This window comes from Haemaphysalis longicornis, unplaced genomic scaffold (genome assembly GCF_048455015.1).
Source record: "Haemaphysalis longicornis isolate Haplotype H1 unplaced genomic scaffold, Haemaphysalis longicornis Haplotype H1 scaffold_6, whole genome shotgun sequence".
Lineage (NCBI taxonomy): Eukaryota > Metazoa > Arthropoda > Arachnida > Ixodida > Ixodidae > Haemaphysalis > Haemaphysalis longicornis.
The window spans coordinates 25129378-25417735 of record NW_027526407.1 but is presented as its reverse complement, the minus strand read 5'-3'; the positions used below and the strand labels follow the sequence as shown (position 1 = coordinate 25417735).

Below are 288358 nucleotides of genomic sequence, written 5' to 3'. Positions count from 1 at the left end.
GAAGATTATTACACATTCAAAAGCCAAAATAAAGAAAGCAGCAATGGAAACCCATCCACGATGTGCTAGGCTGTGAGAAGAAGTGTATCGAATGCGTGGGGTACTCCTGCTGACGCCTCGTGGCTCTCCCTAGAAAAAAATATTCGGGCAAGTAGCCTCTTCCCGTTCTTCCTACATCGGCAGAAAGAGGGGGACAGTGAAGATAAGTTCTACAATGAAAAAAAAAATTGACGAGGCTGAACAACGTCAAATGAAGTTTATGGGGTGATAGCTGAGGTTTTGCGCCGAGCGCATGCGTTGAGCCCGTATTGGAATGCAATACTGCTGCTTGGCGCAGTCAGCAGTCTAGATGCGAACGTGCGGTGGCCCTTGGATGCAGCCACCCTCCTTGTACCAGTTGACCAATGTCATGTCGGACAGGGCTCCCTACTGCTGTCTGCCTAGGCACTGCGCGCCAAACTTATTAGTGCCTTTACGTTTACGTGATCGCAGCTTCCATTGTTTTCCCCGCTATCGTTCTCGGTATAAAAACATTTTACAAAATTTATGTACACATAACTCTTTGTGTAAGGTTATAATCCCTGAATTATTTGCATAGAGTTTTGTCGTCCTCAGCGGACTGCAACGTACAGCCCATTATACGTTCACAAGTTCAGTGTGGAAAATTTGCTATTGGGTCACATAGCTACTGTATTCTTCATTCGCGAGTTCCATTCGTTGTATACCCGCTGCAGATCGCAACATTTGATAAGAACCAACAGGCTCGTTATTGAACGATCAGAACGATTGATCATTAAAGGGGTAACCATATGCAGCGACGGCGACAAGCGACCCGAAAAAACTTAACGTAATGGGTACAACAAACAGTATGGGCGCCAGCGACAAGCGAAAAAGATATTGCATTGCCACCAATGCACTGCGTTGTCGTCACTGCCGCTCGCTTGTGGGCTGCTTCTGGCGGGGAAAAAGCCCGCGACGGCGATGGCCCATCGCCGGCCGCAGTCACCGCCGCCGGCGGCACGCGTAAAGATTCTTCGCTTGTCTGTGTCGCCCACAATACCTGTTTGCTGCACCCTTTGAGTGGGGTTTGTCGCGTCGCTAATCGCCATAGACACATGGCGTTATCACTTAACAGTACGCCCCGAAAGGTCCTGTTTCCGTCCTTCGTTCTCTCAATCAAAACGCAAAAAAACTGCCTGGACAGCATTTTAAGTGCGAATGCACTTCTTACGCTACCCTGAGTCACGCTTCTGCCGCCGTCCGTTTTCAGCCGCAGGTGTTATCGCGCGCGCGCCTCCTCGCTTTTAGCAACGGCGCGGAGCGGAGGGGAGAGCGTGCGTAGCAACGGCGCTATGACGTAGTACGCCACGTGACGTCGCGCGCTCTCGCCTCCTCTCTCCTTCCGCTCGCCGTGACGTCACGCGCTCTCGCCTGCTCTCCCCTTCGCTCACCTGCCGTTTGCGCGCTCTCGCCTCCCTCTCCCCCTTCGCTCGCCTGCCGTTGCGCGTTCTCGCCTCCTCTCCCCTTTCACTCGCCTGCCATTGCGCGCTCTCGCCTTCTCTCCCGCTTCGTTCGCCTGCCGTCGCGCTGCGCGAGGGTTTAAAGGCGAGGCTGTCGCGGCCCGAACGTGATCACGCGGGGGTGTTAATGTAACTAACGGGCAAATCCCACCACATTTCAACAAACTCCCCCTCATAGCATCACCCGTGCATTCGCACTTCCTCATGCTCCCCTTCGGGGAAATGTGGGGGAATTTTTGATCTGCTGCTGTATGCGCGGCGGTAACTAAAAGAAAAGATATGCTGTCTTACGCGCAAGCTTTCAAACGCAATTGAAGAATTGGTTGCCTGCAAGACATTTATATGGGCGGTACTAGAATATGCAAATGTTGCATAATACCCAGAACGCAAACCATATTATGAACAGTTGGCGGAAACACTTACGTCACACACTGGCAACTTCAGCCTGCTTAAAAGTGACGTAAAGTTTTATAAAATCTTTCAAATGGCGGCTGCTGTCGCCATGGGACAGGGTAAGAAATTGAATCAACCTTCCACGCCATAAAATTCCTGTGAATTTGCAGCAGCCTCAGTTTGACCGGACGTGTGGTATAAAACTTTTTCATAGCGAAATAAATGATAGATTTTGGTGTTTCCAAGTAAGCGATAACGGCGCATAAAAATATCGTCCCGTATTTTTTTGTCGGGCAATAAAATTCAAATAATTGTATGGCGTAACAATAACTTAACGCAATATTGGGGCCCAGTTCTCGATTGCACAAAGTTCCAGGCAAATCGCCACGTTTTTTGCGTAAGCACAACGTAAGTAATCAGCGACGTAATGCACGTATAGCTCTGACGACATCCAGGATAATTTGACGCTTCACTCATTAAGATCACAAATAAGGTATCACATATTGCTTATAAAAGATATAAAAACCCCTGGCATGTATTTTAAAATTTTACACCGAAGCTGAGGTTGGAAAGGGAAACACGTTTCTGCAGGTAAAAATTGGCGTCAACACTACAAGGTGATTGAGTAACGTTGATGCAAAAGGTAGCGAAAGGCGGGTGTTGAGCTAAAGAACATCACAATCTTTTTTACCGTATCAGTTTGTTTCTTTCAATAGCTTTTGGTAACATAGTTGAGCTTTCTCCTTCAATGCGAACTTTTTTGCGTTATCACCTTCGCGGCCGGCACCGCCGCCGTGCTATCGTCTGCTGCTATGTTACAAGTCTATGGCGTGAACCCTTAAGCGGCCGCGACCATTGCTTGTGTGACACATAAGAGCAGCGTAGCGCTACCCCTGATAACCGTGGAGCGTACCGATGTCGCCGATTCACTCATTCGTCATGCTCAACTTCAAACAGCGCTGTAATGAACAAAAGAGTCACTTTCATTTGTTATTTTTCTCTTCAGTTCGATCATGTGCGCCAGCAGCTCACTAGGACGACTGTGAACAAATGCCATGCATTGGGTTGTCTTTATCATGGAAAGGCTTGTTCTGCCCTCTTATGTTGCGGTTACGCCAAACAAATAATTTTTAACAGAATTGCAAGTTGGGCGAGTTGGTGTTGATTCATCTTGAAAACAGGCGCAGAAAGACGTTGACTAAGAAGAGAAATACAGGAAGCGCGTCGTCCTGTGTATTTCTCTTCGTAGTCAACGTCATGCCGCGCCTGTTGTGAAAATAATTTTTATTTTATTGTCAAACATGAAACCAAAATGCTACACGTTAAAACTTACTTGTGTGTTTCATGATCGCTGACTTGGAAACCGTTGAAACGATTATTTCTTTAGGTAGAAAACATGTTTTAAACTGCCCATCATGCGAAACTGCGCCTGCTGCAAATTGACCTGCATTTCGCGGCGCCGATGGTCGGGGAAATGTTTTGCCCTATTTTCTACGTAATGTCACGTAACATTACGCTATTTTTTAAGCAGGAATAAGTTGCCAATGTGTGAAGTAATGGTTCCCTCCAACTGTTTAAATTTCGTAACGCCTCGTCAGCAAATCACAGAGAGGGCGTGTATTACACGCAGTATTGTTTTAAAACAGCAAAGACAGGCCTACGCTGTCATGTCCGATGCATTTAGTCTAGTTTTCCATTGCCGGCCAAAAATTATGCGCTTTCAGTAAAGAGAAAGAAGGTGAACTGAAGAACTGGTGCCTGTAAACGTCATAAAACGTCAAAACAACGAAAGCAAACGCAATCGCTTTTTCAACCGGAAGCACGCGACCAAAACTGAAAGCCAATCAGAAGAGACTTCCGGCAAATTCCCAGTTTCCCTGAGAATTTGTGCAGTCATGAATAGGGCCCTAGGCGTCTCTATTACGAAGAATCCAACGCATGGAATTTTCCCACACTCCTCTTAGTAAGCCAGTGGTTCACGCGATTGAATTCGAAAGAAAAATAACAAAGAAAACTGACTACGTTTACATTTACTTCGCTGGTTTAGTTCAAGCCTGAAGAAAGAGTGCATCGGCGACTTGCCTACGCTTCACCGGTATCAGGAGTAGCGTTTCAGGGGACCTAATGCATCATACAACCGATAGTCACGGCCGTCTTCTTCTGTGGTCACACAATAAACTAGTAACACAGCAGCAGACGATAGCCCGAAGGAAGTGACAGCTGGGGCGGTGGCAACACAAAACAGCTTGCTTTGAATAATACAGCTCGACTATGTTACTAGAACGATTAAAAGAAATAAATAGATACGACGAAAAAGCTTGTGTGATGACCACTAGCACAACACCCGTTTTTTTACTGGCTTTTGGATTAATGCTTTGGATTTGGATTAATTACAAAAATAAGTACTGCAGCTGAGGTTGGCCATATTAAACACATTTCTCCAGGTTAACATTGGTGTCAACACCCAAAGGCGATAAATTGTCGCCTTTTGGTGTTGACGCCAATTTTAACCTGGAGAAATGTGTTTAATATGGCCAACCTCAGGTGCAGTATTAATTTTTCTAATAAACGCACAGTGTTTTTATAACTTTCACTCGTAATATTTCTGTAGTTTGGTTGTGGTCTTTATAGGGTAAGCGTCAAATTACACTGCATGTCATTTTAGCTATTGGTGCATCGCCTAACTGAGTGCTTACGTTTTGCTTACGAGAAAAACAGGGCGAATTTACCGTGAATTTGAGCAGTCGAGAATATTGCCCTTAAAGAAAAAGCACGGCGCTAAACATATGTGGATGAGGAAGACTTGATATGACATAGACACATGCCAAGATAATTACAGATACAGGCGACAGATACAGGATATGACATGAGGTGACGGATATATCTGTCCATTTTGTCTGCTTCGTTAATATTTGTTAAGCTCCAAATATTTTTTTCTAAAATGTGGTGTCCGTAAACATCACAGTAGAGTAGTTCAACCTATTAGTTTGCGTTCTAGTTTATCGGTATTTCTTGTTTCTTCATGTTATCGAACCATAAAATAAACGGCCTATTGATGCTGTGGAGCGGTCGGAATGCAAAATTTTGAATTAGGTTTTGATATGTTTTTGCGAAATGGTGCGTGATTCCTAGTCTGTTTCATGACAATACTTTCATGTATTCGCCTGTACAATGAGCTCTAGTACTTTCGTCACGCTAATGTTCTTCACAAAAGGTAAAAAGGTCAACAGTACGCCGTATAAAAAATATAAAGACTGATATTATTGTAAATATTAAAATAATTACTCATTTAACAAAAAGAGTATATCGATAAATAAAAGAATAAACAAAAAACGGCTGCAGGGCGCCCTAGCCCTCATCAGTTTTTCTTCATCCAATAGATGAAAACGACGTTCTGCATCTAACACTGACGTTTAAAACGAATACATGTGCCATAATGTACACCTGCCACGGTAAAGGTAAGTTGACAACACGCTTTATATTTTTCCTTCCGTAACTATTCTCTGCCTATTTTTTCAGAGCAGTGGTTGTGCGGGCAATGTTGCACGCAGTTCTGTAATGCTACTTTCATTTCAATAAAATTTGAAAGCTACAGTTTATTGGTTGGCTGAAGTACCTTTGGCACCACAAATTCAATGTATATGATTTGCCTCATAAAATCACAATTGGAACACGCTAAAGTGTATAAAACACAACTTACTATTGTGACAAAATTATTATATCAAAATGAGGACGAGGCACTTATAAGGCCCGATATACGACCGGTGACCTAAGCTACTCCTTTATTGGGATAGAAAACCACCCCAGGACATACTGTCACGAAGGCAAAGACGACACAGTTGTCATCAAGAAAAAGAAGTTTATTGGAGCGGATTTGTGCCCCCCTAACAACTCAAAGAATACACAGGTGGCGAAGCAACAGTCAACAAAGTTACGTGCGTGGGCGAGTTTCGTCGAATCAAATGGCGCGGTGCCTGCTCTGCAGGCTTCTATCTTTCGGTGCGAGTGTTTCTCAAACCGTCAATTTACATCCCTACCATTTTATGTCAAAGAATATTATTCTAAGGTAGTGACGTCCGGGCGAAACGCTCTCCGTATTAGAATGATATAACCCGTGCGGCATAAAAATAAAGAATGGAACACGCGCTTCGCTTGGGACACAGATAACAGAGCCGGACGCGGCCAGGCAGTAAAAATAAAGCAAACAAACCCGATGCATGATTCGCGGCGTTACTCCCCCTCTAAGAATGCATCGACCCGATGCTAAAATAAAACGACTGTCTGTACAAACAAAACACAAAAAAGTCCATCATCTTGCCCAGTAAGGTTTGAGGCGAACCACGTGGACGACTTCGGGTCGCGTGCGTCTTCGTGATGTGCCGGGATCACCATCGGGGATCACTTCGTAGGTAAGTTGGCCAACACGTCGTAGAACCTGGTAGGGTGAGAAATGCCGTCGCATTAGCTTCTCACTGAGTCTGCGTCATCGGCTGGGAGTCCACACCCACACACGATCTCCTGGGCGATACTCGGCGTCTCCCCGTCGGAGGTTGTAGCGTCCCGCATCCACCTGCCGCTGGTCCGTTGTAGGAACTCGAGTGTGCTGGCGGGCCTACTCCGCACGCGGAAAGTATCCTTGGACGTTGACGTTGAGGTCGTCGTCGTCTACGTGCGGGAGCATGGCGTCAAGCATCGTAGTTGGCAGTCTACCGTAGACAAGGTCGAACGGTGTCATCAGCGTAGTTTCCAGGACAGCTGTGTTGTACGTAAACGAGGCATACGGAAGGACTTCGTCCCGTTAGTCCGCTCGTTTGCGGGCGGTACGCCGTCGTTTTTCGGTGATCTGTGATGCTGTAGCGACAGATTCCATCATAAGCTCTTCAGTAAAGGCCGTTCCGGGGTCTCTGATTACGACTTTAGGGGCGCCGTGTCGCGGCACAAGTTGGTTTATGAAGTACTTCGCGGCTTCTTGTGCAGTCCCCCTCCGAAGACCGGCCGTCTCTGCGTAGCGCGTCATGGAGTCTGTCGCTACGACAATTCACTTTTTCTCGGATAGTGACGACAGAAATTGCTCCAGCTGGTCCATTCCAATCTGCTGCAAGGGCCCAGATGGGACAGCAATCGGCTGCAGAAGTCCTGCTGGTCTCGTCGGCAGTGTTTTTCGCCGCTGGCAGTCACTGCAACTCCGGACATAGTGGGTGACGTCAATTTAAAGACGGGGCTGGTAGTACTACGCCTTGATTTTTCCAAATAAGCGAGCTGTGCCGCGATGTTTGGAAGATGGGTCATCGTGGCACGCTCCCAAAAGTTTGTCTCGAAGTTCTGCCGAGATGACAAGACAAGAATTTGTTCTCGTTCCGGGGCTGAAATTCTTCTTCACGAGGACGGAGTTTTTCAGGTTCAATACAGTTGACTTGTGTCCGATGGCCCTCGGCACGGCGACATTGCGCCCTTGGAGGTAGTAGATCGTGACGCGTAGGTCAGGGCCGGCACGCTGCTGGGCGGCTTGGTCGCTCTCAGTCACTACTCCGAAGAACACGCTGTCTTCATCGGAGTATTGTGGTGATGAGTCGATGGGGGCGCGGGACAGGCAGTAGTCATTGGAGTGTTTCCTGCCGCATTTATAGACGATTGTAACGTCGAACTCTTGCAGGCACAAGCTCCACCGCCCAAGACGGCCAGAGGGGACCTTCAAATCGGCGAGCCAACACAGCGCACGGTGGCCTGCGACAACCTTGAATGGTGTAACGTACACGTATGGGCAAAATATTGAGATTGCCCATATAATAGCCAGGCACACTTTCTCAGAGGCTGAGTAGTTTTCCTCGTTCTTCGACAGACCGTGGATGTCACAGGCGATTACTTTCACGCAACCGCTTTCCTTTTGGACCAGGACGGCACCCAAGCCTATATCACTGGGGTCCTTGTGAATTTCCGTTTCGGCGTTTCGTTGAAACGAGGGAGCGCGGGCGGTTTTGCAGGTGTTGTTTCAGCTCGAAGAATGCTTTTTGTCGGTCGATTTTCCATCTGAAAGGGGTGCTACCCTTCGTCAAGCGCGTGAGTGGCTCTGCAATAAATGCGACGTTTGCGACGAAGAGCCGGTAGTATGCGCACAGTTCGAGAAATCTAAGCACGCCGTTGTTGTCTTTGTGTCCTGGGAAGGTCGCTACGGCTGAAGTTTTTGCCGGGTCAGGCAGGACGCCTGCGGCGTTGACTACGTTGCCCGAAAACTTGAGTTCCTGGTGTCAGGCTTGAGCCTTAACACCCACGTACGAATAGTCTCGAGTACAGACTCCAACCTTGCAAGGTGTTAGTCGAAAGTCCGGGCGAATACCACAACGTCATCGAGGTATACAAGGCAGGTGTGCCACTTGAGGCCAGCTAGCACCGTGTTCATGACTCTTCGAAATGTTGCTGGCGCCGTGCAAAACATAAAAAGCATCACCTTGAGCTCGTATAAGCCGTCCGGTGTTATGAATGCAGTCTTCTCTCGGTCTGTCTCGTCCACTTCAATTTGCCAGTAGCCGGTCTTCAAATCCATCGATGATGAAGTACTTCGCGTGACAGAGGGGGTCGAGGGCGTCGTCGATTAGTGGCTGGCGGTACACGTCCTTTTTGGTGATTTTGTTCAGTCACCGGTATTCAATGCAGAACTTTAATGTGCCGGGTTTTTTTTCTTCATGAGTACGACCGGTGCAGCCTAGGGGCTTTTCAGTGGCTGTATAATGTCGTCGCTCAGCATGTCGTCGACTTGAGTCCGGATGACTTCCCGCTCGTGTGAAGAGACGCCGTACGGTAACGCTCGGATAGGTGGGACTCCATCTTCGCTTATTATTCTATGCTTCGCTCCAGGTGTCGGACGTAGTTTTGAGTTCGACGAAAAACACTCTCTGTAGCGGCGCAGCAAAATAATTTCTTCCGTTCTTCTTGCGGTAACGATCGATTGACGTCGAAGGGATTCGGAAGCTGAAGGTATATTTGGGTGCGCGTTCAATGTCGGCAACGGGGATTGCGTCACTGGCTCTTTGCGTTTCTTTGAGGAACGCGCCTCTGTTTAAAGGCTGGTATTCCACGCTGAAATTGGTGACTAAAACTTGGAATTTGCGTTGCTTAGACACGCAATGCCTCTTGCAACGGGGACACCACGTTGGAAGAGCAACCTTGGGTGACTCTTTACGATAGCTTCGACGTCAGGAAGAGTATCTTCACAGTAGACGGTGACCATCAAACTTGCCCCTGGTGGCAGGGTTAGATGATCATCGGCCATCCCTACAGCAGCACGGTGTTGGTGGTTTGGTTCAGGCATCATAAAGTGATCGGAGGGAAAAGGTATAGACTTGGTCCTTAGATCAATTATTGCACCGTTGTACACCAAAAAGTGCATTCCAACAATTACGTTGCGAAAGCAGTAAGGCAAAATAACGAACGCCGCTCGGTACGTGGTGCCGTCTATGCTGACGCGTGATATGCACGTCCACTTGGCGTCACGACGTGGCCTCCTGCTGTGCGTATGTGCGCATCGTCCCATGTTGTCATAAGTATCTTCAGTTTAGACGCAGATGATGCTCTCATGACTGAGTAGTCGGCTCCCGTGTCAATGAGGGCGACTACATCAAAGCCGTCGTTGGACAGATGGACGTAGGACGCCGCCTTCTTCGATTTTCTGGTGTGTCGTGGCGTCGTGTGTCAGTGGTGCGTGTTGACGATCGGGTACTGTGGGTCGTCGTCTTCGTCGTATTCGCATCGGCAGGTTCGGTCATGTCGGGTACGCTTCCCGCCACTCTGCGGTTATCGTGTTTTGGAGGCACCATATGGTTAGCTCGGGTCGTCGGTCTCGGAGCATGCCGTGAATCATGGTCTTCAGCGAGTCGCTCCGTAGTTGAAGGGTTTTTATTTTTCAGCCGTTGTGCACCTTTATCTCCCGAAGTTGCTGCTTTTAGTTTTCCCTGCGTGGGCTTGGGACCTCCCACTTGCGAAGTCAGCATTGCTACGGCGGTTCAAGGACTGGTATAGGTAGGGCAACGACGAACGGTTGAAACAGGCTGGTTTGAGATGGATAGTCGTCGATCTCACGAGGTCGTTGGTCAGGGAGCAGCCGAGGTGCGTCGACGAAGAAACCACGCAATCCGAGTCACTTGTATGGGCAGCGACGATAGATGTGGTCGGCCTCTCGACAGTGGTAGCACAGCGGGCGGTTATCGGGGGTTCACCATACGTCCGTCTTCCTCGTCGTCTTGTTTTCGGCTGCAGGGGGTCATGCGGGCGACAGTGGATGGCGGTACGGCGGGGCTTCTTGTCATCGGTTTGGAGCAGGGTGGGGTCGACGAACAGCCGCGGAGTAGGTTATAGCTTGTAGTTCGCGGGATGCTTCCAAAGGCGTAGAAGTCCCCAGTGCGTGTTGGCCTTCTCTTATCACGTCGGCCAGGGAGGTGACTTGGGGTTTCGACATGGTTGGGACACGTTTTCTGAGTTCTTCGCAAACGACCGCGCGAATTGTTTCTCTTAGGTTTTCTGTCACGAATCCAGGGGCGTCGTCGATGGGGTTCGCCAAGAACGCTTTGGGTGGTTGATCGTAGTGCCTCGAACGCAAGCCCAGTGTTTTATCTATAATCTAAACCTCGGTTCCGAACTGAGTGACGAATTTGGGGGGGGGGGGGTTGCGAATGAGTCCATCAACGGGCTGTTGTTTAAGTCCCCAGCCCAGAAAGCGCACGTTCTTCTCTTGGGCAATTTCGGGTCAGCTCGTCGCAATAGCATCTTCATCTTCTCAACGAACACTACAACACCTTCGTTGGGGTGTTCGATTCGCCTCTCCAACAACAGCTCAGCTCGATCTTTCTGCACGACAGTCGTAAACGTTTTCAAAATTTCTGTTTTGAACGCGCTCGATGATGTTAGCGAGATCTGGTGATTTTTAAACCAGGCTTGAGCCGAGTCTCCCAGGCAGAAAAACACTTGCCTCAGGGTTTCATAATCCCATCGGTTGAAACTTCGGACGCGCTGCAGCTTCTCCAGGACCCTCGGAATGACGGGGATTCCCGAGGTTGCTTCAGAGTGATAGTAGGATTGGCTTGGTTGACCATGGTGCTCGTCGCGACATCTTCCTTCTTCTCCTTCTCCGGCAACAGACCGAGCTCTCGTGGGAGGCCTTGCTGTCGGCGGCTGGTACGAGGGGGCTTGCTTGGCGACTTGCAGAGGGTTTTGTGTGCATGTACACTGCACATCACCAGATGTCATGAAGCCAAAGACGACGCAGTTGTCTTCAAGGAAAACAAGCTTATTGGAGTGAACTTGTGCTCCACTAACAACTCAAACAATACACAGGCGGCGAAGCAGCCGTCAGCGAAGTGACGTGCGCAAACGAGCGTCGGCGAGTCGAATACCCCGGCGTCGGCTCTGCAGGGCTTTTATCGTTCGGCGCGAGTGTTTGTCGAACCGTCGATTTACACCCAGAACATTGCAGTTCAAAGAAGATTATTCTGGGCTATACTCGGTTACAACTTAAGGACGGCTCCACCTCATATAGTATATCACTCCGCCAAAGCGCTGAACCCGTGACGTCAGTGCGCGCGCGTTTTGAAAGAGGATCGCGGTAAATGCGCGACATCATCTGCTTTTCTCACCGAGTTTGTTTGTCGTCACTGCAGTAATTTATAGGCAGAATAATTCCGAAAACACACGGAAACGACTCGAGCCCGGTGTGGTTATTGTGTGCGTGCGCTGGCGGTGATTGCTGTCGGTTTTTTATCTTGCCTCTATCATTTTAGAACTGATCGATTGTCCACACCTCGCCCCACTACTTCGTGGACGGCGCGAGATTTCGTAATTATGCCATACGAACGAACAAATAAGTTTTAATGTAGCGTGTAAAACAGCGAGTGCGTCGTTAATTTATATAAGACTCACCATGTTACAATGATCGATGCAGTTATACGTACGTGAAGTACTCGACGTGCTGAAGCCTTAATTTTGTGAGGTACGCAACATTATGCACGTTCGACGAGGACGCGGAGAACAATTTTAGATTTTTAGAATATTAGATTACGCTGATGGGTAATAACAATGGCATCGAACACTCTTGTGTTTAGTAATGTGTGCACAAAGGCCACGCCAATTGGAGGTGCACACAGGTAGCGCGCTACGTGCAAAAAAAAACAATAACAGATTGGTCCTTTCAGATCACGCGTGAAAAATAACTTCGTTCTGCTTCGTTATTACGAATGAGTTTATTACTTTCCATTGCTGGTTATTGCTCCATACATGTGCATTGCCTAAGCACTGCCGTCATTTCTACGATCGCGCTGTTAGGCGTTTTTTACGAAGTCTTGGGAAGCAAGCCTGCAGTTTACAGGAACCGACCATGAAGTGTCAGTGCGCAGAAAGCGTGCTTCACGGCGCTGCATATTTTTGGGAAAAAGCGCTTTTAAGCTTAGTTCTGCTCAACTCTCAACGCAATGCAATTCTGATAGAGTCTACGCACGCGTTTCCAAATGAATGGTAAGTTCTCCATTCCTGGAAAAGCGCCATTTCAGAGCTTCCATGGCAATTGCGATTTTGAGAACGCCAATACAGGTTATAACAGGCTATTTCACTTCTTTCACATTGTTATACGCCCTAACACATGGCGTTTGCAGTGTCATTTTACGATACTGGGGAAAATGCCGGTACAGAGAAAATTTTTTGGCGTCATAGTTACAGCTCACCTTTCTATGCCCAGTGCTTGAATTCACATCTGCTGTTGCAAGCTCAAAGAAATCGTAGTCCAAACAGCAAAAACGTTTGTTTGTCTCCTAATTCTATTTGCGAGTGAATTATTCACCCTTATAATTTGGATAGAGAACCTCCACTTATAAACAGCATTTGTTTTTATTCCCTTTTGCGCTGAAATGTTTATTCATAGAAAGTTGTAGTGTCTTCTTTGCAACTTCAAGTGCGAAAACAAGGGCATAATGCAGACAGTCTCACTGGCAGACATACTCATAGAAACGAGCTTGAGGTACCAATTTACAAATATGAAAAGGTCATTAAAACTAAGAACCATTAGCAGGCATCCCCACACCAACCAAAATAAATTGGGCTAAAACGTGTTGTGTGGTTTTGACATGCAGCTTCACTGAACACCAGAATGCAGAGTGTGACAGGTGATTCCCTTCAGGCCTTCCATCCGGATTTACCACTAGGGCACTACCACAGGTGTATGAAGACATTCACAGTGCCCGTTTTGTTCAATGTTTCTTCCACGTTACCACAATAACACACTGCTAAGAACCTCGATATCTCACATTTTTCTCTAAAGTATGGTTTACAGCCCAGATGTTAAAACAGCTGCTTACCCTTCTGTTCAGCTGCTAATTTATATACGTGAGGCCCTTTCGACAAACTTGAGACTCTGTATTCTTTATCACATCAAAACAAAGTTGCATGTAATGAAAAGAAAGTTGCATTCAATGACCTTTCCATACCTATTATATGACAGTCACATTTTATCGTGTCTTACAATAAGGTTGAGATTATTATACATGCATTCGTTATAAGCAGTGTACTCTACATGCACGCAACTTGCAATGGCTGCTTTTTATACCATTCAACACGACACCAAGCCAGTGATGTGTTGCAAAATTGCAACTGCACCGTAAATTGTAATTTTTGATTACATATTACATACATTGAAATACACTGCAAGCTTTGACTTGAAATCACATACAAGCATACCTGTAGTGAGAGAAAAATGCACACATCCTCAGTGAAAGAACAAAACATCCCATACGTGGCGCTGCCATGAGAAGTACATTCAAGCTTATAAGTAGCATATGATGCCACTCAGAACACTGGAGTGATTTCCCTTATACCTTATTTCCAAATGCTGCCGGTGCAAAGGGGCTTGGTGAGATGGTTATACAAGTCGTTTTTTGCCTTAGCACCTCGACAACTCTTCAATGCCAGCAGTTTCAAATGAATAAAATCATCAAACAACGAGAATTATGGTTGCAGGTCGCGTAATGCTGCAAGACAATTTCAAGCTTATGCGCAGAAGGTTCCTACTCATCAGGCACACCGCCACAAATCAGACGTAAAGCGAACAAAACGACATGAGCACATTTTGTACAGCAGCTAGTTATCGTAGCAGCCATTTAAAAAAAATTCTGTACTGCCGCGAGGCAGTCCCCTCCTTGAAGCTTGTGGCTGAAAGTTTCAGGCAGTTCGATAACTTAATCAGAGAGGCTTGCCCTGGTGGCAATCCGCGTATCTTGTGCATTGTTGCAACATGTTGGCATTCGTTCTAAGGGTGGAAGAGTCTATTGTGGAAAGGCAGGGCACACATGGTTAACGTCAAAAAATTTGTTGGTTGGACAGTAAGTCAGCCTGCTAAATGTAGTCGTCTGGGCAGAACAGCCATTCTTACTAGGAAAAGAGACTTCCTTAAAATTGTTGACTGCAAGCTTGGGCAGATGGTGGTTTCTCCCTGGTCGATGTAAAAATGATCGGGAAGTTTTTCTGTTTCCTTTGCGTACATTCCCCCGACAAGGCGCAAGCTTGTACTGTCCTGTTTGCTACCCCCTACCACGTAACAGTACCACGTAATGTACCGGGAAAAGTATTTCTTCTTTACGAGGAGATATTACCTGCGTAAAGTGTCAGTGACAAGGGAGAGCAGAGCCAGACGTTCTCAACTTGTACACTAATGTTTATTTTGTGGCACAGTGATAGAATCTATGTGAACCCGCCACGTGAGTTGGGTGCCACGCCGCAACACATGGTGGCATGGCACGTCTCAATCTCACCTGGAGCACTTCTGCGCTACCAGAGGTTTCTGGCAGTGGGTGGTTAGATACGTGTCGCACATTTTTTCTATCCTTGAACTAGTATCTTTGTCCATATTAATCAGCTTGGCTAGTGTGGAAAGAAAGACCAGCAATCATCGAATAACGAATTCTGGCACTGTTCACCAACCTCAACTCGTTGAAAAGGTAAACAAGACCATTGGAAACCTTGTAACCAGCACTGCTGACGTGGTCGCATGGAAATATTTAATGGCAATAATCGAGCGTGAAACTACACAGACAGGTCGGCGGGAGGAAGCCGAGCATAAAGTTACAGAGCGCCGCCTTAATAATACAAGACTGTCTTTTCAATAATGCAAGATTGTGTAACCATCCTCCCTACTTTTATGTTTCATGTTGCTCAGGCCTACAATGTTGACCAGCAATGTAAACAACCTTGGTATTGTTCCAGAAAAAAACTCCCACCTCCTCTCGCGGGAACCCCTGTGTATATGCGACGCATAGGCGGAGCGGTGAAGGGACCGCGTTTTATAGCGCGCAAAACGTTGAGGGGACTGCGTAAGCCGGTCCCAGTCGATGACGACGTTGGCGTACTTGTAAAGCGGCGTGGACTCTAGGTGTTTGAGCCAAGCGTGGATGTTGCTTCGCCGGAGAACGGCACACCGGTTATATGCACAGCGCGCCCGAAGGAGAGGAAACCGCGGAAGAGAGAGTACTGCACATGCGCCGGCCCCAGCGCGTCTGCCGCGGCTATGACGCAACGTGCCGCGGCTCTGACGCAACACAATCCAACACAATCCACTTTAATCCACTCCAAGCCCAGCCAAGCCAAGCCAATTCAAGCCAATCCAATCCAAGGCAATCCAATCGAGTCCAATCGAATGCCCCACGCAAGACAGTGTTCGCTATCGGAGAGGAGAGGGGGTGAGCGCCGGAGAGCGCAGCTGGCGCGGCGAGGAGAATGGGGGAGGGGTGGACAACGCCGCCGACGACGACGCCGGAGATTTTTGGGATCTAAAATAATATAGGTCACATCCTCATTAGGCACAAAACTTCTTGGCCAATCCCCCGCGTGGGTATGTGCCATGGTGGGAGGCAACCAACCAACCAACCAACCAACCAACCGACAAGGCGAGTGAATCAGATGCTCTGCATCTAAAAAAAGTTGAATCCTGCCTGCATAAAGCAAACATAGTGGGAGGATACACAGGTGGCAAGCTCGCTGTAGGGCAGACCACTATTCAACATTTGGTGGGCTCTTGAAAGAGCCATTTGGAGCTTTAGAGCTGAATACTGCAGCATGGTAAGCCTCCCTCCATTTTCTCGATGCCGGAGATGTCGTCATCTGCACTGCCAGAGCTGTCGTCGTCTACCTCCCCGAGGCTGTTGATGATTGGCTCCACATGGTCGCTGAAGCCATGCGCCTCCTTAATGCCAATGACGTGCTCAACAGCCTTGGCTGAGTTGTTTGGAGAAACATTCTCAGCTGCTGTAATGAGCAGCTTCCGCACACTGTCAATGTTGAAGTCAGTGTTCAGCCTAGCAACTTCACCTTTCACTTGCGCCCAGATCAGCTCGATGGGGTTAAACTCGCAGTGGTTTGGTGGCAACCTCAGACTGACGCACACAGCCTTTTCTGCCGCGACATCAACTCTGAACTTCACAAAGTGTTCTTTCACCGGCACCACTAGTTTATGAAGCTGCTTCATTGTCAACGTTTCATCACACGGAATACCTTTTGATGCCAGCCAGGCTAGTAAGAAAGGCTTGCGTGAGAACATGGTCGTGACAGTCTCCAGGCGCCGGGAGTTGTAGGACGTGTTGTCCATGACGACAAAACTACACTGGGGCAGCTTAGTGAGAACACAGTCAAACCAAGCCTCGAAATGCTCGTCGTCCATTTCCTCGTGATAGTCTCCAGACTTCGCTCCTTTGAAGACGGAAAAACAGCCGTCAACAACGCGGTACTCGATGCCGATGTGGGTGACTATCAGCCACACTCCTCTTACGGAGGGCTGTTCGAGCCCAGTTGTCAAACCATGCTGGAAAGCATCCTCAGGCGTTTTCACTGTCTCGTCCCTCAAAGCCTTCGTCACGGTGTGGCCAGTGTTTACCAAAGTTTCGTCTGTATAGAACACCTTGCGGTGCTGCTGCCTGTACTCAGCCATCTGACAAAGGCACCTATGCCGCAAAATCAGCACGTCCTGACGCTCGATCATCATCGAGTTTCGTTCGCGTTTCTCGAAGACGAAGCCGATGTCACTCAGGAGGCAGCGGATGGTCCATGTTCGAAAGTTGGGGAGATGCTCACTCCTCCAAAATTCTTGCGCAATCTTTTGTGCAGTATCAGGCTCGTTGCGCCGGAAGAGACCAGGCACAATGTTTCTCAGCGCGCACAAACTGAAGCCGTCATAGATCGCAGTGGGGCGTCTGCAGTTCTCGCTTCCGGGCCTTTTCGGCGAAGGTGTTGTTAGCTTCCCACCCGTCACCTTCGCTTTCGATTTGATGTCCAAAATCTTCCGGAAACTGACACCGGTGTACTCACTTTTCCCGCGGCAGGTTTCTTTCACGCCAACGTGCTGGTGCTCCTCTCGCAGCTTCATGTAGACGTTCAAAACTGTCTGCTGAAAGTGGCGACAAAGAGCAATGCCCCTGCAGTTCTTCCTGTACAGATGCTTCGGCGTCGATGGGCTTTTTGGAGGAGGTGAACTCGCCCCAGACCGCAAACGCGACGAAGAATCTGGAGTCGAAGAAACAGTAACAAATGCGGCTGCAGGTGGTACTGCGTAGTCATGCTCCGCCAAAAAATCGACTTCGTACGAGACGTCCATGTTGGAGAATGAGATGGTAGAAAATATGGGGACAAAAATACAATGCGCGAAAGCTAAGGCCACTATACGCTAATACTTCTGTGTGGGGCCCATTCTTCTGTGGGGCCCATGTGCAGTCGCGCGGCCTGTGTTCTGTCCATCCGCTGAATCTGGGTAGGTAGAGAGGGCCTGGACAGCAGCATCTCCCATTGCTCTTGTTGGGTAGTTGACGGAAAGAGAGGAGGATGCTCAGGGCTAAAGTCGCACACCCCGATTACGGGGTGGAGTGTTCCTACTTCTGAGCAAAATTTATATTCAGCGTCGTAGCGATTCGGATACATTAAATGAAGACGCGTAGTCTGTGAGAAAGAACCCGGATTGTATGAGCTGTAAGGTAGTTTGTTGTTCTCTGCAAAGGTCAGGGTAAGGCGAAGGTACGGTCTGTCTCGGAAGGCGATAATGCTGGATTATCTCCCTGAACGTGACAAGCAGGTGACTGTCCTGGTGCAGCTCCATAGCACTCCATAGCACGGGAGGTAAAAGCGCAGGCTTGTTGGATGGGCGTATTTGTTGCCCTCCATGGAAGCGTGAGGGGGTGTCCAGATGAGCTGCATGGAACCATTTGGGGAGTGGTTTATTAGCACGCACAGTGCAGGTCAGGACACCCAACCCCACTGGCAATTCCAGTACGCTTGCTGTGAATCGGTGACTACCCTCTGAACCCCTGGTTGAGCGAGAGCCAAGGTGATGGCTGCCTCTTCTGCTGCAGTCATTTCGTGGGTCCTAAGCGAGGTACACGCAAGGAGGTTGGTTCTGGAGGTAGCCACGATGATGGCGTATTGCTGCCCTCGATGTTTGGAGGCGTCGACATGGTAAAAAGCGCACTAAAACGAGGACACAAGAAAAAGGCGGTGACACGGGACGAGTCACCGCCCAAATTTCTGCCCTGAATAGTCTTCTTTCTAGTACAATGGGCCCTGTTCTTCCAAACTCTAGCGCTCGTCCCGTGTCACCGCCTTTTTCTTGTGTCCTCGTTTTAGTGCGCTTTTTACCATGTCGAGGTCCCATCACCAACTAGCCCAAATTTCTGCCCTGAATAGTCTTCTTTCTAGTACAATGGACCCTGTTCTTCCGAACTCTAGCGCTCGTCCCGTGTCACCGCCTTTTTCTTGTGTCCTCGTTTTAGTGCGCTTTTTACCATGTCGAGGTCCCATCACCAACTAGCCCAAATTTCTGCCCTGAATAGTCTTCTTTCTAGTACAATGGACCCTGTTGTTCCGAACTCTAGCGCTCGTCCCGTGTCACCGCCTTTTTCTTGTGTCCTCGTTTTAATGCGCTTTTTACCATGTCGAGGTCCCATCAGCAACATGTCCAAATTTCTGCCCTGAATAGTCTTCTTTCTAGTACAATGGGCCCTGTTCTTCCAAACTCTAGCGCTCGTCCCGTGTCACCGCCTTTTTCTTGTGTCCTCGTTTTAGTGCGCTTTTTACCATGTCGAGGTCCCATCACCAACTAGCCCACATTTCTGCCCTGAATAGTCTTCTTTCTAGTACAATGGACCCTGTTCTTCCGAACTCTAGCGCTCGTCCCGTGTCACCGCCTTTTTCTTGTGTCCTCGTTTTAATGCGCTTTTTACCATGTCGAGGTCCCATCAGCAACATGCCCAAATTTCTGCCCTGAATAGTCTTCTTTCTAGTACAATGGGCCCTGTTCTTCCAAACTCTAGCGCTCGTCCCGTGTCACCGCCTTTTTCTTGTGTCCTCGTTTTAGTGCGCTTTTTACCATGTCGAGGTCCCATCACCAACTACCCAAATTTCTGCCCTGAATAGTCTTCTTTCTAGTACAATGGGCCCTGTTCTTCCAAACTCTAGCGCTCGTCCCGTGTCACCGCCTTTTTCTTGTGTCCTCGTTTTAATGCGCTTTTTACCATGTCGAGGTCCCATCAGCAACATGCCCAAATTTCTGCCCTGAATAGTCTTCTTTCTAGTACAATGGGCCCTGTTCTTCCAAACTCTAGCGCTCGTCCCGTGTCACCGCCTTTTTCTTGTGTCCTCGTTTTAGTGCGCTTTTTACCATGTCGAGGTCCCATCACCAACTAGCCCAAATTTCTGCCCTGAATAGTCTTCTTTCTAGTACAATGGGCCCTGTTCTTCCGAACTCTAGCGCTCGTCCCGTGTCACCGCCTTTTTCTTGTGTCCTCGTTTTAATGCGCTTTTTACCATGTCGAGGTCCCATCACCAACTAGCCCAAATTTCTGCCCTGAATAGTCTTCTTTCTAGTACAATGGGCCCTGTTCTTCCAAACTCTAGCGCTCGTCCCGTGTCACCGCCTTTTTCTTGTGTCCTCGTTTTAGTGCGCTTTTTACCAAGTCGAGGTCCCATCACCAACTAGCCCAAATTTCTGCCCTGAATAGTCTTCTTTCTAGTACAATGGGCCCTGTTCTTCCAAACTCTAGCGCTCGTCCCGTGTCACCGCCTTTTTCTTGTGTCCTCGTTTTAGTGCGCTTTTTACCATGTCGAGGTCCCATCACCAACTAGCCCACATTTCTGCCCTGAATAGTCTTCTTTCTAGTACAATGGACCCTGTTCTTCCGAACTCTAGCGCTCGTCCCGTGTCACCGCCTTTTTCTTGTGTCCTCGTTTTAATGCGCTTTTTACCATGTCGAGGTCCCATCAGCAACATGCCCAAATTTCTGCCCTGAATAGTGTTCTTTCTAGTACAATGGGCCCTGTTCTTCCAAACTCTAGCGCTCGTCCCGTGTCACCGCCTTTTTCTTGTGTCCTCGTTTTAGTGCGCTTTTTACCATGTCGAGGTCCCATCACCAACTAGCCCAAATTTCTGCCCTGAATAGTCTTCTTTCTAGTACAATGGGCCCTGTTCTTCCAAACTCTAGCGCTCGTCCCGTGTCACCGCCTTTTTCTTGTGTCCTCGTTTTAATGCGCTTTTTACCATGTCGAGGTCCCATCAGCAACATGCCCAAATTTCTGCCCTGAATAGTCTTCTTTCTAGTACAATGGGCCCTGTTCTTCCAAACTCTAGCGCTCGTCCCGTGTCACCGCCTTTTTCTTGTGTCCTCGTTTTAGTGCGCTTTTTACCATGTCGAGGTCCCATCAGCAACATGCCCAAATTTCTGCCCTTAATAGTCTTCTTTCTAGTACAATGGGCCCTGTTCTTCCAAACTCTAGCGCTCGTCCCGTGTCACCGCCTTTTTCTTGTGTCCTCGTTTTAGTGCGCTTTTTACCATGTCGAGGTCCCATCACCACCTAGCCCAAATTTCTGCCCTGAATAGTCTTCTTTCTAGTACAATGGGCCCTGTTCTTCCAAACTCTAGCGCTCGTCCCGTGTCACCGCCTTTTTCTTGTGTCCTCGTTTTAATGCGCTTTTTACCATGTCGAGGTCCCATCAGCAACATGCCCAAATTTCTGCCCTGAATAGTCTTCTTTCTAGTACAATGGGCCCTGTTCTTCCAAACTCTAGCGCTCGTCCCGTGTCACCGCCTTTTTCTTGTGTCCTCGTTTTAGTGCGCTTTTTACCATGTCGAGGTCCCATCAGCAACATGCCCAAATTTCTGCCCTGAATAGTCTTCTTTCTAGTACAATGGGCCCTGTTCTTCCAAACTCTAGTGCTCGTCCCGTGTCACCGCCTTTTTCTTGTGTCCTCGTTTTAATGCGCTTTTTACCATGTCGAGGTCCCATCAGCAACATGCCCAAATTTCTGCCCTGAATAGTCTTCTTTCTAGTACAATGGGCCCTGTTCTTCCAAACTCTAGCGCTCGTCCCGTGTCACCGCCTTTTTCTTGTGTCCTCGTTTTAGTGCGCTTTTTACCATGTCGAGGTCCCATCAGCAACATGCCCAAATTTCTGCCCTGAATAGTCTTCTTTCTAGTACAATGGGCCCTGTTCTTCCAAACTCTAGCGCTCGTCCCGTGTCACCGCCTTTTTCTTGTGTCCTCGTTTTAGTGCGCTTTTTACCATGTCGAGGTCCCATCAGCAACATGCCCAAATTTCTGCCCTGAATAGTCTTCTTTCTAGTACAATGGGCCCTGTTCTTCCAAACTCTAGCGCTCGTCCCGTGTCACCGCCTTTTTCTTGTGTCCTCGTTTTAATGCGCTTTTTACCATGTCGAGGTCCCATCAGCAACATGCCCAAATTTCTGCCCTGAATAGTCTTCTTTCTAGTACAATGGGCCCTGTTCTTCCAAACTCTAGCGCTCGTCCCGTGTCACCGCCTTTTTCTTGTGTCCTCGTTTTAATGCGCTTTTTACCATGTCGAGGTCCCATCAGCAACATGCCCAAATTTCTGCCCTGAATAGTCTTCTTTCTAGTACAATGGGCCCTGTTCTTCCAAACTCTAGCGCTCGTCCCGTGTCACCGCCTTTTTCTTGTGTCCTCGTTTTAATGCGCTTTTTACCATGTCGAGGTCCCATCAGCAACATGCCCAAATTTCTGCCCTGAATAGTCTTCTTTCTAGTACAATGGGCCCTGTTCTTCCAAACTCTAGCGCTCGTCCCGTGTCACCGCCTTTTTCTTGTGTCCTCGTTTTAGTGCGCTTTTTACCATGTCGAGGTCCCATCACCAACTAGCCCAAATTTCTGCCCTGAATATTCTTCTTTCTAGTACAATGGACCCTGTTGTTCCGAACTCTAGCGCTCGTCCCGTGTCACCGCCTTTTTCTTGTGTCCTCGTTTTAATGCGCTTTTTACCATGTCGAGGTCCCATCAGCAACATGTCCAAATTTCTGCCCTGAATAGTCTTCTTTCTAGTACAATGGGCCCTGTTCTTCCAAACTCTAGCGCTCGTCCCGTGTCACCGCCTTTTTCTTGTGTCCTCGTTTTAGTGCGCTTTTTACCATGTCGAGGTCCCATCACCAACTAGCCCACATTTCTGCCCTGAATAGTCTTCTTTCTAGTACAATGGACCCTGTTCTTCCGAACTCTAGCGCTCGTCCCGTGTCACCGCCTTTTTCTTGTGTCCTCGTTTTAATGCGCTTTTACCATGTCGAGGTCCCATCAGCAACATGCCCAAATTTCTGCCCTGAATAGTCTTCTTTCTAGTACAATGGGCCCTGTTCTTCCAAACTCTAGCGCTCGTCCCGTGTCACCGCCTTTTTCTTGTGTCCTCGTTTTAGTGCGCTTTTTACCAAGTCGAGGTCCCATCACCAACTAGCCCAAATTTCTGCCCTGAATAGTCTTCTTTCTAGTACAATGGGCCCTGTTCTTCCAAACTCTAGCGCTCGTCCCGTGTCACCGCCTTTTTCTTGTGTCCTCGTTTTAGTGCGCTTTTTACCATGTCGAGGTCCCATCACCAACTAGCCCACATTTCTGCCCTGAATAGTCTTCTTTCTAGTACAATGGACCCTGTTCTTCCGAACTCTAGCGCTCGTCCCGTGTCACCGCCTTTTTCTTGTGTCCTCGTTTTAATGCGCTTTTTACCATGTCGAGGTCCCATCAGCAACATGCCCAAATTTCTGCCCTGAATAGTGTTCTTTCTAGTACAATGGGCCCTGTTCTTCCAAACTCTAGTGCTCGTCCCGTGTCACCGCCTTTTTCTTGTGTCCTCGTTTTAGTGCGCTTTTTACCATGTCGAGGTCCCATCACCAACTAGCCCACATTTCTGCCCTGAATAGTCTTCTTTCTAGTACAATGGACCCTGTTCTTCCGAACTCTAGCGCTCGTCCCGTGTCACCGCCTTTTTCTTGTGTCCTCGTTTTAATGCGCTTTTTACCATGTCGAGGTCCCATCAGCAACATGCCCAAATTTCTGCCCTGAATAGTGTTCTTTCTAGTACAATGGGCCCTGTTCTTCCAAACTCTAGCGCTCGTCCCGTGTCACCGCCTTTTTCTTGTGTCCTCGTTTTAGTGCGCTTTTTACCATGTCGAGGTCCCATCACCAACTAGCCCAAATTTCTGCCCTGAATAGTCTTCTTTCTAGTACAATGGGCCCTGTTCTTCCAAACTCTAGCGCTCGTCCCGTGTCACCGCCTTTTTCTTGTGTCCTCGTTTTAATGCGCTTTTTACCATGTCGAGGTCCCATCAGCAACATGCCCAAATTTCTGCCCTGAATAGTCTTCTTTCTAGTACAATGGGCCCTGTTCTTCCAAACTCTAGCGCTCGTCCCGTGTCACCGCCTTTTTCTTGTGTCCTCGTTTTAGTGCGCTTTTTACCATGTCGAGGTCCCATCAGCAACATGCCCAAATTTCTGCCCTGAATAGTCTTCTTTCTAGTACAATGGGCCCTGTTCTTCCAAACTCTAGCGCTCGTCCCGTGTCACCGCCTTTTTCTTGTGTCCTCGTTTTAGTGCGCTTTTTACCATGTCGAGGTCCCATCACCACCTAGCCCAAATTTCTGCCCTGAATAGTCTTCTTTCTAGTACAATGGGCCCTGTTCTTCCAAACTCTAGCGCTCGTCCCGTGTCACCGCCTTTTTCTTGTGTCCTCGTTTTAATGCGCTTTTTACCATGTCGAGGTCCCATCAGCAACATGCCCAAATTTCTGCCCTGAATAGTCTTCTTTCTAGTACAATGGGCCCTGTTCTTCCAAACTCTAGCGCTCGTCCCGTGTCACCGCCTTTTTCTTGTGTCCTCGTTTTAGTGCGCTTTTTACCATGTCGAGGTCCCATCAGCAACATGCCCAAATTTCTGCCCTGAATAGTCTTCTTTCTAGTACAATGGGCCCTGTTCTTCCAAACTCTAGTGCTCGTCCCGTGTCACCGCCTTTTTCTTGTGTCCTCGTTTTAATGCGCTTTTTACCATGTCGAGGTCCCATCAGCAACATGCCCAAATTTCTGCCCTGAATAGTCTTCTTTCTAGTACAATGGGCCCTGTTCTTCCAAACTCTAGCGCTCGTCCCGTGTCACCGCCTTTTTCTTGTGTCCTCGTTTTAGTGCGCTTTTTACCATGTCGAGGTCCCATCAGCAACATGCCCAAATTTCTGCCCTGAATAGTCTTCTTTCTAGTACAATGGGCCCTGTTCTTCCAAACTCTAGCGCTCGTCCCGTGTCACCGCCTTTTTCTTGTGTCCTCGTTTTAGTGCGCTTTTTACCATGTCGAGGTCCCATCAGCAACATGCCCAAATTTCTGCCCTGAATAGTCTTCTTTCTAGTACAATGGGCCCTGTTCTTCCAAACTCTAGCGCTCGTCCCGTGTCACCGCCTTTTTCTTGTGTCCTCGTTTTAATGCGCTTTTTACCATGTCGAGGTCCCATCAGCAACATGCCCAAATTTCTGCCCTGAATAGTCTTCTTTCTAGTACAATAGGCCCTGTTCTTCCAAACTCTAGCGCTCGTCCCGTGTCACCGCCTTTTTCTTGTGTCCTCGTTTTAATGCGCTTTTTACCATGTCGAGGTCCCATCAGCAACATGCCCAAATTTCTGCCCTGAATAGTCTTCTTTCTAGTACAATGGGCCCTGTTCTTCCAAACTCTAGCGCTCGTCCCATGTCACCGCCTTTTTCTTGTGTCCTCGTTTTAATGCGCTTTTTACCATGTCGAGGTCCCATCAGCAACATGCCCAAATTTCTGCCCTGAATAGTCTTCTTTCTAGTACAATGGGCCCTGTTCTTCCAAACTCTAGCGCTCGTCCCGTGTCACCGCCTTTTTCTTGTGTCCTCGTTTTAGTGCGCTTTTTACCATGTCGAGGTCCCATCAGCAACATGCCCAAATTTCTGCCCTGAATAGCCTTCTTTCTAGTACAATGGGCCCTGTTCTTCCAAACTCTAGCGCTCGTCCCGTGTCACCGCCTTTTTCTTGTGTCCTCGTTTTAGTGCGCTTTTTACCATGTCGAGGTCCCATCACCAACTAGCCCAAATTTCTGCCCTGAATAGTCTTCTTTCTAGTACAATGGGCCCTGTTCTTCCAAACTCTAGCGCTCGTCCCGTGTCACCGCCTTTTTCTTGTGTCCTCGTTTTAATGCGCTTTTTACCATGTCGAGGTCGCATCAGCAACATGCCCAAATTTCTGCCCTGAATAGTCTTCTTTCTAGTACAATGGGCCCTGTTCTTCCAAACTCTAGCGCTCGTCCCGTGTCACCGCCTTTTTCTTGTGTCCTCGTTTTAGTGCGCTTTTTACCATGTCGAGGTCCCATCAGCAACATGCCCAAATTTCTGCCCTGAATAGTCTTCTTTCTAGTACAATGGGCCCTGTTCTTCCAAACTCTAGTGCTCGTCCCGTGTCACCGCCTTTTTCTTGTGTCCTCGTTTTAATGCGCTTTTTACCATGTCGAGGTCCCATCAGCAACATGCCCAAATTTCTGCCCTGAATAGTCTTCTTTCTAGTACAATGGGCCCTGTTCTTCCAAACTCTAGCGCTCGTCCCGTGTCACCGCCTTTTTCTTGTGTCCTCGTTTTAATGCGCTTTTTACCATGTCGAGGTCCCATCAGCAACATGCCCAAATTTCTGCCCTGAATAGTCTTCTTTCTAGTACAATGGGCCCTGTTCTTCCAAACTCTAGTGCTCGTCCCGTGTCACCGCCTTTTTCTTGTGTCCTCGTTTTAGTGCGCTTTTTACCATGTCGAGGTCCCATCAGCAACATGCCCAAATTTCTGCCCTGAATAGTCTTCTTTCTAGTACAATGGGCCCTGTTCTTCCAAACTCTAGCGCTCGTCCCGTGTCACCGCCTTTTTCTTGTGTCCTCGTTTTAATGCGCTTTTTACCATGTCGAGGTCCCATCAGCAACATGCCCAAATTTCTGCCCTGAATAGTCTTCTTTCTAGTACAATGGGCCCTGTTCTTCCAAACTCTAGCGCTCGTCCCGTGTCACCGCCTTTTTCTTGTGTCCTCGTTTTAATGCGCTTTTTACCATGTCGAGGTCCCATCAGCAACATGCCCAAATTTCTGCCCTGAATAGTCTTCTTTCTAGTACAATGGGCCCTGTTCTTCCAAACTCTAGTGCTCGTCCCGTGTCACCGCCTTTTTCTTGTGTCCTCGTTTTAGTGCGCTTTTTACCAAGTCGAGGTCCCATCACCAACTAGCCCAAATTTCTGCCCTGAATAGTCTTCTTTCTAGTACAATGGGCCCTGTTCTTCCAAACTCTAGCGCTCGTCCCGTGTCACCGCCTTTTTCTTGTGTCCTCGTTTTAGTGCGCTTTTTACCATGTCGAGGTCCCATCACCAACTAGCCCAAATTTCTGCCCTGAATAGTCTTCTTTCTAGTACAATGGGCCCTGTTCTTCCAAACTCTAGCGCTCGTCCCGTGTCACCGCCTTTTTCTTGTGTCCTCGTTTTAGTGCGCTTTTTACCATGTCGAGGTCCCATCACCAACTAGCCCAAATTTCTGCCCTGAATAGTCTTCTTTCTAGTACAATGGGCCCTGTTCTTCCGAACTCTAGCGCTCGTCCCGTGTCACCGCCTTTTTCTTGTGTCCTCGTTTTAATGCGCTTTTTACCATGTCGAGGTCCCATCAGCAACATGCCCAAATTTCTGCCCTGAATAGTCTTCTTTCTAGTACAATGGGCCCTGTTCTTCCAAACTCTAGCGCTCGTCCCGTGTCACCGCCTTTTTCTTGTGTCCTCGTTTTAATGCGCTTTTTACCATGTCGAGGTCCCATCAGCAACATGCCCAAATTTCTGCCCTGAATAGTCTTCTTTCTAGTACAATGGGCCCTGTTCTTCCAAACTCTAGCGCTCGTCCCGTGTCACCGCCTTTTTCTTGTGTCCTCGTTTTAATGCGCTTTTTACCATGTCGAGGTCCCATCAGCAACATGCCCAAATTTCTGCCCTGAATAGTCTTCTTTCTAGTACAATGGGCCCTGTTCTTCCAAACTCTAGCGCTCGTCCCGTGTCACCGCCTTTTTCTTGTGTCCTCGTTTTAGTGCGCTTTTTACCATGTCGAGGTCCCATCAGCAACATGCCCAAATTTCTGCCCTGAATAGTCTTCTTTCTAGTACAATGGGCCCTGTTCTTCCAAACTCTAGCGCTCGTCCCGTGTCACCGCCTTTTTCTTGTGTCCTCGTTTTAGTGCGCTTTTTACCATGTCGAGGTCCCATCACCAACTAGCCCAAATTTCTGCCCTGAATAGTCTTCTTTCTAGTACAATGGGCCCTGTTCTTCCAAACTCTAGCGCTCGTCCCGTGTCACCGCCTTTTTCTTGTGTCCTCGTTTTAATGCGCTTTTTACCATGTCGAGGTCCCATCAGCAACATGCCCAAATTTCTGCCCTGAATAGTCTTCTTTCTAGTACAATGGGCCCTCTTCTTCCAAACTCTAGCGCTCGTCCCGTGTCACCGCCTTTCTCTTGTGTCCTCGTTTTAGTGCGCTTTTTACCATGTCGAGGTCCCATCAGCAACATGCCCAAATTTCTGCCCTGAATAGTCTTCTTTCTAGTACAATGGGCCCTGTTCTTCCAAACTCTAGTGCTCGTCCCGTGTCACCGCCTTTTTCTTGTGTCCTCGTTTTAATGCGCTTTTTACCATGTCGAGGTCCCATCAGCAACATGCCCAAATTTCTGCCCTGAATAGTCTTCTTTCTAGTACAATGGGCCCTGTTCTTCCAAACTCTAGCGCTCGTCCCGTGTCACCGCCTTTTTCTTGTGTCCTCGTTTTAGTGCGCTTTTTACCATGTCGAGGTCCCATCAGCAACATGCCCAAATTTCTGCCCTGAATAGTCTTCTTTCTAGTACAATGGGCCCTGTTCTTCCAAACTCTAGTGCTCGTCCCGTGTCACCGCCTTTTTCTTGTGTCCTCGTTTTAATGCGCTTTTTACCATGTCGAGGTCCCATCAGCAACATGCCCAAATTTCTGCCCTGAATAGTCTTCTTTCTAGTACAATGGGCCCTGTTCTTCCAAACTCTAGTGCTCGTCCCGTGTCACCGCCTTTTTCTTGTGTCCTCGTTTTAATGCGCTTTTTACCATGTCGAGGTCCCATCAGCAACATGCCCAAATTTCTGCCCTGAATAGTCTTCTTTCTAGTACAATGGGCCCTGTTCTTCCAAACTGTAGCGCTCGTCCCGTGTCACTGCCTTTTTCTTGTGTCCTCGTTTTAGTGCGCTTTTTACCATGTCGAGGTCCCATCAGCAACATGCCCAAATTTCTGCCCTGAATAGTCTTCTTTCTAGTACAATGGGCCCTGTTCTTCCAAACTCTAGCGCTCGTCCCGTGTCACCGCCTTTTTCTTGTGTCCTCGTTTTAGTGCGCTTTTTACCATGTCGAGGTCCCATCAGCAACATGCCCAAATTTCTGCCCTGAATAGTCTTCTTTCTAGTACAATGGGCCCTGTTCTTCCAAACTCTAGTGCTCGTCCCGTGTCACCGCCTTTTTCTTGTGTCCTCGTTTTAATGCGCTTTTTACCATGTCGAGGTCCCATCAGCAACATGCCCAAATTTCTGCCCTGAATAGTCTTCTTTCTAGTACAATGGGCCCTGTTCTTCCAAACTCTAGTGCTCGTCCCGTGTCACCGCCTTTTTCTTGTGTCCTCGTTTTAATGCGCTTTTTACCATGTCGAGGTCCCATCAGCAACATGCCCAAATTTCTGCCCTGAATAGTCTTCTTTCTAGTACAATGGGCCCTGTTCTTCCAAACTCTAGCGCTCGTCCCGTGTCACCGCCTTTTTCTTGTGTCCTCGTTTTAGTGCGCTTTTTACCATGTCGAGGTCCCATCAGCAACATGCCCAAATTTCTGCCCTGAATAGTCTTCTTTCTAGTACAATGGGCCCTGTTCTTCCAAACTCTAGCTCTCGTCCCGTGTCACCGCCTTTTTCTTGTGTCCTCGTTTTAATGCGCTTTTTACCATGTCGAGGTCCCATCAGCAACATGCCCAAATTTCTGCCCTGAATAGTCTTCTTTCTAGTACAATGGGCCCTGTTCTTCCAAACTCTAGCGCTCGTCCCGTGTCACCGCCTTTTTCTTGTGTCCTCGTTTTAGTGCGCTTTTTACCATGTCGAGGTCCCATCAGCAACATGCCCAAATTTCTGCCCTGAATAGTCTTCTTTCTAGTACAATGGGCCCTGTTCTTCCAAACTCTAGTGCTCGTCCCGTGTCACCGCCTTTTTCTTGTGTCCTCGTTTTAGTGCGCTTTTTACCATGTCGAGGTCCCATCAGCAACATGCCCAAATTTCTGCCCTGAATAGTCTTCTTTCTAGTACAATGGGCCCTGTTCTTCCAAACTCTAGCGCTCGTCCCGTGTCACCGCCTTTTTCTTGTGTCCTCGTTTTAATGCGCTTTTTACCATGTCGAGGTCCCATCAGCAACATGCCCAAATTTCTGCCCTGAATAGTCTTCTTTCTAGTACAATGGGCCCTGTTCTTCCAAACTCTAGCGCTCGTCCCGTGTCACCGCCTTTTTCTTGTGTCCTCGTTTTAGTGCGCTTTTTACCATGTCGAGGTCCCATCAGCAACATGCCCAAATTTCTGCCCTGAATAGTCTTCTTTCTAGTACAATGGGCCCTGTTCTTCCAAACTCTAGTGCTCGTCCCGTGTCACCGCCTTTTTCTTGTGTCCTCGTTTTAATGCGCTTTTTACCATGTCGAGGTCCCATCAGCAACATGCCCAAATTTCTGCCCTGAATAGTCTTCTTTCTAGTACAATGGGCCCTGTTCTTCCAAACTCTAGCGCTCGTCCCGTGTCACCGCCTTTTTCTTGTGTCCTCGTTTTAGTGCGCTTTTTACCATGTCGAGGTCCCATCAGCAACATGCCCAAATTTCTGCCCTGAATAGTCTTCTTTCTAGTACAATGGGCCCTGTTCTTCCAAACTCTAGTGCTCGTCCCGTGTCACCGCCTTTTTCTTGTGTCCTCGTTTTAATGCGCTTTTTACCATGTCGAGGTCCCATCAGCAACATGCCCAAATTTCTGCCCTGAATAGTCTTCTTTCTAGTACAATGGGCCCTGTTCTTCCAAACTCTAGTGCTCGTCCCGTGTCACCGCCTTTTTCTTGTGTCCTCGTTTTAATGCGCTTTTTACCATGTCGAGGTCCCATCAGCAACATGCCCAAATTTCTGCCCTGAATAGTCTTCTTTCTAGTACAATGGGCCCTGTTCTTCCAAACTCTAGCGCTCGTCCCGTGTCACCGCCTTTTTCTTGTGTCCTCGTTTTAGTGCGCTTTTTACCATGTCGAGGTCCCATCAGCAACATGCCCAAATTTCTGCCCTGAATAGTCTTCTTTCTAGTACAATGGGCCCTGTTCTTCCAAACTCTAGCTCTCGTCCCGTGTCACCGCCTTTTTCTTGTGTCCTCGTTTTAATGCGCTTTTTACCATGTCGAGGTCCCATCAGCAACATGCCCAAATTTCTGCCCTGAATAGTCTTCTTTCTAGTACAATGGGCCCTGTTCTTCCAAACTCTAGCGCTCGTCCCGTGTCACCGCCTTTTTCTTGTGTCCTCGTTTTAGTGCGCTTTTTACCATGTCGAGGTCCCATCAGCAACATGCCCAAATTTCTGCCCTGAATAGTCTTCTTTCTAGTACAATGGGCCCTGTTCTTCCAAACTCTAGTGCTCGTCCCGTGTCACCGCCTTTTTCTTGTGTCCTCGTTTTAGTGCGCTTTTTACCATGTCGAGGTCCCATCAGCAACATGCCCAAATTTCTGCCCTGAATAGTCTTCTTTCTAGTACAATGGGCCCTGTTCTTCCAAACTCTAGCGCTCGTCCCGTGTCACCGCCTTTTTCTTGTGTCCTCGTTTTAATGCGCTTTTTACCATGTCGAGGTCCCATCAGCAACATGCCCAAATTTCTGCCCTGAATAGTCTTCTTTCTAGTACAATGGGCCCTGTTCTTCCAAACTCTAGCGCTCGTCCCGTGTCACCGCCTTTTTCTTGTGTCCTCGTTTTAGTGCGCTTTTTACCATGTCGAGGTCCCATCAGCAACATGCCCAAATTTCTGCCCTGAATAGTCTTCTTTCTAGTACAATGGGCCCTGTTCTTCCAAACTCTAGTGCTCGTCCCGTGTCACCGCCTTTTTCTTGTGTCCTCGTTTTAATGCGCTTTTTACCATGTCGAGGTCCCATCAGCAACATGCCCAAATTTCTGCCCTGAATAGTCTTCTTTCTAGTACAATGGGCCCTGTTCTTCCAAACTCTAGCGCTCGTCCCGTGTCACCGCCTTTTTCTTGTGTCCTCGTTTTAATGCGCTTTTTACCATGTCGAGGTCCCATCAGCAACATGCCCAAATTTCTGCCCTGAATAGTCTTCTTTCTAGTACAATGGGCCCTGTTCTTCCAAACTCTAGTGCTCGTCCCGTGTCACCGCCTTTTTCTTGTGTCCTCGTTTTAGTGCGCTTTTTACCATGTCGAGGTCCCATCAGCAACATGCCCAAATTTCTGCCCTGAATAGTCTTCTTTCTAGTACAATGGGCCCTGTTCTTCCAAACTCTAGCGCTCGTCCCGTGTCACCGCCTTTTTCTTGTGTCCTCGTTTTAATGCGCTTTTTACCATGTCGAGGTCCCATCAGCAACATGCCCAAATTTCTGCCCTGAATAGTCTTCTTTCTAGTACAATGGGCCCTGTTCTTCCAAACTCTAGCGCTCGTCCCGTGTCACCGCCTTTTTCTTGTGTCCTCGTTTTAATGCGCTTTTTACCATGTCGAGGTCCCATCAGCAACATGCCCAAATTTCTGCCCTGAATAGTCTTCTTTCTAGTACAATGGGCCCTGTTCTTCCAAACTCTAGTGCTCGTCCCGTGTCACCGCCTTTTTCTTGTGTCCTCGTTTTAGTGCGCTTTTTACCAAGTCGAGGTCCCATCACCAACTAGCCCAAATTTCTGCCCTGAATAGTCTTCTTTCTAGTACAATGGGCCCTGTTCTTCCAAACTCTAGCGCTCGTCCCGTGTCACCGCCTTTTTCTTGTGTCCTCGTTTTAGTGCGCTTTTTACCATGTCGAGGTCCCATCACCAACTAGCCCAAATTTCTGCCCTGAATAGTCTTCTTTCTAGTACAATGGGCCCTGTTCTTCCAAACTCTAGCGCTCGTCCCGTGTCACCGCCTTTTTCTTGTGTCCTCGTTTTAGTGCGCTTTTTACCATGTCGAGGTCCCATCACCAACTAGCCCAAATTTCTGCCCTGAATAGTCTTCTTTCTAGTACAATGGGCCCTGTTCTTCCGAACTCTAGCGCTCGTCCCGTGTCACCGCCTTTTTCTTGTGTCCTCGTTTTAATGCGCTTTTTACCATGTCGAGGTCCCATCAGCAACATGCCCAAATTTCTGCCCTGAATAGTCTTCTTTCTAGTACAATGGGCCCTGTTCTTCCAAACTCTAGCGCTCGTCCCGTGTCACCGCCTTTTTCTTGTGTCCTCGTTTTAATGCGCTTTTTACCATGTCGAGGTCCCATCAGCAACATGCCCAAATTTCTGCCCTGAATAGTCTTCTTTCTAGTACAATGGGCCCTGTTCTTCCAAACTCTAGCGCTCGTCCCGTGTCACCGCCTTTTTCTTGTGTCCTCGTTTTAATGCGCTTTTTACCATGTCGAGGTCCCATCAGCAACATGCCCAAATTTCTGCCCTGAATAGTCTTCTTTCTAGTACAATGGGCCCTGTTCTTCCAAACTCTAGCGCTCGTCCCGTGTCACCGCCTTTTTCTTGTGTCCTCGTTTTAGTGCGCTTTTTACCATGTCGAGGTCCCATCAGCAACATGCCCAAATTTCTGCCCTGAATAGTCTTCTTTCTAGTACAATGGGCCCTGTTCTTCCAAACTCTAGCGCTCGTCCCGTGTCACCGCCTTTTTCTTGTGTCCTCGTTTTAGTGCGCTTTTTACCATGTCGAGGTCCCATCACCAACTAGCCCAAATTTCTGCCCTGAATAGTCTTCTTTCTAGTACAATGGGCCCTGTTCTTCCAAACTCTAGCGCTCGTCCCGTGTCACCGCCTTTTTCTTGTGTCCTCGTTTTAATGCGCTTTTTACCATGTCGAGGTCCCATCAGCAACATGCCCAAATTTCTGCCCTGAATAGTCTTCTTTCTAGTACAATGGGCCCTCTTCTTCCAAACTCTAGCGCTCGTCCCGTGTCACCGCCTTTTTCTTGTGTCCTCGTTTTAGTGCGCTTTTTACCATGTCGAGGTCCCATCAGCAACATGCCCAAATTTCTGCCCTGAATAGTCTTCTTTCTAGTACAATGGGCCCTGTTCTTCCAAACTCTAGTGCTCGTCCCGTGTCACCGCCTTTTTCTTGTGTCCTCGTTTTAATGCGCTTTTTACCATGTCGAGGTCCCATCAGCAACATGCCCAAATTTCTGCCCTGAATAGTCTTCTTTCTAGTACAATGGGCCCTGTTCTTCCAAACTCTAGCGCTCGTCCCGTGTCACCGCCTTTTTCTTGTGTCCTCGTTTTAGTGCGCTTTTTACCATGTCGAGGTCCCATCAGCAACATGCCCAAATTTCTGCCCTGAATAGTCTTCTTTCTAGTACAATGGGCCCTGTTCTTCCAAACTCTAGTGCTCGTCCCGTGTCACCGCCTTTTTCTTGTGTCCTCGTTTTAATGCGCTTTTTACCATGTCGAGGTCCCATCAGCAACATGCCCAAATTTCTGCCCTGAATAGTCTTCTTTCTAGTACAATGGGCCCTGTTCTTCCAAACTCTAGTGCTCGTCCCGTGTCACCGCCTTTTTCTTGTGTCCTCGTTTTAATGCGCTTTTTACCATGTCGAGGTCCCATCAGCAACATGCCCAAATTTCTGCCCTGAATAGTCTTCTTTCTAGTACAATGGGCCCTGTTCTTCCAAACTGTAGCGCTCGTCCCGTGTCACTGCCTTTTTCTTGTGTCCTCGTTTTAGTGCGCTTTTTACCATGTCGAGGTCCCATCAGCAACATGCCCAAATTTCTGCCCTGAATAGTCTTCTTTCTAGTACAATGGGCCCTGTTCTTCCAAACTCTAGCGCTCGTCCCGTGTCACCGCCTTTTTCTTGTGTCCTCGTTTTAGTGCGCTTTTTACCATGTCGAGGTCCCATCAGCAACATGCCCAAATTTCTGCCCTGAATAGTCTTCTTTCTAGTACAATGGGCCCTGTTCTTCCAAACTCTAGTGCTCGTCCCGTGTCACCGCCTTTTTCTTGTGTCCTCGTTTTAATGCGCTTTTTACCATGTCGAGGTCCCATCAGCAACATGCCCAAATTTCTGCCCTGAATAGTCTTCTTTCTAGTACAATGGGCCCTGTTCTTCCAAACTCTAGTGCTCGTCCCGTGTCACCGCCTTTTTCTTGTGTCCTCGTTTTAATGCGCTTTTTACCATGTCGAGGTCCCATCAGCAACATGCCCAAATTTCTGCCCTGAATAGTCTTCTTTCTAGTACAATGGGCCCTGTTCTTCCAAACTCTAGCGCTCGTCCCGTGTCACCGCCTTTTTCTTGTGTCCTCGTTTTAGTGCGCTTTTTACCATGTCGAGGTCCCATCAGCAACATGCCCAAATTTCTGCCCTGAATAGTCTTCTTTCTAGTACAATGGGCCCTGTTCTTCCAAACTCTAGCTCTCGTCCCGTGTCACCGCCTTTTTCTTGTGTCCTCGTTTTAATGCGCTTTTTACCATGTCGAGGTCCCATCAGCAACATGCCCAAATTTCTGCCCTGAATAGTCTTCTTTCTAGTACAATGGGCCCTGTTCTTCCAAACTCTAGCGCTCGTCCCGTGTCACCGCCTTTTTCTTGTGTCCTCGTTTTAGTGCGCTTTTTACCATGTCGAGGTCCCATCAGCAACATGCCCAAATTTCTGCCCTGAATAGTCTTCTTTCTAGTACAATGGGCCCTGTTCTTCCAAACTCTAGTGCTCGTCCCGTGTCACCGCCTTTTTCTTGTGTCCTCGTTTTAGTGCGCTTTTTACCATGTCGAGGTCCCATCAGCAACATGCCCAAATTTCTGCCCTGAATAGTCTTCTTTCTAGTACAATGGGCCCTGTTCTTCCAAACTCTAGCGCTCGTCCCGTGTCACCGCCTTTTTCTTGTGTCCTCGTTTTAATGCGCTTTTTACCATGTCGAGGTCCCATCAGCAACATGCCCAAATTTCTGCCCTGAATAGTCTTCTTTCTAGTACAATGGGCCCTGTTCTTCCAAACTCTAGCGCTCGTCCCGTGTCACCGCCTTTTTCTTGTGTCCTCGTTTTTATGCGCTTTTTACCATGTCGAGGTCCCATCAGCAACATGCCCAAATTTCTGCCCTGAATAGTCTTCTTTCTAGTACAATGGGCCCTGTTCTTCCAAACTCTAGCGCTCGTCCCGTGTCACCGCCTTTTTCTTGTGTCCTCGTTTTAGTGCGCTTTTTACCATGTCGAGGTCCCATCAGCAACATGCCCAAATTTCTGCCCTGAATAGTCTTCTTTCTAGTACAATGGGCCCTGTTCTTCCAAACTCTAGTGCTCGTCCCGTGTCACCGCCTTTTTCTTGTGTCCTCGTTTTAATGCGCTTTTTACCATGTCGAGGTCCCATCAGCAACATGCCCAAATTTCTGCCCTGAATAGTCTTCTTTCTAGTACAATGGGCCCTGTTCTTCCAAACTCTAGCGCTCGTCCCGTGTCACCGCCTTTTTCTTGTGTCCTCGTTTTAGTGCGCTTTTTACCATGTCGAGGTCCCATCAGCAACATGCCCAAATTTCTGCCCTGAATAGTCTTCTTTCTAGTACAATGGGCCCTGTTCTTCCAAACTCTAGTGCTCGTCCCGTGTCACCGCCTTTTTCTTGTGTCCTCGTTTTAATGCGCTTTTTACCATGTCGAGGTCCCATCAGCAACATGCCCAAATTTCTGCCCTGAATAGTCTTCTTTCTAGTACAATGGGCCCTGTTCTTCCAAACTCTAGCGCTCGTCCCGTGTCACCGCCTTTTTCTTGTGTCCTCGTTTTAGTGCGCTTTTTACCATGTCGAGGTCCCATCAGCAACATGCCCAAATTTCTGCCCTGAATAGTCTTCTTTCTAGTACAATGGGCCCTGTTCTTCCAAACTCTAGCGCTCGTCCCGTGTCACCGCCTTTTTCTTGTGTCCTCGTTTTAATGCGCTTTTTACCATGTCGAGGTCCCATCAGCAACATGCCCAAATTTCTGCCCTGAATAGTCTTCTTTCTAGTACAATGGGCCCTGTTCTTCCAAACTCTAGCGCTCGTCCCGTGTCACCGCCTTTTTCTTGTGTCCTCGTTTTAGTGCGCTTTTTACCATGTCGAGGTCCCATCAGCAACATGCCCAAATTTCTGCCCTGAATAGTCTTCTTTCTAGTACAATGGGCCCTGTTCTTCCAAACTCTAGTGCTCGTCCCGTGTCACCGCCTTTTTCTTGTGTCCTCGTTTTAGTGCGCTTTTTACCATGTCGAGGTCCCATCAGCAACATGCCCAAATTTCTGCCCTGAATAGTCTTCTTTCTAGTACAATGGGCCCTGTTCTTCCAAACTCTAGCGCTCGTCCCGTGTCACCGCCTTTTTCTTGTGTCCTCGTTTTAATGCGCTTTTTACCATGTCGAGGTCCCATCAGCAACATGCCCAAATTTCTGCCCTGAATAGTCTTCTTTCTAGTACAATGGGCCCTGTTCTTCCAAACTCTAGCGCTCGTCCCGTGTCACCGCCTTTTTCTTGTGTCCTCGTTTTAATGCGCTTTTTACCATGTCGAGGTCCCATCAGCAACATGCCCAAATTTCTGCCCTGAATAGTCTTCTTTCTAGTACAATGGGCCCTGTTCTTCCAAACTCTAGCGCTCGTCCCGTGTCACCGCCTTTTTCTTGTGTCCTCGTTTTAGTGCGCTTTTTACCATGTCGAGGTCCCATCACCAACTAGCCCAAATTTCTGCCCTGAATAGTCTTCTTTCTAGTACAATGGGCCCTGTTCTTCCGAACTCTAGCGCTCGTCCCGTGTCACCGCCTTTTTCTTGTGTCCTCGTTTTAATGCGCTTTTTACCATGTCGAGGTCCCATCAGCAACATGCCCAAATTTCTGCCCTGAATAGTCTTCTTTCTAGTACAATGGGCCCTGTTCTTCCAAACTCTAGTGCTCGTCCCGTGTCACCGCCTTTTTCTTGTGTCCTCGTTTTAATGCGCTTTTTACCATGTCGAGGTCCCATCAGCAACATGCCCAAATTTCTGCCCTGAATAGTCTTCTTTCTAGTACAATGGGCCCTGTTCTTCCAAACTCTAGCGCTCGTCCCGTGTCACCGCCTTTTTCTTGTGTCCTCGTTTTAGTGCGCTTTTTACCATGTCGAGGTCCCATCAGCAACATGCCCAAATTTCTGCCCTGAATAGTCTTCTTTCTAGTACAATGGGCCCTGTTCTTCCAAACTCTAGCGCTCGTCCCGTGTCACCGCCTTTTTCTTGTGTCCTCGTTTTAATGCGCTTTTTACCATGTCGAGGTCCCATCAGCAACATGCCCAAATTTCTGCCCTGAATAGTCTTCTTTCTAGTACAATGGGCCCTGTTCTTCCAAACTCTAGCGCTCGTCCCGTGTCACCGCCTTTTTCTTGTGTCCTCGTTTTAGTGCGCTTTTTACCATGTCGAGGTCCCATCAGCAACATGCCCAAATTTCTGCCCTGAATAGTCTTCTTTCTAGTACAATGGGCCCTGTTCTTCCAAACTCTAGTGCTCGTCCCGTGTCACCGCCTTTTTCTTGTGTCCTCGTTTTAGTGCGCTTTTTACCATGTCGAGGTCCCATCAGCAACATGCCCAAATTTCTGCCCTGAATAGTCTTCTTTCTAGTACAATGGGCCCTGTTCTTCCAAACTCTAGCGCTCGTCCCGTGTCACCGCCTTTTTCTTGTGTCCTCGTTTTAATGCGCTTTTTACCATGTCGAGGTCCCATCAGCAACATGCCCAAATTTCTGCCCTGAATAGTCTTCTTTCTAGTACAATGGGCCCTGTTCTTCCAAACTCTAGCGCTCGTCCCGTGTCACCGCCTTTTTCTTGTGTCCTCGTTTTAATGCGCTTTTTACCATGTCGAGGTCCCATCAGCAACATGCCCAAATTTCTGCCCTAAATAGTCTTCTTTCTAGTACAATGGGCCCTGTTCTTCCAAACTCTAGCGCTCGTCCCGTGTCACCGCCTTTTTCTTGTGTCCTCGTTTTAGTGCGCTTTTTACCATGTCGAGGTCCCATCACCAACTAGCCCAAATTTCTGCCCTGAATAGTCTTCTTTCTAGTACAATGGGCCCTGTTCTTCCGAACTCTAGCGCTCGTCCCGTGTCACCGCCTTTTTCTTGTGTCCTCGTTTTAATGCGCTTTTTACCATGTCGAGGTCCCATCAGCAACATGCCCAAATTTCTGCCCTGAATAGTCTTCTTTCTAGTACAATGGGCCCTGTTCTTCCAAACTCTAGCGCTCGTCTCGTGTCACCGCCTTTTTCTTGTGTCCTCGTTTTAGTGCGCTTTTTACCATGTCGAGGTCCCATCACCAACTAGCCCAAATTTCTGCCCTGAATAGTCTTCTTTCTAGTACAATGGGCCCTGTTCTTCCAAACTCTAGCGCTCGTCCCGTGTCACCGCCTTTTTCTTGTGTCCTCGTTTTAGTGCGCTTTTTACCAAGTCGAGGTCCCATCACCAACTAGCCCAAATTTCTGCCCTGAATAGTCTTCTTTCTAGTACAATGGGCCCTGTTCTTCCAAACTCTAGCGCTCGTCTCGTGTCACCGCCTTTTTCTTGTGTCCTCGTTTTAGTGCGCTTTTTACCATGTCGAGGTCCCATCACCAACTAGCCCAAATTTCTGCCCTGAATAGTTTGGAGGCGTCTGTGTAAATAACTGCATGATCACCACGGAGGGTGGTGTTTAGCGCTTGAGCCCGGGCTTTGCGGTGGCCCTCGTAATGTGAAGTGTTCATATTTCTAAGCAAAGGGAGGATCTTTAGGTTTACCACCAAGATTCTGGGAGTACGTCAAACGGAGTGACATTCTGGGCTGCCCAGCCAATCTGGATAAGTATGCGGGTACCCACCGCAGTTCTGAGTCGGCCCTTCTTGTTAGAGAGATGGCCTTCTATCACTTCGTCCACCGTGTTGTGGAGCACCGTGCTAAGCAGCCTCTCTGTGGACGCACTCATGAGAAGACCAATGGCGTGCTCGACCGCCTTTCTAATCATTATATAAAGCATCTCTATGTCTTCCTTGTCGAGAAGAAGACAGGGGGTTGACGTAAGTGACTTTTGAGTGGACAAAAGCTTAAATTTATTGAAAGGTACCGGATTCCTTGAGGCCTAGTTTCTTGGTGGCAACTCGCCTGATCATGTGTATGATTTGATTAACGCTGTTTTTGAGCCGCTGCAAGATGATGTCACTCTTGGTGTTATCATCGATATGTAGGCCCAGGATCTTGATGCTTGGAGTGATAGCCTGGCCATCAAGAAGTATTTGCATGTATTCCTTGGTTTGGTGTGAGGGCGGACGACAAGGAGCTGTGATTTCTTACGTGAACACAGGAGGCCACAGGCTTTAGCACATTGGCGTACTAGAAGTGAGATGCCATGCATTGGTGTGAGCTGCTATTATTTTTGTAACTCTTAGCACATGAGCAAGGTGCGCACAGGGACGCTAGATGGGCGTGAGTGGTCCCGTGATGCTTTCACGGGGCATTCAGCGAGAACGCAGGGGGTAAAGCCGTAGATGTGCTTGGTGAGTACCCCACCTGTTTTCCCAGTCTTCGCGTGGGCTCGTAGCTAAATCGGTAAGACAACAGGCTCTCGCTTTGTTAGTCTATTAGTCCCAGGCTCGATTCCCGGCGCCGCCAGTAAATTCTTTTATTTGTTCGCGGTAGTTTTCGTTTGACACCAACGGTCGCGAAAGAACCCTTGGGGGCTAGAGGTAAAAAGCTTTGCTTTAAAATAAAGAATGGAACATGCGCTTCGCTTTGTGCACAGATAACACAGCCTGGCGCGTCCGGGCAGTAAAAACAAAACAGACCTAATATATGGTTCGCGGCAATATACTTACCCCCTTCCACAACAGAAAAAATGGCTACGGAAAGCTAAAAAATGGCGGGTGCCACGCGTAGGAGAAAATCAACGTAGAAGGAAGCTTTACTTAAAGTTGACGTTTTCATTAATGTCAGCGTTTTGACTTTGAATGTTTCCCCTTCGTAGAAACGGGTTCATGAGCCTCGGGACACCGGTCGAAGAAGCACCACTTTCGGAAACGAAGCAATGACGTTATTACTCTAATTCAACTAAACTGAATCCTGACAAAACCGGCTGCCTTCGACGGGACGGGTAGACACTGGTTGCTTGGGAAGTCACGGGGATTGCTAAGGCACTGCAGTCTCGAAGCAGGCGGCAGGTGGGACGTCACGCGGGGACAGGAGACGCCTTGCTGCTCCCTTCGTGTACCACCGCACTCTGCCGTGCCACGCTTCCGTGGCCGCAGCCCCTCACACTACGCACATCACGCACCGCAGCCATGTCTTATCGCTCCGCTTATGCGTACTTCCTCACTGTGATACGTGCGTTTGAGAATGCATGGTGGGCCACGAACTGCATGAACCGTCGCCGCGTGTGGTAATGGAACTGGAGGGGTTTCCAAGCCAAATGCGCTACCCTTGAGGCCGACATAAGCACTACTCCTACACCCACAGCTGTCATTGCACTGCAGAAAACTCGCCCCGCCACCAAACTCCACGGGTATCAATTCCTCCGAGACACTAGACTTCCCACAGTAGGTACCCTGGTACGACGCAACTTGCGGACTGACGTCACGTCCGCTCCAGTTACCATCATACAACCCATTTTAATAACCATCTTTCCCTGCAAACCTTCACAACCTTCAATACACATCCTAAATATTGAGAGACGAAAGGTCGGAGCAAAGTTTATTGAAGAACTCCAGCTGCTAGATTGGCCAGCCCACGACGATGATGAGTATGTACAGGGATAAAGACAATGAAGTGAAAGGCGTTCGAGATGGTACTGGTGATAATGTACACATGAAGATGAAGTGCTATTATCTCATCATAGTGGACGGGCTCGGCTGACGTGTCTGCCAGCGTGGTTGCTTGCTAGGACGTATTTTCGCACTAGAGGTTTGGTGCTTCAAATGATCGGTCAACCGTCAGGCGGTTTTCGTTTCTTTGGTCGTTTGTCGCTTCCATTATTGCCTTCCAGGTGCACTTAGCTGCGCAGGGATGTCTTGTGACTAGCCGGGCTGGCTGAGTTCCCCCTGGGCGGCCTCCATTCGACCTCAGGACTTGCCGGTGGAGACTATAAAGCGCAGTGGAGTGACTTGCATCCCGGTAGCTCTGAGCACAGTGAGCGGCGGAGCCATCCGGCTGAAGAACCCCGGATCGTGCAGGCGGCACTTCAGGCTGCCACGGAGAGTTTTGAACAAATATCCGAGGTTCGGCCGTTTGGAAAGGGCGGCGTCCTCTGTAAGTCATCAGATGAGGCCTGTGTGGCAGACCTCCTCAAATGCACAACATTCGCTTCTCACCAGGTGAGAGCATTTGTTCCCGCCCACCTGGCATGCGTGAAGGGCATTATTCGCAGTGTCGATATTCAGATGACTCTGCAGGAGATTCTCGCTGAGTTTGCGATGGCAGGAGTGACACCAGTGTACCGTTGCAGCCGCGTTGTGGAGAGCAACCGGGTCCCAACAGAGTCCGTGATCGGCACATTTGTGGGCTCCTCATGCCCCACTAAGATTTAAGTTTGGCCTCTGATTTACCGAGTCGAGCGTCTCTCTCCTCGGCCTCTTCAGTGTCTCAGTTGCTCGCGTTTTGGCCACACTGCAAAGGCGTGCAAATATTCTACCCGCTGTCGTTCGTGCGGTGACAGCCATTCTGCCGAGTCCTACTCCTCTGAGAACATCAAATGCTGTTTGTGTGGCGCTGGTCATCCAGCAGATTACTCCAATTGTCCTGTGAGGGCGCAAGAAGCCCAAGTGCTTGACATCATATAAAAGTGCCGCTGCTCACGTAAGGAAGCATTCGGCATTATTAAAGAAAGGGCGCATGGCTAAGCTGGAATAGCCGCCAAGCAGACTTCATCGCTGACCGAGCCCGCTGTGTTGAACGCCATCGTTGGGGCAGTTGAAAAAGCGGTGTCCAAGGTTCAACATCTATCGCTAGCTGACCCAGCTTTTGCTTCGCTTATAGCAGCGGCTGTGGAGAAAGTTGTGTCCTCAGTGATGGTTTATCGCGGCGGAAGCCGCAGAAGAACGACGAAGCGACCACTGTCGTCGACGATCACCAACCAAACACTGAACTTTTATTCAGAGGCATGCATAAATCGAATCGAAACCGAAGACAACATAAACCGAATCGAAACCGAAACTGAAACACTACATATTCCCCTCCTTAAAAGACCAATGTTAGTAATTGTTAGTGGATTAGTATTAGTACGAAAATACACAATATTTACAAATATTTACAACCACACAAGGCATGTGCGCTTCACAATAATGTCTGATGTACAACTATGGAGCATACATTCGACGACTATAACAAAAAAAAACACAATTGCAGAACCACTGAAACGTCTCAACAAAGTCCACGTAGCACTCAAGTTGGGTCACTGAACCAGTCTACACACAAACACACCAGCTACACACGGTCCCCGTATCGATCCGGAGGTCTTCTGTTCCTCGGTGGCCGGACCCGACGTTGAGGTACTGGGTGCTTCGACGCAGCTGGCGCTGAAGCTTGTAGCGTGGGCGTAGCTGGTGAAGCTTCGGACTGCTCTATTGAGGAGCGATCCTCGGGTCGCTCAGGCGCCAAAGGCGGGGTTGCAGATTCGGAGGCAGCGTTATGATGCGGATTCTACGCGGCTGATGGCGCAGGTACCTTAGATAACTTCGAAGCGTTCCAAGTTCGTCCATCGTCAAGCCGGAACGTTAATGGGCCTTGTTGGTGGACAACCTTCTGTGGGTGGCTAAACGCGAGGTCGCCCTTAGCAGATATTCCGGGTTTCTTAATTCGCACAAAATCACCAACTGACACTGTTGTCTTCTTCGCGGCCCTGCGACGGTCTGTGTACTCTTTGCTGTACCCTTGTTTGCTCTGCACGCGTTGGCGTAGACGACAGAGTTCGGAAGCAGGATCGCTGAAGAAAGTTGATGATGGGTGGCCCACAACGTCAAGACGTGTTCTCGGTAGCCGCCCGTGTAGGAGAACGGATGGTGCAACACCCGTAGTGGCATGTGGCGTGCAGCGATATATAGCCAAATAGTCTGTTACCGCTTGACGAAGCGGACGTTGCTCTAACACTGCAACCTGTACGAAATCCTTGAAGATACGGTTGAACCGCTCTACAAGTCCGTTCGCTTGAGGGTAGTAAATGGAAGAGTGCACGAGACGGATGGCGCGATCATTGAGGAACTTTGTGAACTCCGCAGAGGCAAACTGGGGCCCATTGTCGCATACTATCACCTGCGGGTAACCCTCACGGGAGAACACCGAAAGCAAAAAGTTTATGACGGTGCGGGATGACACTTCACTGCAAAATTGAACTTCTGGCCATTTCGAAAAGTAGTCGATGAGTGTAATGGCGTATCTGCAGTCGTGCGGTGCTCTCTGCAGAGGGCCGACGATGTCAACGGCCAGCTTCTCCCATGGGCGTTCTGGCAAGGGTACTGGCTGCAAAGGAGTAGCAGCAGTCTTTGCACTTTTGTCAGCCATCTGACATATTCTGCAGTTCTGGATGGAAAGTTCCACCTGTCTATCCATGCCTGGCCACCAGACCCTTTCTCTTAGTCGAGCTTTTGTCCGAACTATACCCGGGTGAGCTTCGTGGGCAGCAGCGATTACTTGCGGCGTGAGAGACAAAGGAACGACGATTCGTTCTCCGCGCAGGAGCAAGTTGTCAACGACCGACAATTCTCCGCGCACCAAGAAGAAAGGCTGAAGTTCACTTGAGAGCGTCTTATGTGCAGGCCAAGATGTGGCGACATAAGTCGCGACTTGCTTCAAGTTGCAGTCTTCACGAAGGGCCTGTTGAAACTGCTCCTTGGTGAGGCAAGGTAATTCAACAAAGGACACAACCTCCTCGAATGACGCATCTTCCTGCGGAGACGGAACTGGAAGGCGAGAAAGGACATCCGCTACCTGGTTTTCGGACCCTTTCCGATACTCTACAGTATAGTTGTAGCGAAGCAGCCGTTCCGACCAGCGTGCGATGCGAAGGGGGCGGCAGCCAGTACCTTGCGAAGAGAGGAGAGAGACCAAGGCTTGGTGGTCTGTACGCAACGTGAAATGCCGTCCCCACAAGTACGTATGCCAGTGCTCACATGCCCAAACGCACGCAAGCACTTCACGCTCTCCCACTCCGTATTTCCTCTCCGCAGGTGAAAGCGTTCGCGAAGCAAAGGAAACAGTTCGCAACCTGTGGCCATCGACCTGCTGGAGAACAGCACCCAGTCCGCAGTCGGACGCATCAGTGGACACTACGACCGGAAGGGACGTATCGAACATCTGCAGAACTTGGCTGGACGAGAGCAGAAACTTTATTTTGATGAAACTGGCATCTACCGCATCAGTCCAAATGAATGGTTGGTTCTTTCGGAGAAGAGCTCGCATAGGTTCTACCACATCAGCAAGACTGGGAACAAACTTGGCGTAGTACTCGACCAGACCAAGAAAAGAACGGAGACTAGTAGCATCACTTGGCGCAGGAGTATTTATAATGGAAGAAATTCTTTCCGGCAGTGGAGAAATGCCTTGCGCTGTGATCTTGTGTCCCAAGAAGGAAAGTTCCTGTACGCCAAATACGCACTTGTCGTTTAATAGAGCCCGGCTTCCTTAATGCGCCGTAGTACAGCGATCAGGTTGGTCAAGTGTTCCTTTTCATTTTTCCCAAACACAATGATGTCATCAATATAGAAGAGAACATCAGAGCATCCTTGAAGGATTTTGGACATCATTTGTTGAAATGCAGCGGGGGCGGACGCCAACCCGAAGCACACGCGTTTAAAGCGAAAGAGACCATCGTGAGTAATGAAAGCGGTCAAATCACGGCTTTCAGGATCGAGCAAAACCTGGTGGTAGGCTGATGCGAGGTCAAGCTTCGAAAAATGCGTTGCCCCAACTAGACTGTGGAGGAGTTCTTCGGTGTGTGGAAGAGGAAAGCTATCAGTCACTCCGGCCTTATTAGGCTCTCGTAAGTCGACACAAACACAAATACCTCCATCCTTCTTTTGAACAACAACAATCGGAGAGACCCATTCTGACGCATTAATGCGCTCTATCACATTCAACTGCTCGAGCCGACGAAGTTCTTCCGATACCGGAGCTCGGAGTGAAAGGGGAAAGCGGCGAAGTTTTGCTACAGTAGACGGAACTGAGAGCCGAACTTTGACACGATGCACAAAACCCTTGGCTAGGCCGAGGCTGGAGTCGAAAAGGCACGCAAACTCATTGCACAACTCTGCTGGAAGGCATCAGTTGAAACTGTTTCCTGACCTGGGGCTTGTACGTTGGTAGCAGTGGTAGTTGACGCGGTAGTCTCAAGGCAGCGGAGGGACGAGCCGTCAATCTGGAGCTGAAGGGCCTTAATGGCGTCAATACCTAGCAGCGATGTGCCTTGCGAAACAACGTAGAACAGAACCGACGCTTCGCGTTCTTTGTATACGACCTTCGATAAAAAGCATCCTCGCATGGGGATAGGCTGTTTCGAGTAATCTAGCAGCTTCACACGGGGCGCGAGCAGCAGCGCATGCCCGGCAAAATGCCTATCGAAAAGATCACCCGCCAGAATGGAAACCGAGGAGCCCGAGTCGATAAGAAATGTTAACGGCGCATGCCCGACTGTTACCTCGACGTGAATACCGGCGCCGCTGGATGCGGTCACCGACAGAATGCTCACAGCTTCGTCGGGCAAATTCTGGTCGCCAAGCTCGCGGACAGGAACGTCCTGTTGCTTCTTTTTGCATACTGAACTAAAGTGCCCAATGAGCCCACAATTATAGCAACGCTGACCTTTCGCTGGGCAGCGGGATGACGCAGCACGATGCTGGCGCGAACCACAACGGTAGCAGTAAGAAGAAGAGGTGGGTGGGCGCGTACATGAAGCAGGTTGGTGGGTGTCGGGATGCGGGCGCGCTTCGGTACGAGGTGCAGGCCGAGGCGTGTCGCTACGCGAAGGACGGGGGCAGTGTTCATTTCGACTGCGGTCGTGCGGCGTTTAGCGAGAGCTTTTTGATATACACTGCACGGTGCCTGAAGCAATTTCTCGAAGGTCCTCCCTAGCCTGCTCGATTTGTGACGCTAATTGTATTGCTCGGAAGAACGAGAGGGTGGAGCCCTCAAGAAGAAGGCGTTCGCGAATGTGCTGGGACGAGACCCCTTCAACGAACTGGTCACGAAGCGAGTCTTCAGGTGAAGCAAAAGAACATGCAGCGGCAAGCGCACGTAGTGCGGCAACGTACTCCTGAACAGACTCCCCTGGGTGCTGAATGCGACGGCGAAAGCGGTGCCTTTCTGCGACGACATTGCTTGAGGTTGTGAAATGTTGCGTTAAAGTCGCTACAGCTTCGTCGTAAACAGAAGGCTGAACGGCGGCGGCCTTGCTAGCTTCAGTAAGTTTGTCGTCGGTGGCCTTGCTAGCTTCAGGAAGTTTGTCGTCGGCGGTTGACTCACCGGTCTGGGAGGCTTCCGTTGGAAGCGGTAGACTGGAGAAGACACGTTGACCCTCAACGCCGAGGCTGTGTAACAGCAGGGCCTTGCGACGTTCGGGCGGAAATTCGGACGCTCCGGATGCCAGTAGGTAGTTTTCGAAAATTTGGTGCCATTGCGTCCACGGAAGAGGAGGGCGGCCGGGTTCAGGCAGGAACGGGGGCGGCGGAGAAGCCCGATGTAGCTCATGGCGTCGAAAAGGTGCAGGCGTGGTTACGCCCCCCGAAAAAGACGCATCCTCGTCGCCATTGTTATATCGCGGCGGAAGCCGCTGAAGAACGACGAAGCGACCACTGTCGTCGACGATCACCAACCAAAAACTGAACTTTTATTCAGAGGCATGCATATATATACAGAGCTCACCTGGTAGCAAGTAAAGACAACATAAACCGAATCGAAACTGAAACTGAAACACTACAAGTGATGATTTAGTTAACAGCTAGCATCACGGAGTGTGTGTCCCAGACGGTAGTGGCTCAGATGGCGCCATTCCTGCCGCTGGCTCCGGCCACGTACAACGCTCCTCCAAATATCATTCCAGAGCTGTCCTCTATTGCGGACAGTTTGTTACCCCCAGCAGAGTGTTCTGCCCCCAGCTCCGCTAACGAAGTACCGGTTGTCACACCTCCAAGAGATGAACCCGAGCAGCTTCTTTGTTCAGATGCAGGCTCCTCGTCTTATCCCAAAACTGGCTTGGAGTGCTTACCTCCGGTTTCCTCCACTTCAGACTCGGACATGGAATTTCAAAGTTGGCCTCGGGGTTCAAGCTCTCCTTCCAGTAAACTATCGGGCTCTCCAGGTACTGAGTCTCTAGACACTCAGCCGAAACCCAAGAACAAGAAAAATAAACCGCGAACAGTGATCAAAGAAAGCATATTAGACGCTGCAGTTGCAGCGGCAGGTCTCCCCGAGTCAATGGAACTGCAGATCTGGTACAGACTGGGTTCGCGGACTTGCTTTGTGTGTCCCAGTTCCATCCAGATCTCATTTTTGCTTCAGGAACCCCGGCTCAATCGCAATCAAAGGTTTAGCTTATCTAATTACCACACGTTCAGACTAGACAGACTTTCACGAGGGGGTGGCCTCTTGATTTTAGTTTCAGCAAAATTCGCTCATAAGGCCAAAGTATCCTTCCAGCTTCGAAGATAAGATTGCGAAATTTTGTTATTAGAGATCAGACTTCCTGGCTGTCTTCCTTTCTCTTTGGCGAACGTTTACTTTTCACTTAGGGTTATTCATCCCGAACCCCTAGATCTCGCCCTTGGTGCGGCTGTACCTCCCGTCGTTGTTGCGGGAGACTTTAATTCCCACCATATTTCATGGGGCTATCGAAACGATTCCTGCTGTCTTCGCTTGTTAGATTGGATTACGGACAACAATTTGGCATGTATAAATTCGGTTTCTCCTACTTACATACAGGAATTGACTCCATCTGTTCCAGATTTAACTGTTTGTTCTAGGGGTGTTAAAGTTTCTACATCGTCTACTGTTGCCAGCGGGACTAGCAGTGACCACATTCCAATATTGTTTGAGATTCAGTGCCCTGTTCGCTCACATGTCCGGCGAAAGTTGCACTTTTGTAGATTATAAGAAATTCCAAATCTCTCTGAAGGAGGCCATATCTTCTCTGTCCGCAGAAGACACAACTGAACGGGCGACGGGTCTTTGTGCTGCCCTACCACTTCGGCGCAGTCCTCGTTATTTGAAGTACGGTTTAAGGGAGCTGTGTCACCTAGCCTCTGGTGGAATGAAGAATGTACACGCAACTTTAAACGCAGGAAGGCAGCCTGGAAGAAGCTTTGCTATAACCATTGCCCGCTGAACTGGAGCTAATACAAGTACCATTCCCCGATGTTCAAACGAGCGGTTTCTAATGCCAAACATGCCTATGACCGTTACCGCTGCTCAATTCTTTCTGTACCCACTAATAAGCGGGCCCTTTTTCGATTTCTTCGGTCTAGGAAAGCGGTTCCCCTATCTGATAATTCAGACTCTATAGTGTTATCTTCCAATGAAATCTCCGAGTCTCTAGAGTTGACTGCTCGGGGTCTGCAAATTCGTTTTTCGTCTGCTCTAGCTACCTCATCTCCTGGACCTATAGTGGTAGAGGACGTCGCAGAAATTACGCAAGCGGAGCTTTTTGATGCCATGTCAAAAATGCCAGCTGCGGCCCCTGGTCCGGATCACATTACTACTGAAATGTAAAACTACTATACGATCTTCACAGGATGACATGCTGAGTATGATTAATTATTCTCTCAGGAATGCCTGGATACCCGGTGTATGGCGGATAGCTAATATACTTCCTATACCGATGAATGTTGGTCAGGGCCTCGCTGTTGATAATATCAGGCCTATCTCTCTGACTTCGAACGTAGTAAAACTAATTGGCCGGATTTTGCTTCCCTGAATTATGAAATTTTTGTCGGAGTATAATATCGTCAGCCCCAGCCACATTGGATTTCGCCCAAGTTGTTCTATTTGGAGTGTCCACATCGACCTTGAAATTCGTATAAAACTTGCCCGTCGATATAAACAGGTTGCGGCTCTAGTGAACTTGGATATAGCAAAAGTATACGACAGCGTGGAGTACCCTGTGTTAATGTCTCCTTGCAGAAATTAAATTTCCCTAGATACATTATAACATGGCTGCGTGAATTCCTAAAGGACAGGCAGTCCTGGTGTGGAAGGGGTAACATTTGTTCCTCTCGGCACTCGCAGAAAAGAGTTGTACCACAGGGAGCTGTCCTTTCGCCGGTTCTTTTTAATATCATGTTAAGCTCGCTCCCTGTGGTTTCGGGTTTCCATACTTATGTTTATGCCGACGATATCGCGTGTTTCGCGTCAACTTCCAACATACAGGAACTGTATGTATTAATGCAGTCATATCTGAATACTTTAGATTTCTTGTTAGATAGCATCTCTCTCACAATAAATGCCAGCGTATGCTCTGTGCTAGCTTTTCAGTCTACTTTTTCCTTTTATATCACTCTCTGTTACCCTCAGCACATCATACCCCAGGTTGATTCTTTAAAATACCTTGGGGTAGTATACACCAGCCAACTTGACTGGAGTCCACATATAGAGCGTATAGCTACTAAAGGAGCACGTGCTGTTGGCATGTTGAGGCGCCTCAGCCATAGAAAGAGGGGAACGCGCCGTGAATCTCTTCTGATAATATACCGTATGTAGGTGCGGCCTATTTTAGAGTTCGGGTGTGTGCTATTCTCGGGTGCTGCTACGTATAAGCTCCATCGCCTAGTTCTTCTGGAACGCCAGGCTCTTCGCTGCTGTTTAGGGCTACCTAAAAATGCATCTAATGCGTTACTTTATTTTGAAGCCCGAGTTCCCCCCCTGATACACCGATTTCGAATACTCACTGTGGATACTCTCCTAAGAGCCTATGGCGCGGGGGTTAACAGGGCACAATTTATCTTTGTAGCTGAGCCAGCTGTGTTTCTGGCGGCCCAGTGGCCCAGGTCCTATCGACCGCAAGTTACTCTAGCACTAAGCTTGGTGTCTCCATTAGCGGTTGCTCTCAATAACGTACTTCCATCTCTTGATAGGGGTCATACGATAACGGTCAACTTCTGGAACATCTTTCCCCAAAATGCTAAAATGCTACATGCCCGACTGCTCAATGGTATCCTACAAGATCATTTGGCCTCCATTCAGCAAGGGACTATCATATATACAGATGCTTCTCAACGAGATGAAAAATCCGGAATAGGTATAGTTTCCCCTTCCCTAAATTGGTACTTTTCGGTGCGTCAGGTGGATTTTATCCCTATATTCTATGCGGAACTCTTGGCAATTGTGTTGGCACTACGAAAGCTTGACATATCGGTATCGTCTCGACTTACTATTACAGATTCACTATTCGTAGGCTTAGCCCTTTCTTTTCCTAAAGACTCACCTCTTCTACGGACGTTTCGATCACTTCTGCCACCTCATATTACTGAAGTTGACCTTCTTTGGGTCCTTGGAAAAAACGGGAATCACATTTAATGAAACCGCACATTCACTGGGAAGGGTAGCACTCTCCGGGCCTGTTGTCAATGTCATTGCGACAACACCTTTAATACCCGCCGTAAGATTCCGTAGCTTGTTGAAGCTGCAAGGGCAGCACGAATCAGTCTTATTGTCGTTGCAAGATTTTTGTCATCTAAAATTCTCCTGGAAACCGAATTCGTGCCCCTCACACGACCTGGAGGTGATTGTAACGAGCCTTCGAAGTCGTGTGCCCCAGTTGAATAGATACCTCCACGGGTCTCGTCTGGCGCAGTCTGCCATGTGCAGTTACTGTAATGAAGAAGAGCCTGTCGACCATTTCCTTTTGTCCTGTCGACGATTTTCAAGGCTCAGACGTCAGCTCCTTCAAGTGCCGCTTCATCGCGTGGGGTTGGCATTATCAGTGCCGGCTCTTCTATCATTTGGAGCTTCAGAAACGGGATATTGCCACCAGGATGTTTGTTCTGCTCTTCTGCGCTTCATAGAAAATTCCGAAAGATTTACAACCTAATTCGCATCTTATTCTGCCACCTACCTGAGCCCCACAAAAGCATCGATTCCTGAATATTTTTGTATTATTCTTCTTCTCCTCCTCTTGCCCCTCCTCCTTCTCCTTCCACTTCTTCTTCTTCTTCTTCTTCTTCTTCTTCTTCTTCTTCTTCTTCTTTATTTAGTTGTTTATTTATTCATTTCCTTTTTTGTCTTGTTTCAATATTGGCTAATTTCATAACTCGTATCGTTAAACACAAGAAAAAAAAACTTCAAAATTTTTCTAATTTTCCTTGAATCATCCTCCTAGGCAGTAATCCTATTCGAATTAACGACTGATGTTTGGCCGATCCCCTGATTGTGTATGCGCCAATAATGTTAAGGAACAACAACAACAATTATCATAGTGCACTCGCTGGTCCCCACTTGTAGCATAGGAAACAACGCTCACACTAATTTCCCCGAGCGCGTAGAGGCAGTCGCCAAGAGGGAAATCAGTCAATCAATCAATCAATCTTTATTTGACATTCATGGGTACAAATGCCAGGAGCACAGACAAAAAGCCATTCAGACAGGCTTGACGAGGTCTGTGCCCCCTAATTTGAGAGTACATCATACAGAAAACATTTTTCTAAGCTACAAAAATGAAACTAAAAGAATGTACAAAACGTTTAGCAGCAACATCCAACATGATCCGGTTTTCGTCCGTAACAATGAATGACAGTCACAGTCACGCAATCACAGTCACGCCAGAAAAAGACACTTTGTATTCCAAAGTAAATAAGTGAGGCACTCAAAACAATCGTGAAAATGCATTGAATACAGTGTTGTAGAATAAATAGACGCTGACAATAAATGACCGTCACAGTCACACAATCACAGTCATACAAGGAAAATACGCTTTGTATACCACACAAAATAAATAAATGAGGCAGTCAAAACAATCCCAGATTATACATTTAAAGCAGTTTTGTAGAAATAAACACTGACAACAAAGAAGTTCAGTCACACGATAGCCTGTTTAGTAATGATGGCAATGAGTACTGAAGCGATTGTTTTTCGTAGTTTGTTCGCGGAAAAGGAATGTGCCATTTTTCAAAATGGCCTTTTGGATAGCTGGGGCAATTCAGAGTCAACTTAGATAGCGAAGCGATGAAGTTGTTATGTTGTTTCATTCCTATATGATATCGTTTAAGCAAAGTGTCGTTGTACCGATGATGAATTTCGCGGACGCCCAGAGATTTAAAAAGAGGTGCGGTATGTGCGTCATGCGCAACATTTGAAATCGCACGCACCGCTTTCTTCTGTATTTATTCAAGCCTTGTAATGTTAGCAATCGTGGTGTTCCCCCATACTGAGAAGCAGTAGCTAAGGTGTGAAAAAAATAAAGACTTGTAAAGGAGTAGTTTAATCGATCGATTGTGGGGTTTAACGTGCCGACGCAACGCAGGCGAGGAGGCGCGCCGTAGTGAAGGGCTCCGGTTTAATTTTGACCACCTGGGGATCTTTATCGTGCGCCGAAATCTCGTACACACGGGCGTTTTTGCTTTTCGCCTCCATCAGAAAAGCGGCCGCCGCGGCCGGGAATCGAACCCGCGACCTCGTGCTCAGCAGCGCAAAGCCTTAGCCACTGAGCCACCGCGGCGGGTGAGTAGTTTAATGGTGGTGGGCAAGACGAATTGCAACCTGACAAGAATTCCGGCAACACGTGCAACCCTGCTTGAAACTAAGTCAGTATGTTCTGTCCAATTAAGGTGCTCTTCAAGTATAATTCCCAGGCTTTTTACAGAAGCAACAATCTCTATTTTCGATGCACCAATAAGCAGGGCCCCATCCATAGTGCAGTTCTGATTTTTGGCCCTAAACATAACTGCTTTGGCCTTTGTGCTGTTGATAGTCAAGGAATTAAGCATGCTCCACTCGTTAAGGGTCGCTAGAACACTGTTGGCTTTAGTTAGTAATTCTGTAGCACTACGAGAAATAAAAAACAAAGGAGTGCCGTCGGCGTAGATAACAAACTTTGTAGAGCTGTCAACATGTACTACGTCATTTATATAGATATTAAATAATAACGGCCCAAGAATGCTGCCTTGTGGTACACCCATGGAGGAAAGAATACTCAGGAGAGGCCCCTAGCACCCCAATGCATTGCAAAAAGTGTGGAGGAAGTCACGTGATTTTTCTTGAGCCCATGGACAATGTTGCTTACTTGTTTACAACTGCGGCGGCCAAATTTGGGCAAATAAAACGGACAAAATTTTAAGGCGCTTGGTATCTGACTGCTTCGCTACGCTTGCAAACCAGCGCAGTCACTACGACAAACGTTTTTAGATTAGGCCTGTTTGAAAACTCTGCCGTCTGAGGCGTCTGCGTTCGCCATCGCGCGAGCCTGTTGCTATGACGACGACAAACGCTACTTTGCCAGGCTTAAGAGCTGAAAAATCGTCCTTCTATCTCAGAAACGAAGGCCGTTTTTCGATTGAAACTTTGGGTGAGGGTTAGAATGGGCAAATTGAAAGCGAAATCAACAGCGTAGAAGATGACATCGCACCGAGGAATTAGCGACGAAGCTGTTTTCGCTTCGAAGCGGGAGGGCAGGGCGACGCCATGTTAGTTAAATCAAACCGGAGACAGCAAAGGGTGATGGGATAGAGTTCTGGGCTCCGTGGGCTCAAGTCATGGCGGGACTCGGCTTCACAAATGTGACGTCAGGGCCTCTCCTAACCTTTTCTTTCCTCCATGGGTACACCCGACGTGATTTCTTTGGTTTCGGAAACTGCATTATCGATAACGACCTTCTGGCGCCGAAACTAAAGGTAACTTTTTATTTACGGGATAAGATGCCTGAAGGGCTTTACTCTCACCACGTGGACGATTTCGATGCCACGCCGGCGGCGGTCAGTGGAAGTATTGACGGGAGTGACGGGGTAGTTTACAGAAAAAGGTTCTTCGAGATTACGTATTACCAATGAAACCATGAATGTACCAATAAGTGTACGAATAAAAAGATGAAAAGGAGCACCTCGTCACCCGGACGAAAACAAACAGAGCGATTGGTCGAGCCATAGCGGATGTTGCGCTGTTGTTGGTAAGCTTGAATGCTGGGACGTGCATTTTGTCAGCAGTGTTTGAGGCATGAAATACACTGTTCGTGGGGTGGTGCACCAGAGGAAACAGGAGCCGGAAAAAAGAAGAATCAAAGGTTTGGGATAGAGAGCGGCCAAAGGTGAGATAGAACGGCGATTATCCGGTCGTGCGCTGCACTCCATTACTATAGGCGAAGTTACCAAAGGGAAGAATTAGGTCCTAATTTTTCTGGTCAGGGCAAATCTACGCGTAAATCCTGTCTGAGGGGGTTCGATGAAACCGTTCGGTTAAACAGTTTGTGTGAGGGTGATAGGCAGACGTTCTTTGTTTTGTGCACAGTGTCGAAAGTGCGCAAGAGCTCTTCCAAGGCGTTATATAAGGTCCGACCATGGTATCTGAGGAGGATGCACCGCACCTCGGTTCGCAAAATGATAGGATGCCGAAAAAGTCTGTCATTCCTATAGTCGTGCTGGAGCGGACTTGCGCTTTCACTGCGTATGGGATGAAGTGGTAACGGCAGCAAACGATCCAATATTACCCAGATTGTTTATAAGGCAAGGGCCCATAGAAGTGGATGCCAACAGCATCGAGGGGCGCAGACGGACGAAGAACGGGCTGCAGAATGCTGGCGGGTGGCGTTATGGTGAGCGTACGGTGCTGGCAAGGCGAGCAGGAGCTGGAGTATTTCGTAACACTCGTTAAAACGCCAGGTCAGAAGCAGCGGCTCCTGATTAGGTCGCATTTATTTTTGTATGCAAGGTGCCCAGAGCTTGCGGCATAGCGATATGTTTCCAGGACAGTTCGGCGAAACGACTGAGGCATAACAGGGACCCACTTGGAGCTAGCGGGGTGGTAATTGCGCCGAAAAATGTGCCTTGTGGCAACTGGAAATTTTGTAGTTGAGTACGAGAGCGCCTGTCTTGAGCCGGGCATGGCCGGTGAGCTGGTCATTGATGAGGCTACGATAGCCGTCGGTCTTTTGCAGAGACGACAAATCTCGCAGTCTGACGAAGTCAGGATAGGTTATGGGTGCCATATAAAGCAGCATTTGCTGAGATGTTCGAAACAGCTCGAGGCCAAGGAGAGGTCAAGGGGCATCCTGACACAGCATCTCCATCAAGGTGTTTTTTGCGTCATTTGCACGTCACTTATCCAACGGCGGAGGAGACCGTTTAAGTTTTTGAGAGGGGACAGACAGCAAAGGGCACGGTGATCGGTTTCCACCGTAAAGTAACGGCCGTGTAGGTACGCCGAAACTTTCGCACCGCCTAAACAACGCAGGACACTACTGCTCGGTAATCATGTAATTTCTCTCTGCCGGTGTCATTGAGTAGCTTGCCTAAAAACAGCCCTCTCCTTACCATCTGGATTACTCTGAAGAAGAACCGCCCAATGCAATGCGCACTTGCATCAGTGTGGAGAATGTATAATGGGCCCTGGGCCAGATGTGAGGGCGAATTTCAGCACTTCAAAAGCATGTTCACGCTCACCGGACCCAGCAACTCTTAACCACGTGAGAGACTATGTACAGGAACGAAGATGATGAAGCACAAGCACACGAGCTAATACTGATGATTATGTACAAATAAAAATGAAGTGCTAGTATATGTCCATAGTACACACGCTGGCCACCACTTGTAGGACCAGACACGATGATCACATTATTGACGTTATCACATTATCCCTTCACAGGCTCATTCTTCCCCCTCGTGTATTTGTCGTCTACAGGAATATTGGGGGCTAGAAAAAGAGATGTTTGGGGGCCAAGCGCGGGAGTTCTTGGTGCTCGCTGTGACCGTCAGCTTGAGTGCTGTCTATAGGTCTTCCTGGCCGAGTAAAGACGTTTTCTTTGCCTTTTACACGTGACTTGAGGGGCGAACGGGCTTTTTAAATGCCATGTACTTCAATCCAGACGAACGTGTTGATTATCATGGTATTCACCTTGGCACAACGCCTGCGCGCAAGGCAAGTGGCCGCCTTCAGGTCTGCAGTCGGCCTTTGACCTGCTTGTGACACTGCCTCGCATGATGGGAACGACGGCTAGCCAAACCAAACAGTGAGCGCAGCCTACGCACCTCTTGTCCGCCACTCAAAGTGCACGCCGTTGTGATTCCACGCCGGCACGTTCGAAGAAGTGTAATACTGTATGGAACATTTCAACCGTGCACTAGCCAGCATACACTTTCGGTATTACTGGCCGATGCTTGCCGTCGATGTGAAGCAATACGTACAGACGTACAGCGACTGCAAGTGAACATGACAACAAGTACGCCCGCGAGGCCTGCCGGATTAATCTTGTCGCCTGACCCACCAAAAATACCATTGCTTCAAGTGGGTGTGACGTACTGGGGCCTTTTTCTCTGTCCTCTTCTTGCAACAGACGGATCATTGCTGCTACGGCCTACCTGACGTGTTTCTGCGAAAACGAAGTCCCATCCCCGCATGCCCAGGATTTAGGGACACGTGCCGCCAGAGCCTGACTGCGCCCTCTCGCGGCGTAACGAAGACAGCCAAGAGAATCGCCTCCGGGATACCCGTAGCATGGATCCAGCGGCACGCTGTGGCAGAATTTTCGGCTCGTATGACTAATTTACAAGGTTCCCAGGGCGTCTAAACTTTTTTCTGCTGCTGCCTATGAAAAAGTTTAGACACCCTGGGAACCTCGTACGTTAGTCATACAAGCCTAAAAGTTTGCCACAGCGTGCCGCTGGAGCCACGCTACGGGTATCCTGTAGTGAATGCTCCTAGCTGTCTTCTTTATCAAACGGCGGCCGTGTGTTTTATGCGCCATTCAGTTACCCCCCGGGACGAGCGAAGCGCCGCGAGAGGGCACAGGAAGGTTTCGGCGGTGCGTCTCCATCAATCCTTGCCATGGAGCACATCTGAGATCGCGAAATTCTTCATCCAGGAAATTGTAAATAACCATGGTGCCCTTGCATAAATTATCACCGACAGAGAAGTGACGTTGATTTCGGAACTTATTAAAGAAGTACTAAAGCACAGCTGGACGAGCCACCACCGGAAAACCACTTATCACCCGCAAGCGAATGGGCTGACCATACGGCTGCGTAATACCATGACTGATGTGCTCTTAACTACCGGGGCTGGAATTCTATACTTCCGTGCGTACCCTTCGCCTACAACACTGCGGTGCAAGAAACAACAGCGTTCACCCCTTTTTCCTTGGTTCATGGTCGAGACGTTCTGAGTACGTTAGACGTTATAATTCTGTCTGACAAGTGCACTCTCGCCTCTACTGAAGGCACCGAAATTGCACAGCGGGCAGAAACCACAAAGCGATCAGAGCCATAGTGCATAAGGTATCATCAAGCAGATGATGCCCGGAAGTAGATTGCGCTACACAGACAAGTTACATATATCCCACGAGGAATTGAATATTTATGTCGCAATACTTACAGTACATACAGTACACATACAAAACATCACAACTTTTACACACTCCTCCGCACGCCATTTGCGCTACCAGCCACGAACCCTTAATTATGGTTGGCGACTTTAACGGCTTACACGTAACCTGCAGTTACGCTCGTACCATGGGAAAAGCGGTATACTTTGGGAAATTTCGCATACCCTCCGCCTCACCTTAGAAACAGACCTCTAAACTCCAACCCGCATAGGCAACAGCATTCAACGGGACACCACCGCCGACCTAACTTTCTCGCATCGCGCGCCAAACGTGTCCTGGCAAACCCTTCCAGACACCTTGGGTAGTGATCATTACATTCATCAGACCACACTCTATCGCACACATCAATTTTCACACACGCCACTACAGCCTATCACTAATTAGGACGCGTTCTCTACTGAGTGCGCCACCCTACCTGCCCTCACCCCGATTACGGCGCACTGGAACAATGGCTTCACGACGTCATGGACGTAGAAAACAGTCATTGCAAAGCAGTCACGATAAGCCCACAGCTTCCCAGCTTATGTGCAGATGCCCACCTACTCCATTTTGTGAGAAGCCTACCACGATATTGAATAGCGCTGACGCTCCGGCAAACGCCCAAGGGCGCTCAAACACAAACGTCCTCGCTTAAAAATTGCCATGCATGTGCACACCACCACATTCGCTCGGACTCACTGGTATCAGATCATAAAAAAGCGCTTGCGGACGGATCTGAGCATGTATACTGATTTGTTTTAGTACAAGTTTTTTTTAGTTGAAAGATTTGTTTAGTAATAGTTGGATCAGTGGTTCTCCGGAAGCAAACGACGCTATATTCAACGAGAACTAAACAATTTACGCTTGCATTTAATTTCTTATTTTAAATTCTGTATTGTGTGGCGGGGCAATAGCATCTTTAGGGGTGTTTTACAACTAAGAACAGTATTCTGGCAAGGTCTGCTACCACCCCAGAGATGGCCGTTTCGTTTGGTAACCTTGTTTATTTCTCACTTTCATAGATGGCACTGCAATACCCCTGAAACACCAGTGTTCGCACTTTCATTGTTTCCGCACTTTTATGCCTTCCCCATTTTATTACCGCTGATAGGAATGGTTTGCTAAAACAGAAGCTGTGACTCGATGAATGTCGCACGTAGTCGGCAGTGCCTCCAATATCAGTCAGCCAGTCTTGTGTCAAGCCCAAAGCGTCTGACGGCTGTGTAAGGCTTTGTCAGCTGGTAAACTGACGCAATAACTTGTTCGATGTTTATGTGTTTGTAACTTGTAATATTTACCCCAATATTCTTTCAACCATAGGACTATACATTAAAGGGTCATGCAGACAGGGCAAGTTTGTTTTAGTCGAAACATTTCGTTATTTTGTGGTTCTCGAGCACTTCCCCAGCAGCAAACAATGCTTTGTTCGGTGAAAAATTGTTCAATTTAGGTTAAAAGTTTTATTATCGCGCCACATCGCGTGTTTCTTGACATCTGCAATGATGCAACAAGGACAGGTCTTCAATCAATCGTTAGTACGCCGTTTAGTCTGTAGCAGACTCCCTAACCACATCTTGTTTACTGTCAGTCCTCCAAGATGACGCCATCACACTGTGCAGGACCGCTTTCTGTCCTAGCTTTGTTTTTTACCGTAGATACAGCAGGATTGTTTTTGTTGCGTTTAGAAGTAAGCACTTCGTGAAATATTGGGTATGCTTGGCAAACAGGGTCATGTAGCACGGTGTCGCGTACGCCAGTTGGCCAATGTCGTATGGTACAGCCCCAAAGCGGCGGACTGCTGTGTAAAATTAACAAATATAGTGCGCGAAGTACCAACAGCTATACGAACTGTGGCTTTTATTTTAACTCGTACATTTGTAACTTGCATTGTTTGCCCATTCTTACTGCTACAGAATGAATGTGCATTATATATAGGCAAAAATAGGTCGTCTTGCAGGTTTGTGAGACCTGCATACCTTGCATTTGCTTTTGCCCGCTCTAGTAAACTTCACAACTGTGGATATTACGTCCGAGGTCATGGTGCGGGAAATGAGCTAGCCAGTCGCATGGCAATCTTTTTTTCATAATTACACGGCGTATTTGAGCAGTTTTCCTTCAAAGTGGTGTCGGTAAGATTCTAACGAAGAAATTATTCGAATGAACCACAATTGTGTTTTCTCTCCAAGGCTCCTTGAAATTTAAGCGTAAATAGCTCGTTCTGCAAGCTTATAAGCCCTCCCTGACTTGTATTTGCTTTTTCCAGCCTCACCCAAACGCACAGCCGCCCAAAATACGTCATGAGGTTCTAGTGCGCGAAATGAGCTAGAGGGTCCCATGGCGATTCACTTCATTCGTAATTATACAGCCTTTATGAGTGAAGTTTTAAATGAATTGGTGTCAGTGCTATTGTCGCGAGGCAACGTTTTGAATAAATAAACTTTTATTTTTCTGCGGCGCCCCTTTATGATGTCAGTCACATTGCATTTCACAACATTTATTTGTTTACCACCGTGGCAGCGTTTCTGATAGAAGCGAATTAAGAGCGCCCTTTTATCAAGATTACCGAGTACGTTAAAAATCCCCCGGTGATTGAAATTAACCCCGAGCCCCATAATCAATCCGCACTTATCTATGACGCTATCTTGCAATGTTTACAGGAAGTAAAAAGTACTTGCTACTTAGTGAGGAAATAATATTTGGCGCGAGAAACGTGTCCAAAACAGTAATGGCACCAAGGTGGGGTGATAGTTTAAGTGAAAAACTTTTTAGAAGTTTTTATGTATTGAAATTGTAGAAATGTTTTGTTAGGCAAAACTCATTACAGAAAAAAATAACCTCGAGGTGTCCGACAGGTTTAACAGCATAGCTGTTTAAGCTTGAGCGTGGTCTGTTGGCCTGAGCAAAAAAATATTAAGAAAAACTGCAGGAAGAGAGGACTTGGCAAAAAGCCTGTTCTGCGTGGCTGGCTGGAATAAAGGAGTTCGTTCCTGCTGCAGCACGAATCGGCTGTGTCCCTCGTTGGCCCCAAACACCCGAAGCGGCTTTAGCAAAAATAAATACCAAGTCCACCGGAACCCGGTGCTCACTACGCCAATGCGCTGTAATTGACAAATTTTATTTGAGCTGGTGAAAATTGCAGCACTCGAATTTATTTAGGGCACACTGTAGATTTATTAGATTCTTTGGTGAAACTACACGTCATCACCCTGTTACAAATGGGATACCACGAATAATCCATCGAATCAATTGCCGCACGTCCCTACCCGTCAGTGTGCAGTGAGAGAGAGAATAACATTTTTAGTGAATTGTAGACCTTCCCGTGGGTTACTCAACCCAGAACACCTTGAGCACAGGCCGAGTAAACAGCCCTCTCAACCAGCTGCAGTGATATTCGGGGCTGCAGCTGACCAAGGTTCGCTCCGAAAACTCATTTTTGAGGTCATGGGTGAGGCGGAAAAGTGGGGATTGGTCGCAACCTATACCATTTGTACGTTGTGATAGGGGGCCCCGGGGGCCTCGCAGAAGCAGCAGTAGGGGGTGCGGGAAAGAAGTAGGATGCAAAATGTGACTTCTGGTAGGGTTGAAGAAAGTATTCCTACTTCGTAAGAGTCGCTCCTGCTCTCTAACGAGTGGTTTCTATGCTGGAGGCGAATGTCGCTCTAGTCGGCAGTGTTGTGTGATACCTGGGTACTGCATCATCACTTGCACGCGCTTGGCCTTCCTTCCGCCGAAATCAGCTCAGCGGGGTAGCTGTCAAGCCACGAGATGGGCGGTCTCGTTGCCCAGAACGTCGAGATTAGCGGGGGCACATATCATCTTTATGAAAAAGACTAGGAAGGGTGTCGAGTGAGAATCTTGATGGTTGTGCGGCGAATTCTTCCATTGGTGAAATCGTGGCGCGCAAGCGGCGAATTGTTGACGACAGAAGCTGTGGTTCCGCTCACGGGAAGGAGCCAGAGTTGCTTCTTCCGCTTGCAGTGGGTTGTGGTATGGCATAGTGAGACTGATATGGTGGCGTTTCTTGATGAGGAAAATAGAGGACGTAGCTTGAACCTCGAGTTATGTGGCAGCATCTGTGTAGGAAATGTCTGGTTCGTTTCCGTATTGCTTCGGAATTGCTCTGTCGTTCCTTGTTTTGCCGCGTGGTGAGGAGGGTGCATATGGTGCGGTAGACGGTTACTGTAACACAGAAACATTGAGCGGGATTTTGAGTGGGAAGCTTCTTAGGCCAGCAGGGGTATTTTTAAGTTGAACTGAAAGGCACAGGCGAGACATAATGACTCCGCCCACTTATGTGGCTCCCAGTTCTACTCTGTCTTGAGAGGTGCATGGGCGTCGCATTATTCTTCTGCGGGGTTGGGGATGCCAAGCTTGAGGAGCCTGTGGATAGACGTTCTTGGTGGAAGTTTGATGGCTTGCCTGCACGTTTTCTAGAAATTTGTTTTCATTTCTTGAGTTCTGTCGTAAGACGAAGAGCGTACGCTATAGAGTATGTGGTCAGCGATATGATGAATGCCTGAACTATTCTAAGCGTGGCTGTTTTTCGGGGGTGGAGACCAGTAGGAAATCAGACTACTGGGGTGAACGACTAGGACCCCACGATTTGGTGTAGTGGTTTTACCGAGTATCGATTCTCCATCTCCCCTATAGGTCCATTGAACGACAAGACCTAAGAGCGTCCGCATACAGGGCCTGTTTCACACCCGGTGTGCCATTAGCAATGAACGAAGGCCGAGCAGGGTGGTGGAAAACAGCAGGGGTGATAGGACATCCCGCTATTGTGCGCCACGCCCCCACCAAGGAAACGTATCTGTGGCGGCGTCCCCTGCCATGACGATGGGTTGTGCGTTTTTGCGAAACCTTCGAACGTACTGGTAGGTCTTTCGCGCTAGCCAGAAGAGTTGAGTTGAGGCATGACAGTGGTGTGCTTCACATGGCGAAATGCTTTGCTTAGATCTAGCGCTGCATATGTACTACAGCGACTATGGCGCGAGTTAATCGTGAAATTTAAATTTGTTGTATAAAATGTGGAATGCCTTGCTGTGCGTTTCAAATCTGTCACAATTGTTGTTGTGCATAGGCCGCCATGTGGCACCTGAGCACAACTCTTTATTTCTTGAAAATATGCTGCTTACTTTCAGTAATAGCCGAAACTCATTTATACTTATGGGTGATATGAACGCAAACATGCTTGCAGACGAACCCTACAGTAAAGAACTAGGCACTCATTAGCACATATACTTTCCGAAATCTCGTCGTATCAGCTACGCGGCTTACGGCACAAAGTGCACTGCTTATGGACCTATGCATTACAAACACGTCATCTCCCAAAGTATCAGCTGGGTTGATAAGTGCCAATATCAGTGACCATCTCCAATTTTTTTGTTTGGTGCCGACAAGACCAGACAGGAAAAAAATTCACCCATGCCCTCTTATCATGAAATAACGCCAGACACGCTAGAGGGCTTCCGTTCTCTTATCTTTGCTTCGAATTGGACATCGGTTTACTATGAACCTGACCCCAATAAGGCTTACAGTCTTTTTTGCGCATAGTAAAAGCTTGCTATGAAGCAGACTTTCCAAAAAATGAAGAGTACAAAATGTGAGGAAGATGCGAAAACCGTGGGTTAAGTGCTATTTACTCAAGAAAATAGAACCGAAAAACAAAATGTATCACTCCTTCGTCAAAACGCGACGTATTACTGAGTTTTTAAAAAAATATAGAAATCAAATTATTGCCGAACGTAAGCAAGCTAAATTAGCATATTGTGAATCCCTTTTTCACGCCTGCAAGGAAACGCTAGAAATATTTGGCAAGAAGTAAATCATTTAACTGAAAGAATACCACAAACAACAACTGTAAAAAGGGTAACATTCCAAGGCACGGTTTGTGAGGCGGACATGAACTTAATTTATATTTTATACAAAGTGGAGAATACACTTTGCCAGCTCCCCATGTGAACGGCACACGGTCCTTGCCAAACACAAATGTGGGAAATTCCTTTTTACTCTTTCGTACAACTTCAGAAGAAATAGCAAATATAATAAAGGACCTCACCCCAACACTGCTGCTGGGTTCGATGACATCCAGGTAGTCACCTTAGAATACCCTAGTCGTCTAATCAGTTATGCTCTGTCTAATATTGGTATTAAGATGATCGACACTGGAATATTTCCCGATGAACTAAATTAGCGAGTGTCACACCAATCCAAAAAGAAGAAAACAATTATAGTGCGAATTATTATCGGCCAATATCGCTATTGCCTGTGCTTTCCAAAGTATTCGAAAAACTTCTACACATGCGGTTACAAAGTTCTTTGATTAAATATAATATTATTTGTGATGCGCCGTATGGATTAGGAAAAATAGGTGATCTGAAATGGCACTCCTGGACATAAAAATCAGATCAATAAAAACATTGAATGCAGGCTGTACACTGTTGGTCTGTTTCTTGATCTACGGCAAGCCTTTTATTCGATAAAACATCAAATCCTTCTAAGAAAACATGAGAGTACCGGAATTTGTGGTATTCCCCTCGAATTGTTTCTTAACTACTTAGTAAATCGGTATCAGTATGGGGTAGTAAACGGTATACCCTAAGCTGAAATTCCAATTGAAAATGGTGTTCCGTAGGGATCTATAAACGCACCAATGTAATGTAAATTATATATAAATGATCTACCGACGATAACTGGTACGCCCAAAATAGTAATGTATGCCGACGACACCAATGTGATTTTTACGGCTGTTGCCTTGCCACCATTCGTAACTACGGTTCACCAATACTTCAATCGTCTATCCCACTGGCTGCATATAAATAAGTTACAATTAAACATAAGTAAAACCAATTATGGGGTGTTTATACCGATTAATAAACTATTGAATGATGTTATAGATTCGATCTATCGTAACAACCGACTTACCCAATCAAAACCACAAAAATGGTATGTGTTTGGTTTGAAATTATTCTGTCACGGAATACACGTGTGTAAATTAACTGCTAAACTAAGCAAAACGGTTGGCTTCGTATATAAAATTCGAGATATCGTTATGCGTAAAAAAGACGCTCCATTATTCGCTATTTTTTCTAAGCTATTTTACTGTGCTTTAGTGTGGGGCACAACTACTACCCAGAAATACAACGAATTTCTCTTGTTGCAGAAGAAGGTATTATGAACATTCGAAAATTACTACGGCAGGCCTTAATACCTAGGTACACATGAACTGTTTCTAAAGCACTCACTTCTCAAGGCAAATCAAGTATACTACTACAAGTTACTTCAGCACACTAGGGACAACAATTTATATAACACTTCCAACCCTGTAACTGCCACACAACATACCTTGCGTAGAAGACATCGACCAATGCCTCCTACACGAACAAACTACGGCCGGCAACACACGGATCACCAAATCACCTCCTTATTGCACAAACTCCAGAAATACATTAATTATGGCCAACGATTGTAAAATACACATATTAAAAATGTCTGGTTAGAGCAGTAATTTTATACAGCTAAAATTTGCCGAAGCATGAAATAAATTGTTGCTGCCAAATTGTAGATATCGATGCTGAAATACGTCTGTTTCGGGTCATTTGGGTGTCCGTTCACCCCTTGCACTGCACGAAAAAGCTCGCCAGTGTTTCGATGCCATATCCCTTATGAGAATTTCGTTCTGTTTTTTTTTTATTTTTGTAAGTAGTCGCCTATTGAGCGTTTGAAGAGCATGACTGCAAATGTATTCTCTGCAGTTTTTTTTTTTGTACACTTGAATGCCACCAGGAGCAGGGGCCCTAGTCACACTTCAAGCCTTTAGCCTCTGCTCCCCTTTCTGTACGGAAATAAACAAAAAAGACAGACAGAAAATGCCGGCAGGAGAGTTTGATAACAGTAACGGACAAGGTTTATTTTGACCTACCCTAAGAGCAGCGCTACAATTCAACCGGTAGTACAACGTAGAAATATTACTTCGTTTGGTGAGATGACACGCCGTTATATAATTGCAAAGGGATTGCATTAACATTCAGTCAATCAAAAAACCGACGCCACGCCTCGACGACGCAGTGCAGGCTATACACAGGACCTTTTGACTCCGCGCCTACCACATCCTGTACACTCCAGCCGAACATGGGTCCGCCAAAGAAATATAGCTTAGCCGATTTTCAGTTAGGGCCAGTGGGTAGCGGTTTCGAGTAGCGCAAATAACAGAAAAAAAAAGGTTTCGCCGCTACTCGACGGCGTGGGGCTTGATGCAGCAACGGCAGTGCCTACGCGTTATGCGTCAGCGTCTTCTCGTTGTTTTCTCGCCCTTCCGCTATTCTGCGCGCCCCGACGCTCTTTTGATTTCCACTCTAATACTTCCGTGTACGGCACTCATCCGTCTCAGCGAGAGTTAAAAGTGCGACTGTGATAACGACCCTACCACCGTGATCGACCGATTACACTACTTCTCCAACAGCCACTGGTGAGGGCGAGAGGTAAGTAAATTTGGGAAAGAGGCGTGGTCGGTGACGAAAAGTAGCTGCTGACGAGTGGTGCCGAGTAAAGCGGCTTCATCGATTTTGAAGGCGGGAGCAGATTCGAATGATCCACAATCGCTGTAAAAATAAAACGCGCTCAAACGTTTTGTTTTTGAAAGACGTGTGAAATATCGGCATTGTGCTGCAGCCTGAACGACTACCAGCCGGTTTAGGGGAGAGAGGGAGAGACAACTTTATTACGCAACAAAGTGAGAGTGATTCCTCAGTCCAGGAGCCCATGCGCTCTCCAGCCTGCCGTAGCCCTCGTCAAAAGCAGAAGCTGGTCCTCAGGTCGACATCTGGACAGCAGTATCTCCCACTGCTCAAGGAAGGGGACTGGTTGAGTGAAGGATGGTCTGAGTTTTCTGTGCAGTCAAATAATATGTGTGTCAGAGTTCCTGGCTCCTGGCAGAATTTACATTTATCAGAGTACGGTGTAGGATAAAGTAAGTGCATACGGTTGGGGTGGGGAAAAGTGCCTACCTAATTTTGTCTGATTGTGATTTGTTGGCGGATTTATTGGCCAGGGAGGAAGCAGTCCGGATTGAAGCGGTGGTGACGAGAGCTTTCTTAGGGGTTATCACTGCCACCATAGTTTGGTCATTTGGGTAACTGAATGCATCTGTGTTGATTACGCCGGATCGGCGGCTGTAATGTTTTTTGGGCTTTGCTTCGGGCTTCACTACGACCACGGTGGAGGTCCGGGTGCATATTTCTGGGAAGGGGGCGCACAAAAATGGACTGGTGCCAAGCGTCGGGGATGGTGACCAGGTGGGTCTGGTCAGGGCAGGACCATTGTATATTGCGAAAGACCGCGCGGCCAGCTTTGGCTTGTGCAAGTCGAAGGCGTTTGTTGTAAAGGTGTCCTTCGACGAGCTTCCGTATGGTATTATGGAGCCACATGCTAAGAAGTTTGGCCGTAGACGTACTCAACCGGAGACCCAAAGCTTGTTTTGTTTCTTTCCGTAAGAGGTGATTGAGTTTGTGGTGTCGGTTCGAGCTGGAACAATATATGACGCTACGTAAGTGATACGGGAGATGACAAAGGCCTGAACAAGCCTAATCGTATTTTTTTTAATGCTGTGGCGCCGGTTGATGATGCGACGAATCATATGAATTACCTGATCAGTGGCTATACTGAGGCTGTAAAGTGTTTCGTCATTTCTCATTTTGGCTTGGATTGTAAGACCCAGGATCTTCAGGGCTCTAGCCGTTTGGATAGTGTGTCCATCGAGGGTAACCGATATTTTTTTCAGGGTCGGAGCTGAGGCTTCATTTTCTTGAATGCCCCCCAGAGAATCAGTGCCCGTGCACAGGGTTATATCATCCTCGTGAAGGGCATGTCGAAGGTTGGGTACTTGCTCTATGGTGGCGGAAATGACAATAAATGCGGTGTTAAACTTGAGGAGAGTCAATACAGACCCCTGGGGCGTACCGCGACTTCCGAGTTGGATTGGTTTAGAGGTGAGATGCCCTAGTTTGAGGATGGCTCGGCGATCTGTACGAAAATCGGTGATGTAGCTGTAGGTTTGTTCTCCGCAGCCAGTCTGATTAAGCCGACCAAAAATCGCCGCTTGGGTCACAATATCAAATGCCCGTTTAACAACCAGGGCATGTATGGCTCGAGAGCAGTGACGGGTGGCTGGTGCGATTATTTCTTCCTTAAGTTGAAGGAGAATGTTTTGGGTGCATAGGTGCTGGCGAAATCCATGCATGGAGTCTGACATCTGTAAAAGCTGCTGGAGTCTCTTGAGATTACTGCGCTCTAGTAATTTTCCAATAGAGAATGTTTCGTGCTTATCAGGAACCGATGCCAGCCGTGTCCCAGTGAGGAATCCCCGTTGGTTTATTGTGCGCTCGTTTTATACAGTGCAATGCAGAGAGAGGGAAACAGATAGCGTGCGCAGTGGACTGTCTGCGCACGCGCGCTCGCTACGGCTCGACTAAACATGATACATCCTCCTTTCACTGAAGGAAAAAAACATAAAACATCGAGAGAGAACGTAACTACGGAATTTGCACAAAATTGTCATCGTAGACTAGTCGATTGGGTGCTCTCCTATCTCGGGTCGATCTTCTGGGCAATGGCGGCTCCTCCGAAGGCGGGGCCATTGGTAGAGCTTGTTCTGTCGGTGCATCGGAGTTCTTCTCGGCCCAGTCTTCGGCGGAGACGCGGAAGGGTTCAGTAGTTGCGAGCAGGTGCTGTCGGTTACGCCGAAAAACCTTTCCGTATTCGGCGACGACCTGGTACGACCTCGGTCGCGTCATGCTGACCACCTTGGCCTTTGTTGCCCAGTTCTTACCACGTATGCGGGTGACTTGCCCTTCCCCCAACGGTTTGAGTGGACGACCCATTCGGCGTGCATGGCTGTGCTTCTCTACGGCCATGTGTGAAACCTCGTTGAAATCAGGCAGAGCGTGCGTAGCCGCCTACCTTGAAGCAGCTCTCCTGGGGACCTGCCGTCATCCAATGGCTGGCCCTGTAATTCAAGAGTCCCAACCAAAATCATTGTTTCCTTCCGTAGTCTTTTTCAGAAATCTCTTCACTACTTGCACTCCTTTCTCTGCCAGACCGTTTCATTGCGGGAACAAGGAGCTCGATGTTATATGCTTGAAATCAAACTTTCTTGAGAATGCGGCAAACTCTCGGCTAGCAAACTGCGGCCCGTTGTCGGTGCACACTTCCGCCGGTATGCCGTATCGTGCAAACATCCCCCTTTACTTTTCGACAACTGTATGAGCTGATGTGTCGTACAGTGCCTCTACCTCCGGAAAACTTCATAGCGCGTCATACGCACACAGGAATGCTTTGCCGGCGTAGTGAAAAATGTCGACGCCCGCTCTGAACCACGCATGCTCCGGCACGGGTCTCATCATGAGAGGCTCACTTTCTTGTTTGTGAGAATATTTTCTGCAAGTTGCGCAATTCTTGACAACCTGGTCGACGTCTGTGCCAAGTCCTGGCCAGAAAACTAAACGGTGGGCTCGGGATTTGCAGTTGTTTATTCCCATATGCCCATCATGAACCCTATCCAACATCTCACGGCGCATGCTTTGCGGTATAACAGTTTTGCATCCTTTGAGCAATACGCCGTCGACCACAGAGAGTTCTCCGGCGAAGGGTTTGAGTTCTCCGTCCACGGGTTGCCTGTTTTTCAGGCACTCAAGGAAAGTTCTCAAGTTTCTGTCGTTTTGAGTCTCCCTTGCCAGTCGTATTTGCGTGGCCACGCTGATCAGTGCCTGCACAGTTGTAACAGCATGAATCTCGACGTCTTCGTCAGCCTCGTCTTCTGGCGGTCCAACGGAGGCCCTCGACAGCAGGTCGGCAAAAACCAATTCTTTACCGGGGACAAACTGCAAGTGGAAGCGGTATTTCAGCAAACGCAAGAAAAAGCGCTGTAATCTGGGTGGCATGTCGCCAATAGCTTTTTGTGCGATAGCAATCAGCGGACGGTGATCCGTTTCAAGTGCAATGGTACGACCGTATACAAAGTGATGAAAGTTTTCGCACCCGAATACCACAGCCATCGCCAGTTTTTCGAACTGCGAATACCTTTTCTGGGCATCGGTCAACACGCGCAAGGCATAAGCGACAGGCTTCCACGCGTTATCATAACGCTGAATTAGCGCGGAACCTATGCCATTCTGTGACGCATCGGACGTTATCTTTGTGTCTCGTTCAGGATCGAAAATTGCAAGCACCGGCTTCTTGCTCAAACAGGCGCAGAGTTTTTCCCATTCTTTGGCGTGATTGGCATTTCATTCGAACGCGGCATATTTTTTCACTAGCTGTCGCATTTGCAGTGTCTTCTCATCTAGTGCTGGTACGAATATAGAAAAATAATTCACCACGCCTAGCATGCGTTGTACGCTATGCTTGTCAGTCGGTGGTGGCATGTTCCGCATGACGTTCACAGATTCAGGGCTTGGCTGTATACCGTTTGCGGATATGATATCGCCTAGGAAACAAACTGTGGACATTCCGATTTCTCATTTTGCGACATTGAATGTTAGCCCCGCTTTCAGCGCTGCTTCAAAGACAACCCGCAACCTTTCATCGTGCTCGTCCCTCGTCGCACCCCAAGTAAGAATGTGATCGACGTACACGCGTACACCCGGTATGGACTCGAAAATCTGACCAACAGTTTTTTGAAAAACTTCGTACGCCGAGGCTATTCCGAATGGAAGTCTCAGAAAGCGATAACGCTCAAACGGGATGGCAAAAGGCATATTTTTGAAGTCTCTTCGTGCAGCGGTATTTGATGAAACCCAGAAGTTGCAGCCAAACGAGAAAAAATGGTTGCGCCCGCAAGCGCAGCCTCGATGTCCTCTCGACGTGGCATTTCAAAATGTTCTCGCTTCAAGCATTCATTATATTTTCTGGGGTTCATGCACGCTCTCAATTTGCCATCCCTTTTCCTGGAAATTACTAAAGGACTCACCCAGTCCGTAGGCTCTTGTACCTTGACCACGATGCCTGCCTTTTTCATGCGGTCGAGTTCCTGTTTGAGGGGCCCTTGTAGTGCCAGGCTCGAGCCAGGGGACCTTGTAGTGCCACTCGTCGAGCTGCCTGGATGGCAGGAACAGCGTCGTCCCGCAACACCATCCGGTATTGCCGTTGAAGGCATCCCGTGCCGCTGAACACTTCTTGGAACTGCTTGACGACTTGCTCACTTGTATGCGTAGACACTGCGTTCACAGAGCGTGAGAACAAGCCGAGCAGCTCACTTGCTTGTAGTCCCAACAGCGCTTGACGTCCTTTCTTTCGATGACAAAGAAATCGATGTCAGCTGTGTTGGTGGAGAGTGCCAGTTTTACAGTGACAATACCCATGTGTTTGATGATTCCTCCATCATACGTGCGTGGAACCGAGTTGCTGGCCCTTAATCGCGAACTGGGCTGCAATTTTTTGTACATGCTGTACGGCAGCAGATTTGCTTAGGCGCCAGTGTCGACCTTTAGGTGCAGTACGTGATGGCCAACATGGGCTTGGACGATCCAGTCTTTTTGCTGCAAAACAGCATCTACGGATACTTCAAGAATCTGAAAATCTCCGTCGCTGTCCTCAACTTGAGCGACCTGCTTCGTGGTTAGGTCCTCCAATGGTACCGGCTCAGCCGACGAACTATGCCACCACCTCATCCTCGGCTCACAAGGGCCGAGGCCGTGCTCTACAGACAGCTACAGACAAACTCTGTGATCACACCCGTGTTGGCGCAATACGTGTGTCCGGGTGCCTACGACAGCGTGCAGTGCTGTGTGTGCGCGAGAGCAAACGCGACTCTGGCCCACATATTTTGGGATTGTGAACGCAACCCAGACGAGGCGGCCGCCCCGACGCGGCTGCCGGACAGTTTCACGAGTGCCATGATTTCGTCCGAATACACGACCCAACTCCAGGCCGTCCAGCAGCTCGAAGCAGCTCTCGCACGGCAGAGACTCGGGGAGGCGGCGAGGCCGAGGGATCCACCCCCTCACTGCCCGTCAGCCGAGCCAGTCGACGCCTGCAGCGCACACCACGAGGACGTCCAGGCCGCGTCACGATAGGGTGCCTCTCTAGGAGGCGATCCTCTCGTTCTGCAGGCTAGCCAATAAAGTTGTCTCTCTCTCTCTCTCTTGCAACGGACAGCAAAGTGATTTTTCCCCCCCCATTTTCTACATGCGCGTCCAAATGCTGGGCATTTCCGAGGGCCATGCACTCGCCCACATCTCGGGCAATTAAACTCAGGGGGTTGGTCAGCGCCTCTAGACCTCGCCTTAACTGGGTCGACTTGTCGCTCTCGAGTCCATATGTCGTTTCGGGCGGCGGAGACTTCGGCAGCCTTGCATAGCTGTTCTGCTGTCGAAACAGTCAGCTTGTTGTCACGAAGAAGCTTTTCGCGTACTTTGTCACATTTTGTTCCGAACAAAATCTGATCCCTAATCATTGATTCTGTCATTGCGCCAAAGTTGCAGGACTGCGCCAGCTTTCTCAGGTCACTCAGAAAGTGTTCCGTAGGCTCGCCTTCGCCTTGAACGCGTTGACGAAACACGTAGCGCTCATGCCCTTCATTTAGCTGCTCGGCAAAATACTCGTCAAACTTCTTGATTACTGTGGCGTAATTACTCCGGTCGTCACACTGATCAAAGGAGAAGTTGTTGTACACTTCGAGAGCGTCGTCGCCGGCTATGCTGAGCAGCAGCGCAAGCTTGGTGGGACCCGGCGTTGGCGTTTCCTTCGGTGCCGCTGGTGCTGGAGCAGTCAAAAACTGCTCAAACTTTTGCTTGAGAAGGCGCTAATATCGCCATTCAGACGCAGATGCTCGGGCGGTTTCAACGAAACTTCCATACCGCTTCTGTCCGGTTCCGCCGTGGCCGTGGTATCGTCTTTCATTGCGAGAATCGCCCGTGGCCACTTCTGACATCATGTTTCGTGCTTATCGGGAACCGATGCCAGCGGTGTCACAGCAAGGAATCCCCAAGGTAAATATAACTGGTAGCGAAGCTTCCATAGAAGCCCATACGTTCAGAAAATGGCGGCTCTTAAGCTGCTTATGGGGCTTAGCACCCTCTGTGTGAGGAGGGAACACTTCCGGTGGAACAAAAAATAAACAGGATGGGAAGCAAGATCCGGTCAAAAAGTGACGTCATTTTGGTGGCATTAGCGGGAAAATGTGACTTCAAAATACCCTTAGCAGGCTTCTGATCGCTGAGGGCTCTTGTCATTGCCATCTGACGCAAGTTGGCGAACCCTTGGCGTATGTGCTTCAAGTCAACGGCAGCTTATACTCGTGACTAGAGAAACTTACTTTAGCATACTGTCGTGTGATTCACCTCAGTGTTTATAAAAATTCTTGCATATTCTCTGAACGTTTATTCTGTATTCATGCCTTCCACTGCGCTGTATAAAAGCAATCAGTTGTTTATTTTGATGGCAGTGGGTGGCAAACGTACCCCCCCCCCCCCCCCCGACCGGATTTTTTTTTTCTGCCTCGGGATACAGAGCACAAAATCACACTTTACCAGAGTCTCCCCGGCCCGCCTTTCATAAAAAAAACGTGCCCACTCCTTACCCCGATACCAATTTCTACCAACGCCACTGCTGGATTTAATTGCGTCGCACATACGCAGGTTGCGTGCGTGCCTTAAGTATAGATCAAGGTTATATAATGCTTGCTCAGTTTGTGTACTTCTGTTCTAAGAGAAGAAAAACGCATAGTCATGCTATAATCAAGACATTGGAATTTTATTCCAGAATAAACATAAAACAAATCAACCACACTGCACAAAATCAGCACGTACACAATAAGTATAAAATGTTCGTGGGCACTACATGCATTATGGGTTTCCTTACGCGCGGAAAAATTGACTTTACCCGCAACACACAGCATTATGAACAATGAAAGTGTCAACAGCAGATCTACTTCGAAACAAGAGAAAGTAACTAGGCACTGCATCTTGACGCAGAAAACCGGGCCGCAGGAATGCCGATTCACGAAAGTGCAGCGAGCACACCGCAGCTGTCCCGGCGTCTTATCAAGTACACATGAGTTTCTACAGTTTACTCAGCATTTACGCCCGCAATTTCCTAGTTGCATTATTAGGCAAGTGTCGCAACAGATAAGTAAAAAAGAGGAAAAATGGATCAATTCAAAAGAAAGCGACGGCAGTATGTAAAAACACATAGCAGGAAAGATCTGGCAGCAGCGCAGCACGGAGCAGCACAACACAGTACTGCGATGGAAATAATGCTTGCGCATACAAGTGCGGGAAGCAACGAGCCGTACAAGCGTTGTAATGCAATAGAGAAGACACTGCGATCGACAATTAAAGCGACTCATTTAAATTTGAGTGGTACTACGCTGAGAAGTAGTAGAGTAATTGACACCACTTGCTCCGAGCCAGCCTGAGGTGAAAGGAAGAGATAACTGTGACGTAACAAAGCTTTAGACCCATTTTTTTTGAAGCACCACCACGTCCCCTTACACAACCCCCGTGCACGTATTATCATTACTATAGTTTTGCGTTATCTGTGGAAATGAGGGGAAAATGATGCAGTAAAACGCCAGGCGTACGGGAGTTGCTGCTGCCACCTTTTACAGCACATCGTTTCTGTAGGTACCGAAGAAAGCGCTCCGCTCCAACCGTTGGCAGCATCGTCCCGTAGTTCACCGTGCCCGCCGGGCACGGTACAAACGTGTTTACCGATGATACAACGCACCTCGCAACTCCACGCACAGCCAAAATTAAGTGCACACCAAATTAACAAGGAAAAACGAATGCAAATGCGCACCACCTAAACATGCGAGGGGCGTTCCCCAGCAGACGAACTTTAGGAGCGCCTTTCCGAGCACTACAAGGACTGCATCACAGAGCAATGACATGTGCCATTCTTCAGAGGGCGCTACAAAAAAGGTTTTCGAGAATGAAGAACATTTTCATTAATTATTTGCACACTGTGCCTAAATAAATGTGATTCAGAAATAAATATCGTTCGTAAATAATAACTGTTGTTTTATTGTTGAATAAAACTTGTTTTTTTGTTACTAGTGTTTGTTCCCTCCTAACCTAGTCGGGCTTCAATCGCCACTCCTACAAGCCCCCATGCTGATGTCGCTGGCAATAGGTTCTGAACCGCTTTTCGCCCGAAGCTTCGCTACCATTTAAATTTACCTTGGAATCCCCGTTGGTTTATTGTGCGCTCGTTTTATACAGTGCAATGCAGAGAGAGAGAGAAACAGATAGCGTGCGCAGTGGACTGCCTGCGCACGCGCGCTCGCTACGGCTCGACTAAACACGATACACAGAAGGTGAGTAAAATCGGTCTGAGGATGTCAATATGAGGAGATTTACTTGCCTTGGTTATGAAACGTGCTTCAGCACTCTTCAGGTGCGTGGCAAGCTTCCCAGACGACCAGGAGTCATTGAAATGAGTGAGCAGGGTAGCTTGTGCTTCGTCCCCAATGTTCGCGAGGACCTTGCAAGTAACGCGGTCGGGCCCAGGAACGTATTTTTCTTCCATTCTTCCAAGGCAGCCGTGAGTTCATAGAGCTGGATATTACGGTCGAGGGACTCATTGGGGTGCCTGTGTATGATAGCGGAGGTTCAGCTGTATCTGTTTGTAGGTATTTGCCTTGAAGGTCCTGGATGAGTTGGTCGGGTGTGCCAGAGTACGCGTGTATGGTGCGAGCTGTTTCGGTTCGAGTCCCGTTTGCTGGTGAGAGGATTAATGAGGTGGCGTAGTAGGTGCGATGTCTTGCGGGTAGTAAGAAAGCCTTGCATGCTGTCGCGCACCGGGAACCAGTTTTCTCTGCTGACAAAGAAACCTGCCCACACCAGAGAATAAAGCGTGGGTAGAAAGCAAGGTTTTTGTTTACCCAAAGCAGAAATCTGCGTACGACAAGTCATACGCAGTCGTGCTGCAAAATAGCCAAAAATATCTGTGGCACATTTACTGCAATAACTTCACACGAATAAAAAGGAGAGATTTTTTTAATCTCAAGAGGTCAGTGTTGCATCTCAATGTGTTTTGTCTATTGAATTGCTCTTCTAGTTCGTATTAGGACATTCCCTCCTGTTTAAGTTACAGGACATATCACTTCTGTGGTACAGAATCACCATCTTATATTGTCCTGCTTCGTACATGCAACGTATTTTTTGTTTTTTTGTAATGCTAAAGAACAAAGCCATTGCCAATGCAGACGCAAAAGTGCTAAATCCTGCCTATTGTTTTTATACAAATGTTTGAGTTTTTACAGCAAAGCTCAATACGATTCCCTGCGATAGTAACGGGTGAGTGAAGGCCTCCCTAAACGCAGTTTAATTGCTGCGTACCAAGAAAGTTGGCGCAGCTTACACAAGTGGTGTAAAGCTGGAGAAACGGGAGACGTGGGGGTCCGCATAGCTTCTCCCCATATTAACAGCAGATTCCATGGGAGCGGATCTACATAACTAGTGGGGTACTCGGCATTCTCTGCTCATCCCTGCCTTACGTTTAAGAACGGCGGCTTCGAACCGAGACTTGGGGTTCGATAACAGCCGTCTGATATGTTGTCAAGAGAGAGAGAGAAGTAAAACTTTATACTGTGGCGGAATTGTAGGTCGAGGGTCGGCCGCCGAGTCCAGCTTTTACCCGACGGCGTTATCGAGCAACGGCGGGACGTGCTAGCGCTCCGCAGCTTTATCATCGCGAGTGACATATTTCTTGGGTGGTCATGACTTCGCAACATAGCCAAGGGCACAAGCGCTTCCGCTTGTGCCCGTCGGCTTGTGTTCATCGCCTCAGTCGCGAAGTCATCGACCACCGAAGAATTAACTCCCGATGATAAAGTTGCGGAGCGCTAACTTGTCGTGCCGTTGCTCGATAACGCTGTCGTGTCCAAGCTGGACTCGGTCGCCGACCCTTGAGAAACTATCGAGCTAATGCATAACGTTTTACGTCTCTCTCTCTCTGTCTCTCTCTGTCTCTCTCTCTCTGTCTCTCTCTCTCTCTCTCTCTCTCTCTCTCTCTCTCTCTCTCTCTCTCTCAATTAGGAACGAACCAAGTTTCATGCAGCTAAATAGCTAATATATACGCTCAACTGCGAATTGTTAACACGCGTTTTTTTGTTGACTCCTTCTCCTGCGCTAAGCATTTTTGGCCATTGTTCTTCACAGAGAGTTCAAGTGGGCTGATTTATACTAATAGTATATCTTTAGTGCCTCCACCACCATACAGAAACTACCCGCCGCGGTGGCTCAGTGGCTAAGGCGTTGCGCTGCTGAGCACGAGGTCGCGGGTTCGATTCCCGGCCGCGGCGGCCGCTTTTCTGATGGAGGCGAAAAGCAAAAAAGCCCGTGTGTACGAAATTTCGGCGCACGATAAAGATCCGCAGGTGGTCGAAATTAATCCGGAGCCCTCCACTACGGCGCGCCTCATCGCCTGCGTTGCGTCGGCGCGTTAAACCCCAGAATCAATCAATCACCATACAGAAACTAATGTGGAATCTCTTTGCTGTTGCAAACGGTGCAATGCAACATTTCCGGGAGGACGATGTAACGTTCACGACAACATAAAATGAAAACCAAATACATGATTTTTGCTGGAGCTCTTTCTCACGGTTTTTGTGCACTAAATTTTGTCCTATTGGTGTATGCACCAGTTTTCACTGCTGTATTTGCTTGCAGATAACGAGTACCCAGTTCACGTGGAATTAGTATTCAAAACCCTGGTGAGAAGGAATAATGAGTTTTCCGAAGAGGATAACGCTTGTTTTCTAAGCTTGCTTGAAACAGCAACGGGAAACTATCCAGATACCACGCTTGTTGGAGAGAATTGCGAGTGGAGGTCTCCCGCCGTCAGAGAGAATTGAACGCCGTGAGGGAATGTTTAAGATGTGAAACTCTCGTTCCTAACCATTTCCTGGTTCTACGGACGTTTGATTTCTTTAAAAGTCCAAAATAAAGCTAACATTGATAATCTAACAGTGTGATTTCTGTTGAACTTGAAAACTTAAACAGCAAAAGGCTCATTTGTAGTTCGCATAAATAAATAAATATTTAAGGTGCATTTCTGCAAGGGCCTTTCGGTGTGTAAACTGAAGCGGTTGTAAGAGCGCTAAAGCAAGCCGTTTCGTTAAGCCTAAACGCAATCCAAAATAACCTGGAAATAAATAATAACAATGGGACGCTTAAATTAGAAATGCAAGGTTTTCAAGTATGATTGCCTCATGGAAAAATTTGCATTTCTTTGGAGACTTCGCTCAAACTTCAAGCTCAAGGAGGTAGTGCGAACAGAGAACACTAGAGGTCGGTGAAAGAACCCTTTTCAGCGTCTTTCTAGATAACAGGCTCTCCATCGGCAGAAACTTTGTTTTCTGTTTGAGATCGCCATTAGGAGCTTATTAACTGTTTTCGCAAAAAGTCACTCGTCAATTGTAATAGATGTTTTTTGGTACTCGAATACTCAAAACATTTTCTGTGAGGACAGAGAATGGCCCTAATCCGTGCCACTGCTGGGGAAACTAGGACTTCCTTTTGCAGATAAATTACATGATGAATGCAAAAGGTCATTCTACTTTGTATTTTAGCTAGTTGACAAGAATGTATGTTTGGAATCATTTGGAATAACATTTGGAAACCGCCCCATTGATTGAAGACGAATCACTATGTGTGGCCACAACCAACGGGCCCCTGTAGACCTTGATCCCACGTTTGACCTTCTCGGGGCATCAAAAACGGCCGTGATGAGCATGACTGCAGTGAAACCAGTCACTGTTGTGCGGTGGCCTCGCCGCTGGTGTTTTGCGCACCGCCTATGCGCATGCTATTCAAGGTAATATGTTCAAAGATATTCAACGCTGGCTGGACAATTTCGGTCAGAAAGACACATTCCAGCAATAAGGCAAGCACCAACACCTCTTTCTGTTTAAAGGCCCAAACTGTTAACAATGGGTGAACGCGAATCCTTCGATACAGGCTTCGCTGTCGGTTGATGTCTCTTAATATCAGCTCCCAATGTCACCGCGGGATCTGTAGGCACTTGAAAGCCAATGCGGTTGCTTGCGTGTCTTGGGATGTGGGGGGGGGGGGGGGGGGGTAGGGGAAAGGTAACTGATCAAGCAGCTATCTTTTCAAGTTATCAAGTTTTCAGTTATCAAGCAGTTAAAGATAACTGCTTAGGTAGTTATTCTTAATAGTTGTTTGCATGCCTTATCAGTAATTTGTTATATAGTGGTAAGAAAGTGGTTTCTTGCTTGTGCTATAAGCTACGTGGTACTTATATGCAAGCCTCTATTTAAGAGATTTGGGGTATTTCATGTCCAGGTAGTTGGCATTGTTAGTTTTTGTTTATGTGCCTATTGAGTTGTTTGTTATAGCGTGTTATTAAAGTAATAGTGTAGGACGTAGAAGTGTGGTAGCACTATTAGTTACTGGGGGTCAGTGCCTGTGTGGAAACTGATTGTTACGATCCACCACCGCTGAAATCAAGTGAAAATTTCACTGGTAGTGTGTTTTCCCAAAAACCCTTCTCCTGGCGGGGGCACTTGTCAGCAGGCGCTACTTAAAGGTCCGTAAGAAGTCAGGACAACGAAGCGCTTATGCTGGTGTCGGAAAGAAAAGAGCACGCCGGGAACAAACAGGAGGAGGAGCAGGAACAGAAGGAGAAGCAAGGTGGCAAGTTGGAGGCAGGAGGAACGCGGCTCTCGGCGAGTTCCCTGCTGGACGCGAACGCCCAGGAGACTTAGAGCCGAGCCACATGCTCTTCCTGGCGTCCAAGACTTACGACGCCGACACAGCGACCGCAAGTCAGCCCTGTTTCCCGGGCAGGGGGCAGCTTCGGCAAGCCGATAGGGTGTCACAAGGAACGAGGTGTTCGGAAGCAACCGGCTGGGCGCCAACGCCCAGGGTACCCCCGCTTTGAACCACACCTCCACGTACTTCGAAACTGTCAATGCTTCGACCATCCGCTACATAGAGCTCTTCGGTGACCAACAAGCGCACGGGCAACAGCGCCGCGTTATCACTTGAAAGGACAGCGCCACCAGTAAGCGCACCGAACCAGAGCTGCGAAGCCATCAGCTCCGCAAGTGAGCGTGAGCTGTTTTAAGGGAAAGACTTCTTCAAAGGATGTACACGCTTGGCTGGATTAGGGTAATGTACATTTATCTAGTTTGTTAGTTATTTGTCCCGCTAATATATCGCATATTTTGTACGTCGCCAAACCTGCCTCACGTCCTTTCAATCCGCATAACAGCTAGTTTACAAATACACGTTTTTGCACCAGTATTTTTCAGGCATGCTAACCTGTAACCACGAAAACTATGGAAAATCGTTAAGTCTCGGTGTTCGAGCACTATCCACGTCACGTTACTAATGAATCCGGTCACGTGCTTTCTGATAATCAATGCGACAATGTTTTTAACATCGCCTTTTCATCGGTATTTACGAAAGAATCTGGCGTACTTTCCCCTCCTGCTGCAACGCTGTTGACATCCAGTATGTGTTCCATTTTTTTTTGCGCAGATGGTATTTCATGTGTTATTCAACGCATGAAACTCTTCTCATCAGCGTGGCGTCGATGATATTACCTCAAAAGTGCTAAAAAATTTATGACACCATCACCCATTTCTGTACTTGATGTCTGCGCAGTCGCTCTCCACAGGCGTTCTTCCAGATGACTGGAAAATGGGCAAGGTCGTTCCTATCTACAAATCAGCTGATAAAAACTGTCCATTGTACTACCATCCCATTTCTCAAACATGCGCCCCGACCAAAATCATGAAACATTCCATCTACTCTGATTCCTAACGTTATAGATTCTAATAACTTCTTTCCCCTCATGCAGCAGCATGGTTTTAGGAAAGGAGTATCTTGCGAAGCACAACTAGCAGCATTTCTTTACGATCTGCATGGTGACCTCGACAACAACTTACAAACTGAAGCAAACTCTGAATCAAAATACAAAGTAAACTGTACAAAAAAAAGCAGAACACCAACCCAAGAAAAAGAAATTGATAAACACCACAACACGAATGAGTACACATCTTGAAACACTTGCACTGCGTATGGTCTAAAGAGATTTTTCCAGTTCAGTCTCGTAGGAAGAATCGAACATTGTGAGTAACTACTCTTTTAATATGTGTGCCTTCTCATGCACACATAATACAAAAGATTACCGGATAACTCCTCTCTGGAAAGACCTTTCAAAGGCACACGGTGTGATGACTGATACAATTCCCCTTCTCAAGAGTGAACGTATAGACTGGCGGCGCTGGTTGGAATTATCAGCTTTTGAAGTGTTTGCTTTTGGTTATAGATCCTACATTACCATATATACTTTACTGAACAGAAAAATTTTGACCTACACATGATGCACGAACAGAGAATGTTTGGCAAGGGGTAACACATATCACATCATGTGCTAAAATATACAACAGCGGCAGTGTGTTGGTTCCGCACAACAGCAAAAAACAGCATAGATGGAACAACGTCAAAGGCAAGACGTGACACACCCAGAACCCAGACACACCCAGAACGTGACACACCCAAAACGCGCACACCCAGCGCTTCGTTTCCGCGCATTGCCGGGACTGGTTCGGCGTTGCTCGCGCGCTCCGGCGAGTTGAAGCTTTCGTGTGGTACTAATTCGTACCTGTTCTTGCTTCAAGCGCACCGAGCTTCTATTTCGCACTTGCATTTCGACTAACACGTGCTTTTGGTTTTGCTTTTCCCTTCGTGTTCCTATAGTCTGCTATAGTTAACGCTCCACACGTTCGTTGGACATGCGTGGGTGAGCGCACACACGTGGTAATTATTTACAATATGGAAAGCGAACAATAAACATATGACGCAATGACATCTCCCCACTGTTGAGTCGGTGCACATGATCCTTATAGGAAAACAACACCAGCAAGCCGCTGCACATGACCTTGGTTTGGGAAATTGTAAAAGGAGCCTAGCAGGAACCACACTTCTTTATATGTTCTTGGTTCTTTGTTTTAATTGTTTGTAACGTGGATGTAAATAATAAATGTAAATAAAGTGTGATTATTATATGTTTATCGGTGCACAGTGTGCGAAACACTATGCAGATTTAAAATGATCGCGCAGTAAAATGATGCTGTGTGGCTTGGTGCTTTGCTGAGAATTGCGGTCGCGAATCCTGTATTTGCACTCTTTTCGTTGACTTCTCTGAAGTTTTAAGACATCTGTCATGTGTGCCTCGTGGGTACAATTTGGAAAAAACAACGTAAATGTTTGCGCACGCACGACGCTGTTTGCTCGGCATGCAGAACGTGAAAGAAAAATCAGCAAAAAATGAAGAAAAAAAGCATAAACAGCGACCTTAAGCAGAAAGCCTTAAGCACCCCGCTCATTCCTCAATTGACACAACACGGTAGAAAAATCATCAAACAACGAAGAAAAAAGTATCCGCACGCTAGCCTAGATTGAGCACGGCCTGCGCGGTCAGCTGGGTTGGCCAAATGTGATGAAAAAAGGAGCAAACAATAAATGCACAACGTAGGTACTTTTTCCATAAAAACCTTGGTACATTAATACCATTCTCTACTATTTCGACACCACGAAAAAAGAACTGTAGCTCCTCGGTTACCCGACGCACGCCCGACTGCCCGACGCACGCCTGCCCGCCGCTTCACGAGGCGAAAAAGCGCTCAGGCGGGGCACGCGAGTGCCACCTTGTGGGGTTGACACTAAGTGCCTCACTCGGAGGCGGCCGTTTTTTCCAATACCCAAGTATTCTAGTTCACTATAGTAAGAAGGCAGGCCACATCTGCAGCGTAAAACGGAGAGCGATATTAAAATAGTTGCGTGTTGTCCCGGCGGGAGGTGCTAGGGCAGGCTCCGCGTTTCCGGGAAGTTCAAGGTCTCCCTTGCTGGAAAGGGTATAAAAGGAGAGGAAAGGGAGCAGGGGGAGGGCCCTCAGGGACGGTCAAGTGCTGTGTTGAACTCCGACCTTGCTTGAGCCACGCCGATGCGTCAACGTATGTGGTAGCTCCGCAGCCATCGTTGACCCAAACGTCCCGCGGGCAGTTTTTCGCATGGAGAGCAACCTTAGACGCTTTAGGCGGCTTTGCTGCCCTCACCTGCTAACCCCCCTGTCAGACTTCAGCATCCCCCGGAAGCAACTAACTGTCGTCGTCCCCTTCAATACTGTAATCTCGGGTGCCCCGTTAAACGCACGCGCTACAGTACGCTGTCTCCCTCAACTAGCAAAACACCTTCGCGTCAAAGATTACGTCGTCAATAGGGATACACAATTCCCCAGGAGCGCCTTCCCACCCGAATATTTGTGCTGTTCCCTGCATTCCCAACGCCTGCTCGTCGGTTCCTTGCCTCCTTGCCAGTTCTCGACGCACTTGTTGGCCTAGCATTCTTCTACTCTCCAGCTTGCTTCGCCGAGTTTTGAGCGACGCCCGGCAGAGCTGCCCAGCTGATAATCTGCGGCGCGACCAGAGCTCTCATACCTGCTTGTGGGTTCCTTAGCAAGTCGCCATTTTCCTTTTATACTGCTTGAACTAGCACTTCTGTCCTGTTCAGTTTGCGGCGCAATTTTTTCATTGAATTCCCGGCATATACTTCCCAAGCCTAGAAGAGGTGGCCTTTAGTGTTGCTTGCTGAGTATGTCGAGGCACAAAGGCAGAAAAATAACTATTTTTAAATTCAAAACTGAAAACACCAGAACTGTAGAAATAGGCAAATGACAAATTTTATTCCCGTAACAGAAACGAGTACAGTAGAATCTCGGTCATCGCGTTGTATCAAGACGGCGCCAATTCCATGCCCGCTGGCATCAGAATGCAGGACGGCTGGCTGCGTGTCATCGAAACGGTAAGTACAGGGCCGGAAGCAAGTGCTCACTTTAGGTCTTGAAAAGCTTTCTCGCAGGCATCACTCCAAAGGTGGGAATGCAACAGCTGATTTAGGGCCGAGGCCAAATCGGCTAAATTGGGAACGAAGCGGCGGAATCGTGATGCCAGACCAAGGAAACTGTGAAGGGGTTTTTGCTCTTGAGGTCGACTTAAATTGGTGACCGGAGAAATTTTGTCTAGGTCGGGCCGTATACCATCTTTGCTGACTATGTGACAGAGAGCTTTGATGGATTTGTTGGCGAAGTGGCATTTCTTGGTGATCACAGTCACGCCGGCTTTGGCCAGATCAGTCGACACTTCGTCGAATTGCGGGAGACGTTCACGAAAACTTGAAAAGAAAATAATAATGTCATTGAGGTAGCACAAGCAAGCCTTTCCTTGAAGGCCTCGAAGGACTGTGTCTATCATGCACTCAAAGGTGGCTGAGGCGTTGCGTAAACCAAACGCATTGCGTTAAACTCGTATAAGCCGTCTGTAGTAGCAAACGCTGTCTTTTCTTTGTCGGGCGCGTCAATAGGTATCTACGAATAACCAGATAACAGGTCTAGGCTGGAGGAAAATTCTACCCCGTGTAGGTTGTCGAGTACTTCATATAGCCGAGGCATTGAATAAACATTCTTCCTGGTGATCTTGTTCGAAGCCCGATAGTTCACAGAACATCGCACGGAGCCATTCGTTTTGCGGAACAAAACCACGTGGGAGACCATAGGCTGGAGGACGGCCGAATGATGTTTCTTTGTAGCACGTCTGCTGCATTTTATTCGACCACTTTTCGTTCGGACGATGACACACTGTACGGTCGACGGTGAACGATGTGGGTCCCATCCGTGTCGATCCGCTGAGCTGTCACAGAAGTCGGCCCCAGCTTGCTAGAAAAGCAGTTGTGTTTTTCCAGGAGCTCAATTAGCTGTTTTGCTTCGCTTTCTGAGAGATCTTTGCTGATGGTAGCCGCAGGGGTGATAATAGTTGGCTCAGATTTTGCACGCGTCGGAATGGAAGAGACTGAGCACAGGGGAACTAATAAACAGGTGTCGTCACACACAACAGAAGCGTTAGTGGCGCCTCCGAGGAGCAATATGGATTTTGAAGCCGTGTTTGTAGCCAGGTGCTTTGCTGAAACGAACGAGGCATGTCGGAATGACGACGCCTTTGGACAGGAAACATGGAAACGGAACTATGAGCCCGTCCCCATCACAGATTCGGTTTGAGCAGACGGAAAAGACCGTCACGTCACCGGGGTTTAAAACACTATCTGCCCTTCCTGTGAGGTGTAGCTGCGGCACTTCAGCAATGCGGCTGAGCTGCTCTGTAACTGTGAGTTGAATTTCAGGGTGATCAGATGAAACGACGGCGGTCGTGGAGGACAGAAAATCCCAACCCAAAATAAAATGACGTGCACAGGGTGACAAAACCGCATACTGAGCATGATGACGAAGAGAACCAATGACAATACCCACTGTGCATTGTCCAGATAGCTTAAACACGATCCTGTTAGCTCCATGTAAAAAATGTCCGTTGTAGAGTGTTCGCAGCTTGCATAGACGAGCACACAATTCAGCACTTATCACTGAAACGCTCACATCAGTGTCAATCAGAGCTTTGACGAAAACACCTTCAACCAAAGCAGATAGCAAGTTAGACAGACGCTCTGGAGGACTTGTAAGCTTCGCAGGAGATGCAGTTTTCTCTCCCAAAACTGCATTAACTAGTGTTCAGGGCGAGGGTCGGTGACGTAAAATCAGAATGATGAGGCGATATCAAAAAGCGACAGGGTGAGGGTGAGTGACATCGTGAAAGACGGGTGGGGCGAGGAACGTCGTTAGGCTAAGGCGGAGACAGGGAGCGGCGTGGAGGCGACGCGTACGCAAGCGGCCGGTAAACCTCGTAATTCGGGGTTGCGGTTTTGCCTTCATATGCAGCATAGCCAGGTCATTTATCCCGCTGACGGCGTCGACAAAACCGGGAAAGGTGACCTCGAATACCGCAGTAGTAGCACACGGGCCGGTTGACGGCGTCATCCTGACTTGGCGGAATGTAGGGCGGTGAACTCGGCGCATGAAGCAGGGTCGCAACATAACCAGACGAAGGGTGAATCATGATCGGGGACAGTGGCAAGGATGTCCGCCCAGCGGCCTCCGAATAGGACAGTGTTGATGTAGCAGCCGGATGAACAGGAGGCACTAGCACGGGCACAGCTGCAAGCTCCCCTCTCCATCTCGAGCACCATCTCTAGAAGGCCAGGAGCAGAAGCAGCTTGGCGAACACCATGCGCGCAGGAAGAGATGTCGCCGTACACTTTTTTTATTGCGTCATTTTGCCACAGGGCATAGGTACAAGGTAACAATGGAGAAAAAAGGACAGAAGTATGACACACATGGAAAGAAAAAAAACACAATTATGCGGGGTCCTACAGAAAAATATAGAGTCCCGTTTCGGAAATGAATTCCAACAGTTTCTTGTAGAGGCAGCTTTGCGTCCACCAATGAATATCGGGAGGGCGGCCTTCCCGATGTCTTGTGGCCCCCATGTGTCAAGCACGGGCTGATTGGAGCCCTGAACACGCCCATAGGAAGTGTTGCAATGTCGCCTCAGTAACAGGGGCAGGGCAGTAGGAGCACGTCGGGGAGTGATCCACAAGACTAGAAGTGCATGTTGCTCGCACAGCCGGCATCAGTCTGACGCGCAGGTGGATTCTCTGAAGCACGATGTCTACACGGTGGGTTCAGCCGCCAGGTTCAGACCCACGCAGTGGAAGACAGGCACGCGTGAAGCGCCGAAGAATATCTTTTTTGATGAGTAGGGTGTCCTCTTGTGACAGCTGCAGAAACGGGAGCGGGTGCACGACTTGCTGCGGATGAGCGGCCGAGTCTGCGAGAGCATGCGTGGTCATGCTCTGGCGGGTCCAGAGGACTGAAAAGAGCATGGGAATGCTGGCAGTATCTGGTGCACTTCACATGTAACACCCAGTGTACTGTTTACGCGCCGGAGCTCTCGAGCAGCCTGGGCGGAATCGATGTATAATACCAAGCATGGTGGTGGGGCAGCGCAGAGCTTAGAAGCTATAGCGCTCAGGCCATCACGAATGGCAACCAGCTCAACCAACGTAGAAGGAAGTAGTGCCTCCGTGAAATATATGCGTGTCTGGTTGATGGATTACATAGTGGGGAAGACAAGGCTTGTGTGGAGAATGCCGTCGGCTCCCATTGCGTCCACATTCGCTTGGAGACCCTCTGGTGAGTCAAGAGAGAGCGGTGGGTTGGCCAGGTTCACGTAATGGGGAATGCTTTGTATGCAACATAGTGGCCGGTTGTCCGCAGTCTGAGGTCGCTGCCATGAAAGTGGTTTCGCTGAGCCAGGTAGCGGAGGTGAAGCACGATCATAGTCGTGTGCAAGTGCTGCCGCGGAGGGAATGGATTGAATTTTTACTACTTGCCCGTCAACGCTGGTGTATAATTTCATGCAGCCTGTTCAGTTCATTTTTTTTACCCTCAGGGCTTACAAGAAGCAATAAAGAGGGGAGGGGCTACATCAATAGTGGAATACAAGGCACGTAAAAAAGGGAACTCCAAGAAATAAACCAACAGCAAGGAGGCATGAGCCAAGACAAGCATGTTACGCTACAATAACAAGTATAAGTTGAATATGATCAAAAACTGAAAACTATATTGCTAAGCAACAACATAAGCAAGAACTCACACGTAGATCGCAATGCAAAAATTCAGAGTTGATTTTGGTGCGCGCGCTTTCACGCCACCAACATTAAGAGAAAAAAGATAAGCAGATAAGGCGTAGGGGTATACGTTTTAGATAAGGTTTGTAAGTGCACAAGAAAAAGATGAGTGTCTGTGATAGTAACCAATGAGGCAGGCAGGCGAATCCAATCACCGCACGTCTTCGGAAGAAATTAGTTGATTGATTGATTGTGGGGTTTAACGCGCCGACGCAACGCAGGCGATGAGGCGCGCCGTAGTGGAGGGCTCCGGATTAATTTTGACCACCTGGGGATCTTTATCGTGCGCCGAAATCTCGTACACACGGGCGTTTTTGCTTTTCGCCTCCATCAGAAAAGCGGCCGCCGCGGCCGGGAATCGAACCCGCGACCTTGTGCTCAGCAGCGCAACGCCTTAGCCACTGAGCCACCGCGGCGGGTAAGAAATGAGTTACTGCATGTTTTAGTGCGCTGAAATTGAATGCGAACTTTATGATGGTGGTCTACATGGGTAAATGTATGGTAAGGGGATGTAATGAAACGTGAGCGCAGCAGATGATTGTGATAATGTATCTGGTGAAAGAGGCATAGTCGAGAAAGCTTTCTGTGAGAGGCAAGAGAGGGAATGCTAAGTGTGGCCTTCATGCTAGTAACGCTTACTGTGCAGTGGTAGTCGGAAAGAATGAAGCAGACCGAACGGTTCTGAACACTTTGTAAACTATATTTTAGGGTGACGTAACAGGGCTCCCAAACAGAAGAGGCGTATTCTAGGTTAGATTGACCGTAAGTGAAATACAGTTGTTTATTTAGTGAATGCGGTGCAAGGTTAAAATTTCGTTTCAGGTATCCAAGCATACGGTTCGATTTTGAAACTATGTATCGATATGCTGTTTGCAGGAAAGATTATTAGATATATGTATTCCAAGGTATTTGTATGAAACTCCGGAGTCAAGGGGAGTATTGCTAAGAAAATAGTTTGGACAGGATGACTGGTTGCGCGAAATTCTCATTGATTTACATTTACAAATGTTCAGATCCTTATGCCAGAGAGTACACCAAACAATGAGATTATCGAGGTCAGTCGGTAGTGCTGCAATATCTGAGCTAGTAGTTTGCTTGCGGTACACAACACAATGATTTGCGAAAAGACAGATAGAACTGGATTTATCGCTGGGAAGGTTATTGATGTAGATTAAGAAGAGCAATGATGCTAAAACAAAGTCTTGAGCACACCAGAACTGACGGGAGAAGGTAAGTTTGTTTCGTTAGCGAGCACATAGGAAGTTCGGCTAGTTAGGAAGGCCATAATGCATTGCAAGACTTGGATATCAATATTTAACAGATTCAGTCTTAGTATTAGAAGTTGATGGTTAGCCGTGTCGAAAGCTTTAGCGAAGCCCATACACACAACTGATTCCAAATCCGGAGTCGAGAAATGAGTGCAAATTGTTAGTGAACGTGAGAAGTTGCGTTTCACGCGAACAATGTTTTCGAAATCCATGCTGAGATGAATGGAAAGAATTATTCGAGGCAAGAAAGATAAACAGGTGCGTAAAAATGACAGATAGAACTGGATTTATCGCTAGGAAGGTTATTGATGTAGATTAAGAAGAGCAATGATGCTAAAACAAAGTCTTGAGCACACCAGAACTGACGGGAGAAGGTAAGTTTGTTTCATTAGCGAGCACATAGGAAGTTCGGCTAGTTAGGATGGCCATAATGCATTGCAAGACTTGGATATCAATATTTAACAGATTCAGTCTTAGTATTAGAAGTTGATGGTTAGCCGTGTCGAAAGCTTTAGCAAAGCCCATACACACAACTGATTCCAAATCCGGAGTCGAGAAATGAGTGCAAATTGTTAGTGAACGTGAGAAGTTGCGTTTCACGCGAACAATGTTTTCGAAATCCATGCTGAGATGAATGGAAAGAATTATTCGATGCAAGAAAGATAAACAGGTGCGTAAAAATGAGGTGTTCAAGAATTTTGCATGGCACAGATGTGAGTGAGATTGGCCGGTAATTAGATGCGTTTTGCTTGTCTCCTGATTTGTGAAGTGGAACTACTTTTCCTGTTTTCCAATAAGTTGGCACGCATCCATCATTAAGAGATTTGTTGCAGATGCAATGCAGTATTATTGAACGGTATTCTAATGTGTTTTCAAAAAATTTAGAAGTGATTCCATCAGTCCCACAGGAAGATGACCGCTTAAGTACCTTAATGATAGTTCGCCTGTTCACAGACGATTGCCTTGTGTATTCAAGAATAAATCATCGTTAAGATCAGCTCGCTTTAAACGCTGCACTGGATAAGATAGACGACTGGTGCAATAAATTAAAAATGAAAGTTAACTATTGCAAAACCTCGTTTATGACAGTCACAAAAACGTAAAATATTTGTTGGCGTTTTCTTAACGATTAGACGGGCATGAGTTACAGCGAGTAACGCATTTTAAATACTTGGGTGTCCCCCTATCTGAAGACTTTAGTTGGAAAACTCACATTGATCACTTGTGCAGCGTTGCAGAAAAGAAGCTGTGGTTTTGTAAGAAGAAAATTCAAACTGGCATCAACCAAAGCAAAGCTTACGGCATATATGACGCTTGTGCGGACTACTCTAAAATATGCGAGTATTATACAGGATACGTATAGGAGATACCAGATTGATAAGAGCGAAAAAATACAAAGGCGAGCAGCTAGCTTTATTATCTCGAGATTTAGACACACTGATTCGGTTAGTGACATGCTAACCCGTCTTAACCTACCTTGCTTTTTAGACCGACGGAGCATAGCTAGTTTGAAGTTTCTTTTTGTGCTAAAAAATAATTCCCTAAACATAGACACTACTCCGTATTTAAAAACTAGGAACACTCGCATCGTCAGAGGTAGCCACGCGCGCCACTTTGTCGCAATAATGCCAGGGTAGACAGTTTTAAATATTAGTTTCTACCGAGAACAATAGAAGACTGGAATGCACTTCCACATGCTGCAATAGCCGCAGTCAAAGTTAATCAGTTTGAGTTATCTTGATTGCAGTCTGAGTGATTGATAGCTGCTCTATGACTTTATTCGTGTGTTCATGCATTTCCTCGTGCTTCTGTCTTGCGGACGCGCGGTACACATATTTCCTGGTGTAGTTTCTGCGCATTCCATTGCAGAAAACTTTCTGCGCCGCTTGTATGGGGGCATGTTGCTTGGCCAATGACACCCCGTTGTTGAACACGTATTGCTTGTCTTCGTTGTCACTATCGCTTGTCACTGCGTGCAAAAGATATCTGTGCCCCAATTTGGTCTTAGTTTTGCATATGAAAATATATCTTTGTATCTGGCTGAGAAGCTTTGTTAGCGTTATTTCTTTTGTTGTCTTGAGTAAATTCACCATCTAACGGCATCACTGGGGCTAACAGTATTATTAAATAAATAATCCCAGCATAGTCAACAACAATAAATTCCATGGGGGGGGGGAAATAAATTGGGGAGACAAAGGCTCAGGAGAAATTAACGAATTGTTGAATGAGCGGGTAAATGTTCGTTTGTAGAGATAAGCAGTGATGATTAGGAATTTCCTAACCGGAGCGGTTAACAAGGGTGTTAATGGCATTGTCTTTACTGTTTACAACGTTCCAAAAGCGCTTAGGATTGGTTTGAAGGATTGACGGAAGGGTCGGATCAAAAACAGCAAATTTATCGTTCTTGAGGGCGTTAGAATAAACTTGAGCTGTGCGCTTGTACTCCGCCCATCGAATGGCACTTTGGAAATTTTTCGCTGCGCGAAAAAACCGACGTTTTCTATTAGATAAGCGCTTGTGGAACTTTTTGTACCAAGGAGAGTTAGAGGATTGCAGTACTCTTCTTAGTGGAATGTATTTGTTTAAAAGATATATAACTTTTTTTTGAAAGAGGCCCAAATTTTTTCAATCGTTAAACATTGTAGGTTAGCAAGAAAGTGTCTATCAAAGACGAAATGTCAGCGTTTATAGCATCAAAAGTACCCCTGTTGTAATCCCTGATATACTTCGCGCGATTGCTAGTGCGGGTGGAAGGAACAGATATGGTGAAATGCGATGTGGCATGATCACGGAGGCCAGGAACGTGCTTTACTGGTGACGCAATATCGGGTGATAACGTGAGGATTAGATCAAACCAGGAAGACGTTGATGCTGTTTCATGTGTGGGATGTTGAACGGTATGACATAGCGCGAAATCTGAGCAAACATTAAGAAAAGAAGCTGCGTCAGTTGACGCGGGCTTTGAAACGAAATAAAGTTGTTCCATGTCAAAGAAGCAAAATTGAAATCGCCGAGTAAAAAGATGGGTACAAAGGGGAATTTTAATGAAACTTGATTTAGAACGTCATGCATGTTTTGGCAGAAATTATTGCAGGACACAGGAGGGCGATAACATGCAGCCAAAATTAGTTTTCTAAAAGAAATTTATTAGAGCACCATATAATTTCTGAATTGCAAGCAAGCGACACCGAAAAACAGTCACATGTATCGTTACCCGCAATAAGTACACCACCACCAATTTTTTCTTCGCGGTCGTTGCGAAAGACTGTGAATTTTTTGTTGCAATTAAACAATTTAAAGGTAGTTATTTTCTCGGAGAGCCAGATCTTAGTACGTACAATGATGTCAGCTTCGCAATCATTGATTGGGGCATTTAGGCTGTCTCTTTTTGAATAAAGACTACGTATGTTATTGAATAGTACTGGCACTTCTAACGTTACGCCGCCACTGCTCAGACAGCCCTACTTATTTGCCGACTGAGAAAATATGGCCAGAGCGAGTTCCTCCTGGGCACGAAGTATCTACACTTCGGGAGTCCCTCTCACCACTCGTCGAGTGAATTGCATCATCGTTCGGGTCGCATGCGCATTATTGGTTACCAAGAAGAAGTTTGTTTTTGTAACCTGAAGGAAGCTTTTAGGTCTTTACCATACTCAACAAGCTTTTTGCGTGCAAGTCGTGTTGCAAGAAAAAAATCTAAACTAATGATGACATCTGAATCATCGAGCGATGAGTGCTTCGGAAAACATGTTCCTTAATTTTGTTAGCAGAAATCTTAAAATTAATAGCCCGTTCCTACGAGGAGGAAATCTGTATGTGGATGGGTAGTGGTACCAGTTGGAATATCAAAGAGGAGTTTTTCGGCAGCAAGTGCAATAATCTTCTGCTCTGAATCTTGCCATGTTTCTGATTGGCTGTCCGTAATTCCATAAAAACTACGTTGTCTCGCCGAGACCGATCCTTGGCGTCATCCAAACATGCTTTAAGGGTTGCGTTTTCTTTTTCCAAGTGCTGTAGGACTTGACGAGTTTCGTCGGTGTCAAGCTGCCAGCTATCGTAGGCGGCGGACTAAGTTTCAAGTGCTTGTAATCGTTAGTTATTATCAGCTGTTGAGTTAACATAGATTCCTGAGTGTCTTTCACTTCAGTGATAGCCTGAGACGTGTTGGTTTGGTTTACCTCAATGCGGATTGAGCGCTCGTTTGTTTCTTTTATAAGTTTAAGCATTTCAGTCATGGTGTCATCTCCAGGTGCCAAATTTCGCTCAATGTCACCGCACATTAACAACAACAGGTCACGAAATGGGTCAAACAGCGTTCCAGCGCATGGAACACAACTATATACCGATTGCCTGACCTGAAACAGTGAATAATTACAAAGGGTTCCCCAACGTGCGCAAAGAAGACGAGTCGTGAATTGTTGACCATTCCATCGTGCCTCCATGCCCACTAACAATTGAGCATGCGAGCCCATCTTTTAAATGTTCGGACTCAAGGATGGCCTATGTCACTAAGGCTGCGCGGCCGAAGGTGGGGAACAGGTGCGGGGGCTCGGTGGTGTTCGGAGAGTACAGCGACGCTCCGCAGATAGGCACGGATAGTAGGTCATCTGTCGGCATGCTGGGCCCATCGTAGAAGCGTGTTGGCAGGGTACCGTACCGACCACGTAAGGAGGCCTAGTATCTGCACAAAGAAGGTGAGTCCTGAATTGTTGGCCATTCCAGTCATGTCTCCATGCCCACTCGGCTCGGCTTAGAGTACCGGTAGGAAGTTGCACCTCGGCCTAAAGTGTCGGTACGATGTTCAGGGAAGGGAGTCCACTGATAACTCCAATTTCATCTCTACTTGGAGTTTCTAAGCGATCACAGTCGTGCAAGGTAAGGGTTTGTAGCTCGGCTTGGTAAATGAGTCGAGGCTGGAATATAGCACGCACTAGCGTAGGCATGACCAGATGGCAGGCACCCCCTGCCTTATGGCCGATTGGGCGGAACAAGTGTAGCATACAAGGTGGCCTTTTGTCGAGTGGAGCGGACCCATGAGGATGCCGACCGAGCTGCTGTGATGTTTAGCCCCAGTATACTCGTATCGTGGCTCCAAAGGGTTCAACATTCAAAAACGGGAATATCGGTGTCCGTGGCTGCCATTGTTGAGCTTTACGATTTGCGAAAGACATGTAAGTAGTTTTTGATGGAGGCAGCTTCAGGTCAACAAGTGGACGTCACTGTGAGGTAATGTCCACGGTGCGTGTAGACCGGCTTTTTGATTAGAAAATTTGTCGTGTACTGACCACAGTGATATCGTCCGCATAGATTAGGATAAACGTGCCCGGTGTGCTATCTAACTGCCACACCAAGGAGACAATGTTGAACACCACAGGAGACAATACGGAGCCATCAGGCACGCATCACTCCGAAGCAAAGTGCCCCACGCGTTCCTTTCCTATGCGTATAGAAAACGAGCGGTTGTGAAGGTAGTACTTCAAAAAGTGGCATACTCCTGGCGGAAGGCGGAGTCTCTGCAGTATACCGATTATAGCAATGGCTCACATTATCATACGCCTTTTCAACCTTAATAGAAAAGATCGCACGGATCTTACGTGACCTGCGACCTAGAATCACCATAGATGGCAGATAGTCCAGGCCACCTGTTGCCAGGTGTCGACGAAACCCAGTCTGAGCTGGGTGATACCATCCTATCACTCCAGCCTTGAAGAAAGGCGCGTGGTGAGCAATCGCTCCAGTAGCTTGCAAAGGGTGCATGTCAGTGAGATAGGACGAAGGTTCCTCAACCAATCTGGGGCTTCCCAAATTTCGAGATAGGTACACTTCGGCGTGTTTCAGTTCAGGTGGAATGTCGCAAGACGCCGAGATATTCTTGAGCTAGTCGAGTAACCACTACAGACCAGGACCGCTACTGTTCTTAAGCACTTCATAGGTGATATCATCTGGGCCGGGCGCTGTGAGCAGTTTAGCCTTGTCATTAGCTGCAAGGAACTCAACCATGGGGAATGGGGCCTGTATCCTGTCACGGTCTTCCTGACTTGGGCACGAACCTGCCTCCGGTGGAAGAGTAGGTAAGGTGACAAATGCTGGAGGAGCTTGGCCGTAATTCGGGAAGAACTGCTTGGCCACTTCTGGAGCAAACTCGCTCGGCGTACGTGCAGAGGCAAGGCATGCCTTGTCGGTCAGGTGGGTCTTGGGGGCGGCCACCACACTCCATATGACGAAACCTGCATGAGACCGACGCGCTGGTGGAAGATAGGCCTAGTGAGGCACACCAGTCTAACCATCATTGACGGGATAGTGCTTGTTAAGACGGAGCGCGGCTGCAGTGAGGTGGTGCAACGAAGTCCGTAAATCTGGATTTGTCGCCTGTTTACTAAGCGACACTTCAGCTACCCACAAGTTTAGAAGATGTAGGTCTGGCGCACGCTTGTTCTCTTCCACCCATGAGGTATGCGTGGAATCTCGAAGAGCGGCACATAGCTCACGCAGCGGATTCGATGTTTCTTCACAGACGCACGTATTCAGGACGTTCCAAAAGAAGTCCCAGTCTGTAAAAAGCACTGGCGTCTGTTTGGGCGCTTGATATCTGTAGCTAAACCTAGGCGAATAGGATAGTCGTCACTTTCCCAGCAGTCAAGTTCCCGGTCCCAAGACACTGCCCAAGCTCCAGGCCACCATGAAAGGCCAGAGGAGTATTAACTGCTGCGCGAATGCTCCTGTCTTCGGGTAGGGTATCAACACGATTTAGGAGACTGAAATGCGAATTGGGGAACGTGTCTAACACTATCGCTGCTCGGTTTCAAGAGTAGGCATGTTCCCATGTCGGATGCGGTGCACTGAAATCTCCACCGACAAGCACGATGCACTTTGGGTGCGGCCGGAGGAGATGCTAAATCCAACCAAGTCGCAACGTAGGATAACACCCGCTGTGAGGGCGCACGTAGCAGGACCTTAGTGTGAGGAAGGCTCACTAACAAGGCCAGAAGGCTCACTACCAGAGAACAGAACAGCGGGTGAGCCCAGCCGGAACGCTTCAGAGCAATTGGTATATCGACACATTTTTGCAGTTTGCAGCTCATCGTACTGCGGTGTCGTCACGTGGTCGTGGACGGTCTTCAGCCCACAGTTTGCCCACAAGAAAAACCACAGCGTGGACAGAACTAGCTGATAGTTGGTGACCACTTCGCTGTGTCTCTGCCTACGTGCCGCCGCAGAAAGTCATTTCCCGGAGGAGATAAATTTGGCCGCAGAAAGCTACCGCTCACCCGAACAGCATGTGATCCCAGCCGGAACGCTTGGGGGCAATTAGTAATCCGATGCATTTTGGCAAGTAGGTAATTTCCTTCAGTCTCTTAGAACTGTTTTTCCGGAGGATTGGACTGCTGGCTGCTCAGTATGGTGGACAAACCACCAGCATAAATCAAAGAACTGTACAGACTTGTCACTGATATGAATGAAAGGCTCAAGAAAGATAAGACAGAAGTAAACCAGATGAAGGCCAGCACGGCATACATGAATAAAACTTTTGAAGAGCTTGGAGCGACAAAAAATGAGCTAGCCCCATTGAAGAAGAAACATGCCGCCTTGAAGGTCGGAAAGGATCAGTTGGCCGAGCCACTCACTTGCGCACGAAACGAAATCGTTGAACTGAAGCAATGCAGCAGAAAAAGACAACACATAAATTAAGGGAGTCTCACCAGAGAAAGACGAGTCACTCGTAGATGCAGTGCCGAAATTTCCTGAAAAGGTTGGCACAACATTTGTACCGTCAGATATTCAAGTTGTGCATAGGGTGCCAAGCATGAACAAAGAGAATACTAACATTTTTGTGAGGTTCATGTCCGGAAGAGCAAGAGACAGGGTCCTACAAGACACCAAAAAGCACTGGCGTGCAGCGAATGACATTGGATTCAGCGGTACTCACACTGAATTCATTAACGAACACCTTTGTCCCGAGTAAAAAGCACTTCTTGGAATAGCTATTGCTGAAAAGAAAAAAAAAACTGGCGGTTTGTCTGGGCGTCACAGTCGAAGATCCTGGCTAGAAGGATGAAAAAATCAAAGACAATTCATATAGCAAGCTCTGGTGACCTTTCAAATTTGTGTAAAGATCATAGTGTAGGAACTCGTAGCTTTACCCAACTCGTAGTAGCATGGCCAATGCCTTTACACCTGCAAAGAATAGTCCAGAAACATGTGCAGTGAACCTTCTACGCTGTAATGTTACAAGTAACAACAAAAATATCGATGCATTATTCGCGTTATTACCGCAAAAAAATGCTCAATACAGCATTATTGCATTATCAGAAACTTGGCTCCGAAAGGATGAATATCTATACCTGACAAACTACAAATGTGTTTCTCTTTCAAGGGAATCTGCTCAGAGAGGTGGGGGAGTGGCGTTGTACACTTCGTCTACGGTAGAATATAAGAAGACAGAAACGCTAACAAGAAGAAGGTCCAGTGAAATTGATATACTGTATTTGGAACTTCAAAATGACCTTACAATCGGGGTAGTATACAGGCCACCTAATTCCAGAATACCGGCATTTTTGTAAATACTGGAGGACATATTACAATATCTTACGAATACACATAGCAAAGTACTTATGTGTGGGGCCTTCAATATAACCCCTAATGGCAACCACAACACCAAGTATCAGCAATTACGCCTTTCTTATGGCTTTTAAAATCACATTTCAATCCCCACAAGGGTTCCGCAAACATTCTCATCCACATAGATCATACCATCTCTAACCTAGAACTTGAAAAAGTTGATGCCGGTGTACGTTATACAAGGAAATGTAACTGACCACTTCCCTATTCATAAAACGGTGAACATTGATCGTTGTCAGTCGACGAAAACTACAGTACTTAGTTTTCGGAGGTGAGACTACGCAAAAACAAAACAGAGCCTGCAGGAACAAGATTTCGTGGCTACTTACGATAGCAACGCTTATTAAAATTTTTTCGTAAAGCTGCATTTTCTTCGTAAGAAGAAAATTCACTTCACGAAGAGCAGAGTACTTCACAAACCCCATCTGCCCCGGGGTGACCGACTCTATTCTAAAAGGTATTAAGAAGAAAGAACACTGGTGTAACAAAATAAAAGAACACAAGAATAACGCTTATCACAAAGAGCACCACAGGATGGCGCGTAACTTGTGACTTACGCTTATGCGCAAGCGTAAAAAACAATACTATAGTAACCTTATTCTAACAGCATATGGTAACTCGAAAGAGATCTGGCGAATAATTTGACTCTATCACCAAAAAGCAACAACCTTCTCTTAAATTGATTCAGACACTTAGGCTGTGACACTTCAGGTCTACTTGGTATGTTTAACAAATTTTTCATGACTGTCGGGAACACGTTTTCATCGAATAATAACTGCGAAGACCATAACCCTATTCTGCCCGCTCTGATGCAAAATAGTTTTGCTTTCGAAGAACGTACCGTGGAGGAAATTATACAAATAACCAAACAGATGCCAGAAAATAAAGTAGTCGGTGATGGTGGAATTAAAGTGAATTGAGTAACAGACAACATGAAAATTTTTGACCAACCTTTTAAAAGAATTATTAAACAATCATTTACAACAGGAACATACCCGGAAGCGCTTAAAACAGGGAGGGTAACCCCAATATTCAAAAGCAGGTGATTTGAATAACATCGCAAATTACCGTCCCATAACAATACTGCCTTGCATAAACATCCTGTTTGAAAAATTAATAGCTAATAGAATTATTAGTTATATTCACAAGTATAATATTTTAGCCAAAACCAACACGGGTTTCGCAAAAATTATTCTACAGCAACGGCTGTGCACTCAGTCACAGAAGTAATTTGCAATGAGGGCTTAAAAACAATAAATTCGCTTTAGGCATATTTGTAGATATAAAAAAAGCATTTGACTTTGTAAATCAGGACGTTCTGCTCACTAAATTATAACGGTATGGGCATTGAGGGCCAGCTATACAATTTTTCAGAAGTTACCTAACTAATCGCCCACAATTTGTGCAGGTAGCTCTAAACAAATCATCGGTAAAACAATTAACCAACGGAGTACCACAGAGCTCTGTTTTGGGGCCAATACTCTTTCCCCTTTTCAATAAGGATTACCGTAGCTGCCTCTATAAAGCGCAAGCCATCCTATATGCAGACGATACCGCTGCCATTATTACACTTCCGTCACTACGGAAATTCAGTCACTTGGCAACAAAGAACTACAGAATACACTTAGTGGTTCAATGCGAACAAGCTCTTGTTAAATATTAAATGCGCTAAATTTACTTTGTTCTCCTCGCACCATAAACAAAGGCCGAAAGTTCCTACCTTACAAATGGGAAGGTTAGAAATCGACCAGGTTGACCAGTAAAAATCGACCAGGTTGACCAGCCGGGTTCGGGCTGGTTGAAGACCTGGACATGTCCGCAGGATATGGTCTAATGTCGCCTCCACAGCGGAAACTGGGCAGTAGGGGCAGGTTGCATAGGTAACCGCAAGGCCAGAAGTCCATGTTGCACAAACAGCAAGCGTCAGTGCAACACCCAGGCGAATTCTCCGGAGCGTGACCTCCTCACGGCGGGTTAAGCCAGCAGGAAGGTCAGTTCCACGCGGAAGAAGAAGGGCACGCGTGGAGCGCCGAAGAGACTCTTCTTTCTTTGATTAGAAGAGCTTCCTGCAGGGACAGCTGCAGAAGCGGGAGCAGGAACATAACTTGCGGACGACGAGCAACCAATTCGGCCTCGACGTGGGTGGGCGTGCTACGGCGGGTCAAGGGGATGCGGACAGGGCACGGGAACGTTTGCAGTATCCGGTGCACATCGCTTGTTGTGCCCAGTGTGCTGTATACACGCCGTATCTCGCGAGTAGCCTGTGTTGAATCGGTATAGATGATCAGGCAAGACGGTGGGTCAACACAAAGATTAGGGCCTAGGCCACACAAGCCGTCATGGATGGCGACCAGCTCTGCCAAAACCGGTGAAAGTGGTGCCTCTGTAACACAACTGAATGTCTGGTGTACAGACGGCATAGCAGGGCAAACTAGGCTCGTGTGGATGATGCCATTGTCCACCCCTGCATCCACATGGGCCTCAAGGTCATCTGGTGTGTTGATAGGGAGGGGTGGGTTGGTCTGATGCCCTGGGCGAATACTTTTTATACACCCGAGAGGCCGGTTGTCAGTGGCCTGTTGGCGGTGCCATGGTGGTGACTAAGCTGGACGCGCTATCAGAGGTGATGCAGGGTCATAGTAGTGCGCAAGTGCGGCGGCAGCAGGAATCGTTCGTCCAATGTTCGTCCAATTCGTCCAATGTGTTCGTTCGTCCAATGTGTTAATTTGGGCCTCAGCTTGCAGCGTCGGAATGCAGGTCATGCGAGGAAGGCCGCTGATCACTCGCATTGCTTCCCTGTTTGCGGTTTCCAAACTATCCCAGTCCCGCAAAGTGAGATGCTGGAACTGGGCTTGGTAGACGATACGAGGCTGAAAGACTGCCCGCACTAATACACGCAAGACACAAGAGCAGGCACTCCCTACTTCTGGCCGACGGGGCGGAACAAGTGAAGCATGCTGGCAGCTTTTTGTCGAGTGCAACGGACCCATGAAGCTGCCGAACCTGCTGCGCTTATTTCTAACCCCAATACACGAACATGAGCAGCGGTATCCAGGGGTTCCCCATTGAAGGACAGGCATGTTGGTGTCTGCGACAACCGGCGTCTGCCCCTACGATTGGTAACTGACATGTATGTAGTCTTTGAAGGGGACAGATTCCATCCAATGTTTGACCACCACCATGAAATAATTTCAAGGCAGTCTGTAGACCTACTTGTTTCAGCCAGCCTCCATGTCAAAGGCAGCATGGCCACGTTAAACAGCACTGGGGACAGCACAGAGCATTGAGGCATGCATCGCTCTGAAATAAAATGTCCCACGCGTTCTTTTCCAATGCGGATGGAGAAAGAGCGGCTCTGAAGAAAAGACACTACGAAGCGGCATACTGCTGGTGGAAAGAGGAGCCACTGTAGAATACTGATTATTGCAGCGTGGCTCACGTTGTCATAGGCCTATGGACCTCTACAGCAAGGATCGTGCGGATTTTGTTCGATCTGCCACCTATGAGCAACATAGATGAAAGGTGGTCTAGGCCATCTTCTGTGGCCAGGTACGTACGAAACCCAATCTGAGCCGTGTGGTACCATCCGTGTCGTTGTAGCCACCATGTAAGGCGCGTGGCTAGCATCCGTTCGAGGAGTTTACAGACGGCCGATGTTAGTGCAATTGAGCGAAGATTACTCAAGTGGTCAGGAGGATTCCCAAGTTTTGGTATTGGCACTACTTCGGCGTGCTTCAAGGCGACCGAAACGTCACCATAGGTCCAGATAGCGTTCAGCCAGTCGAGTAGCCACTGTAGATTTGGACCGTCAATGCTCTTGAACCCTTCGTAAGTCACATCATCTGGGCCTGGTGCCGTGCATAACTTCGCCTTGTCTATTGCCGCCAGAAACTCAGCCATGGTGAATGGTGCCTGAATCCCATCAAGGCCTTCCTGTCTGGAAGGCGAACCAGCCTCTGGGGGCAGAGTAGGTGAGCAGGCAAATGGTGGTGGAGCTTGGTCGTATTTTAAGAACTCCTTGGCCACTTGAGGAACAAATTGGCACGTGGTCCATGCAGACGCGAGGCACGCATTGGCAGCCGGTTCTTAGGGGCGTCCACCGAGATTCATTCGGCGAAAAGTGCGCCAGATAGATGCAGTGGTAGAGGATGGCCCTAGTGAGGCACACCAGTCCAGCCACCGTTGCCGAGATATAGACTTCTCATGGCGGCTAGCTGTAGCCGTAAGACGGTGCAACGAGGTGCGCAATTCTGGATTTGAAGGATCTCTGTTGGCTGCCAGTTCCTTTCGTCGGCGAGCAGCCCAGAAATTTAAGATATGTAGGTGTGGTGTTGGCTTGTTTTCTTCTACCCAAGAAGTCCGCGTGGCATCCCGGAGAGCCGCACGTAGCACATACAGGGAATCACATGGGTCTTCATGAACTGAGGTGTTCAGAGCTCTCCGAAACAAGTCCTAGTCTTTGACACAGCAGCGGCGGCGGTGCGGACTTTTTACAGCGAGAGCCAAGCCGATGCGGATGGGATAATGATCACTGCCCCAGCCGTTCGGCTCCCGATTACAAGGCACAGGCTGCGCTCCGAGCCACCAAGAAAGGTCAGGGAAGTACGAAGGTCTGCGCGGGTGGTCACGTCGGCGAGTTGGAGTGTCGACCGGGTTGCAGCACAAAGTGCGGGTCGGTGAACGCGTCCAACACTAAACCTCCTCGTGCGCTTGAGTCTGGGTATCCCCAAGTCGGATGCGCCGCGTTGAAAACTCTACCTACCAGCACTGCACACCCCGGGTGCGCGCGAAGGAGATTTTCAATCCAACCGAGATGGAACACGAGGGAGCGTACGCTGTGCTGGCGCACGTAACATGGCACCAGTATGATGTCAGCTTGAGGGAGGCGCACTAACACGGCCACCACTTTTTGCCATTCACTGCACCACGGTTCCAATATCAGCTCAGCCTGGGGGTAACAGCTGGCAACATAAACAGGAGCCTTGCCTGGATGTTCATTCACACTGCTACACCGACGATACCGAATGGTGGGCAAACCGTAGGCGTTGAATCCGGGGAGACTCGGAAGAGAGTTGTTCTCTTGCAGGAGCAGAGCCCAAACGGGGAGACCTCTGATATGCATACGGTAGCGATGCTCCCCAGCCTTATTTGCGAGTTCCCGGCTGTTCCACTGAACCACGCACTTGTAGTTCCTTTGGATCACTGCAACGATGAAAAGTGAGTTATAAAAATGGACGAGAGCTGTTGCAGTTGCTGAACCACAAAATGGATGAGTTCGATCGGAGACAGCTTGCCAGCTGGCGATGACACGGGTGGGACAGGCGTAGCAGGAGCAGACGAAAGAGTGTAAGCGGTTGCTGAGCGCTGAGAAGAGTGGGACAGAAGAGTCCTTCGGTGACGAAGACGCCGGACTTCTTCCTGGAGCGTAGCAATCCGCTTTTCAAGTTCTACCACATCCTCGGGAGGTTCCATAGTTGACTCATGCGGTGGATTCTGACGTTTGCGCCGTACCTTGCCATGCTTGACTGCGTCCTTGTACGTAAGAACGTCTTCGGGCTCATCATCCACGCTTAATGGAGGAAACTCTTCTTTTTCCTTATCCTCAAGGGTACCTTTGGGTTCAGCCTGCAGGCCTAACGAAGGCAACGACTCCTCATCGGTGAAAGCGTGTATCGGTTAGACGTCTTAGCCCCACTATCGGACACGTCTTGCTGTTTCGATTTACGGTTGTGGGTATTCTGGGGACGCGCTTCATTAGCCTTGCGCATAAAGGGGCACTCCTTGAACATAACATCGTGGTAGTCCTTTTTTGCACATGCAACATTTATATTTAAGGGCTTCTTCCGAGTTTTCCGTGTCTTGTTCAGGCTGCGGGCATTAGGAACGCATGTGGCCGGGCCGAAAACACCGGTAGCAGTAGGCCACGCCTCATTTGAAAGGGCGGCGTCGCAGGATAAGACCGCAATATATAATGCGAGCTGGCGCAGATGGCGGGCCCTGAAGTGAGAATCTACGAATTCTTGAATTTAACAAAGTTTTCCAATTCCCTATTGCCACGCCCATTGAAGTCCATGTGTTCTCGACCTCTGTGTAACGAAACGTCGTGAAGAGAGAGAGAGAGAGAAAAGACTTTATTGAATGTTCGCTTGCAGGAGGGACGAGCAAAGGCTCCGCGGAGCCAGCCCGTCTCTCGACACTGCCTAGCGCGTCCTCGAAGCATTGCCCCGCAGGCGTCCGCCGGTTCGGTGCGCGAGGGGCCTTCGGGGATGTCTCCTCGAGCCCTCCGTCAGCGCCTCCCCACGCTTCTGCCTGGCCAGAGCCGCCTCGAGCTGCTGGACGGCTTGCAGCTGCTCCGTCAGGTCTGATGATGCAACCGCTCGTGCAATGGGATCCGGCAGCCGCCCCTGTGGCGCGGCCGCTTCCGTTGGGTAGCGAGAACAGTCCCATAGGATGTGGGTCAGAGTTTCTCTCGCACTCGCGCACGCACTGCACACGTCACTTTCATAAATGTCCGGGCACACGTGGCGCGCGAGCGCCGGCCTGATTACCGATCTGGTCTGCAACTGCCGGAAGAGCACTGACTGCGCCCTCGTCAGTCCCTGGTGGGATTGCGGCATAGTCCGACGTTTGAGCCGATACCAGCGCAGGACCTCGGCATACTCGACGAGGGGCTCCTGCAGTTCGATGTCCTGGCAGCCGTCATCGCCTTGCGGTTCTCCGTCCCTCGGGGCCGCTGAGCCGGGGGGATCCCGGTGGTGGGGGGGGGGGGGGCACCGGGCGAGCCGCCGCGCGGTTGGTGAGCGCGCGCGCGGCGGCGTCCGCCATCTCGTTGCGGTTGGGGTGGCCGCTGCCGTTGTCGCTGCTGCCTGCTTCCCGCGTGTCCGTGTGCGCCGGGAACCACCTCAGGTGGGTGGCCGGCACCGAGTCTCTCACTGCAATACACTGCACCACGCGCACTGCACTGGTACACACTCTGTTGCGGAGCCGGCGAGGTGATCAGTCGCTGGGTTTTTGTACATTTACTAAAAAATTGACCAGAGAAAACAACCAATTTAAAAAAATACTGGCACTACTGCAAAAATCCAGCAGCAATGAAAATGTGTGGAATTGCCAAAACACAAAATTTGTCATGATGATTATGATGATGATGTCCATAATGGACGGAGGGGCTAGCACCCCTCCGTTGCTAACGACTTCTTACTGTATTTGGGAAGCGTGACACCATACCAGCTAGCAAGCCTAACTACCTTTCACGTTTTTATTCTCCTGCACAGCAAACTACGGTGCCTTTCCACGTGTGAGTGCGGTTTCGGTTCCAGACTGAAGTTTTGAGGTGCCCGGCCGTCCTGCTAGCGTGTAGTCGCACGTCCCCACTTCTATCTGTGTTATCGGTTCGTCGATGATGAGTGCTGCTGCTAGAAAATGAAAAGTTGTGTAGTTTGAAAAAAAATATTTTACTTGTAGTGTCGGCTGGCGAGAAAGAAGAATGGTGCCACCTGGTATAGTATTCCAGCTATGTAGTAAAAAAGTTCAAGTTCACAAAAAGGAGCCTTTTCAGCATAAGTTTAATTCTTGGAACGCGTCTAGGCCCTTAAAAGTGTCAAGAGGTAAAAGTGATACTTACGTTACGTTTGTTAATATGGGGATAGGAGACCTTGCTTCTATAGTGCGCCGTGTAGTGCCTAGCTCGTGCAAAAGCAGGAGGTGAAATTTACGCAGGTTTTTATCTTTAGTGTTGTCTAGCATTTTAGCTTCGAATTTGCTTCATTGCCGCTAAACCAAACTACCAATATGCATTTACGAAAGCCTTGATGTAACGAAAAATTGTGAACTTTTGTTAGCTTCATTATATCCAGGTTTAACTGTATCGGAGTCGAGATCTTGTGTTACGTGGTTGTGAGGGTAGCCGCGAGGGTTTCTGGACACTGCTCCGGGTCGACGCCGAATACTTCATGCCTGCGAAGGTAGGAGCCGGAAATGATTTACACTTGAAGCCCTACTGCAGTACGGGCAGGCAGGGGATCTCCTTCAAGCCACAAAGACCGTCAACATCAGCTACCGAATGCACCCACGCGGAGATGGTGCTAGTGGGATAGTGAATGCCCACACCTTGAAATATATTCGTTTATAGGCAGCAATCTACAGGGGCTTGAAGGACGCTGTTGGGTAGAGTAGTGATGTTGCAGCACTCCCGTGGTTTAATCGCCACTTTGTACAGCGTCGACACCCCGGGCGCCACCACACGCACTGCAGATGCACTGTCACATTTTCGCACTAATGTGTCCTGAGTCGACGTAGCAGGCATGCCTGATGATTGTTTACATGGTCGCCTCTTAGAGCCACTCCGACCACCATTACTTGTTACGGTAGTCCCTTGTTCCTCCATCATATCCGGCGCAACAAGGTGTCCAACTGCTGTCGTGTTGCTGCGGCGTGTCCATGTCGAGCGAGCGTAGCAGGGTGTTGTCATAGTAACCGGAGAGTGCCTAGCTCTTGGGCCGGTGGTGCCGGTGGACGCTAGGCCTACTCGGCGACGATGATGCAACGCTGGCCCGAGGGCCGCATCAGAACCTCGGGCGTCGTTACTGATTGGTCGGTGAGGTGCCAGGGGTCTCTGGAGAGGATATCATTATTCTGGGCCGCAGTTCCAAGGCTGCTACGCGTGAAACCCACCAAAACCGAAGGAGCGAAGAGTGGTTCTTCACAAACTATAGCGCAAATCTCCGCACGAAGGTCTTCGTTTCCAAGTTGATGGAAGCATGGTGTTTCCCGTTGGAGGCGGATCGATTAAAGTTTGTCGAGACGCTGACAGGTGGAGGTTACGCCTGATACAGTGGAAAGGTTCTGAAGGAAAAGTGCGTTGAAGCGAACTCGGCGATTCCTTTCAGAATGTGACGGACACGGTCAGATTCCGGCGTATCTTTGTCGACGCGGCGACTCAGCGCCAGAACTTCTTTTATGTACGAGGTATACATCTCGTTCGGTTGTTGTACACGGACGTCCAGTTTCCTCTTTGCACTGCAGCACCAAGCTTTAGGCAAGCCAAAAACATTCGCAGCTTTGTAGTGAAGGCCGCCCAGTCGGTAATGTCGTGTTCGTGGTTTAAATACCACGTACCGCGAATTTGCTTGAGAGAAAAGCCAACTTTCACTAATTTTAGGTTATCATCCCACCTATTGCACGTGCTGACGGGTGTATAGCCATCCAGCTACTCCTCGACGTTTTCATGCTGAAGACCAGCGAAGTTGGAATGATCGCGCTTTGTACTGGCCACGATGCATTACGGACGCGAGGAGATGGCTAAATTCGGAGTATCATGCGACATGTGCTATTGGTCCTGAGAGCAATGGGCTACCCGAACGGAGCTCCAGGGGTGTTGACCCAGAGGTACAGCTAGGGATGGAGTTGCAACTCCACCACTCGTGAGGCCGTAGTTAGGAGGCAACTGAACATTTGCTTTTCAGCTCCTTCATTCGGAGGCATCAAGCGGAAAACAAAACAAAATCGCGACCGAGCCACGTTGCTGATGATCAGCCGAAGAATAGGCTGAGCCGGTGGTGATAAGTATGTACAGCAGATGATGCGGTAGCCGCAAACTACTGGGGATGATGATTGTTACTAATGGTGACAAATAACTTCTGGCTGGAAGCAAGACATAAATTAAGCTCCCAGTGTAAATGTTTTCCATGTTAATAAACTGCCACTTGGAAGTCAGTGCTGCGTAAGTCATTTTATTGCATTTGTGTGTGTTTTAATTAAACGGTAGCTTAAGGCATGTGGAATAACTATATCAAACTTGGTTCTTGTTATGTTCCTAACTAATAATAAAAAACAATGTCATTACTAAACCGTAAGCAAAGGTTTATTTGTAAAATAATTTCGTTGTCGACGTTTTCGTGTGACATTCAAATGCTTTTGTTTATTACTGCACGAATAGTCGTAAAGTTGGTGAGTAGAGTTGATATGGCACTTTTCCTTAAAAGCCTGTACGCAGAAAGCACGAGCGCGAAGTAATACATCGTCTCTAAATTTTACCCATCCTTCGCACCAACGCTCTCGGTTACCTGTAATATTGGAATGTAAAAGTATATTATAATTTTAGAAGAACTCTTCAAAATATTCAGGAAGTGCTTTGAAGCAGAGGTTTTTTACTGTGCTGTGAAGTACTGTGAGTGGTTATGCAGAATAACAAATACTACCAAGGATTGTGCCGTCCATAAAGGGTGTTTGCAACACTGCCAGTAAACGCTTTCTCCAGTCATCCTGCATCTGGAAGACAGGGTGTCAAAGATACAGCTTTCGCCCCCCATGAGCGGCACTGTGCAGTTAGCTGGTCGCAGTAGATGCGACCACAATTTCGATTTGCTTTTGTGGCATTTTCTTTAGGTGGTCATCAAATGCGTTTAGTGCTGCAACTAACAGACAGCCGGCAAATGGCAGCTACATCTCTTTAATGTAGTAACTCTAGAGCTCCAAAAACGGAATGGACAGTGAAAACGTTTTTTTGACAAAAGTCCAGTTATCTGATGGTCATCGACACACCAATGTTTTGCTGAGGTACTTTGTGACTGCTTATTATAAACACCCAGTGTGTTTCTTGAATACGTTCAGAAATCACTTATGATAATAAAGAAGTCTAAAACTGCTTTGCAGGGTCCTTTACAGGGCTATGCGCTCCACAGTGTGAGGTGTTTAGAAACAAACTCCCGTTGTTTGAGCATGCATGATGTTAGAACGTTGTCACCATGAGTATATCTTTTTGCAGCTCACCTTTAAGTTCAACCAATTCCTCCAGACTCAAAAACGATATGCAACTTGAAAGAGAGCAACTAAAACAAGAACTTCAACAATACAGGCAGGATTTCTAGGAAGAACTCAAAAATACCCTCCAATCTATGTTAGAGGATGTCGCCAAAGAACGTAAGCAACAGATACGAGACGAAAAGCAAGCAATCCCCTACGCCAACACCCAGAGTCGCAGCCGGACTAGCACGCAGGATACATGTGATGATACCTGAGTAAACCCATACACACGCCCTCACCCTCAACCTAGCACGAAATAAACCATGGCTACCAATAAAAAGGAAGTACAGACAGAACCAATCCGGCTCTGGCAGTGGGACTGTCGCAGTTACAGACAGATGCGCGGAAGTCTCACGCAATTCATGCAGGCACAAGCACACATACCAGATATATTGGCATCACAAGAAACATACGTGGAACCAAAATTAACAGGTTACACTAGTTTCGTCTACACAGGCTCCCAACAACCTCCTTTTAAAGCGGCGACACTGGTTTCAAAAAAATTAACGGTAGTAGACGACACGCTCAGTAGCAAACGTATACCACACGTGCTGACTGAAATCTTCCATGCGGATAGGAATAAGTCCAGCTTCTTTGTACTCAACGTCTATAGTGCGCCTAAAGAACGGACAGACTCTTTTGACAGCCTTTTCCCATACGCTCTAAACGAAGCACATGAGAGGGTGATTATTTTTACCCTGTAATGCCCAACCAAAGAAAACAGTAGATAAAAATTATAATGCCTTGTTACATTGTAGTGAGTGACGGAAACAGTAAAAATGTGCGACGGAATTTTTTTTTCTCAGAGGGTTTCGAAATTACATAGTGTATCATACACGCATAAAGAGTAAGCATATATATACCTACATAGATAATTTTGGTATATAATGCAGCGTATACCAATTTACATGTAGGTATATGTATACCTACATATAAAGCGGGTATATAATGTTTCGTGCACCTGGTAAAAAAGTGTATCATACACCCATTGAATGTAGGTGCAGACCCACCAGCAGCACTAACGATGGAGGAGTCCATCTTACAAACTGTAATTGGGACTCAATGCGGCGAGTTGTCGAGCTATAGATTTTTGAAAAACGCCAAGAAGGTAGCATAAATGACACTAGTGGGCATTTCTTGGTTGTAGAAAGGCCCAGGGGCGAGTCCAAAAATCTGAAAGATGGCGTATCTTATATGATACATTGGGCATTACAGGGTTAAGTGACTTTAATGCAGCCCACCCTGCATGGAGTAATCATACACAAAACCCAAAGGGCCGGCGGCTAGCTCTAACGATTGCAAAACAAGGCTTGACCATCCTAACTGACCCCACACAGCCGACAAGGGTGGGCAACAGTGTCAGTCGAGACACATGCCCGGACCTGACACTCGTCAAAGATATAAGATACCAGGGGTGGCGCAACCTCGCCCAGACCCTAGGCAGTGAACTTAACATTAATGAAACTGAACTTATTGCAGGGCGAATGAAAATTAAAGAGCGCAAAGTAAAATTAACCGACTGGGACAAGTTCCGGGAACTGCGCGAGCTCCAACATTATGGCGAGCCAGGCAAGGATGAAATAAATAGAGTAATTCTTGAGGAATGGCTCCGTCAGCTCCAAACAGACTTAAACAAAACAACAAACCAAAGTCATAGGCGCGTCCCTGGAGCACCCGGATGTAGACCGGCACTTGATGCACCTCTGGGATGCTCGCAACAGCCTGCGAAAGCAATGGTGATGGGAAAAACAAAAAAAAGATCAAGCAGCAAATAGCCGCGATAACAGCACAAGCATAAAATTACGCACTGTAAGTTACCCGATATAATTAAAAAAACATCTGCGAACGCATGCAGGGATCCCTCAGCATGGCTAAACCGTGGGCGCTGCTTAGAACCCTTATTGATCCCAATCAAAGAAAAGCAACGATCAACAAAGTTACTCTGCTAAAGATTCTCAGACAGACACCAGGGGACGAAGCAGCCATTATCGAGGAGCTAAGGAACACCTACTTAGGCGCTGGCGCAACACCGTCCTACGAAGACTATCCGCACGTAGAGTCCACGGAATTAGACATGGATAACATAGCAAGAAGTAAGAGCGGGACTGCACCGGATATCAAGAGACACTGCGCCGGGGGCAGACAGCATAAAATATCGTCTTCTAAAAAATCTCTACTACAGCTCAGTAAAGAAACTGACCCCCTATGAGCAATACCACTGGCAAAAGAGAACGCTTCCACAGGAGTGGCGCCACAGCGATATACCAATGATACAAAAACCGGGCAAGCCCCGTCCCTAAAACAGCTGCGGCCCATGTCCCTCACGTCATGCGTGGGAAAGTTACTTGAGTCTATCGTCTTAGCAAGACTGCAACCATACCCAGACGAACACACGCCGCTACCGAAAACAATGTTCGTGTTTTAACCCAGGTTATCCACACAGGATGTACTAATAATAACTAAAGAAGTTATTGATAGAATTAATAACACACAAACGAAAGCTATACTCGCTCTAGATCCTAAGGGCGCTTTCGACAATGTTGCTCACGATCTTATACTCGAAAACCTTGCAGGAACCAAGTGTGACCGAAGAATGTAAAACTACTTAAGAGCATTCCTCAAATATCGCACAACAACAATAGGAGTGGAACATTCGATCAGACACCACCCATCTAGCAGGAAAAGGAAGGCCACAGGGGTCGGTTCTTTCTCCAAAGCTGTTTAACTTAGCAATGACCTGACCCCCCCCCGCGCTTTCTACATGCCATATCGGGAATCAGATACGCGCTATACGCGGATGATATTACCATCTGGGCCACTAGGGGCTCTTAGGGACAAATACAAGACGCGTTACAGGAAGTAGCGAACGCTACCCAATAGTGCGAAAGGGCAGGAGGACTAATCTGCACACCACAAAAATCAGTACTGCTCATAGTCAGAAAAGGCCGCCAGAAATCCAACCAGCGCCCACGATTACACTTACTGTTGAGGGCGAGCAAGTTAACAGAGTAGGCAGGCTACGGTTGCTAGGGCTGCATGTGCAAACGACCGCAAAGGCCACGTACGCCTTGGGACTACGGAAAAAACCAATTGGTAAAATAATCCACACAATTTGAAGGATAACCAACTGCCGCCATGGCCCTAAAGAAGTGGATGTATTACGCATCGTGCAGGCTCTAATCATAAGACGCATAGCCCATCATGTACCCTACTACCGACTTACTCAGGCAGAGAGGAAGCAGCTTGACACCCGAATTCACCCAGCCGTAAAGGCGGCGAAAGGCATCCTTGTCTACACCTCATAGAACCTGTTATTACGATTAGGCCTACATAATACAACGATGGAAATAATCTAAACACAAAAAGTAAGTAAATTAAATAGATTGAAACGCACCCCGACCGGAAGACAAGTCCTCCGACAACTAGGGTACTCGACGTCAGAACTTGCTCCTCGTGAGCTCAAAACAATACCCCTGGAAGGTAGAGCGAGAATAACAGTATCACGCATACTCAGAAATATGCATCCAGAACATCACGCAGGCAGGCGCGCCGTGCGGGCTAAGGCCTTGCACCGGATATACGCCAGTAACCTCGACACCCTGTTAACGAATGCAGCAGACTATCCAGCCATAAAGTCAAGGTGGCAGAGGTAGCCGACTGGAGGAGTGAAGTGATAGCGTCACCCACCATACGCTCCGGGAACAGTACGGAAGCGGAAGAGTGTGCAATAGCACTCGCTCTCAGAGCTCGCTCTTCAGGGAACCCAATAAATATTATATCCGACTTTCAAGAGGCATGCCGTAATTATGCGCAAGGACGTATCTCCCAGTCTGCCCATCACATCCTGCAGCGAAACCGACACATACCACCAGTCCATCTAATCTGGACGCCTGGGCATGCATGTCTACCTGTCAATGAACGGATTCATGAGATAGCCCGAGGCCTCACCCTCCGGGCGCCACTGGAAGACCAACCCAAACCACACAAGGCAGAAAGCATCCCACTCACATACGCACATATCCTGCAGAACTACAGACTCACCCGTAGGACACTTCCTCCGCCACATGTGCAACTCACCCGTGAGGAAGATGCTGCATGGTGCCAGCTAAAAAATAACACATTTCTTAGCCTCTCGCTCCAGCACACATTCTGCCTTAACATGTGCCCATACAGATGGCCATCCGGCGGAGGACACCCGAACCTCTATCACTCCACATGGGTATGCCCTTAACCCCCGACCCAGTTGCCTATACCCAGCCCCTCCTCCTCCAGGGGGAAGCCGCTCTTTCCAGCTCAGACTTGGAAGATCAGCGCGTACTGATAGGCCGGGCAAGACGGATCGCAGCAGCAAATGGGGCCCTGGACTAAGGGTACCACCCGGCCTCTGAGAGCTAAATATTCTCACTTTATAATAAAGTTTTTTACTACTACTACTACTACCTTGAGTATAGCACCTGCTTCACAATATATTAAGGATGACAGTTGCTCTTGCACCACTCTCTCACTCCCGTCACAACAGCCCTAGACCTGTCTTCTTTCCTCCTTTTGCACCCGCCGCGGTGGCTCAGTGGCTAAGGCGTTGCGTTGCTGAGCACGAGGTCGCGGGTTAGATTCCCGACAGCGGCGGCCGCTTTTCTGATGGAGGCGAAAAGCAAAAACGCCCGTGTGTACGAGATTTCGGCGCACGTTAAAGATCCCCAGGTGGTCCAAATTAATCCGGAGCCCTCCACTACGGCGCGCCTCATCGCCTGCGTTGCGTCGGCGCGTTAAACCCTACAATCAATCAATTCCTCCTTTTGCTCAGGGCGGAGGTCAAGGTTGGCACCACCCTATAATTGTGTGGGTTTTAAGCGATTGCCGCTCTAGTGTAGTCTAGCTTCTCAAAGCAGCAGCCCCGTCGCCAAAATAAATTTTCATTCTGTGTTTTGATTTCCACATTTATATTGTATCAACAGGGATGGCGCGTAACTTCGGACTCCAGCTTGACTAATAGTCTAGGTTCACACAATGCATTGGCAAATGGATTTCTTCACGCGGGTAAAACCGTTTTTTCATGCGCACGGGTGCCAATTTCTCTTGCAGTAGCAGGAGAATGTCTCTTGCAGTAGCAGCAAGTCCGATCTCCTGCCGAGTTGCTCGACGTCCTGCTGGAGCAGCTTGCTTCACTTCAAAGCCACTACAGTTTCGATGCCCCAGCACTACTCTTGATTTGCCGGCGGCCATGTTTGTCCTCGGTGGAGTATTTCTTGGTTAGCTTGCCCTTCATGAGCGAAGCCAGGGTGACTCAGGATTAGCTGTACGCTTCTTTTGAGGACAATAAGCCTGTTGTTATGTTCTGTGACTAGGATATGTTGATGAAGACTCAGCGCGCAATAGAACGGAAGATGATAGGTGTAACATGAAGGGACAAGAAGAGAGCAGAGTGGGTCAGGGAACAAACGCATGTGTGGGATCACATAACTTTATTGTTTCCGCACTGAAGCGTCTACAACAAGAACCCCCGAATCGGGGCACATAAACAGTTTTCTTGCTTCTCTCGGGCGAGAGTGTTCTTATCGCCGGCGCCCGTGTTTAGAGGCATCGACGTGACGTGCAGGTGCAGAAGCGGTGCCGAACCGTTTCGCAACTCACCCCCCCCCCCCCCGCAGGTAGGAGCCGTCAGGGTTGAAGAGGTTTGGGGACCCGCACCTGGCGTCCAAAGCGGGTGGTGTAGGGTGCGGGCCTAGGCGTTGTGGGCTGTTGTAGGCGAATTGCGGGAGGCGTGCGGGAGTTAGTAGTCTCCTGGGAAAGGATGTATGAGGGCTTTAGGCGGTCGATTGAAACGCGAACGTCGATTTGCAGGGTGAATGTTTTGTCGTCGCGACGGATGACTTTATTTGGTCCAGAGTAAGACGGCTTGAAAGGTGCGCGTACAGTGTCGCCGCGGAGAAAGGGATGTGAACATGTTGCCAAGTCCCTAAACACGAACGGGGTCGGCTTGGTGTGGCGTGCCGCTGGTGATGGGCGCAGCACGCCCATTTTGCGACGGAGCCGAGCGACGAAGTCTGCAGGGTCCGAGCTGGTTACGTCAGAAGTCTGAGCGGAGAGAAGTTCTCCAGGTCGGCGAAGCGGCTCCCCGTAGACAAGTTCCGCGGGCATGGCTTGAATATCTGGCTTGAAAGTTGCGCGCAGACCAAGAGCGATGGCGGGGAGAGCTTCGAGTCAGGTTGAGTTAGGTTGGCCCATGATGGCTGCCTTGAGCCGCCGGTGAAACCATTCAGTCATCCCGTTGGCGCAAGGGTGGGAGCTAGTTGTCCGTGAACGCTCGAACCCGGTGGAGAGCCCGAGGTGCCTGAAGAGTTGAGATTCGAATTGCCTTCCTTGATCGGTTGTGACTCGACGAGGAGTGCCGAAGCGTGAAATCCAGCCGTAGAAGAAGGCTGATGTGACGTCTTCTCCGGTAATCCTTTCGTGCGGCCACACTACGGGCCAACGAGTGTAGCGATCAATGGCGGTGAGGCAATAGCGGTAAGGGCCGGCTGGTGGGAGGGGGCCAATGATGTCGATGTGGACGTGCTGAAACCGTTCCGGCGGGAGGGAGAATTCTCTAAGTGGCCAGGTGAAGTGCTGCGTGATTTTGTTGCGCTGACATTGAATGCATGTGCGTGCCCAGGTGCGGCAGTCCCGTTGCATTGAGAGCCACGCGTTCCGGTCAATCACAAGGCGTGTAGAAGCTCGGATGCCGGGACGAATGAGGTTGTGTAACTGGTTGAAGAGGCTTTGGCGATGCAAGGAAGGGACGTATGGTCTCACTCGCCCTGTTGATATGTCACAGTAGAGCGGGTCCGTCGACCCACGGATAGTAACTTTTTGAAGTTGAAGGGAAGAGCCATTCTCAAAGAGCTGGTGGAGTTCGGTGTCTGTTTTCTGAGTTTCGGCGAGGGCGCCAGTCGTAACGGGTGGCAGCTCGACAGCCGAGACGCGGGAGAGTGCGTCGGCGACCGTGTTTTCCTTTCCGCTGATGTGGTGCATATCTGTTATGAATTGAGCGATGGAGGACATTTGGTTCTACTGAACCGGTACAAGTTTTTCTCGGCGTTGGAAGAAGGCGTAAGTGATAGGTTCTGGTCGGTGTGTATGGTGCAGTGCTTTGCCTCGAGGATGTGGCGAAAGTGTTGGACTGCTTCGTAGATGGAAAGAAGCTCTCTGTAGTAGGCTGGCCAGGTCGTCTCCGCAGGGGCGAGGTTGCATCGACGATGCTGCCGGAAAGCGGGGGCGGCTTCGGGGAAGAGGGTTTCTTCACAAAGAACGCCAAGGGGCACCAGTTGTTTCCCAGTTTCCCACGCGCAGCATTAGGGAGGCTCAGACGGCGGTGCTAGAGGCATCTGTGAAAAGACCCAGGGGAGCCTCTGGCTTGGGATGGGAGGGCAGCGTAGCGTTGCAGATGGAAGTTTGCAGTCTTCGAACACTTGCGTTAAGGGTTAGGTCCAAGTGACAGGATGGTTGCCACGTTGGCCGGCCAATGCGTCCTAAAGAGGGGCCTGATATGTGGCCGCTTTAGCCACGATGCGCCTGTAAAAGTTGAACATGCCCAGGAAACGTCGGAGGACTTTCGCTGTGGCAGGCAGCGCGTAGTTTGAAGGGCCACGATGCAGTCAGGCAAGGGCCTAGTTCCTTCTGAAGATATTTCATGGCCAAGAAACGTGACGACGGGGGCGCCGAGCGTGCTATTATGAACGTTTATGAGTAAGCCGTGTTCGTCGAGACGCTGGAATAGTTGACGAAGGTGGTGGCGATGTTCCGTTTCGTTGAGGGAGAAGATCAAGATGTCGACTAGGTAGACGAAACAGAAGTCCAGGCCGCGGACGACGTCGTCGATGAGGCGTTGAAAGGTTTGTCCCACATTGCAGAGGCCAAAACTCGTGAAAGGGAATTCGAAGAGGCCGAAGGGTGTGATAATTGCGGCATTAAGGACGTCATCCGGGTTTACAGGAATTTGAGTGTAGGCCTTTACGAGGTCAACCACTGAGATGATAGTGCTGCCGTGTAAGCGGTGAGCAAAGTCCTATATATGACGGACGGGTTACCTGTAGGGGACGCTGGGGGCGTTGAGGGCGCGTAATCTGCGCAGGGGCGCCAGTCATTGGTCTTCTTTGGTACTAGATGAAGCGGTGAGGCGTAAGGTCCCTCCGAGCGGCGGGCAGTACCTTCGCGGAGCATGGATTCGAATTCAGCCTGTGCGATTCGTAAGCGGTCCGGGGCTAGGCGACGGGCGTGGCGTGAGACTGGGGGGCCGGGGGTAGTACGGATGTAGTGCACGGTTGAGTGGCGCACCTCTCGCGGACGCCCGCTAGGCCGAGTCAGGTCCGGAAATTCTGCGAGGATGGCATGCTATGGGGACTTGTTCTTAATGGTGAGTGCCTTGACGTTAGGCTGTTGGGTGGTCGGAAGTTGGCCCGGCGTAGAGAGGCCTGTTGTAGCGCCGATATGTCGGTCATGTCGGCAGTCAGGTAGAAGACTGTAGTACGCCAAGAAGTCGGACCCGATGATCGGCTCTGCGACGTCGGCGATGAGAAAATTTCATGGAAAATCCCCACACAGGTTTTTGAAGTTTATGTTAAGGCGGAGCGAGCTGTAGGTCTTGATGCTCCAATGGTTTGCCACACTGAGCTCAAAGGACGGGCAAGGACGCTTGTCATGCAGAAGGCTCTGAGAAAGCAACAGATGTAGGAGCCGCAGTCGACAAGGAGCCGCCACTTAGTGACTTGGTTGGTGACAAATATGCGACGGCCTCTAAGTTGGCAGCTCGCGGCCGTCTGTACGGGCTGCCGTTTAAGTTTGACGGCGACGCGACAGACGTCCGTGTCGGAGGCGGCCGCAGCAATAGAAGCGCCTCAGGTGGCAGCGACTGCTGAAGCGAAGTTTTGGGGGGCGTGGCCCACGCGGGGCGGTGCGCGATCATCGGACGAGTGCGCTTCGTTTTTATTGCACTGCTGCTGTTCCCGGAGCTGCTGCTCTTGGTTCTTGATCACTTGCTGCTTGGCCTGCAGTTGTTGCAGTTGTACTTGTTGGTGAAGGGCAGCAAGGGTTTCCTCGTCGGACAAGGCGGTGCGGTACGTTCGTTTTCCGGGTCACCAGATGTGGGAGCACATAACTTTAATGTTCCCGCACTGAAGCGTTCCCTTTCTGGCTTCTCTCACTTTTCTGGCTTCTCTCGAGCGAGAGTGTTCTTATCACCGGCGCCCGTGTTTAGAAGCATCGACGTGACGCGCAGGCACAGAAGCGGTGCCGAACCGTTTCGCCACACATGTTAAGGACATAGTACAAATTAAGATGAAGAAATGGACATGGGCAGGGCAGGTAATGCGAAGGCAAGATAACCGTTGCTCATTAGGGTAACAGAGTGGATGCCTAGAGAAAGCAAACCTGGCAGGGGCCGGCAGAACGTTAGATGGGCAGATGATGAAATCAAGAAGTTTGCGGAGATAAATTAGTTGCAGTTAGCACAGGACCGGAAAAATGAGAGATCTTTGGGAGAGGCTTTGCCTCTCAGGGGGGGTAGATAGGTGGTGATGATGATGACCATGTTTTGTGAAGGTGGTTTGAATACACACTGTTGCGATTTTTATGGCCATCATCTTTTTCAGGAGCTTCCACGCTGTTCTTAGCCTTAAGAGTGTCTACCGGTGGCTTTTTAGAAGCACGTACTGGGACGTTCTCGCTGGTCTTGCCGGTACTCGGCTGCTTGGTCTGTTGTGTCTTGTTTGCAGTTGTTTCTTTCTCTTCCAGCGTTCTTCTGGGTTCCTAGATGGCGGAATTTTGGATTAATTTTTTTAAGTGCGAATGCACTTCTTAAGCGAGCCTGAATCGCCCGCCGCCGTCGTCCGCATAGCAACAGCTGCGGGTGCGCGCGCTCCTCGTCTTCCTCCTCGTCTTCCCTAGCAACGGGGGGAGATGGGCGTGCGCTACTCTCCTCCTCCTCTCGCCGCTCAGTGACTGCGGGTGTTGGGCGCCTCCTCTCCACTTCGGGCGGGACAGCTCTCGCTCGCGTAGCGGGCGCTCCGCATTCCGATGCGTGAGGGCGCTCGTGTAGCCCTCGCCGTAACGGCGGGCGCTACTCTCCTCCTCCTATCTCCGCTCAGTGACTGCGGGTGTTGGGCGCCTCCTCTCCACTCCAAGATCACGATATCCACCGTAATCGCGCAATCAACAACCGTGCATTCGCACTTACACACTTTCCCCCCGGGGAAGTGCGAGGGAATTTTTTTCATTGCCGTGTTTTGTTCCCGCAGGTCCTTTACTCCCTCATATAGTTTGCTGTTGCTCACTTGCTTGGCTTCTTTATCTGCACCATTTGGGTTCTCTTTTATGGCCCCTCGTGCTCTGGTGGCCGAGTGTACTCTGTACTCTGTCCAGCGTACTCTGTATTATGACTGATACGAACGCGAGGTGTTGGAGCTGTCAGCGCTGCCTCTGCACCTCCTCGTTTTGTTCTCTTTCAAATCCTGAGCTATTTCTGTTAGTTGACTTGTTCGCACCTGGCTTTACGAGCCCCAGGAATTTGCGCTGGCTCTCCAGCTGGCTGTGTGTTTTTTCTCGCTCCCATTCCCTTCTGAGTATGATGTACAGAGTCTTATATTTCGTATTGACTATCTCTCGGCGATTTCGTGTGCGCCGCCTCAGAGCTTGCACTTGTTTTTACACTGGTGACTTTCCTGTAGACATTGAAGTCCGCATCACACGCATGCGGCTGTGGTTGGTGTCGTACATACGGGTTTGTGGCGTGGGATGCGTTTGGACTGGTGGCAAACCTCGATTTGTTTTTTCTACTATTTGCATGGCAGGTTTCCAGTTCCGAGCCTTATAAATTTGGGGAAGTGCGAGCACTTGAAAGTTACAATGACCATCGTTGTGCAGCCGGTTCTTGTTGTTACCATGGGCATTGAGTTTCTCGCATTTTCCACCACGGAGTTAATTTCTCTTGGACTTGTCCTGGTTCCTCGGATCATCCACTTGATGGTGTCGTGTATAGCGGCAGAGTAGGCCCGGATTTTGCCTAAATTGTCTAGAACGTTTATCTCTTGGGGTGATTGATAGTGTGTACAGTTTGCTTTTTAGATCTGCTAACCACGATGTGGTATTGTTGAATGCTGCAGCACAGGGTACCCTCGATGTGTTTTGTTCTTTATTGTATAAACTAGCCGCTTGCTAAATACTCATGAAGAATTACGTTGCCCCAAGCGTGGCGATTTCTAAGCCACCTCTCACTTATAGGACGATCTGCATTTGTTCCAGCGGTAATACTGTCATTCTGGAGGCTGTAATTATGGAGGCCGTGGAGTTAAATAGTTTCTCTTGCAGCTTTGTTATCTTGGGCATTTGTCTCAGTGGGCAACGTGCTTGCTTTTCGTTGTCTGTGTCTAAACATGCGTATCCCGCAGGCTTCCAACCTGCATCTCAAAAAATATCTCGGCGCTGTTTCTTCTTCTTACACTTGCACCCACATCTTATGTTCGAGGTTTCACGAAGCGATTGCAAGCCCTTTTAACCTTGATTTTAGGCCACTCTAGCGGCCAGTGCTTCGAGGTTTCCCGGGTTTGTAAAATGCGACATATAGGCTTGCCTCCGAAAACTTGGTCACACCAGTGATTGCGTTGAGAATTTCTGCTAATTGGTAGCGGCTTTACGACCTTGCTCCGATTTGATGTCTGAGGAGCGGTATTCAGTGGAACCGACATGTATCGCGTTCACATCGATTGGCCCCTTGGTTGACCTCCCCCTAACTAGAAGGAATTTTTTAACAGCAGAACGTTTTACGTCGACACAAAACTATCTAGGGAATACAGAAAAACAGGTCCAGGCTTGCCCATAGACTTACGCCTTATGATGGGCTCCCGCCTTCGTTGTCGTTGTGTAGCAACCTGCATGCCCCGGGTCCTCGGCGCAGAAGGCGATGACGTAGAACGCTTCAAGCCATCTCTTCACACTCTACACGTAGAGAACTGTACCCGACTAGGTTACGAAGAAGTAGAGGTCTACCGAGGTAACGACGCACTACAAGTGCGTTTTCCCTACGTTATTGCGCTGTCGGAAGACGACGAATAAAAGAATGACGACGATTGCTACTCAATAAAACGCTGTATAACTGTATATACTTTACTGGTCTTATCTGGTCACTGTATCCTGGGATCCGCTGACAGAGTGAAAAAAAGCTAGGTCCCCTGAGGTTTGCTCTTTCACTAGCTTTGCACCTCGTGTGCAAGCTGAGCAAATTTCTATATTACCTTCCTTCGATGACTTTTGCATTAAAACACTTGAAAAGGGGCAGATGCGTGGTTGGGTAACACACACCTGATAACTAATATCTGCATTTGCTCATTTTGACAGGTTTGCTGAAACTGGGGATGTGTGTAAATGAAGCCGTATAGCGGTCGACTGTGGTCGACTTCAACGAGTCTTCCCCCATATGCCTCGAAAAACTTTCCTACGCTGGAGAATGCGGTCAAAATGGCTCTCGCCGGTGATGCTTCCCAAGCAGCTGATATTGTGCTGCAAGCCTCACCGAATTCAGATATTTTTCAAGAATAAACAGGAGGGCGAAAATGTTCCCCCTATCGGACACTCTCTTCTGAATGACGTTGTAGGTGAGGTTGAAGCCTACCAGGTTTTTCCCGATGAATGTGAAGAAACTCCATGTGCCACTACCCCCTGGGCCAAAGAGGTAATTTAAAGTATTCCTGTCATGAGGCGGACTACGTCGTATTCGGGGCTTAAAACGAAGACGGAGGTTAAGCTCAAGCTGGTGATTTACAGGGAGCTCGTAGAAGATTCCTTTGATTACTGGCCGCATGCGGAACGCGGAAACAATAAGACTGATATCCGACGAACCTAATCGTTATGCTTGCAACATGCGGATCACCGTGTCAGAAGAAGTGAAAAATAAGGCGAGTTACCCACCAGTTAAGTATCCTCAAACAGCCTAGCTCAAATCAGCACGCGGGCAGCACCTCCTCCAATGTCGGGGGCCACTCACAGTGCCACTCACCACGATATCTACGCATTCGATGCCCGCACACAACGTTCGCGTAGTTTATCGATGCAAATATGGGGGGGTGGACTTGCGCCGGGTGCCGACACTGCGCCTGGACGATAGTCGAGGTGGTGGCGCTGCCTCTTGGCCCAGCCGGGCTCCTACCGTATAGTTCCGAGAGGACAGCCTCGTCCCAATCATGCCCTACCGCTCTTTAAAGGTGACGATTCACTTTACCAAGATGCCGCAAACAATTGGCCACCAACTAAAATCGGCCTAGCTTAGACGCCTTCGAAATCCGGTGAGCTCCCTCCGCGGAATCGTCCCCCAGGTGAACACCACTGCTGTCGCGATTTGGAACAAAAGATACAACCTGTCCGGCTTGACTGGCACGAAGGTGAAGGTGCAGTAGATTGAACGAATCGAAGAGTGGTGATGTACTTCATTGTTATCGTTTAAGTGGTGTGGCATCTCCACGAGCCTTGACGGTTTGACGGCGGCTGACTCAACCAGCGCCTAGCCTTTGCGAGCCCGTAACCGAAGTGATGACCTGGAGCTCGGGTATACGCCTCGAGCGCTGCTTGTAGGGCTCCACTGAAATCTCTCTAGCCGCCCGCTAAGAAAGCAGTTGCAGGCGCCTCCGGCCCGCGCACCACTGTCGCCGCTGATTTTGCGACGCGTTCACGACTGAGATTTACCGTTTGTAGGCATTGTAAATGCATATTTGTTGGGAGCAGCCGCAGTGTTCGCAAGAGTTGTGTACTCAGAAGAGTTTAAATGTTTCTGACAGGACCTTCGTGTGGTTCACTCGGTCCGCACAAGAGCCAGGTGTGCCACAGGCCGTCGTCGCGAAACTGGTATATGCATCGGGCCCATTGTAATTCTACTGCATGGAAATTTACTAACAGAACAGTACCTCCGTAGGCAGCGTTTCTTCAGATGGTCATGCTACGGCTATACATTACAATGTAAATCGATTTGTATGCTTACTTAATAGCAGACCCCTCATATCTGATCGCACGCCAGTTACGCTTCATAATTCAGGCTGCTCCAAGTTACTGTCCTGCGGTGATTTCAACGCCATGGACCAGTTCTGGGGTTACGTGAAGAGCAAGGCCAAAGGCAGAAACATGACGCAGGATGTGCTCGACAATGGGCACGTTCTCGTCACGGATCCCGCCAACCCGACGAGAACGGGCAATTCGGTGTCCAGAGACACCACCCTCGACCTCACCTTTGTCAAGAACATCATGGCGGGGAACGTAGAGTGGAAGAACACCGGAGTAGACCTTGGAAGCGATCACATTATTGTGGAAACCACAGTGCGACTGAGTGAAGCCAGCGCAAATCAGGCACGAAAGTACACATGGGTCGACTGGGAAGGCTTCAGAAGGCAAAGAAACGAGGCCGCAGACGAAGACGAACACATCCAAGACATACACGCCTGGATGAAAAACGTTACCAGGGACGTCAAGACGGCCACGAGACAAATCGACACGGATGTTTAAGTCGACAGCATGGACAGCAGGGTAGTCTACCTAATCGAGGCGAAGCGATCTCAATAAGAGCGATGGAAGAAGTAAAGGCTAAAAAGAGGGCTGCGGAAGGAGAATGCCGGTCTGAATAGGAAGATTGAGGAGCACTGCCATGTGCTAAACAACCAGAAATTGAACAAGCTCTGCAACGCTGCTGCCAGCCAACTCCACAACGGCAGGACCTGGAACCTGTTCCGGCCCCTATTGGATGAGACGAAAGCCCGGTCTCATCAGAGGGATGGACTTGAATAGCCTACACACTTCAATCAAGAAAAGAGGCGAGAATGCAGTGAATAATAAACTTCTGGAGAAATACATCTCCTCCACACAGAACGTCACCGACAGATATTACTTTGGAATACACAACGGCAGGTTGGACAGAGACATCGACGTAGAGGAAGTGTGGACGCCTCTCCAAGAGCTTAACAGCAGATCGGCACCGGGCCCCAACCATGTGCAAAACAGAGCACTCAATAACCTTGATGACTATTATATTCTGGCCCTCACAAAATACTTCAACGAGTGCTGGAAGTCGGGAGTCGTGCCGAAGGAGTGGAAACATTTTAAGATGATCCTGATACCCAAGACTGGCAAGCCGCCGAATACGGACAACCTCCGTCCAATATTGCTAACATCCTGCGTGGCAAGGTAATGGAGCGCGTCCTACTAGCACACTGGCAAGAATGTCTCGAAGACAACTACCTGTACACCGAGAGTATGATCGAATTCCGGCAGCACTAGTCCACGCATGATGTCATGATACAACTGAAGCACCTCATTGTCGACAGGGACATCCGAGATTCAAGGGCCGTCATGGGCCTGGACCTACAGGGGGCTTTCGACAAAGTCAACCACTCGGCGATCCTAAGATAGGTCTCTAAGCTGAACATGGGCAAGCGGACCCACGACTACATAAGGAGCTTTCTCCTGGGCCGAACGGCAGAAATCGTCGCTGGGGATGTCGCAACGGAACACAAAAAAAGGCAGCTGAGGCATCCCTCAAGGGTCGGTGATCTCGCCGCTCGTACTTAACCTAGTCATGATCTAGGCCGCCAGTAGATTCGCAGAGGTGGACCACGTCGGGCACACCATATATACCAACGACATCACGTTCTGGGTCGAGGGCGGCAGCGATACTCGAGTAGAAGAGGCGCTTAAGCGGACTGTACGGACGGTATAGGAGAGCCTCGAGGGCACCGGCCTCAGATTCTCACCGAGTAAGTCCGAGCTGCTGTTGTACAAGCCCAAGGAAGGTCCGCGCACCGGAAAGAGAAGAGACCACCAGAAAATGTCTGTCTACACCAAAGATGGTAGCGTCGTACCTAGCGTCACAGACATTTGTATTGTGGGAATGCTTATTAACGAGAACAGAGGCAACTGGGAAACAGTGACACGGGTCGTCAGCAAGGCGGAAAGATCCATCAGACTAATGAGAAGAGTGTCGAACAGATGGACGAGCCTTCGGGAGGAGAAACTCACGAGGCTCATGCACTCTTTCGTCCCCAGCCACATCACATACGTGGCTGCCTTCCACAAATGGAAGAGGGACGAAAAGAACAAGCTCTAAGTAGTCATCCGAAGGGCATACAAGACGGTCATCGGAGTTCCCGAATTCACCTACACAGAGAGGTACAATAGGTGCATTCCCAACACCTTCGACGAAATCGCTGAGGTCCAGAGGTTTGTTCAGATCGAGAGGCTACCAAGCCCGTTAGGAGAATCCTGGAGAAGCTGGGATTCCGAGATCACAAACAAGGAGCAAGATGCCCATCCCAGCCTGAATGAGGGGAAATTTGCGTGGACACGATCCAGCGTAACGTGCACCCCGAATTCATTGAAGGCAGACGCAAGGCGAGGGCTTAGGCGCTGGCGGACCTGCACGACGGCGACGCAGGCGCCCGTTACGTGGATGCTGCCGAATATGCGAGCAGAATAGGTTTCGCCGTGCTTGTCATCGATGCCGGGGGGAGCATCGGAGCAGCGGCCAGCATGACGAGCAGTACACCCGAAGATGCCGAAGAGGAGGCCATCGCACTGGTCATCAAAGACAAAGACCCGGGCTGCCGCACTGTGCTCAGCGACTCGCGGCAGACAATCAGGAACTTTGCGCGAGGCAGGGTCTCTGCTGCTGCGACAAAGATTTTAAACGAGACACCGAGGCACCTGGAAAGGGAAGAATCAAGTGGTTTCTGGCACAGGCAGGGGACGTGCCTGACGCCAGCTCAAACCGTAACGAAACGGCACACACCCGCGCGCGTGAACTAACGGACCGCGCCGGGTCGAGCGGTGATAACTTGTGGTTCAGCAAAAGAGACCAAATGATCAACTTTAAAGAGACCACTAAGGCCTATCGGCTCGCCAGACGCGCGCTGCCGCCAATCCCTTAAAGGTCTGAGCAGGGAGCAGGCAGTCATATATAGGCAGCTCAAAAGAAGAGCGGTCATTATCCCGGCTTTGATGAACAAGATTTTTCAGGAGGCACACCCCGACGACACGTGCAAAGTGTGTCGCAACGCTCCTGCGACCCTTTAGAACATCGTCTGGGACTGTCTCATGTTCCCGGAACAACCTACATCACGAAGTTCCACTTCTGCCCTCCTTTGAAGAGGCGAAGCGATCTGACAACAAAGACCTCCAAATCAAGGACGTCCAGAGGGTCATCGTGGTGTTGGCCAACGCAGGAGTCTTCGTAGTCCGGTAACGGGCGGTGGGCCTCTGACCCTGGTGGCGACAGCGAGGACAAAACTGGCCAAGTCTGAAGTCTTAGCTTGCACTTCGACTGCAGGCACAATAATTGATTTCCAATCCAATCCAATCTCCTGTGCCACCCAATTGTTTGAGCAACGATCTTCATTTCAATATTAATGAAAATAAACAAACTGACTGCATATTTGTGGATTTTTTCAAAGGCTTCTAAAAGCGCTGCGCATTGCCGCTATCCTAATTATCTGCAAATTGCGACATGTAGGCCTGCCTCGGTAAACTTGGGCGTCTCTGTGATTGCGTTCTGAATTTGTCAATTGGTAGCGGCTTTACGACCTTGCTCCGATTTGATGTGTCTGAGGAGCGGTATTCAGTGGAACCGATATGTATCGCGTTCACATCGATTGGCGCCTTGGTTGACCTCCCCCTAACTAGAATGAATTTTTTAACAGCAGAACGTTTTACGTCGACACAAAACTATCTAGGGAATACAGAAAAACAGGTCCAGGCTTGCCCATAGACTTACGCCATATGATGTGCTCCCGCCTTCGTTGTCGTTGTGTAACAACCTGCATGCGACGGGTCCTCTGCGCCGAAAGCGAGGACGTCGAATGCTTCAAGCAATCTCTTCACACTCTACACGCAGATAACAGTACCCGACAAGGTTACGAAGAAGTAGAGGTCTACCGAGGCAACGACGCACTACAAGTGCGTTTTCCCTACGTTATTGTGCCGTCGGAAGACGACGAATAAAAGACTGACGACGATATCTACTCAATAAAACGCTGTATATGCTTTACTGGTCTCATCTGGTCACTGTATCCTGGGAGCCACTGACAGAGTGGGAAGAAGCTAGATCATCTGAGGTTTGTTCTTTTTCTAGCTTCACACCTCTTTGGCAAGCTGGGCACATTTCTATTTTACCTTTTTTTATGACATTCGCCATAAAGTACTTGAAGAGGGGCAGGTGTTTGGTTGGCTAACGCAAATCTGACAACCAATATGTGCATTTGCTCATTTTGACAGGTTTGCTGAAACTGGGGATGTGTGTAAATGAACCCGTATAGCGGTCGACTGTGGTCGACTTCAACGAGTCTTTCTTCCCCCATATGCCTCGAAAAACTTTCCTACGCTGGAGAATGTGGTCAAAATGGCTCTCGCCGGTGATGCTCCCAAAGCAGCTGATATTGTGCTGCAACCCCCACCGAATTCAGATGATATTTTTGTAAGAATAAACAGGAGGGCGAAAATTTTCTCTGGATCGGACACTGTCTTCCGAATGACGTTGCAGAGGTTGATGTCTACCACGCTTCAACCCGAAAAGGCTTCTCGTGTGGCACCCAATTGTTTGAATAATTATCTCCCTTTTATTATGGATGAAGATAAACAAACTGACTGCAGATTTGTCGATTTTCAAAGGCGTTTGAAAGCGTTGCCAATTGCCGCTATCCCAATTATGTGTAATTAGGCTCGATTCCTTAACCCTTTCATGCACCGGCAATTGTCTTTCTTTCTGCAAACCATTCCCTACAGTTAACAGCTGCGCCTCCACTCCATCCGATTTCATCTCGTGGGTTCCACATTGCAGTGTTTTCGCACCTCTAATATTTCTTATCTATATAAATCATTTGCCAAATAATTTATCTTCAGGGTAAGACTATTCGCTGACGATTGTATAATATTTCGAGGTATTAACAATCACGGATAGCTACGTGCATTGTTGGATTATTGGAGGAACTTGTGGAGCCAGGGACGCATTCTTCCGAAACCACAGTGGGTGGAGGGATGGGTGAGAGTTAATTTGCGGTCGGGGTAAGACGGAAGATTTCGAAAACCGTCATTCGGCTCAATGTGGAAGACGAGTGGCGGTAGGTATTCATTGCCATTGAGTTGCCCCCTCGTACGCCGCGATGTTGGTTACCGGCGCGCTCCCAATTCTCTCGATGTCGATGCTGGTGGCACTGCTCATATGGCGGCGGCGGCACTTTTTCTATTTCGAAAAAATGTGGCATACCAGGGCACAAGCCAAATCTCATGTGGGGGAACTTGACAGAGTACCACTCTAAGGAGCGGCACAACGTGCTTGGAAAATGACGACAACACTATGGTGACGTATTTGGGTTTGCCAACGGAGATGTCCTTTTTGTTGTCGTCCGTTACCCCAAACTTATTGAAGAGATTTTTGTGCGCAACTTCCCGAACTTCGTTGATAAAGGCATTGACGGGTGACGCCATCTTTACCCTTCAAACAGACCTTAACCCAATTAGTGACTGGAGTGACGTGTGGCAGATGCCTTCTAACGTTTCCAAGTGCCGTGCTATGGCCGTCAGACGAAAACACAATACTTCCAATTATTTCTACTCTAGAGCAATGATGCAATAGTTCACTGCTTTTCTTACAAATACTTAGGTGTCAATCTTAGAGCACTGCACGGGCCTTATTTAAGGCCCAGCCCGAGCCCGCTTCGCGAAGCCCGAGCCCGACCCGGGCCCGTAACACCTAGCCCGAGCCCGGTCCGGGACCGGGCATTCATCAGTGAGCCTGGCCCGAGCCCGGCTTGCGCCCGCCAGCCAAAGCCCAGGCCCTGCCCGGCCCGCTAATTTATTTTTAAGTGCAAATGCACTTCTTAAGCGAGCCTGAAGCGTCCGCCGCCGTCCGCATTCCGCCGCCGTCCACATAGCAACAGCTGTGGGTGCGCGCGCATCTCGTCTTCCTTGGCAACGGGGGGAGATGGGCGCGCGCTGCCTGGCCGCTGACATGGCACATACCCACGTGGGGGATTGGCCAGGAATCGGGCGTGAGAAGGGCTAATGCACCCGCTTAAAGGAGTACTGACACGAAATTTCAAAGCTGAGATCCGCTCTAGCAATCAAGTACAACGACAACACAAATAGGTGTCTGTGAATAAATGCATCTTTCTTTCTTTGTAGTTGTGTGTGTGTGTGTGTGATCTCTCTTTCGCGAACATTACCGAACCGCGCAAATTCAACTCGTGCATTCGCACTTTCACATTCTTCCCCTCGGGGAAATGCGGGGAATTTTTTTGGCCTAGGGAGGGCCCGCGCGTGTGTGACTAAGCCCGGACTTTGACGCTGAAAAAAAATATTATATTTATATTCCGGGCGATCAGACGGAGGATCCAGTCCGTACAGGCACGCCATGAACTGAAACGAAAAAAATAAGGGTTTAAAAGTGCACGTAGTTTAGCTTTCACCGACAGCAGTTCACGCCACATCGGCGTAAATATTAGCTCGTATTCTTACACGAGAGACACCATCACCTTTGATGAGCAGACTCTTGGGAACTTCACGTGGTTGTCTGGGCCACAAGTTGGTATTGCTGAAATTTTTTGATCCGCATTTGAATCAATGAGTATGTACGTGCGTTAAAATATTTTACCTACAGTGGTTGTTAAGCAATGGTGTTTCTTTGGCACGCGAGTTTGATTCCCGGCCACGGCAGCCGCATTTTGATTGGTGCGATATTTAAACACACGTGTACACACATAGCCATAAGGGCACAGATCCAGGATGTCTGAATTAATTCCCTCCCCTCTTGGGCATTCGTTGTAATCGTATCTTTGGCATGTTATACACCAAAATATAAAAGCTTGATGCAGTACAAGAAATTTCAATAAAATTGCAGTATAGTGACCATCAGACCTAGCAAAACACGTTTTTGAAACAATGCGTACAACTAACAGCAAGAAGCGCGCAAAAATAAACCGAGAATATTCATTTTGATGCTCTTCTCTACACTTCACGTCGGACCTATTTACGGCCGTGCCTATGAATTCAAGCCCGAGCCCGGCCCGGGCCCATGGCGTCGAGCCCGAGACAGGCCCGGGCCCGCCGATAATCGACTTCGGGCCGGCCCGGGCCCGTGCAGTGCTGCAGTCAATCTAACACCCAAACTTTGATGGTCGGCCCACATTAGTGGCATTTGCGCGAAAGCCACAAAGACAGTGTGTTAACTTCGTCGAAATGTAGGAGACTCTCTAACAAGCATCCGTTAACTGGCCCATTTTACTTACGTACTCCCCCCGCTGGAATTTGCATCTTCAGTCTGGTCCCCTTACCAGGATTATCTAACCGTAATGATACAGTAATACAAAACCGAGGAGCGCGGTTTATACTTTGAAATTATAGCCCTCAATACAGCGTAACAACATTAAAACAAGAACATTCAATTTCGCCATTGCACTTTCACCGCTCAGTGGCACTGTTATGTTTGCTACATAAATGTATTTACAGCCCCCCGCAGTCTACGCTATCCCTAATAGAACGAAGGCATTCAACTTGTCAGCGCTTTGTAAGGCAATAGCAGTGTGGAACATCTGTGTAACCATTTTTCATCGCACTAATATCGCTTTAGCTTCACTGATGTATGCAGCTGCACCTATGCCAACTTGCCTAGTTTCGCGGTTTTCTGTGGTTTCGGTTTTGTTTTGTTACACTCACCCTTGTCTTGCATTTTGTTGGAACGGGCCTCCGTACGTCTGGCAATATATGCTTCTGGGGAATGCGTGCGTACGTTGTTCACCTGCGCCTACCGATTTTTTTTACTGTGCTTTACCTCTGATGTGTCAAAGTTATTAACGCGATAGAGTTATTAGGCTATTTTTTTTTATTCCGCTGTGACTCCTAGCCGTCCACTATCAGCTGTTCCAATCAGGCGTCCACGGAATTACGTCACCGTGGCCACCCTGAAGGTACGACTGAGGCAGTAAGTTTCAAGGGCTCAAAAGAACCTGTAATATGGTGATAGTGCTGCAGAAGTTTGGAAAGGAGGACAATGATGCATCAGATGCAAATGAAAGGACAGGCGTTTTTACCCGGGCCCGCGCCTGCGCGATGGAGTTTGTTGTCTGCCCATTTGTTGGAAGCATGCTCGGCCATAGCCTCCCTTATAACAAAATGTACATGCTCTATCGCCCAGAAACCCATTGAAACACCCTGTTCACTGTGATGCGCCAAGTTTCCAGGTTTTTCAATGCCCATGCCGATGTGAACTGCTGTTTCAGGAGGAAGTGAACTGAAACACACCTCGTAATCATCTGCTTCGCGAAGGCGTCTGTTAGCTACAAAATTCCGCAAAACGCCGAGACTGAACTTCATGACCTAATAATAAAGGCAGAAGCTTTATGCGTGGCGTCGCAGAACTACGAAACTGCGTTCAGTCTACGGCTTCCGCCTGCACGCTCACCCATTTGGGTTCGCTACAGGAGTTTCCCAACGAAATGTATACATGTCCTTACGGTTGTCATTGCGATAAGACACACGTAACGTTTCTGCCACTCCATATGAGTGAATAAGTGAAAGATAATTATGCTTTATTCGGTGTTTACTGATAATTGGGTCATACTAATTACATTTTGTGTAAAGAAGACTAAACCATTGAACTCCCCCCTTTTACTGACGCGTCCATTCAGTTTCGTGCCACCAGAGAGAACGGTGGAATTTTCGGCACTGAGCTGGCAAAAGGCGTTATACAGGAGGCTGTGGCTCAGCAGACACAATCTCTAGCCGTGCCCGCAACTCACGCCATTACACCAAAGCGTGTTTCCACCAGATAGTCAAAAATATAGTTTCCGGTAATTCATGCCCCGAAGCTACAAGTGGGCTACAAGGCACGCGTAGTGGTAGTCTCCGGAAGAATTTCGACCTCGTTAGGATCTTTAACGTGCACCGAAATCCCGAAATACTGACGTTTTGCTTTTCTGCTGTCAACAGAAAAACGGCCGGTGCGGCGGGAAATTGGGCCAGCGTCCTTAGTCTCAGCAGCACAACACCTTACCCACTGAGCCACCGCGCTGTGGTTCCCACCCAAACTTATGCTGGCACAAACAGTGGGTGACCAAACTAAACCAGGGAGAAAAGGACTAACGCCAGTCTCTCAGAAATCAAGAAAGGCATAGATTATAACCGTAAAATAAAGCCCAATATACCGCGTATAATCACATGTTTTCAAAATACTTTTCAATATTCCCACTGTTAGGTCTCCGCTGCAAGCTCGGTTCTGTAGACGACCGATGACGGACGCGGTTAAGATAAAAGTCACCCTAAAAAAAGAACGAACATCCTCTCAAAGAACAGCCACGCAAGATTGCTGGGCGGGGTTCTAGACACGTGGGTTGTTCCCAACTCCTAACCGCCAAAAACATTAACTCTTTATCCAATTATTGCTCTCAAGCAAAACGTCCATCCAAAAAAAAGAGCAAGAGAACGAGAAAGGAAACGAAGAGACTCATGCAACCACTGATCATGACCAGAATATCGCACAGCCTGCTGTACCACAAACTTCGCACACAACAGAATTCGAAGAAAGCATCATCAGTAGGATGGAATATAAGGCAGTTCTTAACCTCACAAATTTGGCCGTGAGGCGTACTGACAAAAGGAGGGACCACCAGGGTTACAGAATGAACATGCATAGACGGGTCTAGAATAATCTCACTGCCGTTTACTCAAGGAAGGGATGAAAGAACAATATTCGGAGCAAAAAATGGGCTTCGGAAGCGCAGGAGAATTGCGGGTGAAGGTTAATTGAAGAGGCCTTTATGCTGCCATCGTCCTAATTAGGATGTTGGTGATAATAATGATGAATAGTTCCTCAACTTGTGTCTTCCTAACGCATTTCTAGAAATCGGCGAAACCACGTCTTCTAGCCCCAAGAATGTGGGTGTAAAAACAAAATCTTAAGGGGCCAATACCTCATTTGGAAAGAAACAGGCACCCCGAAACAGGCACTCCCAAATTGAAGAAAAAAACAAGCACCCCCCCCCCCCCTGAAAGGCTACCACTGCACGCAGTGATAGACTTGGCACCTATCTAGCGGCCCCGCATAAAAAACTCCCCTCGACCGAAAATATGCATGCTGTCCTGGAGAAGGCTCCAGCTCATTTGGGGAAAGTTTCACTATCATGCTACCGCAACATACACCGACTTCGAGTTGTGCGATAGCACGAGGCACCAATTGTCGTAGTTGACTACTCTGGCAACCTTTGTGACTGCATTACCCTCGAACATTCAGGAACAAAAAAGTGGAAGTTGGAGCCATGCTCTGGCAATCCGAATAGCGGAAGTACAAGCGTAACCGCATTGAAGACTCACAAAGGACGTTGTACAGTTTTCTAGTTGCAGAATACCACGCGCTTCGGTAAGATATCCCCATCTATAATGCAGACAGTTAACAACGTCGCCTTGATAGCCGAATCCAAGGGTCTGGAAGGGAACGATGCACAATGCAAGAGGCACATGAAGTCATACCGTGCTCATTGTGACACCTACTAACGCACTTCCCTTTTCGAAAAAACATTAGGAACGAATCCTAGGCCTAGGAGCACAATCTTTCTCCTTGCTACAAGGTGGTCTCAATGGCCAGGAATCACAAACACTGTGAGCGAGGAACCAACACAGTTATCTGAAAATTAATGTATGTTAAGATTTTCAGTGGGGACATTGGACTCTAAGGTAGAACTGCCCTGAAATAGAAGAAACATCCACTGTTTTTTGCGCAACCCAGCCATGCCAAAGGGAATGGCCAGGGGAGAACTACTCACACATAACGTATTCCACTTCTTCGAGGCATGGGAGACAGATTTGACCAGCTTGTTACGTCAATGTGAGAGCAAGTTGATTGAAAGGGTAAGGGAAGGAGCTGCTGCATCTGGTGCCGTAGACTCAGGTTCAACCTTTGAGCTCCATGCCATCTTTTTTACCCCAATTTTTTAACCACAACTATTTTCTCACTCAAAAAAATCTTCTCTCTCTGTCGCTCTCTCTATAAAAAAAAGATAAATTGTTCAGCATGGCCTGGACATTAAAGTATACACATTTTTATATACTGACAAACTGCCACTAACTGCTCTCACTCAAACTGGCCAAGACGTCGGATTTGCAACCGTTCACGCTCACATTTTAAGCCACAGATGTGAAGAGAGCCTCTGTCGCTCCTGGGACGCGGCGAATAAATGCTCTGGTTGCTATTTTTTCTCGTTGCAGTAACCTTTTGTGCTCATGGAGCATAGATCGTATATGAAGCAGCTGTGTACGAACTCGTTCCGTGGGAGTCCAAGTATCGCTATCGCACCTTACATATTGGGTACAAACGTAAATGTCTCTGAATCTTTTGCTCTCCCAGTTTGGGCAGCTCAGTCGCACTGCCGTTTCCGTCCACTTGAATTGTATAACTTAGCCTTTCGAAGGATTTTACAGTGTTTTTTTTATGTAACCTGAATTTCTGGTTAGCACACTTTTCTCGCTATAGCCAAACCTTCGCGTTATTACATTTATTTTGAGTGTAAATTCCTACACATGTTTTGTCACGACGCTGTATACTTTTTGTGTATGCCTCTTCGTTTTTGATGACCGCCCTGTTACTATTTTAAGTTCGTACCCCCCTTACTCAATGCTCGGATTGAGCTTGTAAGGTATCATAAATAAATAAATAAAGGCGACTAAGTGGCTGAAATAAAAAAAATGGCAAAGAGTTTTTCAATACTTTACTCGGTGCCAACTCCACAAAGCAACAGACGAAGCGGCAACAAAACGTTTTGTTTGTATGTGCTTTTTGGTTTGATATTGTTCTGGGAAAACTTTAGAAGAAAGTTATTAGTGTCACTTTTTTTAGATTGTTGGATCAGATTGATGGTCAGAAAAAAGGGCCAAAAGAGACACAGGAAGATCCTACCTTGCTTCTAAAAATCACAAAATGCTACTGCCCGAGGTGGCAGTTGAGAAGCAGCTTGGACTGAAATTAAAACTGCGATTGGTATTTTGGGTACAGCATATTAGGGCTAGTTCATAAGTTTCTTCTTGAGTAACCTGAAGTGGCTTCTCTGTTATGGTGGCAGAATAAATACGCAAGTCTGCGGTAGAAAAATGAAACAAATAATATGCAAAATGGCAGCTTGTTTTTTAAACGATGCCCAGTGTAAGAAAACCTGTCATGTATATGCGTCAAACGGTGGCCATGGCATAAAGCTTCAGAAAAATAGCTGCTGAATAGACAGTTATGCCCGTTGCAAATGCAAATTCTTTGCAGCATGTGCACTGAAACACAAACGGCACACCCGAAATAGGTCGTCCATGGGATCGGGCACCTTCCTCTATAGGCTTCTGTTGATGCGCTCCGAAAGCAGAAAAAAAGACCCAGCACTGTAATTTTCATTAATAGAATGTGTGAACGACCCACGCAGAATTGCGTGAAATTACAGATACACAACTGGAGTGTAGGTCAAATTAGATGCATGCGTGAAAGTGTACGGGGAAGGTGTCGTCGATTCTGAACTGTCGCAACAGTTCATAAAGTCGAGAGGTTTTTCAGCCTACTGCTGGACTTACTTTCATGGTGATCTCTACACACTTATCTAGACCAAAGCACCAAATTCGTTTGTCGGTGTAATTTTACGTGCTGCTTTATAATTGTTACATAATTTTATTGGCTTACCTTTGATTGGATTAAACAAAAGCACTCCGCACTTCTCGTAACGATCTTCGTAAAGTAGTGTGACAAGATCTATAGCACTCAGGTCTGCAAGAATTAGGCGGTTATTAAGCACTTACTGACTTCAACAAAAGCGAGAACCCAAAATAAGTAATTTCAAACCATTAAATTAAATTCATACATATTTTGCCCTATGGCAACACGGAATAGTTTATTTCTCATAAAACAATTAGATGAACAGCTTGTTCATATTGCTAATCAGAACCGTAAGAATAAAATGTTGGCAACATTTATACACAGCCTTATTAGCGACCATCGTAACGATCATCACTAGCCTGCTTTGGTCCACTCCATAGCAAACGCTTCACCCATTGGTATCCAAACGTTCTTATCGTACTACAATCGAATCGATTATTTCTCAAGAAATTCTTCATTTCGTCCGTCATTTAAGTATTCGCCTTCAACTACTTTTATGCCGGTGCTGCGGTATCCATTTCGTTAAATTGGTGGTCTCGCGGTTGTCATCGTACCTCACTACATGGCCAGCCCGTGTGAATTTCCAGTACTTTATACTACTATGATATCACATAATCGAGTTTCTTTTCTGATCAGGGAAGCTCAGTTCCTGCCCTTAAGTGTTACTACCATCACTATTCATTCCAAGACCCTTTGAGCCGCCTTTTCAAGTCGTTCAGTAAGACACAACGTTTCCTCTGTGTGTGTCATCCCAGGAAAGACGTATTTGCTGTATATTCTTCTTTTCAGTGAGAGGTCACTCAATTTGTAATATGTGTGAGCGTTTCCCAAGTGCACACTAGCGAATAGTTATTTTGCGCGGGAAATATTTTCAAACCAATTCCCAATAGTGAAACCAATTCCCAAACCAATTCCCAAATAGTGATATTTTTACACGTGTTCTGTAATTTCTGTACGCATACTGAACAAGGTCGAAGTTGGCTTGATTATTTATCACTTCTTAGGATTTATTCAAATCTATTTTTCACACCAGGCCCACATTGTGTGATTGTAGGTTCTAAAGCATATTTCGCTGGGGTTATTCAGCCGCTCTTAGGAGGTCTACGTTGTCTGCAAACCTCTAATCTCTGAAGTATTTCCCAATTATTCGTAATCCAGCGTCTTTTTATAAAGGTATATCAATACCCCTACTTGGCAGCAGTAGCCACGAGAAAACGACATCACTCAATTTGTCTTCTGTGTTTCATTACTATCAGGTTACAGCCGTCGGGAATCAAGCTAGTAGCGACCCACTCATATCAAGGTATCAGAATTGATCGTAGAAAACGTCACGCTAGTATCGCTGAGCTGCGCATGATGTTGCGAAATCCCAAACCTACCCTACGACAATCCCTGATCACCCTCTGGTAGCCTCCTCAGCCTCGGAAATATACAAAAGCAACGCCACCATGGTGCAGCCTTCCCTTCGCAGCGGTGATCATGGCATCACGACATCGCTGTGACTGTCTTCTGTTTGTTTTCCCTCGGGTTAGTGTCATTCGCAGACTGCTGTGCCGTACTGCTGTGTCAGTTTTTTACTGCCGTGCCATTCCTGCCAAGCCGCTGCCGTTGAACTTTTGAAGTTCCTACCAACGGTCAACTTACCAAAAAGGTTAAGGTACTTCGCGAGGAACTCGCAGAAAGGCATGACAGCCCTAATGTCTTCAACGGGCTTTATTAGGAAGTACAAAAGAACCAAGAGTTGCTCCAAAAGCACACGAAAGAGCTCAGCAGAAAAAAAGAGCAGTTGACTCAGTACATGTCCGAACTGAAACAAAATATTCGACAGAAGAACATCGAAACAAAAGGAGTGCCCGTGATGCAGTGTGAGGACTGTCTCGCCATAATGAAGCAGATCGGTGACAAAGTTGAGTTCCCAATTAACAATGTCGATATAGCCGTAGTGCGCCGTGTTCTGACTCAAAACAAGGAGCCGTAAATTATAAGAAGGTTTTCATCACGAACTAGGCAAGTTGAATTCCCCGGCAAAAGATCAGAAGTCTGGAATAACGTCCGCGCTATGGGCTTGCAAACTGATCAACAACAGCCGGTGTATATAAATGATTCCCTTACGCGATCTAATATAACTACAAGAAATTTATGGTTGTGAACGTACTCTATGTCTGTATTGTTTATGACCAGGGGATAGCGGGATACTCCCCGCCTCGTACAGGCAACTGCGGCACACTTTTCGGGTGAAATTATCACTCCGCAGGTACTAAGGTACTTTTGAATTGCAAGAAGAGGTTTCTGCAGTTTGGATCGTATGCTTCTCCGGTTTTGCCAGAAGCCCAGACACAAATGTCATCAGCGTAGAGAGATATAATGACACCTTGACGTAGTACTTTCGTGATGCGGTTGAGGCAGATGTTAAACAGGACAGGACTTAGAACTCCGCCTTGAGGGACACCTTGTGTACTCTCATGCCTCTTTGTATCGCCTTCATTGGTGGGCATATAGACATACCGATTCTGCAAGTAGACAAAGAGCCAAGTGTGCATCCGCCCTCATAGCCCTACAAACGTCATTTCCCATCGAACAGCTTCATGAGAAACGCTGTCAAACGCCGCCTTCATGTCTAGGAAGACAGCTACTGTGATATTGTTTGCTGCCTTTAGCCGATGAATATCCCTCACCAAAGCAATGACGTTGTCGATGCTACTTCTCCCTTTTCTGAACCTGACATCTCTGGGGGATATACTTCTCTTCTTGTGTCTATTGGAATCCCGTATTCCAGACAAGACGGAAGTACGGCCGTGAACGCACTGGAACGGAAACTGCAGTTGCCAGCTTGGCAGGACCCTCTTAGAATATCCTTTCCCCTGGGCGCGATTGACCCTGAGTGCAATTTCCAGTTTGCGCGAGGCATACAAAAGCAAACAGAGGGTGGTCTTCACTGACTACGCCTGAACGCGCCCTTCACTGGTAGCTTTCTTTATAAAATAGGCTGGGCGGACTCGCCACTGTCGTCTGTGCGCTCTGTTAGGGAAGATATACGGCACGTCTTGTGTTACAGCCCGCAGTACACGACTTATCAGGAAACAGCGAAAAGAACTCTTGTGCAGCTGCTACGCGAAAACTCTTTATAGCGTCATCCCTTTCTCGCTCCGTGGCAAAATCACGCTGACGCGGCGCGAGGTACAAGGGCTGCGTTCCAATGCACGGACAGCTTCGTAGACAGCCTAGGAAGCAGTCTATATAGACGTCTAAAGGAATAAAGTTGGAATGGCGCCGCGGTCGCAAGCGCAACACCAGCGCAGACGACAGCGTCATAGCAGACATGTTGAGTTGCGCAAGCCGCAGGTTTCGTAAATATTATTACCGTTGTTATTACAAACGTTACGTAATTATTAAATTAAACAAAGTCATCTTCATCACTAATAACTTATACTAAATATTTAAATAAAAGAACGAGTGGTTTTGTTTTAACATTAATACGCAAAAAGGTGGCGCTGGCGTCACTTACTAGTTTAGACAGGAAGGTAGCCTGCATCGTTGCTGACTTCGATGCTGTCTACATAAAGCAGTCTTTGTTGACTGCTTCGTTCGAATTGGAACGGGGATTAACATGGCGTACTGTCCGCCAAGACGGCAACGAAGCTGTCTAAACGGTAAATTGGAACGCACCCAAAGGCTCTGTTAACTTTCTTGCCTGACCCTGGATTAATCGGGGTTCTTTCACCTTGGCATCCCAGATTTTTCTACGTTCCGAACTGATCTTATTTTCTTGACCCATTATGCACTGTTGCTGCGCACTTCTTCCCCTTTTTCTTCCTTTCTCGCCTCACTATGTTCATCCCCATCTGAAGTAGCAAGCCCCGCCGTTTGTGAAGCTAACCTCTTTAGTGTCCATCAAAGAATTCTCTCTCTCTCTCTCTCTCTCTCTCTCTCTCTCTCTCTCTCTCTCCTAAACGAAAACAAATGCTTGTTCGCTTAAGCCTTCGCCAAGAAGAAAGATGAACTCCCAGTTTTTTGTGCTTACAACTGCCGCGTTAAGGTCATAAAAGCGCCGAGCGGTCGCATAATTCGTGTCTACAAAGTCAGTGACCTGGCCGTTTTCTATGGGTGTTACAACGTTCCTCGTTTTCCATGCAAGAAATGGAGATTACTCGGCTCACCAACTCACGCCACTCCTTAGGAGCACGTGTTTAAAGCATGTGTCTCATTCATTTCCATATACGAAGACTTTCGAAGCATTATGACCAATTAGTTCATTTCCTCACCCTTACATACGAAAACATCTGTCTTATCTGTCTTTGGGAACCTTTGCCGCCATCAAATGGCGATGGACGGTTGGCATTAGCTGGTTATAAGTAAAGTTTTCTATCATCTAGATGGGCGTCATGGTGGATCTGCTATATATGTTTATAACTCGCCGAACTACTAGCGCAGAACCACTTAAATTTCCTACTGATAAGTTTGGATATATTCGGTTTGAGTTCGACCAGTCTTTCTTGCCAAATATAAAACAGTCGTTGGTTTAGTTTATAGCTATCCTACTCCCTCTTGTTCTGATCAACTGGTTGCGTTGGAATCCTATATTAAAGATGCATTTATACGCAAACAGTACTGCATGAACATATTTTTTTACATAGAAAAAACGTATGACATGGCAAGGCGTTACGGCATTCTTGCAGATCTAAAGTCCTATGGTATAACAGGTAGCAGGTAATAACTTCAAGTTCTGTAATAAAAGTAGAGCCGTTTTCAACTGTATTACGTACCACACCATACACTGTTCCTACTGTCGATGTTAACAAACATTACTGACCATACCGAGAGTTCCTGCTCGCATTATATTAACCACTTCCTCGGTCATAGTTTTTAGTACTTCAACTTGCCAACTGCCCCTTTCTGTTATGTCCCTGGCACATTAATTGGTCATATTCTCTCCTTTAACTTGCCAACTGCCCCTTTCGGGCATGCCCCTGTCACCATAATTGGTCATATTCTCTCTAATATGGCCTTCATCTGGGACTGCTGCAGGAGTACACTGTGGCATAACCGATCACTGTGCCTATTTTCAGGTAACTGGAAACCCACGTAAAAATATGTCGGAAAAGCTTCACAAGCAAACCATTGGGAACAACAATCCCTATACTGCCTATAATAGCTTTTCTAAAAAAAATGATTGATGAAATAAGGGGGTTACGACTTTTCGCGTCCATGAAAAAGAATTAACTGTTCTTACAAATCACTGGATAACAGATGGAATTTACGCTTCAACCGCAAGCGGCCCAACCTGCGAAGGAAAGTTCGCTGCTAACAAGTTATTTTCAGGTAACTGGAAACCCACGTAAAAATATGTCGGAAAAGCTTCACAAGCAAACCATTGGGAACAACAATCCCTATACTGCCTATAATAGCTTTTCTAAAAAAAATGATTGATGAAATAAGGGGGTTACGACTTTTCGCGTCCATGAAAAAGAATTAACTGTTCTTACAAATCACTGGATAACAGATGGAATTTACGCTTCAAACGCAAGCGGCCCAACCTGCGAAGGAAAGTTCGCTGCTAACAAGTTATTGTGTTTCTCCTGAATCCTCAGAAGAGTGTTTTAAACAACCTGACCAACCTCATAAAATCAGCAACCAAAAAGTACTATCTAGAACAAATCAATAAAAATGACAACAATACCTATAAGAGCTGGAAAGTCCTACAGGAATTCCTAATTCAGTCGCCTCGCACACCCGACCTAAAAAAAGTTTGTGTTGAGACACCCGAACTCGGCTGGGTACCCAACCTCGGTATTGCTGCCTGCTTGCGAAAGTCTATTAAAAAGAATAAAGTCGGAGTGCAAGGCGAAGAAAGGAAGCCCAGAAAATAAAATTTCAGTATTCCCTTACGTGCACGGACTGTGACAAAAACTTAAAAAAGTTGCAGCCAAGTATAACGTGAAGGTGTTTTTCGCGGCAAAAAACAAAGTGGGGAGTGTGTGCCCGGCAGTGAATAAATTGTACGAAGGATGAAAAAGAGCCGAAAATAGAAAGTGCACGGTGGGTCACAAACACAAGTTTTTGGAATGCATAAAGAACGTACTTTACAAGATTTCTTTCCCTTGCGGGCAGCATTATGTCGGTCAAACAAGCAAATGTGCAAATGTTAGGCTTAACGAACACATGTACAGCTTGAAAGGAAGGCCATGTACGCAGTTGGCAATGCACTGTGAGCAATGTACGTTAGACAGATGCTAGCCTTTGTTTAACCAAACTTCTATTGTGTTCTGTCACCCTACCAGGGAAATTGTTGAAGCATGGCACATGGCTGCAATCAAGGGAGCATGCCTGAGCCACCCCTCAGTCACCTTGTCAGTAAAAGAAATCCAGTTGCTGACCAATACGAGATAGTTTGATATGATTGTACGGTTATCATGTTTTCCATTCTGTTGGAACGCATACTCATCCACCCGTGCGCGGTGATCAAGGTTTGGTTAGTGAGTGTACATATATATGTCTTGCTTAAGAAACAAATTTCAGTTGTTAGTCTGCGCTGGTCTTCATGTCCTTTTTTGTATCTGCCTGCGTTTAAAGTTGCGCAAAAGTTACAGCCATGAATACTTACAATGCTGTTTAGCCCAATTCGATTATATTACTGATGTATGTACGATGCGGTCTCCCTTTAATGCGATTGTCTGGTTCAGCGAAACACACTTTATGCCGGTACGAAAGCACCATGTTCACCGCGAATACCCTTGGGTGACAAGAAAAATATTTCACCTAAAACAAAAGATTAAAAGGCGACGCAAGCGTGGCGACACAGGCCAGCTAGGAATTATTATCACTTAGATGCGAGATAGTTTTTAAGAAGGCAACTGAAGCTAGCTTCAACGAAAGCTCAGTTAACGGCATATACATTCCTTGTACAGCCTCATAGTAGAGTACGGGATCATAGTATGGCACAGGTCTAAAAAAAACCAAGCTGATCACCTAGAAAGGGTGCAGAGAATGGCAGCAAGGTTTATTAGGCTTAACTATAGATTACCAGAGTCTGTTACAGAAATGCTGCATAAGCTGAAACTCTATCCTCTTTCCCAGCAACGTAGAGTGGCACTACTAGAGTTTCATTATTTAATGCACCATAAGTACTGTAATGTAAGCTTAGAGTTGTACTTGAAGCCACGGTCCTCACAAATAGTAACAAGTAGTCATCAAGGTCAATTTATTACGGTAATGATGCACATAAATGCTTTTTTATACTCTTTCCGTCCTAAAACAATAGAAAAATTGAACCTTTTGCCACAAGAAATCGAAAATGCAGGAACAATAAAGCAGTTTGAAAAAATCTTCGTTACATCATTTTTCCTTCCAAATCTAACCGTTGTAAACTTCACCTCCCAGCCCTCTGCTCCCAAAAAAGGGTGGAATTTCCCTGTACTTTCCTTCTTAGTGTATGTGCTAGGATCAAGTTGTTTTAAAATCTCCGGTGAGTATCCAAGGACCTGGTGGTTTTTGGAAGATATGCTTCAGTCTCTGCCTATCAAGAAGAGCTGATGGAGGTATGCAGGCCCCGAGGAGCGTAAAATAGAGCTTTCGTTTTTCAACAGTTAAGCATACATATTTGTTAGGGTCATGAAGGCGTATCGAAAGAACAGATTTTTCGCTGGAAAGACTTGGGAAATACCGGTAAGGGAAATGATGCAGCTGCACTCCGCACTTTTTGAGGAGCCTTGCGTTACGGCTTGCCCGCAATTTTCAATACCTGCTTCACTGACCTTTGTGTAATACACAACATCCAAACGCGGCTCTGCTTACGTGTCTTAGTTTGCCGCGTTGTGCATTAACAGTGGGAACGATTGGCATGACTGAGAAATACCCTATAGCATGTAAGAAAGAATACCTTTTCTTTCCTCCATGCCCAATAGCAACGTATGTGGCTACAGAAACACTACGACTATAGATCAGGCTTCTCACGAGTCTGCCATCTCAACAACTGGCGCAGCTGCTTAGGGCTAGCTCCAAGATGAACCATAGGTGTTGAGGACTTGCATCATTGGCATCTGAATATGGGCTTTGTGTACTAAATGATGGCAGTCCTAGATTTATCCCCCGCCCCACGCATGCGAGCTGCCTGGATCTGACCTTGGCTTCTGGGCACTTCGCTGGACATTTTGAATGGTTTACTGATATTCAAACCACGGCAGTGATCACATTCCAACATACATAAAAATTAAGGGATTCCAGCACCCTTTTTCGACCAATGTGACAGAAGTGGGCGAAGAGGGCGCTTTACCTAACCGCGTGGTACCAAAGACCTTGACCTCACGAGATGGAGAGACCCACAGAGGCCATATGTATCGTTTGCATAACAGCCGTGAGCATGTGTGCGCACATGGATGAACACATGCACCCGATGTGTGTATGTACATTTGCACACATGCATGTATGCACGCGAATGTATATGAGCACGTTGTGTACACAATACATTTCCATCGGTATATACACATACGTACATGTAGATGCACTCGCATGTTTACATAGGATGCGGGTATCTCCCCACTTAAACGTATACACACCGTCTCTACGCCCAAAGTATGCATACACATACACCATCGCTACCCAATAAACAATAAAAGGAACAAACACGAAAATACCAAATATAAAGAACCCCAAACATACTGACTGGCCGAAATCTAGATCCCTTTTGGAGGACGCCTGCTGTGCGGGTCTTTCCACGAGCTTACAAAACGTGATCGGCGCTACAACCCAGGCTTGCATGCGTACTTTCACAATACCACCTATAGTGACAAAATTTGATATCGACCTTGAACACCCCCAGCAATCCAATGTTGTGCGGAACGACGATACAGGCATTCAAAAGCTGTACACGACCTAAGTGAAGCCAGAAGCATACAGAAGAAAATACAGCCCCGCACCGCTCAGGTCCAGGCACGATGGTGGACATCATTCTACGAGTCTTTCAACCCTTGGAAGCCTTTGTCTTCAATATGGAGAGTAGTGCATGTCCTTGCGACACCTGAGCAGCCGCGCTACCCATTCAAGGCTTTGGCACTACATGAAAACTTTTTAGAGCTGGAGGTCGCACAAGATTTCTTCGCGAGGGTTGGCGCTGTAACTGACGTTAGTCAATCTGCAAGAAACCGCGAAGTCACTAGCTAACCCGATCAACGCATAGACGTGCTCTTTTTGATGATAGAGTTTAGGGTAGCTCTGCAATCCTGCTAGCATAGCTCATCCCGGGGTCCCGTTTGGGTCTCCTACTCCACACTGTGCCACCTTGCCCTTAAAGCACGTCAAACCCTTCGGACATCTTCAACAAGACATGGATAGATGGCGTCGTTCCACCGGAGTGAAAAATAAGCCGTGTGGGGCGCTTACTCAGGCCTGGCAAATCTGCGCTTGACCATACATCATACCGTCCGATTACCTTGGCAAGCTGCCTTTGCAAGGTCATGGAAAGAATGATACTCATGCGGCAGCACTGGTACCTTGAATACAACAACATATAGCCACGAGCCATGCATTAGATTTCTTTATTTATGGTTTGTTTTTACTGCCCGACAGTGCCCGGCTGTGTTATCTTTGTCCCAAACGAAGCGCATGTTCCATTCTTTATTTTTATGCCGCACGGGTTGCTTCGTTCGGATAAGGAGAACGTTTCGTCCTAACGTCACTGGCCTGGAGTAATCTTGATTAATGTACAATGTACCGGTTGTAAATCGACAGTTCGAGGAACGCTTGCTGAGACACATAAAAACGTGTAGAGCAGACGCAGAGGCATCCGATTCTCCGACGCTCGCCTAAGCACATCACTTTGGTGAATGCTGCTTCGTCGACTGTGTACTTTTTGAGTTGTTAGGGGAACAAAGGTCCCTCCAATAAACGTGTTTTTCCTTCGAGACGACTGCGTCATCTTTGGCTTCGATCCATCTGGTGTAGGAGCTGAGTATGCATGTTTTATGATCCCTGCCCCTTCTGGAAACCGACAAGCCAGCCTAAGCCGAGCAAGCCGCAGACTTCAAGGTTTACCGGCCGGGGTTGGACTTCTACCGGAAAGAAACGAGAGGAAGACAGCCACGTCCATCAAGACGGTGCATGAAGCCCCTCCGCTCGTCGTCTTGCAACAGCCCCGGGAACAAACATGGCTCTGCGGACTTCTCGGTGAAGACCCTGAGAACTCGCTGGAGAAAGTGGAGCGCGTCCGGATCTTCAACAGGTGGGACGACGAAGAAACCTTTCGGCATGTGTTCTTCTGTTTGGGGGGGGCAGCTTGAACTTCGAACAAGAACAACGAAGGCTCCCTGAGTGACTGGACTCTCTTAAGTTCCTGAAAACATTCGCCATCATCGTGCGGAAGAAACGAGCAACACTTTTGTTGAAACGCGCTCGCAACACCCCAACGAGCGGGTCGTGATTGTCGTTGAGAAGATGAAGCAACTATTTCGTACCGCGGACCCCGAAATGGCCGAAGAAAAGAAGTTACGCTTCTAAATGCGTGGTGTGAAGAAGGAACTGTTTGCTAGACTTTGTCTGCAATCCGCCCCAAACCGTCGCCCAATTCGTGATCGAAACGAGCACAATTGAGACGGCCCTCGAAATGCGTGCTAAGCAGTATGACCGCAATTTTGTTGGCACGGCCAGTGCGAACTAGGTCTACAACATCCGGATTCCGGCTGATAGCCTACGCGAGACCATCCGTGCAGTAGTGAGAGAGGAGCTGCGGAAACTTCTCCCCACCCCGCCGCAACCCCAAGTCGCTTCCCTCACCGACGTGATTAAGAAAAAAGTGCAACAAGCGTTGGCAACTTCTACGCCGTCCGAAGTACCCCGCAATCCACAAACTATGACGCACTCCGCGTCTGTTCGTCGACCCCGACCTGCTCCAACAAGTCATCAAGAGGCCTCGCAGTACCGCCACGCACTGGCCCCTGCCCGACCCCCTTAAGTCTGAAAACCAGACGCCGAGGAAGACGGGCGTATGGTGAACTCCGGATAATCGTCTCTGTCTTACCACTGCAGAGAGGCCGACCACACCTGCCGACGGTGCCCCTACAAGAGCCTCGGTTTGCGAGAGTTCTCCATCGACGCACCACGCCCCCGACCCAGTCAGCGCCCATCTGAGATCGAAGAATACTTGTCAAACACTAGCCGTAAACCAGCCCATTTCAACCGTTCGCCATCGCCTTACCCATACCAGTCGCGGAACCGCCGTAGAAAAGCTACCTTCTCACGTGAAAGCATACCTCGGCAAAGTTGGCGTGGCTCACTGAAACTGACTCACAATTTTTTTTTAATCAGCACTCACTCAAAGTCAGACTCAATGCTGAGCAGCACATCTGCGCTCACTCTATCTCAAACTCACTGTGAGCGCAAAACTCCGAACTCACTCGGAATCAAAACTCAAAATGTACTCAGAACTCAAAATGTACTCAAACTCAAAAAGTACTCAAACTCAAAATGTACTCAGAACTCAAAATTTACTCAAACTCCAAATGTACTCAAACTCAAAATGCACTCAGTGCACAAAATTTACTCAGTACTCAAAATGTATTCAGTACTCAAAATGCACATCAACTCAAAATGTACTCAAACTAAAAATGGACTCAAACCTCAAGATGTATTCAAAACACAAAATGAACTCAGATTTCAAAAAAGTCTGAAAACTCAATATGAATTCAGAACTCAAATGGACTCACAACTCTCTCGGGCTAGGTATTTACTCGGGCTCAGATGGACTTTGATTTCATTAGCATTCAGATTTTAATATTCACGCCTGCTAAAATTATTACGGGTGCAAATTCGTGCGCTCAAACTCTTGCATTCGGTATGACATGACATCGTAACTCCTGTGAGGTCAGAAAAAAATTTTGTTGCAGATTTAATACAGCTATACTTGATGGTCATGATGATTAGCGCTGGTTGAAAGCACTTGTACGCATATATTGGATACCAAACTCTTGATGAAGGTTCCGTGTTGGTGTTCACGAAAGAGGCGGTCAAAACGCGATGGTGTGCTTGGGCCCTGGGCCGAACAAACAAGTCTGGTCGAGGGGACGTGCGCTCACTGCTCAGCGTATTTACGTCGAAGCTGTTTAGGGTTACGCCTCCGTGCATTCTTGCCCTGCATTCTGAAAAAAAAACGCCATGCGTCAAAGCGAACTGTTCCCGCGAGTCTCTGAAGTGTGATGCATTCATGGATATGCTTTTGCCTTTTAGATGCGGAGAATCTCATGCTTGGAACTGTGTTCCTCCCTCCCTTGTCCGCCGTTCGCACTCTACTGCGCATGCGCGTCTCTTCAGCCCCGTCAGCGTCTTAGCTGACGTCAGCGCAGTCCACTATAAAACGAAATAGTTAGGCGGCGCCCGGTTTTGATTCCATGACTCTCTGGCCGCAACGCGAGGTATGTGGCGCCCTCCCCACCGCGGTACAAACCGAGTCGGGAGCATGTGCTACGAACGCGCCTTATCTCCTTCACTCATTCAAACAACGTCAAAAAGCTACTGATACAACGAAGGCACCCGACGCTGAAGGTGAACAGAAACGACGAACCGAAAACTAATGAGAACTTCAGTCGACCCCATGGCTGCTTCGCATACTACTCAGGGTTCCCCTACAGGAAGATGGGGTAATTTCTAATGCGTTGCATTCTTTGTCGAGTACCCCCCTCCGTCTCCCCCGGCCAGGATCGTGTAACACCCTCAATTTCCACAAAAATGCCGAAATCATAAACGTTCAACCTGTAATGATTATAAAAGCGTAAACTTAGATATTTCATCAAACAAAATTTTTAAAATTAAAAAAACTAATTGGCGAACCGTGTAACACGGGAGTCATGGATAGCCACAGATTGCGTTAAAATTCAAAGTGATGTGCCGCTAGTGCATGTGGGGTATCAAATTGAAGTTCTCGAGGAGGAAAATACCCGGGGGAAAATAACATCCGCAACCAACCACGGCTTACTTTACCCCGCTACTATAACTTGTATAGACTACAATTTTGCCGGATCAATCATTTTCTAACGATCGAGGCACCACCTTGCAGGCATTTCTTGGGGACTGCGCGTCAAGCAGACGACGTCGTAATCCCACGCTGTTGCTCCGTGCCGCGCTTGCATATCAGTCGTCCAGGTGGGATCGAAAATTGGTAAGTGTCATTTATTCGGTACGTCAGCAGCGCCAAGTTCAACAGGGCTCTAAATAGAACGTTCAAAGCGTCCCAGAGCTGTCAGATTTGCCCCTACATTCTGTCCCCAACCCGCTAAGGCTCTGGGCAACCCCACAAGCGCTTTGTCCTGACGGGGGTTGCCCGTGAGGCTACGTTTAACCGTGCAAGCAAGACGCTCGATTTTTAATCCCCAATTAATGTTTATTTTCTTTATTGGGGGCAGGTTGCCGTGATTACCTTCACTTGGCAATGTGCAGGAGCTACTCGTGCGGGCGTGATTACGCCATTGCTGGCTGCACCAACAATCAGCGTTAGAGAGAACGGCTCATGCAACAAACGTGTGAAGTGCACCACGACAAAAAAGGTGTCTGCCTGCGCGGAATCTTTTTGCTGCACACATTTCCTGCGCCCCTTCATAGCCGCAACGAATTGGTTGCCGTTTTGAATCGGAAAGACTTCGAACCAAGCAAATTTGGCAAAATACGTACGGTCCTCGGCTGCTTCTGGAAGAACTGTTTATTCACCCTCATGTTCAATCCCTATCGGGCGTTTGTGTTCTCGGGGTTATGTTCTGTTCATCTCAACGACGTTAACCCGAAAAAATTATACGGACACCTATGCTGCAGCTCGGGTATGCGACGACGTTGAGCCGAAAGCGAAATAAAAGTGTCGCGGTGTCGGATAACACCAGGTCGTGTCAGAAAATAGGTGTTCGCGGTTCCCACCCGCCGCTGAAACGCTAAAGGTCTTCTAAGCAAGCAGATGGCCGTGAAGTCTTGGTGTATCAAATAAGTTGCCTCTGTTTGGAAGCAGGAAATAGTGTTAAGAGGCGGCAAATATTTTACATTTATGAGCCTGTACATCGACGACCTGAACAGTTAAAGGAGTATTTCATGGCCTTGTTTAACAACCAACTCAGTATGAGGTATGGGAGCGCGTATTAAATGTCAACACTTTCGCGCACCGACCGCAGCAAGCCATGCTTGGAAATTTGCCCTATCACGCGCGCAATGGAAGACATTGGCTGATTGCGCCAACCCACTTACTTCCTAGCGTATACGTAGGAGGCATATCAGCTCAATAGTTCCTAAGCTGTTTCATGGGAACGCAGTCTTGTTGACGCATGTTTAGTGCTGCAATGTAACAAACCAAACACGCTTTAAAGTTGGCGTGCCAACAATTAACGAGCACAGTTATATCTGTGGAGCACTGAATAAGACTTTTTTACTTAACTGCTCATTACTCAGTATCATGATTTCAGATGGTTGCATCCGATCCACCTTCCTTCACCGAGACAATATGTTGATACCATACACGCCCTATGGGCATCACTTTGTATTTTAACCCAATCATTGACTAAACATGACTATATCATGATGATAAGAAGGACGCATTTCTTCATTTATTCAACGCGATTCCCCTCATCGAGACCTTTAACTTGATACCAAACAAGCCCTGTTGGTGTCACTCCAAGTTTTCACTCAATCTATGACTCACCACTACTTTCTCATAACTACAACCAAAAAACATTTTAAAATTTTTCCGGTGTGATTCTCGTCAACGACAAATTTACTTTGATACGCCACACACACTATCAGGATAATTTAGAAGTTCAATCGAATCTGACTAACCATGATCCGCATGACTGTAAGCAGGACGCATTATCTATATGCCCCACGTGATTACCCTAATGGAAACCTTGAATTTGATACCCCATTTGCTTTAGCAATGCCCCTTGAATTTTAATCTAATCTATGGCTCACCATGACTATCTGATGAGTAGAGCCGCGAAACCTTTTTTATTTATCCCACGTGATTCCCCTCATCAAGATCGCAAATTTGGTACCCTACACGTCTGAGCGGGGTCACTTCGAATTTTAACCCAATATCAGACTCGCCATGATTATCTCATGAAAATAACCAGGAAGCATTTTTCTATTTTTTCAACGTGATTCCCCTCACGGAGACCACTAATTTGATACCCAACACCTCATAGTGGCATCGATTTGAATGTTAACCCAAACGGTGACTAACCATGACTATCTCATGATATAGCCATACCGCTTTTGTCCCATGTGATTTCCCTCAAGGCAACCTTCAATTTGATGCCCCGCCCACCGTAGTGGCATCATTTTGAATTTTAACCCAATTTATGACCTATTATGAATATGTCATAATAAAATAATCAGGGAGCATTTCTGTATTTGTCAGACGTGATTCCCCGCATCAAGACCTTTATTTCATACGCCAGACGCCCTAGCGCTATGAATTGGAATTTTAACCTAGTGTATGCCTAGCCAAGACTATGTCTTAATATAACCATAACGCATTTTTGTCCCACGTGATTCCCCTCATCAAGACCTTTAATATGATTCCCCACACGCCCTGGGGGTATCATTTTGAACTTTAACCCAATCTATGACTTATTGTGACTGTCTGATGACTATACACAGGAAGAATTTTTTTTTAATTTACGGCGCGGGATTCCGGTAATCGGGACCCTTAACTTAATACCTCACACGCCTTACGACATCTGTTTGAATTTAATTTTTGCACAATCTATCCTATAATGCTGTAATTATACTATTTGATCGGGCGTCGCCCAGTCAGTTCAGTTGACAACTCATTTCAAACAGCGGAGGGGACAGCCGGCGCCCCTTCCACCCGGTGCTCGCCTCTTCCTTCTTGACACTAGCAAATCAAACCGTTAACAGATGCAGGCGAACAACCAGCAAGAAAGCGTCGCCGTGTGCTTTTCCACCACCCTCTCCCACCTTCTTAGAGGATCGATCAATAGGAAAAGGTGCGAAAACCTTTTTTATGACCTCACCAGTCGATTACGAATCACACGCCCAGCCGCTAAATCAGACACCCCCTACCCCCCCCCCCCCCCCAACCACCCATGTCCCCACCAACTGATCATGCGCATCGCGAAATAGCATCGCGAGTACCCGCAGATTACTTGGATTGCGAGTCCAAAGTGGTACATGAAACTTAACGGCCAACCATATCTTTCTCCTAGGCTACTCTTATTTACTCAAAACTCAAAATGTACTCAGTACTCGAAATGTACTCAGTACTTAATATGTACGCAGTGCTCAAAATGTACTCAAAACTCAAAATGTATTTAAACTCAAAATGTACTCAGTATTCAAATGTACTGAAACTAAAAATGTACTCCAGACTCAAAATGTACTCAAACTCAAAATGTACTGAAAACACAAAATGGACTCAGAACTCACTCGTGCCCACACGTGGTGAAACTCAGTCGGGCTCAAACTCACTCAAGCTCAAACTCACCTTGGTACACTAGCCTCGCGCTCACTCAAACTCAAACTAACGTGTGAGCTTGAGCCCAAGTTACTCTGAGTGAGTGGAGTCATGAGTGAGTCCACCGACATCGGCGTGGAAGGTCCCCCCAGCCAGGTGGGGGAAATTAATGCCAGGAACTTCTGGAGGGGAAGTTGCGCAACGGCGGAAAAACGAAAACCCTCCAACAACGCAACAATTCACCGAAGGCAACCATCTACGACATACCCTGATCCTGACGACCCGGTCACACCCTGACACGACTCCCGAACGCGACGACAGCAACACGGAGCGACGTGTACCCGACATGACTTACCCCGCAGCTGAGAAGAGTACCACAATGACGACGCATAGTGCCCAACAATCAACACGGACAAGCCGAGATACGACGCTCCGACGCACCCGGAACTCATGGAAGGCGACTTCAAACGCCCAGTGGTCCTTCGGCGGCTTTAAGGTAGTCGCCCTCGTAGACACGGGAGTCGACTACTCAGTGATGAGTGGATAATTCGCTTCTAAAGGATTATAAACGGTACCTCCGGCAAGGTCATTCCGTTCCGGCCAAAATCATTCCGGCGGCCGGAATGCGGCGCCTTCCGGCCGAAAATTGCTTTCCGCGAGAAGATATCCAATTTCAACTTTTTGCCGGTCAACGAGGATGACGCGTTTTGCCAGCCATCATCCGACGCCCTGATTGGTTCCTACTGACCTCCTACTGGCCAATCAGGGCTATCAGAAGGTTTCAGGATAAACAACATGGCGGCGTTGCTCAAGCGAAGTGATGCGGAGGAAAATAGTCACACCGGCTTACAGTACGTCGCGACTATTTTGTGACGGCTTGAATCGAGGTATAAATCCACGAAGCATTTGTGCCGACGGAAGCATACCTGCACGGCGCTTAGTTTGAGATCCGCAGTGCCGCGATATTACTGCAGCAAGCATACCCCGATGTTTATGTTGGTGACGGCTTGCCTGTCCTTGTTTTTAGGTGTGCGTGAGTGTGTTTAAATAAGTTTACAGCGTCATTTGTGCTCGCCATCTTCCAAAATGGACCAAGGAGTGACAAACCAGCAAGCGGTCAGTTCTGTGTGCGTCCGTGGGAGTTCGCGGTGCGGCAACGACTATGGCCAGGGCCTCGCGCCGATGCGCTGTGTACGGGCGACTTTTCTGTGCCACTGGTTTCTAAAAGTTCCGACCGTGATACACCGTGAAGCGAGCCAAAGAAATCATTGCGGTGTGGCATTAGTGAGTGACCCAGTCTACTCATTTGTTTGGGTTTTGGTGTGGACTAGGCTCATTTAGTGTGCTCTTGTTTGTGTCAGGCGTGTTCAAGCAGTCAGAGTGCACGCTCGTTCGGGTAAAGCAGATATACTGTTCAGTGTTGCTTCTTGAGTACACGCACTGTATGCAACAGGCTCATCACCTGCTGAGTATAGTGGTGTTTGTGTGAAACTGACTCATTCTTTGAAATCAATCGACAACCATTCCACATGGCCGAACGCGTACTGTCGGCAGCTGAAGTCTGGATTTCACGCCATCACCAACCAAAACACACTGCAGTGCCAACTTGCAGAAGGGCGACTGCTGCCGAGATAAAGGCTGTGTCGCTTATTTTAACTGCACCCATCATAGTTTGCACCTATGCGTTGATGCAGTGTTGCTAAGCAGAGTGACTGAGCAGTGTTGCTTCAGCTGCACATGCTGTGTCTCTTTTCAAAGGTGGCCCCAGTGAGTGGCTGAATTTGCATTTGCTATATGTGTGCGCATTATTGTCATCTGTGTTTTTGTTCTTTATTGTTGCTCCGTGTTCTTCAGCCATCGTTGCACTTCCTATACAATCTGGGACTCAAGAGTAAAATAATGCATACTCTGGCCTTGTATGAATGAAGCCTGTCGTGTGCTTGAGTTCGTGATAAGGAGTAACAAGAGAGGCCCACTTGTTCAGCATATCATTCTACGCTAATTACATCTTTCATCGTTGCTCAGCGAGAACACTTAGGGAAGGTGTGACACATGTGCAACCGAAGCGAAACAGCTCAGTGCTTTTTCGTACTAAAAGCGTATCAACTCAGGCGAGCCAACGAAGGTGCATGCAGTTAAAATGGCACGCACAACCAGTGTGTCGAAAGCAGAAGCTATTTTGCATGATGGCCCTGCAACACATTTTGGCCGCCACTTGTGTGGACTGCATACTTTTGCTCCCGACATTATTGAAATGGAAAAAGTTGGCTTGTTGCCATTTACGAATCGTCATAGCACAGCTGCAACCTCGTGTAGTCTTCAGTGTTCCAGCTTTGTGTCTGCCTTGGGATTGCTGTGCTTAATTGATGGAGTGGGCACTTTGGCTTTTTTCTGTGAGTTCAAATTAAGGGAACGGCCGTTGTATACACAAAGGAGCCATGAAGACTGAATACAAGTTTGTTTTATTCGAAAGATTTCGCGTTTTATAGTGCCCCCAGCGCTTTTCCGGCATCAACTGATGCCGTATTCACAGAAAAATTGGTGAATTTAGGTTAAAATTTTTATTCTCCCGCCAAATCGTAGGTTTTCATAATTTCAGCAACGACGTCATAAGCGCGTGTATTCAAGCGAAATTCCACTGCGTCATTCGGGTTTGCGGCCTTGCGGGTTTGCGGCCAGGTGGCGCTACTATAGTCATCCACGAACCATTGCCCGCCGTTGCTTTGTTTTTGGGCGTATTTGCACCTGGCTTGTTTTTGTTAGGGTAAAAAGTGATCGTCTCGTGAAACCTGGGGTATCCTCGACAAACAGGGTCACGTAAGACAACGCCTCCCACGCCAATCGGTCAGTGTCCTGTAAGACAACCTAAAACAAGCATAGTGCGCCCAGTAAGGACAGAGGTGCGCATCGGTACTTCTATGCTTACGTGCGTTTTCGTAACTTCCATAGTTGAATCTCCGGACGGGTATGATCCAGACATTACCACTGTCATCATCGTCGTGTAGACCGTGCGAGAAACGTTATCGTCCCCGCTAAAGGCAGCCATAGCCCAGGTCTCGATTGTGTCGTTTTTCCGTAACATTTTTTGGTGCCGTTAAACCCGGGAGGATGACCGCACGCGACGGCGAAGAAGACCACCTACGTCCCCTCAGGCTTGAGGTTCCTAGAAGCCCTCGATTTCGACTGTTTTTCCGCTGATCAGCCCCGCCCCCAGCCGGAGGTCGGCATGGCTGGCCATGACCGCCCACCTATGACTGACTGGAACCTTCAACGGGACGCAGATACGCCCCGTCATGTCCAGGGTACCATGCTTGGGAGCACCCGTACGTCCCCCGAGTACCAAGCTGGTGACGACCTGGACGCCCTGCGTTCGTTGAGAAAGGTTCTTCGCGCTGCAGTTACGAGGCGGCTTAAGGCAGCGACCGCGCTCCAGCAAGCTCCCTCACCATCTGTGTTGGACTTGGAGTTGGCTATCAACGAGCTCGAACTGAAGGACGCCGAACTCAACAAGCTGAACGATATGGTAGGTGAGCTTCTGAAAGAAGACGAGTTCTAACACGATTGCTATGAGATTTTGCACTACCAGGAGAGGATATGCGGGGCCCTCAGTCGGCTGCGATCGACTTTGAACGATCTGCGAACAGGCGGCATTACGCTTACCGGAAAGGGAACTTCACACCGTCCACCCGACCCCTCCCACGTCGGCTCGCACACGTCGACTTCACCAGTTGTCCTGCCGATGGTGCAGGTTTCAACTTTCAACGGTGAGCCACGTGGGTGCAAGGGGTATCGGCACCGTGTCGAGACGACGGCCCACAGCCACGTTCCGGATATTGACAAGTGGGAGCCAGCACCGAGGTAGCGTCGAGCGTTCAAGAGAAGAACACTGTGAAGAGCGCGAGGCCATGCCAGCCGCATACAAGAACAACTCCGCTGCTCCCGTTCAAGTACATGACAGAACGCGTGAAGTAAACGGCGCGAACGAAAGGATAAAGCAACTATCTTGTGAGTTTGAGTTCGAGCACATCTTTTTTCCCAACTTCATGAATGGTGAACCGTTACCAGACATTTGTGAAGGCCGGCTAGCACCAAACGTTGCAGCAGCGCGCGAGGTCGCACCCGTCCAGGAGTCTGAGCCATTCCATACACCTGAAGCCCTAGAAGAGGAATAACGCTGGCTGATCACTTTGGCTGCGTATGAAGCAACCGTAAAGCCGTATTGTGACCGGACCCCAAGCACGACAATAAGCACGGCGGAATCGCAAACCATCGAAAAGCGAATCCGACCCAGGCACAACAGCCATTTGGGAACACCGCTAGACTCGATGTTCAGGGGTGACCGCAACACCGCAAATTGGATAATTTCCCGACACCGCTCCCACTACAATTTCTACAGACAACCTGTCGGATTCGAAATGTTTCAGCGAGCTGGACGACTAGTTTTGGCGGCGTACGCTTCGGCTTGGCGCCGTCAGGCTCTACTGAAAGTTGTACGACGGCAGATGCACCGTTGGAAATGCAAGAGGGAAGATCCCCTCATGACAGCTTTACACGGATTCAATTTGCGAAATGAATCTCAAACATTAAGATTGCGGACTTCTTGTTCGTCGTCGCAGCAATTTTCTCGCGTGCGGAGGGAGAAGTATGATCAGCCGTTTTGAGCCGACGAAGAATTCGGCGACCCTTGGGTACCGTCATGATTGCATCAGCCTCCGCACCGAAAGCAAATATGCGTTCCCTGCGGGTTCGAGACACTGGAAACGGTGCAGTTCTCCTCCGTCATACCCCGACCGTCGCGACTTTCTGTGGAGTCTGTTGAAAACTGAAAAGCGAGAAGAAAAATATCAAGGAGACTCAACGAACACTGGCAAGTCTAGATAAGTGGCCCAGCGTGGAGAATTCAAAAACGTGTGAGCAGTGGAGCACCATGTCTCTGCAAGGAGCCCGAGGGTTCACTCAAGCTTTTAAATGGACGGCGGGAACCAGTTCGCGCATCGTTCGACGGAATTTGGTTGAGACGCAGTAACGGTGCCTTCTGGAGAAGCCAGCGACTAGCCAACAAGTTCCATGTGCGGTGCAGCGTTTGTACAGTGGCGGACACGAACGTTGCATGCGCGGGAGGATGTTAAATCTCCCGCTGGGTTTAGTGACCATGATCATCATTGTTTAGACCCCTGTGAGAAAAGTTATCGTCCCCGCGAAGGGCAGCCCTGGCTTCGGTCTCGCTTCGCTCGTTCTTCCGTTAATATTTCTGGTGTCGTTAAACCCGGGAGGATGACCGCACGCCACGAAGGACACCACCGACGTCCCCTCCGGCTTGAGGTTCGCAGAACCCCGCTCATTTGACTGCTTCCGCTGATCAGCCCCGCCCTCCGCCGGAGGTCGGCATGGCTGGCCCAGACCGTCCAGTGACGACCGACAGTAAGTGTCCAACGGATAAGCTGCGCCGGCAGCAACGCATATTTCGCGTAGCTACTGCAAGACTGCTCGAGGCCGCGAATGAGCTTCTGGGAGCCCCGTCTCCATCTCCGCATGACTTGCAAGCGACCATTGATCTGCTTGAGAGCAAAGATACCACAATGTATGAGATAGACCAGAAAATTATCGATATTCTTGACCATGAGGAAGTCGAGCGCGAATACTTCGAGGCCTTGGCGTACCGAGGAGGTATATGCCGCCCCCTCAACCGGCTCTGCAATGCCTTGAAGGTCTCAAAGGCATCCGGCAGGAGAGGCACCCCCAACGCCACTCTTAACAGGCCAAATTTCCTTCGATGACTGACCATTATGTCCAACGGAATTCGCACGGCAACCCGTAAAGGCGTCCCCTCTCACGTGCACTTACATGCACAAACATTGCAAGTTGTCCCGCCAACGCTGCAGGTTAGCATGGTTAACGGTGCGCTGGCTGAGCAGAAGTGGCTTGGGGACCATTTCCAGGTGACGTCCCATGAACACACGGTTTTGTCCGACATGCGGCGGCCAGAGGATTCGACAATTACGCCCATCACGCGAGGAAAACCTAGCCAGAACCCATTCTGCCGTTTCCCGTACATCGCGACGTCGAAAATCTCTACTTCAAACAACAGTAGGCGAAGAGCTATTCCGCAGAACTGCTCCAGGACGGCAGTGCAAAACCCGGTTCAGTCCAACGCAACGTGTGACGAGCGGAAGCTCTTTTTGCCCCTGCGAGAACAGGAGAATACGATACAGACCAATACCGTGACCATTTCGTCTACTAGCGCCCCTGAAGTGTCCGTCAAGGAACAAGCCATCGTAACATGCGAAGATTCACTTTTCCGAAATGGCGCAAAATTCGAGGGTACGAAGAAACGATAAGCGTGGTGAACATAATAACGCGCCTGCCGCCGTCAAAGAAGGTTCAGCGACAGTAACCCGAGCAAAGTACAGAAAACGTGAAGTCGAAGATGTCAAAGAAAAGGTCGACCGTCAACCGTATGTGCTCGAATACATCTTTGTTCCCGACTTAATGATGGATGAATCCTTACCGGACCTTCCTGGAAGCCAGCTAGCTGAGTTCGCAGTAGCCCAAGAGGGTGCACCTAAGCCCCAATATGAGTCCTTCCGTGTAGCTTAGGGTGGAAGGTCCAAACCACCCTTGATGAACCTTTCTCGTCACAGCGAGCAGACACTGAGGCCTGGTCCGAAAGGAGCCGAGCCATATGCTGAATTGATTCCCATCGAGAAAGTGTGCTCGCCAGAATCGAAAACTGCTAAAACGAAAGCACGAGACAGACACAAGACCGATCAGAATCCTGCGAACTACGTGATGCATGAGAGTTGCAGGTACAATGAACGGTTGAGACTTTCATGGCAACAGCTTCAGCAAAATACCTACTTGACTGAACGACTGGAGACGTCGCAGCGGGCTTGGAGCCTATTTTTGATGTCGGCTGCAGCACCTTGGTGGCGATTGGCTGTAGTGAAAGCTGCAAGACGGTAGATGCACCGCTTGAAACAAAAAAAGGACAGCGTTTGCTGGCAGCTTCACCAGCATTGAAATTATGGACCGGAAAACCACTTGTTAGGATAGTGGATTGATTGTTTGGCGTCCGTACAGCGTTTCTACTTGTGGCCGGATACGAACGTTGTGGGCGCGGGAGTGTGTTGAATCTCCTGACGGGTATGAACCAGTCATTACCATTGTCATCATCATTGTGTAGACCGTGCGAGAAAAGTTATCGCCGCCGCTATAGGCAGCCATGGCCAAGGTCTCGATTGTCTCGTTCTTCCCTAACATCCATTGTTTACCGCACCATTCCTACTGCTGTAAAATGAATATTCATGACACTTAAGCGCAAATAGTTCGTTCGGAAAGCCTATAAGCCGTGCCTAATTTGCATTTGCTTTTTCCATCCTCGGCCAATCGCACAGCTGGGCTCATATGACATCATAGGTTCTGTTGAGGAAAATGAGCTAGTGGGTCGCATGGCCATTCCGTTTTTCCTAATTATGTAGCCTATTTAAGCAAACTGTGCATTAACAGTGGTGGCATTATGATTATAACGAGGCAATCTTTAGAATGAATCGAACTTGTGTTTTGTCCTCATGACTCCTTTAACTAGGATCATGATTGCTCGGCTGCCTTCTGGCCGTCATGTCTTAACACACGCCTACTGAGAAACATTTTTTGGCAAAAGTGGTTTCCTCCCCGGTTGCCACCAGGACATTAATGAGCGTTACAAGTGTGTAAGCAGTGCCGACAACCTGATAAAAGCAGACTTGAATTTTGAGTTGTCAACTTTCCATGTGATGTGAGTGGTGGTGGCACAATGCACGACTGACAGATGTAACAGCAATAGCTATGCTGATGTAACAGCAATAGCTATACCGTCGCTCATGAATACAGAGCTCTGGTTTGGTTTGTCAATCAAACACTGCTGATTGCACTTGCCAGTTGCATGGTCAATTGCGATAATGATGCTTTATACCGCATTTATTGTTTAAACTCGGTGAGTGATATGGTGAGGATGGCTCTCACACCCACTGTTTTACCCAGCTTTTCGAGGTGAAACAATTATCGTTTTTAGCATAACTGTTAAGAGTGGAATACTGTCTCGACTAGTGCTTGGTGTGAAGCTGGATCATTCTTGCTTGCCCAAGACCACTTGTCAAAGCCTGCTTCAGCAACCACGATATCATTACAGTGAAAAACTTATGTATTTACAAACGGGTGGCGAGCCAAGACGGCGGACTGGGCTTCCAGCCAGCTTGATCGTCAGCTTCCTCAGTATTGTAATGTGACATCTTTCTCGCTGGTGTCAAAATGTAAGGTGGCTAATATCGCAAGGCCCTGGAGACCATAACATTTCCTCCATCGAAGATGCAGCCCTCTCTGCAAGTCAGTGAGTGTCACGCGGTTCAAAGCGTTTCCAGCAAGGTACGCGAGCCACTTGAGTTCTGCGACTACGCAGTCTCAAAGGAGTAAGCTGAACATGACATAGTTCAGACAACTAAGTCGGTCAAGGACCACGAATGGGCTGACGTAACGTGACAGCAGTTTTTTGCACATTCCATGCTGTCGCTAAGGTGTCCAGAGCAAATCCAGGTCTCCCCGCGAGTACGAATTTCCTCATGTCAGCTGTTGTAGCGGAGTTTCGATCGGTATTGTGACGGCAGTATGCGGAGACTAGTGAGTTTCCGAGCTTCTTCAGCAACGCAGAGGGTATTTGATAGGCTGGCATCGTCGTGAAAGAAAGGGGAAGATGGTGTTGAGTTATTTGGGGGAACACCTGTGTCAACTGGGTAGAATTGGGTATAACACATTGTCTAATGCTTGGCAGTGTGGTAAGCATGGGTAATAAACGGCAAGATGTCGTCCCAGTTGTGGTCAGAAGCAACAGACATGGCATTCATGTTACTGAGTGTCTGGATGGTCCGCTCAATGAGACCGTTTGTTTGTGATAAGGCACTGAATGGCAGAATTGATAATAGGACAGATGAAGTATCTCTTTAACGACGTCAACAGTGAACTGGCACCCACGGTCACTGGTGAGGACATGAGGTGGGCCATGTTGAAGTATATTGCGAATGAGAATGAAGTTCATCACTTTGGCAGCTGTTGCAGGTGACAATGCAGCTGTCTCACTATGGCGTGAAAGGTACTCGATGCACACGATCATCCAATAGTTCCCATTCTTTGACCGAGGTAAAGGGACCATCAAATCTATGCCCACTTTTTAAACTGGTAAAGGGGGAGGGTGATTCGCAGGGTGGAGTCTTCCCGGGTGAGCAGTCATGGGGAATTTGTTGCGTTTACACTGGGGGCAACTCACCACGTACAGCTCGGTCGACTGCCACATTTTCGGGCAAAAATAATGCTGCTGTGTGCGGTGAAGAGTGTATGCACAGTACCGATGCCCAGCTGTGGCGTAGTCGTGCATAGGATGTATTACAGAAGAACAATTTTTCTCGCACCACTAGGAGGTGCCAGGATCCAGTCGGCGAGTAGCTCTTCTTGTGTTGCAGGCCATTCTGAACACAGGAGGATTGTGTCTGACCGTACAGCAGTAAAGATTGCTTTCACTGAACCCAACCCAAACGTTTTCCAGCATGTCGAACCCGAACTGAAACTAAACCAAAAAAAGAGAATAGCATTTACTGCCTCAGGACAAAGGAGTTAGAACATTTGTTGTTGGCAATCCGCAGTCAATGTCATTTGGTGCCTTCACTCTGATGATCACTCATGCATTTTTCCCCTGCAGACCAATCACAACACTACAAGCCCATTACTATGGTCGCTAATTGTCACATTTGTGGTCTTAGTTTTTGTGTGTCGCTTAAACATGAAGCCGAATGAAGTCTTGAATAGCCATACATACATCTGCTTCTCCTAAACAAGTGCAGTATATTTTTCCCCATTGCTTTTTTTATTTATTCTTTATTCGGTGAGTGCCCCGCTTTGCCAACAAAGGCGTTACAGCAGGGGGTTACAGACTAGAAAAAAAAACGATTCTTCGTTCATAAAGCACAATTGTTTGTCGTGCAACCTGTTCCAATGGTGATCACTAAAAAGTAACTGTAAAACATGGTTGTTCTTGCACGATACTTTTTCACTTCGTGTCGGTGGTCATGTCGACTAGATATGTAACTGGGTACACTGAAATAGTATGACGGTCGATTCCATTTTACCCATGAAAGACGGAAAAGGAAAACTTCAAACGCAGTTTTTTCCTGCGCAAAGAAATCAATTCCCAACCCAATTCAGCTTTCAGAGCAGAGCAGCTGTCTCTCCGCTTGTAGCGCCCTAAAACTAATCGCGCAGCTCTGTTCTGTATTTTTTCGAGCTTATCAATCACGTTCGCCTGCATCGGATTTCACACCCGGCATGCGTATTCCAAAATTGATCTAATACATGTGAGGTAGGCTGTAATTTTTAATGTTTGGGGTGCCCATCTTAGGTTCCGCTGAATAAAGTTTAGAGACCTTGCCGCTTTACCAACCACGTGATCAACATTGCCATTCCACGAGCAATCATGCGACAAAACAACGCAAAAGTATTTGCATGTTGGTTCGGTAGTAACAGTATGTTAATATATGGTACACGCCGTTACTATTGGTTTCTTTTTTTGGAACCACGCATGTGAACGGACTTTTTTGTGTTTAACGTCATTTGCCACCTCTGTCACCACCGTGTAATACAATCCAAATTGTTCTGCAAAGAAGCACCATCACCTTCGTTCCGAACCTGTTGATATAAAACACAGTCATCGGCAAATAAACGTATGCGCTACGAAATGCCCACAGAAATATTTAATATTAAAATATTTAAATTTTGTTGTTGAATTGTGTTAAAAAATGTAACAGGTTATCTGCTGTTCCACTGCGTACATTTTTAGCTTGCCTAGATTAGTCCTGAGAATTGGTTATATCTTGTGAGGAAAATAAGGCATACAAAGAAGGTCGCACTAGCGGGAAAATATCCCCGGTGTGCCTGCAGTGTATACTGCACACCCCATTCCGGCTTTCCTGTGGGCAAAACATCATGTAGAAAGCTTCTACTGTTGACATCACTGTGCGACAGATATAAACACGAAGCTGCCTCCCCATACTGAATTCAGATGTCATTCCAATAGCTTCAACTTCCACAACTGAGCTAATTATCAAGTGTTTTCATCATAAGAGATTCTGTCAGAGAAGTACCTATTTGAAAAGAGCTACAGTTATGTCCACTGATAAGCTAAAACAGCTTCTTCATTGAAATTATTTGCCAAAAAAGTGATAAAACTAGGCCATCAGTTTGAATGGTTTGTCAGCTGTACACCACAACATATAGGCCTGTGATTTTCCCCAAAAATACTACCCTGGGGTAAACTTGTATGTGCACATAGCACTGTTATTAGTAGTGATGCCACAGGTTACCTACACTTTGCCCTGTAAGTGTATGTCAATAGACAAAAATTTTGTTTCGCTCATGTGTGTTAAAGTGTGCACACCTAGTTGTTGTGTAAGTGACAGGACAAGAAGTTCGAGGACACCGAAGCGTTTCTTATGGGTTTGGAATGCAAAAGCACTAGTGTCCCATTGCAGGCATGGTTTTCTCCCCAGGCAGATGTTGGAATTTCTTGCCGAGACTGGCCTATACGCTATTCTGTAGGTCATGAAGCTGCTTGCATCCCCTCACTTTCCTTTTTTTATCCCTCTGTTACATTGATTCCCTGCGGCGAAATTGTGCCATAAATAAATAAAAAGAATGCCACAGAGTGTTCCTTCAAGTGGGTATGTTCACATCACAGCCAATAGGAACTGGTGAATTCGCTGTGAATTTTGACAGCACCTTTCATCATCAGTCGCCAGTCCCACTGTGTCGGTATCTGAGAATTTGGTTTGTTATGAGAGTAAGGCAATTGGCCATGAGCTTATAACAGCGGTCATTGTCATTGTCACCTTTTGAAAGATAGAGTGAGAGAGAGAGAGAGAGCAAATGTTTATTGAAAGGAAGAAGAGGCCGGCCTGAGATACTGTGCTTAGGCCTGCTATTTTCATTGGGCGAATGGAACTGGGGGCAAAAAGAGAACGGAACGAATATGGAAGGTATGAGGAATGACAGTGAAATCGACAAATGAACTATGTACAAGCAGTACAACCAATAAACGCCTCACGTACAATGGGACGCTGAATCAGATTATTACAGTCCACTTTTCACCATATAATTATCCTCCATAAAAGAAATGAGACGTTTTTCTGCAGTCAAATTTTGTAGCAACCTAAATCCGAGATTCCACAGAGGAGTCACTAAGAAATATAAGCAGGGCTTTAACGGCTAGGCTTTGTTTCCTGTTCCCAGCCCACGTGCCCATAATCTTTTGTTCGGACAGAGCGCGAGTGTCCAAGTGTAGTATTAATGCGGCCTCAAGGGTCTTTGGCTCACTAGAGTACTTTGGACAAGCGCTAAGCAAATGTTTGATAGTTTCAGGACAACCACACAGAAGGCAGTCCGGGCAGTCTTCGCGTCCGATTGTGTGGAGACTTTCAGGTCAATGCTACTCCAAGATGCAGCCGGTGTAGAAATGTCTCTTGACTTCTGCGAAGCCGAGGAGCATGAGCGGGCTAGAACTTTTGCTCTGGATCGAGCCTGTGAAGTCATGTCTATTCTGCGGGCCAAACGAATGCAAGGCGGTAGCTTGTTTACGTGCTCGGTAGAGTATTGTTTTAGCATCTTGCCGTGTGACGGGTATAGCCAAGATAGTTTCATTGTGGTGTGTCTGCTGGGCTTCTGCGTATGCCAATGGGTTTGGGAGAATTATAGATGGATATGTGAAGTTTCAGACAAATGCGATTTGGTGGAACAGCCAATTGGTTCTGATGGCAGCTGTAGTCGTTGCTGTCTAATCCACCTGAGTTGGTATGTCATCATGCCAATATTCCTTTTACCCTGTCGTTATTACCATAATGTCAACCCTCTTTACGTGCCAAGCAATGTCGAAATCACTGTACATTGAGCTGCATGTACCAGTTGCCCGGGTTTTCTAAGTAGAAAGCCACAACGCATTCATAAGGCCCACCCACACCTGGAATCATAAAACACACTGACGACGGGGATGCGTACTGGGATCGCATTTTAGACGTGTATTATTCCCATCCAATCCCGAATTTTAATTTTAAAAAATCTGAGAGCTGACACTATAGCTCATTAGCGATATCAGTAACATAGTTTGTCTCGGGTGATAGATAGAATTCAATCTGGCATAAAGCATGTACAGACCTACAGATGTGCATTTAATGTTGCGTTTAAGTGCAAGGAAAATCAACCTTTGTCAGTCTGCAACCTTCAGTTGTTAAAATTTTGGGAAATATTAAAGCCTAAAATTGTTAAGTTGAATGAAAAGGAGTAGAACTTAGAGTGATTGTTGTCTTCAAAAGTGTTTTCGCTCCTTCTGCTAGTTTCTACCTTGAATTTTATGCGTGGTGAACAAAACTTCAAGTAAAGTTCATTTCAATAGCCAACACGCCCCTTCACCATGTGTGTAATCATTTCCTTAGCCGGTGCAGTATTGCATTCTGGATCAATTTTTCTGCTTGGAACTTCTGATTATGCTAGGCGGCAAGTTGAAGGTGTACTTGAGTGAGTTTGCGTTGTGGGTGCCCAAGAGTTTTTGTGAGGGTGTAAAGTTGGGTGGTGAAGGGCCGTTTTGTAGGCTTTCAATTTGAGGAAAACACTGGTTCCAGAAACATTTTTTTTGCTTTCCAACCAATTCTGATGAAACTTCATAGGCTCGTTCAGTTTTTTAGCTGATTTCAAATATCTAATTAGTTTTGATGTGAGGCAAGTAGTTTCTGTCTTAATTGAAAAAAATTCCTTGATTGTCTTTGAGAACAGTAGAAAAAAACAATTCAACAAAAGAGTGCCAGCAAGACATGAATAGATACCAGAAGTTGTAGAGAATGAAACATGTGAAGCAGGTTTTTTGTTTTGCAATCACATACAAGTTTACACCACTTCTAACTTATAGGTTTGAACTACTACTGTTAACCAATTAAAAACAATGCTAAATAAACAACTACTGAAACACAAAATGCCAAATCTGCTTTCAATATCGCATGGTTTACACATTCAGCTTCACAGTGCGAAAGAAATGATCATTTCTAGCTGCACTACATTCTGGGATGTACTTTTGCCATCAAATGAAACGCGAACATGAAAATATGAACCAGAACATGCAAAATTAAAAAGTACGGTTCGTAGAGCTCATATAATGGCTTGCTATTGTTATGTTTGGAAATCCCTTTTTTCCAACTTTGTTTTTGTAACTAAGCGAGGCGTCGTTTTAACTTGCATAGAAAGAAATCACGCTATTTGTGTGTTCAGGTTCATATTTTCGTGTTCGCGTTTCTTTTGACGCCGATAATACCTCTCTAGAGTTTTGTATCGGTGCGATACCACTCGAGGCAAAAAAGTGTGAAATTATGAGAAAATAATTATTTCTTCATTAAAATTGGGCCTCAATGGCTTTCATAAGTCGGTGGCACTGTTCCACATATGGAATTCTTGGCGGAAAAACTGCAAATCAAGAGAAAAGTGATACCTAAAAAATGCTTTTTTGGGCAATTTTTTGGTCTCAAAGACCCTCGTTCCCCCTTACCATATGAAATTTTCTTAATTCAGGGGGTTCGACTGGAGTATTAGTCATCGTGTAGGTGATGCGACTAAGCAGCAGGGCCTGTTTAAGCTTGCTTGCAAGATTCATCCTCTCTGAGTACTGCGTGTTGGTGTCTTAGATGTTGAGTGAGAAGAGTTGCGAACATGCTTTAGTGAGTTGGAGGCTAAGGGCAGCTCTCGGGCCATCATGATGCAAAGGAACGCCAAGATTACACAGAGCAGAAACTTGGGGGATAGGAGTGTTTTGAATCACCAGAGTAGAATTTTTTGTGGTTTCGGCAGGTTTTTCTAGCGTGTGTAAGCGAAGCATCAATACTCCAGACTTCTCGGCTTGCCAGCGTAGCCCTTTTGGTATGAGATACGTGTTGATTGTATCTATAGCTTGCTGTAGGGCGTCGTGTCGGCTCCAACTGACCTTGAATTGTCCACAGTATGATGTTGTCGGCATAGATAGTGTAATGAAGGTCTGAGATTTGGTGAAGTCTTATGGGTGAGTGGAGTAATTAGCATTGAAAAAGAAAGGTGATGTAACGGAGCCTCCAGAATTTCTTCTTCGCCTTTTTCGGCTGTAACAGCGCGTGTTGAGCGAGCAGTCCGGTACAAAAGCCAAACATGGCATAGGGATACTGTTCGCTTCTTCAAGGTGCGTGGTGATTTGTGTATGTACCAAGTGTTCAAATGTTTTGCCAACAGAAGCGGTACAGACGTAGTCCTTGGAGGTTTGTGGATCTTCAGTATGAGGGTGATGTCTGCTCGTCCACTGTGCAGGCAATTCAAACAGTGCTTTTGCGGGCTGTTGTTAGATAACAAAGCTGTTTTTATTTGTACTGAAGATCTTGCTCTGGCTTGCATTTTTTGTGCACTTTCATCTATACGTGCTCTTCCATTACCTTTTTTGGCCCCAATCCTCCCCCGAAATGAAATCCTGGATACGTAACTCGTGGGTGGAAGATGTTGCACCAAGAGATGTTTTTTTTTGCACCCCCACGCTCATGTGTCTTTCCCTTTGTGCTCCCATACCACTTTAAACTTGTAGTCCCTGTTTCGCAAACAATGATGGGTGCATTTGTAGAATTCCAACCTTCAAAGGCCGTCATCAGTGGTACTGCCCCAAGTGCGATTCAGCTGATCGCACTTGGGGCAGTGGGGTATCCCACTGGGAGCAGGCCCTGGGCAGCTCCGAGGAGTCCAGCGAAGTGCTGGTCACCTGCCGAGCTCTGGCGGTCGCGGCGGACCGCTGGTCCTCCGCCACCCCCCTCGCTAACCTGGTTTTCTTTTTAAATAAAGTTTTCTTCTCGCTCTCTAAACCTCCGACGCCGAGACGCCAAACACGGCCCAGGGTATCGTGTGTATTTGGACTTCCATCTGACGACGTGGACTCAGTGAGAAGATTTGGCGACGGTATTTCGACCTTACCATATTGTACGAATCGTTGGCCAACTTACCTATAAGGTGATCCGCGGTAGTGATTCTGGTGCATCATGACGACGCGTGTGGCCCGAAGTCGTCCACGTGGTTCGCCTGAAACCTTACTGCGCAAGACGGGGGAGTTTTGTTGTTCCTTCGGACTGCCTTTATTTTAGCACCGGGTCGATGGACTCTTACAGGGGGTAGTGGTGCGAACTATGGTGCGAACATTGGGTTTATTTAGGTAACATTAAGATTCTAAGTCACGCGCCAACTCAGCATTCGTTGGAATCATGGCGGTCAAACGCGGGTTTGGCAGCAACAATCCTTGGCAAAAAAGCATGCAACACCTGAATGGCACAGGGACTTGGACCTAAGCTGCGTATTAAAAGGGACGAGTTCAGCAGCGCATGCTTGTTGGCACGACTGCCACTGAGAAATGATGGTCCATTTTTGTCGCAGCTGTTTATATGCAGATTTCTGCTGCAGTTCCGGCTGATGGTTGCCACAGGGTCTCCGAAAGGGTGGGCCGCGCACTTCGTTGCTTTCGAAGCGCGATGTCGATGTCGAAGCTTGTCGGTAGCGCGTGCCGGCGGCAGCGAAGATAGGATGGTATTCTGACGCAGTGATTACCGGGATCTCTTGCCAGCAGCTCGACGACCTGCGTATCACAAGGACCGAGTTTAGCAGCGCATGCTTCTTGCCACGACTGCCACTTCCAAATAGTGCTCTTTGCTGATCGAAGCTGCTTATACGTAGATATCTGCTGCACTACCGCTGGCGGTTGCCATAGGCCCTCCGAGGTGGTGGGCCGCGCCGCTTGCTTGTCTGCGAAGCACGATGTCGATGTCGTTGCTGGTCGGTCGGAAACAGCGCGCATGGAATGGTATGCAGGACGCCGTGGTTAGTGTGCTCTCTTGCCAGGAGCTCGACGATCTGCGTATCAGAAGGGACGAGCTTACCAGCGCATGCTTTCTGCCATGATTGCCAGTGCCGAATGATGTGTTTATTTAATATTTAAAGGCTAAAACGTTTTGTGATCTGGATAGCATTCCAACTCTGTCGGTTCGGTGGTTGGCTGAAAGACTTGCAATTTTAAAGCAAAGCTTTCTACCTCTAACAACCAACTGTTCCTTCGCGGCGTGCGGGACAAGAAACTCCTAACGCGGCTGAAGAGGGGTGGCTGTTTTCACTCACGGAGCGCAGTTTAGAAGGCGCCGCGAACGCGCGCTATTACCGAGCATTCCCTGCAGGCCAGCGGGCACGACAGCGGTGACCATTCCGTCAGCTTTGTCGTTGCTTTAGCGATGGTTGTTTTTGGCCTGTTTTCGCGCAGCTTCGTGTTCATTGCGGGCTTCCTTCGGACGGCTTGATTAACTTTTTAGGCGGCCCCTCCTGGGTAACGTGGACCCGACGGAATTAACTGGTCGTACGGCAAAGATATGCTAAGGATTGGTTTGAAGGGCGGGAAAACGCTATGTAGAGACCACATACAAACACCTGGCCTCTAGAGAGAGAGAGAGAGATAACACTTTATTTAACAAAGGGTTAGCGCAGCTTGGTGGCCAAAGACCGTAGAGCTTCGGCGACTGTGGCTGCCCGACCCGTTAGTAACTTCTGGAGATCCAGGCTTGAGCATCCCAGTGCTGCTTCCCACTGGTAGAGGGAGGTTATGAGACGGAAGGGATCGTACTTGCACGCCCATATATGGTGATGTAATGTGGCCCGTTCTCCGCAGTGCTGGCAGAGTGTTGCGGGGTACAGCGAGGGGTGAATGTGATGAAGTACGGCTAAACAGGGGAGGGCTTCAGTTTGAAGCTGACGCCAAAGCCGTTCCTCTTCCACTGATAGGGATGGGTGGGCGGGAGGATATTTGCGGCGGGAGAGGCGGTGATGTTCCGTGATTTCTCTGTACGTGAGTAAACTATCACGGGTTGATCTGGCTCCATGAGAGGCAGTGTTGGCATCACAGGCCCGGGAGACGAGAGCTCGGGCTGCTGTGTGTGCCACTTCATTTCCTCCAATACCCGTGTGGGCAGGGAACCAGATCAATTCTACAGGATCAGTAGGTGGTTTTTATTAAGAATTTGGTGGGCCTGAGGCGAGATCTGGCCTCTGGCGTAGTTTAGAGCGGCCGTTTTCGAATCTGAGAATATGAATCGGGGTGTTTGCCTATGTGTGAGTGCAAGTGCTATCGCCGCCTCTTCCGCCACTTGAGGGTGACGGGTTGGGATGGTGAGGGTCGTGAGTGGGGGAGAATCGGGTGAGTTGATGACTGCCAGGGCAAAAGGGTCCACATGACGATACTCCGCTGCATCAACATAAAGTGTGCCTGGGTCAATGGGGTATTTTGCTGTTAATGCGGGGGCTCGTTGCGCCCTTCCTTGGGAATAATATTGGGGGTGCATGTTTCGAGGAAGGGGCCGAATAATAATGTTTTCTCTCGTAACGGTTTCGATGAGTGATTTTATCTCGGGCTCTTGTAGGTAGCCAATGCGCAGGCTGTCTAGGAGGGCTCTACCGGCTGCACTGCGCGTCAGGCGGCCAAGCTGCCCCGTGCGATGTCCTTCGATTAGCTCTGTGGCCGTATTGTACACGCCTGTGCTATCCAGTCGGGCAGTAGAAGCTCCTGGCGGTATTTGTAGAGCGGCTCGATAAGCCTTCCGAATTAGGCAGTCCACTTTTCGAATTTCCGCTTCCGTGAGGCTAAGAAACGGGAGCGCATATGTAATCCTACTTATTAGGAATGCTTGTATTAGTTTTAGCCTATCGTTTTCTTTGAGGCCATGTCGTCATGCTACAATTCGTCTAAGAAGCCCGACTATTTGCCCTACATGAGCCGATAATCCCCTGATGTACGCTGTGTTTCGTCGGTCCTGTTGTAGAGGCAGTCCAAGTATGTTTATTTGCATTACCCGTGGTACGGGTGTACCCCCCAGCTGTATCGCGATTGAGGGGTCTCGCGGAGCTCTAGATTTCTTGGGTGGGAAGACTAATAGTTCTGATTTGGCTGGTGAACAGTGAAGGCCAGCCAAGGCCGCGCCTCCTTCTACGGCTGTTGCTCCAGCCTGTAGGGTGGCTTCAAGTGGAGCATCACTACCTCCCTTTACCCAGAGCGTGATGTCGTCCGCATAAAGGGTGTAATGCGATTCCGGTATCTGATCTAAGGTGATTGGTATATGAGCCACTGCTAGGTTAAAGAGCAACGGGGAAATCACGGATCCCTGAGGAGTACCGCACGATGGAAGCTGTATATCGGGCAGTTTGAAATTTCCCAATCGGAGTGTGGCCGTTCTTTGTGCGAGGAACGCGCGCACGTAGTTATATACTCGAGCTCCTGGTCCTATGCGTTCCAGACCTTTCAGGATAGCATCGTGGGTAACTCTATCGAAGGCTTTGGTTAAATCCAGGGCTAAAAGAGCTGTGGCATCCGCTATGGGTGGGTTTTCCAGAATATCATGATGCATCCTCAAGTGTATATCATTTGTGGAAAGCCCTGTTCGAAAGCCGTACATATTGGGGGACAGAGATTGCGTGTTTTCGATGAAACGATTTAACCTAGCCAGAAGTACCCGTTCTAGTCATTTGCCAATACATGAAGTTAGTGAGATGGGTCTTAAATTTTCCAGAGATAGTGGCTTGCCCGGCTTTGGTATGAATGTTACGTTCGCATGGCGAAACTCTTTAGGGAGCGTGCCCTCCTTCCAATGGTAATTGAATACCCAAACTAAGTAGGCTATGGAGGCGTCATCTAAATTTCGTAAAGTTTTATTGGTAACCCTGTCTTCACCAGGGGCTGAGGTTGTACGAAGTTCATGCAAGGTTTCCCGCACCTCCACCTCAGTAATGTCCTCATCCAGAGTAGGGTTGGGGGAGCCGGCATAATCGGGATGCTGGACCTGCTCACCTTCAGGGATGTACATAGTTCTCAGCTTTTCGAGCACTGCGTTCGGGGTCTCTGCCGCTTCATAGATCAAGAGAGTGATTCTGTTTGCCTGTTCGGTTTTGGAGTGATTAGCGTCAAGCAAATGCCTAAGGAGAGACCATGTACGTTTCATTCCAAGCGCTCCTCGCAGCCGGTCACATAGCTCCTCCCATCCTGCCCTGGCTAGGTTTTGAGCGTATAAGGTCGTCTCTTTTGAGAGATTAGTGATGCGCTTTCTGAGGCTTCTATGGTGTTTTTGTGTCCGCCACCGTTTTTTAAGGCTTTTGAGAGCTTCCCACATGTGTTGTAGCTTTGAGTCTACAGTTAGTGATGGGATTTCCGGGTCTATGACTTCTTGATGCTGCTGGACATCGGAGAGAAGCTGCCTGGTCCAGTCAGAAAGGTTAGGCCGGTCCGTCTGCTGACTGGTTGCCTCCTGTCTTATCTCTCGGAGTACGTGCCAATTTGTAATGGTTGTTTGTGTGCGCTTGGGTGGTGATGGGTGATGTTAAATCTCCCGCTGGGTACGCGCCATTCATCATCATCATCATCATCATGGAGAGAGACCGCGCGAGTAAAGTGATGATCCCCGCTAAGGGCAGCCATGGCTCAGGTCTGCCTTGCGTCGTTCTTCCGTTAACAGAAAATGTTACGGAAGAACGACGCAAAGCAGACCTGGGCCATAGCTGCCCTTCGCGGGGTGGATAACTTTAATAACAGGGCGCTTTCATGATGATTATGATGAATGGCGCATACCCAGCGGGAGATTTAACATCCTCCCGCGCCCGAGATGATCGATGGGTGAACAAAATCCGCAGTCCTAACATTTTGGTTTTTCTGTCCATAAGGTAAGTCCTTGCCACGCGGTCGGGGAATGCTATCCCCTCTTTCGTCTCCACCGGTGCTTGCGCCGTCGTGCAGATCTCACGACAGCCAAGGGTTGCCAATGCAATGCGGACGATAACCAGACTGTGGGTCCAGTTGCCTCAGTATGTTGGAGTCCTTTAGCCGTGCAGTTCTTGTGGCGAAGTCGATGTCTTGCAAGTCCTAATATTTTGGTGACACGGTTGCTGTTGAGCAGTGATTCTAGTGGTGTTCTCATGCCGGCTTTGTGCTTGCCTTCCATTCGTTTTTCCTCTCCTGATGAGATCATTTTCCTGCTTCTTATCAGCTCAATGTATGGTTCGGATGGTTCTCCACCGGGCCTTGCTGCCTCATCGCATGGGGCAGACATGACGCGCCATGGTTTTGCAGCTCTCCCAACTTCGCCGAGGTGGAACACCTCAGACTCGTGCCTCGGTACAACCTGTAGGAATCCGTCGTTGGTTAGAGATCGTCGGCTTTTCATTACTTCCATTAAGCGTTTGCTCTTCACTTTGTCTGAAAGAAAGACAAACTCGATCTCGCACGGTAGTGGTTCTGCCTTCTCTCTCTCATCCTTGAAATCTCCAGGGTTTTCGTTGTCTGTTCGGACGGCAGCCATAGAGTCGTCTTTGTGTGCGGCAGGCGTAGCCTCGGGGTCTGCACCTCCTTCTTCTGTTGGGATGTTCGATGCGCCCTCGTAGCAGGCTCCCACTTGCAGGTCCTTTCGTTCAGCCTCGTCTTCGCCCTTGCATGTTGAAGCCTGAGCTGCAGCAGCAATTTGTTTCTTTGCGGAAAATTCGGAGACGTTTGCGGGAAAATTCGTTTCCGTCGTCTTCACTTTGTCTGGTGTGGGTAAGAAGCGCGTCCTAGCGTCGCGCGTCGGGTTAAACGAAACCGGTCCTTGCATGACCATCCTGGAGCAGTTGTACTCTGACGGACCTGCTGGCCTCACGCTATCCCGGGGTGATGTTCCACACGTCGTCATGTGCACCTCGCGGTGTGCACTTTCCCTTCCTTTTCTCCACGTGATAGACTTGGACGACCGCGTATCTGCCAGCTCCACCTCGGACAAGTCCCTGTGCTCGCGCGTAGTCCTCTCGAAAATGCTCCCGAGCCTCTGCAGTTCATGCGCCTCAACCTTAACTGTGGGGACCTGAAACGTTGGCAAGGTAACCTTCGAGGTCGATGCAAGTGACCGCACTTCAGAGGGGTCGCTTCGACGCGTTGCCGGCCGAACGCCGTCGAACACAGAAGTCAATGGGAGAGGGCAAATTGGCGTGCCTGATGTGCCGTTGGTGGTGGCTGTCACGCCGGGCGACCTTGGGACATGCAAAGCATCGCGCAGCCACATGAGGGTGCGGCATATCTCTTCTCGGCAAGCCAACGCGTCGAAGTAGTCCTGGTCCAGTTTGTCACGGTCAAGCAGTTCTACGATTCTCCCTTCAATCTCGAACAGTGCGGAATCTTTACTTGCAAGGAGGTCAATGGCTGCTTGTAAATCATGCGAAGAAGGAGAGGGGGCTTCCAAAAGCTCATTCGCTGCCTTGAGCAGTCTCGCAGTAGCGACTAGAAAGATGCGTTGCTGCCTCCGCAGCTTATCTATTCGACACTTACTGTCGATCGTCACTGGACGGTCTGGGCCAGCCATGCCGACCTCCGGCTGAGGGCGGGGCTGATCTGCGGAAACAGTCAAACGTGCGGGGTTCTGCGAACCTCAAGCCGGAGGGGAACGTCGGTGGTCTCCTTCGTCGCGTGCGGTCATTCTCCCGGGTTTCGGCACCAGAAAATGTTACGGAAGAACGACGCAAAGCAGACCTGGGCCATAGCTGCCCTTCGCGGGGTCGATAACTTTAATAACAGGGCGCTTTCATGATGATTATGATGAATGGCGCATACCCAGCGGGAGATTTAACAGGTGTTGTAGTGTTGTGGTGAGCTGCACTATATGATGTTCACTACCAAGTGTATGTTCTAACCTGTCCCATAACGTTTCCCCGACTCTGTGGGTGGGAGTGAGGTCCGGGGTTGTGTCCCGCTGGGTACTCGTTCCCACCCGACTGGGTAGGTCCGGCGGGGTTTATAGTGTGAGGTGTTGTGTCTGGACCAACTCCCATAGCAGCCTTCCTTTTTTTGTGTCTTTGTGATACCCCCGTGCTGTGTGGCGCATTAAAATCGCCAACGATGATGAGTGGTTCCCCTGAAGCTGCTTGCTTGACTGCCATGATAAGTGATTTGAAGTTGTGCTTGTGTTCCTTAGGGCGACTATAGGTATTAACAATGTGTATTCTACGATGGGCGGGGTTTTTTGGGTATAGTGTAGTAAAATCGTGGGGGATGGGGATGTTAATGTCATCAAGCTGTTTTTGTTGTGCTGGTATGTTTCGGTGGACTAGAATGGCAGTTTGATGGTTATCTTGTGTCTTAAATGTCTGATAACCAGTGCATTTCACTCGCTTTCCGGGTTCTTGCAGCGCGATGACATCGGGTGGAACCTCTTTCTGTTCTATTAGGAGTTGGAGCTCTGCCCTCTTACTTTGAAAACCGCGACAGTTCCACTACCATACTACGAGCTTTTTACGGGAGGTTCCCATTCGTAATGTTAATGTTTTGAGCAGCGGCGGGGTTGATCTGAACCATAATGGTACTAATGAAATTTTGCATCTGTGAGCGCATGTCCTCAATAGTGGCCTGCATGGCCGCCTGCGTGCTGAGCAGAGTCCCAGTAATATGCGTGTACTCCGCCTTTTGTTCTGCAAGCGTACGCTCTAGACGCTCAAAGCGATTATCCTGCACAGTTTCCATTAGGAGGGAGTCCTCATTGGAAGGCGTGCTGGTCGCTCTACGTTTGGGAGGGGGTGATGCTTGCCCTATATCTGCATTTGTTGTGGAACGCAATGCAAGGTTTTCTTTCTTTAGCGCTGCGTTTTCCGCTTTAAGTGCTGCCAACTCTAAGCGAATTGCCTGCAGTTCCCTAGCGACATCAAAGGATGGAGATGGAGGAGGAGGAGTGGAGGATGTGGGTGGTATCCCTGCAGGTGATAACCACAATGTTGATGAGTTGATAGGAGGGTTACCATGGGGGTGGTTGACCGAGTGGGAAGACGCACTGGGATTGCTCACCTGCTGTTGATAGCTTCTCTTTGAACCGCTCGTCGAGCGAGTGCCTTGGACTGGAGAGTTCTTGGCCTCCTGGCTTTGCCATTGTCTCTGCTGTCGTGTGTGCAGCCCGTCTTGTCGAATGGCCTGAAGAGGTGGAAAGTCGCTTGCGTTCGGAAATTGCTTCGAAAGGTCTTGTGCCTTGGCTGCCATTTGGGCGTACGTGGTGGGTCTTGGACGTGGTAGGAACCTTCGAGGGCAGTCCGCCGTGCCTGTGAGGTGGGGTCCCTCACAGACTATGCATTTCGGGGAACATGGGTGCCCATCCGGAGCATTTGTCATGCCGCAAGAGGCACAGCGGGGGACCAGTGATTGCTGCGGACAGATGTCCTTGCGATGTCCAGGTCGCCAGCAGCTGGAACATGCTTCAGTTTTTCGTCTTCGAGGCTTGCAACGGTAGGTGGCCGCTCGGTACCTCACCCAGTAGGGGACGCGAGGTCCGTGAAAGACGATTTGAACCATGTTGGACGTTCCGAGGCGCCTGACGTCCAGAATTTTCCGTTCAGGGTTGTAACCAAGTACACTGTGGGAGATTAGCTCAGCACTGTCCGTTTCCGGTACATTAAAGATTATTCCGAGCGAGGTGTTGGAGGGTGCCAGCACATGGGTTGAGAGTTCGTATACGCGTTCTTTTACGAGCAGCTGGTTGAGTGCGACGTACTGGGTTGCTCGCTTTTCGCAGGGTGTGCTCACCACGATGAAGTTGGCCTTGCTATTAATCCGTACCTGGTCTTGGCTGTTGGCTTCGATACCGGCTTGGTTCTGTATAGCATCCGCCAGCGCTGCCCCCGGTATTGTAGCCAGGGCCAGGCCACCACGCGGACGCATTACCACTTTAATGTCCGTCGGTGGTAGCGGTTCTAGCGGTACTATTCGCCTGTGGGGCTTCTTCTGAGTCGAGGCTTTCCTTAGATGGATGTCTTGCGGGGTCATCGTACTTGCCTGTATCGAGGCATTGGTATCGGCGTGGAAAGCTTGCTGCTGCCGACGTATGTGTTTCCATCCCGGCAGCAACAACTGGTCTGGAGAGATGGGTTCTCCTTCTACTTCGCTCTCCATCGCGGTGAGATTACTGATGGTGCCGCGTGGTTACGGCAAAAAGATGTAACTGCTGCGGCGCCCGGCCTGCGCCGAGCTCGAGCGAGGCCTAGGTTAGGCTTAGCTCTGGAGGCGGCGTGGTCGGCACTTCGAACGTCTGTTGAGTAGAACAGTTCACAGATGAGGCACAAAACGACGATCCACGATGTTCGGGTAGATCCTAGGCACCACTGTCGACAAAGGCGGTGGCGGAATTCCGTCGCATTTCCACAAAAGAGAAACCATTCGTGGCAAGCGGTGAGCCAAAGGGAGCGTTTCTCTAGCGGCCAGGAGCCGGTGCGAACGCACTCCACGTCGGCTCCTGGCCGCTAGAGAAACGCTTCCTTTGGCTCACCGCTTGCCACGAATGGGACTCCGTGTTTTAAACTGGACAATAACAATTCGGTTGTTTTTAAGAAGTACAAAAGGCGAAAGAAGCAACTAATTATGATAAATAGCGATTATAAGAGTTCCCTTAGGTTTCTCGAAATTCCCAAAAATGTTAACTATTCTAAATCGGTTTAAATGGGAATCACTAAACTCACATGCCGAATTGTTTTGGTGTCTGCGCTTGTGTCGCGCGGTGGTGTAGCCCCGAGCTAGCACATTAGGATGGCTAGGTTCCGCTGTGTCACCCTCCGAATGTCCATCCTCTCAGTTTTCTTTCTGGCGACCCGCGGCTGGGCTACAGTGACGGCGTCCGCTGCTCTAGTGCGGCCGTGGCCGATGCTGCTGCGTTCGGGACGCCGCCTCCGCGAATTTCAGGTAACAGCTGGGCGAATCTCTGGTTTCACTCTTTGTAGAGCCACGTGTATGAATTAAAGTCACGTCGCGTGAGCATTAGCTGTAGGTATCGTTTAAAGCTTTGCTTTCCTACCCCGTTCATAGGCACTAAATGCAAGCAATTTTTTACGTTTGCTACCCTGCCCGCTTCATTTAGGTCATTTATATTTCCAGTGAGTGAGTAGAAGCATGCGCCTGTCAATATTTTACCACGAGGTAAAAACGCTTCTGCGCCATTCAAAAATAAATTACTCATTATGATGAAATACTGCAATTTTATTACAAACGGCATCATATGAAATTTTAGATTTGTTCAAGGCGCGCAGAAGTTACCTGATTAGCAGAACATTTACAAACTAAAAAGAAATGGGATTCCCAAAATTTTTCTGTAATACAACGCAGCATATTGCCGCGAACCATACATTGGGTTTGTTTATTTGTGTTTTGCTTTTTCCGCCCGGCTGCGCCGGTCTGTGTTATCTCCGTGCCAAGGGAAGCGCGTGTTCCATTCCTTCTTTCTGTGCCGCATGTGTTATCTGTTGTGATAGGGAGAGCATTCCGATTTACGTGAACAGCCCGGAATAATCTTCTTGCATCTACAATGTTCTCGATGCGAATCGACGGTTCCAGAACCACGCGCACCGAAAGATAAAAAGCCTGCAGAGCAGACGCCGGGGCATTCGATTCTGCGACGCTCGCCGACGCACGTACTTTGTTGACCACTGCTTCGCCGCCTCTGTATTCTTTTCAGTTGTTAGGGGAGCACAAGTTCGCTCCAATAAACTTGTTTCTTTTCCAAACAACTGCTTCGTCCTTGGCTACGTGACATCTGGTGGAGGTGCTGGGTACGCACCCTTCATGCCCACTACAACCTCTGGAAGCCGCCAAGCCAGCCCAACAAGAGCCAGCCTCCGCGTGCAAGATTTACCACCCGAGTTCGGTCTACTACCGGAGAAGACGAAGAAGAAAAACGTCGCAACCAGCACCATGCTCAACCAAGCCAATCCTCCTGTCGTTCTGCAGCAGCCACGGGAACTGCCATCATTCCGAGGAGCCCCCGCAGAAGACCCAGAAGAATGGTTGGAGAAACTGGACCGCGTCCGGAAATTCAACAGGTGGGACGACGCAGAAACGTTCCGGCACGTTTTCTTTTACTTGGAAGATTCGGCTCGCACTTGGTTCGAGAACCACGAGAGCTCCTTGACAAACTGGGCTCAGTTCAAAAGCGAGTTCACTAAGACCTTCACTACCGTCGTGCGGAAAGAAAGAGCCGCCCTTTTGTTGGAAACGCGCACGCAACACCCCAACGAAGGTGTCGTGATCTTCGTTGAGGAGATGAAGCAGCTATTTCGCCGCGCGGACCCCGAAATGACGGAAGAAAAGAAGTTGCGCTTAATGCGCGGAGTGAAGGAGGAACTGTTTGCCGGACTTGTCCGAAATCCGCCCAAAACCGTCGCCGAATTCGTTACCGAAGCCAGCACCATTGAGAAAGCCCTCGAGATGCGTGCTAAGCAGTATGACCGCAACTTTGTTGGCGCGGCCAATGCGAACGACTTTGGCAGCACGCGGATCCCGGCCGACAGCCTACGCGAGACTATCCGCGAAATAGTGAGGGAGGAGCTGCGGAAACTGCTCCCGACGCCGCCGCAACCACAAGTCGCTTCTCTTACCGACGTCATTAGAGAAGAAGTGCAGCAAGCGCTGGGAACTTCAACGACGCCAGTAGCACCTCGCGAGCCGCAAGCCATGACCTACGCAGCTGCTGTACATCGCCCTCGCCCACCTGCACCCTATCGTCACGAGGCTCCATACCGTCGTCCCCTCTCACCGGCCCGACCACCTGCGGCGCAACCCCCTGCCCCAAGAAAGACCGACGTGTGGCGAACGTCCGACAATCGTCCGCTGTGCTACCACTGCGGAGAGGCCGACCACGTCTACCGTCGCTGCCCCTACAGGAGGCTCGGTTTGCGAGGGTTCTCCGTCGACGCACCCCGCCCCCGAACTGGCCAGCGCCCATCGGAGATCGAAGAGTACCTGTCCAACACCAGCCGTCGACCAGCCCGTTTCAACCGTTCGCCGTCGCCCTACCCATACCAATCGCCGAACCGCCGTAGCAACGCTGACTTCGCCCGTGGAAGGTCCTCCAGCCCACGTGGGGGAAACTAAAAGCAGCAACTTCTGGAGGTGAAGTTGCTCTACGGCGAAAAACTGGAAACCCTCCAACGACGCAAGGACGCGGTGAAGACAATGATTCACGACATGCCCTCATCAAGACGACCCGACCTAACCCTGACGAGACTCCCGAACACGACGACAGCTATACGCCGCGACGCGTACCCGACCTGACCAAGACGTCCGCTGAGAAGACGACGACAACGACGACGCACAGTGCCCGACCGCCAACACGCACAAGCCGAGATACGACGCCCCGACGAACCCGGAACTCGAGGAAGACTGCGTCTGACGTCAAGGTGTCCATCGACGGCTTTGACGTAGTCGCCCTCGTAGACACGGGAGCTGACTATTCGGTAATGAGCGGACCATTTGCGTCTAAACTGAAGAAAGTTATGACCAGATGGGATGGTCCGCACATACGCACAGCAGGAGGCCACCTCGTGACGCCAAGTGGAACGTGCACATCGCGCGTCACCATAGACGGCACAACGTACCCTGCGGTGTTCGTCGTTTTGCCCAACTGCTCCCGCGACGTAATTCTCGGAATGGACTTTTTGACGGACAACGGCGCAATAATCGATCTGCAGACGAAGTCGATAACTTTTTCCTGCGACCACTCCATGACGCCGGAATCGAACCCCGAACACCGTGCAGCTGTAAGGATCGCCGATGATCACGTCACCCTGCCACACCGCGCAAGCTTGATGATCACCGTCCACTGTGAAGGTGCTGCTCCCGACGTCGACGCTATCGTGGAGAGTGACCAAAGGTTGCTTCTTGACCGCGGTGTGTCTGTCGCAAGAGGCATTGCACAGTTTAAGCAGCGCAAAGCCCACGTTTTGGTCACCAATTTCACCGAGGAGTACCAGCATTTAAACAAGGGCGCTGCAATTGCGTTCGTCAAAGAAATGCAACAAGCAAGTGACGTGTTAGCAGTCGCCGACTTTGAACGCGCACCCGACGATACCTTCAAGCTTCCGCACCCCTTCGACGTGAATCCGGAGCTACCGCAAGATGAAAGGAACAAGTTATTGGCTTTGCTGCGTCGCTACAGCGAGTGTTTTTCGTCGAACTCAAAGTTACGTCAAACACCTCTGGCGAAGCACCGGATAATAACCGAGGATGGAGCACGACCTACCCAACAGTCCCCGTACCGCGTCTCTTCACACGAGCGTGAAGCCATCCGGACTCAAGTCGACGACATGCTCAACGGCGACATTATACAGCCATCGAAAAGTCCGTGGGCTGCGCCGGTCGTACTCGTGAAGAAAAAAGACGGCACACTGAGGTTCTGCGTTGACTACCGGCGATTGAACAAGATCACCAAAAAGGACGTGTACCCCCTCCCCCGAATCGACGACGCCCTCGACCACCTCTGCCACGCGAAGTACTTCTCATCGATGGACCTGAAGACCGGCTACTGGCAAATTGAAGTGGACGAGAGAGACCGAGAGAAGACTGCATTTATAACCCCAGACGGCCTATACGAGTCCAAGGTGATGCCGTTTGGGCTGTGCACAGCACCAGCGACGTTTCAAAGAGTCATGGACACTGTGCTAGCTGGCCTTAAGTGGCACACCTGCCTCGTATACCTCGACGACGTAGTGGTATTCGCCCGGACTTTCGACGAACACCTTGCAAGGTTGGAGTCTGTACTCGAGGCCATCCGTACGTCGGGGTTAACGCTGAAGCCTGAAAAGTGCCGCTTCGCGTACGAGGAACTGAAGTTTTTGGGCCATGTCGTCAACGCCGCGGGAGTCCTGCCTGACCCGTTGAAAACTTCAGCCATAGCGAACTTCCCAAGGCCGAAAGATAAGAAGAACGTGCGCAGGTTTCTTGGACTGTGCGCATACTACCGGCGCTTCGTCGCAAACTTCGCACGCATTGCAGAGCCGCTCACGCGCTTGACGAAAGACAGCACCCCTTTCAGCTGGGAAGACGACCAAGAAAAGGCATTCTGCGAGCTGCAAAAACATCGCAAAGCCCGCCCGTGCTCGCTCATTTCGACGAAAACGCCGACACGGTAATACACACGGACGCCAGTGATATAGGCTTGGGTGCCGTCCTTGTCCAAAAACAAAGCGGGTGCGAAAACGTAATCGCCTATGCCAGCCGTGGTCTGTCGAAGGAGGAGAAAAACTACTCTGCCTCCGAAAAAGAGTGCTTGGCTATTATATGGGCCATTTCAAAATTTCGCCCATACGTGTATGGCAGACCGTTCAAGGTTGTAACAGACCACCATGCGCTGTGTTGGCTCGCCAATTTGAAGGACCCCTCTGGCCGTCTTGGGCGGTGGAGTCTGCGCCTGCAAGAGTTCGACGTTACAATCGTCTACAAATCCGGGAGGAAACACTCCGACGCCGACTGCCTGTCCCGCGCCCCTGTCGACCCGCCACCACAAGACTCCGATGAAGACAGCGCGTTCTTCGGGGTTGTTACGGAGAGCGACCTAGCCGCCCAGCAGCGTGCCGACCCCGACTTGCGCGTAATGATCGACTACCTCGAAGGACGAAACGTCGCCGTGCCTAGAGCGTTCAAGCGTAACTTACCAGCATTCAGCCTTAAAAACTCCGTCCTCGTGAAAAAGAATTTCAGCCCCGGAACAAGAACGAATTATCTACTTGTCATCCCCGCAGACCTTCGTGACGAAATTTTGGAAGCGTCCCACGACGACCCGTCTTCCGGACATCTCGGCACAGCTCGCACTATTGCAAAAATTAAGGCGAAGTACTTCTGGCCCCGCCTTACATCCGACGTCACCCACTACGTTCGGAGTTGCCGGGACTGCCAGCGACGAAAAACGCCGCCGACAAGACCCGCCGGACTTCTGCAACCGATCACCGTCCCGTCGAGGCCCTTTCAACAGATTGGAATGGACCTCCTAGGCCCGTTCCCGACGTCACGATCGCAGAACAAGTGGATTGTCGTAGCGACAGACTACATGACGCGCTACGCAGAGACCGCCGCTCTTCCGCGGGGGACTGCACAAGAAGTCGCCAAGTTCTTTATAAACCAAGTTGTGCTGCGACATGGAGCCCCTGAAGTCCTAATCACGGACCGCGGAACGGCCTTTACCGCGCAGCTGATGCAAGGAATCTTACGCTACAGCAACACGGATCACCGAAGAACGACGGCGTACCACCCCCAAACGAACGGACTAACGGAACGTCTGAACAAGACGATTGCGGATATGCTGTCCATGTACGTCGACGTTGAACATAAGACTTGGGACGAAGTCCTCCCGTATGTCACGTTTGCGTACAATACAGCGACGCAGGAAACTACGCAGATGACACCATTCGCGCTTGTCTACGGAAGACAACCGACTACGATGCTCGACGCCATGCTTCCGCATCTAGAAGACGACGACCTCAACGCCGACGTCCAAGGATACCTTCAACGTGCGGAGGAGGCCCGCCAGCTCGCTCGAGTTCGTATAAGGGACCAGCAGCTGGTGGATGCCGGCCGCTACAACCTCCGACGCCGAGACGCCGAGTACCAACCAGGGGATCGTGTGTGGGTTTGGACTCCCATCCGACGACGCGGACTGAGTGAGAAACTTCTGCGACGGTATTTCGGACCCTACCAGATTCTGCGACGTGTTGGCCAACTTACCTACGAAGTGATCCCCGATGGTGACTCCGGCACATCACGACGACGTACGCGGCCCGAAGTCGTCCACGTGGTTCGCTTAAAACCTTTCTACGAACGATGACGAACTTTTATTTTTTTTTCGGACTGTCGCTTATGTTAGCATCGGGTCGATGCACTCTTAGAGGGGGGGGGGGGGTAATGCCGCGAACCATACATTGGGTTTGTTTATTTGTGTTTTGCTTTTTCCGCCCGGCTGCGCCGGTCTGTGTTATCTCCGTGCCAAGGGAAGCGCGTGTTCCATTCCTTCTTTCTGTGCCGCATGTGTTATCTATTGTGATAGGGAGAGCATTCCGATTTACGTGAACAGCCCGGAATAATCTTCTTGCATCTACAATGTTCTCGATGCGAATCGACGGTTCCAGAACCACGCGCGCCGAAAGATAAAAAGCCTGCAGAGCAGACGCCGGGGCATTCGATTCTGCGACGCTCGCCGACGCACGTACTTTGTTGACCACTGCTTCGCCGCCTCTGTATTCTTTTCAGTTGTTAGGGGAGCACAAGTTCGCTCCAATAAACTTGTTTCTTTTCCAAACAACTGCTTCGTCCTTGGCTACGTGACAATATTTACCTAAGCGCAAAGTTGTTGGTGCAAACGGCCGCAATTCGGACCCTAGCCCTACTGAAGTGCCACAAGCACGCGCACGGGTCCCCGGCTTTTTCATATTATTTTAGTAACGTTAGGGAGGTTGGTAACTATTGTGTTCACATTATACTCTGTCAATACATATGTCCTGTATCTTTATACAAAATATTCCTGTCATAAAAGTACCCTTAGAGTAGCAGAAAAACCAAGCTGAAATCGTGCAAAAATGGGAAGTGATTCATTGATAACTTCTATCATCTTGTACCTCGCAATAAGCTCTCAGCTCTCTGTAGAAACCAGGTTCATTGCTTTTTGAAGATGTAATTACATAAAAGCGTTTTCTGCAAAAGCGTTTTTTTTTTCTGGAAAAAAATGTTTTCTGCAACACCCGTGCTTATATCATCTGTTAATGTGCAATCTGAAACCCAGTGTTTCTTGAAACTAGATGGTGGAACTACTTTGCCTATTGCAAAACTATTTTCTTTCTTTGCGCCGATAAGAGAAATTTGGGTGTGATTGAAACGATGCAGACCTGCGTATTAATTCCAAATTGTTAATTCTCAGCGAATTAAAAGAGGACCTGCGATCTGTTGACTACTTTTTTACATTGTTGGCTCACAACCTGAAGTTACGTAGTAGCACTGAATACCTTCCCTCCAAATACGGGGAAAATATCTACTTTATTTCACTGTTTCTCTAATACGAACTGTTACTTTATCATTAGGCGCCCCGAAATCTTGGAAAACAAGACATAGCCGCCACCGCCAATATTCAAGGCGGTGGCGGGCATGTCTTCCATGAACCAACACATTCAACTTATATAACCTGAACCGACAAATTCAAAATTTCTTTTTTCTACGCTCCGTAACATATTCGAATGACTTAACGTTCGGCGACCGCAGATTCTCTGATTAAAGAATGCATGTACCGTTGTTTGGCTAAAGGAAAATTGTTATACGGTTCGTCGTTTACATGACATTAAACTTCACTCAGGTTTCTTCTTTGGAAGCGTTTCGTTGCTCGCGGCGTTTCGTAGCGCCACCATAAATTTGGCGGTAGCAAGAAGGTGCCGTCTATGCCAGTACACTCGCTTCAGGGTATCTGCATAACGTCAGCAAACGGGTGAAGAAGCAAGCATTGAATCAAATTAGGCTGACTTATTGTAAAAATTGCTGATGAAGAAGCAAAATTGAGGGGGGTGAATGTAAATATTGCCAGTAAAATAGAAACGCGTGTTAAAAAAGAAAGACATGTCGAAGGTAGGCACGTGACGGGACAATAGAATGTGGTGGTGGTGAAAAACGTTCTTTACTGAGCTCAAGGGGTAGGGAAAGGGGTGTGGTCAGCCTCCTTCGTCCAGGAGGCCGCGGGCCTGCGCTGTGACACAAAAAATAACGTCTCTGTCTTACTGCATTGCCACTGAGGCTTTCGCTTTCTTTTCGCCCTAGGGATAACATGACAACCTGTGCATTATTAGCATGTTCTTCTTTCCAACAGTGATTGGACCTATTGTCTGCTGTGTGCAATCAACGATAACAAATTGGAAAAAACCTAAACAAAATGCGATTGCTTACTTTGCTGTCAAGGTCTCAGCCACTCCATCTTTATATAACGCCCCAGATTAGGTACAGATATTTGATGTGTCCAATCAGTCACACAATGAAATACTAAGTGTATTTGTCGACATCCCTCTCAAAGTGTTCATTATTTTCTATTTTGATACGGTATTCTTACAGCCATTCTTGCCTATTTTTTGGCAGGTTTCACCTATTTTACGAATACGCATAAAAAGAGGCAACTTTTCGTTATACTTAAAAAGAGAAAATCGCAGTCCCGAAGTGTACTCCTACACTAGGACACTTACCTAAGGCCTTCATAAACATTATGTCTGGTCTCTCTACGTACAAGTCTCCACGAAATTTTTGTGACCTATGGGCAAGAAAACAAGAAAAACCGCAGTTAAAATGGCATAACCATGCATATTTTGAAGGAGGCAGGAGATATTGTACGGAAAAACTGGCTGCGTTATTTCCCGAATGCCTACGTGCTTTAAATGTGCCCATAGCCTAGTGAAACGCCAACCTCATTCTGATTCGCAAAAAGAGAGGTTGCACATACTATAAGAATAACAGACACATCTAACAAACATTATCAGTGGCATACAAGAGTATTAATAGGTAGCCGAGTAAGTGACAGCCAAACCCCCGACATCCCAGGAAAAGGGGTAGGCTTAGAGACGCATATTTACAATGTGTCACATATATGTCGCAATTCAATCGCTCAAACAATCGGCGGAGTACCCTAAGCCCCTTTACATTGCATTCATAGCCCATGAGAAAGCTCTTGACTCAGTATACACAGCACTTGTGCTGAAGCCACTTTAAGACCAGGGAATAGACACGTACATAAGTCGTCTACACGACATATATAAGGGTTAGGTAAGGTAAGGCATTTAATGAAAGATAAAGTGAAAAAGAAGTGGACTGGGTATATTTTGAACTCATTTGGCAGTTCACCAGCATACAACCCTGTCCGGGGGAAGGGGAGAGGGGGAATAAAAGGGGATAGGTGGCAACAACTGCGGACAGAGGAAGAGGGAGAGAACCAAAGAAATAAGGAGCGCACAAGGCTATCCGGCAGCCATTGGGCTACAGCCGTTTGATGAAGGCGGTCTCCTCGAGGAAGGACGACAATTCAGAAGGATTTGTCGCGGATGCAACGGAAGAAGGATGCCAGACAGCCGGTCGCCCGTTTGCTGGGCTGGTCATGGACAACTGGTCGAAGGCGAGGGGAGAACTTGGCCAGTGCCCACGTACCCGTGTGAGAGAGAGAGAGAAAGGAAGGAAGCGAGAGATGGAGAGAGAGAGAGAGAAAGGAAGAGAGAGATGGAGAGAGAGACTGAGGAAGAGAGAGAAAGAGAAAGGAAGAGAGATGGAGAGAGAGCGAGAGAGAGAGCGAGAGAGAGAGAGAGAGAGAGAGAGAGAGAGAGAGAGAGAGAGAGAGAGAGAGAGAGAGAGAGAGAGAGAGTTGCTTTATTGGAAGAGAAACGAAAGTCGACTAAGCCGATAACTGCCTCTCGGGATTCGGCACCGCAATCAAGACTGAGCCTAGGGGGAGGATAGACCGAAAAGAGGGTGGACAGAAAAAAAGGTAGAAAGTGAGAATAAGACGACAGTTCACAACCACGCAGCATGGACAGCACTGGCGGCATCATAGCCGGTCCGAGAATCCCATGTCCTTTAAAAAGTCCAGAATGACTCGGAACGCTTTTTCGCAATTTCTGGGAACAGCAGGTTTGAAGAGGTTCATGAAGTCAGTATCAGTTTTGCATACAACGCTCTCAGCGCTGATCAAGCCTGCGAATGTTGTGGACACTCGCACAGTGCATGCGCAAATGTCTCTATTGCAGGACACTGTGGGCAGGTGGGTGAACTGGCGATGCCAAGCCTGTGACTTCTTTCCGCGCAGCGGTGACAGCCGATTCGCAGACGAAGGAGGAGAGCATGGTCAGCTGGGGTCAGTCCTCTCGAAGGAAGTGCGTGCGGCGGCTTGCCGGATGCAACTCGGGACTCAGGGTGCATGGCTTAGAGGCCCCTTCGGATAAGGCACCGCGCGACGCCTAGGGGCATGATTGCCTTACTCATCGAAGTGGATAGATGATGCGCTTCTTTCGCCAGGAGATCAGCCTCCTCATTTCTCTTTATGCCTACGTGAGCAGGTAGCCTTTGCAGATGGATATTAAGGGTTCTGGCACTGGGGCATTGCAGTTTGTTTGCAAGCCTTTGTACAGCGAGTCAGCTCAGGTGGGCCTGGTCGAGCCTCAGGAGGGCAGCCTTCGAATCTGAGAGAATGGCTACTTTCCGGTTTATGAGGTTCTGCTCGCACTCCTTGATGATGTCCGCAGCCAAGTGATGGCCCGCGATTTCTGCCCTTGTGGAGCTGCGGGCCACTGGAAGGCGGCATTGCCTGGCTGAAGTGAAGGCAGGCGCGATGGATGCCGCAGCCTCCACCTCCTTGTCTGGGAGCACGGGCCCATCGGTCAAATATTGTGCCAGCGGCCTCTTTATTGCCATCATCATTGTCGTTTCTCAACACCCTCCCCCACAGCCTATTCTGATGACCTTGATTAGTTAGCCTCAGAATATAGAGGCGCTGAACTGGACGTGTCATTCCTTGTCCGAATGAGACGCGCAAACGACACGACAATATGAAGCCTTCGTGGCCTGTAAAAGTTTCCAACACTCGGCCTAGTTCCCACAGCATTGGGGACGAGGGGTCGACCTGGAAAACCACAACGTCGTCGATGTGCACCTCGGGTCCGGATGGCCATGCAGCTTCGTGTGCAGAGCGCAGGAGAAGCAGGTATTCTATCGCAGCGCCAACCGCGCCGCAACTGCGCGATTATTGCGCGTCGATGTCGTGCTCGACAATGTATCTCCCCGCTTGCGGACGTCGGCTTGTGCAGTCTAAGCCTTTGTAGCAAAATGGTTGTGCGCCTGCCCATTAGGAAGTGAGCCGGTGTCACAGGACAGAGCTCTTCAGTATCTCCTGCTAACGACGTCAACGAACGGCTGTTGACGGCTTCCTCTACTTCGCAGAGAACTGTCCCAGTGTCTTCCGGGGTCAGAGATTGTCGCCAGAATGTTGCGCATAGCGACGGAAGAAGGGAGCCAGACAGACGGTCGCCTTTTCGCTGCACTGATCAGGAGCCAACTGCCACGAGCACGGGGCGCGAGCTAGGCCCGTACCACCGTGCCCCTCCAGCCGTGCTTCTTTTATTCATTATCGTTCCCAAAAGACACCCATCCACCAAACGTACGCAGGTCCAGCACCGTGAAAACAAGTGGGAGGCTGTGGCCGATACACAAAGGCCCTCATGTCCGATGATAAAAACAGGCACACCCAAGCAGCATAACAAAGTTCAGTAGGATCATGGCGCGGAAAAGGCTGAAGTGAAACGGAAGGGAAAGTATTCGTAGAGATGCAATCATCTCGTCGTGCACTCCAAATCCCACGACACGATTAAAGATGCGCAGATACAGGCCGCAGGAGATGATTTTCTTGCGAATCCTAGGTAGGATTATCTCGGGCGACGTCTCGTCGCAGATTTTCAAAATGGCGTTTCGCGCACCCGAAGATAGAAGGTTGTTAATTTAATTCAGAGCCAGCTGACATCAATATCATCACTCTCAAGTGTGGAAAACCGTCACTTTGGCAACATTAGGACGATGTCGTAGATCTCCGGCACTCACTCTTTCACCGTGTTCATCTCAGAAGCGTGTGAATTGAAAAAAAGATTCCATGGGGACTAATAACGAACAGATACTTCGATTTGTTCTTCAGGCTGGCAACGCTCATAAAATTGCGTAGGATATAGCGATGACGTTCCCAGGTGTGAAGATGATGCCCCAAGGCAACTTTCGGATAGTCCATTTCACTTGAAGATGAGGTTTTTATGTCGAAGTTGTGGAACTCGTATGGGTGCCACACTCCAAGGTGACCACGCAGTAGCCCACAGCGAACTCGCTCACCTACCGCAGACCACAACAACGATGTCAATTGCCTCCTTCCTGGTAGCCTCCTGCCCGGCGTAGCCATCAGGGTCATGCGGGAATTCGCCTTGCTGGGGCCGCGGTCTTGTATTGACGAGCTCAGTGCCGTTTCGCTCCTGGCATGCACGCGCGCAGCCAGTGCAGGGCGGCATGGCTGGTAGGTGGTCGAAAGTGACCACTCGTCATGTGCACGCATCGTGATTCTCAAACCTTAGGAAGGATGATAGTGGCAGCGCATGGTATGGTTTCCAGGAGCTACCCATGGGACCGGCAAGTGTGGCCATCGAAGCCTGAAGGTTCCAGTTCAGTAGACCGCCGGCACCAGGTTCACATGATAGATCATGTGATTCGAGCGAGAGCGCTGTTGCGCTTTTCGGAGGCGGACACTTTTCCAAGAGCCAAGGCCAGAATAGATACCAGCGCCGGGAGCAGTACGCCCGCCGTCTTGCAAGTGGAAACGGTGCTCGCTCGTGAGCCCCACCGATGGGCTCTATAAAGAGGGAACCCCCACTAGCGGGAGCGAGGTCGCAACCATCGGAATACATCAGGCTTACTGGGTCCGGGTCGGCAGCATCACCAAACATCGTGGTCATAGGGTCCTTGGAGAGCCTGGTTCCACGGCCATCCTTGGCGACGACGCTGTCACCGCTAGGCGGCCTGCTGGGTACACCAAGTCCTGCCTCAATAAAATCAATCGCGCTCTCCGCTGGTCTCTGTGGCAGCTGTGAGGACGTTTGGATGGGCAGATAGGCACGGCGTACATGCAGCAGGAACGTTCGCCACCTTGTGAGCCTCCGTAGTTATCCAGATGTCACCGGAGGGCGCCGCGGTCGTGCCGTGCCGGATGACGCCGGAGTTATGGTTTGGCGCTCCGGTACTCCGAGCTGCAACTAGCGATGGAACGGCAGCGGGTGTGGTGAAGTACACCTGCGTGCGGATCTCGATGACGTTTTTCCCGTACTCATAGCTCTCTAACAAATCGGTTTCCAGCTCGTCCACATCGATTATCTCAAGGATGCGCGTATCGAGGGACTTCTATTCCTCGTACCTGCTGTTTATGGTGCACAGGTGCGTTCTGATCTGGCCGGTCGACAGGAGTAGATCCTGCAGCAGTGATTGAATAGCCGCTACGCCCCTCGTGATGGCTTCTGTCATAATTTCACGGTTGCGGCGTAGCAACTCCATGGCAGTCGACGCGAGGACTTGCGACCCTGTGGCCTTGGCACGAGCACAAGCGGCGGACAGCGTTCGATGACGAGGCTCGCACAATTAAGTAGCTTCCAGGGTACCCCAGGCCTATCATCCTCGAAGACTGCGCCGCATCAGGTAATATCTGCTCGTAGGTTGTCTGCCAGGTTTCTACACCAGAATGTCGTGAATGCGACGCAAGAAGAGAGGCCGACAGCCGGTCTCGGGTTCGCTTGTCTACTCACGAGCAACTGGCCCGAGCACGAGGCGTGAGCTGAAGCCGTGTCTCCGCTTCCGTGCCAGCATCCTTTTTATTGCTATCATCATTGTCGTTCCTCAACAACGACTTCAATATCTGTGGTAAACTGGGCAATATATGACACTTGTTTCTGCTGGACCATACAGGATTATCGCAGCGTTGCGAGGAGGCGAAGGTGCTTAAATTCTGTTCGGTAGAGATGGTACCAGGCCGGGATTTGAGGACGTCGTGAATGGGCCGGAGAGCCGCATAAATGGCAAAAAGCTGCTGTAATACGCTTGCCAGCTCATCTCCGCAGGGGCTCAGTTGTATGTGTAGTGTTCGCGTAGTGCGAGAGACGTACAGTCGGCCACAAACGTTTGCGGCGCCTCAAGGGCATGGTGTAGCGGCAGCACCAAACTGCAATGCTGTGCTATCTGGCGCAGTAGACCGCCGGGTTGACGCACGGAAAAGTTTCGTAGCAGGTGGTTTTGTGAATACCTCTCCTTTTTTATTAGCACGCATCTCTGATCACTCACATTCCAGTAATGTGCCTTCGATATCCGCGGTAGCCGCTGTGGCATCGCGTGATCATAACTTCTGTCCGCCTTGACTGGGGCCTATTCTCGACTACATAAATTAATAGTGGATTCCTCATGCTTTTTTAGCGTGATCTCCGTTCCGCACGTGGCGGCACGGTCTACTTTATGATCATAGGAGGGGTGGCCGGGTGTGTAAGCAATGCCTCGTGCGTCGCAGCAACACCGGTGTGCACCTGTGGAACCAGCTTAACTCTAGGCAATTGGCGACTCGGCGCCAGAGCCGCTTGATAAATATACGTGTCACATAATGCATATACCGTATGTGTGTCAGTGAAGCAGCAGTAAGCATTATAATCATGCTAATCCTGAGAGAGAAAGCTAAGAATAACCAGCTGAACCCTACGTCATGCTACGTATATCCTGGAAAACCCGAGCTAGGCCACTGCTAAGTTTTTTGCGTAAGCACAACGTACGCAATGAGTGATGTATTGCAGGTGTAGCTATGACGACATGCAGTGTAAGTTGACGAATCACTCATAAAGTGACGAATCACTCATTCTGCATAAATGATATAAATTTCCTTGGCATGTAGTATCAAATTTAAAAAGGTAGCTGAGGCTGACAAACGAAACACATTTCTGAACGCCAAAATTGCACAAGGCGATCAAGCAATGTTGATCCAAAAGGGAGAAAAGAAAGGACATTGAGGTAAAGAACATCAATGTTTTTACCTTATCTATTTATTTCTTTCAATCGCTTTTTGTGACATAGCTGAGCTCTCTGATTCAATGCAAGGTTTCTGGCGTTATCACCTTCCCGGCCTCGACCACCGCCACGCTATCGTTTGGTGCCCTTTTACAATTTATCGGTTTGATCACAGATAAAGACGGTCGTGACTATCGCATGTTGGACGCATAAGGGCAGGGAAGCGCTATGCCTAATAACGGCGCAAGGTACCCGTGTCGCCGATTCACTCATTCGTCAAGCTCGACTTCAATAATCTCAGTAATGCATAAAAGAGTCTCTCGAGTTCGATCTTATGACCCAGCCGTTTACTAGGAGGAGTGTGGACAGGGGCTGTGTATTGGGCTCTCTTTGTCATGGAGAGGCTTGCACTGACCTCTTACGTTGCTGTTACACCAAACAAATGATTTTTATTTTATTGCCATACATAAAGGCAAAATACGGCAAGTCATTTGTATGCTCCACGACTGCTGACTTCGTCAATAGTAATTGATTGATTATGGGGTTTAACGCGCCGACGCAACGCAGGCGATGAGGCGCGCCGTAGTGGAGGGCTCCGGATTAATTTTGACCACCTTGGGATCTTTATCGTGCGCCGAAATCTCGTACACACGGGCGTTTTTGCTTTTCGCCTCCATCAGAAAAGCGGCCGCCGCGGCCGGGAATCGAACCCGCGACCTCGTGCACAGCAGCGCAACGCCTTAGCCACTGAGCCACCGCGGCGGGTTGGTCAATAGTAATAATTCTTTCTGTAGAAAACAGGCTTTAAACGGCGCGTCATTCGAAACTGCGCCTGCTGCAAATTCACGGGGATTTCACGGCGCTGAAGGTTGGTGAAATTTTTTCCCCTATTTCACGGCACAGTAGCTGCCATTTTCAGGATGTTTTGTAACATTAAGTCACTTTTACGCAGGATGAAGTTGCCAATGTGTGACGTAGTCGTTCCCCGCCACTGTTTTAATTACATCACGCCTTCTCGGCCAACCGTAGAGAGGGCGTAACGTACAAACCCTAATGTTGTTGAATATCGCAGGCAGGCCTACGTCGTTATGTCCGCTGCATTTAGTCCAGTTTTTCATTGCCGGCGTCGAATTATGCGCTTTCAATAAAGGGAAATAAGACATATTTGAGATTGAGAACTGGTGCCGCTAAACGTAACGAAACGTCCAAATGACAACAGCACACACAACTGGTTTGTCAACCGGAAGCACGTGGGCAAAATTGAAAGCGAGTCAAAAAAGACTTCCAGCAAATTAACAGTTCACTCTGAATTTGTGCAGTTGAAAATAGAGCCCCTGATACAACCTGCCTTTTGCGCGGGATCAACGTTGTCATTATATGCTATCTACCAACGGATGTGCTAATCTAACAGTAAAGTTAGACGACACAATGTATCAATCAGGGAAAGCCAACTTTCCAGTGAATGCAGTGTGGCTCTCAATCTAAGGTAAATATTTAAGACATATATACTAAAATTGACCGCTAGGAAGACGAAATGGTTAACAGTTACGGCCTCACAGACCACTTCTTCGAGCCTGCGTGGAATGGAAGTGCAACTGGCAGCTCCTAAATGCATAGCAAATAGGCCAGTTCGTACGGATGGCTTTGCCTGTGATGGCAAAACGGCACACATTTGAGGAACACACAATTTAGCTTATTTGAAAATCAATAAAAACATCAGTTTCCTTCCAATGCGTCACAAATGATGACCAGCGGAGCTAGGCGCAGTCAGAGGAGTGTTCGAAACGAACATCTTGTTTAAATTCCGATTGAGTTCTCTTCCTATATAATTATCAGAATAAAACATGGAGGGGCTAGAGCTTTTTTCTAGTGGACAAACATGGGGCTGTCCGTTTCCCTCCCAAAGAAGACCATGAAGCGACAGTAGATGTCAGATGAACAATATTTACAACTACACAGCTCACATGCTCATATTTTCATGGCGCAAGCAATAAACGTCCCCCTACGAAACTTCGTGAACGAGCTCAACGTCCAATTACAGTCGACACAAAACCTGCTTGTAGCCAGCTCTTCAAATGAAGAGCTGGTAAATCAACTGTCAGCAATCTGCCAAGTATACATATCTGCCCATCACCGAAAGTGGACTTGCATAGGAAAACTGGCAACAGAACAGCTGCTGCAGATCACGTATTTACACGAAATGTAACCTGTGCAATTTGAGGAATGAGGTTGCCAGTAAGGGGTGCAATGGCTCACACAATTGGCTCCACATCCGTTTCACGTCAGGTAGGCCTAAGTACAAATTAGGGGCAAGAAGCCATGACCGACGTTCTCGCCAGAATCCGACCGCAGTCGCACCAGCTGAAAGACAAGCAGAAGTTCTGAAGGGTTGCTTCTCAGCATTCTAAAGGGAAGCACTAATTTTGTGTCGACATGCTTTGAATCGAAGTGCCGATCACGATCCGGTAAGATGTCAGGAGGCAGAAGAGACTCTAGGTCTTGGTCAATTTCCCGACTGTTGATGCACTCCGACGTATCATAGAGGAGAACCCGCGGACGTCCAACTAATTGAAACAAAAACCTTACGACTAAGACGTACATAGACGAGATAATGAGAGATAATAAAAATCGCATTAGAACCACCCAAACAATATAAAAAAATCGACAGAAGGAATGAGATCACGCCTAAGCGTAGCATTATATGCTCGAATTTCAGCAGGTGGTCCTGTAAACTTTAAAGTATCAGAACACAGATAAAGAACATAAGCTATTCCCTGAAGCAAACACAGTGAACGTGAACGACAATACGGGAACCTATGGCAGCAATAGCGACAGAGATATCGTAACTAGAAGAAAGGGTTACCGTTACCGGATAAAGAGACAAACTTTGCAAAAAAGCCGAACTACCTGGGATGAGCAGCGAGGACTTGAATGAAGCTTGAAAATGATGAGTGACTGCTCCCTTAACAAACAGAAACAAATCAAAGCATCAATTTAAACTTATATTGTGCCAATAAAGGAACACTGAAGTTAATTTGTCAATTTCAAATTTTTGCTTCCACTGAATAGACTGGCTCAAATTAACACACCTTAAATCGTTGATCTGGTTGATAAGTCGGTAAATATTTTATAAAGCCCGAAATAAGAAACCCTAACATGCGCGCTCTGTGGTGGGCGCACCAACTAAACGTGCTGACGTCGGGAGGAGGTGCACCGGAATTGGACGATGTCCAAGATTAGCATTCAAACAAGTTTCCGTTTCGCTTCTGTAAAACTACATGCTTGACATCAGACGTTATCGTTGGATGGGCATTCTCGATACCTCAATAATCGTCATACCACGCTTCTGCCTTGTTGTCTGCTGTAACATGCCTAAGCTAAGCCTCCAAGGACGACTTGGAATTGTAGCGATCACTAGTCGAGGCCAACGCAGTTGGTCAACGTCCTCCGCGTCACCACAGACGCTCAAATGCCATGCGCTTTTCCCGCATATTCGGAGCTTGCCTCACTCATGCCTTTATCGTAAAACGCGCGTTCGCACCAGGGCAACGGTATGCTGATTCTGGCCTATGCCCAATGCCCGCAAGCAGTCGGTACTTATGGCAACAGCACGTCAACGCTAACTCGCTAGCGCGTCAGGGTAACTATGGCCGCGTTCTGCGAACTTGTTCGTGGTACAGTGAACGTTACGGCCCAAAATTGGTGAACTCGATATAGATAACATCAGACTAAAGCGAGTCAACTTAAAAAAAAGGAATGTAACCTCGGGGATTTAAACTTTCAACTTGCAAAACAACATAGCTTGCGCTCCAGACCACTCGGCCACGGGCCAGTGGTGCCGTGGTTGGAAATGAGCTTTATCCAATTTACCGTTTTATTTAGTATTCAATTTCAACCCGCCGCGGTGGCTCAGTGGCTAAGGCGTTGCGCTGCTGAGCACGAGGTCGCGGGTTCGATTCCCGGCCGCGGCGGCCGCTTTTCTGATGGAGGCGAAAAGCAAAAACGCCCGTGTGTACGAGATTTCGGCGCACGTTAAAGATTCCCAGGTGGGCAAAATTAATCCGGAGCCCTCCACTACGGCGCGCCTCATCGCCTGCGTTGCGTCGGCGCGTTAAACCCTAAAAAATCAATCAATAGTATTCAATTTCAAGCAGCTTACGTGCCTATTTGTTGGATAGCGCTCATGCAGTAAGCGTCCCCGAAATTCCCATCATATCTCACGTCTAGCAATTTCGTTTCTTATACGGGAAATCGTTAGAACATGCGTAGTCATGCTGCTCACCGCTGTGCTTGTTCGCCCAGCCAAAAAAAGTGCTTCCTGCTCCCTTGTTTTACGCTGTACGGTAACGTTACCGGATTATTTTATTTCGTTAGTACCTACCGTATTTACTCCCTCAATGATCGCACTTTTTTTCTAAAATATGATGCAAATTATCGGGTGAGATCATTACGCGACTTAAAATTTTCGCCAAAAAAGTTTGAGCGCAGAAAACGCAGGTGCAGGTCAGAATTTTTACGATACGTGACATGAACATAATAAACACAACCAATAAAAACATAATAAAAACTCCACCGACCACCGAATGACCACCGAGTAACGCAAAATGCAGTGTTTTCATCACGCAACGCGCCGGAATTACGGAATCGCGGAACGCGCCGGAACGACTTTGCTGCGAGGTGAGAACAGGTCGACCAATAAGTGGCTGCTGCTGTAAGAGAGTGGGACATCATGACACGCCTGCTGACGCAGCAAGCAGAGGGCGTTTCTTGTGTCTTGTGATTACACTATGTGCATTGAGTGAGAGTTTCTTCCGCACGAATAATGAACTCATGCTTGCCGATATCGCTAATATAATCAAGTCCGCGGCAATAACGTAGCCATGTCCGCTTAGAAATAGGAGGAAACTAGGGTAAGCATGACCATCGTTATCAATCCTGGCAGGCATATGCCGTATGGCTGCGGCAAGTTCAGGGTGCAATCATTGCGCTGGAAATTAAAAAAGGTCGTATTTTAACGACGAACTTCAGGGGTGTGATCATTACGTGAGTGCGATCGCTATGTAAGTACGGTATATTGACTTCGCTGACTCTTCTCCCGCCTCCAAGTGGTCTTAGATTTTTCTACTTGCGTACCAGTCAGCGAAGTGTCGCGTGTGCGCTTGTGAAGCGCTTGTATGGAGCGACGTTGACTTCGGACTCGATACAGTGTACAAACTAACAAACTAAACAAACGCACATTCTTCCATTCACAGATGTGTCATAGCTTACTTTCAACTGACCGAACGAATTGTGACGACCCATCGGTGGCCGGTGGAATAAACGCTGGGCCAAGTAAATCTGTCGCAAGGTCGCCGAGCCGTGCGGTTGAGCAGTCAAGCCAAGTCAATTCCCCCTGACGTCACACGAAAATTCCACAGAAAATGGGCCAGGATGCACAGAGGAGAAGAGCATTTTAGACGTGATTTTTCTACTAACTAAATTCGCGTAAACTCACTCAGAGTGGTTAAAACATGGCATATAGTCCCCGGACTACAATTTGCGCTAGTAATCCCGCAATGTTTACAAATGACTTCAGTGTCCCTTTAAATTATAGGAACATGAGACTGAAGTACAATATTTAAGGCATTTCAGTGAGAAAGAGGATCCGGACATTCTCGCTCCGCAGGAAACCTATCGAAAAGCTTCAACTTGAGAGGTTATGATACGCCTACAACCTGAAGGCAAGGGTCTCACTTTCATCCTTTCCTCGTACAGTCAAATATCAATGCAACGAACGAATTTCGAGGGACCGCTCAAAATAGTTCATAATTTTGAGTAATTGTTACAGTGAAAGAAGAAAAAACGCGCCGTAAAATTTTCGATCGTAACAAAAGAATTCATTTACCTTTACTGGGAACACCTGAACAATCACGTAGCCTCTAAAACGGGTATGGATGCCGGTTTATTCGAACAAATCGGCTATGTTTGCCTGAAGTGTGCCACTCAACTACTGCAAGACGAACGATTCGAAGCTGTCCACGTCCTTGTTTACTGCCTCGGTAGCATTGCTGCACCTGCTAAGAAAAGTGCGCATTTTTGCTACGCACTGCAAAACATAGGTGTTAGACACGACTTCTTGGCCTTGGCTGGCGGGCCCTGTCTCAGCGTCATTGTCATCGCTCTCGGCGTCCTCGTCGCTGGTTCCGTCATCACGACGAACGGTGGTGACATGTCTGCAGTGATCACTTCAGCACACGTGCATGCTTCATCGTCGCAGTGCGCGTAATCTTCAAAGGTGACGGCAGCGTCCACGGCGAGATTTTCTGTGACTTCATTCAATGCACCGCATTCTTCACTGTCTTCTCGCCACCACTGGCTCGCATAGCCGAAGACCCCATAGGCGCAGGTGATGGCGACAGAGCTAACGCGCATTTTGTATGCTGATGATGATAGTTGTACATGCCCACTATTAGTCGTCGTTCCCACCAACACGAGTAATTTTGTACACTCGGAATTCGTTATTTTGAAGTGTTGTTTTATATTACGATGATAAAATTCGATACTTTATTCTGAGGTTCTTAGTGCTAAGTTTTTTACATAGAAATTAAGGGGGTTTTGTAGGGGATTTTGAAAATGTTGGGTAATCTGAAAAAATCGTTATTCTGAGGTTCGCAATAACGGGATTTGACTGTAGTGCTTATCAACGACCAGCAGGTAATTGGACAGAGGATGCGGCACTAGCTCGTTGAAAAAAATACCCCGAAGAAAAATCTCCCACACCTACAGTACAGCCGGCGACAACTTCGCAGACAGACGAGCTCTCTCGTATGGTCCTCAAAGGTACCGACGGGCTTAAGATTCTTGTAAGGGACAAGTTGAGGGCTCCTCTCGTAGCATGGGGTAATATCATCATCATCGTCATCACCAGCCTATCTATGCCCACTGAAGGGCAAAGGCCTCTCCCATTATTCCCCAATTGCCCCGGTCCTGTGCCAACTGCGACCAATTTATCCCTGAAAACCCCTGGTTGAGTGATTGCCAAGGCGATGGCTGCCTCTTCGGCTGCCGACATGTTTTCGGCCTAGAGTGAGGCACAAGCAAGGAGGTTGTTTTTGGAGGTAGCCACGATGTTGGCGTACTGCTTCCCTCGATGTTGGGAGCCGTCTGCTTACATAACTGCGCGATCCCCACCGAGGGTGGTGTTCAGCACTTGATCCCGTGCTTGTCACCGACCCTAGTCGTGTTAAGGATTCATATTTCTAGGCAACGGGAGCATATGAGGTTTTTGTCGCCAAAAGTCCAGGAGTACATCACGCCAAGTGATATTCGGCCAGGCCCAGCCAATGTGGTGAAGGATGCGGCGACCCACCGCAGTTCTGCTCATTCGGAGCTTCTGGATAGAAAGATGGCCCTTGATCATCTCTTCCACCGTGTTGTAGAGCCCCGTGCTAAGCAGCCTCTCAGTGGACACACTCATGGCAAAACCAATGGATTGCTCAACGGCATTTCTAATCATTATATAAAGCATCTTTATATCCTCCTTGCCGAGAAGACAGGGGTTGATGATGATGATGATGTCCTCAAATATTTTGGCACGTACCCACAAGGGGGGATTGGCCAGGGCTAAACTGGTTAAAAACGTGAGGACTTCAAAATACTTATTTCCGGAAAGAGGGTGTAAAAGGAAACTTAGTTAAGAATGGTTGATGTAAGTGATTCTCGAGAGGACAAAAGCTTGGCTTCTTGAGGCCTGGCTTCTTTGTGGCAACTTTCCTGATCATTTGCATGATTTGATTGATGCTGTGTTTGAGGCGGGGCAAGGATACCTCCCTCTTGGTGTTGCCCTGAAAATATAGGCCCAGGATCTTGATGCTGGGGATTAGTGTCATGGCCTCGCCATCAAGGTGTATTTGACCGTGTTTCTTAAGGTGTCGTTTGGCGTGAGGGCAACTACAAGGAACAGATATTTTTTACGAAACCACAGGCTTTGTGATCTTGGGGTTGTGATCTTCATTGAGGAGATGACGCAACTATTTCACCGCAGGGACCCCGAAATGACGAACGAAAAGAAGTTATGCTTCTTGATGCGCAGTGCCATGGAGGAACTGTTTCCTGGACTTGTCCGCAAACCGCCCACAACCCTTGCCCAATTCGTCACTGAAGCCAGCACAATTGAGAAGGCACTCCAAATGCGTGCTGAGCAGTATGACCGCAACTTTGTTGGCCGGTCAATGAGACCTACGTCGACACCATGCGGATTTCGGCTAATTGCGTACTAGAGACCATCGGCGCAGTAGTGAGAGAGGAGCTGCCGAAACTTCTCCCCACGCCACCGAAGCCCCACATCGGTTCCCTTACCGACATGATTAGGGAAGAAGGGCCACAAGCGTTGGGAACTTCTGCGCCATCCGAAGAACCCGTGAGCCACAAACTATGTCCTACCTATTGAACAAGTGTGCGAAGCTGGGTAAGTCGGTAAGCATTCATGATTAGAAACAGCGCAAGAGACAGGACGTCGAAACTGACAAGGACGGGCGCTGACTGACGACTGAATATTATTGAAACAACGAAATATATACGAAAAGCAAGAGCACAAGCAGAGCAAGAAAGGCAAACAAAGGTTACAATAAGATTATTAAACAGAGGTTGCGGAGGGTGATACCTCTGTTTATTAATCTGACTGTAACCTTTGTTTGCCTTCTTTGCTCTGCTTGTGCTCTTGCTTTGCGTATATATTTCGTTGTTTCTTTCAATAAAATTCAGTCGTCAGTCAGCACCCGTCCTTGTGAGTTTCCTCGTCCTGTCTCTTGCGCTGTTTCTAATCATAGACTATGTCCTACTCCGCGGCAGTTCGTCGACCCCGCCCTGCTCCAACACTTCGTAAAGAGGACCCACCATGCCGCCGCCCACTGTCGCCCCCCGTAGTCCGAAACGAGACGCCGAGGAAGACGGACGTATGGCGAACTCCCGATAATCGTCCACCGTGCTACCACTGCGGAGAGGCCGACCACATCTACCACCGCTGCCCTTTACAAGAGGCTCGGTTTGCGGGGGTTCTCCGTCGACGCACCTCGCCCCCGACCCAGCCAGCGCCGATCTGAGATCGAGAAATACCTGTCCAACACCAGCCGTGGTCCAGCCCGTTTCAACCGTTCGCCGTCGCCCTACCCATACCAATCGCCGAACCGCCGTAGCAATGCTGGTTTCGCCCGTGGAAAGTCCCCCACCCCAGGAGGGGAAAACTAAAACCAGCAACTTGTGGGCGTGAAGTTGATCTACGGCGAAAAAACAGAAACCCTCCAACTACGCAAGGACGCTCCGAAGACAGTGATTCACGACATGCCCTAATCTCGACGACCAGACCTAACCCTGACGAGACTCCCGAACACGACGACAGCCACACGGCGCCACGCGTACCCGACATGACCGAGTCTGCCGCTGAGAAGACGACGACAACGACGACGCACAATGCCCGACCGTCAACACGCACAAGCCGAGATGCGACGCCTCGACGCACCCGGAACTCGAGGAAAGCGGCATCTGATGTCAAGGTGTCCATCAACGGCTTTGATGTAGCCGCCGTCATAGACACGGGTGCAGACTACTCAGTAATGAGCGGACCATTTGCGACTAAGCTGAAGAAAGGAATGACCACATGGGACGGTCCGCACATACGCACAGCATGAGGTCATCTCGTGACGCCAAGTGGAACGTGCACATCACGCGTCACTATACACGACACAACGTACCCTGCAGCGTTCGATATTTTTCCTAACTGCCCCCGTGACGTAATTCTCGGAATGAACTTTTTAAAGGACAACGGTGAAGTAATTGATGTACAGGCCACGTCTATAACATTTTCCTCCGATCACTGTATGCCGCTGGTACCGAACCCCGAAAACCGTGCTGCTGTAACGATCGCCCACGATCATGTCACCCTGCTACCGCGCGCAAGCTAGACGATCAGCGTCTACTGTGAAGATGCGGTTGCTGACGTCGACGCTATCGTAGAGGGTGACCAAAGGTAGGTTTTCGGCCACGGTGTCTCTGTCGCAATAAGCATTGCGTGCTTAAGCAACGCCAATCCCACGTTTTGATCACTAATCTCACCGCCGAGTACCAGTATTTAGTCAAGGGCACTTCAATCGCGTTCCTCAAAGAAACGCAAGAAGCAAGAACGTGATCGCGGTTGCCGAATTTGAACATGCACCCGAAGATACTTTCAAGCTTCAGAATCCTTTCGACGTGAATCCGGCCTTACCACAAGCAGAACGGAACAAATTATTGGCTTTACTGCGTAGCTACAGGCAGTGTGTTTCGTCGAACTCAAAACTACGTCATACACCTCTAGCGAAGCACCAAATCATAGCCGAAGATGGAGCCCGACCTACCCGATAGTCACCGTACTGCGTCTCGTCACACGAGCGGGAAGCCATCCGGACTCAAGTCTACGACATCCTCAGCGACATTATACAGCCATCGAAAAGCCCCTGGCTTCGCCGGTCGTACTCGTGAAGAAATATGCACCATTTATAGATGAGACATTTCGGGAACCGGCATGAAAAAGGGACATGTTAGAAAGTAAAAGTTCGTTAATTGATCAAGCAATGCGAGATCGTTTTATTTTTGGTACTTCTGCAGTGCTCTGGAGAAAAGTTAACTTTGTGTAATGTATGTTCGCAGGCTATGCTAATAAGCAGTCTTTAAGAAAAAATTCCCGCGCCTTCCCGCGAGGGGAACACGAGTAAATGCAGACCATTGGGGGTCGTTAACGCCACGTAAAGTCGCGTTAGGGTGGGTAGTTGGCTCGTAGTTGCGTTGGTGTTGGTTTTGGGTAGAGAGAGGAGAGTAAAGTCGCGTTAGAGTGGAGCGAGCGTCAACCAAGGAAGGAAGGAGAAACGCAGTAAGTGAAGCACGAGCGACTGCTGGCCGCTTTATATTTGCAGCGCGCACAGTAGAGGGAGAGCAGTACGGGGGGGGGGGAGAGCGCGCATGCGCAAGCAGCGCGCGCCCTTCCACGCCCCACCGCGCTGCTATCACGCACCTGTTACGCCGAGACCGCGACGGAGCGAACGGGCTGACTACGACGCATGCGCGCGCCAGCGGCTGTTGAGAAAGAGGAGGGAAGCAGGAGAGGCGCACCTGCTGCGGACGCGGAGCTGTGGACGCCGTCCGACGCAGGAAGAGGCGAGGCTAAGAAATGCTCTGCATTTAAAAAGACGGCACATTATGGTTTAGCGTTGACTACCGGCGACTGAACAAAATCACCAAAAAGGACGTGTACCCCCTGCAACGAATCTACGACGCCCTCGACCACCTCTGCCATGCGAACTACTCCTCATCGATGGATCTGAAGACCGGCTACTGGCAAATTGACGTGGACGAGATAGACCGTGAGAAGACCGCATTTATAACCCCGGATGGCCTACAGGAGTTCAAGGTGATGCCGTTTGGGCTCTGCACGGCGCCACCGACGTTTCAAAGACTCATGGACACTTTTCGGGCTGGCCTGTAGTGGCACACCTGCCTCGTATACCTCGACGACGTTGTGGTATTCTCCCGGACTTTCAAAGAACACCTTTCAAGGGTGTAGTCTGTATTCCAGGCTATCCGTACGTCAGGGTTAACGCTGAAGCCTGAAAAGTGCCGTTTCGCGTACGAAGAGGTGAAGGTTTTGGGCCACGTCGTCAAAGCCGCGGGAGTCCTACCTGACCTGGAAAACTTCAGCATTTTGGAACTTCCGAAGGCCGAAAGACAAGAAGGGCATCCGAAGATTTGTCGGACTGTGCGCATACTACCGGCGCTCTGTCGCACACTTTGCACGCATTACAGAGCCACTCACACGCTTGACGAAAGATAGCGCCCCTTTTAGTTGGAAAACAAACAAGAAGAAGCCTTCTGCGAACTGCAAAAACACCTGCAAAGCACGCCCGTCCTCGCTCATTTCGACGAAGATGCCGAAACGGGAATGCACACCCACGCCAGTTATATATGCTTGGGTGCCATCCTCGTCCAAAAACAAAATGGTTGCAAAAAAGTAATCGCCCTTGCCAACCGTGATCTATCGAAGGAGGAGAAAAATTACTCAGCGTCTGAAAAAGAGTGCCTCTCTATTAAATGGTCGATTTCAAATTTTCTCCCATACGTGTATGGTAGACCGTTCAAGATTTTGGCAGACCGCCATGCGCTGTGTTGGCTCACCAATTTGAAGTATCCGTCAGGCCGTCTTGGGCGGTGGAGCTTGCGCCTGCAAGACTTCGATGTTGCAATGGTCTGTAAATCCGGCAGGAAACGCTCCGACGCCGATTTCCTGTCCCGCGCTCCCGTCGACCCACCAGCACAAGACTCTGATGAAGACAGAGCGTTCTTCGGAGTCGTGACAGAGAGCGACCTAGCCGCCCAGCAGCGTGCCGACCCCGACTTACACGTCATAATCGACTACTAAAAGGATGCAACGTCACCGTGGCTGGGACCAGGAATAGCAACCTACCAGCATACGGCCCGAAAAACTCCGTTCTCGTGAAGAAGAATTTCAGCCCCTCAACAAGAACAAATTATCTTCCTGTCATTCCCGCAGACCTGCGTGACGAAATTTTGGAAGCGTGCCACGACGACCCGTATTTCGGATATGTGGGCACAGCCCGCACAATTGGTAAAATCAAGGCGAAGTACTGGTGGCCCGGGCTCACATCCCACGTCACCCACTACGTCCGGAGCTGCTGTGACTGCTAGCGACAAAAAACGCCGCCGACGAGAACCGCCGGACTTCTGCAGCTGATCGCCGCCCATCGAGGCCCTTCCAGCAGAATGGAATGGACCTTCGGGGGCCGTTCCCTACGTCACAATCCTAGAACAAGTGGATTGTCGCAGCGACAGACTCCTGGACTCGCTACGCAGAGAACGCCGCTCTTCCGAGGGGGACTACACAAGAAGTCGCGAAATTCTTCATAAACCAAGTTGTGCTGCGACACGGCGCCCATGAAATCCTAATCACGGACCGCGGAACGGCCTTTACTGCGGAGCTTATGCAAGGAATCTTGCGCTACAGCAACAAGGATCCCCGAAGAACTACGGCGTACCACCCCAAAACGAATGGACTAACAGAACGTCTGAACACGGCAATCGCAGATATGCTGTCAATGTACGTCGACCTTGAACATAACAATAGGTACGAAGTGCTCCCGCATGTTACGTTTGCGTACCACACGGCTATCCAGGAAACTACGCAGATGACGCCGTTCGATCTTGCCTCAGGAATACTGCCGACTACAATGCTTGACACCATGCTTCCGCATGTAGCAGACGACGACATCAACCCCGACGTCCAAGCATACCTTCATTGTGGGGAGGAGGTCCGCCAGCTCGCTCGAGTTCGTACAACGGACCAGCAGGTGGTGGATGCCGGGCGCTACAACCTCCGACGCCGAGACGCCGAGTACCACCGACGGGATCGTGTTTGGGTTTTGGACTCCAATGCGATGACCGGGACTCAGTGAGAAGCTTCTGCGACGGTATTTCGGACCCTACCAAATTCGAGGACGTGTCTGCAAACGTACCTACGAGGTGATCCTCTACGTTGATTCCGGAACGTCACGACCACGCACGCGGCCCGAAGTCGTCCACCTGGTTCGCTTGAAACCTTACTATGCAAGATGACAGACTTTTTTTGTTTGTTTGGATTGTCTTTTGTTTTAGCACCGGGTTGATGCACCCTTAGAGAGGGGGAGGGGGTAATGCCGCGAACCATGTATGCGTTTGTTTATTTATTGTTTTTTTTTACTGCCCGGCTGTGGCCAGCTGTTTTATCTCTGTCCGAACCGAAGCGCGTCTTCTATTCTTTATGTTTATGCCCCACGGCTATATCACTCAGATCAGCAGGCTGTTTCGCCCTAACTTCACTATCCCAGAATAATCTTCTCTGATCTACGATGTTCTGGATGTAAATCGGTGGTTCCAGATACACTCGCGCCTAAAGATAAGAGCCTGAGAGCAGACGCTGCGGCATTCGAATCGCGGACGCTCGTTTGAGCACGTCAATTTGTTGACTGCTGCTTCGCCGCATGTGTACTCTTTAAGTTGTTAGGGGAGCACGAGTTCACTCTAATAAACTTTTTTTTCCTTCAAGAGACTGATTCGTCTTTGGCGACGTGACAACCGGCAACAGTGAGCCGAGAGACACTACTACAGACCTCGTGTTTGGGAGGGGAATACCGCGCATTGACCTTGTGAGGGTAGAAAAAGCATTGGGAAGTGAGCAATAAAATAGCGATCTAAACATTGACCACCACATCCGAAAATCCACTAAAGTAGGAAAGGCGAGAAAAACGAATAAAAAAACCTTCAGGAAAGAGGGTGTGAAGCAGCGAAGTTTATTTAGTTGATCGCGAGAAATGGACCAGCCGATGAGTGAGTAAAGATGGGTTAAAAACGCACGAAAGAAGTTCAGTAGACAACAGATAATCTGACGTGGATCCCCAGATCTTGCACCTTTGGTACGCTTGGCGATGCCTTACCCGGAGGTAGAAGAAACAAACGTGCAACAACAAATTACAACAACGGCATTGCTCTATCAACAAAGTAAGCGACAGAATACACCAATCAATTAGAAAAATTGTAGTGAGCTCTATAACAATTGTCACGGAACTCTTAGAACTCTGCGAATGCGCAGTATGTCGAGGTCAGTCATTCAAAACAATTTGCAGTCAAAGGCAACAGCCAGAAACATAGTTGGGTGACTTATTCACAGCTCTGCAGCCACTGCGAAAGACATCCTCCAAGCAGAAAAGCACACTTTTAGGGCCAAAAAACGTCCCCAGCCGTTACGGCTGAAACCAAAACCGAGAAGTTGATCAGCCTTCAAGCAGGGACGAGCTTGATGCCGCATTGGCCAAGCTCATGAAAAAACCCCAAGCCGGGAAAAGACAGGAAAAAACATGTTACGTAATACCACCGACAGGGTGACGGTTGATCTCATGGGGAAAATAAAATTTATTCGAAATAGCGGCAGACTTCCCGCAGTATGGAAACACGCACATGTCACCATTCTCCCAAAACCCAGAACCACGTTTGGGGATAACCACACTCAGGCGGATACGTTTGACTTCGTGCCTCGGAAAACTAATGAAACACACGGTGTTTGCCAGGCGGGGCTCTCACATAGACGAAGAAATGAAAGGACGAAAAGGACTCTCCGATACCATGTATCGGTTCTGCGCCAACTTGCCCTGTCAGAACATCCTGTCACAAGTAAACGCAGAGGTCATCAATAAACATAGCACCTCACAAACAAGCGGCATTCTCACTATTGCCGTCAAAAAGGCTTGTGATGTCCCGCCCGCAGATACTTGAAACCCAGAAGACTACTCAACGTGGCCTTAAACTACGCCAGGGACTTCCTCTCGCCACAAACAGCTACGGTAGAACTTATAAAACTACGGAGGTACCAATTTTAAGCCCAGCAAAGGGTTCGCCATCGACTACAAGGCTACATCTCGCCATTACTCTTTATTTGTAATGATGAACGTAACTTACCTTTTAAATGCCGTCCTCGGTCTCAGGCATGCCATCTAAGCCGACAACCTACTCTTGTGGACTCCCGAAAGCCCAGCAGGCATCCTGCAGGACGTCCTGCAGAAACCTGTTCAATGCACGGAAATATATCTGAAAAGATGAAGGCGGTTTATTTCTTCGGAGAAATCGGAGTTTCTTGTGCTCAAGGAGCGCACAAGAGGTAGACCCCCCTAGAAAACGTTTGCCCAATAGTCATGATTTCTTCTGTTACCGTTCACAAAGGTCGATGCACTTTGAGCATTGGGTAAGACTTCAAAAATACGGGGCAGATGCCGTTACCCTCAAAATTACGCCCATCTTCCCGCGAGGGAAGCCTGGTGTGATGCGACGCATCGGGGGGTTAAACGAAGTAGCCAAAGCAACGTCACGTCAGTGCGAGAGCCAGCGCTTGACGAACCGCCGTGGCGCGATACCCGCTTTATATTCACAGCGATTGAAAGAGAGGAGACAACGGAGGAGAGTCGCGCATGCGCGCACTTGCGCACACCGGAGCAGTTGTTAACGCTGCGAAGCGCGCGCCAAACAAGCGCGCCTGCTGTGGTATGCTAATGAGCCGGAGTGATAGTGTTGCACACAGCTGTGGGAGAGAAGAACGCAGGAGGAGGGATGCGGACGGACGCCGCGACGACGACGCAGGAGGGACAAGCCGGAGAGCAAGATATGCGTCGCATCTAAAAACTACAGCACAACCTATAAAGTAAGGGATGAGCAATAATTAGGCTAAAAGAAGCGGACTCAGTCGCAGGCCCTGGTGATTAGCAGAATCAACTATGGCGGCCACAACTTGGGGATCAAGGTTACCAAACTAACAAAACTCGATATTTTAATTTGGTAGACCAAAAAATTCACAATGGGACTATCAGCTAAGCCCTCGGCAGGACACGCTTTCGAGACAGATGTCCACAACACATGGAAGGAATTCACCAAGGCGCATAAAGCCAGGCCATTACTTGCAACTCAAGCTTGCCGACACCGCCAGAGCTACCCTCACCCCCTCGTTTTGCAGCCGAGCGTGGCGCACAAAAATTAAACACGACAATTCCCCATGCTTTGGACGAATACATCACCGCTTTGAAAGTGCCACACAACAAACCTATTTTACAACAAGAGAAGCAATACAGCCACTGTCACGAAATAGCGAAGAGCTTACCTAAAGGACGACGTAAGATATCTAGACGCTGCAAATTACCCGGCGATTGAAAGTGGGCGTACGCGATATTTGTGACAAACAATAAAAGAGATGATCTGTGCTCGTCGAGGGTCAAGAGAATTGACCCTGACTCTGTGGAGGATACCGCAGTTGTACTTTCCACCACCACTACCATATTACCAAAAACAGGTGACCCTCATCAGCGACTCGCAAGCAGCCAGGCGTAACTTTCAAAGTGGTCGTATTTCAACGAAGGCACTTGTTATACTCTGCAATGCTACAGAAGAAAAGAAATAACTTTAGCATCTGCATCGTTTCGTCGCTTGTCGAAAAGCCATTAGAGAGTAATAGGCGGCAGATACCTCAACTTGATGACAATAAGAACGGGTTCAACCTCCACGGGCGTTCGCCACCCTGCCGACAAGTGCCCGTCGACTAGCAAAGCTGCGGGATACGCTAGGGTACTACAGCTATCATGAATGATATACCCGCTCACCACCTGAAGCTAATCCAAGAAGGAACCACTCAATTCCAAAGGCTAAAAGCAAACACATTTCCACATGTCCCAAAGCTGCACAGGTTCCATTCCACGCTCTTCAACTACGGCTGCAACTTCTGCGGTGGGACGCCGAACACATTGTACCAAAAGGTGTACGGTGTAAAGGCGTAAAAAAATAATAGAATTCTTCGAACCGACCCCGGAGCAGGGGGAGGTCCCAGCGACGTCTTGGGGAACCAGCGTGGCGTTGTGACCACGACTATTCAAGCTGCAGCTGGACATGGCATCCCGGATTGAGAATGATACCCACCAGGGATTACCGGCAACACTACCCGCGCCCTTCTTTCTACACCATGGGAGCAATAAATCTTTATTCGGATATTGCGCGGATCATTATTGCTAACCAATAACGACCGGTACTTGCACGGCCAAAAGTAATAACGTAAGAAATGCCTTCCTTACACCACGTAACCTAATACAGTTGTGATATCTAGAACAAAATTACGTTCAAAAATCTGCACACATAACAGTAACATACAAACTTTCAAATATTCCGACAAACATGGTAACGAAATGTTACCAAAGCAAAAAACAGATAAATGTAGCGGTTGAAGGTGTTTTAGATATTATTTTGGTTTGTTTACACCAGTCATACCATTGAGCGGTTGGTGCTTAGTGGGTATGGCAGAGAGTCCGGACCTGCGAGGTAGTGTTTTCTACCACAAGCTGGAGTTGTACACACAAAACATGCTTAAATCATTTCATCTTGTACGCGGTTACCTTTGCGCAATATTTGTCGTTTAAATTATCTTAGCCACGTAAGCTTTGTGCGAGATTGGCACATTATGAGAAATATTAAAGCGAACCTTTAGCGTCCTCACTGATGACATTGGACGCCTACACGGCCTACAGGAAAGCCACCTTTCTCTGACAGTGATGAAGAATGATTGTGGGCGAAGTGAAAGAAAAAAATACACTTCCCGGGACTGAAATCCATCCTAGGTCTCTCGCGATAAGAAGCGGGCGTGTATACAATTGCTTCATTTCGATACGAACGACGCGATTTGGAAAACTTAGACGGCAGCCAAAGAACCCGTCACGAGAAGAATGGCGTGGCTCCGGGTACCTTCAGGCTATTAACCAGAAGACATTAGGCCTAACTTCGCATTTCGAGGTTTTAGGCGCACGATTAACGTCACAACTTATGGTTTGCAAATAGCACCAGCACCCACAGAAAAACTGGCTCACTCAAAGCCAAGCAGCAGCTGCCGAAGCGCACCCTGCACCCCAAACCCCAAACGTAAGGCACACCGAGTGCACACCTGAGAGTTGCTATGGGTATTCTAGAAAAGTGCCGCATACATTCAGAGTGGCACATACTCGCAATGCGGGATTGGCCAACAAATGGATTCATTACGGGAAAGCTGCGCCTTCCCCCATCCTCATGTTTAGACGGACGGGGGCTTGGTTTTCTGAGTAGTGTCGTAGAGTTTTTTTGCGGCTTGACAGGGACGAGGCGTCCTGCACGTCATTTACTATGTCATCAAAAGGTCTAACTTTGCCTCAAAATTACTTAACAAGATAGGCTGCACAGTGACGCCCTTAACATTAGCAAACCTTACCGCGAAACATGACAGTGGAACGGCACGAAGGCAGGCGGGCGGCGCGGGCCAAAGCCCTGGCCCGGAAGCTGGAGGAGGACCCCCAGGTCCGGTACGTGGACGCCTCACTCCCAAAACACGAAACAAAGGCCGTGGTGGCCGTAACGGACATCGATGAGCTGAAGACCTGCGCATCGGTGAAGACTACGGACCCGACCGTGGCAGAAGAGGTAGCCATAGCGCTGGCCCTAGCCATGCCGGAGGTCAGCATGGTGGTTACCGACTCCAAGAAAGCGTACGCAAGCTATCGGAAGGGGATCGTCTCCTCTGCGGCAGCCACTATACTCGAGAGACATCCCAGAACACCGGGACGAGTCGCTGAGCTCGTGTAGGTCCCGGCTCACTCGCTCGTGGAAGGCAACGTCACCGCCGACCACTATGCCCGAGAACTAGCCATCCGGGTAGAGGAAGAGCAACCACACCCCGTAACGAGTTGTAAGGAGATCGTCCGCCTATACAAAGACAGTAGAACGAGGCTTCCGAAGCCACACAAGCAACTAAGCAGACGGCAGCAGACGATATTGCGCCGCTTACAGGCAGGGTCGCTCGCACACCCGGCGCTTCTGCACAAAATGTACCCTGCAGAACACGACAACTCATGTCCGTTTTGCCGGGGAGACGGCACTCTCGCGCACATTATTGGGGAGTGAAAAAAACTCAAGACACCCCCCTACACCCTTCCCCCCTCCCCCAATTCCAACCCGCTCGAGTGATGGGAGACCTTACTGTCCAGCTCTGACCTCGCCATTCAGCAACAGCTGGTGGCTCGAGGAGAAGAATTACTGGACATATATGGGTCCCGCGAATAAGGAACCACCCCATCTGGTGCCTGCGCGCACCATTCTCTATTTGAAGCTCCGTTAAAGTTGTTCACTCACTCACTCACTCACTCAATACTAAAAGTTCTCCAGCAAAGCTACGCTAGCGAATAACAAAAATCTAATACTAGTCATGAAGGTTTCTTTATTTCTCTCTCCCTCTCCCCCAATTTCCGAGGATGGAAGAATAGCCTTCAAAGCCCAGTATTGAGAGCGGTGTATTGCCCTGCGGCCATCAATTTTCGCGATGGCGCGTCTGTGCTCTGTTATCACTGAGCCACGTGCACTCAGCACAACGTATCACTGAGCTCACTTGATCTTCTTCAGCGTAATTTTGGCGCATGATTATTCCTTCAATTTATTACCAGCCCATTAGTTTAATTCTGATTCACCTAATACTGAATGATGCATTCAACCTCAAAAATGATCCTCAATTTTTTTCTGCGGGTTTTATGTGTGCCCCATATGTAAGTAACTTTACATCGCGTGAGTCGAAGGAAAATATTCATGGTCTTCATAGTTTTCTCGCAGCATTACCAGTTTTTATTTTTAGGCTTAAGACAAGATGTTGATCTAAAAACTTTTTAGATGCATTTTAGCAACCAAAGAAGGTTCGTTTAACATGCGTAAAGCACGTTATCTAGGAAGAAGTTAAGGATATTCCTATATGAGCAATCGTTGGTGCCACTTACAGTGCGGTATCTGACGTGCGCAAAATGTCAACGCCGCTTGGAGATAAGTTTGAAATATGATAAAGTCGGCATCTTTCGGCGTTAGGCTGCGTTGAGTAGTACATTGCGAACACGCTAGGTTCCATTAGTAGCTAAAAAAGAAATAATACGATTTTCAACAAAAAGGTGTGTTTTTGCGACATCGACATTAGTATACAGTTGCTTTGCAGCGTCTTTTGCGTAAATGCGCCCTCTAACAAAGTATTTATCCGGTAGATAGGTTTTCTCAACACCCGGTCTGCTGAGTACGTATTCAAAGGAATGTTTTATATGCGCTGACTTTTCGGTGTTGTTTTCTTCTCTGTGGCTTTAAAACTTTTCGCGGGTTAAAACTTTATGTAAGAAATTTCAGACCTCTGCCACAAAATACTTTCAATTCTGTCTATTCAAAACTATTTTATTACCGTATGTTTCCATATGGGCAAGAAACCCACAGAGTTCGTTAGGGTTAATCATATAAAATATTTTAGTTATACAATTATTTTGCTGACGTGTTTACCAATATACTACGTTATGACAAGATATGGCAAACATTTTCATCGGGAACTTGTTCATTATGCACCCTTCATTCAGGCAGCATAAAGACACGGTGATAAGCACACACCAAAAGCATTATAACTAAGTGTGGGTTGGGAAATATACTTCTAACAAAGAAACTGTTAAATTCAATACGTTTGGAAACAACGTATCAAAGAGATCACATCATTACCGCTAAACGGTGTATAAAAAATAGGTATAGAAAAAATATATACACACATGAACAATAGGGTATTTCAACCACATGAAACCAACCGAAAGGAAAAAAAGAACTATTAAGTAGACTTTTCTTCTGGGGGGGGAACACGCCATTACATCTTACATACGTATCTGTGCATGTGCCATTGAATCCATTCAACGTTACCAATTTTAACGAATTCCGGGATATGACACCCGATTTCCTGTCGAGTTCAAAATTACGTATGCAAAAGAACAAGATGATATGGATAACTTCGTTTTGTGAAGTGTTGTAATGAAGGTAGGCTAACGCTAATCACGTTTACGCCGAGATTGCATTGTAGGCTATAAAATAGCCCTAAATTATAGGGGAACAGGGTTCCCCTACGGGATGATGGTGCAATTTGTTTGTAAAGAGGGGCCTTACAGGATTTACAACCTGCCTAACAGGGTTCTCGACTTCTTATGTGTTAAAAGACTAGTCCACCTCTGCTCGTTTGGCACGAAATTTACGAAGCCTGTTATGCGAACCAACTTTCATAAAGTCTTTTACAAAGCCTCCGTTGTGAAATCACACAGTTAATAATTCAAGTCCACAATTCACGTGTGCAAAGGATAATCCGCAGCAAATGAAGGTGGAGACTCGGGCAAGCGAGCCCTTTATGTCCGTCCTAAATTCCTGTTTTGAACAGTCGAGCGTTTTTGCTTTTCGCTAGAGTTTGGGAAGCACCTACCATGGCAGGTGTTAAACCCATGTCCTTCAGCTCAGCAGCACAATTGCTTAGCTTTGATTGATTGTGGGGTTTAACGCGCCGACGCCACGCAGGCGATGAGGCGCGCCGTAGTGGAGGGCTCCGGATTAATTTTGACCACCTGGGGATCTTTAACCTGCGCCGAAATCTCGTACACACGGGCATTTTTGCTTTTTGCCTCCATCAGAAAAGCGGCCGCCGCGGCCGGGAATCGAACCCGCGACCTCGTGCTCAGCAGCGCAACGCCTTACCCACTGAGCCACCGCGGCGGGTACAATTGCTTAGCTACTGCACCACCGCGGTAGGTGAAGAGAGGACGGGCAGTTTTGGCGTTGATTCTAGAATACCAATCAAAACATTCCGTTTGGATTTCTTATTACACGCATCCAGTTTATATTGGCTTTCAGTCTACATAACACGGCTGCCATGTTTGAGGATATACTTGACACTGTTCTTTGTGGACAGAAGTCAACGATCTCCTTGCATATTCTTAACTTAGTATTGTCTTTTTCAGGAACCGTAGATACAACGTAGACGTTTCACGAACGCCCGCCTATACCTGGAGACGAAAAGATACTGAGGGGCGAGGACAACCACAAGGACCCTCGGACATAGCATTTTGTGAGCGCGAATATCTTCATGTATCCTGCAATGCATGCTTCACAAAATACCCTTGCAACCGATCAATGGTTGCTGCACGAGATTTGTAACACAGAGAAAGTGTTCCTGTCCGTATGCAAGTTACTCTGCTGAACAAAACAACAAAGATATTTCCAGGATCTTGAAATCTTCGTTTATTACCAAGGAGTACATACAGAAGCAAAACATGGGGTAGCCAAAGCCTACAGGTGGGCTTGTGTGGCGTAGCCCGGCAGCAACGGCCTTCACTTCCGTAAAAAACGCTCATTGACAGTGATAACTGAATAGGAAGGTAAAAAAAGACAAGCAAACAAAAAAAGCGAAGAAGAAACAATAAAAAGAGAGAAGACGAAAAAGTAAACGGAGGAAAGAAAAAAGGAAAGCAAACAACAACCAACAAACAGAAGAGACGAAGACAAATAGACAAACAAAGATGCAATAAATAACATGAGTTTGAGCTACATGGGTGGCATCTTCTTCATCAAAAGAGAACAAAGAAATAGCTCAACAATTATTAGTTTCAACAATTACAGAAGAAAGAAATTGCTACCAATCACCGCATGCACATACATACTTCAGCACGTTTTTGATGCCAGCATAACACCACGCAAGTGTTTCCGCGTCGTTGAAGAGAACAATTCGTCAGGCAATTTGTTGGAGATAGCAGGAACATAATATGGCTGCGCAGCCATTCCATAATGGGTGCGGACCCTTGACGTCTCCGTTCTCTCCGCTCAAAAGATAGTCACAACGTGCCACATCAGTTTATTAATGATGTTCGATTACCTCCGAATAACGTTTGCAGTGATACCTTAGAAAGTAAAAAAGGTTGAATCAAGGCGGAAGTTTGGACGAGTCGGAATACGTTCATAAACGTATTCTGACGTTTACGCTTACTCGTGTCCGTAACCGACGGACACGAGTAAGCGTTAGCGGTGTCTACTACTTACTCGTGCCCGTCCTTTCAAGCTGTGCAAGATGTACTTAAAAAGCTACGTATATAGCCAGTTGTGGTTTCTTCTTCTTTCGCCGAAAACCAATCTTTCAGTCTGTATTGCGAACATTATTATATAAAACAATACCTTTAGAGAATATGTAAACTAGACCTTATAAACTCTTCTGTTGTGAAGTGAGAAACGCGAAGTACAAAAATAACGTACCTCTTGGAAGTCTTCTTTTTCTTTTTTGATTGCCTTTATCGCAGTGTTTCCAATGGCCACGAGAAAAGTTAGCAATAAACGGTAACCCATCGTTTGCACAAATTCCAGAGTACCGGTAGTTGTGATGTTCTGGCGGTGGCCTGTTTTTAGAAAGAGATGGTGATTTTTCAATTTGATAAAAATAAAAGCAACGTAAAAGTGCTTCAGGCCTGAAATGTGAGCTTCTTGGAAATGAGCTCTTTATAGCATGCGAATTCGGGAAAGGGTGTTTTCGGAAGAACTTTACTGCTTTTTAAAGAATTCGGTTAGAAGCAGTCGTAAAAGTAGTGTATAGCTCAGCTACAAAACTTTCAAGATAATGTCAAGCTTCAGAGATAAGCCAAATGGTTTGAAATACTAGATGTGGACAACTGTAAATAAAAAATACACCACCTTCCCGTAGGGGAACCCTTAGTAGTACGCGAAGCAGCCATGGGGTGGAATCAAGTGCCCATTACTACCGTCGTTTCACATAGCTCGTTTCTGCTAAGATCACTGCGTTTTGTGGTGTTGCCCTAGAAAAGGTGGTACCAACAACATGGGAAAATTTTAAATCGTACAGGCAATTGATCAACCTGCTCTTTTAGGAAGCAGAAAGTTGGTATCAACAGACTAGCAGAACATCGTTTATTTTTTTATTTATATATATATATTTATTTATTTATTTGTTTGTTTGTTTGTTTGTTGATTTATTTATTTATTTAATAAATATACCCATATGGCCAGAGGAGAATGAATAATGGGAGTGGGTAGAATGCGTGCGCAAGGCAAAAAAATCAAGAGACAAAAAAGGTCAGCGCTTTCCTACGCATACAAATGGGAAATACGCTATGACAATGCCGATGCTGATGCTGCTGTGAACGGATAGCCTATAAAAAAGGTGAAGTGCTGTAGTGAAGTATGCGGAACATGGTACATCGGGTTTGAATGAACAGTACTCATAAAAAAAAATAAAATAAACAGTTTTTTAAATAGTGTACAGTTTATTAAAACGTATTTTAAGTTCATCAAAGTCGCTTATAAGTGCCAATGATCCTGGTAGGTGGTTGCACTCTGTTGCTGAATCGACAATAAAAGAATTGGAATACGCATCACTGCGACAGTGGGATAATGCAAACATTTCTTGGATGGTAAATGCGTCAACAAATGTAATTTCTGGCATTTGGTACTGTAATTTTTTAAGTGTGCGTTTTGGAGAGCATTTTCAAAGAATAGGCAAGGACGTGCTATCTTTTGGCGCAATGCACGGTGGGAAGTGATCATGCATTTTTAATGGTGGTAAAAGTAAATATACAGTTATAATTACCAGAAATAAAACTAGCCGCAAGCTTATGTACCATTCCAGTTGTTTAGTGTGTGGGTCCAAATTGCTGCCACATACTCCAGATACAAGAGAAACGTTATCTTTCAAACGAACTGCAAATAGGGAGCCAAACGGAACGCATTCCAGCTCTAAAATTAGGTGTCATATAGCCCAACCTGCGTTTAGCATTCAGTATAATGCATGTTACATGATTTTTGTAGGTGATGTGAGAAGTGAATAATACACCAAGGTATTTTTCCGGAAAATTAACCCACAGCCTAGAATTGCAAATCATATAAACTGGAGCAACTGGCGCACCTCGAATTCACAATTGCATGTTTGCATTCAGTTGGGTTCGGACCTATTTTCCATTTGGAGCACCAATCCAAGATGCGTTCAAGATCAGCCTGCAGTAGAGCTGTGTGATTGGTAATTTTTAGTGTCGGTGAATTACGCAGTCGTCAGCAAAAAGTTTATTTGGTGAGATATTACCGTTCGGTAAATCATTATTATGAACTATAAATAGAAGTCGGAGAACTACCGATCCTGGGGGACACCTGGCATACGGAAATGCAAGAAAAACTGTGATCGTTAATGAATACATACTGTGAGTGATTAGTAAGAAAGTATTGTATCTCTGTTGGTATAGGAGGATCAGTATTCAAAGATTTTGATCTGGTTAGAAGCAAATATTGAGGCTCTTTGTCAAAAGCTTTGCTAAAGTTAAATAAGTGCAATTAAGTTGGGAACTTTTGTCGGAAATTTATAAAAACCATCAGTAAATATTTATGGCTGATTGTCGCAAGAAAAGAATTTTCTAAATCCACGTTGGGCCAGTGTAAATATTATGATTGCATGAAACGGATTTTAGTGTGAGACCATGATATGCTTTGTCTTACAATACATACTGCTTAGAGATATTGTTCGATAACCTGTGGCCACGACTTTATCCCAGTATTTGTGAAGTGGTAGCATCTCGTCTATTAACCAGTCATCAGGTAAAATCTGAGCCTCTAGAGATGGTTGGAATAATTTCAGCAAAATATTAGCGGAGTAAATTTTAGTAGTTTTCTTTATTTTGTTTGTATCATCCGCTCCAGCTGACAAACAAATTTTGAGGCGATCAATTATTTTGATAATTCCATCAAAGTCAAAAGTAATTGGATCATTTGGAAGCATAGTGTGGCAAGTTTATTATGGTGAGCATTCGTTAGGGAAGGGAGAAAGAAACTTGCAGGAATGTTTCTTTAAGCAAGTCGGCACATTCACTGGGCATAACAGGAGTTACTCCAGAGTCATGTAGAGTTTTTTTCAGTCTGTCAGTCTTGCCTACGATGCTCCAAAATGTTTTTGATAGTTTCTTAGCAATGACATTCACATTTAAAGTGACCGAATTGGAGAAGATAAAGCATGAAAACACACGCATGATTCTTTTCATTTTATTCTCTTTTACCTTTTATTTGTTTGTTTTGCTGTCAAATTACACGAGGTGGAAAGTGCACCATGGTCCAGAAGTAAAACACCTTCCCAGACACCTGAGATTCCAAACTAGATAGGTGCAACCACACTAGGAAGGCTCTTTGGGACACAAATAGCACTACCTCACCAGATCAGGATCTGGCCAGCCTGGTGTGGTAGGTGGCCCCCACCTCCTACGATGGACCACTACAACGCTTGGCCCTCCGTCCCAGCAGCTGCACAGCACCTGCCGATAGCGGTGGTCAGGCCAGCGATACAGCAGAGGGTGCTAAGAATCTCTGGGTCCATACAAGCCCCCCCCCCCCCACTAGAAATTGATCTTGGAAACGTTTGATGCACTAAATTCGACCAGCGAGAGAAGCTTAGCTGTACTATTAGAGGAACCCTCGCGTGTTAAATGAAATATTATTGGTGTAACTTAGGTCAGAAGCCCAGTAGAAGAGGCTTCCTAGACCTGAATAGCGGGCATATTTTGCACTTTCGCTGACCTGGCGAAAAGAAAGAGCACGAGATAGCATTTTTGATCCACAGGGAGATAGTAGGAAACGTGAACGTGTAAGAAATATTCAGTGTAACATAAGGGTCGGAGTAATTGTGACTAAGGTAAACAAACGATACAGGTTAAAAATAGTACGAGACTAAGCGCCAACAGCTAACTACGATGATGAGGCCCTAGGTAGTTTCTACGAAGACGTACAGTCAGCAATTACTAAGGGAACAACAGGGTTCACAAATGGAATTAGAGAACTCATACTCCTAGGGAACTTTACCCTAAGACAAAGAAAGAAAAGACGAAACACACGCTAGCGTATGTTTCGTCCTTTCCTTCTTTGTCCTGTGTTAAAGTTCTCTAGGAGTATGAGTTCATTAATCATTACTAACTCGCCCAACTCTCCGCTGGAATGAGAGACTTTAACTCAGAAGTAGGCGCAAACATAGTAGAGCAAAATGCATGTAACATTTGCTAATATGCATTCTCAACAGTCGCGGGCATGCACTGGTGGGATTTGAGGAGAGAAATAAGCTGAGGCTCACGAACATTTTCTTCCAAAAACGAAAGAGGTGGATATGCACATGGAAAAGTCGCGACGGGATAACAAACATACAAATAATACTATGTTAGCTCCCAACCCAGGTATTTTGCAGGACGCGGAGGTTCTAGACATTATCTGCTGCAGTGTTCATAGGATAGTTAGGTGAAAAGTGAGGTTCAATCTCCAAACGGAGAGAACGGAACTCGTAGAAAGTAACAAACCCGGCATGAAATCATTCCTATACAAGACGCAAAAAAAAATTAAAATTACCCTTCGGAGCAAATTCGTGATTTTAGACACTAAAAATGAATAACGTGCTGGCACCCTAATTGACCATTTAACAACAGCAATCACAGAGGCAGCAGTAAGTATTGCAGAAGAAGCATGTAGGAAACAAACTGAAAAATTAACTGAGCAAACGGAGGAACTTATTGCGAAGTGTAAGCATATAAAATTTTCGAGTACACTCGGCCAGACCGAATTACAGTGCGGAGTCGATCACACTCGAACAATACTCCATACACTTAAGCCGCGTCTAAGGCGCCAAATGGGCGGCAGGACAGAGGCAAAGACAACGGTCGGAAATCCTTCAAATTCCTTTCCGTGTTCCGCCCCTCTCAAAAGAAAAAAAACTGGGGAACAACGCCCGCACCAGCCAAGCTTTTGCAGGTTTACAGCCAAACAGATAAAAATGAAGATCGGTGAGCACCCCAAATATAAATTTCAGAAATTTACATTACGGGCGTTTGCCCATGTTCATCTGCAAACCAGCCGCCTCGCAGGGCATAAATCTGCAGTAGAGTTGGTACGAAGTAGAAGTCGTCATAAAGATTTAATTCCAAACCACCCTAGCCCTCCCTTCTTTTAGGCGTCCTTTGTTCTCGTCCCAAGCTGTTTGGCTCGGCCACGAACGGGTAGACGATGTTGGTAGATTACAGCTAAGAAGAGCCCAGTACCCTTTGGTCTTGTTCCTCTGGCTGTCGCCTCGTCGAGACCTCCGGTACCGGCTTCCCGCACCAGTTTTCACGCATTCAGATGACGTCATGCCACTCACCCCGCCGTTTCATTGGACAGCCGGGATTCCGGGTGACGACACATGTGATCATGAAGGCGCACCGGGCTGCGGAGAAAGGAGGACGGCAGCTCTTGGCCGGTCACTCACGCGTTTCCACGATTCCCTGTCTCCACACTTCTCCTTCCTTAAGACCGACACCACCTTGGTTTCATGATGGCGTCCGGGAGGGCGATTTTGCCCCCTGGTCTTGTAGAGTTTTCCCGACGCGCTTGCGGAGGCGACCGCAGTGAGCAGCCCGCTTGAGATGCGACCGCTCATCTCCACCTCCCCGCAGTTCAGGGAGCCGCTCAACGCCCCGGGTGACTTCGCCCTCTAGACCGAGAGTTGTAGCGTTGAGGTGGTAAAGGTGTGCGTGTATTTGACCTCCGTTGGTTCCTGGTTGCGCAATGCCTGTGTGTCTTCTGCCGCGTCTTCCGTTTGAAAGTACGGTTTGAGCGCACGTGAATTCGTTCTGAAACTCGCCCTGTGTTAGGGTCTGTGGGAATTTACTTAAGCTGCGAGGTTTTGTCCCCCAGTACAGGCGGCCCGACCCCCATTGGGCACGAGGCTTTCCGCAAATCCCGCGCTTGCGTCTCTGAGTAAGTGATTACGCTCAGCCCGGTTAAATCCCCTTGGTACCCCACGTAGTGGTTAACCAAGTTATGGGGGACTTTTTCCGCCACCTAAGCCTTCTCACGGTTACAATTTGCGGCTTTTATGGCATTTGCCGGTCGGTCGCACGGGATCGTTCGTAGTCGGCCGTTGCGTCTGGGCTACCTCGTCGCGGGCCGTATGGCCGGAACTTTGTCTGTGGGTGTCGGTAGTTCTCTCCCAAAGCTGAGACAGGCCGGCGTGAAGCCGATCGAGCGTTTCTCAGTGGTGCGCAGTGCGAAGGAGATGGCATTTAGGTGTTTGTGCTATTCCCAGTGGGTGCGTGTGTAGTAGTTGATAAGTGGTTTCATATCCCGGTTTCGGCGGTCTCTTGCGCTTGACTGTGGATGATATCATGGTATTGTTTGCTGCCTCGCCCCCATGACGACGCACGTATCTCGACACCCCTCCGACGTGAAGTGCGCGGTGTTGTCGGTGATCCGCTGCTTCGGAAACACCCAGCGACCGAACGCCTCGGACAGCTTTTGCAGAATTTGCTGTGCCGTTCTCCGGCGCAGCGAGTAGATTTCTGCGATTCCGCGGGAGTGGCATGTAACAACGAGTTCGTACTTGTATACCTGTTTGCTGCGCTTCAGCGGGCCCATCATATCGTAAGCCAGGTTTTCCTATGGGTTGCACGAGGCTTGCCGGCTTTCCTCCTCTAAGATTGAGCTCTTGGCAGATGTGGTACGTGCGCACAGTCTTTTTCATAATTTCGTAGCCCTAGCCGGAAGTGTGCAGGCTGAAAAAATTTAGTAACTTGATTATGTCCTGAGCGAAGCTCAAACGTTTGATGCCCGAAAGCTAGAGAAAACATCTTTCTTTCTCAATGTCACAAAGCAATCGTTTCATATTAAAAGGTAAACCTTATTTGAAATATTTTTGGTCCAGTAGGCTTAGGTTTGGCCTAGAACTTGAACCCACGGGATTTTATGCCCGGCAAGAGAGAGAGAGAAACAACATTTATTAGAGCCTGCTGTGAAGACGCGGCTAGTACGTCGCAATAGCTGAGCCCCTGCCAGGCCTGCTCACACAACCTCCGTGGAGGCGGCGCTTGCAGGCAGTTAGCGTTCGAGGCCAGCCATTGCCAGCTGGACAGCCTGGAGTTGGTCTTCGTAGTTTCCATTCTTCATGGCGTCCATGAATCTTGGCGTAATTGTAGTGTTCCTGGCTTCTTGCGGGTGATTTTCACAATCCCATAGGATATGGGCCATGGTGGCTCTCTCTCTCTGTTGCATAGTGTACACATATCACTAACATACACCTCTGGGCAGATGTGTTTGGCTACCACTGGAGTCATTAATGAACAAGTCTGTAATTGTCAATAAATCACTGCTTCTTGTATAGTTAGGTTAGGGTGTGGTGGTGGGAAAGTTCAGCGATTGATGCGGTACCACTCGAGAATGTCTCTATATGCAGTGAGTGGCTCCGTTTCTTCGGGCACTTGCGTCGCAAATCGGGGGCTTGGACTCTCAGGAGCGCCGCGGCTGGTGAGCGCGTGCGCTGCCCGGTCCGCCTCCTCATTGTGGTTGCCGTGTCCATCGCGTGAGTCCAGTGGACCCACGTGTGCCGGAAACCATCTTAAAGTCACTGGTGTCGTTCTGGGGGTAGGGCCCCACACACCCTCACAACACTGGGGGAGACACAGTTTGTAGCGTAATGCATGATCGCCGTCTTCGAGTCACTAAGCACAGTGGTGCATCTTGGATTGGTGATTGCAAGTGCAATGGCCATTTCTTCGGCTTGGTGTGCGCTTCTGGCTTTGATGCTGCTCGCAGTGTATACGTCACCAGAGACGGCGGCTATTACAACTGCGACGTACGCGTTTGGTCGGTCCGGGTATTGGGCTACATCGACGTAGAAAGCGCCCTTATCCGTGGCGTGCGTTGCTGTGAGTGTCTTTGCTCTTGCGAGTCTCCTTTCCTGGTTGTGTTCTGGGTTCATGTGCCAGAGAACTTGAGGCACGTGGAGGCTGTGCAGCAGATCTTGTGGAAGCGATGTTGGGACCTTGTTGTCCTGCATCTGCTGTATTCGGAGGCCGAGTCGTCGTAGGATGTAGGTACCGTGCGACAAAGCTTTTGACGCGCATTAAGAGGGGTCCCGGATCGTCTGCATTATGGTAGTGCTGCACACTACTAGTCGCGTCCCAGATGGCGTCCTCTTTATATGCGGTGGGCAGTCTCAATACCGTGATATAACAGGCACTGACACACTTCTTTTCCGTGACAAAACCTCAGGTGGTTGCAGCACGCTTATGTGCTGCGCCAACGGCCCATGTCACGGCTATACCCTAGCAGACAGCCTGACGCCAGGAATAAAATAAAAAAGGGGGGGCACTCGTGAAGCTCCGAGCGATATATGTGTAGCTTGCGGCGCATGCGCGTGTTCCTCCTCACACAATGGCGTGCGAGCTTCCTTTGCGGTGGCCGACGACGCGGTGAAAGCCGAAAAACTTTAAAAAATCTTGCGCGCACATGCGCAGTACGTGTGGAAAAAAGTTCGCGCGCGGCGAGTTGTGGCCCGGTGATTGGTCTCTATCGCGCAGGTGCGAGGTATTTCAGCGTAGAGCAAGTTGGGGTCCCGCGCTTGGACTCTTGCTCTGTGTAGTTCGTACTTATTTCCGAGCGTTCACACTTTCTGGACCACGTTCGCTTCCCCTGACTTTAAATGTGTGCTTCGAGGTAGGTGTAACAGTGGAAACAACTGCGAATGTGATAGATTTATTAGGGCCACCGGGAACGCAAGCCAAGCAGAGGCGTGATGACAGGCTGGCTGGTGTGTCTATTGCGGGCATTGCCCGGTTGAACACGAACGGATAGGTAAGTCCCTGGATTTATTGTTTTTTTTCGAGGGTTGGGTGGCGCAGACCGTAAGATTTATTGTTTCCAGACAACTAGTAAGGGCCACCAAATTGTCCCTTTTTCTTCGTCGTAAGTAGCCCGCGCCAAAACCGTTCCTGTAGAGGACACCACCTGTGGATTGGAGTAACTGGGAGGTGGCGCCCCCAATTTGTATAAAGGCATTGGTGGGGATTAAACGGGGCTTTTTGCTGTTCGTGAACTGCGCGTTGTAGGGTCATTCTTCGCGGGCTTCACACCCACATTCGGCCCGGCTAGCGACGTCCGCGGGACCCGGGCGCGTCTCTACATGGTGTCAAAGTTGGACCTTGCGACAACCGTGCAACATGCAGGATAACCCAGCCGCCGCCTCCGCCGTGACCGCCACCTTCACGTTGCGAACTCCACCGCAGTTCCCTTTCGACAACCCAGCCCAATGGACCGCGTGGCTTCAACAATTCGACGATTACTCCTTCGCCTTAGGGCTGTCCCCCGCCCCTGAAGAAACCAAGGTACGCATGCTCCTCTACTGTATGGGTCCCCAAGGTCGCGAGGTGCTTTCGTCTCTCATGTCAGACGCCGAGGCCTATCGCTCGTACTCCGGCTTGACAACGAGTCTTTTGGGATATTTTGTACACCTCGTCAACGAGGTATACGAATCGAGCAGGTTCCACAAGCGCACGCAAGAGGTAGGCGAGTCAGTCGACGTGTTTTTCCCGGCGCTCCGAAATCTCGTGAAGAAATGCAACTACGCCTCTCGGGAAATTGACGACCGGCTAGTTCGGGACAGATTTATCGTAGGTTAGCTTGACTCTCGCTTGACTGACCAGCTCTGCCGCAATCCAAAGCTTACACTGGACGAGGCGCTCATCCAAGCGCGTCAGTATGAAGGCGCTGAAATTGAGAAAAGGTGGCGTCAGGGGACGGGCTTCGCACCAGACGCACTGAACGTCGACGCCGTTGCGAATAAGCAGTACCGAATGGCGGCTACCCCAGCGTGCAAAACTGCACGAATTAACGTCTGTCGGCCTCCCGAGTACCGCGCCAGCCCGAAGTCGGCATGCGATTCTTGCGGCCACGCTCCTAATTCGCGATCTGAGTGCCCAGCACGGTGGGCCACATGCAACCACTGTCGCAAGAACGGACACTTCGCGGTGGTTTTTCGCTCGGATAGTACTAGGCGGTTAAGCCAAATCCAGCTCTGCGCCGTGGATGCAGCGCAAACAGAACGCCGGCACGTTGTTGTTCATGTCAACGGTGGATATACTGGAATTCAAGGTGGATACTGGGGTGGTTGTTTCGATCGTACATCCGAGCTTCGCGGGGTGCCCAGTGGACCTAGACAAACCCAATAATGAACAGTTGATGGGGCTGGGCCGCTGCCGCCTAAAGTTTCACGGGACGTTTCCTGCTACCTTGTCGTGGCGAGGCGGGACGGTATGCAAAAAATTGTACGTCGTAGCAGATATTGACTCTCCTCTGCTGGGGTACTCGGTGGTAGTGGACCTGGGAGTCGTCCAGTTTGTTGACACCGTGGAAGACGCAAAAGCTCCGAACAGGCCCCAAACGTCCGACAAAGCCACAGCTTTACTGTTTTCAGTCCTTGGCGAGATGCCTGAAGAATACCACATTCGCATAAAGCCTGGAGCGGTTCCATTTTCTTTCAGCGTTCCTAGGCGCATCCCTATTCCCCTCGAACGCGTAGTCAAGAAGGACTTAGACGCGATGGAAAGGGACGGGGTCATCTGGCGAGTCACAGTGCCAACCCCTTGGTGTGCTGGTACCCAAAGCGGATGGAGAATGCAGAATTTGTGTCGACCTCACGAAGTTGAACTAAGTAGTTCTTCGGGAGAGACACCATATGACCACGCTGGAACACGTACTTGGGCGTCTTGGCAATGCCGCAGTCTTCTCGAAACTTAATGCAAAATCGAGGTTTGACCAAGTAAGGTTATCTGAAAGCTGTCAGGAACTGACTACCTTCATAACCTGTTCGGTCGCTACAGCTACCGCCGCCTGCCCTTCGGCATCACCTCTGCTCCCGAAGTGTTTCAGCGCCAAATGTCTCGGATTCTAGAGGGTCTGGAAGGATGTGTAAACATTGTAGATGACATTCTAGTATTCGGCAGGAACCGTTCCGAGCATGACAGCAGAGTCAAAGCAGTCCTTGCAAGTTAGAACAAGCGGGCATTATGTTGAATGCCTCAAAATGCTCCTTCGGGGTATCTCCCGTCAAGTTTGTTGGTGTACTGGTAAGCGCCAGTGGCATCTGGGCTGACCCCGACAAGGTATCTGCTATTGTGAACATAAAACCGCCGACAGATACGCAAGGCGTCCGTCGTTTCCTGGGCATGCTGAACCACACTGTGAGGTTTTTGTCGACCCTGTCTGCCGTCACTACACCGATTCGGTTCCTTTTCAACAAGAATGCGGTCTGGACCTGGGACCAAGCGCAAGCAACCTCTTTCGAGACATTGAATGGCATGGTGGCATCTAATGCTTGTATGGCCAGCTACAATCCGGAGCTACCACCCTTGTGTCGGCAGATGCCAGTTCGTTCGCACTAGGTGCGGTTCTCTTGCAGGAGCAAGAGACGGGAGAGCGACGGGCTGTCGCGTTCGCGTCAAGAGCACTGGCTATCACTGAGCAGCGGTACAGTCAGGTTGAGAAGGAAGCGCTTGGTGTCTCTTGGGTCATCGAGAGGTTTGAGGAATTCCTGCGCGGACTCAGCTTTGTCGTTGAAACAGACCATCAGCCGCTCGTCAGGCTGCTTGGCTCCGCCGATATTGACCTCATGCCCCCTCCCATCCAGAGATTTCGCATAAGGCTCACGCGATATCACTTCACAGTCAAGTACGTTCCAGGAAGGTACCTGGCCCCTGCAGACACCCTCTCTAGGGATCCTGAAGGCTCTTCCACATCCAAAGTGGACAGCACAGAAATTTTTGTGTCTCTGGTCATGGCAGCCCTTCCTTCAACCCTGGCCGTACGTCTTGAAGACTTCAGGTCTCACCAAACTTCAGACGGCGAGTGCTCAATGCTGAAAGCATACAGCATGAAGGGGTGGCCTCGACGAAACCGGCTGCCACTCAACATGACGCGTTACTCGGAGCACCGTGGGGACTTCACCATATGCGAGGACCTGCTGTTCATGGGTGGACGTCTAGTTGTGCCCGAAGCGCTACGCAGAGACATCGTGAACCTGCTGCATGACGGTCATCAAGGCGTCAATCTTGGCGGTGGCCCGAGAATCTGTGTGGTGGCCTGGTCTCACCAGCCAAGTTAAAGCAGCCGTAGAGAACTGCCCGGCATGTGCTTCTACACGTGTCCAACGCTGTGAGCCTATGATTCCGACCGAGACACCATCAGCTCCGTGGTAGAGCGTGGCTATAGACTTGTTTCATTTGCTAATCAAGATTTCCTGGTGGTTGTAGACTACCGTTCTTGCTACCCAGAGGTCATCACACTCCGGTCCACTTCTGCGGACGCCGTTATTTCTGCAATCAAGAGCACGTTTGCCCGACACGGCATCCCGGTGACTGTCGTCAGCGACAATGGGCCACAGTTTTCCTGTAAAGCTTTCGAGGACTTTGGGAAGACCTACAGTTTCACACATGTCACGAGCACTCCACGCTACCCGCAGTCCAACGGCGAAGCAGAGCGCATGGTTCACACAATCAAGGAGTTGTTTCTGAAGGCCTCAGACCCCATTTCTGGCTCTGCTAGCATACCGTAACACTCCCGGTGTGTCTGGCTACAGCCCGGTTCAACTGCTCGTGGGTTGCTCTCTGCGAACTCGTGTGCCAGCCACAGCTCAAAGCCTTGTTCCAGATTGGCCCCAGGTGAAAGCATTCAATGAGAGGGATGCCACCCAGAGACGAAGACAACAGAGAGGCTACAATAACCGACACGCAGCGCATGACCCTCGTTCTCTCGACGATGGGGAGGAAGTATGGGTACGCGACACGCGGTCAAGAGCGACGGTCCTAAGCCCCAATCAGAGACCACGCTCGTACATCGTCCAGACGCCCAGTGGCGTACTAGTGAGAAACCGCAGACACCTCGTCCCTTGCAGCAATCCTCAGTCAGCCCCCTCAGATGACACGGGAAGCCCCAACCCTTCGGCCCCGACATCTGCGCCGTCTCCCGGACCACAGCGGGCAGCAACCGGGGACACATCGGACACTCCACCTCCTGCACCTGCTGCAGGATCGCCAGGCCACCGTTACACAGGATACGGCTGGCGTGTGGTGCCACCTCGGAGACTGTATTTGTGAGACTGCTACAATGACTGTTTCTTTGTGGTGCTCTTTTGTAGCAGTTGTGTTTGAGAGCTCCGGACGGAGGGATGTAGAGGACGCCACCTGTTGATTTGAGTAACTGGGAGGAGGCGCCACACCTGTATAAAGGCACTGATGGGGATTAAACGGGGCTTTTTGCTGTTCGTGAACTGCGCGTTGTAGGGTCATTCTTCGCGGGCTTCGCGCCCACATTGGGCCCGGCTAGCGGCGTACGCGCCACTCGGGCGCGTCTCTACAGTTCTCCGATATCCAGGGCCGTACGGTAAATTTTACGTGCTTTATAACAAGGATTCGGTTTCCCAGTGCGGTGGCTGTTTTGGGATCCAGGCGAAAAATTAACACACTTGCACAGGTGAGGTAGTTCCACGGCCGTAATGAGTACCGTGGGGCCATAAAGAAATTGCATTTTCACACGCGTTTCGTTGTCCAAGTCAACGCACATAAAACACAGTTTTAATTTTATATTTTTCAATATTCCTAGGCCACTGCTTGTCATTTTCGGTAGGCGTAGCAAAAAGTTAGGCAACGTTTTGTCATAACTAGGTTTTCACGTCGTCGTTTCGGCTAATGACTTTTCTGGCACATTGAGCAGTCTGAATTTTGTGGCGATTTGTAAACTTCATTACTGTGCGTTTAAGTGGTAAAGTTTTCACATGAAGCAACATTCATGAGTAACACCAGCCACCATCTTGTTGTGTTCGCCACGGCTGTCGTCTGTCTGGAGTATCAACTCCCGGTTTGCAGAAACATAATAGCATTGGCAGCGCAAACGCGGCGCGTCGCCGGCGCGGATGTCGTTCGAAGCGGTGGCTGCTAATGTTGTTACAGATGCGCTGGCTGTTGCTCGGTGGGCGCGGTCTATCTATGCTTTAGCAAAAGATATTGCTAGCAATTTTGTTCGATCTTTATTAAAATGTTTTCCGCATGCTTTAGGTGGAAACTGCTTCATAAAAAGAAACTAGGGCCCATTACCTTCCGCATGTGACAGCGAACCGAGTTTCTTTACCACGTTCAATTTACGTGTCGGCGTCAAATAAAATTATGGCAAGGTTTTCTAGCACGCCTTTGCACTGAAAAAGCGCTCGGCCTTCCTATGCATATAAAGAAAACGTCCTTTTGGAGAGCGTTTGAATCATAACGAAGTAAGAAAGAAATATTTGCCTAAACAACAGCGATGCACTTACCTGATTTATGATATTTTCACACATCTGCTAACGCGTTGGTGATACTTCTGCTGCGCCCCTTCAGGCTATAGTGTTTTACCGCCGATAAATAACGCCACTCTTTTGTACCTGGTGAATTATTCACCTGCCGTTTCTTTTCTTCACGCAGTGCCAACACAACAGATTGCTACGCGTGCAACACAACGTTTTTGAAATGTGTACAACGCTGTTTCCATTCCAGTGCGACGAAATTACAGAAGCAGCAGCTCCCTGGCCAAAGATTGCTTGGGGCAATTCTACAGAGGCTACCTACATCATCGGAAGTGGTGAACCTGGACCATAATTAAAGCCCATAGAATGTACTTTCTCTTTGTTTGGTAATACATTACATTAAGGACATGAGATACCCGACAGCTTCAGGGCAAACGCTAGGCATCATACAGTCAGTAGCCGGCAAAAAAGACGAGTTTCCTCCCTGTTTTGTTACCATCAAGCTGCTAAAAATTTTACAAATGAACACAATAATTTTATCTTGACAGGTCGTTATTCGCTCTTCCACAAAAAAAGATTTTCGTTTGTGTGTTTTATAAGGGCAATCTGCTAATATTTGTATTTGTTCTTTCTGTATGAGTCGTTTGTGTTCACATTTGTATGTTGCATATCAAATAAAAAGAAAACATCATTCCGTCGACATGGTGTCATTTATGTAATTTTCATCTGACAATTGTGCATCCTCATGAATACGAGAATGATGAAATACTTAACATTTACATACCGAACTCAGTTCTCTGTTCGTGTCCCACGTTTTTATGAGTAGACTGTCACTTCAAGACCCGGATAGGTTTAAGGTATACAGATACTTGCTTTACAGCTTGGCTTGCATCATGGCAAATGAATATAGGGTCTTTTATTTCATTGTATGGCATTGAGGCCTGATAAATCAGGTGGCAAAACTCTGTGAGAATATAAGAGTAAAACCTCATTGCATTAAAACTGAGGTCATGAAGATGCTTCAGAAGTGCACAAATTACAAATGTGTTAGTGCAATTGCAGCCATTGCAACCCATTTATTTGTGGCATTTTTGTATATGGTCTAAACTTCCAATGCGGTGCGTTCATGCCCAAGTGCTATGGTTATGGTGAACTGCCTTAAAAATGTTGAAAATGCTGAACTGCGACCTTGCGCTTCCGCGTACAATAATACAACTCGTTAATAACGGAAACGCAAATGAAACGAGGCCACTTAAAAAAAATTGCATAAATTCAGAGAATTGTCTACTAATGCGCAGAATTCTTATGCCGCTTCTCTTGAGTGTGAGCCTTTGAGAGCCATTTTTCTTGTTTTTTTTAAGTCCGGTCCGTCCGATTATCTCCATTTACCCTATTATAACGATCACAGGTGTTACTTGCGTCAAATCTGCATTTTTGTGAATGAAGGGCGTTACAAGGCTGAGAATTTTCCGTATCTTTTATATTTTTCTTGCTCTTTATTTTTCAAAATTATGTTCGACCAATTCTCTCCATCTACGCTATGATAACGATTACACGGGGAATTTCCGCTAAGTCTGCATTATTGTGGAAATGCAGGGCGTGATACCGTTCGCCATTTTCTATTACCTTTTTATATTTTAGATGTGAAGCATCTCTTCCTCTCGGCTCCGTCGTCCGTCGTCCGTCCATACGCACCTCTCCCCCTACACTACAAAAAAATAAATAGTTAGCGGCGCCCGGTATTGATCCCACGAGTCTCTGGCCGCAACGGGAGATACGTGGCGCTCTTCCCACGGCGCTAACAAAACGAGACAGAAGCAAGTGCTACAAACGCGCCTTATGTCCTTGACTCATTAAAACCACGTAAAGAAGCTACTGATACAAAGAAGGCACGCGAAGCTAAACGTCAACGGAAACGACGAACTGAAAACTTTAGAGGAGGATGTGGAATTTCCCGTTGGAAAGCTGTGGCAGGAAGCGCCAGGTGCCTTGCAGCTCAACCAGAGCAGATGACGAAGAGGGCGGGCCGAGGGGTAGGAGCTTCAGCACACAATAAAAAAAGACGAGAACAAGGAGGTGTTCGATCAGGTAACGCCGGTGTCGGCCTCTTCACTGTCTCTACATTTCTCTACATTTCTCTGTATCTACATGGGGGTACACACTACGTTCCCATTCGGGCTCCGATAAATGAAACAACATAACGGCTACATAATGGAACCTACACGGAACCCCTATGATGCTTTGCATCCTCTTCATGGTTCCCCACGGGAAGATGGTGTAATTTTTCTTAATTTTTATTTTCTCAAAATTTCGTTTGACAAATGATCTTGATTTACGATATTATAACGATTAAAAGTGGAACTTCCGTTAAACGTGCATTTTTCTGGAAATGCAGGGCGTTACAAGTTGCACCGCTGATCGCTTATCTGATCTGCGCGAGAAAACGCTAAGATATTCGTTGTGTGCTCACGATCCATGAAAAAAACGCTGTATCTAGAGGGCCGTCCGAAGGCTCTTTACCTGGGCGTCAACGCAGCAATCCTGCAGGCTTCGCAACACAATGTTATGTAGAGTGAGTGATTTAATATTGGTTCATTATATTACTAGATGCGTAATTTACTACCGCACCCCTATTACAGAAAGAAAGGTCAAGGCATGTAACCGCACCATCAGAAAAGCTACGACGAGCAGAAAAAATTCAGCAGACCATTTCATGCTTGGTATACTTGCCACTCGTGACGAGACAGTTCTTATTTTCAGTACGACAGTGCGCCTTACGTGCTAGTTAGTTGCAACATTGTCATAGAGGGCACTTTCCGCCAATGTCCAATAATACACTCTTAGTAAATTCCTGGTTATACGACCCGCATGCCGGTGGGCCGCCGCGTCAATTTAAAGCCGCTTATAAAGCGGCGGTTCAGGCGGCCTCCAGCGCAAGCGGCCCGCCAAACACACGGCCCACAGAACACGCCGTCCGACGTTTAAGCGGCCCTCTAGAATGCCGCGTAACCAGAGGGCCACTTAAACCCCAGCAATGTGTTCGGCGGGCCCCCGGCCGTAAGTTTTCTACGCGGCCCGTTATGCTAATCTATTCCCGCTTACAAAGCGGCCCCCAAATCATACGGCCCCTCAAATAAGCGGCCTTGTTGCTTTTCACCAAAAAAAGTAAAATAAAAGCCACTCGGCCAGGATTGATTTTATCCTTTTTTTTCGCAAGCATTGCCAGGCCAACGCCAGCACCCCGCGACGAATGCTCTAACACCTGTTACATCACGCGAGACATGTAAGCACATAGACGCAACCCTACGGAGAATCGAACCTGGGTCTACTACAACACATCAAGAGGCGAATATTAAAACCACTGCGCCACGACCCACGGGCTGCAGGGGACTGCAAACATGGGCTTATAAGTATTTTGCCTGAGCACCAGGTCGCGGGTTCGATTCCCGGCCGCGGCGGCCGCTTTTCTGATGGAGGCGAAAAGCAAAAACGCTCGTGTGTACGAGATTTCGGCGCACGATAAAGATCCCCAGGTGGTCAAAATTAATCCGGAGCCCTCCACTACAGCGCGCCTCATCGCCTGCGTTGCGTCGGCGCGTTAAACCCCACAATCAATCAAATCAATCAATAAGTATTTTGCATGCTGTTGCGCGTCAAGCAGGAGTCTTAAATAACACATTCGGCGGCGAGTGGCTTTCTTTAGACCACCGTTTTGAAATCGCTCTAACAAAAAAGCATATTACGGCGGTTAGCGGGAATTTAGGTACACTGGTACGAGCGGAACTTTTGTCATGCTGTGTGCCCGTTCCAACAGTATGATGCGCCGTGCGGGGATTTATTCCATCGATGCAAACAGAATCGGTAACACTTATTCTGCCTGGTTACCAAAAGCATTATTGGCCATTGGCGGAAAGTGCCCCCTGTGACAATGCTTGCAAATACGTAACATGTGAGGCGCACTGTTGTACTGAAAATAAGAGCTGTCTCGTCATGAGTGGCAAGTATACCAAGCATGAAATGTTGTACTGAATTTTTTCTGCCCGTCGTAGCTCTTCTGATGGTGCGGTTACATGCCTTGACCTCTGTTTTTGTAATGGGGGGGGGCGGTAGTAAAATACGCATCTGGTAATGTAATGAACCAATATTAAATCACTCACTTTACCTAACATTCTGTCGCGACGCCCGCATAATTGCTGTGTTGACGCCCAGGTAAAGAGCCGTCAGAAGGCCAGATACTGCGTTTTCTGTTATGAATCGCGAGCACACAAAGAATATCTTAGCGTTTTCTCGCGCAGACCGGATAAGCGAGCAGCCGTGTAACTTGTAATGCCCCTGCATTCCCAGAAACATGCAGGTTTCGCGGAAGTTCCACATTTAATCATTATAACATCGTAAATGAAGATTATTGGTCATACGAAATTTTGAGAAACTAAAAATCAAGAAACATAAAAAATGACGAAAAATGGTGAACCGTTTAACGTCCTGCATCTCCACAATAATGCAGATTTAGCGGAAATTTTGCTTTTAATCTTTATCGTAGCGTAGATGGAGATAATTGGTCGAACAGAATTTTGAAAAACTAAAGAACAAGAAAGTATAAAAAAAACTAAAAATGCTTAGCCTTGTAACGCCCTTCATTTACAAAACAAATGCAGATTTGGCGCAAGTAACACCTGTGATCGTTATAATAGGGTAAATGGAGATAATTGGACGGACAGGACTTGAAAAAAACCAAGAAAATTGGCTTTAAAAGACCCACACTCAAGAGAAGTGGCATAAGAATACTGCGCATTAGTAGACATTTCTCTGAATTAATGCTATTGTTTTTAAGTGGCCTCATTTCATTCGTGCTTACGTTATTAGCGAGTTATTATTGTACGCGGAAGCGCAAGGTCGGGATTCAGCATTTTTAATATTTTCAAGGCACTTCACCAAAATCATACCAGTTGTGCATCAACGCAGCCTTGTGCATCGAATGTTTACACCTTATAAAACAATGCCACAAATAAATGGGTTGCAATGGCTGCGATTGCCCTAAAACATTTTTAATTTGTGCCCTTCTCGAACATCTTCATGACCTCAGTTTTCATGAAATGAGGTTTTACCTTTATAATCTCAGTGTTTTGCCATCTGATTTGTGAGGTCTAAATGCACATACCACGAAACAAAAAAACTCCCTATATTCATAATGCCATGTTACAAGCAAAGCTATCTGGACGAGATTGGCGTCACTGCAGTGATATAGAGTTTAGAAGACAGTCTTTGTATTCCCACTACTCACAAACTGAGTATCATTTTCCTGTTATTTTTCTGTCCTCTTTTATTTCTTCTCTTTCTTCTGCCCTGTAATCGATGGGGTCTTTTCTTGCCCCCTCGCCCTTCCCCCTCCGAGTAGCATGTCGGTGTAGAAATTCCGGCAAACATCTCGGCTTTATCTTCTAATAAAGAGCTTTCTCCCTCTCTCTCTGTGAAGCAAGTATGTGTATACCTTAAACCTATCCGGATCTTGAAATAATGGTCTACTCACAGAAGCTTGGGGCACGAACCGAGAACTGACGGGCAGAAAAAATTCAGTACAACATTTAATGCTTGGTATACGTGCCACTCATGACGAGACAGCCCTAATTTTCAGTACAACAGTGCGCCTTACATGTTACGTATTTGCAAGCATTGTCATAGGGGGCACTTTCCGCCAATGGCCAAGAATGCTTTTGGTAACCAGGCAGAATAACTGCTATCGATTCCGTTTGCATCGATGGAATAAATCCCCACACGGCGCATCATACTGTTGGAACGGGCAAACAGCATAACAAAAGGTTTCCGCTCGTACCAATGTACTTATATTCCCGCAAACTGTTGCATTATGCCTCTTTGGTAGAGCGATTCAAAAACGGTGGTCTAAATAAAGCCACTAGCCGCCTAATGTGCTCTTGAAGACTCCTGCTTGACGCGCAACAGCATGCAGAATACTTATAAGCCCATGTTTGCACTCCCCAGCAGCCCGTGGGTCGTGGCGTAGTGTAATAAATAAAAAAAAGTGGTTCGTGGTGCAGTTGTTATGATATCTGCCTCTTGATGTGTTGTAGTAGACCCAGGTTCGATTCCCCGTAGGGTTGCGTGTATGTGCTTATGTGCACGTCGTGTGTCTTGTATGACGCAACATGTGTTAGAGCATTCGTCACGGGGTGCTCGTGTTGGCCTGGCAATGCTTGCGAAAAAAATGGATAAAATCAATTCTGGCCGAGTGGCTTTTATTTTACTTTTTTTGGTGAAAAGCAACAAGGTCGCTTATTTGAGGGGCCGTGTGATTTGGGGGCCGCTTCGTAAGCGGGAATAGATTAGCATAACGGGCCACGTAGAAAAATTACGGCCAGCGGCCCGCCCAACACATGGCCCGGGGTTTAGGTGGCTCTTTGCCTAGCTTGCCCTAAAGATGGCTGCTTACACGTTGGGCCGCGTGTTCGGCGGGCCACGTGTTTCGCGGTCCGCTTGCGCTCGAGCCGCCTGAACCGCCGCTTCATAAGCGGCTTTAAATTGGCACAGCAGCCCGCCTGTATGCGGGTCGGATAACCAGGAATTGACTAAGAGTGCAGTGTGGCCCGTCGGAGTCTGCAAGGAATTGCGGCCTTAAAACAGTCATTCATGTCGTCTTTTCCTGGCACGTATTTCAGCAGAGCTCTGTCGACATCTAACAGGAACTCTAGCTGCGCTAGGGCTCCCACCCACCGTACCGATAGCTTCAGGGCCTCCTCGGTTCTCCCGCCGACGAATTGCCTGGTGTTCGGTCTATTTGCTCACACTGCCGATCACCTTCTGACAAATCTTGTACTCCTGCTTGGCCTGTAGCTAATCTTTTCAGCTGCACGATATTTCCGCGGGGTCCTTGTCCCAGCGAGGATCATGCGCTCGGCGTTTCCGGTTAGCGTATGCCCCCGCGCGCCGCTCTTCTCTCGCAGCGATAGGGGTTCTTTAGGCCACCTCCTCGGCTTCTCCGGCCGGCTGTTTCTTGTGTAGGGTAGCCCGAGACAACACTTGGGCTACCAGGTTTGTGGTCCCTTGGCTATATCGCACGTCATATTCGAAGCACTGCAGGGCCAGGGCCCACCGCATGAGCCTCCCGCTGGGCTCCCTAAGGCGTCACAATATTATCAGTGCCTTGGGTTTGGCCCCTGCCTTAAATTTGGTCCCTTCCACGTACCTTTCAAACGTTCGTAGTACGCAGATAATCGCCGGCGACTGTTTCTCGGTTACCCTGTTGTTTCTCTCGGCCGGCGTTAGTGATTTTTCGGCAAGCGCCACAGGTCGCAGCTGTTCTCCCTCCATTTGGAGCAGCACTGCTCCTATTCAGAGGTCGCTCGCGTCCATCTGGGTGTGCAAATGGTTGATTTACGCCAGTCAATTGAGTGATGCCGTGTGCGGAATTTTTTGGGAGAGCAGGCAGAAGCTGTGCTCTTGCTTCAGTAGTTTCCTCAGGGGCTCTTGCAGGCGTACGCAGACACAAATTAACTGTCCATAGTATCCGGCCATTCAGAGGAATCGGCATACTCCACTCACATACTTTGGCGCGGGAGTACCAGGATTGTCTGTAACTTCCCTGCGTCTGGGGACACTTGCCGTCCCTCAACCTTGTACCAGAATAGACTCACTTGAGAACTGCAGATTTGAGCATTGTATAGGTCAGCGTTCTTCCTGCCACGTTCATTTTTCGAAGACCATTCCTCAAATGACTAAGCTGCTTTTCGAAAAGACGGGAGTACACGACGTCGTCGTCCACGTGAGTCAGTGCGTGTGATCATTGGAATCACCAAAAACCCGCTCGATCAGCCATTATAATGTTCTAGGACTTCCGCACAAACCAAACGTCATGCGTACGAACTCGTATAGCCCCGGTGGCACGTGAACGCCGCCTTGCATTCGTCGCCGGGTCGCCTCTTGACCTTCAGGTATACCTTGCTGGCGTCAAAGGTGAAGTAGCTAGCGCCCCAAGGTTTGAGGATACAACGTCCACGTTCGGGATGGGGTACGCACCTTTCTGGGGGCGCATTCAGCCCCCGGTAGCCCACGCACAAACGCCAGCTGCGTTGTTTTTTGCGCACCAGCACCACCGGGAATCACCACTGGCTCGTGGAGCGGTGAATTACGCCCGCTTTGAGCAGCTCATCCAGCATGGCCTACCGTTTCGGTGGGGCTTACTGGGTGGGGATATCAGTTCCAAGTATATCCCTCACCGGTGTCGATGCCGTGCTGTACCGGATTGCTACAGCTCGGCTGCCCGGTGAATAACTCGTCGAACTCTCCCAGCAGTGACAGGATGACGTGGTGCTCTGGAGCGGACAGTTCACACGCGTATGATTAGAGAGAGCGTAATTCCTCATTCCGTTTCTCCCGAACTGTGTGCTCGGTCACCGCCCGGCCGCTGCCACTAGCGGCCTGGGTGGCTGCCGTGCGCACCGCTTTTCAGCTGCTCTTCTCTGTGTGCCTTTGTCGGTGTACCGCCGACGTAGCGTTCCATCGTTGTGCTCGTGGGCCCTGCCGGAGCCGGTGGCTACCTAAGCGTTGGTTTCCGATAGCCTTCTTTGCCGGTGTCGACCACGATGCTGCTTTTGAACATGATCTTCCACTCAAAATGACCGGGATGTTGAGCCCTGGCAAGTGCACGAAGCGCATTGGAATTCGCTGATTCTACCAAACGGTGATTCGAATGTCACCCGACATCGCGTCACCGCACGCGGGCTGGAGTGGCTTCCGTGGGTCGCGTTATCGAACGGCGTTTCGCTTGACATAGTGGACGACTTCGTCCGTATGAGAAACTGCTCGCGCCCGTGCCAAGAACGTCTGTTGACTTGCCCTGTGATTGCGAGGTCGATGAACAGCTCACATGAATCAGTCGGAATTCCGATACGGAAGGCTGTGATGCTGTGGTGAGGTCTGTGCTGTCTGTATACCTGCCGGTGCTTTCACCCGCGGCCCGCCCCGTTTCCCTCTCAGTTGGACAAAGTGGAGCTTCACACCATAATTTCTGCCGTAACACCGTAATTCCCGCCACGCGGCTTTACGTTGCTCGGGCTCTCAGGTTTGGCACCGCGCCGTCGTCGGTCGGTGCGATGGTCAGCGGTTTCGGTAGTGGCAGGAGCGGTTTGGTTTGAGCTGTTCTGCGTTCTCAAGAAGGCCGGGCTTAAAAACTCCGCGCTTCGCAGCATCATTTGGCATGGATGCAGCACTCAGCCTGGAAGTGAGAGCCGCGAACGCTCCTCTCGGACGTCCCAATCACACTGCCCGAGAAGCACGCCTTCGTGCCAGGCCCAACTGGGTTCGAGCGATTCCACCGGTGGCGCTGGTGGCCGATACGGGCGAGAAGCCGCTATTGCAGCTTGCACTCTGCGCTCCCCGAGGGCCAGATCCTCGGGGCCAGCTTGTAAAGATCGCGGCAGCTTCAGCCGCGCATGTATAGAGCGCAGGTTGGGTGGCTCTGCGGATCGACACGCTCGATCCGCTGCGCATTCAAAGCATCTGGGTGGGCGTATTCGTACCATTCCTGCATGGCTCAGGCGTGTTTGTGCAGCGATTCCTTGGGAGCCTGTGTACGCAGTTCCAACTCAATACCCTTTCGCGGTTGGTAATCTTCGGTCAGGAATTCTTCGCGGAACACTGTCTGAAACTCAACCCACGTGGCCGCTGCGCAGCCAAGTAGTCTGCGCCACCGCGCCACCCCCACCAAGAGCGAGGGGAGGATTCCGTTCATTACATCCCTCTCAATGCTTCCGGTCACCTGCCGCTTTGGATTTAGCGCCACAAAAAAAACGCGTTAGCGCTCGGTTGATCGCTGCAGCCGCTGTACGCATAGAAACGCGCGTGTTGATGCGGGGAGTGGGCGGCCCTGATACTGCAGGGCTTGCTCTATCACACTGGTTAGTGTAGTTGCAACACCGGCCGCGTTTGCTGGCCTTTCTGTGCCCTCACTTTCCGCTTCCGGGGGCGACTGGATCAGCATGGCTGTGGCGGCGTCGTTCGGGTAGGCAGCGTAGCGGGGACTTTAGTTGATCGCGCCTTCTCTGCAGCTTGGTAGGGCCCCGCACCGATTGGTGAGGAGTGCTCCAGCGTTCGAGGTATGGGCGCCGGGGAAGGCATTTGCATTGTATACGTGAAGGGCGAGCGACCGGCGCCGGTTGGCGCGAGCTGCTACCGTACCCATGGACATGAGCGGGGGCCGACTGTACACAGCAGGCGCTGGTGTGTCGTCCGTGGAGGGGGATGCTTCCGACTCAAGATTATGTTACGGGTTGTGTGGTGTGTATCGGCGAATGGGTGGTTTCCGCATCCGTGCTGACGAACTTCATCAGGTCTCAGCCCTCACTGGCGTCGCTTGCAATCTCGCCTGATTTCGACTCAACTGTCTCGTCAGATAAGCTCGCGCGTTAGGAGCGCCAAAATGTGGCGTTGGTAACACTCGAAGAATTCTACACACACAGCGTTTCTTGTTACGGCGGCAAAATGGCCGGCAGGCAAGAGAAAAAGGAATCCAAACGTTGAGGCGCTGAGGCACGCCGTAGTGGAGGGCTCCGGATTAATTTTGACCACCTGGGGATCTTTAACGTGTGCCGAAATCTCGAACAGACGGGCGTTTTTGCTTTTCGCCTCCATCAGAAAAGCGGCCGCCGCGGCCAGGAATCCAACCAGCGAACTCGTTCTCAGCAGCGCAACGCCTTAGCCACTGAGCTACCGCGGCGGGTAATTTAGTGATGTGGTAAGCATTAAACCTAATATGTTGAACGCTGATGGTCTTACCCCAGTTGGTTCACTTATCAGCCGTGTTAGTGAAACTTCACAACATATAACAAACGGGGTGACTCATTCAACCTTGCACGAATGACGTAAAAATGGTTTGACCAGTCAATTTCAGGCAAATTAGCATCACAGGAAAACAGAACTAGGAGATTTGGAAACTAGTTATGCGCGGTATTAAGAGTATTCCTCAGGTAGGTGCAGAAACACTCCCAGCCGAGGGCGCTCTGTCGCATACGCAGAACAATAAAGTGTTGGCCGATACATCCTGTGGGGATGGTTGGGAAGCGAAGCTTTATACACCACCTACCCCGGGTGACTACAGCCCTCTTGCATTAATCACACGGTACACAGTACATGTAACACGTTCTTTAATATTTCACTCCAGCAAAAAGTACAAAACGGACTTACGGTGAGTCTGATACACACTCAGACTTCGTGTGTTCACCGCAGTTGTATTCTTCTATAACGTTATGTCAATGCCGGTTCCATGGATGGTAGTCGGTTGTTTGGAATCGGTGATGCACACGATTCTAAACTCTTCGACGACAAAATGGACGAACCACTGGTGCGCACACAGCCGCTACACGTGCCGTGGGTGGGGCGCCCAGCGGCGCGAGAAGTCGTGTAACGCTATCATGTGGCATACAGCGAAAACACAGGGGGTAAACTTGCAGCTGTGCTCGCTGAGTACACCGTTTTTCTCCCCCGTTGGGGAGTGCGCTCGTGGCCAATTGGTATAAAACCGGCTCTCGCTCCGTTCCTCTGTTCGGTCCAGGTTCGATTCCAGGTGGTGCCAGTAATTTCTTTAATTTGTTCGCGGGAGGTTTCTGTTTACGCGACGGTCGCGACGGAACCGTTGCTTGTTTGACATGCAAAGCTTCGCTTTAAAATTTCGGCAATTCAATTGTGCTATGTATAAAGATAAACTCAAGGTTGGAGTTTATGTTCAGCTCAGAAAAATAATTGTTATCTGATACAGCCATGAGGATCGCACCAACGAGGTGTCTAGCACGGTCCTATGTAAACACGGAGTAGTACTTTTGCAAGTAAAATATTTCGCTGCCCCGCACGGAATCGTTCAAACACGCTGCGTAAAAATTACAATATCTGAGGAAGTTCAGCGTAGTGTTTAACGCAATTCATCCCGATTGCGTACAACACTGCGTAAATTGGTTTAAAAGTTCTATGTAGTACTATTCAGATTGTGCGCATGTGGACATGAACTTACTGTGGTAGCGCCCGAAGAAGGTTCGATTCCTTTACTAGAACTTTCTTGGTGGTATCGAACCCAAACAGCTGTCCTGAGATTCCGAGGGCGATCCAACCGATACAAAACGTAATTAATCTTGATTTTATTGTGAACGAGCCTTACTTTTCCTCCCGCTTTTCTTACCTCGGTTGCTCAGCCAATTCTTCGATACAGAAATAATGTTATAGCTTAAGAACAGTTTTTGAAAATCAAGTGCTTTTCGGGGTAGTTTATAAGCCTCAACACCGTAGGTCATGATATAGGATTTTGCTTTTTTCGAATTCTGTGTATGCACTCAGCACACGCCCCCCAACTACATCCTGCAACAACACCCCCACAACTGCGTTCGGTTTGCGTTGGAAAATACGTTTGTCCCCGGGCTTTTCAGCAATTCCAAACGCTGGTACGTTATTACGTAGCCTGCGATCCTCCAGGTCCACCAACATATTTTGCAAGCTCTGGACATTTTTCTCAAAGCTAGAGACTTTTAAACTTCGCTTCTTCATGTTAGATGCAAGCACACCGACACCGTTCAATTCCAGTTTAATTTCGCCTAGCCACGCCAGAGTTTCTTTTTGACCCTTAACAAGATCCTAGAAAATTATTTTATGGGAGGGCCTGGGTGGGTTCAACAATTGTACACATCAGCACGGAAAGTACAAAATCTTCGATGAAGTAACAAATTGCACGTGGGCACGTAAGCTGGATAGACAACGGATGGCGCGTTTGAGTGGTGTAAATGGTATTACTGACCTGCGCAAAGAACAAATGGCTTGGGAATTATTCTGACGGGAGGCCATTTATCCCCATTTAGTTCGTGTCATCGAATGTACACACTAAAAAATCACAAAATAAATTCGAGGACAATACAAGGGCCACAAATCTATCGAAGGTTTAAAACAATTCAAAATAAATAAAATAGGCGCTCGACCAATAACACTTAACAAAAAGCCTATTCGAATGCCACGTAAAAGTCCACCATAAACGATTTGTACGCTTTATGGAGGAGGGGTACGAAGCAGATATATCCAGTACTTCTCGAGGCTCTTCCGAAGCATCTAAAGCCTAAGGGGCGAGCACAGATTTACCAGAATCCCAGTAACTTTTGCCCTCACTGTGACGCAAATATTTCCCCAAGCCTGTATTAAATAGTCACGACAGCGAACAGAACGACACGCTCGTGGCTAAAGCACTTTCTTAGAAGCAAGTAACTCCTTGAAAGCAGGAAGCAGGTGTTGGCGAAACCGTTCTACGAAGCAAATATGTCCAGTTCTTCCCGAGATTTTTCGAAGCATCTAAAGCCTAACGTGCGAGTACTGATTTCTCACAACCCGCGTAACGTTTGCCCTCACTGTGACGCAAATGTTTCAGCAAGCCAGTACAGAGGAGTCGCGACAGATCGCCCAACGACACGCTCGCGGCTAAAGCACTTTCTTAGACGCAATTCGCTCCTGCATAAATGAATGCAACGTAAATTTCCGATTTCAACGATTCTAACGTGTTGCGGAGGAGCAGTACAAAGCAGATATATGCAGTTCTTCTCGAGATCTGGAAATATCAACCAGCTGACATGCGCAGAGAAAAGATGGCCAGATGGTGGTTGTTTTGTAGGCGGTTTTATTTGATTGATTGATTGATTGATTGATTGATTGATTGATTGTAAGGTTTAATGCGCCGACGCTACGCAGTCGATGAGGCGCGTCGTAGTGGAGGGCTCCGAATTAATTTTCACCAGCTGGGGATCCTTAACGTTCGCCGAAATCTCCTACACGCGGGCGTTCTTGCTTTTCGCTTCCATCGGAAAAGCGGCCGCCGCAGCCGGGAATTGAACCCGCGTCCTCGTGCTCAGCAGCACAACGCATTTGCCACTTAGACACCGTGGCGGATTGTTTTGTAGGCGGTGCTGTCGCTGTAGCTCTGACCGGGCGCAGCGAGTTCCCGTTATCGCTATACCGTAGTTGGTTGTTCGTTTCCGTCGGAAGTAGGCGCGGAAACGATAAAGCACGCAGTTGAATGCTATGCACTGGCCTCCCCTTTCGCGCCGAAAAGACGTATCTTCACGAGCAACAGAAACAGTTTTGGTATGATGATGACGGGAGGCCAGTTGACATGCTCCCTGAAGAGATGGGCTGTTGGTTGTTCTCATTGTGATGAATTTTAGCGCGAGTTATTGACCGCGCACTTGAGACAGCGCAGGTTCAGCGCCGACGACAATGAAGAGGAGCGCGCGTGGGTGACCGCGGAGGCTGGAACGACGCCGGCTGGAAGCCAAGCGGCGGAACAGGGTGCAGTTACTTGGGCAAACGATCCCGCGGTACTCCTGGTCCACGGGCCACCTGGAACAAGACCGTTGCTACCCTCGGTCAAGTCTCGAGAGAGCATCGGGGCACCGTCATAGCGGCGCTGGTGCGCCAATTGCTGATGCTCCGTTCCGGCTGTTGGGCGCTGCCGTTCCTGCTGTTCAGCCGCTAGAAACACATCGCGGCTGGACGTGAGCTCACTCGCTACCGGGCGTTGCTCTCGGACCTTCTGAATTGCCAGATTATACTTCGTGTACCTTCGAACTGTTGGATGTGCTCCCGTGTGACCGAAACCTGTCTTTTCTATAAAGCCCTACCATCTACTGTCTTGTGCTTGACCTTCATCCTGTTGAATATAGTTTTCGACGTGTTAAACAGTGTTCGACTCTCCTCGCGTGGTCCGTCGCCCGTTCATAACAAAAGTGGCGAGCCTGTCGGGAGGCTGTATTCTGTTTTGTACTCATTTTTGTACCCTTTTTTCATACAAGCACGTGTATGTATACGTTCAATCTGTGTTAATCAGTTGTTAGTTGCGCTTCGTCCTGCTTAGTAGTCTTCCTCGTCCTTATTCCAATAGTCAAAGCTTAAAGGGGCCCTGAAAGGCGTTTTGAGCACGTTAAATGAACTAGCGCAATCGTTAGATTGGGTCGTCAACGTCATCTGTGCCAAGTATTACTCTTTTACGCGCAGCGGAAAGCTCACACTTTTGTTGCAAAGTTTGTCGCTTTTTTCTCACCCTTTCCTTCGTGTGTTTGGACACCGCCATCTTCACATGTCTACATCATCGATTCCCAGATGTTCGTCATGAGCTAGACATCCTGCTATTGGGCGGCTTTTTCACGCACATCCAGCAAAGAGATGAGTCGTCTGCTCAGCGTCGGCTCGCCGGCTGATCTGCCGGCGGAGTGCCGGAGTGCTTGGACATTTTACGACAAACGAAACAAGTGTAAACAAACGTTTAACCGTTTGTATTAAATGCAGCACGGCCATAACACGACATGGATATTCCCTTACCTGAGTACGTTCCGTAAAGAAAGCGTTGAAGCCCCGTGGCACTTCTTTCGTGCAATCGCAGAGAACGCCCTCAGCCGAATGCCCGGGTTTGACGCATACATTTTATTCTACTTCAAAACAATCCAGAGATGGGTTTCGACAACATCACAACATGCGTTGCAAGTCTGAACAGCGATTGAAAGACGATGGGTTGCCTCCTCCTGCCCGTCGTAAATTCGGCACTCACCTCACGCGCGGTTTGCGGGGACGAACAGCAAGTCACTTAACTCCGGCGCACAAGCCGAGATGGCTTTTAGCCACGCACACTGCACATACCCCATGCGAAGTTGAGTCGTACGTCGCTCGAGAAAGATAACTCAGACCATGGGAAGCACTATCCACCCGCAGAAGCACAACGTCGCATTGCATCGCGAAACAAAGACGTCCACAACACACACACACACCATCGCCCCCTGTAATGTCAAACGCATCTCGCACTTCCCAATGGGAGTGGGTGGTACGCCTACAGTGCCCACATGTCGCGAGGTGGGGCCCCGAGCTGAACCGGGAACACGCAACCGTAACTGAGTTCTACAGTGGTTTGTGCCTTGTTGTCAAGGCAACGGATGTTTGAGATTCTCAAAGAAGTGGCGCTCGCTCCAGCGCTAGAAAGCTCAGAGCCGCGGTGGAGCATGCTTTGCCAACGTTGCCGCTCTCCACCACGCGTCGCCCCAAGCTGAACTGGTCACAAGATTGAAGGGTTTTGTGCACTGGTTCTGTATCGATTTAAAATGTCTTTTTCACATGCCGCCGGCAGGAATTACGACCGCCGCAAAATAAGACCCGGCACCAGCGGGGCCACATCTGATACGGCACTCTTTGGATAAACAGTGTCGGTGCATCAAAGGGAACGAGCGCACGATCTTCCACGTACGGCTGCGAGTTCGCCGCCGATAAAAAGTCACGTGCCACCGATAGCAACTGCACCAACGAACACCGCGAAAGGGCAAGGCCAGTCCGCCGCACACATGCGGCCAGATTTTTCGTTCGGTTTTTCAGCCTTGAGCGAAGTGCGGGATTCATGGTGTCAACAAAGCTTGCCCGTAGCAGACGACAGTAGCAGCGCAATAGCGGAAGTACGTCACCGCTGCGGAGCGCAGCATCATGGGAGGCAAAGCTCGCGCGCCGTCAACAGCGGAGAGTAAGTCGAAAGGAGGAGGAAACGCGGAGCGACGATAATGCGCGGTTTTTGATTTACGATTTCTCAGCTAATACTCATCGCTTTAACAAAATTCTTGCGGGAGGAGATTGCAAATACATAGCTTTATTTGGGTACATTTACATCCATGCATCGGCGGAAGGTATTTCAGGACCCCTTTAAGCGCCCCCATCAACCTAAATGTATCTAAAGGTTATATGCACCTACATTAAATCGTGCGTCTTGTTAGGCTTCTGCTCCCGCCATCTTCTTTTCTGTCCTTCTACTTATCTCTTAGCTTGGGGTTTTCCTGTGGCGCGTCGTTGGCTAGCCTGACCAAGATGTTTGTTGTGATTTTTGGTTTCGGTTTTTCACGCAATTCCCGCAAAACGACGGCTGTCATTTTCGTTTACTGTTACGTTATTTCCAAAGGGTATAATCCGGGAATTTTCCGGAGGCACGATCGCCTCTTTCCGTGTCATCCTGGGAACACCTTTTGTATTCTTTCAAAACCTCCAGCTCCTTCTGCTGTAATCGGTGAATTGACCGTAAAGACGCCAAACGCAGTATTTTCTTTGTTACTATTATGCGGTGCTTGTGATTATTTTTGTTAATTTTGTATATAACACCTCCGCCCCCCCCCCCCCCCCAAATGATGCATTTTGGCGAATGTAGGTATGTTAACCAATGCATAAATATTATTCAATTATTAAACATAGAACAATTTGAAAAAAATAAATATCTTCCTGATTTAGCTAACCCTAATCCTGACAGTAGCGAAGTAAGTTCCTGATGGTGCTTCTTGCTTGACTAATCCAGCTGATTTACCTCATGCGTAGATACGATTCTGAGCGCCGCTACCGCGTTCGCACGTGCTGAAAGTTGCGGGGTATTCCTGTGATTTGTGGCAGAGACATGCCCCACGTGCACGTTCCGCGTGAGCGCCTCCTTGGCGGTGACTCAAGCAGATGCAGCGACAGCCAACGTATCAAGTTGAAAGTTCAGAGTTTAATGCGACAACGCGTACAGGAATGACTATACCGTTGTCGAGGCGAACTATCAAAAACGCTACAAAAGCCTCCAAGGTGACGTCCCCTTACACCAACGCCCCCATGTGGCGCGACTCTGCGGGAAATAGCGCCTCAGCGGGAAATATCACTTTACAAAATACCAGAAGAATGTAGCAAATATACACATGGAAAATGTGCTCTCAGTTTTCAGAAAGAAAGCAACAATATTTACAATAAAACCTTCCCAAGAAAAGACATCGGCTCTCAGATTTCAGAAAATAGTAAGTAGCATTCAATATTTCACAGTAAGAAATAGAGATAAAACCAGTTCTCAGTTTCCATTAAAAATATTTGCAATACAATATTTCACAGAGACAAAAAATCACATTTAAATTTTCAGAAGGGAACCGACAATTACAATACACAATTTTTTGTAGTTCTAAAAAAGTACGTGTCTAATTTCTTTTTGAATGCTTATTCGGATTTAGCATCTTGGTTCAAGGTTAGAATAGCGGGGTGATTGCTTAAAAAGTCGGGTATCCGGTAGCTCAATTTCTGGTGATCGTAGTTTGTGCGAGTTTTTGGTTTTCTGTATATTATCTGACTAAACTCCTATTCATGTCTTCTTGACGTGTATTTATTTGCAAAAGTCATTAGGGTCAGTCCTCATTTGGTGATAAATAGTTAACGAGAGTTTTTTATAATGCTCATAATTGCCAATACTTGATTTTTCTTAAACAACGGAGAACTGCGGCTGGTATTGGGTGCGTATAGACGGTATTCGTTGAGAAGTTTAGCGGTCAATTTCTTCGCTTGGCAACAGTGGAAACGGCCACACACATGGCCGATGCGCCACGGACACGGCGCAGCCTGGGCCAATGCGGCCACACGCCGAAGAAAAAAAAAAGACACCGGTGTGCGTCACCTGCTCCGTTGCAATCCGATTCTAAACTGTGGCGCCAACAGAGATGTTATTAATCGCACTCACAGTGAACTCGACGCAATACTTTGTGTTCGGCGAAGAGTTCGTAACATGAAACACAGTCATGTGTTTCACAGTCGTGCTTAGCTGGACAAGTGCCGCCATCCCGCGGAGCCCGACGTAACGAGTGACGGCGAACCCTGGCCTCCGCGATTTGCTTCCGGCGGGGCGCGCCGCCGGTACCCGATTGCGGAGGCCGCGGGCGCACTCCCATGGTTGCACGGAGGAGAAGATGGGTGCCTGATCTGCGGGCCGTGCGCACAACGTCGCCTAGCAACAGACGCTTGGCCACAGGTATGGCGGCGCACACTTGTTTGCCTGCATGCATTCCACGCAATTGAATACCGAGGATTCTATAATGCGTAAGACTTTTCTCTAGCTGGGATAGGTTTCTTATGTTTGTTTTCCTGTCTTTTTTTTTTTTTAATTGCGACAGTATGCTCTTTGGCATAAGTTCCTACAGGTACAAGTTTGCACCCGTTTCCCGGATGAAGTCCAGAAGACAGCGGTGGTGGGGCCCCCACAGCCATCGCTGAAGAAAGTTGAAAGTTGAAAGTTGAAACTTTATTGCGACAACATGTACAAGACTGGCTATACAGTTGTCGAGGGGGACGGTCAAAAAGGCTACAGGAAAAAAAAAAAAAGCCTGACAAGGTGACGTCCCCCTTCCCCCCCCCCACGTTTTGGCACGACTCTGCGGGAAATGGCACGTACTTTGTGACAATAAAAATTAACAAAAGAATGCACACAATTAACACATAGAAAATCAGCTTTCAGTTTACAAAAAGACAATAATTACAATGACAATTCCACTAGGAAAAAAACATACACATCAGCTCTCGGATTTCAGGAAACAATGAGTAGAATTCAAGAATTCAGAGCAAGAAAGAACAAAAAAACAGTTCTCAGTTTTCATAAACAAACAATAATTATAGTACAAGATTTCATAAGGCGGAAAAAAATGCCTCAAAGTTTCTAAAAGAAACAAAAAGTTAAAATACACGTTTTTTACTGTAATTCCAAAAGGTACAGTTCTAATTTCCTCTTAAATCCTTGTTCAGATTTAGCATCTTGTGCCATGGTTAAAATTGCGGGGTGACTGTTTAAAATGTTAGGAATCTGGTAGCTCAATTTCTGGTGCCCGTAGTTTGTGCGAGTTTTTGGCTTTGTATATATTACCTGCCTAAACCCATATTCATGTGTTCGTGACGTGTATTTTCTGTAAAAGTCATTAGAGTCTGTCTTTATCTGGTGATAAATAGTTAAAGAGAGTTTTTTATTTAGAATGTTCATAATTGTCAATACCCGATGTTTCTTAAATAATGGAGAACTGTGGCTGAAGTAGGGTGCGTTTTCAATTATTCGTAAGACTTTTTTTTGGAGCCGGTATAGGTTTTCTATGTTTGTTGTCCCTGTTGAACCCCACACTAGAAGGCAGTAGTTAAGGCGAGAATGTACTAGACTGTAGTACAGTTGCCTTTTTAACCAAGCTGGTAGTAAATATTTCATCTTATAAATAATACCAATGCACCGGGATATATCCGTTCTAAGTTTGTCAATATGTGGAGACCAACTCAACTTTTCATTGAACACAATGCCAAGAAATTTGTGTGAACTAACTTGTTCAATACATTCGCCTCTGAAATTGAGGAAAACCTGTTCGGGGGTCTCCCCGGGGGGTCTCCCCGGATGCAGGCCTGTGCCGCGAAGGTGCCGGTATCTCGCTGCACTCAGTGAAGGGCACGTCCATAGCAGGTGGTTGGTGTCGGCTTCTTCGGCAGGAGCCGTACAAAAGGGGCAGGTCGTGGAAAACGGGGCATGGTATCGCGGTGGCCACGCCCGGGTTACCGCAGGAGAGAGGGCCACCCCAACTCGTAGTCTACGCAGCAGGACCTCCTCCCAGCGAGCGAGCCCACTGGGAAGGTCTGTTCCACACGGTGGGATGAGAGCACGTGTGGCGCGACGCAGATCTTCCTTTAGTTGGACAAGTTGGTCATGTGGGTCAGTTGTCAGCAAGGGCAGGGGCCGTGGAACCGACGTAACGTGACAGAAACTATCCGCCGCAATATGAGCGGTGATAGAATTACGTCGTATCCATGACAGTCGGAGAGGGCAGGGCCACGTGTCAAGCAGGTCATGAATGTCTCTTGAGACAGACGAGTTGGAGGCTACACGTCGCAAATCCCGTATGGCCGCCGTTGAGTCCGTGTAAATGTGTGCCGTAAAACTTCCAGGAGCTTCAAGAAGTGCCGGTAGGAGAGCTTGCAGTCCGTCCCGGATGGCTGTAAGCTCCGCCAGCATAGAAGGCCAGGTGCGGAGTGTTTCACATGCACAGTTTTGGTTTGCTTCTGGATGAGAGGGGCATACGATCGCTGTAGTTAAAACGCCGTCTTGGGCCCCAGCATCTACAAATGCCTCTACAACCTGGGGCAGGTTCGCAGTCGCTAGTAAGGGCACACCCGTGGATTGCTCGACTGCGTTTCCCATCGACAGACTGTGGAGTCGAATGAGAAGCCGGTTGTCGGTCACTTGATGGTACAGCCAGGGCGGCCTAGCTACAGGGCGGGCTGGTAAGGTGGGTAGAGAACGGCCCATGTAGATCGCCAACGCCGCTGCCTCCGGAACAAAATTTAGTTTGCTCTTGCGTGCGGAGCGGCGTTGATGTACAAGCTCATCCAGGGTGTCAAGTTGAGCTTCGGCCTGAAGAGCTGGTATAGGCGTTATTTGAGGGAGGCAGGTGATCGTCCGCATTGCAGCTCTATTAATTGCTTCAAGTCGGGCCCACTCCGCTTGGGTCATATGCTGGAATTGAGCCTGATAGACAGGTCGCGGCTGAAGTATTGACCGCACCAAGAGTCGGGCCATTTTGAAGCAGGAGCCTCCAGACTTTTGTGAAATGCGTCGTATAAGGTGTAGCATTTGACCTGCTTGTTGGCGGACAGATCGAAGCCACAAGGCAGCTGACCCTGATGATGAAATCTCCAATCCCAGCACACGAAGAGAGGTGGCAGTGCGCACAGGCTGGCCGGAGAGTTGCAGCGAGATCGGTGACATCTCCAGTCTACGACGGCCCCAAGCATTGGCCACGGACAGAATGGCTGTCTTTTCAGCTGAAAGCGAGAGTCCAGCGTATTCACACCATTTCTGTGTGTCCGTTAAAGCTTGTTGCAGGCTGGCGGCTTGCCGAGACAGGTCTGGGTGGACAGTCCATACTGTAATGTCGTCCGCGTACACCAGAAGGTGTAGGTCCGATATGGAGCCAAGATGCCAGGCAAGCGGCAGCATAACTACATTAAAGAGGAAGGGTGAGATCCCCGACCCCTGGGGCACTCCACGGACGGCCGTAAAATGGCCATAACTAGTTCCACCAATCCATACGGAAAATGATCTTTTAGTCAAGAAGGTCCGGATGAAAGAGCGGACCTTTTCCGGGACAAGTAGGCTTTGGAGAACTTCCAGGATAGCGCTGTGGCTGACGTTGTCATATGCCTTGTGAATATCCATGGCAAGCAACGTCCGCACTTTGTGAGATCGGCCGCCAAGTAGCACCATTGATGATAAGTGCTCAAGTCCATCTTCTGTCCCCAGACGAGGTCTGAACCCAATCTGTGCCGGGTGGTACCACTGGTAAGTGTCCATCCACCACTGAAGTCGCGTAGCCAGCATTCGCTCCAACAGTTTCCACAAGGTGCACATTAATGCGATTGGGCGCAAATTGGGAAGATGCTCGGGTGGTTTGCCTGGCTTCGGTATAGCGACGATATCTGCCCGGAGCCATGACTCTGGTATTTGGCCCGAGAGCCACACCTCATTGATGGAGTCGAGAAGACGGCTCAGGGCCGGATCGTCGAGGTTTTTATAAACCTCGTACGCAACGCCGTCTGGGCCGGGAGATGACCGAAGTTTCGCCTGGTCTATTGCAGCCAGGAACTCTGCCATAGTGAAAGCTGATTGTATTCCACGGACTGCATCATCAGACGGAGAGGCACCGACGTGGCGCGGTAGAGGAAACGGGCACTGGTTGCTAGCCGGGAGGATGTCAAATGCAGGATACAAGGCGCGAACCACATCGAAGGCAAATTGGTCCGGGTTCTTGCCTGATGCCAGGCACGCACTGGCTGCTGCATCCGGAGTGCGGCCGCCTGATTCCATTGCCCGAAAAGTGCGCCGAATAGACGATGTGGTGGACGAAGGGCCGAGTGACTCGCACCAGCTAAGCCATCGTTGCCGTGAAAGACGCTTCTCATGTCGTCTGGCCGCAGCGGTCAAGCGTTGCAAACGCATTCGAGCCGGCGCACACGAGGGATCTCGCGAGGCAGCCACTTCAGCCTGTTTGCGCTGGGCCTACAGCTGCAAAAGTCGGAGGTCAGGGTTTGGCCGGGACTCTTCTACCCACATCCTCCGACTGGCACTGCTCAGAGCTTCTTTAATCACAGTGGTGGGGTCTATGCTGGGGGCCGTCATGGTTGCATTGATGTTGCACCGGAACTCATCCCAGTTTACTAGAGTGCAGCTTCGCCGAAGTCGACGCTTCGAGTTCGGGGCAATGCCAAGCATGATAGGGTGATGATCACTACCCCAGCAGTCAGCCTCTCGCTGCCAAGATACCACTGCACTCCCAAGCCACGAGGTTAAGTCGGGTGAGTAGGGCGGCATCCGGGGATGAGTGCATCGACGCGTAGGGCTTGCTATATCGTTTAGTAGTGCGAATTGAGCATCGTTGAAATGCTCAAGTAACATGCGTCCACGTTGACTTGAGGTAGGGTATCCCCAATTGCAATGGGGCGCATTGAAGTCGCCAGTTACAAGTATGGGACAGCCAGCGTTCGAACGGCGCAGAGATGTTAGCCAGCCCAATCGTAGCCGTGGTGCACGTCCGCTGTGAGGCCGCACATAACACGATACAAGAATTATTGCACACTTGGGCAGTTGCACCTTTACCGCAACCACTTCCTGCCAAGCCGTACACCATGCTTCTAATGGAATTGGAGTTTGTGCATACGCCGTGTGCACATAAATTGCGGCTTTGCCTGGTGGAGACGTGGTGGAGCCACAGCGCCCATCAGGTATGGAAGGCGTAGCATAGGCTCTAAAATTGGGGAGGCGAGGTAATCCGTTCGTCTCTTGGAGCAGGAACGCCCAAGCTCGAAGTTTGCCTAGGCGGAGACGTTCACAAAGCTCACCCATCTTCGTTGTGAGCCCCCGGCAGTTCCACTGTACTACATATTGTGGGTCAGGCGTATAATAAGAGGTCTAGCGAAGTTGGGCTGCTAACACAGACACCAAGTTCTGTAGCTGCTACACCACAAACTGAAGGAGCTCTTGCTGGGTGCGGATGGAAGGGACTGGCTTTTGCTGGTGCAGGCTCGGTTGTGAGAGACCGGGCTGACTGGAATGGCTTGGTTGTTCTGGCTGCTGTCGATAACCACACTAGAAGGCAGTAGTTAAGATGAGAATGCACTACACTGTAGTACACTTGCTTTTTAACCAAGCGGGTAGTCGATATTTCATCTTATAATAAATAAATTTCACGTTATAAATCAATTCATCTTATCAGAAATTTTATCTTACAATGTGCAAATTGTCCCTGCGGGGCAGACGCCACAGCCGAGATTTCTTCTACCCCCTCCCTCAGACTCAGCGAGATCCGCTGCTGCCGGCCCCTGGCGAACTCGGAAAGATTGTTTTGTGTGTCTGTATTGTTTTCGGGACGTGTGCACAGTAGCATTGGAAATCCAACCGGCATTAGAGGGCGAGAGCATCACCTCTCCCACACGGAAGCTGCGCCCCCACAAATTCTTGCCATGGCAAATATAACGCTTTCAAGGCCAACTTGGCGCCGGCGTTATTATGGCAGTAATAACGCAATAAGGTTTTCTCGGGCTCACCAAGGGAGAATATGGCGCTAGTTCCGGAACTAGCCCGGACGGTGGGTTGAAGGCTAAGAGACCACCTGCTGCTGCACCGACGTTCTGGCTGAGCCGGCACTGGAGACACCAAACAATTTTCACTTAGCACCGGGAGTGCCTACGACGCCGCGACTGAGAGTCGATTGTGCCTTATCTCCAGAACAGGTACTCCATTTTGAGCAACGGGCAGCGGAGATCGTAAGAATTCCGGTGTCGCTATCGGCTGAACCATCTCCTGAGATCGGGCATCTCGGAGCTAGCGTAGCCTTGACAGCCGCGAAAGAGAACGGAAACACTCGTATGAGTTTGCATACCGACGGTTCAGATAAAACGGCGGTAGATGACAGGAGGGTAAATGCGTCTGTGAATTCTGGTGGTGCATGTTCTCTTGTGAGCATGCCTAGTGGCAGGGCTGTACACTCGGGCTGCGCAGTGCCTCCGCGGAACTTCCGGCCTCCGAGGAGCACGAAAGCGCGCTCCTTGCTCGAGCGGTGGAATTAAGGGCAGTTTTCTCCGCGCGCTCGAGACGCGTCGCGGAGAATGACCAATGTGCTCTCAACGGTCGCAGCAGCCTTCAGAGAACGCTCGCACCTAAGGTGCGATTCAAAAGGGGGAAAGCTCATGGTAAGGCCGAGAACTCAAGCCGCAGCTCTCAACTCGTGAAGTGGCCTGTAGAAGCCCGATTTTCTTAATGGCTTTGTATTTGCCGAAGTAGGTTGTGCCCTGAAGATTTATTCTTTCTGTATGCGACATTTTTATTCAGGCGAAATGTCACCTTTCAAGTTCGTATGCTTGGGTAAAGAACGGCTGGGCTAAAATGTAACTAGCATGGTTAGATAATCAGGCATTTTTGCAGCAACTAAAAGCATGGTAGAGTTTCAGTGAGGATTTGTCTCCACACTTGCCGGCGATTCTGTTGTGTTTTTTTGTGTTGTGTTGATTGTCTGACTAAGCCAGAGACGTTCTTGAGGAACACCTAAACGTCCAGTGAGCGGTACGGTGAAGCTCCAGCCCACTGTCGTTTGGCCCAGGCCTGGCGTAGAGCGTATGCCGAGCACTTCTCTTCAAGAGCATTCCTCCGGTCAACGGTTGAACACCCTTATCTATTGGGATCTCGGAACCCCGGAGCAGAACCACTTACGATTCTGCGCGCGGCTACCATTTTCGTGCATGCTACAAGTTGCGCAGTCTTCCTATGTGGCACAGTCTACGTGCACCTTCCGCGTGGGCTCCTGGTTGGCGGTTTCTCTAGCCGTCGCAGCGACAGCCAACAAATCAAGTTGAAATATGTCCCGGTGGGGTGGACACCGCAGCCGAGATCTCCTCTACCCCTATCACCGACTCAGCAAGCGCCGCTGCTGCCGGCCCATTACAAGCTCGGAAAAAATATGGTGTATGTATGTACTATTTAGTGTCTGTGTTCACGCTAGGATTGGGAAAGGCGCGGAGACGTTACGGTTGTTGAATATAAAACCGCCCCCTCCGTGGATAGTTCCACTCTTTCTGCAGCAGTGAATTCATGCCGTCGCTCTGCTCGAGTCCTGTACTGTAACCGCACTCGGAAGGGTGCGCTATTCCTGTTAAATGTGCCTTGAGGTGCTTGTCGCGGCCGCTACGGCAACAACCTTTGCTGGCCGCTCACCGCCACGCTACCACATGTATTATGGAGGCAACGGAGCCCGATTCGGGCATGCCTGCCATTCTGTACAGCTTTTAAAGGTATTTTTGCAAGTGATATGTGGTTTCAGAACACGGACAAAGTTCACTTTGCCCGTTGCTCTAATAGTTCGTTCTCGCTGCAATTTCAGTTATGAAGTTGGCCTTCTGCTGAGTAGCCTAGAAATCCGGGCCATCTCCACCAACGTGAAACCTGAGGAGGGGCGAAGCATGCAGTGTGCTAGTGTGTGATGCGGTTTCGATGTATGATATGGATTAGAGGTTATGATGAAGTGTACTAAGCGGTTCCGACGCTAAGTGCTCGGAAGCTTAGGCCTTGACACCTTGGCGTTTTTTTTCCCAGGGAGATAAAACATTTGGGGATAGACGTGTACAGCTTTTCTGTAAAGGCCTCGTGTCTTAGAAGCACGAAGCGTTCTAGCGCGAGACGTTGGGAAACGATTGCCCCAGTGTGTTCTTGTAGCACGAGTTTTTGCCCATGGAGAGAGATGAAACGTTCTGCCAAGAGGCGTTGGAGAACGAGTGCCCGGATGTTTTAGCACCATGATTACCAGTGACACCGACAGCCTGAGCCCTTGAGGTACTTTGTCCCTAAAAACACTGGAACTGGGCTTGATTTATTCACGCGTTCCGAAATTTAACTTGTCGCTCACGAGCTACGTTGTGTGCTCTCGGGTATCGGTACGATGTTTAAGAACGCTATTGCTCCCACTAGTTAAAAAGGAGAAAATTATTTCTGTGTTTAACAAATGACCGCACGACAGGTCTTACAATCATCGCCAGATAACTAGCTTGACTTGTGTAGTAATCTCGCCGACAACTTTTTGTTACCCGTCTAATCTTCTACCTTCACAAATATAAAACGCTCATATCTAAGCAGTTCGGTTTCAGCCGTAACTACTTTAGGAAAATGGCTTTGATAACATTTCGGGACGCCTTAAATCTCTTACCGATAAGCGCCATTACTCCTGGGCCTTTATTGATTTCACAAACGCAGTTGACACATTTATCCGTCTCATACCTTTTGTAAATTCGAATCGCTCTGAAAGTGTGTGCCTGCCCTACTTTTGCTCAGTTATTAAGGCTAACTGAAATGAAATAGTATAAGTAAAGGATTCCTTATTTGAACCTGCAACTAATAACAGAAGTGTACAGCAGGGATTCATTGTAGGGCTCATTCATTTCGTCTGACATTTTTGTTAATATATATTTTTAGTTACAATACTGCTACTCCCATTCCCGAGCATAGCATGTGGGCATGCAAGAACAAATTAGTAAATGAACTTGCTTCGTGAGAATAAGAAATACATGCGTGCATATACAGGAATAATTACACCCACTTAGATGCACACGATCGGATGGTGCAGAGCAGCAATAACTGAAAAATCAAATAGAAGCAAGAGGATCAAACAGATAAAAATGATGCCCATATTTGAAAGTCGGTGCGCGTGACAATGAGTGGTAGTTCGGTATTAATAAATTCAGCATTCTGGTGAACTCATATAACGAGTTCTTGCGCAAAAACACCAAGTGCTGTCTATTCTACTTCCTTATTGCAACAGGGAAAACCAGCTCATCACGTGCCGTTATTTCAGGAGTATTCGGATGTGATGCGGTCGCGTTTGGTACGCGTAAGGCGGTTCTACAAAAAAGATATCTATTTATGAGTATCGTTCGTACAACTGTTTTGATTTAGCTAGAAAAAACATTTTATGATGCTAAACATTTTGGCTGCTAAAAAACATTTTAGCAGCCAAAAATTACTGGGGGAATCATTTCAGTGTGAGTGGACCTTACTGTTTTTTATTCGAAATTTTCTATTTTTATAACAGATCTGGTGGAGTGAGGAAATCACATTTTATTGGAATATTCCGTGCAAGCTAAAAGTTGAGCTGGAGTGGGATACGTCTTTAGGCACCTTTCTTGGTGGAAGAGCTTGCGAGATTCATAGGGGCAATGTCTCCCTTGTGTAAATACTAAATATTATTGATCATGCGAGTTATTTATAAGTGCCCTGTTAAAACCTATATAAGGGTGATAACAAACTGTGGCGTTTTGTGAGGTTGCTTTTACCCAATCGCACATTGCATGTTTTCCAATCACACCTCATCATTTTTCCAATATTTCTTTTGGACAGCACAGTGAAACGATTTACAAAGGTTCAGCAGTATTGTGGAAGTATCAACGTGGTTATTAGTAGGTAGTGTGAAGTTGTGAATGGCTTCTGTTAGGCGTGTTGCATGTTATACGCCACTGCAGAACATTTGATGATAAAGTGAGAAAAAAGTGACGTCGTCTAAAAAACCGGTAGATGCTTTACGAGGATGTCTTCAAGTAATTTGCATGACTTTAGTTAGATGGGTTTGAAATCCTGAACGTTTTTTTTTTGTCTTCTGATTTGTAAATTGGTAATACTTGGGCTTTTTCCGCTGGCCTGCTAGGAGAGATGTTGAATGGGACTAGGAAAACTTATGCCCATGTATTTGCTATACCATTCCCATATACTTTTAGGAATTTGCTTGGTGCGTTATCTAAGTTAGAGGATTTTTAGAGGTCCAAGGTGAGGACTTCCTGCGTGAGCATTGCTAATTTCGTCGTTACTGTCGGTAATGGCCTGTTTTGCTGGCAGTAAAATTTCATTACCTGTGCTGAATATCGACGGGAAGAAGTCGTCCTGCCCGTTAGATTTTGCAACGTTGGCTTTTTTATGATAGTGTAAGCATTGTTGCACCAATTTTACGAAAAGGACTTGACGGGTTAATGAAGTAATGTTGTTTACCTTCTGGTGTGCTTTTTACCAGTACTGCTATTGCAACTGTTTCCATTAGGTTTCTTCTCAAATTTGTGTGGTTGTTTCTCGACGCCGGGCTAGGCTTGGCGCTTCACATGCATGACTTCTAGAGTTATCTATGGGTTATTTATGTTCCGCTGTTGGTGATCGGCGTTATCATGTTATTTCTACACGGCAGTACAATGACATTAAGCTCGAACCGTAACGGATTTAAATTTACAGATGTATCAGAGGTCATTTAAAAAGGCTTGAACCCATGTGAAAGGTAGGTCATTAAGAGAAAGAATTGTCTTTTTACATTCAAGTGGGAAAAGGCACACCCGTATTTTATAGTCATGATCACGTAAACAATGCTAATCATATTTGGTCGCTTGGAAAGAGGTCATGAAAAAGTATCAATTCAGGAATATTAGAAGTGGTAAATTGAACGCGCATTGCACCAGGTAACTGGGGCAAAGGTAAAGATTGGACATTAACTTCATAAGCGCTTTTGATGACGGAGGCGTGTGGTGCATGGTCGTCCAAGTAAAACCAGTGATGCCAAAGTCACTCATAATAGTCACACGAGAGCTACGCGCTTGCTGCGAAATGAAATAAGGGAACCAAGATATACCATCTTCACCCGAGGACAGGCTGCAATAGAAGCTTTGAGTGGTTTTAGTTGTTGCATTGCAACGATCAGGCTGAAACAGCTTTCGTGCCTAGTATGTCAGAAAAACAAAGCATGAAAGGAGTACAATTTGGTTCTTATGAATAAGAGCTGGTCAATCATTAGCGATGTTTGAGAAGTTTGGCGAACAATTTCATGACTGCATATGTCTGAGGAAAGCCATGTTTCCGGTGACGTCACTTCTTCGGGATTGTAATCAAGAAAGATATCCTCGCGCTTTTGTACCTTGTTTCGTATACTCGAGGCATTCATATACAGTAAGGTTAGTCCTTTGACTGCTCTTCGAGGTGCTTGGCGTCGTCGGCCAACTTGGGTTTTTTTTGTTTCCTTTGTTGCACCTTCTTCTACAGTTTGGTCGTTCCTTTATTAGTATCCTATTGTTCATTTGTTCCAACAAACGAACACAAGCTTGTCCTTATAGTGTGGTAAGCGAAAGGAAACATCTTAGTTTTCATGGCATGGCGTTGAAACGTTGCACAGCTTCTTTCTCATTTATTGTACCTTTGGTGGGAAGTGTACAGCGACAGGAGACAGCGTGTGTTAAAGTTCGGATCCTTTCCTGAGAAATTCTGTTTCCTACCTCTGGTGTAACAATTTAGAGAACTGGCTGCATTTCCCTTTTCTGCGCAAGGAAGGAACAGTACAGGGAAAGCAGGGAAATTACTGTACCGGTCTATGTCTTCTGTGGTGAGCGTATCTAACCCAAGCGTTTTTTATCAATAATAGTGGTGTTAACGGTGTTTGTTAGAGTATCACTTGTTTATTTATCTACTTCGGCGCAGCAGTTACGATCGAAATATTTCACCTGCTGTGATTTCTCCCGCAATCAATCTTCTTCCTAGCGATTTAATTAAGCGGCTCGCGGAATAAATTTCAGTTTGGCAGGAATGTACTCTAACTTCTAGTATGGCCAGGCCATCTTATTTTCTCTTCATGCTAACTGATGCTCTTTCTAAATTTCTTACTTTGCGGCTGCATTTTAAAGTTGCTTGACAATGAAGGCTACCTCCTGCCCAAGATATGGTGTACTAGAAGAGAGAGAGCTGTGTCGTCAAGGGCTGGTCTCTTTTCGATTAATTTTTCAGCTGGGGAGCTCGTGTTTTAAGCAGCGCCCCGGGTGGCCGCTGCGAACCCCTTTGCTTCGCAAGCATTCGTTAAACTCATGAATATTTTTGCCCTAAACAGTGTTATCTCTTTATTTTATAGCATAAAATAAACAAAGAGAGCAATAAAAACAAGCGTCCAGAGTTAGGAACGAACCCACGCCTTTTGATTTTATCTGGAATGCCGTACCAATTCGGCTATCTGGGTGACGGAAAGTGGACGGTGAAAAGTGCATTATGGCTGAGCGCCGCCACACGGCGGAGAGACTCACTACTCTGAGAAGTGCGCTACGGCGGAGAGTCTCAGTACGGCAAAAATTGCGCAAAGGCTAAGTGCCCCAACCAGGTGGAGAGTCTCACAATGGCTAAGTGTTGCATTACGGCTGAATGTCGTGATACGGTGCAAAGGCAACCGTTTGCCTTCGGCTGAGTCTGCATTAATACTAAATGCGCGCTATGGCTGAACAACCCAGCGTGAAAACGTTTACAATGCCGGTCCTTTTGTGCCAAACTAGAGCATTACCCGAGAGTCAATTGCAAGTTCTGGGAAAGTAATTATGAACCGTAACAAATGGTACCTGTTGGTTTGAAGAGACGATCACTTGTTTGTCCAAAGCACTATAAAACAGAAACTCGGAACTTGAGGTGTTGTGTACTACTGGCTAGTTTATTGTTATCGAAGAATGCTAAATTCGACAGAGCTAGAAATTTATAAATGTGATTTGTCACCTGGCTTCAGTTGCACAAACGCGCTATCTGCTACTGAGAGCTCCATAGCAAGCGTTTTGTTGCAAAAAATATATCACTCCAATAAATTATCCTACAACCAAGTCGCACAAATTTTTGGTGTTAAAATATATAATGGCAACAGACATTTATGCAGCTTACTTCGCCTGACTTACATTTACTAACAATTTGAAAATGGTTTTGTTTAGCATTTATTTTTTGGTCGGTAATTATTCGAAATGTTTTCTCTGAACGTTAAATAGGCTGGAAGAAAATCATGTTGTACAAAGTCGTAAGTTTTTAAATTGGGCAACTTAACGATCTCTCTATTGGCCTCGATTATATAAAGTGGTGGCTCGTACGAGTGACGTCCTTGTAGGACGCCGGGTCGTGTTGTCTTCTACTACAAAGTTCCTGGGCGTATGCGATCTTGCACGTGCGCCGAAATCTTTGAGGGGATCTTTAAATTATCTGTAACGTGCGCTGAAATCTCAAACATAGGGGCCTTTCGATTTTTGCCTCCATCAGAATAGGTACGCTGCGGCGGGAAGTCAAGAGGAGGGAGAGGCTCTCTCTTTCTGGCTCCGGTTCCGCTGGCGCTCATCGGTGTCGCTCGGATTTCTCGGGTTGGCGTTGTCGCTCGGGTTGGCGTTGCTGGTCTTGGTCCTTTTGCTTTCCCGGTGAGCTCTTGGTGATTAGCTACAGCGACTTTCAGCCGTAATGCACATTTACCCATACCACCACTTTCAGCCTTAATGCAACGCTCAAGCGTGTTCCGACTCTTTGTCGTACGCGACTCATCGCCGTAGTGCGACTCTACGCCGCGTAGTGAAGCACAGCCATAATGCACTTTTCACCGTAGTGAGATGCTCCACCATGTTGCTCTGCGCAGCTGTAACGCATTTTTTGCCGTAGTAAGAATCTCCGCCGTGTTGCGACGTTTAGTCGTAATGCAATTTTCGCGATAAGGCGACTGTCCACCGAAGTGGGAGAAAGCCGTGTGAGCTCATGGATGGTATAGCTGTTCTTTGCATCAATTTGGTAACGCTTCGGTGACTTGGGACGCTGCCATTCACCGAGAGATCGTCCTAATGGTCGCGAGAGCTTCGCAGTGCTAGTGTAGATGCTCGGCAAGTTGAAGCGGTCGAATGCTTGCTGTGACCTGCGTCGTGTCTATTTTGCGGTTTGTGCGCAGGAAACGTTTATATAAGAGCGGTATGGTATAGTTCGGCTCCCCAATGTTTAATGTATTGCGAGGATGCAGCATTAAGCTTGAAATATTTGATTGATTGTAGGGTTTAACGCGCCGACGCAGCGCAGGCTATGAGGCGCGCCGCAGTGGAGGGCTCCGGATTAATTTTGACCACCTGGGGATCTTTAACGTGCGTCGAAATCTCGTACACAAGGGCGTTTTTGCTTTTCGCCTCCATCACAAAAGCGGCCGCCACGGCCGGGAATCGAACCCGTAACCTCGTGCTCAGCAGCGCAACGTGGCTCAGCAGCTGCTGAGCCACGGCGGCGGGTTTAAGCTTGAATTACTAGGTCGAAAAAGCAGCGAGACTTTTGGAATCACCGCCGAGGCGAAATAATTACGCGGAATCTATATCCTGTGGTGCGTAACGAGCTGTTTCCCGAAAATGATTTTTAACATTAAATACAACAGAAATGTGAAGAAATCAGGAAGCCGAGGTATCAAAAATTCACTTGGCGACGGTAGTTTTAGTCGCTTATATTGGTAATTAGGACGCATAATTGCATTTCTGGGATGCCCTGAAAGAATCTGTGTGATGCCCAACATTTTTAAAAGAGCTTGTGATATGCTACTTTGTGATCGGAAGGCAATATAGTGTTTATAATTTTTAACCAGTGCAGAGATATAAACACAGACGTTCAAACAGGTCTTTTACGTGTCGTTTTATTTTTGTGAAATTAACGACAGGTTTTATAAATAACCCGGCCGTGTTAGTTATTTAAGGCTTTCATCTAATGTAAAATTAAGTATTAAATGAATAACGTCCGCAGTACAATCAACACCTCAGATCTCGTTAGATTTCTTCAAAATAACTAGCAGGGTTACTGTATTAATTTGTCGATGCGAGCTAGTTGAGATGCCATCATATTCATTATATTTAAACGCTCAGCCCAACCTTAGGGAAAAAAATGCGCCTCTGTCCTATCAAAATCCTTTTTTCTGAAGTTGTGCTTGGTGCTTAAACCTAATTCATATGAGGGTTACCATGTTGTGAATCAAGCTTCTTAGATGCTTACCTTACCGTGAGCACAAATTTTTGTTACGGCTGGGCTCTTCACCGTCTATGTTTATTTTAAAATCTAACTTTTGCTACAACTGCGAGCTGCATAATGTCGCTTACAAAAGGAAGCTACATTTAACCGAAAAACCATAATGATGGCAAATGAAGTTGCCCAGTTATTCTTATGATAAAACATTCCTCCTCCATTTTCCCGTTACCTAAATAAAGTAACGGGTTACAGATAACTGCGGTATGTTGCCCACTGAGACTTGCGTTTGTATTTCAATTCGATTTTTGAAATTCGTTAGAAAAGGCACTAATATATTTGTGTACATTTCTTTTGTTTGGGTTCACTCTGGTGTTTCAGTCCCAGCGCAAGGAGGACGCATCTAATTCGAAAAGCCAAACGTTGGTGACAAATATTATTTACAAAACTTTGGACATCGAGTCCCGTAACAGATAAAAAATTTCTACGAGCCGAAATCAACGTCCGTATTTCTAAACCTATTTGGACTCCTTTCGGAACGAGATGTTCCAGTAAATATGGCTCGCGCTATTTGAAATCCTCGTTAACGACAGAAATATGAGAGAAATAAAATATTGCGCGTGTCGTGGGAAACACACACTGGCCACATCCGTACAACAATGTGCATGCCGTAGAAAATATTCATGATTTACCTGGCAGCACGACCTAGTTTTCAATGACGCGATCCCTACTTCTTTAAACTTAGGTCCATTTCAAGGGGTTAAAACATTGGGTTGTGTTGAGGAGAACGCATTTGTTGGCGGAGTGATTTTTGCCATGATACAAAAATGGGATACATAAAAATGAGACACGCAGAGAAAAGAACAGACGCCAACTCACATCTGCGCAAATCCATCGAAACAATCGCCTGAAATACACTGGTACATCCAGAAAAATATACTTTAAATTATTCAAGAACTAGCAATAATGTCACACACTATCAGCAAAGGCTGCCCAAAAATATTTCTTATGTTTTGAAAGGAACGCTGAGTATTACCTGGCGCAGGCTCTTTAGCATGCGTGAAATAAGCCCGCCAGTTAATACTGCATAGGTCGTAGCATCCCAGTCGACTGCAGAATAAGTATTTTTGCTTATGTATTTTTTTAATTGGCTTAGAGGGATTTTACAGTTCCGTGGCAAATTTACAGGTATGCGCAGGTCGGATCATCACAAACCACAGCATATAGATTCCGCGTCATTATTTCGGCTCTTCGGTGGTTTGAAACGTCTCACTGCTTTCTCGATCTAGTAATTCAAACTTATTGCTGCTTCTGCGCAATAAATGAAACATTGGTGAACCAAACTACAGCGTACCACTGTTGTATACACGTTTCATGCGCCCATACTGCGCGAAATAAGCACAACGCTGGGCCACAGCATGCATTCACCCCTACCACAAGCCGAGTATCTACACTAGCAGTGCGAAGCTGTCGCGACATTTAGGGCGACCTCTCGGCGAATTGCGGCGTACAAGGTCTCTGACGCGTCACCGACTTGATGCAAAAAAAAGCTATACCCTCACTATAAGCTCAAACGGGCCTCTCCTACTTCACCGGACAGGCACGTTACGGTGAGAAGTGGGTTACGGCTGAGCATCGCAACGCAGTGGAGAATTTCACTACGGCGAAAAGTTTATTACGGCTGAGTGTGGCAACACGGCGCTCTGGCGAAGAGTCGCATTACGACTAAGAGTCGGAATACGCCTGAGCATTGCATTAATTGTGAAGGTGGTGGAATGGGTAAATGTGCCTTAAGGCTGATAGTCGCTGTAGCAAATCACCAGGAACCCGCTAGAAAAGTAAAAGAACCAAGAACAGCAAACCCGATCCACACCGGTGAGCGCCAGCGGAGCCGGTGAGAGAAATGGAGAGAGCCTCTCCCTCACCTCGATTATCCACCGCAGCAGCCGCTTTTCTAACGGAAGAAAAATACGAAGGGCCCGTGTATTTGAGATATCGGGCACATCAAAGATCCCCATGTGCTCAAAATAACTTGGCGCCCTCTACTGCGGCGCGCCTCAGCGACTGTGTAGCGTCAGCGCGTTAAACATAAATCACTCAAGCTTCTTCCTTACCCGTGAAGCTGTTGTAGGTGCGAATAGCGCGACACATCGTATAGCCTGGGTATCACTGTTTATTTGCACTGTTTCGGCGTTAGTAATCGTCGTCGTATGCATCAGAGAGGTCGTCGTCTTCTCGGCGAGAGGTGGATGCGAAGTTATGCTCGGCAATGTAGACTTCCTCCAGCTCTTAGTCATGGACTCGAGGCAGTGGTGGCGCGATCTGCAAGTCATCTCGGTAAGTAGTGACAGTTGTAGCCATGTCCCCAGTTATCCATAATGAATTCTCGAGGTGCAGCGGCCTTGGTAACCACTCCCAAGCAGGATGGCACTTCAACTTTAGCATTAGCACTGGAGTTTTTTTTTAAGGTGTAGTAACGCTTTATGACAGCGCTGGATTTTGTTGTTGTTTTTTACTGAAGCTAGTGCATGAGCCCGAGACTGGACGGTCGCCGCGAGGCACTTGCTCACGACCACTCTACCTTTTCTCGCTACTGGGGTTTTAGCAAGTTTTATTTTTACGATCGCACGGCGCTACGACGCATGCCCTAACGGCCAGTCGGCCTTTCCTTGATAGCTTTTTGTGCAACAACGAACTTCTTCTTAAAACAGCTTAGCTATTAAAAAACGGAAACCTACAAGAATTGTATCTTGTAAATCAAAAAACGAACCAAAAAGCAAGCTTGTGTCAATGAAGCCAAGGGAAAAAATGCAGCTAAAAATGCTCAGCTCTATGGAATTCAGCATGATTAGACAACAATCAACTAGCCGGTTGTACACAAAAGCTTCAGTCCTAACTTTTCGCTTTATAGTGATTTGGAAAAACCGGCGATCATTTCTTGAAACACACAGGTACCGTTCATTGCACTTCATTTTGACTTTCTCAGAAATTCAAATCGACTTTCGGATAATGTTACAGTTTGACACAAGTGACCCGGCATTGTTAATCTTTTCCCACTGGGTTATTCAGCTATAGAGCGCATTTACAAGTAATGCACACTCAGCCGAAACGAAAATGGTCCTCCTTGCACCGTATCACGACATTAAGCGGTAATCCAACACTTAGCCGTGGTGAGAATCTCCGCCCTGTTGGGGCACTGAGCAGTAGCGCACGTTTTGCCGTAGTGAGACTCTCCGTCGTGTTGCGACGCTCAGCCGTAATGCCTTTTTCGCCGTGAAGTCCGTTCAACATGGTGCGTGTTTCGTCTGCGAATTAGGCGGAACGAACATTTGCACTTGCGGAGTTCGCAATGCCTGGAAATGTCGTCTACAAGGCCTGCGAACGTCACGATCTTCGCATTTCAGAGACACATTGTTTGCAGACTGAATTAAGTCTACCACGAGCAAAGCTTGTTGTCATTAAAAAACGTTTCTTTTTACTTTCTGGGCAAGTTATTTCACATTGTTTTGCAGTAAATATGAGTTTATCTGTTTTTATACAACAACCGCAAATTATTTGTCAATATGCGCACAGACAGCAGAGAAGACAAACACAGCAAGCAACCTTGGGTTCGCTTGTTGTGCGCGCCTAGCACACCTCGGCTTGCCTCGGCCTGTTCTTTTATTCTTCTGTACTTGTTCCCGGCTGTGATGTCCGCCACTTGCGCCGATACCAGTTAAGTATTCGATGAAAACTGCGTGCGACATCGTGTTGCGAACGCGCATGCGTTTGTTTCGGCGCACATGCTGCAACGCGCGTATACAAGCAACGTCATCTGGTGTCTAAGAGTGCAGATGGTGATGCCGTGACGTTCACCTAGCTGTGTTGCTATTGGCCGCAGGTCCAGCCCCTCTACGCCACACGAGCCGCACGAGCGGCGCTCGGAGGAATGCACGACCGTTCCACACATTTGGCACTTTGCCGCACCAACGAAACAAATTCGTTTTGCCGCACGAGCGGCGCCGCATCTGCGAATTCTCAGGGAAAATCGCACAATGTAAAACTGGCGTAACGCGACTGTCCGCCGCAGTTGGACGATGCCGTTAACAGGCCGAACAATGTCGTGGCGACTGCTTGATGTGAAGCGATACCTATTTGAAGAGGGGCAACATCAGAAACGGAGAGATGGTCAAGTAGATCATCGCTGCGTGAGAGCTTCCAGGTTGCACATTTTGGGCTGCCTGTAACTTAGAAAACGATATTTGTTGAAAAATACCCCACCGGCTTTATTATGGAGCATTTAGGAAGGGGGCTAGTCTAGGAATCCACTTTACAGAGCAATACATTGGGACCACAAACCACGACTGGATAAAGGTGCAACAGGGGCCGTACATAATTACGACATACCAACATAACTAGATGTTCACAGTTTTATTGTCTTGTCTATGGAAAACGGCATGCAACATTTGATAGAAACTTAGAGCTGGCGCTGTTTTTAACATAATTTGGGATATTTTGGTAAAATGGGCCATTTTGCCTTTCAGTAACACTGTTTTCAGGATTTTGTTTTTAAGGTGCAGTTGGAGCATGTATTTCGTATAATGTATTGGTTTTAAGGTTTTTGGGCAATTGAATTAGGAGTTAAGAGGGTACAAAAACTGGACAGTCTAGGGCTTAGTCAGTTCTCACAACTGTATCTTTTTTTCTACTTTGTAGTTACGGGGATCTGGGCGAGCGTCTTGACGCACTCTCAGAGCACCTGCTGCACACCTCTAGTACGCGTCATTTTTATGGCATGTAAACTGGAAATAAACAAAAGTTAACGCTCTCTAATTTCTTCATTATATTTCGTGTACATTCTTAAATGAAATAGTGCAGGACGTGCTAAAAATTACTGGGACGACAATACACGAGCACAGGTGCGTCATCCTCCGCGGTCATCTACATGTAATTTGGGTGGCATTTTATAGAAGGAACTGGGAGCTTGACAAAGTTCACTACCTCATACCTTTTGAAGTTGCAGAGCACTGATACAAATCCTTGTCCAGTAAAAATTTAAAGACGAGTCACAAGTGGACATAAGGAATATTGAGATGCCACTCCATAGGTTGAATTGCATCAGCAGCTTCAAGAAATTTTGCATACCTTCATTCTACTGTCACATCTCTCGTTGAAGCTTGTAAGTGGGAAGCAGTTTAATGCTCGCTTGCTCAAAATAGGTTATACAACATAGGTGCCAAGAAATGACCCAGACTGTGCCATAGTAAAATCAAGCACTTTAAAACGAGCGGAATTCTTGTCGTAATAATCAGCTGTCTACCATAGGTGTTCATTCCGGAATGGACCTATCTAAAACTCTGTATTAAAGATTAAATCATTTAACTGCTCCCCTTTTTTTAGCTGAAAGCGGCATATTATACGTGTGAAACCAGTACGCGCGCATTTTACGAAATTTCTCAACTCCACAGGTGTTTTTCTTTCCTTGTCTCGTTATTTTCGAAAAAGTGCAAAATATACTGCTTAGAAAATTCGTTGCAGGAGGAGGGGTCTAGAAGATGTCCTTCAGGTCTGGTGCTTGGTAGCAGTAATAAGGACCACACGGTGTGAAAAAGCTTTTGAGGCTTAAAAATACATTAAAGAAAGCAGCGCACAACATACCGCGGGCAATACCAAGGATAGGGTGAGGCTGGCACATTCGTAAGTAAGGTATCATAGAGGAATACACGCGTCACAACTGAAATTATTACAACATGAAGAAATCAACGAAAGGTTTCACGGACGCTCGCTACTTGATTGGTAAAGCTGGTGTAGGTGAACATTGCCGGACACAAAGTTAAGTTTCAGTACCATTTTTATTTGCATAGCTGCGCTGCTAGGAACCGTCGCCATAGCCATAAAACAGGCCGTCGTCTTTTTTGCGGCTCAAGATGGATGCAAATCTATCCTCCGCATTGTGAACTTCGACCACGCCAAGTGGCGAAGCTTGCACTAAGTCGTGCAAGGTATGAACCATAGAGAAGCTTCACGTTTTCTTTAAACGTGAACACTGAAGGACCCATCCCCATGCATTTGTACAATTTTAAGATTGTTTATTTACATGTTTCGTCATTGCTTTGCACTGTGCTAGTAGGAGTCATCTTCACATGCATCGATACCGTCGTGTTCCACATTCTAAGCCTTCTTGCCTGGTAGTGGTTGACAAGAGCGCTGGAGCTTTTTTTATAAAGCTATTGCCCCAGTCAGAATCTCGCCGGTCGCCGGAGGGACGCGCTCACGAAGGATATGATACCATGCGAAATTTGTCCATAGTTGGAGTGAAAAACTGTTGATTTCGGTTCAATGCATGCTTGGCAGCCGACGTTATTGTTGGTTTGATATTCTCGATGTCCGAGGAATCGGCATACCGCTCCTGTTGAATGTTGTCAACTTTAGGATGGGTCAAACAAGCCTGCCAACACCGCTTAAAGTCGTACCCTTTTCTAGCTGCGTCATATGGTGAGACTGAACGCCATCCGCGACACCGGAGATGCTCGAGTGCGAGGTGCCTGACCCCCATTTTTTGGAGCTTTCTTTGCTGGTCCCTGTGTCCTAAGACGCGTGTTCGCACGAGGCCCATAGTCTGCATATTCGGCACTGTGCTCACACGCTGCCGCTGCTTATGTCAACACCACACCAACGTGAACTCGCCATAGCGTTACTTTCAATCTCCACGTAGTCCCCGACTCCGCGCGTGGAGAAATAAACGCTGTAGCAAGAAATGGTGAAATAAGTATAGTAAAATTACAAACATTAAAAGCAACCAACTAAAGCACGCGCAATTGGGGGTTTGAACCTGCTCGCAGTGATTCACTACAGGGCTGGAAAACAATCTCGGGCCTAACCCCACGGGTATGGAGGCAGGAAATATGAAGTATGTGTGGCATGGGCTGCCTAGTTTTCTTAGTTCCAGAATTCCCAGCAGTATAAAGGGTATTTTTTGAATACATTTGTGCACTAAGCGTACCTCATACCCCCATTGATATGCCATGACTGGCGACTGTGCCCGGTAGGCAGATAAGTGACTCTAAATGTGCGGCTGTGCTGTTGACTGCTGTTTTAGTTCACCCTAAAAAAAGAGGTTTCCGTACCTTGGCCTTACGATTTACCTAAAAATTCTAGTTGATTTCGATTCCTTATTACCTATAATGCTTCGCTTAGTTACCTCCTGCCTTTATATTGGCCGCAGACTTTCTACTAGTGCACCAGTTGCACAGATACATGCAGCTAAGAAATACAGTGAAGCGAAGTCGAAGAAGCGTCGAATGTGCGATTGTGTGGAGCTCTTTGAGTTCATAGACATTACTAACCTCGGTAGAGTCTACAAACTAACAAACTAAAGCCACATTCTTCTGGGCACAAACAATCTCGTGGTTTAGTATTATTTGAGCAAAGTAATCGCTCTACGACCAGCTGGCAACTAGCCGCCAAACTCTTTCAGAAGTTCGGTGAGCCACGCAGCGAAGCCAAGCGTCCCAGTGTAAGCGTCACATGAAAAGCAATACAAAATGGACAAGGAGGATGCAGAGAGGAGAGAAGCACTTTCGAATTTATTTTTAAGAAATAAGCTGTGCAAACACACCCAAACTGGTTGAAACATGAACTAGGGGCTCCCGACCCTGATATGCTAATGTAATCACACCATGTCTACAAATCACTTCAATGTGCATTTAGGTGCGCGAGGAAGTTTATTATATCGGACATGCAAGGGGCTCTCTGTTTCCCTCCCACCTTGTAGGCATCGAGCTTCGCGTTTAACGCACCAAAGCAATCTACAAAGAACAAGGATACAGCTCCTGAGATATAGAATTGAAACAGCTCTACTATCAAACTTCAGCGCAAAATTATTATAGAAATTCGAGAAAAACACACTAGAGTGCGGCTGAACTTACCTAGAAGAGAATAGAAGGGCTGCGACTTGATCGGGAGCCTGGACCGAAGTCTTGGAATCTTGCAATGGTGCCTGGCATTCCTTAATGCTTGATGTTTTAGTAAAATATTCTCTCCCTCTATTACTCTCTTTCTCTCTCTCTCTCTCTCTGTCTTTGTCTCACCTTGCTTTTGACTGCCGAAGTGGGATGTAGCGTACTTATAAATATCCTGCCCAAAAATAGCGATTGCGTTTCACCTGAAAGTTTTGTACTATTTTTGTTTTTCTGCAGAAATGACAGAAAAGACAAAGTACCGAAGTCTACAAGAGCGCTTACAATGATGAGGCGCTCCTTTAGGCCTAATGGCTTTATTTATGTGTGTTCGTGGTATTTTTCGACCGCTCAAATGTCTAAGTTCATGGTAAGGAAAAATGAGTTGCTGCATGCATATCAAGAATTTGGCATCCAGAGCCAGATATATTGTTACGACGTCAAATACGACGTAGCTGTCTTTAAAGAAAAAGAAGTTTATTGGAGCGAACTTGAGCTCCCCTAACAACTCAAAGAATACACAGGTGGCTTAACAGCAGTCAACAAAGTGACGTTCGCAGACTGGTGTCGGCGAATCGAATGACGTGGCGTCTGCTGTACAGGCTTTTATCTTTCGGCGCGAGTGTTTCTCGAACCGTCCATTAACACCCAGAACATTGCAGATCAATAAAAATTATTCCAGGCGAGTGACGTAAAGGTGAAATGCTCTCCTTATTAGAATACGATAAACCTTGATGCATAAAAATGAAGGATGGAACATCTGCTTCGCTTGGGACACAGATAACAATGCCGGGCGCAGCCGGGCAGTAAAAACAAACCGTAAACAAACACACCCAATGCATGGTTCGTGGCATTATCCCCCTCTAAGAGTGCATCGACCTGAAGCTAAAATAAAATGACTCCGAGCACACACGAACAAAAACGGTGAAGCGACTGTAGCGCTCACACACAATGCCTTTAGCAATCGCCTACACATGCTTTGGCTGAAGCCTTGGGTGAAACTCCTTACCGCAGTGCATGGCTTCTTGAGGCTATGCGCAATACATTTGTGATAAAAGTAAAAACAAACAAAAAAATGGCCCAACTCCCCGCGAAGGGGACTCGAGTAAATGCGTCGAATAGGGGGTGGGTGTATTGCGTTAACGTTTAGTGTTTGGGGAGTTGGTGGTAGTGAATGAGTTGTATCAGCAGCTTCTTGACGTAGTTTGAATGAGTCAAGGATATAAGGCGCGTTCGTAGGCTTTCATTCTGTGTCGGTTTTGTGGCGCAGTGGGAAGAGCACCATGTACCTCGCGTTCCGCCCACAGGTAGTGAATGCATTGTATCAGCAGCTTCTTGACGTAGTTTGAATGAGTCAAGGATATAAGGCGCGTTCGTAGCCTTCCATTCTGTGTCATATTTGTGGCGCAGTGTTCTGGCGGGCCTCCTTCGTACGTTGACGGTATCTTTGGACGTCGGCGTTGAGATCGTCGTCTTCTACGTATGGAAGAATGGCGTCAAGCATCGTAGTCGGTCGTCTTCCGTAGACAAGCTCGAACGGTGTCATCTGCGTAGTTTTCTGGGTCGCTGTGTTGTACGCAAACGTGATATTTATTTATTTATTTATTTATTTATTTATTTATTTATTTATTTATGTATTTATTTACTTATTTCAGATACCCTCATGGCCCTGTGGGCATTATTGAGGGGAGCGGTACAAAATAAATACATCAATAAAAATACAAAAAGCCTGGAAACATTGCGATGAATTGCAAAAGAAAGTTGGCGCAAAAAAAAACGTTCACGGCATATTGATTCGCACCTGTAAGACGTAGCACTTTTGTAGAAACAAAAATTGACTTCAATAAACAAACCTAACGAAATACACAATATTTCCAACAAAACAGAAGGCAAAAAATGAATGGAAGGACTTTGTCCAAAGTCTCATGTTAAACGTCAACGTACATAGACAGCATATCCGCGATCGTTTTTTTTTCAGACGTTCCGCAAGTCAGTTCGTTTCGGGGGTGGTACGCCATCGTTCTTCGGTGATCTGTGTGCTGTATTGTAAGATTCCTTACATAAGCTCCGCAGTAAAGCCCGTTCCGCGGTTAGTGATTAGGACTTCAGAGCTGCATGTCGAAGCACAACTTGGTTAATGAGAACTTCGCGGCTTCTTGTGGAGTCCCCCACGGAAGAGCGGCCGTCTCTGCGTGGCGCGTCATGTAGTCTCTCGCTATGACAATCCACTCGTTCTCGGATAGTGACGTAGGAAACGTGCCAAGAAGGTCCATTCCAATCTGTTGGAAGGGCCTCGATGGGACGGCGATCGGCTGCAGAAGTCCTGCGGGTCTCTTCGGCGGCGTTTTTCGTCGCTGGCAGTCACGCAGCTCCGGACGTAGTGGGTGACGCGGATGCAAGGCGGGGCCAGTAGTACTTCGCCTTGATTTTTCCAATTGTGCGGGCTGTGCCGAGTTGTCCGGAAGATGGGGCGTCGTGTCACGCTTCCAAAATTTTGTCGGGAAGGCCTGCGGGGATGACAGGGAGATATCTTGTTCTCGTTCCGGGGCTGAAATTATTCAACACGGGGACGAAGTTCTTCAGGCTGAATGCTGGTAAGTTTCTTTTGAACAGCCCAGGCACGGTGACGTTGCATCCTTCGAAGTAGTGGATTATGACGCGGAAGTCGGGGTCGGCACGCTGCTGGGCGGCTTGATCGCTCTCTGTCACGACGCCGAAGAACGCGCTGTCGGCATCGGAATCTTGAGGTGGTGGATCGACGGGGGCACGGGACAGGTAATCTGCTTCGGACTGTTTCATGCCGAATTTATAGACGATTGTAACGTCGAACTCTTCCGGGCGCAAGCTCCACCACCAAAGACAGCCGGACCCGCCCTTAAAATGGTCGAGCCAACACAGCAAATGGTGGTCTCTCACAATATTGAACGGTCCACCATGCACCTATGGGAGAAATTTTGAAATTGCCGATATGATAGCCAGGCACTCTTTTTCCGAGGCAGAGTAGTTTTTCTCCTCCTTCGACAGGCCACGGCTGGCATAGGCGATTACCTTTTCGCAACCGCTTTGCTTTTGGACGAGGACCGCACTCAGCCTATATCACTGGCGTCCGTGTGCATTTCCGTTTCAGCATTCTCGTCGAAATGACCGAGTACAGGCGGGCTTTGCAAGCGTTTTCGCAGCTCTCAGAATGCTTTTTCTTTGTTGTTTCCCCAGCTAAAAGAGGCGTTATGTTTCATCAAGCGTGTGAGTGGCTCTGCAATGCGTGCAAAGTTAGCGACGAAGCGCCAATAGTATGCGCACAGTCCGAGAAATCTTCGCACGCCCTTCTTGTCTTTCGGCCTAGGGAAGTTCGCAATGGCTGATGTTTCTGCCGGGTGAAGTAGGACTTCCGCGGCGTTGACGACGTGGCCCAAGAACTTGAGTTCCTCATACGTGGAAGGGCACTGTTCAGGCTTCAGCGTTAACCCCGACGTACGAATGGCCTCGAGTACAGACTCCAGCCTTCCAACATGTTCGTCGAAAGTCAGGGCGAATATTACGTTGCCGAGGTATACGAGGCAAGCGTGCCACTTCAGGCCAGCTAGCACAGTGTCCATGAATCTTTGAACCGTTGCTGGCACCGTGGACAGCCTAAAAGGCATAAAATTGAACTCGTATAGGCCTTCTGGGGTTATAATTGCATCTTCTCTCGGTCTCTCTCTTCCACTTTCATTTGCTAGTAGCCGATCTTCAGACCCATCGATGAGAAGTACTTATATGGTAGAGCTTGTCGAGGGCGTAGTAGATTCGCTGCAGCGCATACACGTCCTTATTAGTGATTTTGTTCAGTCGCCGGTAGTCAACGCAGAACCTTAATGTGCCGTCTTTTTTCTTCACGAGTACGACCGGCGCAGCCCAGGGGCTTTTCTATGGCCGCCTAATGTTGTCGACTTGAGTCCGGATCGCTTCCCGCTCGTATGAACACACGCGGTACGGGGGCTGTCGGGTAGGGTGGCTCCATCTTGGGGTATAATTCGGTGTTTCGCTAGGGGTGTCTGACGTAATTTCCAGTTTAACAAGAAATACTCGCTGTAGCGACACAGCAAATCCAGTAATGTGTCCCTATTTTATTGCGGCAGCGCGGGGTTCACGTCGAAAGGATGCAGCAGCTTGGAAGCATCTGCGCGTGCGCGTTCAAAGTTGGCGACCGCGATCACTTGACCCAATTCTTGCGTTTATTTGAAGAACGCAACTGCAGCGCCCTTGTTTAGATGCTGGTACTCCTCGATGAAATTGTTGACCAAAACTTATGATTTGCATTGCTTAAAGTGGGCAATACCTCTTGGGAAGGAGACTACGCGGTTGAGAAGCAACCTTTAGTCACCCTAAAAGATAGCGCCGACGTCAGGAGCAGCATCGTCACAGTATACTGTGATCACCAAGCTTGCGCAGGGTGGTTGGGTGACATCATCATTGGCGATCCTTGCAGCAGCACGGTGTTCGGGTTTCGGTTCCGGTGTCATGGAGTGATGGAGGACAAAGTTGTCGACTTGGTCTGTAGATCCGTTAGTCGACTTGGTCTTGGTCCGTTAGTCAGCGCTTCGTCCGTTTGTCCTTCCTTGTCCCGTTCTTCGCGCTGTTTTTTCGCTCATCAAATATTGCACCGTTGTCCGTTAAATAGTCCATTCGAAGAATTACGCCGCGAAAGCAGTAGGTTAAAATTATGAATGCTGCAGCGTACCTGGTGCTGTCTACGGTGACGCGTGATGTGCAGGTTCCACTTGGCGTTACGAGATGGCCTCCTACTGTGCGTATGTGCGGACGGTTCCATCTGGTCGTAGCTTTCTTCAGCTTAGACGCGAATGATCCCCTCATGACTGAGTAGTAGGCTCCCGTGTCTATGAGGGCGACTACATCAAATCCATTGATGGACGCCGTGATGTCGGACGCCGCCTTCCTCGAGTTCCGGGTGCGTCGGCGCGTTGAATCTCGGCTTGTCCGTGCCGATGATCGGGCACTGTGCGTCGTCGTTGTCGTCTGCTTAGTGGCAGTCTCGGTCATGTCGGTGCGCGTCGGGCCGTGTGGCTGTCGTCGTGTTTGGGAGTCTCTTTAGGCTTAGGTGGGGTTGTCAGGTGGTGGGTATGTCGTGCGTCACAGTTTTCGGTGAATCCTTGCGTCGTTGGAGGGTTTTCGTTTTTCCGCTGTTGTGCCACTTCACCTCCAGAAGTTGCTGCATTTAGTGTCCCCAGCGTGAGCTGGGGGATCTCCCACGTGCAACGTCAGCACTGCTATGGCGGTTAGGCGACTGGTACGGGTAGGGCGTCGGCGAACGATGAAACGGGCTGGTCCGAGGATGGTGTTCTTCAATCTCAGCTGGGACAAGTATTCTTCAGGCAAGTATACTCAGACAAGTATTCTTCAATCTCAGCTGGGCGCTGTCCGGGTCAGGGGCGTGGTGCGTCGACGGAGAACCCATCGCAAACCGAGCCCTTTGCAGGGGCAGCGATGGTAGATGTGGTCGGCCTCTCTGCAGTGGCAGCACAGCGGACGATTGTCGGGCGTTCGCCACACGTCGGTCTTCCTTGGGGCGGGGGGTTGCACCGCAGGTGGTCGGGCCGGCGACAGGGGACGACGGTACGGAGCCTCGCGACGATAGGGCGAAGGTGGGCGAGCTCGACGGACAGCAGCCGCGTAGGCCATGGCTTGCGGCTCGCGAAGTGGTTCTGGCGTCTTTGAAGTTCCCAGTGCTTGCTGCACTTCTTCTCTAATGACGTCGGTAAGGGAAGCGACTTGTGGTTGCGGCGGCGTTGGGAGCAGTTTCCGCAGCTCCTCCCTCACTATTTCGCGGATAGCCTCGCGTAGGCTATCTTCGGGAATGCGCATGCTGTCGCCGCAATTCGCATTGGCCGTGAGAACAAAGTTGCGGTCATACTGCTTAGCACGCATTTCTAGGGCTTTCTCAATGGTGCTGGCTTCGGTCACAAATTCGGCGACCGTGTTGGGGGGATTGCGGACAAGTCCAGCATATAGTTCCTCCTTCACACCGCGCATTAAGAAGCGTAACTTCTTTTCTTCCGCCATGCAAGGGTCACCACGCCAAAAAAGCCTCTTCATCTCTTCAGTAAACACAACAACACTTTCGTTATAGTGTTCTGTCCGCGTTTGCAGCAAGACCTCGGCCCACTCTTTTCGCACAACCGTGGTGAACGTCGTTAATAATTGCGTCCTGAAATCGTTACAGGTCTCTAGGGAGCTCTCATGATTTTCGAACCAGATACGTGCTGAGTCCTCAAGGTAGAAGAACACTTTCCTCAGTGTCTCCGCGTCGTCAAATCGGTTAAACGGCCTGACCCGTTCGACCTGCTCCAACCAGTCTTCGGGATCCTTCGAAGGGGGCCCATGGAAGGACGGTGGCTTTCTTGATTGCCAGAAAACGAGAGCAGGGTAGGAAGTGCTGGTCATAACGCCTGCGTTAATCATGGTGGTTTTCACGACGTCTTCTTTCTTGACGTTATCCGGAATTAGAGTAAAGCTAGATGTTGGGCTAGTTGGTGTAACATGGTTTTGAATGTACGTTGCACTTGCTGTGAACACAGAGACGAAAAAAAACGTAGACTTTCACGAGAAGACGGCGCCGTCTTCTCGTGAAAGTCTACGTTTTTTCCCGTCTCTGTGTTCACAGCAAGCGCAACGTACATTCAAAACCATGTTATCCGGAAGCTGTCCAAACTCTGGCTGAAGGTCTTGCTGTCGGTGGCTGACACGAATTGGGCTTGCTTGTCGGCTTGACGTTGGCTTAGGGTGCATGTAACCAGCACCTTACCAATGTCACGAAGCCAAAGACGACGTAGCTGTCTTGAAGGAATAACAAGTTTATGGGAGCGAACTTGTGCTTCTCTAACAACTCAAACAATACACAGGTGGCTAAACAGCAGTCAACAAAGTGATACGCAGACTGGTGTCGGCGAATTCAATGACGCAGCGTCTACTCTTCAGGCTTTTATCTTTCAGCGCGAACGTTTCTCAAACCGTAGATTTACATCCAGAACATTGTATATCAAAGAAGGATATTCCAGGCCAGTGACGTAAAGGCGAAACGCTCTCCTTATCCGGATGCGATAACTCTTGCGGCATAAAAATAAAGAATGCAACATGCGCTTCGCTTGGGACACAGATAACACAGCCGGGTGCCGCCGGGCAGTGAAAACAAACCATAAATAAACGCACCCAATGCATGGTTCCAATCAATAGGCCATTTGGCGACGGAGCCGTTAGAGCCAGGAAAAACTAATCTAGATACACCACTGAAGAGGAATCTCTCCTGTATTTTTTTCTACACCAAAACAATTTCGTGGAGTCAATTAAGTAGAATTCAAGTTCCAGAACGGATATGCCGGTATTGCTAACGAATTTTTAAGAATATATTACGGCAACTGCATATTAGAAAGTTTTAGCGTACCGTTACCATGTTTGCGTTACGATTTACTGGGTGGGGAGGAGCCGATCGCGCATGCGCTACAAGTTTCCATGCCGGGGAACTTACCGGCACAGCCTTCAACGTCGCCACCATGCTTCCCGAGCAGACGAGTGCCACCTCCCGATTGATTACGGCAAACGCAGCGCACTCGGCGCTTTATCCTTGGTACAGCCGATTAAAGTAATCTTAGTTGATGTCGTTTAATACTTTTGTCTTGTTAAATCGTGCTCAGAAATTGGACAAACAAATATTTTTTCACAAATGGGTGAGGAAAAGGGTCGCCCCTACTCGTCCTAAGCATCGCCCGCTTCAAATAGTTCAGATAAATTTATGAGCACTCAAAGCGCTTTTACGCGTCGAAAATTGTGCTGGGCAAGGTAGTGCAGGTTCTTGGGTAATTATTTCGACACACTTTACCCATTTCATGCCGACATATCTAGCGCAGACGTACATTCTTGTTTACCTTAATTCTAAGGGTACTGAGTAGATGGCGCCACCTAAATGACGTTTTTTGAAGGCTTACAGGTTATGACTACAGTATTCTCAAAACAAATAATGTTATTTGTTCCCGGAAAAGGGAAACATTGAAGCTACCATAAATAAGGGAAATAGTTGTGAGCAACAAGATTATGCGTGATGTGTTTCGATAGTTATGCACAGATATCGCTGCGTTCGCCACGGCTGCCGGTAAACCAGAATACGCAAACCGCCAACCATGTGCTAAAACGTGTCTTGCCGTTTTCACCGGCAAACAGGAACTCCGGCTTCTGGTAGCGCGGTAAAGGATAACGCAAACAAGGTAACGATATCCTAACACTGTCTATTGTTAACGTTATGTGTTAACGATATTGTAAGGGATAAAACGTTCTAGACAGGCATAGCTCTCATATGTGTCCTGGTGAATCGGAATCGCTTCTGGGAAATGTTCGAACACCTAATCAATTCTATAATGCGGTGAATGGATTATAATTCAATTGTCGAAAGAATATGCCGGTATTGTATGCAGCCAGGTAAGAGCGCACTACAAGTTACTCTATGAGAAAGATCCCAACGTATGGCATTTTTCCACTCCTGTTGAAGTGGTGGGTAACATGGTAGAATTTAAGAGACAATTTAAAAACTGCCTTCCTTGCCCAAGCGGTGCAACGATGGAGAACCAGCAGAGCTGACGGCCCCTCTTCCATCGTCGGAGACCCGGCTGTTGCATTTCACATAGATTTTTCTACTTGCCGCTGAAAGTTTTCTATGACTGCCAGGCCCTGATTGTTTTGTCCGCCGGCTTCCACATCTCCCCCAATGCGTACTCCCTAGCACGTGCCTGATTTGGCGGAACCGGTTTGGTGAGCTCGGCGGCTGTAGCGCGAGCTTTCCTATGCTTCCCACTTGAGTCGCGAACTCACATTAACTGACTAGAAGAGCACGCCAGAGAACACGCCACACACGCTGGCCGGAATCTTCTAGAAGATGGAGCGGTGCTGGCTTGCACGATAACGCCATCACTCAGTGAAGTTTCCTCGTGCTTGTTACGTCGGCGCAGCGACGTCATCGTTTGGCGAGGCTTAGCTCAGCCTGTGCAGCTGCATGAAAGTCGGGTCAGGTACCTCGCGCCGGAATGGTTTTTTTAACACGGAAGTGTTTTATGGCGGGATACATCAATATTTCACTGACGTCATATCCGTCACGGAAATGACTGCAGTACAACGAACACAGAAGAAATGGCAGAAAAACTTTCAATGACGCGGATGGTGCTGCCGTCTAGGAGAGGTGACGCGAAGTAGTGAATCATAACGCTAACGAGCGCGGACAGTCGGTGCCTCGACCTGGCAGCGTGAGCTGCGTCATTTCTCAGTACAATGGCCCCGTGTAAGAAAACTGTTGGATTACGGGCTGCAAAAAGGCAATGACGTCGACGGGCGAATGCCGCAAATATGACTGATTTGGTGCGAAGATAACCGGCAGCGGGAAGGCAAACGCGTTCGCGCGTTCACGGTCCAAGCTACGAGCTCTGCCTCTCGCGTTACACAAACTAGCTCGTCGCGACGCAGCCGTCTGCCGTACACGCCTCGGATCAGGACCGAAGTGGCCACACCTTTGCTGAAGCGACCCGCCAGCAGGACATCGCTCGCCCAGCACACACACAAGGCACCCGCCGACCCGCAAATCATGCTCCTTTGAATGAAGATTTCAATACACATCCCATTTTCGTGTTTTACCGATTCCCATGACACAAGAATCAACCAGTTTTTTGTGTTTTTTTCGCTCACATCATCGGATCAAGCTCAGGCTTATACAGCCCTGTTGTTAAAAAGCACAGCGACAAAACAGCACGGCGACAAAAGAACACTGAAACAATCCAGCACGTTTCTCGCCGACTTTGCTCTTCACCTTGCTATCTCCTAACTGCTGCTTGGATAACACAAGCAGCTTCAGGTTCCTGCGTTTCGCACTGTTATTTTTAGTTTTCAGGGAAGAATGCTTTTATAATCTTCATTTTCTTTTTACCAAGGAGGGGGCAGCCGCAAGAAGCCGTTGGTTGAGGCGGCTTGACGAGGCGACTGCCCCATTTCGGGCACCAGTAACAACATTCGGGTGCACAATAAGAGCAAGATTTAATCCCTCGCAAAATATAAAACAAATTGAAAAATTGCTCAGGAGCACTCATGTGGCATCATATTGCATCCTTTCAGTCTTGGGGTACACACATAATAAAGCAGAAATCAATCAGAAAAAACAAACATTTCGTGACACACATAAGCGGTGAGCAAGTTCAATGTTGCCAGAAGAACGTACGCCGATACACACGTCTATAAATAACTAAATTGTTTCTTAGTGGGTTATAAAATAACTTAAATAATCGTCATGACCTCCAAGATCCGCAATAACATGCAAAAGTCAAACATAAAAAAAACAATATTAACTGCAAAATATCGCGACTTCGATAACGACACACAAGAGAAGATCGAATGGAGGGAGCGCTTGTCCCGTCGTTCTTCTCTTGTGTGTCGTTGTCCAAGTCGCGCTCTATTATTCAATCAAAATGCACTAACCGCGTTTAAACAGCTGTGTTTAATTAATCTTATTGACAGGTATACGGTAACAGGTCAAATTCACATAAAATATAAGCATAGGTTATTTTCTAATATCAATCCTTTGGTTTGTTTCTTAAAAACTCCCGGAGTGCGAAAGAAATGATACAATCCTGTAGTTTTATTATTATGCATGCTGAACGCTCTCAAACTTTGCCTGCCGTTGTTCGTCCTGAGTTTGGGCGCATGCTTTAATATGCGCCGGTGTGAGTAATGCGTAGTTGCTGCAGGGTCTGTTGCCACGGCCAACTTGTCGTTGTACAGAATTTGTAGTAGTTTTAGCGAATATACCGTATCGCCTCTAAGGACGCTATACATTAACAAGAGTAATGGTGTTCTTAGTTGATCGTATGACTTTTGTAATTCATATAGATTCGAAGATTGTTTTCTGCAATTTAATTGGGCTGGTATACTTTTGACTACGACGCCCTACTGTAGTATCGAATAAACAAGTATTGTGAAGATGTTTTTCAACCAAGTATAAGGTGGGCAGTTTCGTGCATTATTCGAACGGTTTCAGGTAACCCACTACGAGGTTGGTTTACGTGCCTATTGCATTTTAAATCAACTTCCAACCATACACCTAGACAATTTTTCCTGCTGGACGCTACTGATCACACATTCTCCAAATTTAACCGTAAGTGGCCTTTCGATTACATTATTGACGGGGTGGGATATAATGTACATGGTTTTGGAAGTATTTAGTTGTAGTTGGTTTTGTCTTAGCCAGAGTGATAGCGAATTCAACCACCTATTTACTTTATGTTCAAGGTCATCTATTCTGCTTGACATAAAAAAACACATTTTTATCGTCCACATACATCATTACTTGCGAAGAATTGGGTACGTTTACGATGTCATTAGTATAGATCAAAAATAGCAATAGGCCTAATTTTAACCATTTTGGTACGGCTTGTTGAAGTGTTAGGGTCGTGGAAGAGCTGGATCCGATCTGCAACAACTTTCGTTTACAGTTGAAATAACTATCACTCAAGTCAATCGCAGTTCCACGCGTTCAAAACTTCTGCAGTTTGCTGATTAAGATTCAGTGATTTATCGAGTCAAAAGCCTTTCTTATATCCAAAAGGAGTCGTAAATTGAACGGTTTTTGTTGAATATTCTAAATTATTTGGTTTTAGCACGCAGAAGATCTTCCTGAGTCGATTTTTATTTCTGGAATCCGAAGTGGGTTTCCTCAGTTACAGAATTCTTGGAGGAGAAAGCTTCTGGCCTGTCAAGTATGCCGTCTATTATTTTTGAAAAGATGGGTAGTACTGATATTGGACAATAATTTCAAAACCCTTCTTTGGTTCCCCCTTCACCAACTGCCGCTACAAGGGCCAATTTTAGTACATCCGGAAATATCCCAGTAGTAAGGAACAAATTTATTATATAGGTTATGGCACCGTAAATATATCACGAACATGTTCAATTGGGCGCGCACTGATTCCTTCCTTCCTGAGGCCGTGTATTTTTTTATTTTCCTGATCGATGCATCTACTTCAATAGCATTGGTTGGACGCAAGAAAATTTATTGGCTACCTTTGTTTGGTGACCATTACCAGTTCGCTGTTTTCAAATGATGTTTCAGGTAGGTAGGTGCCTGCTTTTACAAAGTAATTATTCATAACATTTGCTAGGTCGGTACCTTGCAAAAGGCAACAATTTATTGTATGGCCTGAGGGATTATCTAGTTGGCTTTCTGTTTGTTATTCAATTGATATGGTGCCAAACATTTTCGGCCCGATTTGAATGCCCTGGAACATGTGCCCGTGGTATTCTGCCTTAGCCGCTTTTAAGGTTTTGTTTAGGGCGTTTCAGTATTTTTAAAATTTAGATAAGAGATTTGGCTCTCTTGTGCGCGCAAAGTCGGGATACATTGAATATTTTTTGTTAGCTCCTTTGTAAAAATTGGCGTCAATCTATGGTATGCTCACTGTTTCATTTTCTGTGATGCCTCGCAAGGGAAACGTCAGATAGTAGCTTTTACGAATATACTGAAGAAATTTGCTGTACGTTCATTCGGGTGTTTTGCTTTATATATATATCTGACCATTCAATGACTTACACAAGCATCCTGTACTGCTTGAGCATGCCACCTTGTATTTGCCGGTGCAGAAAGGTGGTATTTTTTGGCGGACTTCTGAATTGGCCAAGCCGAAAATGGGAAGATGGTCGCTAATATCGGCAGAAAGTATGCAGGAGGCAATTTCATTTTGATTTAAGTTAGATACGCATACGCCCAGAAGTGTTTGAGAGTTTTCTGTGAGCCTGGCCGGCATGCTAATGTAATTGGTGCAGCCACAGGTTGAGAATAAATTTTCAAGTTTTGAAAACCAGAACTCAGAACAGCTTATGTCAGTGTTAATGTCACCCATTAGGATAAAAGCATTATTAATGAAACAACTAAATGTAAGTAACTGGTAAATGAATTCAGAAAACTCTTTTTATCTCCAGTCGGTTGTTTGGAAGCTACATACATTTCAGTGTTTGTTAAGCTGAACGTGAAGCACTCAAGATCAGATTTAGCCTGATCTTCGGCCTTAGATGTTGAAGCCTAGGCTGCACCAATGGGTTGTTTCTTTACAGAAACGTCAGAGGCATTAATACATAAATTGCCCTAGGTTGTCCTTTTGTCTTCTCGTAGGGCTGAAAGTAGGAAGAGCGCTGAAGGATTTGATTTGCTCTTACCGTTGACCAGGTAGGGAAGGATCAGGCGATTCTGGTACGTCACGATCGACTTCCGCAGTGTAGCTCGTGAAGTCGAAGGGGGGGAGGCGACACGGGAGGGTTCGTCTGGAGGGGGTGAAGTGGCCGTGCCGCTAAATTTATTGTGGGGTTCACGCAGATCGGTCAAGGTCGATCGCAGCCGAACGGGGCCCCCTTATATCTTTTCCTGGTACAGCAAAACGTCGTGATAATCGTGCTCAAAGTCGACTCCTTCCATAAGCTCACCTGTCATCTCGTTCAGTTTGTTGAGCTCGCTGTCTTTTCGTTCGAGGTCGTTGATAGCCTCCAGCAAGACGAACGCAGATGGTGAGAGGGCTTGACGAAGCTCAATCGCTTCCTGTAGCAGCATCGTAACAGCACCGCGAACAACCTTCCTAAAAAAACGCAGGTCTCCAGGTCGTCACCACCTTGGTACTCGGGGGGACGTACAGCTGATCTCAATCGTGATACCCTGGACGTGACGGTACGCATTTGCGTGCCATTGAAGATTGCGGTCGGTCGTAGGTGGGCGGTGAGGGCCAGTTATGGTGACCTCTGGATGAGGGTGGTGCAACGAGAGTTAACGGTGGTCAAACTCACACGGTTCTACGAACCTCCAGTAAGAGGGGATGCCGGTGGTGATTGTTGTCACGTGCTGTTAGGATCTCGGGTCTGAAGGCACCAAAATGTAACGGACGAATGACGAAAGTAAGACCAGAGTCATAGCTGCCTAAAACGGGGTTGATCGATTTATTCTCATGGTCTACACGATGATGGGGATTTACTGGCGCATACATAAGGGGATATTCAATAGTGTGCAAGAGCAGAGAACAGCGATTACGCTTGTGCTGGTGATGCACTGCTGCCGAACAGCCAATAAAATAGAAATTTCATGGCTACACCCATAAAATCGAAATTTCCTCTAATCTTTCTTGTTTAGTCACATTGTTCTTCGCTTGGCTTATAGAGTCGAAATCATTTTTTGTGTAAAACGGGGATGAAAAAATACGACTTTGTTATTGATTTACATAACATCCCGCACTTGTTTTCTCCCTCCTTAAACTTGCGACTTTTCGTAAACATCACCTTGGAGGAACCATGCCATTTCGGAACAAATGTTTTCATTGCAATTACACCGAACCTACAATACAAGTTGTAGCAACACGATAAACTCCTCAACAGAAGCTTCAAGAGCGATGTGAAGGCATTAATAAACTATGAAATTTTATTAGAAATAGCCATTGTAATTCAAGCTGCAGTGTTGAATCTCAATTTTTATCATGTCCTCTTGTGATGACCTCTGAAATGACCTCTGAAATGACCTCTGACCTCTTCCAGCTGGAGAGGTGCTATATAAAATGGTTGTATATGTTGGCTGCCTGACCAGTTCGTTGTTTATTCTCCTGTTTAAACTTCAGCGCGAATACCAGATACGCGACCAGGGGACGATGGCGTAATGATTGTGTTGGCATGAAAATGACAAGTGCACAGCCGTAATCACATTGTCAGCAGTTGGTGTTTGACGACCAGAAAACAGAAAAAATGGTCAAGCATCAGTGAAAACGATAAACGTGTTGCGAATGCAGAAATATGAAGGTGTCCAAGTCACGTCATGAAGTTGAATTAGTGGAACTGTCAAAATATTGACCCAGAAAAGTTAGACTCGCGTGCTTTACCAAGGTAAATAATGTAGACGTGATAAAAAACGCTTACATTGTACTGGCCAAGAGAGCATCAACAAGCTCATTGTCTTGCCCAGTACTGTGGCCCACAACATAGATGGAATAATAAAAATAGCAGAACAATTCTATACAACGGTTCGCTGGCACCACTACCTTAAAGGAACACTACTGAGCCCGCAATTGTAGTTTGCGAGGTCACAAGAGCCGCTTGAAGGGGCCATGCAGGCAAAACACAAGTTTTGGCTCACTGGAAAGTTTGCCTCCTTAGAATATAATTGACGCCACTTTTAATGTAAACGTCGCTCAAATAAACTTACTACCAGGAATAAAAGGAATGGCCATGTGGCTCATTAGCTTATCTCCTGCAACCTAACCTAAGATATCGTAAGCAAAGCTGTGTAATCGTCTGAAGCCCGCAAAAGCAAACGCGAGTTAGCAAAGCTTATAAGAGTGCCGAACAAGATATTTGCACTTACATTTAGGGCAAATTATATTTATAGCAGTAAGAATGGTGCGGTGAACAGTGGAAGTTACCAAAGGACACGTAAACATAGAAGTACCGATGCGTATTGCTGTTGGTCACTGCGCGCACTATGCTGTTTTAGGTGCACAGCACTGCGGTGCTTTGGGGTTATTTCAGACGACACTGACCAATTGGCGTTAGCGACGGTGTCTTATATGAGCATATTTTTTGAGCGAACACTATGTTTCACGAAACCAATTTTTTGTGCCTCAGCAAAAACAAAACAGGTACAAATACGATCAAAAACCAAGCAAAGGTAGAAAATGGCCGGTCATGGTATGGTCGCGTAATGTAGGTATGTATAACGGTAAACCAGGCTCCCCAGCACACATAATGTCAATGCAGACGCCATAAAAACACATTATTTGGGGGGCGAATCAAAAATTAAACACAAGTTTATTATTTTTGTCAGTGACCAAAGCATCGTTTCATTCCGGATATGTGCTAAGGGCATTATAAAATAAGGAATATTTAGAATAAAGCAAACTTATACTTTGTCTGCATTCCAATAGAAGTTATGTAGGCGGCAAACGTTGCAGGAGACGACGGTATAAGCTTGGACCACCTAATTGTTCCTGTACAAAATCTGCAGCAACATTTTTACTGTCTCGGAGCATAGCGTGATCCTTGCAATTACAGACCTATCTCACTTACGCGTGTCCCTTGTAAATTAACGGAACATGTCATTTTTTCCGAGCTTAAAGGCCAACTGCACTCAAATTTCACCTCGGCCAAATTTGTTTTTAATGCGTAGTAAGTACCCCCAAATAAGCTGAGACACAAGTGGTAGCCCCGTGAAACGCCTCGTTAATCAGTCAGAAGCGTTTAAAAAGGCTCCGCCGCAGACCACTCTGCACCTGCCGGCGGATCGCGTAAACAGCCATGACGCGCCTGTGACGTTCCAGCCGACGGTGGCTTTTTCCTCTGGCCAGCCACGCAGCGGGAGAACCGGTCGAGCTCTGCTGCCCCGTGCGCGCGTAGAGCTTGCGCGCAGACATTCTCCCGAACTGGTGACCGTCCGGCCGCTCGCTGGAAGGCTGCAACGTCACTGCAATGGCCGCGCTCTCCTCGGTTTCGGTTTCAAAATCGCCGATTTTTGCTGGCCGCTTGCGGCGTCCACGTGCGTATTTCAGCTGTTGTATTTTGCATGTTGCTTTCTTTTTAAGCAGACTATACGGAAATAGGGTTTTCAAGAAGTCGAAATTTTGAGTGCAGTTGGCCTTTAACAGTTTCCTTTGGAGTAACAACCTGTTCTCAGACGCTCAGCATACGTTCCGCAAAAATTTCTCGGGAGCACTCAGCTGGTTTTCTTTACCAACCAGCTAAATGAAAATCTAGACAATAGTTTCATAACTGACTGCGTATTCTTGGATTTTGCGAAAGCCTTTGACAAGGTCAATCATTCACTCCTCGTTTATAAAATCAGAAACTTAAATATCGACCCATTAATACTCGGATGGATCCATGCGTTTTTAACTTCCCTTGTGCGATTTGTCAACGCCGGTACTTCCAACTCGCCCAAGCCCCGTTCTTTCAGGCACCCTGCAAGTGTAGGTTGTTGGACCTTTACTCTTTTTAATTCATATAAACGACTTGTGTAGAAACATTTATTCTTAAATCTGTTTATTTGCTGACGACTGCGTCATCTACAAAAAATTACTAATAACTCGGACATTTCAAACCTTCGGACCGATCTTAACACTTTATCATCTTGGTGTCAAACAGGGCAAATGGAACAAAACATTAAGAAACGCAAATTCATGCGAATAGGCCGAAAATGTAATGTGCCTCAAACATACTATCGAAAATATTCCCCAACAGATCCTGTACCATCGTACCGTTACCTTGGTGTTTACATCGGTAACAACCTTTCCTGGACTAATGCTATCGGAAATATCGCCGAAAACGCTAACGAGGCACTAGCTTACCTCCGCAGAAATTTCTTCCTTCTCATACAGCTCTAACACTGCTCTTGGACACGACATACATCCGCCCGCAACTTCAATATACGTCTTCAGTGTGGGACCCTGGTCACTCCA

General features: G+C 48.1%; 1 long non-coding RNA gene across 4 annotated transcripts; it reads right to left on the bottom strand.

Annotated features, from left to right (window-relative positions):
- Window positions 1-128390: 128390 nt before the first annotated feature.
- Window positions 128391-271135, bottom strand: LOC144142333 (uncharacterized). 4 transcript variants are annotated; one of them, XR_013316945.1, is made up of 7 exons: window positions 270834-271135; window positions 215444-215583; window positions 212140-212270; window positions 207281-207409; window positions 185410-185474; window positions 134898-134981; window positions 128391-128611 (listed from the first exon to the last, which is right to left on the bottom strand). It is a non-coding gene; the product is annotated as an uncharacterized LOC144142333 (long non-coding RNA). The 4 variants fall into 4 exon arrangements; XR_013316947.1 differs by lacking the exon at window positions 207281-207409; XR_013316946.1 differs by lacking the exon at window positions 212140-212270.
- Window positions 271136-288358: the final 17223 nt, after the last annotated feature.